General features: G+C 40.6%; 5 protein-coding genes and 2 pseudogenes across 22 annotated transcripts in view; 3 read left to right on the plus strand and 4 right to left on the minus strand.

Annotated features, from left to right (window-relative positions):
• Window positions 1–3,714: 3,714 nt before the first annotated feature.
• Window positions 3,715–10,973, minus strand: Faslg (Fas ligand). Its single transcript, XM_021170968.2, has 4 exons — window positions 10,561–10,973; window positions 9,718–9,763; window positions 5,145–5,201; window positions 3,715–4,165 (listed from the first exon to the last, which is right to left on the minus strand). Exons 1-4 carry the CDS (start codon window positions 10,897–10,899, stop codon window positions 3,771–3,773), a joined length of 837 nt encoding a protein of 278 aa, XP_021026627.1. The 5' UTR covers window positions 10,900–10,973; the 3' UTR covers window positions 3,715–3,770.
• A 28,112-nt stretch (window positions 10,974–39,085) lies between these two features.
• On the minus strand, window positions 39,086–110,846 carry Suco (SUN domain containing ossification factor). 8 transcript variants are annotated; one of them, XM_021155061.3, is made up of 24 exons: window positions 110,311–110,846; window positions 96,108–96,219; window positions 94,404–94,514; window positions 91,664–91,818; window positions 89,665–89,802; window positions 89,131–89,281; window positions 85,957–86,080; window positions 85,052–85,176; window positions 84,530–84,597; window positions 74,645–74,752; window positions 73,202–73,307; window positions 71,554–71,574; window positions 71,295–71,350; window positions 70,775–70,866; window positions 69,984–70,049; window positions 64,740–64,808; window positions 63,710–63,800; window positions 59,880–61,037; window positions 59,265–59,352; window positions 51,406–51,510; window positions 50,327–50,481; window positions 49,828–49,919; window positions 42,692–42,744; window positions 39,086–41,042 (listed from the first exon to the last, which is right to left on the minus strand). In XM_021155061.3, the coding sequence occupies exons 1-24, from the start codon at window positions 110,370–110,372 to the stop codon at window positions 40,599–40,601; spliced, it is 3,750 nt and encodes a 1,249-aa protein (XP_021010720.1). In that variant the 5' UTR covers window positions 110,373–110,846; the 3' UTR covers window positions 39,086–40,598. The 8 variants fall into 8 exon arrangements, 6 of the variants coding, with proteins under 6 accessions (XP_021010720.1, XP_029332665.1, XP_021010624.1 ...); XM_029476805.2 differs by having other exon boundaries at window positions 85,052–85,188; XM_021154965.3 differs by having other exon boundaries at window positions 42,692–42,747; window positions 85,052–85,188; window positions 110,311–110,845.
• LOC110309756 (cyclin-dependent kinase 7 pseudogene) lies at window positions 44,149–44,730 on the plus strand (annotated as a pseudogene).
• On the plus strand, window positions 44,727–45,390 carry LOC147006182 (cyclin-dependent kinase 7 pseudogene; annotated as a pseudogene).
• Window positions 110,847–120,630: 9,784 nt separating the features above from the next.
• Window positions 120,631–210,356, minus strand: CUNH1orf105 (chromosome unknown C1orf105 homolog). Of its 5 annotated transcripts, none has more exons than XM_021158850.2 (8): window positions 210,196–210,356; window positions 196,229–196,314; window positions 193,123–193,207; window positions 185,462–185,545; window positions 180,851–180,918; window positions 177,853–177,911; window positions 170,691–170,832; window positions 120,631–121,380 (listed from the first exon to the last, which is right to left on the minus strand). In XM_021158850.2, the coding sequence occupies exons 1-8, from the start codon at window positions 210,214–210,216 to the stop codon at window positions 121,335–121,337; spliced, it is 591 nt and encodes a 196-aa protein (XP_021014509.2). In that variant the 5' UTR covers window positions 210,217–210,356; the 3' UTR covers window positions 120,631–121,334. The 5 variants fall into 5 exon arrangements, with proteins under 5 accessions (XP_021014509.2, XP_029337606.2, XP_085698632.1 ...); XM_029481746.2 differs by lacking the exon at window positions 210,196–210,356 and adding an exon at window positions 197,234–197,426; XM_085842506.1 differs by lacking the exon at window positions 210,196–210,356 and adding an exon at window positions 197,144–197,426.
• Window positions 197,496–199,901, plus strand: Pigc (phosphatidylinositol glycan anchor biosynthesis class C). 4 transcript variants are annotated; one of them, XM_021158823.3, is made up of 2 exons: window positions 197,496–197,637; window positions 198,513–199,901. In XM_021158823.3, the coding sequence occupies exon 2, from the start codon at window positions 198,724–198,726 to the stop codon at window positions 199,615–199,617; it is 894 nt and encodes a 297-aa protein (XP_021014482.1). In that variant the 5' UTR covers window positions 197,496–197,637; window positions 198,513–198,723; the 3' UTR covers window positions 199,618–199,901. The 4 variants fall into 4 exon arrangements, with proteins under 4 accessions (XP_021014482.1, XP_021014491.1, XP_029337591.1 ...); XM_021158832.3 differs by having other exon boundaries at window positions 197,529–197,548; XM_029481731.2 differs by having other exon boundaries at window positions 197,546–197,637; window positions 198,500–199,901.
• A 7,379-nt stretch (window positions 210,357–217,735) lies between the features above and the next one.
• The window catches only part of Dnm3 (dynamin 3), a 482,789-nt gene continuing 412,166 nt past the window's right edge, over window positions 217,736–288,358 (minus strand). For 2 of the 4 annotated variants that reach the window (XM_029478095.2, XM_029478106.2), the window contains 4 exons: window positions 250,240–250,404; window positions 242,190–242,416; window positions 241,366–241,602; window positions 217,736–222,532 (listed from right to left, as the gene is read on the minus strand). In XM_029478095.2, the coding sequence (XP_029333955.1) occupies window positions 222,463–222,532; window positions 241,366–241,602; window positions 242,190–242,416; window positions 250,240–250,404 (699 nt within the window). In that variant the 3' untranslated portion in view covers window positions 217,736–222,462. Of the gene's footprint in view, window positions 222,533–236,714; window positions 237,016–241,365; window positions 241,603–242,189; window positions 242,417–250,239; window positions 250,405–288,358 lie in introns of those variants that run through there. The other 2 variants (XM_085842512.1, XM_029478110.2) reach the window with 1 other exon arrangement.

The raw sequence follows: 288,358 nt of genomic DNA on the forward strand, positions 1-288,358 counted from the left end.
CCACTTGCAATCACAGACTCACAATAGCTGCAGATGTTTGCACTGGGGCTGCACAAGAATAGGCCCATCAATGAAAGTCAAACACAGATAGGTCCCTGCCCTTCACCAATGAACTATTTGCTACTGATGGATTCATGGAGAGAGGTAGTAATTGCTTCAGTTGAGTGCCCACTAGTGACCCCACCAGGCTCAAATAGATCAAATCTAATTGTTCACATCAACAGCCTGGGTTAAAGAAATGAGTCACAAAACAACCAAAAGTCACATTTCTTAGAAAGGGACTGGTTGGGGGTAAGGGATATTGGAAAGAAATAAGAAAGAGTGTACGGGAGAAAAAAATCAGCATACACATTATATGTGCATGAAATTATCTAAATGGCTGTCAGTAAAGACATTTTTAAATTCCACTTGGAGAACAAACAAGTATCTTATGTTTAAATACCAGCATTTTGAGTGTCTACTCAAAGCCTGGCATGGTGGCGCAGGCCTTTAATCCCAGCACTTGGGAGGCAGAGGCAGGTGAATTTCCGAGTTTGAGGCCAGCCTAGTCTACAGAGTGAGTTCCAGGACAGCCAGGGCTACACAGAGAAACACTGTCTTGAAAAAAAAATGCATACTGTGTGCATCACACACACACACACACACACACACACACATCATTACTCTAAACCTTCAGTTTATACACATCGTTTATACACATTGTTTTAGGGATGCCTTGAAGGCAAAATCTTACTTTACTGTGGGAGTGGCAAGTCCTCTGGGAGAGTGCTCACAGTTAGAATTCTAATGAGAGCCAGGAAACCTGCTATAATGGGCATTGTCCATTTATAGAGAATGAGGGTCTCATTGACAGTCTTAGACAACGTGAAGACTGGAGCATGAGTTTCACATCATTCTATAGAATTAGAAGAAAGGGTGACCCCATGGCTCCGAGGAAACCTCTGAATGGGACAGGATGAAAGTTGTATTGCCTTATTCTGAAGATGAAGTATGGAGAACTGTGTCACAGCAGACCCAAATGAGAAGGTCACATTTGAGATGACACTCTGCTGCCTTCCAAATGAACTTTAAGAAACAAGATGCCTGCTTAGCCACTTATATAACTAAGTCTAGCAGGTTTACAGGTGAATCCTTGGCGGTCCTCAGATGGGCTCACTGCTGAGCCCATAAACAATGTGTTCTGCCTCTCTTTTTCTTTCTAAATCACTCATGACCCATGACTTTAGGGAAGAAAAGGAAGAAATGTAGAAATTCTACCCAGGTACCTTTAAACACACACACACACACACACATACACACACACACAACCTCTGTACTTCTTCTGATAAGGACCAAAGGATGTCTAAGCCTTAGCCCATAAAGGCAAACATCTACTTTGGTTTTGAGGGGCCAGGTTTCCCCCTCCACTTCCCTCTTCTGAAAAGGTCTCAGATGAGGCACTCTTCTGATGATGGCCACAGAAGAGCTCTTTCCTGTGAAGCTGTGGTAAGTCAAAACCTACTTCAGAGAACACAAAGCCACCACTCTGAGGGGCTAAGAAAAGAATGGGTGTGTGTGCTGTTAGATGTTAGAAAACAAAACCTCAAATTACTGAACAAGATGTGACTTCTGTGTAGGTTTGTGTTCAAGTTTGTTTTTAATCATCTTTTGTTACGAAACAATGGGTGATCCCATTTTCAACAAATACATTTAAAGTTGTTTTGGCTTTATCATTACTTACATTTTAAGTTAAAGAAAAATACCTCAAGGTTTCTAAAAGTATTTTTTCCATCTCTTCACTGTAATTAATACTATATTTGATCTTCACTGAAATGCCAAGAATCAGAATACTTCAAGTATAGTGAGCTATTACTAACCCCAGAGTCACCTTAGAGAGATGGAAATGAGAGTAGTTTGATTGCTAGGTTATAACACACACCAGTCCCAAGATGCCTCCGCCCCATACTTACTTCTTCTTTGCTGCAGTATGATTATCTAGAAATATCCATTGACCAAGAAAATAAAAATATCCAGAAAACTTCCTGTGACCCTTCGAGTTAGGCTTCTTTGATGTTGAGGTCAAAATATAAGGAAAAAAGATAAGGAGAGTTTTATCCCAGTGGCTGGAAAGACAAATCTACAACCAAAAGACCAAATTCTCTCAGACATTCTTCATGAAGGAACCAAACCACCCAAAGCAGTTGACAGCAGAATCTGAGGAAGAGCAGTTGAGGCCTTCCAACCTGAGCCTTTGGTTTTGTCCTTCAGTTCATTCAGGAAACTGAGATCTTGGGCTCTGTTGTCTTGGGTCTATCCCTTCTTCCTCCCCTATTTAATTCCTGGACGTATCAGATACCTAACAATATCATTCTTGTATCTAGTGTTATGGATTGGTGTATGTTTCTGTGTCTGTTTCCTTTTTAACTTTTCCTCCCACTTGTTACTTCAAACTCCCATTCTGTAATCGACACAAAGCTCTATTAAACATGCATATTGAAGAGGCTACACCAATGTTACACATATATCAGCTCTTTTCTGCACATCAGAGGTCAACCAAAGACTACAAAGTGAACTAAGAAAAAGGACAGGGACTCGACTCCAGCCTTTAATATGAAGCACGTGTCCTTTCCACTCTGTCATAGCTCTACTCCAGGAAAATATGAGCTGCCATCAAATATATGAAAAGTTGGGTCCGCTTACCATTGGTCATAATGCTGATAAACAAAACTCAGGTTAAGGTGAAGTCCAGAGGAAAGAAACTAGACAGAAGAGAGGAGAAATCAACAAAGGTGGGAGAATTTGTTACACGGCTCAACTCACCTTTGCAAATTCTTCTCAGAATGCTCCGAAGTCATTATGAATGAAGAAGCCACGGAGAAAAGAAACAATAAGCACACCTCACTGATTTCTAAAGTCTATGTCCTTAAGGCATTTCTGTATTCTATAACATAATTTTATTTGTCTTTTCCTCATTAGGATGTACAAAACATAAATACTAGTTGTATTAAAGGAAAACAGTATCAGTAGCTGATAATAAAAGATTTTGAAGACTATTAGAGTTTATTGCCAAGAAACATTCAGATATCTAGCATCAAATGTAACATGTTTCTAATATGTACTCCATAATGTACATATTTTATTTATATGACTCCTTAGAATCTGTTTACTCTCATACATACAAACACACAGACATCATTGCACTGGAGGTATGCATGCTATGTAGAGAATGATTTGTGCCTCAAACATCCCTCTTACTTCTCCGTTGGCAACAAAGGTGGGCTCAGAAAACATTAGGTAACAGTAAAGATGGTGCCAATGGGACACTGTCTTTTTTTCAGTCTCTAGCTTATCAGTCAAATGAGCCTCCTTTCTCACCCTTGTATATTCATACCACAGCTATGTCTCAAAAATGGCCTCCTGTGAGGTAGTAAGTAGACCCACCCTGGAAGTGAGTGTAAAGGTGTCTTCTTCAATGGCTAAAATACTCTTGGCCATTTAACATCAGACAGTTCTTTCTCTGTGCCTCTGCATTGTCACACAGCAGTCCAGAGCTTTATGTTCCTCAGTCACAGACCTCCTTCCATCTGGCTCATGATGCAGGCATTAAGGACCACTCCATGGACCTCGAGAAAATGAAGGATAGCTGACCTGTTGGACCTTGCGGTCATGAGGTCTTTGTGGCTCATGTAGTCTTAATTAATCTCAATTGGTCTTAAGAAGACTCTCATTCAAGGCAATATTCCTGGTGCCCATGATTAAGAATAGTAGATCATTTAAAAATGCTTTTTCCTTTAAAGCTTATACAAGCCAAAAAAGGTCTTAGATTCCTCAAAATTGATCAGAGAGAGTTGAGATATGTTGACATATAAATGGTCAGCACTGGTAAGATTAAATACTGCCCCCAGGTAGCTGCTGTGGGCCCATATCTGTCCAGTAGTGCAGTAGTTCAACCTCTTCTCCTCCATTAGCACCAGATCCCCAGGATACTTAGAGTTCCTCATATAGACCTTGTGGTTTAGGGGCTGGTTGTTGCAAGACTGACCCCGGAAGTATACTTTGGAATATATGAAGTACAACCCAGCTTCGTTGATCACAAGGCCACCTTTCTTATACTTCACTCCAGAGATCAGAGCGGTTCCATATGTGTCTTCCCATTCCAGAGGGATGGACCTTGAGTGGGGGTTCCCTGTAATAGACCAGAGAGGAACGTTCAGGCAGAAAGGCTCACACACCTGACATGCACCCCTTAACTAAAGTTCTATATGGAATGACTTCTGATGAAAAAGTGGCTGAGGAGGTAAAACATGGTCCCCCACTGAGTTTCTTCAGCACGTTTTCCAAATTCCCCACCTCATTTTAATCATCCATATAAATGGGACAAAGTTAGTGTGTGCCTCAGGTGAAACTCGGGGAAGATTATGAGGATAATTTCAGATCTCTGCAATAAACACTTTATAATTTAAACTAGTTCCTACACTTCTGGGCTTGGGGACTCCTCCATAAAAAAGGGGATCTCTGGAGTTCAACATCTGGACAAAGTCTCATGATTATGTGGTCCATCTCCTCATTTAGTTTGGATTCCTTGGCCTCTTCTTTTGGGCTAATCTCCTTCCTTTGTATTCACATAGGATTAAATGTACCTACACACAGCAAGTACTCAATAAATGTTTGTGGATCCAGATGAACTTGTCTACAGTCTCCATGTGATTACAGGAGCTGGTAGACCTCTTAGTGTGATATTTACCCACATTTTTTATGTTTATTTTTCTAGTGGAGGTGCTCATACCATATTATACCAAACCACTTCTTCACTTTATAATCTTAGTCTGAAAGCCCACAAATGCCAGAACTGTCTCTTCTTACTCAAAATAGTTCACCATTTCACCCTCTGATGCTCCTCCTGTTGGACCTATGTCACAAATCCCCCTGCAGATTTTGGAATGGTTGAAAAGAGTATGCTTTGCATGGGCAAGACCAAATCATACATAATTCCATAGCATTAAGTTTTGTCAGACTAAGGTCATGAGATCCAAGAGATAAGGATGATCTTGAGTGATAACTACAGTTGTCAGTAATACTTTCCAAGAGCTGCAATGGAAATTTAGCAGTTGGTCCACAGTTTTCCAAAGGCTTTCTGTCCCCACCCACTCCTTCCAGACACAAACCTGTTAAATGGGCCACACTCCTCGGCTCTTTTTTTTCAGAGGGTGTACTGGGGTTGGCTGCATAACAGAGAGATAAAAGACATGTGAAAATTATTACGATAAAGGCCGACTATGATATGTCTTGATAGAACTCTAAATACCATCATTTAAATATAAGATTTTCAGAGCATAAGATGAAATATTCTAGTACACACTCACAGAGAAAATCTAAACTGGGGGACTCATAGGAGTGTGTATTTCAAAAACAGTTTAAAAAGACAAGATAGGGAAAGATTTTAGATAGATGGATAGATAGATAGATAGATAGATAGATAGATAGATAGATAGATAGATAGATAGATATAAAACATTGCAATAAAACAGCGAATACAAACATTGCTGCACAAGACTGCTATTTCTGTTACTCCATTTAGAACTTGCCTTGGCCCCTTTAGGTCAAGATTACTCCCCTAATTATATATGATCTGCAAAAAGATATTAGAAGCTGACTGACTATAGTGATGGAGGCAACCAATGTGCACCCAGGCTGACTATTATCCCGATTCTGCTGGCTGATGAGAGTCTAGAAAAGGTGACTGATTCACCTTCTGGTCATCATCCTACAGTCTATTCCCAAACTGACTCTACTGAGGCCTCCTCACAGGTCATGAGGTTGCCCAGATTTTTAGTTCCTCAGGTTGCCTTTGCCTTGCCCCTCCTCCTCCATCACACTGAGCACTTGCACACAGCAGGAGTCCTATGACCTAGTTATGCCCCTTCTTCCCCGCCCCTGGGCCTTTCCTCATTCTGTCTGCAACACCCTCCAGATGAGATCTCGGTGTTAAATTCCTGTCAATTCTCTGAACACCATCTTCACTGCTCTTCCTTTGGGAAACCCTTCAGCACCTTTTGTCAACTATGACCCTTCAACCTTTGAAACCTAAAATCCCTCTGTCATTCCCTTTCTTGATACTTCTGGCTTCTCCTTGCTGGGGCAACTATATATACACACACACACACACACACACATATATATATATATAGGGAAAGATTTTAGATAGATGGATAGATAGATAGATAGATAGATAGATAGATAGATAGATAGATAGATATAAAACATTGCAATAAAACAGCGAATACAAACATTGCTGCACAAGACTGCTATTTCTGTTACTCCATTTAGAACTTGCCTTGGCCCCTTTAGGTCAAGATTACTCCCCTAATTATATATGATCTGCAAAAAGATATTAGAAGCTGACTGACTATAGTGATGGAGGCAACCAATGTGTACCCAGGCTGACTATTATCCCGATTCTGCTGGCTGATGAGAGTCTAGAAAAGGTGACACATATATATGTGTGTGTGTGTGTGTGTGTGTGTGTGTGTGTGTGTGTGTGTGTGTGTGTATATATATATATATATATATATATATATGTCTTTGCTTTCTTCTTGTTCAGGAAAACTGTACCTCTCTGGAATAAACACTTTATGACTAAACCAGTCCTAACACTGCTGGGCTTTGAGAGCCTGGCCACCAAGTCTTTCCCTAATGGCATTTGACAATATGGTAAAGTCACAAGAGCATTTAGCCTTGTTTAGCACAGCATCAGTAAATTAAATTGACATAGTTAACATTGATAATATTCTTAAAAATAAACACTGTTTCTCTAACTTCAAATATTTCAGCTAAGGTAGAAATCTATTACTGGGCTTCATGAATTCAGCTAACTGATACATTAAAAAATATTTATAGGAAGGTACTTGTCTACCTCAGGCTTAGAGTAGACTATAAAACACACCCTGGGTGTGAAAATAGCCCATTCTATTGAGATCACCCTAGAAACAATCGTGTCCTTTCTAGCGTCCTCTCTAGCACCTGGGACAAGCCCCCTTGAAAAAAGTGAGTGAACAGGATAGGCAAGACTATGACCTGAGCAGCTAACCTGGCATTCTGCCACGCACGAACAAGAAACGCAATTGCTTACCTTTATATTCCTCATACAGTCTAGTATTATGTTATTCTCATAAAACATATTCCTATAAGTATCTGCTCGAGAGGTTCTAACAATATCCAGAAATACAAGAAAAGACCTTTTCCTGCCTCAGGCTCCTTGCATGTGAAATGGAGAATATCCTACCTACACAACTCTTCTCTCCAAGACGTGTCTGGCTGATCCCTTGTGCATTAGTGCAAACCACCCTATAAAGGACTTTTCCAGACCACTCTGCTTTGTATCATTCTTAGTACAGATTGAAACTGTGTTGTGGGTTTGTTTTTGTTCCTCTTCTCCACTGTGCTATCAGCTTGCTGAGAAAAGGCATCCACCCTTCTCTCTCATTCTCAATCACCAACCAAGACTAAGCCTCTGTCATGGGAGGCTCTCTAAAGCCCTGATATATAAATATGATGTCCAGTTAGCTAACTATGGGGAAGGTAGCAGTGTAAAAAGAAATAGGACTGGGCAGATGGCCGAGTGAGAAAAGGCACTTGTTGCCAAGCCTGAGCACCTGAGTTTGACCCCTGGAACCCACAGGTAGAAGGAGAGATCTTATTCCCACAGGTTGTTCTCTGAACTCTACACACAAGCTCTGGAACACACATGTGCACGTGTACATAAACACACAATAAAATAAATGTTTGAAAAAGTATTTTCTTAGAAGTTTAAAAACATGCACATGTAATTTTATTATTAAACTGAAAATGGCCTTTGATAATGTGTCTCGTTACCTAACAGCATTAAGTACACAATATTCGTGGCATTAAAAGTCCCACAAGGTGGTTTTGGTTGCTGTTCATGATGTTCCCCTATTGTATTTCAACTCATCTTCTATTGTGAGAGTTCAGCTTCTTCCAAACTGTTCAAACTGTTGTTGTTTTATAAGAAAGTGATGAACACTACACACACACACACACACACAAACGTGCGTGTGTGTGTGTGTGTATATACATATATATACATATACATATGTGTGTGTGTATATATATATATATATATATATATATATATATACACACTCTTAACTAAAAGAATCCTTTGGTGATGTAATTACAAGGTAGACTAACAGTTCAAGACCTTGGAATGAACTTTCCCAGTGTTCTTCAGGATTCTTAACAGCAATTTCCATGCGCATTGGATGAAACTTGTGCCAAATACGGCTTTTTTTTCTCCCATATTTGATAATCTTTGAGTTTTTTCCTTTTTATGAATTTGATGGAAGAAATAAATATTCCTTTCTTTAAATCAGCTCCTCTTAATAGTCAAGTTGCGATTTTGATACTCTTGTGATGGTTTATCAATTTCTGGACATCTACGTTGGTATAAAGAAGATAAGCACTGGGGCAGGCGACCTGACTCATCTGTTCATTTGACTTCTATTCACTAAAACGATTCCATCAAGTGGGTGAAAATGGGTGATTACCATCTGTTTCACAAGCCATGCTCCACTGATTTCAAATGATTTCACTTTAGAAATCCTGAGAGGTTTTGTTTTTCTAACAAGTTATTTACACTGTGCCTGTGTATCCTGGGCTCTGGTCCTTCGGATGCAAAGTTGAAAACCAGAGCACACCATGGTGACCCCTGAAAGAGCTTATATCCTCACACAGGAGATGACTGGTCACTGTCTGTCTTCCTTCCTTCCTTCCTTCCTTCCTTCCTTCCTTCCTTCCTTCCTTCCTTCCTTTCCATTAATTAATTTATTCAATTTACATCAGATTGCAGTCCCTCCCCCATCCTCCCCTCACACAGTCCCTCCCCTCCTCTTCTCCTTTGAGAAGGGAGCCTCTGCTACACCCTGTATCAATCCACTCTAGCACATCAAGTCACTCAGGACTAGGCACATACTCTCCCACTGAGACCAGACAAGGCAGCCCAATTAGGGGAATGGGATCTAGAGGAAGGCAAAAGATTCAAGGACAACCCCCTCTCTAGTTGTTGAGGGACTCACATGTAGACCAAGCTGCACTGTGGTGGATCCATCCCCTTTTTATGGATGGTTTGGTTTTCTTCAAAGTTATTAGAATACACCTGTAATGTTGCCCTTACAAAGGAAATCAGCTTTGTATTTGCTTCTCATTTCTGGGCCACGACTGAGAGATGGAAGTTTCTCTGTGCATTGGAAAGTCCTAATAGGTAGCAAGGCACTGGGGGACTGTTCTCCTAGTCCCAGTTTCAGACTTGGGCACTGAATCTAATTGGCCTAGTATTTTACATCTAGTATTTTTGCCTCTATTCCCTTTCTGTCTCTAGGAGTCACAGCCACCACAGTGTAAGATGGGACCAAGATACCCTTGGAAGGAGCCAAGGGAAAAGGTCCAGGGCTATATGTGTGTCTCTTTCCAAAGTCAAGTCCAAATTCATTTGAGTTGCGGGCAGTGTTCATTCAGATACACTGATATTGAGCAATAAGCTACAGTCAATATTTTCACATCGTTCACAGAAACACACTAAACAAAGTGCCAAAAGCTCCTCAGGGTTTCATGCCTAGGAAACATAAGTCCAAGAAAGGAACAGAATCCCAGGCATCCTCCCAACTTTGTTGAGTGTTGAAGACCAGCTATGGGAACTCATAAGGCAGACATAAAATTACTTACCTATTTGCTTTTCAAAAGATGATACTTTAAGGCTTTGGTTGGTGAACTAGTGAGAAAAAGAGAGTCATAGAGTAAATGTGCAGTTATTTAAGCCAAGGAAGCAGAAGTCACAGCAGTCCATAGAAAGAGGACTAGGTGTGTCAGACCTGGCCTGAGTTAGGATTTGGCCATGCAATTGTATCCAGAGTAGTACTAAGGCTTCTAAGTGTCTTTGAAGAAAAAAAGTTTATTTACACTTCTGAACAAGACACAGAATTGATTTTCATCCTTGAATCACTAAACTCGAAGCAGCGAGAAGCTCACCAAACACCCTTGACAACTCAGAGAGGAATAATTATTTGCTTCGAATTCTCTAGAAGATGGAAAATAACTTCCTGTGAGCAGTGGTTCTCAACATTTCTAACGCTGCATCATCCTTAAGGTTATGGCAACCCCCAACCATAAAATGATTTCATGGTTACTTCATAACTGAAACTTTGCTACAGTTACAAACCCATAATGTAAATATCTGAGATGCTGAATGTCTGATCTACAACCCCTGTAAAAGAGTGGTTTGACTCCCCTCACTGAGGGGTCGCGACCCACAGGCTGAGAACAACTCTCTTTGAGGGGCGTGTGCACCTGATTCTCCAACTCTAAAGAAGAGACTCTAAGAACTCTTTTCTAAAATAGAGGGGATTGAAAAGATCTTTGCCTTTAAGAACAACAACAACAAAAACAACCCCAAATCATTGCAAGCAACACAGTAGCCCACATGGGCCATAGCAAGTCCCTACTCCCACGCAGCAGAGTCAGGTTGCAGCCAGAAACTCAAGGGCTTGCTAACCCATGTGCTAGGCTTACCTCACGGAGTTCTGCCAGTTCCTTCTGCAGGTGGAAGATCTGATACATTCCTAATCCCATTCCAACCAGAGCCACCAGAACCATGAGAAATATCACCGGTAGCCACAGATTTGTGTTGTGGTCCTTCTTTAGAGGGATCAGTGGCGGCAGTGGGGGTGGTTGTGATGGCGGTGGTAGAGGTGACACAGGTGGTGGTGGAGGTGGCGGTCTCCTTTGGTCCGGCCCTCGAGGCCCAGAAGATGGACAGGGAAAAACTGACCCTGGAGGAGCCCAAGACGAAGTGGCACTGCTGTCTACCCAGAAGATCTGGGGACATGGGTAATTCATGGGCTGCTGCATGGCACCCAGCCCCAGGAAAGGGTTTCCTTCTCACAGTCTTGTGGAGACTCAAGTGTCAAGGACAGAACTCTGACGCTGACTGCTCCGGGGAAGCTAAGTTTTCTTTATAAAGTTTCCACAGTCAAGGGAAACACCTCTCTCCTGTTCTCTTCTCTTTGCTTCTCTGTGAGACACCCACTCACTTGCATCTGAAGCTGAGAAGCCTCAAAAAGCTCGCAGCAACCCCAGGAAGTTTCCGCCCAGAAATTTCTGACGACAAGTCTTCGAAGTTCCAATTGGCGTCTCTGTGCTAACTGAGAAGGCTGGTAAACCAGACTTGCCTGCCTGAGGTCCACAACTCAGCAAGTCAGCGCTGGATACCCCTTGAGGACATTAGCTCTTCCGCAGCTCTGGGGTGTGTCCTGAGAGGCCTGTTGGTGCTGAGGCACTGGGAAAAGGCCAAGAAGTTCGGCTAGAGAAGAAATCTCCACATCTGAGCATAGGGAGTTGAAGTCCCTTCCCTGAACATCAGCCAGCTGCAACCAGGAATGTGTGCCAGGTGTTCCAGGCTGCCCTGCCCCCACTGGGTCTGCCCCCTACCCATCCCACTTCCCCTGGGAAGTGTAGCTTTCCTCCTCTGTAATCATTTAACTTTGCAATCTCTATTCTGGTCACCAGATGAAAACCGAGGTGCCTAATTCAGAAGAGTTTGAGATGAGCAATAAATAGCATTTTTATAGCAAGTGTGCCTTAACCATCACACAGCACATACTAAAACATTATTCAACATTTACAGCAAATTTAAGTATATATCTTATGCCTTTATAAAACTGACCACTCTGCCTTGGGTTTGACTTCAGTCTTCTGGCCACACATGCACACACACACACACACACACACACACACACACACACACACACCATTTATGTCTGATAACCTCTAAGAACTCAGTCTCGGTTCCCATCACTTTCCCATATAAACCATATAAATCCCAATAAGTTCCTATATAACACCTTTTTGGCAGACTCTACTTTTTAAGTGGTTTTATTTTTTATCTCATGCTTTGGGATTTCTGGGATAAGCACCCTACCTCTCTCACCTATGCTAAAGCAACTCCCGAAGTGTTATTTTTCTGCTGCCTTCATCCTGCCCCACCCCAGCTGCTAATTCTCCTGAGGTCACTCTGCTGGCAATCTCAGGCTGCTCCTTCCTTTTGCCCCCAGCCCTTCCCCCTCACCCTCCCTGCCCCCCCCCATCATCCAGGCCTGCCTTTTCTCACCTGTGACACATTTCTTATCTTCCCCTCCTTCCCTAGTCCCATGGCTGCTCTCCCTGTATCAGATGAGTCTCTTGTGGTTTTTATACCTCAACTCCCAGGATTCTTCAGTAATTGTCATTCTGTCTGTCCACATCTCTTTGTCCTTCTTTTGATTATTTTTTTTTTTATTATAGAGGATTCAAAATATCAACCCCCTACTGTCCACCAATCACAGGGAAAGAGTTCTAGCTGAAAGAGACAAGAGAGAAACTTCTAGAAACTGGGTTGGAGTTTGGTAGTGCCGTTCAGCAGAAATGGGACTATTATTGGCAAGATTGAGAAAGAATAAACACCCCTGTGAACAGTCTCAGGGACCCATCGCATTGGTACCAGAACCTTATTAATGAAAAGAAATCACCATTCAAAGTAGAACTTAGCTCTGTAGCTGCTGAAGGAAAAATGGATGCAAGAGCCAACAGGCTGATGGCCCCCACATCCTAGAACCTCAAACTTAGTCCTTTCAGCCTCCTACTCTTATGATTCCACAGAATCAGCCTTAAAGTTGACTACAGGCCAGAGCTCCAGAGGTGACTCAGGAGCAACAGAGGGTGATACATAGCCAGGGAACCTGGTATTTAACCTTAACAAGCCTAGGGAAGGCCTCTGAAGCAATCTGCCAAACAGACAGACCAGACAGGAATTTCTCAAATGTGAGTAAAGACCGTAGTACACTCCAAGTTTGAGTTTGTGTATTTATTGACATGAGGCTACTCGTTCAACTTCTCTAAGTACCTCCAGATGCTCATTAGCACTTCAGTCCCTCATCGCCACTAGCAGTTGCAGAAGCATCCTAGCTGCTGCTTTTATCTCTGCTTTGTAAAATGCCACCCCCCTTTCCAGTTTTTGCCAGCATTATACCTATAAAGATAATCTCACTCTCTATAAATTGCTTTCTCACTTGTTTCTTGTAAGTTTGAACATCAGTCATAGATTTGTTGGGCAATCCACTTTCCTGTTATGTGAATTTTTCTGTTTGCCACATTCAATTACCAGGATCCTCAAGGCCCCTTGCATTGGAGACGGTGCCTCGAATACTCGAGCTCTAAGAAGACATCTACAGTTTAAACCAGGAGCCAGAAAGGTGGCTCAGCAGTTCAGAGCATGTCCTGCTCTTGCAGAGGGCCTGACTTCAGTCCCAGCATCCATCTCAGGCAGCTAACAACCACCTACAGCTCCATAGCATCCTGTGCCCTCTTCTGGCCTCCCCAGGTACAGGTAGCTGCACTCACAAGCACGTGGCCACATATAAGACAGACATGCATGTGCTTATTTAAAAATAAGAAATAAAAGTTTCTAAAGTGCAAACCTTGTACTATGAATGAACCAATGTCCTCAACTCGATCCCTCGATTCTTCTACTGAATCACAGTGGCAGAGTTAGCATGGTCTTTATTGATGACATCTTACAGCTCTGATTCTTGTTTGATCTGCCCATCCATCTATCCTGGTACAATAGTTATGCAGTTTTCATAGTCATGGTATTGTAGATATAGTTGTTTTTTTCCCTTTATAGAGACAAAGTGTCTCTATGTACCCAAACTGACTCCTAGCTCAGTGTGTAACCCAGGCTGGCCTCCTACTTGTAGCAATCCTCCCTACCCCCTTTTCTTAAATTTTGGAATTACAGATGTTTACCACCATGCCCAACAACTTTACAGATATCTTGACTGGTTTGACAGTTAGGCAAAATCTCCTGTCTCTTTGCTCTTAAACAAAACAAAACAAACAAACAAACACAACTATTTGCATATATTTAATCTTCCACATGTGTTAGCAGAGAAAATAGTCATATTTGAAAAACATCCCACAGACTAATAACTGTAATTAAAATAACCCGAGAGAAGTGTTGTATGAAGAAGTGTATTGTTGCCATTATTAAAAATATGCGCACGCCTTTAATCCCAGCACTCGGGAGGCAGAGGCAGGCAGATTTCTGAGTTCGAGGCCAGCCTGGTCTAAAGAGTGAGTTCCAGGAAAGCCAGGACTATACAGAGAAACCCTGTCTCAAAAAACAAACAAAAACAAAAAAAAAATTATGAGCAGTGGTCCTACACAGGTGAGCCAGGGAAACAAGAGAATCCTGGTGATGGAAACGTGATTCATTCATGCCAAGGATATCGTTTCCCAGTGGCATGTACTCTTTCTGTTACTGTTGGCTGTATGGTCCCTCTTTACTTCCACCATCGTGATCCAATTGGTCAGGAAAACTTACTAGACAGAGAACACCGTTTACTGCCACTTAGTAGGTGAATGCCTAGACCTTGCCTTACTTTAAATTTGATAGGTTTAGCCTTCAAATAAAAGAGGGTGTGGTAAGTGTAACTTGGGTTTCTTATCACACCAGACAGAAGAGGGCTATGGATGGGCTGTGATGACTGTACAGATAGGGCGAAATTATTCTTCAACCCTTGATAACACATGAGACAGTATTGTTGTGGTCTCAGAACTATTTGATTTCCTTCTGAAACCCATGGATATCAGTCAGGGCTGGTCAAGGGAATGGAAATTACTCTGAGTATGAAGAGCAATGGAAGACTTGATATAATGAAAGGCTGGGTAGGGTTTTTTGTTGTTGTTGTTGATGATGTTGTTATTGTTTTTAAAGGTTATGAAGGCCAACTTTTAAACCGTTTAAAGAATAAGCTCTTGTTACAACCAAAACTTCCAGCTCCTAACAGCATTGAGGCTAGTGATGGTTAGGGGGCTCCAAGACTGTAGGAAAAGGGTGGCCTCTGCTATACTCAGCTGTCCTCTATGAGCTACTGTACGAGCAGCAGCTTCTCCTTTCCACCTTCTAACCCCCACTGAGTCATCACTTCCCAGTGACCATGGAGACTAGAAATGATAGTTGTCCTCTCTGGACCCTACCCTCCTGGAGGCAGCATGGGAAGCGGGAGGATGGAGATGCTCCTGAATATTAACAAATGGTATGCTGTGCTCTTTATCTGCTTAGTCACCATCACTGAATTCCTAAGGAGATCCTGGCTGATTGGTGAAGGCAAGAAAGTTCCAGGTCAGGAACAGGACATCAGCCAGGAATGCTATGTGCTCCTCATGCCCATGAGCACTGCAGATGTTAGGAATTGTCTGATAGCTTTCCTGGGGGAGCCTGATGACACTGCCTCTCCCTTCCTTCCACTAAGTTGGTCCATACAATTCTATGCTACTTTTGTAATTTAAAAATGTATAGTTTATAATTTAAAAATTATAATTCACTGCACCATTTCAGATAGCATCTCAGTGGCTTCTTGTCGATCTTAAGGATAAAATATGAACTCTGTAATTATTTGAACTTCTTTATTTACATGGCCCTGAAATATCTAGGCTTCAGTCACACCGTAAGTTGATAGCTGAGCCAAAATTATAGCCCAGAGAGGGTCTGACGTGAGAATGATCCTAAGAACATTTTAAAACTCGCTCATAAGCAGTGTTCTCAGTGCCTCTCAAGGGTGAAGAGTCTGGTACCTATAGAGTAGTAATGAAGTGAGACAGAGTATGAGGCACAGCTCGTAAATATCCAGTAAGACTAGAAATATGTAGGTCTCATGGCTACCTATTTTTGAGACAGTGCCTCATGCACCCAAGACTGGCCTCAAACTTACTACATATGTGGTCAAGAGTAACCCTGAACTTCCAATTGCCCCACATCCACCTCCCAAGTGCTGGGATGGCATACCTGTGCCACCCCACTTGCCTATCTTGAGGGACCTTTCTATGGGAGTCTTTTTCGATGTTTGAACTTCCTTATTAGAAAAACACATGTCATGATGGGTTTGTGGGAAAGCATACTTACCAGAGACTGACTTAAAGGTCAAGGTCGTTGCTTCTGGCACCCACTGCTTCCTCTGAGTGCTTTGCAGATATTGTATAGGGCATGCAGCTGGATGCTTCAAGAGCTTCCCCACCTTAGGGCAATCGCATGAGAATCACTTGTAAGCACACACTTAATCTTTCTGTCATAGGTTTACTTGCTGGCTGTCACAGACCTTGGAGGAATAGGGAAATTAGAGACTTTTTTTTTTAGCAGTTGGTTATTTTATAAATAATATCCTTCCCAGAAGCCAAATTTGAAAATGATCATCGCCACTACTGCTGTTTTAGATAAAACATAGACTTGGTGACTTAAGCAATAGCAACACAGTTCCCCCAGCTCAGTGGGCCAAAAGTCAGCAAAGTACCATAGCAGGTGGGTTCTGCCTGCAGAGGTCCCTCTTCTGGCCCTGCCTCTTGTTTGGTCACAAAGATGGTCACTGGGCTTCAGAAACATAAGAGGGTTTCCCCAAGATTTCAAGATCCCACAGGCAGTGAAAGAATCAGAAAGAAAACCTGGCCTGTCTGTTGGTGCCTTTCCACAAAATCAGAAATGTTGGTAAATGAAAACACCAAATAGCTGGCCTCTGTTCAAGTCCACCTATGTGTATGTTCAGCATCTAGGATACTCAAGACACCATGAAGGATGCAAGGACAGGCAGGAAAGCCCCAGGATCCTAAGGAGCTCAGAGTGGCTCGTGTCCCTGTTGTCATCCTTACTCTCACCATTTCCCCTGACCATTTGTGGTTTCCATGATCAAATATGAATGCAGTGTTCTTTTGGACTAGATTGAAGGGCAAAGTGGAAAAGACTCATTTATTTAGTGCCTATGACACACCAAGTTTTCTAGGAACAATATATAGTAACTTTGACTCTTGAGGGGACTTCTCAGGTAAGTAGAATTATCCCCACTTTGCAAATGATTCAGGGAAGTTAAAGAACTCATGAGATATGAATGTGGGGCTTTGTAGCAGACCTCATTGCACCCATTAACTTCATCTTCTCCTTCTGCCCGTCTTCTCATGCCTGCAGAGTCTCACAGCCTCTCAGAGCGCCTTCAAAAGCGAAGCTCCCCACACATTGCTTACTTTTCTTACTGTTACCAAACACCTGACCCGAAACAGCCTAAGAGAAGAAAAGTTTCAGTTTTGTTTGTTTGGGGCTTACAGTTTGATTCAGTCCATCCTGGCAGAGGTGACAGCAGTTGGTCACATTACATTTGTGGTCAGAAAAACACAGACTAGGCAAGACAGTTGAGCAAGGTTATGAAAGCCCTATCTCCTAGTGAACCACCTCCTGCAATACACTCCACTTCAAATGCCCCACGTTCTCAACCCCCAAGTAACTGGGGCTCTCTTCTCCTTTCTAAACTCAAGCATCTTCCTGGGGAATGTTTCAAGGTGTGGATTTTAGAATCTGTTATCTCGCACAGGCTGGCTCACAGGAAATCCTCAACAAGGGCTTCCTGAGATCCGTTCTCAGCCCTTGGTTGAGGTTAAACAACTTGCCACTCACTGTTGGCTTGAACAGACTCTATGCATAGAGCTGTATAACCAGGCTGCAAAGGCAGCTCCACTGGACTGAGTTACCTGAGGTAACTGTCACTGGGTCCCCACTGTTGTAATCATCAAAGAATGACACACAGAGAAGAAGCTGCCCTGAGCAGTGTCTGTCCCACACATGCCAAGGACCAGAGACGTTATGGTCCGGCAAGGTTCGGGGCACAGAACGCTACAGAAGGTCTCTGAGACTCCCCGAGGTCCCTGCTGTCTCCTTGTCCAGGGAAAGCATGAGAAAAGGATGAGTGGAAGGAGGGATGGATGGAAGAAAAAGAGGTCCAAGAAGGAGGAAAGATGAGTCACTGAGGAAAGAGGCATCGAAAAGTGGAGATGGAAGGTAATTAGAGAGGAGGAAATGTCAGGTGTGACAAGGTTGCAAACATGGCTGTGTGACACCGTTTCGGCTGCAGGAGCACCGTCAACCTGAATAACTGCAGCTCTGACTTTCTAAGATACTGATGGCCTTGCTTTTTTTTTTTTAATGCTTGCCTATCTTGCCTTTTTTATACCATACTTGTTCTCACCTATAATTCTGGTAAAAAAAGAAAAAATCTGGGAAAGGGATTGAGGGCGTTACTAGGGAAGAAAACTGCTCTGATGTCTAGTAGGAACAAACTGCCTTGTCCCTGGTCATTCAAGTAGTTACCTTGAATGAGCATAATGGACAAGGGGGCCTGGATGTGGAGGCTCACGGCCTTAATTGTTCTCTGAGAAATCCTAGTCAACTCATGATGGTTAGGTTGGCCAGGAAATGGTTAAAAAAAACCTGAAGTTTTTGTAGTTAAGAGGCTTGGAGACCCCAAGGAGAAGGAACACTGGACCTGGGTCACTAAGGACAGGGATGGCCATAGAAAATACAAGGGACAAGGTAGAAGAAGAAAATAGCTGGGTCTACTGGATCAGTGGGCAATGGTGAGAGTCCCCATGAGAGCTCTCTAATAACAGAAAGCTTGACCCAGACATATTACTGGGGAAAATTGGAAGACATACGTATAATAAAAAATATGAAAGGATGGTTAAAAGAGTTTAGACCCCATGAGGAGGCCATTGGATTAGTGAGCTGACTTTTCTGGAAAGACTGGAACATACTGATGTGACCTCCTGGCATCACATGCCTAAGGGAACTAGGGTACAAATGACAAGCGATAGGGTTGAGGGTAGCTAAGGAGCCATGGGGGGAGCTGAAAGAGGGGCTTAACATTGCATATGGAAGAGAGTTTGAAAGCACTGCAGAATTAGATATTCAGTTGAGTCCAAAAATGTGGAAGAAGAGTTTCTGCAAATTTAGACGATAGAAATATTAACATTATTCCAACCTGCGAGCACTTCCTGTTCTCAGGCTAATGCTATAACTGCAAGTTTATGCCCAGGTGACCTGTGATGTGGAGGTTTTCCCGAGAGTTAAAAGTTAACATATAACTTGCTTTTGAGGCACTGAATTGTGATTTTATGTGTGCACTGTGCTTTCTGGTGACAGCTATATGGGTTTTTTTTTTTTTGAGAAAAATAATGGGTTTGAGGAAAATAATGAAAAGGCGTCTGATCATGTATTTGACCATGGACAAGGAAGTGTGTTACCAATACAAGACTGAGGTGAACTCAGAGAAAACCCGAAAGCTGTCTCTGAGAGTCGCTTCAGAATGAGTCACCTGTCGGCTTCCCCACCTGCATCCTTGCCTGAGACTCTGATTTTACACTGATCTAATCCTCCCATTCTCCAGACCCTCCAAACGACTGAGGCCAGTCTTTGGCAAGAAAACAGTGAACAATGGGCATCTCCATCTCCTTCCCCCCAAAAAGGTACTCGTGGGGCATGATCAGATTCCTGGGTCTCTCTAGCCCATGGCACAAAGTCACAGTAGTGAAGTTGGGGGTCTGTGACATGCGACTACTGCCTGTCAGTCCTAAAGAGATATAATGCCCTCCCTACCCAAACAGGAACCAAAGTCCAAGGAAAATAAGCTACACTTGACACAGCCAAACCCCAAAGGAGCACCCCAAGATTCCTTCCTAGACTCTTCCTATGTTTCATACCTTAACCAACTCTGAGGTAACCATACAGAAGCATGGGCCCTCAAACAACAAATCGACGTGATAACATAACCCCTCCGGGCTGTGGTGATGCACAGGCTGCATACCCTTGCTCCCTCTGTCCTCAGAGCTTACCACATATTCTGTCCCTAGGCACCTCCATGAATTTGGTGGAGGCCGGCTCAAGGGGAGGCTCGAAGGCCTGACACTATTACTGATGCTATGGTGTGCTTATAGACAGGAGCTTAGTGTGAGAGGCCCAACAATCAGTTGAAAGGGTCAGATGGACCCTTACACCCAACCAATGGACAAAAGTCAGGGACTCCTATGGTTGAATTAGGGAAAGGCTGGAGGAAGCTGAGGAGGAGGGTGACCCCATAGGAAAACCAGTAGTCTCAACTCACCTGGATCCCTGAGATCTCTCAGACACTGAGCTACTGACCAGGCAGCATACACCAGCTGATATGAGGCCCCCTGACACATATACAGCAGAGGACTGCTGGGTCTGGCCTCAGTGAAAGAAGATGCACCTAATCTCTCAAGAGACTTGAGGCTCCAGGGAGTGGAGAGGTCTGGTGGGGTAGGGTGGGGTAGAGGAGACGGGGAAGGGGGTGTTGTGGGGATGGAAGGAGGAACTGTTGGAGGGCCAACCCAAAGGGGGGATATTGACTGGACTGTAAAACAAGATTAAAGAATGATAATTTTAAAAAGGAAAAGAGAAAAGAAAATACCCTTCAGACCAATCTGACGGGGGCATTTTCTCAACCGAGGTTCCCTCTTCTCATATGATCCTGGCTTGTGTCAAATTGACAAAAATCATAACACGAAACAGGCTGGCTGGCCCCGGTGGCCGTGACCCTGCCTGCCAGAAGCAGAATCCTGTTTCCCTCTCTCTGTGGAGTGTTGTTCACCTGCTCGTTCCTGAGATGGGGCCCAGCTTAGTTCGTCAGTCTTCCAAACGCTGGTCTTCTGCCCCAGAGTCTCCTACCTGTGCCGAGTCTCTACCACCTACTGCCTGAGTTCAGTGATGCAGCACCCTAAGAGATGCCTTGTCACCATCTCAAGGTACCTCTGTGGCCAAATGGAGGTCATCCTGCTGGACTTTTCTTGCCAGCATCAGAAACCCACAGGTGTTATCACTACAGAGGTGAACATTTGCCACTTACTGTCTACATGTGATCCATCTTCCCTGGTTGGAAACTTTTGGAACATATATTGAACCACCAGAATTTATTCCCTAGATGACTGCCAGCAGAATGAGCCAGATAAAGAATGTCATCAAAGATAAAAAACTCTTGAATCCAACAATGCATATCCTCCTTTGGCCTTGAATTTCTCACAAATCAAACACATTTGATCATAAAAATGAGGAGACCGCTCTTACTTACTCTTGCCTCTCTCTCTTGCCTCTTGCCCTCTTGCTTCCCCTCTCTCCCCATCCCCTTTCCCCTTCTCTCCATGTGGTCATGGCTGGCCTCTAATTCTCTCCCTTTCTCTGCCTCTATTATCCTCTTAACTCCCCTCTCCATGCTCTTAATAAACTCTATTCTATACTAAAATCAAACAAACAAACAAACAAAAATGAGGAGACCTTGGACCCCGAGCCCATCACCACTTTGACATATATCTACTAAGGTTTCCTTTTCCTCTGAATTAGCTCTGTCATAGTGCTACACATTCTATATATATATTCCTGCAACACTTCTCTACACACACACCTCTCCTCTCTTCTCCCCCTTTCCCTCTCCTCCTTCCATCCCTGCTCATCTCCCCGCCCCCTTGCATACATCTTGTGGCCTGCCCTGTTTCAAAAACTCCTAACCAACACCTTGCTCACACAGAAGGGCTGGAGAAGAACAGGAGGCAGAAAATAAAAATATGTAAGGAACAAAGTTTCACTTCCCCCTAACTCAGATGATTCTCTTTGGGTTCCACCTCCACAGAGTGAAGCGGGGGCACCAGAAGGTTGGTGGGTTACTGAGGAAGTGGTCAAAGGTGGCAGCAGACATTTCCTTTCACAGAAGGCTTTGGGGGCAGAAGGTGAGTGGATGGCATCTCCGTGAGAAATCTCTTCTGTAGTGTACATCTTCTTTTACTTCGCAGAATTCGGTCAAGTGGCCATTCATTCATTCATGCAGTCACTCGTTTGCTGTCAGAATATAATGTATCATTGTGCTAAGAGGAGAACCTGCTTCTAGGCCTCGACAGTAAGATCAGCTATTATAACTTTTCCATTGTCCAGGCGATGATCTGAAATGAAACCACCGTCCCACACTGTACCTAGCACTATAGCTAGTAGCTTATTGTCCCCAACAGTGAAATGTCTCAGTGAAACAGGAAAATCATAAACATTAAACTTATTTGGTTTTTTGTGTCTCTGGGCACAGGTCTCCTCTTCTTTACTTTCTGTTCTCCAAAATTCCAGAATTCTAGGGATATTGGCTCATTTTTGGTGAGCAGTTGTTCGGGTTACAGTTCTATTGTTGTAAAGAAATATCATGGCCAAGGCAACTCTTATAAGGAGAGCATTCATCTGAGGGCTTGCTATAATTTCAGAGGCCGAGTCCATTAGCATCATGGCAGGGCACACAGAAACACTCATGGCAGACATGGTGCTGGAGATGTAGCCAAGAGCTAGCTACATCCTAATCCATGCGCAGAGAAAGAGGAGGGAGAAAGACAGGGATAGACAGAGACACACAGAGAGAGGAGATAAACAGACAGACACAGACAGACAGACAGACAGACAGACAGACAGACAGACAGACTCTGAACTTGGCATGAGCTTTTGAAACCTCAATGCCTACCCCCAGTGACACACTTCCTCCAAAAAAGGCCACACCTCCTAATCCTTTCAAATACTGCCACTCCCTGGTGACTAAGCATTCAAATCTATGGCTGATGGGAGCTACCCTTATCCAACCCCCCACAGCAGTGCCATGTCACAGAGTCAGCAGACTCTGATGGTTAACAGTGCCTCAGGAACCAAGGATGGTCTTCACTGGATCATAACACGCCAAGGATCTCTCTTCCTGGAAGCAAGGGATGTCTGTCATGGGTAGATTCATACTCATCTCTCGGAGTCAACTAAATTTGTTTTCCTTTTACATTTGTTACTGAATTCTTGTAGCATTAAGCTTTCCTGCCTATGGATATAGAGGAAGCAAGAAGGCTTGATAATCTAGATGAATACTGTTTTTTGAGGATCATCAATGACAATAACAATAAAATTTAGAAAAGAAATGGACTGCACTGGAAAGAGAGTAGAGAGTTCAAAACAATACTATAGATGAGAAAATTGAAACTAAAGAGGGAAAGTGTATTACTCAGACAAATCCAGGTGAAGAGCCACAGAGAAGAATTCAAATCTCCATTATCCCAACATCAAGGCCACATACTGCCCACAGGAATTCCAAGAACCTTGCCTGGATGGAGACAGGCCTCAAACTACATGCAGTTTTGCTTCTCTTCTGAAAATACAGGAAATAATTTTGTTCTGATAACTGGCTTTAGAAACTTACATATTTTCCTTAGTTAACAGATAGAGATTATACTTCTTAATTCTCTGGACTGAAACAGCTTTAAATGGCTTGTCCTGTTGGTGATTGCTCCCGAGAGGAACGTGCCTATCTTTTATTAGACCTGCTTCTACATGGCAGAGGGAAGGTAAGACCTAACTTTAAGAACTGGGTTCTTTTAAGGATCAGATGAAGAGAAATGAATGTTCCCAGAGAAACACTGTTAAACTCTTAGTTGAGATCTTTATTGAATGGCTGAACATGCTCATTGTAATATAAATTTTTCCTATAACCACAACCCCATCTTTGGTAACAACAGTCCAGTTTTCTTTCCTTGTGGTCTAGTTGTTAATGACCCAAGATGAACTCCCACCCTACTCCAGTCACAAGCATAGGACCCACTGTGTTCCAATCATTAAGAACACTAATAATGTCAACCACCACAAGATGGTCCATATTATGACACTACTTTGGTACCTAAAGTGAGGGTAACCTAGAAAACAAGATTGGGTTTATTGAAAATTCAGATGCAAAGACTTGGACTGCTTCTTCTGACCAGTTCTGTGGGAGAGTCTGAAGACTGTGCAGAGATGGACAGAGATGGACTCATGGATCTAGGGGTATCAGATTCCAATTTGAGAAATCTATTCCTCAATTTTATAAATTGTGGAAGTCATAACATTTTCTATTTTTTTCATCACAAGCCAATTTGAGTTTGCTTCCTATGATTTTTGAAGAGACAGAGACAGAGAGGGAGGGAGGGAGGGAGGGAGAGAGAGAGAGAGAGAGAGAGAGAGAGAGAGAGAGAGAGAGAGAGAGAGAGAGAGAGAGAGAGAGAGAGAGAGAGAGACTCAATACATACCCACAACAAAGACATTGGGGATGCTTGAACAGAGACACTGGGATGCTTGAACAGAGACACTGGGATGCTTGAACAGAGACACTGGGATGCTTGAACAGAGACACTGGGGATGCTTGAACAGAGACACTGGGATGCTTGAACAGAGACACTGGGGATGCTTGAACAGAGACACTGGGATGCTTGAACAGAGACACTGGGGATGCTTGAACAGAGACACTGGGATGCTTGAACAGAGACACTGGGGATGCTTGAACAGAGACACTTCAGTGAAAGGGAAGGTGACAGGATCTCTAGTAAGTGCCTCAGAAAGTTGGCTCTACTAAAATGGGGTGGTTGGTCCTAAACAGGAAACCCCAGTAGCACAGCAGAGCTGCACAGGAGGAGAGGGCTCATCCCCACTGACACCTAGCACTACATCCACTGCGTTTTAATGTGCGAATAGGAAACTCTTTTTGTTTGTTTGTTTTTGGTTTGCTTTTTGTTTTTGTTTTTGTTTTGTTTTGGTTTTTTTTTTTTTTTTTTTTTTTTTTTTTTTTTTTTGGTTTTTCAAGACAGGGTTTCTCTGTGTAGCCTTGGCTATCCTGGAACTCACTCTGTAGACCAGGCTCACCTCGAACTCAGAAATCCGCCTGCCTCTGCCTCCCGAGTGCTGGGATTAAAGGCATACGCCACCACTGCCTGGCAAGTACGAAACTCTTAATGAGGCTTTGCTTGCTTGACTCCCACAATGCTTTCTGGGTCCCTAGAATACAGTGTTTAATTTAGAGGCACTTCAAAATGCCTGGAATTGTAGTTCGACACCAGATATACTTTCTGTATCCCTGAAACCTGAGTATACTCCATTTGTGAGGACAAGCCTGACCCGAAGGCCCTTCTTGCTGTGTGACTGCCCCGCTCCAGGGTTCACCTACCCACAAGCAGGGAAGATTCCAGCCTTTTAACCAAGGCACAGCATTGGACCTTTATGGATTATTATGAGTAGATATTTTAATGCCATATGCCATTTCCAGGGTGATTTGTGTTAACCATTTAGTCCATCCTAGCCAACAGTGGTTGAGGGTGAGTGCTTCAAAATATACACAGATGAGCTTCTGCAAAGCCAGGGTGCTTACATAGTCATCTCACTAACTACTCCTGAGTCCCATGTGCCACTATGGAAATAAAAAGGAATGCAAAATAGCCTATCCTAAAGGAGTTGATTCAGAAAACCATTAATGAAGTCTTATCTGAAGCTCCTTAATCATAAAATAGCTACAAAGATCATGGGCAGTCAAGACATCACACAGTTCTGAAGTTTGTGTCCTACTATGTGCTCCACGCTTGAAATGTACAAGAAGAGCTGCTTATCTTTCCTTTCCCAGCATCTGACAAACATGGGACATCAGTCCCTGAGGAGACAAGAAGGTGGCTGCCAGAGGCTGGGTCCCATGGTTCTATCATTGACCATTGAGTACTTCTAAGGTGTGCTCTACATCAGCCTCTACAGGAGGCAGAGGGACAAATCCTTGGATTCGGGTTAAAGTTGGGAAGTACCCATGCGCCAGGAACTATTATTATAAGACTTTGAGTGAAAAAAGAAAAAAGAAAAACACTCTAAGAAACCAACAGGCTAGTAGTATTAGGTTAGAGAGAAAAGGGCTGAAACCTAGAGGACTGGGCAAAGTTGGGAGCTAAAGAAACATTTCATGGAAGAGTTCATATGTGAGGTGGTGCTTATTAAAATCATCTCACCAGGTGTGGTGGCACATGTCTTAAATTCTAGCACATGGAAAGCAAAGGATCTCTGAGTTTGAGGCCAGCCTGGTCTTAACATAGTGAGTTTCAGGACAGCTAGGATCACATAGAGAGACCCTGTTTCAAAAACAGAAAATCGTCATCTCTAAAAGCTTAAACAACCACCACTGCTGCCACCACCACCACCACCACCACCACCACCACCACAAACCTTTGACTCAATACATTGAAAAGACCATAGGAAGAAAAACAAATTGAACAGAAGTTGTAAATCTGGTAAGTGGTATTTGAGTATCCCTGACAGCCTGGCTTGGCCTGCTCACTTGACTATGCTGTGCTACCTGCAACTCTTCTCTCCTAAGGGAAGGCACATAAAGATACCTTTTGACCATTAATTCTTTCGCAGCCACCCACCCTTTCAGGCCACAGACTTCCCAGGCAGCTAGGCAACTGTGGCCCGAGGCAACAGCTGTCCTAGAACAGAATTCAACCAAGCCTGGCCACTTTCTTTTAGAGGGACTCAGAGCAGCTTAAAAGTCAAGGTTTCCAGGGTTGAGAGAGATAAAAGGCAAATCTGCCCACAACCCTCTGTGGTCTGTTTCAAACGCTCAAGCTTTCCAGCACACAGTGGAACATGTGCGTACTCCACAGAACAACAGAAATTCAGCTTCATCTTGTTCCATGGAGTGGCACCACACAAGGCCACAGAGGCTCAGCCTCCAGTCTTCTTGAACACCTAGCTAGTCCCCAGGCATCTCAGACTATTAGGGAGGCTTAACTTGTGGCCATACAGGCAGCCAGAATCAGACCAAGCCACAGTGTGCAGGCAAGACACTGAACAGAGACAGAGCTGTACAGGGAGAAGTTTTTATACTTTCCTGTTGCGGTAAAAATGCATCCTGTTTGTCTAAGTTGATAGGTATACGTGCACATAATGAAGTCCCGATGTTTAGACAAATTGGCCACATGCTTAACATGTTTGTGTGCATGGTTTATATATATGATCATGCATCTGATTATCTCACAACCAGGTGGCAGTACCGTAGGCTCCTCTGATGTGCTAGAAATAGGATTTCAGTCTCACGAGGAACCTTCCCTAAAAGGAGGGGCATTCACAGTGGCTGCTGAATTGGGTTCCCAAATCACGAAATGTGCAGTGTTGAAACCACAGAAGGAGACATGGAAGAATACAAGTCAGTAGAGTTTCTCTCCAAGGTAAGCAGCTCCCTTCCTGCACATCTTTAGAAAGAAGATGCCCTTTCGATCAAGGAAGACAGAAAAGGAGATGCTGATGCCTTTAAGTTACTCTCACCTCAATAGAATGTAAGCATTAACTTTTAAAAAGTTATATCCATGGGGAACCACCCATATGTAGGAACAGGCACTTGGAAGCAAGAAGAGGGGCTCACCAGTTCTGCATTGGCAAGATGGAGGCTGAAGACAGAACACATTTCAGTGGATGGGATAGTCAAGCTACTGGAGGGTCATTTTCAGTAAAGGGTCATTCAAGGTAGTCAAAGAGAATGGCAAAGCTGAAAGAAATGTTGGGCTATTTACCACACCGGAACCTGCCCATCCTTAATTTCTCCATGGTATTTGGTGTCATCTGACACTGTAATTTTGTTGGCTGTCTTCCTAAGTAGAATATAAGCTCTCTGATGGCAAAGACTGTTTTATTCTATGCTGGATCTACACACCTAAAACATTGCTTGTCCCATAGGAAGAATCCGTAATCACTTGCAGAATCCGTACACATGAAGAGTGAATGAACCCAAGTGAGCAGGTGAGGTAGCTGCCACAGGTCACACGGAGCCTTGTGTGCTGTGTTGAGTGTGGACATGGAAAGCAGTGTTTACAAGCTGTCAACCCATGCGCCAGTCGTGGGGTGTTTTGTTTGACCAATATCATATTTCCAAACTAGAATATTTTATATAAAAACCTAGATTGATGAGTCTCCCTTAAAAATTCTGAGGATGTAGTGTTATGGAGCTGGTAGCCTTGAAGGTAATATCCTGGGATGAGATGCCAATGTCTCATGAATAGAGCCTGTGCTCTCCAGTCACCATCGCCTGCCCTCGTCTGGATCGCCTTGCTTCAGGTTGTCCTTATACACACATCACTTTCTCATTCCTGGTGGACAAAGAGAGCTTGCAACTTCAGGCTTGGATTTAGAACATGAGGTTTGAAAATTCCACCATAATCATGAGTCTCTGAAATGAGCTCCTGGTGAGCCATGCCTCCAGTATTTACAGAATCTAAAGGGTTCCTGTGCAATCGACAAGACTGCAAGACAAGTCATATGACCAGTTCCTGAGACTCCAACCTCTACAGGAGACTCCTGACTGTGCTATGGCCTCCATGCTGTGAGGAGGCCCAATCTAACACTGAAGAGACCACACAGAGGATAAGTGAGATGCCCTGGCAGACCCCGAGTGTTCTTCCATTCCATACGATGCTAGATGTGTGAAGGCCATATTTACACTGGGCCCAGTTAGCTCCCAAGAGAGAAATCTACCTGATTATAATACACAGGGATATGTGAGAAATCTTTTTGTTTGTTTTTGTTTTTGTTTTTGAGACAAGGTTTCTCTGTATAGCCCTGGCTGTCCTGGAACTCACTTTGTAGACCAGGCTGGCCTCGAACTCAGAAATCTGCCTGCCTCTGCCTCCAGAGTGCTGGGATTAAAGGTGTGTGTCACCACACCCAGCTATGTGAGAAATCTTTTTTTTTTTTAATTTATTTTTTTATTAGGTATTTTCCTCGTTTACATTTTCTTTTTCTTTTTTTTTTTTAATTTTTTTTAATTAGGTATTTTCCTCGTTTACATTTTCAATGTTATCCCAAAAGTCCCCCATACCCACCCTCCCAATCTCCTACCCACCCACTCCCCCTTTTTGGCCCTAGGGTTCCCCTGTACTGGGGCATATAAAGTTTGCAATTCCAATGGGCCTCTCTTTGCAGTGATGGCCGACTAGGCCATCTTTTGATACATATGCAGCTAGAGACAAGAGCTCCTGGGTACTGGTTAGTTCATATTGTTTTCCACCTATAGGGTTGCAGTTCCCTTTAGCTCCTTGGGTAATTTCTCTAGCTCCTCCATTGGGGGCCGTGTGATCCATCCAATAGCTGACTGTGATCATCCACTTCTGTGTTTGCTAGGCCCCGGCATAGTCTCACAAGAGACAGCTATATCTGGGTCCTTTCAGCAAAATCTTGCTAGTGTATGCAATGGTGTCAGTGTTTGGAAGCTGATTATGGGATGGATCCCTGCATATGGCAATCACTAGATGGTCCATCCTTTCGTCACAGTTCCAAATTTTGTCTCTGTAACTCCTTCCATGGGTGTTTTGTTCCCATTTCTAAGAAGGAGCAAAGTGTCCACACTTTGGTCTTCGTTCTTCTTGAATTTCATGTGTTTAGCAAATTGTATCTTATATGTTGGGTATCCTAAGTTTCTGGGCTAATATCCACTTATCAGTGAGTACATATTGTGCAAGTTCCTTTGTGATTGGGTTACCTCACTCAGGATGATGCCCTCCAGGTCCATCCATTTGCCTAGGAATTTCATAAACTCATTTTTTTTTAATAGCTGAGTAGTACTCCATTGTGTAAATGTACCACATTGTCTGTATCCATTCCTCTGTTGAGGGGCATCTGGGTTCTTTCCAGCTTCTGGCTATTATAAATAAGGCTGCTATGAACATAGTGGAACATGTGTCCTTCTTATCGGTTGGGACATCTTCTGGATATATGCCCAGGAGAGGTATTGCGGGATCCTCCGGTAGTACTATGTCCAATTTTCTGAGGAACCACCAGACTGATTTCCAGCGTGGTTGTACAAGCTTGCAATCCCACCAACAATGGAGGAGTGTTCCTCTTTCTCCACATCCTCGCCAGCATCTGCTGTCACCTGAATTTTTGATCTTAGCCATTCTGACTGGAGTGAAGTGAAATCTCAGGGTTGTTTTGATTTGCATTTCCCTGATGATTAAGGATGTTGAACATTCGTTTACATTTTCAATGCTATCCCAAAAGTCCCCCATACCCACCCTCCCAATCCCCTACCCACCCATTCCCACTTTTTGGCCCTGGCCTTCCCCTGTACTGGGGCATATAAAGTCTGCGTGTCCAATGGGCCTCTCTTTCCAGTGATGGCCGACTAGGCCATCTTTTCATACATATGCAGTTAGAGACAAGAGCTCCAGGGTACTGGTTAGTTCATATTGTTGTTCCACCTATAGGGTTGCAGATCTCTTTAGCTCCTTGGGTAATTTCTCTAGCTCCTCCATTGGGAGCCCTGTGATCCATCCAATAGCTGACTGTGATCATCATGAGAGAACTGCTCAACTCCGTCCATTTGACTTGCAGAACCACGATAAATAATAAAGTGCTGTGAATAAGAGCATTTGTGTACCTTGCTACCTGGTAATGTGTTCCTGCTCATATTACCACTCACTATCTGTATGCCTCTGTGCACATTTTCCCATACAAATAAGGACCAATCATAGTAGCACTGACTACAGGGATTATTAAAATTCATATTAGCTCATGAGTGGAAATAGCCTTGAAGCCATGGTCAGTAAATCATAATGCTCCACAATTACCATTCTTTTATGTGATTCTTATTACTGAGGTTGTTGAAGGTTATCTACTGGGAAGCATATCTCAATCCAGGATTCATGGGGGAAAGAAAAAAGGATAAAAGCAGAAGATTCAGCGAGATTAGGTTCTTCATAGGGTGTGCATGTTTCTATATCTCAGAGTCAGGTTCCAAGCTACTCACGTGATTGGTATCCTATACTAAGATCCCCTACCAAATCATAATTTATTAACCCACAATTTATTTAAAGCTATGTGTGGACCACTGATGGACACAGCATGTAGTGTTCTCCATGCTGGAGATGAAGCAATAAATAAAGATGCTCACGCCTTTTATGAAGCTTCTGATCTAGTGTTAGGGAACAGCCATAAAAGGAAATAAAATGCAGAGTTTTGGTCCAAGGTGATAGGTGTGATAAGGAAACCAAAATCACGGTGGAAGTGGGCAGGACTAGAGGGAACCAGGCTGTAGTTGTACGAAGGTAAGCTGAGGAAGGCTTTCCCTGTTACACAAAGAGGAGAGCTGTCTGAGTAGAAAGCATCAATTGTACAAACTGAGGAGCCAAGATCCAAAGGCTGTTGTTATCTATACTGGTTCCCACTCACACAGTGTATTTCTCCCCAATAACTCACTAAGGCAAATGTCATTATACACTATCCTTATTCATTTTTATTGTTGTCTTATAAAACTGGGTCTCACTACGTAGCCAACACTGGCCTGGATCATACTATCGTAAACCAACCTGGCATCAAACTCCTGGGCTAAGCCATCCATTAATGACTTTCAGTATCCCACATCTTCAAGGATGAGAGATATGGTATGAGTCCCTTTCCTTTGAGTAGTAATTAGAACCTTATTCTTATGATTTTTTTTTCCAGGCTGTGGGCTATGAGGGAAGGATCTGGCCACAGTATCATTGAAATCTGCTCACTCCTAACTCATATCACTTGAAGTGACATCATATACAGTTCAGGGTATCTTTCAGTAATTACTCCAAATAAAGCCACCTATAGAGATAATTGATTTCTTTGTAGGAAACTCTTAATGAAATGTTAAAAAACAGGAACAAGTAACTGGTAGAAGGTTTAAAGCCAACACTGTATATAAACAGGGAAATGTCATAAAACAAGTGTCCAGTGACCTCTTGCTATGAATCGTGAGCTTCTGGGTAAACTGTAATTGGTCATTCCAGACGCCTATGGTCAAACGTTTAAGAAACCAAAGTACACAATCTAGGAAGTAGCTGGAGATTGTCACAAGGCCTGTCCTTTTGTCATGAACCTCTAGTTTCACTTTCTAAAGCTCTTTCAATATTATTTTTATCTCGATTTTTTCTTGTTCTTTTCACAGCCTTTCTGAAACGAAAGCCCTGAAGGGCATGTGTCAGGAACGGTGAGCTACACCATCAACACCTTTCCTGCTGACAAATGTGTCCAGATACATACTTCACGCACTGATGCAGACTCTTGAATATATTCTAGAGGAAACCTTATACCATCACGTTCTAAACCAGCACTATTCCTAACTGCATTCTAAATGCTTAGTTTCAAAGCATACCCAAAGACAAGCACAGCGCTTATGCCTCATCAAAGAAGTTTCTCTTTGCAGCAGACAGAGACCATTACAGAAAACCACACTGGCCCAATACAGAGAGCAACTGATCCTGGAGTCCAAGCTCAGGGAGCACCACAGAAGAGGGGGCAGAGTGCTTGTCAGAGCCAGCAGACCAGGAAGTCGGACAAGATCAGATCTCTTAGAAACAACAGCGGAGCCATACTCATGATACCTTGACAATATGGTTGATATCATCAAAGGGAGAATTCTCACAGGAACCCATACTTAGCAAAAAACTGTATCAAGTAATGAGAGCCAAGAGAGGAAGAATTAGTTGTGTTCAGGGATGAATCCCCAATTGACCATCGAATTCCAAAAGCCCTTAAATCACATACATATAAGCAACATTAAATAGATTCAATAGTTTATATTTAAATATTTATACATATATGTAACAACAACAAAGAAAAGGATGCCATACATTTGAAAGGGAATGAGGGGCATAAGGTATATTTTCTGAATTTGGAGGAAAGGGAAGGGGGAAATATTGTTATATTTTAATTTTAGAAAGTAAAAATAGGTTTTTTAAAGTAACAACATACAAAAAAAAATTAATACATTTTAAAAAAGTCCCAGAGACTCCAGGAAGACTCTTAAGTCTAAGTCCTTATAGTATCAAAATGTCAATTCCACATAAGAGCTTTTTGGCAGGGGTTGAGTTGGCACTCTCCAACTACGCTGCCCAAGGGAACAGGGAAAGGCTAGAGGCTGTTGACTGGATCTGGCATGAACTGAAAGGAAAGCCACCAGGGATTCTGTGATTCCTCATTTCTTGATTAGATTATTTGAAGTAGAAAGACCCACCCTAAATATGAGTGATACCTTCCAGTGACAAATCAGATAGAAGCAAAATGGAAGATTGCTTTTTGCCTGCCTGCCTGCCTTCTCTCATTCTGATAAGTTCATCTATGCTGTTACTGCCACTGCTACATCTCTTCAGTTTCCAGAAATCCTCCAAGGGTTTAGGACGCTATTTGGACTACTGACACGTCCAGCCTCATGGACTATGCAACTACAGGTTCCTGTCCTTTCCAGCATTAAGTGAGCCATTGTAGGATTACCCAGACAGTCTCTGGTAAGGCCGTCTAATAAATCACACTTTATAGCCACTCCATTGGTTCTGTTTCCCCCAGGGAAGCCGGACAATACAGCAGAGCTAGATCCTTGAAGCTGGACAGGAATAAGCTGAATATGATATGTTACCAGTTTCTTCCAGAAACAAAGATGAGGAAAATCTAGCTTGAGCTTCCTCTCAAAACTCAACGGTATGCACGAAAACCTTTATGTGCATCTTTCAATGCATGCCAGACCCAGAGCCTGACTTGCTACAGCACCAGGTTAGAACTTTCTTGTTCTCTTTATCCTGCCCTCCCATTCCACTCTACAGATGTCTGCAACTCATCCAACAAAGGGAGAAAAGGACAACCAATGGCCAAGACATGCTGTGAGCTCTGGAACTCAGGTTCTAACCCATCTCAGTCCTGGCAAGGGAAAAGAGTAGCACAATAAAACGGAATTTCCCTTTTATTTAGGACTGGATGCTCTACATGGTTGAGCTGTTTTATAGCTTATGGTACCCATAACAACAGCGTTCTGACCATACATAGTACAGAAATACAAACAGAACAGTCCCATCACGAGGCTGATGATCGCATTTCTAGTCCCACTGGTTAACATGCTACTTAAATTTCTAACTTCACAAGAAATGGTAGACAAGACCTTTTTTACAGGTCCACACTTTCCTATGGATCACTTAAAGAGGTCAGTTTCTTCTAGAAAACTCCAAAGTATCCTTCTAGGAGACTTAGGGTTTAATTCTTTAACACTTATGGAGGTAAGTGGTTTCTGATGGGTATCACCAGTGCAGCATTTCCCCCAAATATCTATAAAACTACAAATATAAAAACTATGTGTGTATGTATGTGTATATGTATATATGTATGTATATGATATATATGGATATTAATACTCAAACCACAAGTATAGTTTGTGTGTGTATATATATATATACACACACACACATAAACTAGTGTGCACATATATGCATTTCCCAAAAATAGCTATAAAATAACAAATATAAAAACTGTATATACATAGTTTATATATCAACTATAAATATAAAAACATATATACATACATATTTTATATATGTATATAAACATATATAGTTTTACAAGAACTAAGTATATAAAGACTACATATATATATATAGTTTGTAAAAAACTACAAATATAAAACTACATATACACATATATAGTTTATATGCATATATATAGTTTATAGAAAAACTATGTAAATATATACACATACAGTTTATATATAAACTATAAACAAAAACTATACATATATATTTATAGTTTTATAGATATTTTTGGGAAATGCTAGAGATACACACAGACTCTGAGCTATGGGAGTAAATAGTTTCTGACCAAACATAATACAGAAATAGTTATATTATACATATACAGATAGCTTTTATGTATATATAGATGTGTTTTGGGTATAAAATGTCCCTCACAGGCTCTTGTATTTAAAATCCTGGCCTCATGTGGTGGTACTGTTTGCAGAAGCTGTAGAACCTTTGTGACAAGGATTCTGGCTAATGGCAATGAGCCACTAGGGGTGGATCTTTGAGGGCTGTACCCTGACAGATTCCAGTCGCACTCCATTTCCTGGTGCACAGCTGCTCCGTAACCAAGCCTCTGCCACATCCCTTCTATGCTACCGAACTTCTGTGAAACTATGAGCCAAAACCAATTCTTCTTTCCCCAAGTTGCCTCTCTGGTCGCATCAACAATAAAAACAACATACAAAAGCTTACACCTTTAGCTTACAGCTCAAGGCACACAGTCCATCATAGTTGGGAAGTCAAAGCCGGAGCTTAAAGGAGCTGCTTACACTGCGTCCATGCGGAAGGGGAGAACAACAGATGTCTGCACTCAGCCTATCTTCTTCTTTATAGATGGTTCAGGATCCTCCCACTGAATAGAATTCAGTAAGGTTAAATTGTTCAAAATGTTTAAACCAAACCTCATCCTTTCCCCCCTACTATTAAAAACTATGGTAAAAGATATTAGGCAGAGACACAGAAAGACCTCCCAAGTCTGCTTAGCCTGGGGTAATGTCACTGGCTTCAGCATCAAAGTAACAATAAAAATAACATTTCATTCTGTATTTGAGGTGTTCCAAAAGGTATGCTAGCTCTGTGATTTTTTTTTCCCCCTGACTATTTGAGACTGTGTGTTCCAAATAGTCTAAGACAACAGATAAAGGCCAGCAGGCTCTATCAGAGATTACATAAGTAATCAGTACAGTAGATTTCATGTTAACTTTCAGATTTGATTTGTTATGAAAAAATATAGCTTACCCTAGCCAACTAGTACAGAGCCAATACATAATAACAGATTCAAAAGCCAAGTTGATTCCTCCAAATAATATGGAGGATTTAATACTGAATAACCTATTGTTAAATAATAATTCATCTCACAACACAAATCACATTAAACTCGTTTGTTGCTGAAAATATTTTAATAATATCTATGTATTAAAACTTTCAGCGAAATAATTACTATGAAGATGTTTATAGTTTTGCTTTTTGATAGAGTCTCTATATAGTCCAGACTCACTTCAAACTCACAGAAATTCTCTATCAGCTTATCAAGTGCTACAATTCTATCGTGAGCCACTGCAGCCAACTTAGTATCCATCTAGAACTAATCACTATTATTAATTATAACCACTGTACAATTTCTAGTTTATATAAAGGAAAATGATGCCTGCTAGCATCCTTCCTGCTTAGCACTATTTGGGAAGTCCCAGTAAATTTGAAATAAAGGTAGAAGAAATATGAAATGAGATGTGATGTGGGTCAAATTACTGGAAAAGAATCAACTGAGAAAAAAAAAAAAACAAATGGAATCCAGTAAGGTAAAATGATAAAATGTTTAAGTAAAACATGTCTTTTATCATATTATTAAAAAGTTATTAGAAAATATTAGAAGTACCATATCCATAATACCAACAATATATAAAAATGTGAGAATTGCAAATTACAGCATTCCTAAGAAGAGACTTAGTTTCAAAAAGACAAGCATTTCAAAATAAACATTTCACTATATATTGATTTTGACATCTTAATTAAAAGTTCAAAGGGAAGTCTTAGGAATTTGACTAAAAGTAATTTCCATATATATATACATATATATATATACACATATATTCATATTCATTTGGATCTACAGACTATCACATAGTTAGTCATAGTTACACACCAGTCATTAAGAAAGTGAGCACAGGAGAAATACATTCTAGGTCAGATGGGCTTGAGAGGTGGTTCAGCAGTTAAGAGCACTTGCAGCTCTGTCAGAGGACCCAGGTTTCATTCCCAGCTCACACACTGCATGGCTCATAGCTGCCTGTAACTCCAGTACCAAAGAATCCAATGCCTCTTCTGGCCTTTGCATTCTCATTCTCTCTCTCTCTCTCTCTCTCTCTCTCTCTCTCTCTCTCTCTCTCTCTCTCTCTCTCTCTCTCTCACACACACACACACACACACAAATAAATAAATAAATCTTAAAACCAAACAAAACCCAATAGATCCTATTCCTTGTAAGAGAATGATCAAAACAAAACAGAAACCTAGGTGGGATTTTTTGTGTGAAGAACCATTTGATACTTGAGCCACACCACACTTGTCACACCAGGTTGTGTCCAGCTGTAGCTACTATATTAGTACAATCATGGATACCATGAAAGCTTAAGAAATGTGGTCTAGGGTGCATAAGCCCAAGTTGTAGAGAAAAGTGGTTATAAATACTAGCTAAGGTCATTTGATCAGTTGTAGACATGTGGCTTGGCTTAAAACTGATGAGTGTTTCTGGTGTATTTTGTTAAGAATGCATTGTAATAGATATTTGTGTTTTCTCTCCTCAATTTATCATGTGATGTAACATCAATTAGGAGAATATCAATGGTTATCATATTTAAGTTTGAGATGCTAAAAGAATTCTTCAAGGGATTGCCACCTAGTCTAAATTTATAATGTGTTGTGGTTTTATGAAGGATAGTTATATCATTTTTAAGATTTATTTATTATATGTAAGTACACTGTAGCTGTCTTCAGACACTCCAGAAGAGGGAGTCAGATCTCGTTATATCATTAGGTGTAATTATGACTTGGTTAAATATATGCCAATGTCTGCAACTGTATGTGGGGTACTTCTATCATGTTTAGGTGTAATAATGACCTAGCTATTGTTTTTATTTGGAAATTGATAATTATGACAAAAAGAGTAGACAAGGTGAACTTAATGATAGCTATTCTTGGATGTCAACTTGATTACATCTAAAATTAAATATAACCCATAAATGGAGGGGCACATTTGTAAGGGATTTTCTAATTTGAAGTGGGAAGATTCACTTCTAATCTGGATCTTTGAGGAGGGAAGACTTCTCTTTTAAACTAGATCATTTGGCCTGGGAAGACCTACCTCTAATTTGGGCCCTGCCTTCTGCTGGAAACTTAGGACATGGAAGAAAAAAGCTTTTGCTCTTTGCCTGTTTGCTTTTGACTCACTAGCAAGTCCACTCCTTTACTGGCAATAGAGTCTACTTTGTCAGGATTCCAGTGTATACTGAAGAGCAGCTAAGATATCCAGCTTTGTGAACTGAGGAATTGCTAGATTCTAGGACCTTCTGTTGGATAGGCAGCCATTGTTAGATTAGCTAGTCTTCAGCCTGTAAGTCATTCTAAGAAATCCCCAAAATACAGAGAGAAAGAGAGATTCATTTGGTTAAGTTGTTAGAGAACCCTAATATAGTCATGTAAGGATGTAAGGTAAATATCTTTATTCTAGAAAAATAACATGAATTTATTCAAGGTGGAAGGGTCATGATGTCCTTTCATCTACCAAATGTCTTATATATACACATAATTCTATATACCCATAATATACACTACACATATGTATATATGTATGTATGTATATGCAGACATATTATATAGACATATATAAATAAACTAAAAGTTAACAACTGGTAAATACAGGCAATGGTGTGTGAGTGTTTGACTTCTCCATAAGTTTGAATCTCTCATTTTATCAGTTAAATAAAAGCATGGTTTATGTCCGTCTGTGTCCAAATTGGATATGCATCCAGAACTAAAAATGTCAACATAAGGCCCAAGGTAAGCACGGAAACTTGAAATACAGAATTGAAAATGAATGCTGCTGGGGTGGATATGGTGGACAGTGAGAGGTGTAAGGGTAGGGTGCATGTGTGCAGCAGCGTGAGGGTGGAGACCTATCTGTGTACAAGCTTTGTAAAAACTATTTACTTCCCAAATCACACGCATATATAAACCTCCACAGATACACCAAGATTTGCTTGAGTTAAGTTTTCTTTCATTCTGGTTTAGTACCTTAACACTACAAATGATATAAGGTTGGCTACCACGGAATGTTGAAAAATCAGATTTACAGACTGGTTTGAGTATGTCTTATCTGAAACACTTGGGAAGTGTTTCAAGACTTTTGGATTCTGTTAATTATATTTGTTGGGTAGGCATCCTTAGTTCCAAAATCTAAAATCCAAAAGTGCTACACTCTAAAAATCCAAATCCTCTTAAAAAAAAAAACAAAAACTGAGCAGTAATTCAGAAGTTCAGGATTTTACAACCCTTGGAGTTTGTTACTTTTTAGAAACACAAATTTGCTCCTGGCAAGAATCTCTCATTAAAGGTTTGAGTCTTTGTTGCTTAGCTTTTTCCCCTCTTACATGTAGTTATAATCTGGAGGAGAAATAAAACTCACACTAAAGCTATAGTTCTCTAGGTAGAAATGCATCTTACTATCAGAACTGTCTGTTTAGAGTCTGCAAAGGTCAACTAGGATTATTAATGAACAGAATGCTTAGGTGAAAGAGTAGACTGTCTGTTTAGAGTCTGCAAAGGTAAACGATGATTATTAGCGAACAGAATGCTTAGATGAAAGAGTAGACTGTGGTTGCCTGAAATGTGAGCAATGCTGTCATATTTAGCCTAAAAGATGTCAAAAAAAAAAAAACCCAAAACCAACAAAACAAAAAACAAAACACCCTTAAATCTATGATCAAAAGTTAGTAATAAATTTTTGCAATGTTTTAAAGGACAGAAGAGCCAGTAATTAATAAAGACAAGTGTTCAGATTTATTTGGAAATTCACAGTTTCTAATGGTACTACAGCTCTGTAGTTACATATTTAAAACCCTCCTTTCACAGCACACAGTGACTCCCCACTCTAGCTCGGCTCACATCTGGACTTCTCAAGGGCCTGCTGTGTACCACCAGGCCATATTGCTCTGAATGGCTAATTGTGCAGACTGGGAGGGGGAAAATTCATTTCCTAAAACATACTGTTAACCTAAAGCAGCAACTTAAACAAAAAGGCCTTAAATAAATCACATTACAAACAATACCACAAAAGGCATTAGACAAATTTATAAACAATTATTAACAAAAGTGCTCAATAAATTATAACTTAAATTTTACAACACAAAATGGTCAATTCTCTCTCTAAAACACATATCACTTTCACTCATCCCTGTACAATCACACATCAAGAAATCAATTTACTCAGACACTGCCAATTACTTAAGGAAACAAAACAAAAAACCAGTGAAGACAGATGCTGACATCACATACATACATATCTGCACATTGTAGCCAACGAAAGCGAACATGAAGGAATCACAATCCCATTAGACTTTACCAATTAGACTGAATGAGGCCTGACGTGCTCACTGGCTGGTTCTGTGACTATGTACAAAGGCAGTGACGGGACCATGGAAAACCTGGTCTCGGTGATGTGAAAATTTGGAGGATTAGTGTTTACTGTGAACATTTAGAGCAATGTAGAGAAATCATCACAAATAGTTAAGTGTGTTTAAAGGTGAATTTATAATAAATTTATTCCAAATACCTGTCATTTCCAAGAAAATATCTTACCATTTTACTGAGTTAACAATAACTCAGGGGAAAAAAAATAACCCAATCCAACTAAATTAAATGAAAGCAAGGGTGAAATCATCCCCTTTTTTATGTGAAAGGCCTTTAGAAAACTTGAGCAAGTGTTTGTTTCAGTGAGACTACTGTTCTAAGTTGGAAGTCTTTAGGACCTTTATGCAAATGACCCACATTGCTGAGCTTCAGGCATGGACCACCTTAACACTTTGTAGTGTTTGCAGCTTCAAAAACCTAATAAAGTTACAAAACAAATCAAATGACAGAAAACGTTCTCCCTCCTCTTCCAGTGGCATTATAAATAGACAAAAGGCACATAAATATGGGAAGGTGCAAGAAACGGGAACCAAGCTGAAGGAGAGGTTTAGGCTTTCATTCCTATCCACCCAAGGAACTGGGCTTCCAAATTACTTTTGTCCCAGTAATTATCTGTGAAAACACATCTTTATAAAATGTCTATCACCATCCTTCTAGGAAGAGATCAGCCTTGTAAAACTGTAGCTCATCAGCCAAGATTGACACAATCCTGTCTACTTTTTTAAAAGGCAAAATAAAAAAACCCATAATTTCTGAATACTTTCCCCAATATTTTATCCCTCCCCCTGAACCCTTCAAATACCACAGGCTGTTCTTCAAAGAACAACAAAAAAGTTTTCAGTATAAATGTTCTGCTCCTTTTAGATATGTCCCGAGACTGCTGTAACTCCAAATGCTCCCACGGTGATCTCCTTGTTTCCTTTGATTATGTCATGCAGGCTCGGCAATGACCCCGACTTAGTCTGTATAAGAGCTTTTATTAACTTTCCTTGGTCTTGGACTTTAGATCGCCTTCGTTTTAAAGCCCTCTTCTCAGTTTTTGTCTTTTGGGTCTGTCCATTGCACAGACTTGTACAAGCTGAAATGCCACAAAAATAGGACTCTTCTGACTGTGATGAAGTTTCCGAGCTTCCCTCAGACGGAGGGCCCTTGTAAGAAGAGTGATAAACTTCTCCCATATTAGAAAAATCTCTCTGGTTCGTAAAGGGCTTTCTTCCTTTTATATCTCCATTTGCTATAGGGTGCAATGGATCTGCAGGCTTTATTGTCTCAATTTTTTCAGTTTTGTACTTGCAACGTTTCTTCTATAACAGAAATAAAAGCATAGAAATTACTCCTCCTTATTAGATAAGAGATGTAAGAGGAAAGTAGCATTGCCTATGAGAAGTAAAACAAGTATTCTCTCATTCATTCATTCTCTCTCTCTCTCTCTCTCTCTCTCTCTCTCTCTCTCTCACACACACACACACACACACACATTCTGCTGTGAATAGATAGTATCTCTGAATCCCCTTTGTAAGTGCTACTCAACTCAATGTTTCAATAGCTCATAGCAACTTGTGCATATAGAGTTAAGTAGAGACAGCTAATATCTGAATACCTCTCTGTGTCAGATGTTATACTGGTTACTTTCATATATATTAACCCTGAGAGGTTTGCCCCTGGCTCCTACATGAAAAAAAAAAAAAAAATCAAACTTTAGAGATTTGGCTTACTACCTAAATTACAAAATAGTAAATACTGAAATTAGGATTAAATCCAATGCTACTTTGCACTAATCTGAAATTCTACTACAGACAATTACTGCTAGTCAAAATAAATATTATATAACTTGAGAGGTAAAAAAGAAAATCAGACTTTATAGGCAAAAGCGGGGGGGTGGGGGGGAATCCTAGGAAGATACACAGCAGTGCCTACTACCTGCTGGGACATCTAAGTACAAGCTCTGCCTGTGTCTTCATTTTTGAAAGAGATATTACCACTGCTAGGTTGTAAGAGGATTATATAGGCAGTGCTTGATCTGTGCCTGGCACGCATGAGCAGCTCAGGAGATAATGACTACCATCCAGGTATCTGTACTTTTTTTCTTTAAAGGGTTGGATAATATTTAAGGCTTTGCAGGCCTCATAAGTATTTCTTTAAAGAATTCTTAGTTTTATTTTGTAAACCTTTAAATATAGGAATATACTCCTTGGCGCCTATTTCACACAACATAGACAAAAATTTGATGACCCCTCTAAACATTTATTTATACCTTATGACCGCTGAAAATGACCATATGGGAACTGGGAATACAAAGCAGTTAGTAAAGGGCTTGTACCATAGCTATGAAGCCCCAGGTTTGACCCTGAGTACTGCATAAAACTGCACGGGGAAGGTCTGCCTGCAATCCTAGCCCCTGTACTCAGAAGGTACAAACAGAGGCTCAGTCATTCTCAGGAGGCAGCAAGTTTAGGCATCCTGGCATACATAAGACTTTATCTCAAACAAACAAAAACAAGGGGTGGGGAGAAAACCAACATTCTGGTTGGGTATGATGTCTCCCATCTATTATCCTAGCCTTTGGAAGATTGAGGCAGGAAGACTTCAGAGAGTTTGACGCCAATCAGGGTACAGTAGTGTATGTGAGACCTTGTCTCTAAATGAATGAATGAATGAATGAATGAATGAATGAATGAATGAATGAATGAATGAGTAAATAAAAAAGCAGGATGGCTTAGCAGGAAGACATTTGGTGCTAAACTCACAGGGTGGAGAAGTAACTCCTACAAGTTACCCTTTCAGCACTGACACAATAAATGTAAAAACATCAACAATTTACCCAAAACAACTAAAATAAAAAATAAAATAAAATACAATAAAATGCCAAGGAATACACATTAGCATTTCAATATCTGTTTTTCATTTACTACCACACAGCTTAAAATAGGCTTGAAAAGACAGAGAGCGTTACCTTTTTCTCTGGAGAGAACTTGAGGGGTTCTACGATGTACAAATCATTCGGATCTACTATAAGTAAAGAAAGGGGTATAAAATGAAAAGTGGATTATGCTATGACAAAACATCCAAAACAACATTAGTGATTATTAGTGAAATGGATGACAGGTATCAGGATAACTATTATTTCTACACTGAAAAGTAGTAAGCCAGAGTAGTGCGCTCTGAATTTGAATTTGGTCAAAGATATTTGAAAATTGGTCATCAACCCTGAAGACAACCAACATTTACATAAGTATATTTCCATTTTACATTTTGAATGAACAAGTATCAAATGATACAGGAAGGGTTGTTCTCTGGGACCAGACTCATTCCCCACCTGACGAGAAAAATGGCATTACTGGACAAACCTACACCCAACATACAGGCAAGCCAAAAGATGGATGGAGTCAGACAGGCACATTAATGACGTGTTGGAATCATAGATGTCAGAAGAACATAAAATGAGATTTAGGAATGCTTTTTTTCTAATCTTTTATAGCTCTGATTAAAACTACTAACTCTAAAATATAGAAAGAGTTTGAACATGATACATGTGACCACAAACTCTTAAAAAATCTTTCTGACATGATGAGGAAATCAACTATAGATTCACCCCTAAGTTTCAAAAACTCTGTTACTCAAAAGTACATTCAGAGCACCTTCCGCTCCAATGATAAGCACAGATCTCTACACAGAGCTACTGAACTTCAGCCCTATGCAACTTGTTAAAACAACTTCTATTCTGACACAAACTAATTTATCATAAAGATATACATACCAGAAACTTATTAATAACATGGCCCCATCAATTACAACTTGTATTATTATTCCAATCTCAAACATGGGTAATAAAGACACTATATTTAAGTGTGTTTAAATATTAAAAAGCAGGAAAATATCTCAAGAAATACAAAACAAGACATTTAACAAAACACAAAGATCTCCTAGGAACAAAAACATGTGGTAAGTAAACAAAAGACTCGATGGACAAATTTAAGAACAGATTAGATATAGCTTTAGACTCTGTGGCTTAGGGAAAAACAAGGACTGAAGAATATTTAAGGAAGCAAAGGCGGATTGGATTAACGACATATGTTGCTCATGCAGAGGGCTGAGTTCTAGCACCCATGCCAGGCAGCTCAGAGATCACAGCTCAGGGGTGAGTTGGCTTCCAAAGGCACAGCCACACACACATGATTTTAAAAGAAGAAGACAGAAACTTTACAAGATAAAAAAGAGGATCCATGAAGATGGATTAATACATTTATGAAATTTGAGATTTAAGAGATGCAGGAATCAAGACAGTTAATATATCTAGGGGAAACTATCAGCTACAATTTTCCATTACTTAAGATACCTATGTAGAGATGCTTTAAACTCCTGAGGGGTGGAGGACTTAGCTTAGTTGCTAGAGTCTGGTTTCTCACTCTCATGGCTGTGGACGTAAAGTCTCAAGCGAAACGCTATGAAAAACTGGACTTCCTCGGAGAGGGACATTTTGCTACAGCCTATAAGGCCAGAGATAAGAACACCAACCAAATCGTCACCATTAAGAAAATCAAACTTGGACACAGGTCAGAAGCTAAAGGTGGTATAAACAGAACAGCCTTAAGGAAGATAAAGCTCTTACAGGAACTAAGTCATCCAAATACAATTGGTCTCCTTGACGCATTTGGACATAAGTCTAACATTAGTCTTGTCTTTGATGTTATGGAAACTGACCTAGAGGTTATAATAAAGGATAACAGTCTTGTGTTGACACCATCCTACATTCAAGCCTACATATTGATGGCTCTTCAGGGCTTAGAATATTTACATCAGCATTGGATTCTACACAGGGATCTGAAACCAAACGACTTCTTGTTAGATAAGAATGGAGTTCTGAAACTGGCAGATTTTGTCCTGGTCAAATCATTTGGGAGCCCCAGCAGGACTTACACACATCAAGTTGTGACCAGATGGTATTGGGCCCCTGTGTTAGTCAGGGTTTCTATTCCTGCACAAACATCATGACCAAGAAGCAAGTTGGGGAGGAAAGGGCTTATTCGGCTTACACTTCCATACTGCTGTTCATCACCAAGGAAGTCAGGACTGGAACTCAAGCAGGTCAGGAAGCAGGAGCTGATGCAGAAGCCATGAAGGGAGTTATTGTTTGGAATTAGGATGTATGATGTGGGAATGGACATGTGGGCTGTTTGTTGTTTATTAGCAGAATTGCTTCGAAGGGTTCCTTTTTTGCCTGGAGATTCAGACCTTAATCAGCTAACAAGAATATTTGAAACTTTGGGTACACCAACTGAAGAACAGAGGCCTGACATGTGTAGCCTTCCAGATTATGTGACATTTAAGAGTTTCCCTGGGGTCCCAGTGCAACACATCTTCACTGCAGCTAGGAACGACTTGCTGGATCTCATCCAAGGCTTGTTCTTATTTAACCTATCTACTAGGATTACAGCCTCACAGGCATTGAAGACCAAGTACTTCAGAAATTGTCCAGGGCTAACACCTGGATGCCAGCTTCCAAGACCAAACTGTTCAGTGAAAGCATTAAAGGAACAGTCGAATCCAACCATGGCAACAAAACAGAAAAGAACAGAGGCCTTAGAACAAGGAATATTGCCCAAGAAGCTATTTTTTTTAGTTCCAGTGAACAATGGACAGTTCCACTGCTGAAAGAAATGATCCAAAGGCAAATAATAGAAAAAATAGGGAATATTAAATACTATAGAAGAGAACTTATAAATATTCTATAGATGTAAAATATGTAAAACTATGGGTTATTTTTATTAAATATATTTTTAAAAAAAAGATACCTATCTAGAGATCTAAAGAGCCCAACAAATCTAACACAGGGTTAAAGAAAAAGAAAAATAGTAGTTCAAGGGGCCTGTATGGTAGCACACACCTCTAATTCCAGCAAAGACAGGTGGATCTCTGTGAGTCATGAGACCAGCCTGTTCTACACAGTGACACAGTGAGTTCCAGGACAGCCAGGACCACAGAGAGATCTTGTCTCAAGAAAAAACAAAACAAAACAAAGCAAACAAAAAAAACAAAACAAGACAAAACAAAAAAACGTAATTTAGAGGTTTAGAGATATGACAAATGAAAAATCTTAGAAAAAAGATTTAAGACATACCAAAGAACTCAGTACATATGTAGACAAATTTAAAGATACATTAATAAAAAATATAACACCTTGAGATAGAATTAAGCAGAAAAACTACAATTGAGGTAAAACAACATAAAACAATTATAATAAGGAAAATATATAAATTAAACAGGCTAAACAAAGGCTTTAATAAGATCATTATATTGGTTCTGAAAGAGACAGAAAAGCTTCTTTAGATTAGTGAGTAACTGTACCCTTAAGTGACCAATAAAGACCAATGACGGTGTCTAACTCCCAACTAAGTGTAACAAGAGGGAAATGAATACCCCTTCATCCAAACAAAAGCCTCAAACAAGACAATGAAGAAGGAGAGCACAGCAGACTGCTGCCACACCAAATGCTCAGATGACCGGCGAAGTGTGTGTTCATACAGACTAGCAGTTAAGGGAAAATGGGTAATTTTTGGAATTGTAACAAAACATTACCAGAAAATTTCATTCCTACAACTTACAGTAAAGACCTAAACTACTCTTGTAAAGAAAATGCTATACACAAGTAGTTTTACTAATTTAAAAGAAAGTCCATGGTCCATAACTATGGCATATCTTGATAGGATGAAACATAAACTTACTAAGAGCAGAATATGACAAGAAAAAACAAAAACAAAAAACCAGGAGTGACATCTGAAACAATAAGATGTAAATTTCTTCCTAAAGTTCAGGTTTTGAGGGGGGAAAAAAAAAACAGATATAATTCTTATCTTGCTTATGTATTCTTCAAAAGAGAAGAAATAGACTTTCATCAATAAGTAAAATTGAGGGAGTGCTGTTGTCCACAGATCTGCCTTGCAAAAAAAAATAATAATTCAAAAAGAAAAAAATAAGAAAAAAAGAAAACATTTTTCTTATCCTTAACTGGTTAACAGATAAGTATATTCAAATTAATATCCACATGATTTTGTATGTGTGTATAAGCTATATATGTGTATGCATAAGCAGAATAAATGATAGCAATTTTGCACACAATGAGAGGCAGGATGTAGGGTTAATTATTTTGCTGCTATAACCAAACTTGTGAAAAGGTATGGCTTTGTTTGAAAGTGGAGGTAAGTTCTTGAGAATGTATATGGTAAACAAGCAATCATTAGATTAACTCTATAAAGAACTATGTTGGATATACTAACAAAAAAATCATATAAAATAACTATAATCAGAGTAAAAGTAAGTAATATGGAGGACAAAAACAGAAACAAAAAATTAACAAATAGAAAATATTATGATAATTTGCTAACTACATCAAAACAATTTTTAAAATCAGTAGTCTAACCAGTCAATCCGGTAATGAGATCCAACTCTATATCACCTAAAAAAAATTCATTTAAATGCAAAAGAAAGAACAGCTACATTCATTTGAGACAGAGGAGACTTTAAACATGGAACAAAATTACATAATGACTATTGGACTACAATAGTCATACTCCAAGAAAATATAATGATCATAAATTCATACAAATTTAACATATTTAACAATAGGGCATTACACTATGTGGAGATATGGTCAAGTGATTTTTTTTTTCTTTTATAAGGATGCTTAGACTACTCTCGATGAAAAATAGGTAATCTAGTCAATAGAGATAAATGGACCTTATGTCATATATAAAAATTAACTCCAAATATAGTACAGATCTAAACTTATAAAACTAGAAGAAAAAAACTAAGTTTTAGGACTCTGGACTTCATAAAGACTGCCTAGATAGAACACAGAAAGTGCAAACAAAACAAGATGGATAGTGAAAATGCACACGAAGAAAGGAAGCTCTGTGACTCGTGCATTACTTTTACTTTTATATACTAGCATATGTGTATATGTTTATTTATATGTACATGTGTGCATCTATATATGTATGCACACCCACATGTATATACACACACACACAATGAATTAGAGAAATGCAAATTTCACAGTAGGCTATCCCACAGACATTAGAATAGCAATCATTAAAAGGAAAAGCAGAAACTACCATAAATGTGGATATGGAAACAATGGAACACTGTTGCTAGGCTTGTAAAGCAATACAGTAATTTGGAAACTATGGAGATTATTCAGAGTAAAACAATATTGTCACATGACCTAGCTATCCCATTTTCCATTATATATAAGAGGATGCTACTTAGCCGGGCTTGGCGGCACACACCTTTAATCCCAGTACTCAGGAGACAGAGGTAGGCAGATTTCTGAGTTTGAGGCCAGCCTGGTCTACAAAGTGAATTCCAGGATAGCCAGGGCTACACAGAGAAACCCTGTCTCAAAAAAAAACAAAAAACAAAAAAAAAAAACAAAAAAAAAAGAGGATGCTACTTAAATCTCATTAAAAGACAAACAGAAGGCCAATGAGATGCTCACTGGGGAAAAAGGCAACTGCTGCCTTTTTTAAAATTTTAAGTTGTTGCTTAAAAAACGAAAACAATCTGACATGGTTCTTTCTAAGTTAAGAACTGAAAATACCAACAAGGTGGGAAAATTTAAGGCAGACCAAAAAAATGCTCCAAGAAGAGCTTTAATTTTAAAGGAAAGAAAGAGGGAAGGAAAAAAGAAATGAGGGAGAGGAGGGACAGAATCACGACTGATGTCAGTTTCTTCCTACCTACTGTCCCCACCTATTTTCCTCAGCTTTCTTTAAAAGCAAGGTTAAGTCAAGATTACATCACTGTCTAAAACAGAAGCAATTCTATTATTGGGGGGAAAAACCTATTCTATTTGCCTTTCAAGAGTTAGAGGAAAAATAATGTTAGTTCACTTAATTTAAAATAAGAGTAGAACTGATAAACACAAAAACAACCTCAGCCTATCTCACAGCTATATGAATATACCTCAAAGAAGAAACGCATATACACCACACCAATCAGAATGACTACAAGACCCAATTACTAAAATGTTTACTACTAGGATGTGGAGCACCTGACAAAGCTGGGGGAAGCACTCAAAGCTGACGGGGGTCATCCACAGCAAACCCTGTGTTAGTATTCACTAAGGCTGCCATACATGCTAAGACCCAGCATGCCCACTTCCATTCCTGTTGGCAGATGCATGCATATCTTAAAGACATGTAAAAGCCTAAATGAAAATAGTCCATAGGTAAATGTGTTAATGTGCAGCATTTGTACAGTGGAATACTGCACTAGAATTAGAGTAAATGGCATGGTGACTCACAATAATTAGATGTTAAAATGCTGCCTACACTGGGAGAGGAGAACACAGCAGTTTTTGAGGTGCTAGACTGCATTCTACTTTTTAATTAGGATGTAGGTTACACAGGCATATTGCGTTTATAAAAATTCTCTAAGCTTAATAAAGGCACATGGAGTGAAAACTTACACTAGTAAAACTCAGGAAAGACTATTTGAAGGACATAATAACAGAAACATTTGGCTTAATAACTAAAATTCTAAAAAAAGGGAAAACAGCTCGTTATTTAGAAAGCACCCTTAAATTAAATATATAATTATTTTACTATTGCTATAAGAATAAATTTTTAAGTTTCTTAATAAGCACTAGTTACAAAGGAACTAAAATAGGAAAATAAACTCTGGGCTATGAAAGTGCCTTGAATGTCCTAAACTAGAGATAAAAAAAGGTCCTACCTGCACAAGAAGAGGAGGCAGAAAAGCACAGGATGCTATGAGAGCACATTGAGCATTCAGGGTTTCCATAGCTGTTGAACTTTCTCAAACATCCCTTTCTAAAAAGAAATACTTCTAAACAGGAGCATGTGCAAACAAAACTACTCATTGCTAATTAACACTAAGACCCCCTCCCCACCCTTTGGGCTTTCAAAGGAACAAAGAGTTTTAAAGCATGAAAATGATAAAGTGGCTTTGACTAGCACAAACACAAAGATAACGGATTCATTGTTTGGATGCAGATGAAAACACAGCATGTACATTATACTTATTCCAGAAGCCAGTTTATATATGTAGATCATATCCATAAAAATCTACCTTCTTTGCCAGTAAACTGCAGAGATTTGGATCTGATGAGAGGAAATGATGTTCTTCTTTTCAAATTCATGTCATCATAGGAAGAGAAACACCTAATATATTAAGAAAACATTATATACATGAGTGATTACATGGGATCTAACTTACTGTGTAGCCTATTTAAATGGAGGATTTGAGACCTGCATAACATATGGAACAAGCCTAAATTAGCACAACCATTATTGCTAATATAAAACAAATCTTCTCCAAAGATCTTATCTTACTTCTCTTCCACCCTTGAATGCCACATTTTAACATCTTTCTCAACCAAAATAATTCAAAGGCTTAATACATACATTATTAGTTTCTCTCGATTATTCAATAGCATTATCTCCATGTACAGTTACCATCTTGCTATAAGGATATTTTTAGTATTTTAGTTTCATGTCCCTTTATCTGCTCAGCATTTCTTTGAGAAAAACAAAAAGAAGAAAATTGTGGAGTATATTGTTAACCTTACCTTTTAGGGCTTGGATACTGATTACTTTTAGGAAGTTTTGAAATGTAATCTCCATCAAATTGAGAAGCAGTTCGACAACGTTGCATACAGAGCATCAGTCCCAAGACAACACATAAAACCAAAGACATGACAAGGTAACTCTGACGATCTGAAACCTGAAAAGATAAACATAATTATAAACTACTTTAAAGAATGGACCATGGAACCTAAAATTCAAACAAGTTATTTTTAAACAGTCAAGGTGCTCTGAAATCATAAATACAGAGCATGGTGCTTGAAAACAAACTACAGACATTTGCTCTTTTTCTGTTCTCTCCCCATTTAATTCTTTCTTGAAATATAAAAGCAGTACAGTAAGCACATTTATGCTTTAGACTTAAGCTCACTACTTAACATTCTGTTGATATCTAGCCTGTCTTTCCATCTGCAATCTCTCCCTTAGAGATAGTATGCTAACACATATACAACTCAACTACTCAATTATCAAACCCCTCAGATTCAACCTAAATTTCTTTTCCTCACATACCTGGTATTTCATTAAGGCTTATTTTCTACCTCTTTAAATATATACTTAATTCAATTAATATCCTACTATTTTCTACTTCTAAAATCTTAGTTAACTTCACCCAAGTTACTGCAACTGCCTCCTCCTAAGAAGTTCCCTTCTTGTTTCTGCTCTTGTCCTTAAACAGCTAATTCTCAGCAAGGTAGCAAACAAGGAATTTCTCAACATGGTAAACATTATTGAAATGATCCAGATAATTTCTTTACTTAGTAATTTCCAATGATTTGCAATGTTCAGAATAAAAATCAAACTAAACTGCTTTTTTCAAAAGACCTGACAGAATTACGTAATACCTGCCTTATAGGAAGACCAAATCATGACAGCCAGGCCTTACCAAACTCTCAACCCAGTTCCCAAACAATAAAATAATGAATGCATTTTGATGTTTTAAGCAAGTTCTACCTTCATAACAGTTTTGTTTGGTTTAAGCTTTGAACTATCATGCTCAGTTACAAGCTTGCCCTTCTGACAATCTTCCTAGGAACACTGTCTTACAAGGTAATTAAGCAATTACCTCCCGCTTTAATTCTGCTACAGTTGCTGATAGGTTTGAAACAAGCTGTGTCATGTTGGTCAGTTGTGCCTGGAGCAAGTGGATGGCTTCAGTTTGCCGCTGATCCTATAACAAAAGATTGTTTTTCTTTATATTTCATCTGTACATTAAATTATAAATTTAAGTAAAACATGTAATTTGGAAAATCCATTACGTTCTTTCAAAATGTATTTTTGCAACGATCTTAACAGAGAAACACAAACTTTGATTAAATGATTTTAAAAAAATAAAATACATAAGAATCTGGGATTGTGCTCAATCTTCCCCTCAAAAGGAACTATTCTGCCATTTCCTACAGGATGTAGAGTATCATGTTAATAGAGACTAATAAACTGCTTTTCAACTTAGTATTGAACTAGTGTATCACCAGATACATACATGCTACTCTGACCAAGTGTTTTTAAAGCAAAGCAGCCAGTAGAAAGACATGCTGAAATTTTTTTTGAAGTTAGTTTCTGGATATAAGGTATTTTAATATAAAAAAATTATAATCTTTCCTTTCATAGCAAAATACAATGGAATGCAGGAAGTCATACCTATGTCATCTAATTGATGTTACACTACTACCAATGAAAAGAAGGCCACCAAAGTCACTTTCATTGGGTATTAGGCAAATGAGTTTATTAATAAATCTAAGAAGGAAGGAAGAAAAAAAAAGCAGGAAGAAGTCTAAGAACTTGAAAACTCTAACTTAAGACTTGACAGAAACTACATAACCCTTTATTAGTCTAGATCTAAGCTCAAAAAAGGCTTCAAGCCTCAACTGTATGTGAGGAAGGAAGGGCATATAAAACTAACAGTGGGGTTCATTACTGAAAACCTTTGGCTTTTTCTAATATAGTTTACCATTTAAAAATACTAAGTTAATGATTTATTAAATCACTTCTTTTAAAAGCCAAGACACAATACTGATTTGCCTGTGATAGTTATAAACAACTAAAGACAAGCTTAAACCGGTTGATACTTTTAATCAATACATTTATTTTTGTTAAGATTATAAGAACATGAAAAGTACATATATAGGTCTTTGAGACATAAGATACAGAAACTATATATAAAGCATAGAGAAAATAAAAGATTTCAGATTAAATCTCAAAATATTTCTTGACTGTAAGAGCACACAAATCATATTTAAAAGTGTAATACTGGAATTTTTTTTATTAAGACAGAGGAGTGAAATTATTACTAGTTATACTATTATCATTACCTACATCTGGACAAGCAATAAATAAACAGAAAAAGGTAGAAGGATCAAAAAGAAATAAAGCCATTCTTTTCTATAATCAACAAGAGTACTTCAGAGAAAAACCACAAAACATTCTGCAGTTTTATTGAGTTGTAGAAAGGTTATCTGCACACAATGCAATGTTAAATATTTTTCTAGATATGACACCAATAGCTAGATAACTTCCAAAGCATGAGATCATATCCAAGCTCCATCATTAGCTATTGCAGAAAAGTGTGAATAAGCATTACTTTTGCAACTTACATTTTACAAAATCAGTAACTATTTACCTCCAGAGTAACATGTAAAGTAGACGAGCCATCACGCAGAACAGTATTAAATTACTCTAAACGTTACAACCGACTTTGCTTATCACCCAGCAATTTCACTGCTGGTAAATAATCAAAGGAGATAAAACAATATCCAATGTTTATGGCGGAATTATTCACAATAGATAAATTATGTCATCAATTCCTATACCTTTCAGTGAAGGAATGGACAAGAACCAAAAACAGTGGTACATTTACACAATGGATACTATTTTGCCATAAAAAATGAATAAAATACTATTGCTTTTGTAGCAATGTGGACCAATATCAAGGCTATTACTTCAAGTGAAATGAACCACACACAGAAACACATGGACCACATATTCTCACCCATTTGCAGAAAACTATTATGTCAATCTAGGAAGAAGGACGGCAAGGTGAAAAGATGAAAAGAAGTTCAATAAAGGGCACCACAATAGAGTGTAAGAACGTTTTCTATTTCTTCTCTAGTACGGTTGAAAACTACTGGTTAAAACTCCTCCATTGCTGGTGGGACTGCAAACTGGTACAAACACTCTGGAAATCAATCTGGCAGTTGCTCAAAAAATATTGTTCTACTTGAAGACCCAGCTATACCACTCTTGGGCATATACCCAAAAGATGCTCCACCACACTACAAGGACACATGTTCCACTATGTTCACAGCAGCCTTATTCATAATAACCAGAAGCTGGAAACAACCCAGATGTCCCTCAACCGAAGAATGGATACAGAACGAGGATATCATGAGTTTTGCAGACAAATAGATGGAACTAGAAAACATCATCCTGAGTGAATTAACCCAGACCCCAGAGGACATGCATGCTGTGTACTCACTGATAAGTGGATATTAGCCAAAAAGTACAGAATACCTAGGATAAAACGCACAGACCAAAAGAAGTGTAACAAGCAGAAAGGCCCAAGAGAAGATGTTTCAATCCCACTAGAAGGGGGAAGAAAATAATCACAGGAGGCAAAGAGAGGGATGTACCTGGATGGAAGAGGGGAGAGGGAAGGGGAAAGGAGAATAGGATCAGGTATGGGGGGCGGGACAGAAGGGAAGCTCAGAGGGACAGGAGAATGAATAAAAATATGCAGCCTAGGGGGTGGGATATGGGGGAACCATATAGAAAGTACCAGAGACCGGGAGGTGAGAGACTCTCAGAACTCAATGGAGGTGACCTGAGCAAAAATGGCCAACAATGGAAATCGAAGAGTCCACCTCCAGCAGATAGACAGGGCCTAAAGTGGAGGGATGGGGTAACTAAGTCAAAATTTCTGACCTAGAACTGTTTCTGTCTAAAAGAACTGCAGGGACAAAAATGGAGAAGAGACTTAGAGCCTAGCATGGCTGACCTCTGAGAGACTACCAGCAAACAGCTGACTGAGACAGGTGCACATACTTACATCCAACCACTAAACTGAAGTTGGGGACCACTATGGTTGAATAAGGGAATGGATTTAAGAAGCTGAAGAGGAGGCCAGTCTCACAGGAAGACCAGCAATCTCAACTAACTCAGACCCCAGGGAGCTACCAGAGACTGAGCCACCAACCAGGCAGCTTATACAGGATGGTCCAAGGTCCCTGGCACATACATAGCAGAGGACTGCCTGGTCTGGCTTCAGTGGAAGATGTGCCTAATCTAGGAGGGGGGGAAGGAGGGAGGATTGGGGGAGGGAGAGGGAGAGAAAGATGGAGGGAAGAATAGGGGAGGGAGAGGGAGGGAAAGAGGGAGGAAGAGAGGGAGGAGAGGGGGAGGGAGAGGGAGGAAGAGGAGGCATGGTAGGAGGTACCCTCTTGGAGGCAAGGAGGAGGAATCGGATGAGGAAGTGTGGGAGGGGGGAACTGGAAGAGGAGCAAAGGCTGGAATGTAATAAATAAAGTAAGTTTTAAAAAATTCCAGTAACATCAAATTTTACACAAAAGTGTCTAAACAGAAGGATGATCAGGCTGACAGAGGCATTAATTATGTTGGAGTAGGAAGATACAGGCTGGCCATAGAAGTGACACCAGGGAAATGAGAAGTTAGTTATGTTGTCAAGACACTAGGAAATGTATGGGCTAGCACTTTAGAAATCCGATGAGAAAACTTGAGAAAATTACCAATAATTACATAGAAAAGAGCAACTGCAGACATAGTTTTGTGAGTAACTAAAGAGAGAATAATTGTATTCCACAAAATGCATGTGTACTCACACAAAAATATTTATATAGTTACCATAAAGTAAATATTAAATATTCACATGAAACAAGCCACCAGTCTATATTAAATGTATGAAATGAGCATACATGACATTGGAGAAGCCACATTTCAGCTACAGTACTGTCTAAAAAATATAAAATATCCTTAAAACTACATTATCTAAGTACTAAGTGTCATTAAGAAAGAATTTTGTTGTAGTCTTCATTGATTAACAAAATCAGAAATAAGAAAAGATAAAATTGATTTTTATTATCATTTAAAAAAATTATGATCTACTTGAAATCAGAGTATACTAACAATGGCTGAAATGACTTACTACACACTGTAGATGGACATTAATTACAATACACTCCACAGAAGTGAGTACCATCCCAAACTTATGGGACGCAATGAAAGCATTTCTAAGAGGAAAACTCATAGCTCTGAGTGCCTCCAAAAGGAAACTAGAGAGAGCACACATTAGCAGCTTGACAACACACCTAAAAGCACTAGAACAAAAGGAAGCAAATTCACCCAAGAGGAGTAGACGGCAGGAAATAATCAAACTCAGGGGTGAAATCAACCAAGTGGAAACAAGAAAAACTATTCAAAGAATCAACCAATCAAGGAGCTGGTTCTTTGAGAAAATCAACAAGATAGATAAACCCTTAGCCAGACTCACTAGAGGGCACAGGGAAAGCATCCTAATTAACAAAATCAGAAATGAAAAAGGAGACATAACAACAGATCCTGAAGACATCCAAAACACCATCAGATCCTTCTACCAAAGGCTATACTCAACAAAACTGGAGAACCTGGATAAAATGGAGAAGTTCCTAGACAGATACCAGGTACCAAAGTTGAATCAAGATCAGGTTAATGATCTAAACAGCCCTATATCCCCCAAAGAAATAGAAGCAGTCATTAATAGTCTCCCAACTAAAAAAAGCCCAGGACCAGATGGGTTTAGTGCAGAGTTCTATCAGACCTTCAAAGAAGATCTAATCCCAGTTCTTCACAAACTATTCCACAAAATAGAAACAGAAGGTACTCTACCCAACTCATTCTATGAAGCCACAATTACTCTGATACCTAAACCACAAAAAGACCCAACAAAGATAGAAAACTTCAGACCAATATCCTTTATGAATATTGATGCAAAAATCCTCAATAAAGTTCTTGCTAACCGAATCCAAGAACACATCAAAACAATCATCCATCCTGACCAAGTAGGTTTCATCCCAGGGATGCAGGGATGGTTCAATATACGGAAATCCATCAACGTAATCCAGTATATAAACAAACTCAAAGACAAAAACCACATGGTCATCTCGTTAGATGCGGAAAAAGCATTTGACAAGATCCAACACCCATTCATGATAAAAGTCTTGGAAAGATCAGGAATTCAAGGCCCATACCTAAACATGATAAAAGCAATCTACAGCAAACCAGTAGCCAACATCAAAGTAAATGGTCAGAAGCTTGAAGCAATCCCTCTAAAATCAGGGACTAGACAAGGCTGTCCACTTTCTCCATACCTATTCAACATTGTACTTGAAGTCCTAGCCAGAGCAATTCGACAACAAAAGGAGATCAAAGAGATACAAATTGGAAAAGATGAAGTCAAAATATCACTCTTTGCAGATGATATGATAGTATATATAAGTGACCCTAAAAATTCCACCAGAGAACTCCTAAGCCTGATAAACAGCTTCGGTGAAGTAGCTGGATATAAAATTAACTCAAACAAATCAATGGCCTTTCTCTACACAAAGAATAAACAGGCTGAGAAAGAAATTAGGGAAACAACACCCTTCTCAATAGTCACAAATAATATAAAATATCTTGGCGTGACTCTAACTAAGGAAGTGAAAGATCTGTATAATAAAAACTTCAAGTCTCTGAAGAAAGAAATTATAGAAGATCTCAGAAGATGGAAAGATCTCCCATGCTCATGGATTGGCAGGATCAACATTGTAAAAATGGCTATCTTGCCAAAAGCAATCTACAGATTCAATGCAATCCCCATCAAAATTCCAAATCAATTCTTCAACGAATTAGAAAGTGCAATCTGCAAATTCATCTGGAATAACAAAAAACCTAGGATAGCAAAAACTCTTCTCAAGGATAAAAGAACCTCTGGTGGAATCACGATACTGGACCTAAAGCTCTACTACAGAGCAATTGTGATAAAAACTGCATGGTACTGGTATAGTGACAGACAAATAGACCAATGGAATAGAATTGAAGACCCAGAAATGAACCCACACACCTACGGTCACTTGATCTTCGACAAGGGAGCTAAAAACATCCAGTGGAAGAAAGACAGCATTTTCAACAAATGGTGCTGGCACAACTGTTTGTTAACATGTAGAAGAATGCGAATCGATCCATTCCTATCTCCTTGTACTAAGGTCAAGTCTAAGTGGATCAAGGAACTTCACATAAAACCAGAGACACTGAAACTTATAGAGGAGAAAGTGGGGAAAAGCCTTGAAGATATGGGCACAGGAGAAAAATTCCTGAATAGAACAGTAATGGCTTGTGCTGTAAGATCGAGAATTGACAAGTGGGACCTCATGAAACTACAAAGCTTCTGCAAGGCTAAAGACACCATCAATAAGACAAAAAAAAAACACCAACAGATTGGGAAAGGATCTTCACCTATCCTAAATCAGATAAGGGACTAATATCCAATATATATAAAGAACTCAAGAAGGTGGACTCCAGAAAGTCAAATAACCCCATTAGAAAATGGGGCTCAGAACTGAACAAAGAATTCTCACCTGAGGAATACCGAATGGCAGAGAAACACCTGAAAAAATGTTCAACATCCTTAATCATCAGGGAAATGCAAATCAAAACAACCCTGAGATTCCACCTCACACCAGTCAGAATGGCTAAGATCAAAAATTCAGGTGACAGCAGATGCTGGCGAGGATGTGGAGAAAGAGGAACACTCCTCCATTGTTGGTGGGATTGCAAGCTTGTACAACCACTCTGGAAATCAGTCTGGCGGTTCCTCAGAAAATTGGACATAGTACTACCGGAGGATCCAGCAATACTTCTCCTGGGCATATATCCAGAAGATGTCCCAACCGGTAAAAAGGACACATGCTCCACTATGTTCATAGCAGCCCTATTTATAATAGCCAGAAGCTGGAAAGAACCCAGATGTCCCTCAACAGAGGAATGGATACAGAAATTATGGTACATTTACACAATGGAGTACTACTCAGCTATTAAAAAGAATGAATTTATGAAATTCCTAGCCAAATGGATGGACCTGGAGGGCATCATCTTGAGTGAAATAACACAATCACAAAAGAACTCACACAATATGTATTCACTGATAAGTGGATATTAGCCCAAAACTTAGGATACCCAAGATATAAGATACAATTTGATAAACGCATGAAACTCAAGAAGAATGAAGACCAAAGTGTGGACACTGTGCACCTTCTTAGAATTGGGAACAAAACACCCAGGGAAGGAGTTACAGAGACAAAGTTTGTAGCTGTGATGAAAGGATGGACCATTTAGAGACTGCCGTATCCAGGGATCCATCCCATAATCAGCTTCTAAACGCTGACACCATTGCATACACTAGCGAGATTTTGCTGAAAGGACCCAAATATAGCTGTCTCTTGTGAAACGATGCCGGGGCCTAGCAAACACAGGAGTGGATGTTCACAGTCAGCTATTGGATGTATCACAGGGCTCCCAATGGAGAAGCTAGAGAAAGTACCCAAGGAGCTAAAGGGATCTGCAACCCTATTGTTGGAACAACATGATGTACTAACCAGAACCCCGGAGCTCTTGTCTCTAGCTGCATATGTATCGAAAGATGGCCTAGTCGGCCATCACTGGAAAGAGAGGCCCATTGGACTTGCAAACTTTATATGCCCCAATATAGGGGAATGCCAGGGCCAAAAGAATGGGAATGGGTGGGTAGGGAAGTGGGGGGCGCTATGGGGGACTTTTGGGATAGCATTGGAAATGTAATTGAGGAAAATATGTAATAAAAATCAAAAAAAAAAAAAAAAAGAAATGAGTATCATGTTGCAGTGTGAAAAGTACATATACAATAAAGAAGAAACCAACCTGCTCTTCTGCTATCCGTGAAGTATTCTGAAGCTTAACTATTGTCTTATTGAAAGCCTTCTGCATTTCTTCCATCTGTTTTCGGTACCTACAAAGTAAGAGTTGCTTTCAATCCACTTTCTCCTTCATTATGTACTGGAAAATCATTCTGATTTTGAGACTGAACAATCTGCTTTTTCTTAAATGACCGATTCAGGACTGTGCAATCCAATAACACACATAAAAGGTATAACCAAATAGAGAGATCCTGGACATCAAGAGAAACGAAGTTGGGCACACTAGCACAGAACTACACTACCAGTTAAGATGCTGACAAGGAGGTTACATTAAGCACAAGAGCTCACAACTAATCTCAGCAACATGGTAAGAACACAACAATTATAAAGGAGAAAATAAGACACAGAAAATTTATTAGCCCAGTAATAATTGCATGTCACTATAAATATTTATAAAAATGGAAAAGATAACAAAGATAACAATTCTGGGAAGCTTTGAACATCATTTAAATGGCTTTCCCTCTTTTTCCAGTTAAAATTGTGCTTCCTTCATCATCACAATGTCTTTGTAGATCATATTCAGCTACTAAACTTATGGTGTAAAATGGGTTGTACTTACCTTTGACTAAGCTCCTCCAGATAGCGACCACTGAGAGACATGTTAACTTCTAAGGCTTTAATACGATTATTAAGCCTCATAAATACTGACTCCTTCTGATTTGATCCATGCACAAGATTTCCATTACCATATCCCAGATCAGTAGAATTTTGTAATTCAGCATAGAAATCTGTAGCTGTCCTCTGTAACCCTCTTAAAAGGGCATCTTCTGGAGACTGTTCATCCTCTTTCACTTCAGGCAACGAAGGATCCATAACTGGAGTCACTGTATGCTTTAGTGTATCAGCTATACTAGGTTTGGTTTCCACACTTTCACCCTCTGGCACAGTGGCTGTGTTCATAGGTGGTGGTACTATTGTTTCAGGGAACTTGGTGACAACTTCTGTGGAGAATATGTCTTCTTTCACAGTATTGTCCATCACCTCATTAACTTTACTTGTTTCATAAATAACAGAGAACTTCTCAACAGAACTAAAGCTCTCGGCCTTTTTTTCTGTTTTATCATCAAACTCAACAGAACTCTCTTGGGGCATCACTTGTGATGGAATATATCCTCCTTCAGATTTAACAGACTCAGATCCTTCTACTTTAGACAGTGAACTCATTTCTGGAGTAACATCTAAGAGAAGAGACTGAGAAAGAGTTTGAGGGTAGCTCGGCTCAAGTTCAATTGTGTCCACTGTGTGATTTATCAAATGCCCCTGGTGCACACTACTTAAATCATCTGGAACAACAGTTTCAGCTTCTCTTTCCATGTTCTCGTTATCCACATCGCCACTGGGAGGCTGCAGTACTGAAACCTCTACTGATTCTACAGGAAGGAGTAGTGATGGCTGAGGTGACACAAAATCTTTTCCTTTACTCACAGTCCTGCTGCGTTGTCGATAAAGAGCAATTCTAACTGAGCACCATTTATATATGTACTCCGAAAAACTAGAAATACAACAAATTGAAGTCAGCTCACTACAAAGTATGTGTGTCTCAGACTCAAACCAGGATGACGACTCATCCTCTTGTTCACCACTGCCCAAAAGGGTCACTGTAGATGGACTCGCTTCCTCTTCTTCCTCCTGAACCAGTTGTACAATCGGACTCTCTTTTGGAGGAGCTGAGGTTGATGGTTCTGTATCATGTGTATGGACTTCCTTGATTACATATCTAGAAATACATATACACGATTACATATCACTTAAGGTAGAAATCTAATGTTAAAATAAGCTTAAGGAAAATGTATTAGGAACAACATAAAGATTGGGATTACAGAAGAAATGCTGAGTACAAAGCTGTATACAAATATGTTTGATCAGTTTTCCCTATAGACATTTTTCCATTTTATATAGAGTACTTACGCCAGAAATGGCAGCACAAAGTCCACTTACCAAGCAACCAACCAAATAGCTCAAACCACTGTATTTTACACCAAATTTGTGAATACTTCTCTCCCTTATATGTACATTGTACCTTTGTTTCTATAACATTTACTAATTCATTACAAGTCTTTCAGATTAGAAATTAAAGATAACCAAGAGCTAGAACTAGAACCCAGGATTCCTAGTATCATCTGCAGAAGGCAGCTAAAGTTCTAAAGACTATTTCTGTATATGCTGTGAGGAATTCCTACACAGCAGACTATCTACTTTTAAGGAAATACAATCTTAACATCATCTGAGCTAGTTCTCTTACTAAAAGACAAATGCCTGACCACTTTAAAAAAAGTACTGACGCATCATAAACCTGTCTGTCTCATCAGTGGATCTAGAGAAGGTCTGTGTGATAGGGCCTAGATAGGGGTGTAGTAGTAGAAACTGGGTTATAAATTACGATGCCTATGGTTCTGTCTGAGATAAAGACAATTTCTAAATACAACCTTAAAAGGACAAAGAAAAACCTGAATGAAAAACTCAGGTAATATGAACATCAAAATTGAATTATCTTTATATGCAAAATTTCCTACTTAAAAGTTACTACCATGCCGGGCGTGGTGGCGCACGCCTTTAATCCCAGCACTCGGGAGGCAGAGGCAGGCGGATTTCTGAGTTCGAGGCCAGCCTGGTCTACAGAGTGAGTTCCAGGACAGCCAGAGCTATACAGAAAAACCCTGTCTTGAAAAACCAAAAAAAAAAAAAAAAAAAAAAAGTTACTACCAGAAAAATATTTCTAAGTAGAGACATCTGCCACAATGATAAAAGCAAAGTCAAAGAGTATCTAAGCAGATTTTCATTTTTGCTGAAAACAAAATAAAAACCAATTAAGTCATGCTTCTCTTAACAAAAAGCTTATCTATAACCACATAGATCCATTTAGAACCTAATTATCTTTCTTACATATTCACGTGGCATGTCAACTATTAGTTACTGAATAAACTGTGACAGTAAATAGGAGCAATGTCTGAAGAAAGGAAGGAGAAAATAAAAATCTGGTAAATATGAAGTTACATGCTGTTGTACATACTATCTAGTCTATTATAGTTAAAACAGACTTAGGAAAAGAAAGTAACAGCTTTCTATAAATTTAGTATTAATTTTGAATACGAAGTACGTTTTTGTTATTTTACCAAATGACTGCTATATAATTATTTTAAAAACTTAAAGTAAATAAAGACACTTTAAGTAAAAATTGTTCAATGATTTTGCCAATGTGATGGCATGTGCCTGTAAGTCCAATACTTGGGAGAAAGAGACAGGAGGATCACAAGTTTAGGGCCAGGCTAGACTATATAGGGAGATTTTGTCTCAATGAAGTCATCTTTCAAAATACTCACATTTGTTTGTGTGCATAAATAAAATTAGCTTGCTTAGTATGCTTTAAAAAAAAATACCTATGTTAACTGAAGAAGCAGCCTAGTTATAAAATCAAAAATAGCTATTACACATTCAGATAATTAGAAACACTAAGAATGTCTTCATCACTAATACATATTTTAAGTCCTCTTAAGAATCAGTAACATATATGTCATATTTCTCATCCAACCACTCAATAAATATCTTTATAGTCTCTTTCAGAATATAAATATCTCACTCTACTTTTGAAAGCACAAAATTACTTTTTAATTAGTATGCTAGTTGGGAATTACAGTTTAAAGCATACTTACTGCAATTCTGATTTCCTACTATTGTAAAATAGTTCACATTCAAATATCCTATTAGAGTTCCTCAGAGACAAAATAAGATTTTAAAATTTTACACAATAACCATAACCCATGAGCCAAATCACTGAGTTTATGGTCTATTATAGATAACATGTACCTATGATGTAAATGCCTTTGTTAAGAAAATACCCACAAGATGAAGATATTTTATGTTACTTTACCTATATGCAAAACGCTGCTCAATATGTGCCAAGACCAAAAAAAAAAAAAAACCAAAAAACCTCTATACAAATCATTTTGAGAAAGGGAACAAGTTAGTTTGCTGTGTGACAACTACTGCATTAGGTATTTTGGGTACCCTCTGTGGCTTTCTAGGGACTTCATATATACATATGCAATGCTTTCAACCTAAACTCAGTAAGAATGCTCTGAAACCTGTCCTCAAGCCTAGAGTTATCACCCTCAGTAAGGAAGTGCTTTTCTTTAGAAAAGATTCAATGAGTGAAAGTAATATATAATTCTAAAGCAACAAATGTGTGGTCTGGAATAGTGTGCTTTTAATATGCATATACACAAAAGAGAAGAAGCAACTGCAAAGTGTCCAGAGTAGCTGTAGGAATGTCTGTCCTACGACTTGGGCTCTCTTACAGTTGACTGTATACAGATGACAAGCTCTTTTCTTTCTCTTTCTAATACACTCCACTCTGTTTTAACAGAAATCTACTGTCGCAGCATAACTTACTCAGGTGATGGAACAGGAGTTGAAACACGAGTTGATTCAGGCATTTTAGGTTCAGTTGTGGCAGTGGCATTCTCAGATATACTTTTATTTCCTATTTTAAGAAAGATGCCCACATTGAGTTCAATGTTTAAAAACTGTACCATAAAATATTTTACTGTAACAAATAAAGAGTTGTAGTCTCTCAGGGCAGAAGGAAAAGGTCAAATACATTTGCTAATGAGGAGTTTTTTCTTTTAAATCTAAGTTTTCTTTGAAAGACATGACTGCACATGATCACAACTATAAAGAATGAACATTATTCCTTATTTGATATTATAAATTTTGCATAATATTACATGATTAATATGCTTCTGGACCAAAAAGTTATTGGAAAATGAGGAAGTAAAATGGCTAACTTTGAAGTTAACACTTAGCTTAGTGGTTTTCAAAAATTAAAAGGCATCATTTGTTACTCTTTACTAATTGATATTTGACATTCTTTAAAGAAAATAAAATGGTCTAATATATTAATATATTTGCTACAAAAGGAAAGCTAATATAAAGTACCACTAGGAATTCTCAATACAGAGACGAGGGTATAGAATCACTACTGTCATGGCTAGGAAGAATCAAATATCAATTCAGTTGGGCAGAGCGGGAGCACCTGCTCCCACCCAGATACTAACAAGACTAAGATAGCACTGTTAAGTTCAAGGCCAGTCCAGCAACTTCATGAGACCTTGATTGAAAATAAAAAAGAGCATTTGTATGGCACATAGGATATCCTGGGTTAAACAATTCTACCAGGGCAGAAGAGGCTTCTAGAGGGGCAGGGATCAATTAATGAAATGTATGTAAATGAAGTTCTTTCATTTAAAAAAAAGTGTGAAATTCAATAAACAATAGCTAATACAAGATGGCTAAGTTCTTTTCAATGGTCTCTTCATTTCTAAATGAAAATTCTACTTTGTTAGTTCATTACTTCCTTTTTCTAACTTAAAGGATCCATGAAGTACCAACTATTTTAAAGACCCACAAAATGATTAGGTACCTTCTGTCAAGTCTTCAGTTTTTGCTCCCAGAATATTAGCAGCAATATTCACCATATTTAGAATGGCATCTAAAACAAAATTCAATCAGAAAATAATACCAATATACCTAAAGAGTGTCATTAAAATCTTAAGATAATTTTTAAAAGGCCTATAAAGGTCTTTTAGCCATTTTCTTTTGACTATATATATCTTTTATTTCCTATCAAAGTCTAATACAGGATACAGATTTTAGCCAAAGTAAACTGAAATTCTAAGGTTCAGAGGGAATTTTGAATAGTTCTTTTTTTTTTTTTTTTTAAATAAAACTTCGTACTACCTTTTACTAAATACTGTTGTTAACACATTACAAAATCCAACTATAGCCTGGACTGGAATATGGAGGACATGAGATGATCAAAATTCCTATTTCAAATGTTTAAAAAGGTTTTACAGTTTAAAAAAAAAATCAACTTATATCGACAAAGCAATTTTCTAAATGAGTGGTTATAGATAAAAAATAAAATGGGAATTTTAGTATCCAAAGAAAAGTAGAAAAATTCTATTATTAATTTTATTGTACTATATCAGTCAAATAAACTGGTAATATGCATAATTAAATTTCCCTGATGATGTTTAAAACTAACTAGGCAAACAGTATATTGTGGGTTATATAACCCCCAATATCTTTTTGTGGGTAAGAGATTTTTTTAAAGGTCAAAACTAAGGTTAATAGGTAGAACAATTTGCAATTTGGTTGTTGTGAGTTGTTTGTTTGTTTTTATTTGTTTTTTGCACCTAGTGGAGACATTTAATAATATAGGTACAAGCCTCCATTTCTATATAAAGACATCTATGAATACATAAGAATCACAGAATGGCAGAAATCTATGAGAAACTGGTGATGGGAGTTGAGGGGATCTTCTAATATGTAATTTCAGAGGAATTTCTTCCGTCTACCTTGAACTGTCATTTGATATCAATTTTCATTATCACACATTTGCATCAAAGCACTAAGAATGTGCAGAGGCTGTGCTGTAAGGCTCCCAAGTTACCCCTGTCTTAAGTCTCCAGATAAAAGAGTCTCACAGACTTTGCATGACACTTTCAATGAAAATCCAAGATGTGAAACACAAAGCTCTAAGGGAAGGTACATAAAGAAGGCTGCGCCACTCAGCATGGTCACACAGACCCAGTTCTGTAAATGTGTGTGTAGGGTAGGGAAAAATTTCACTGGTTTAAAGAAGACTCCAAGTACAGTAATTATGGAATGCACGTAACTGTGGTTTTATCTGAATATGATAATTTTAGTACTTCATTTAGGGACATCAGAATAACACAAAAGCTGCCACTTTCAAACGTCTTGCCCTTAGATGTGACAATCTGATGAACAGAGAAGTACAGCCCTGGATTTTTACTCAGGCTGAGGTGTTTCTCTGAGGTAATGACAGAACAGTAATGGCCATCAATTCACAAACCCCAAGTCAGGAATGGAAACTGCTTCTTTATAAGTCTGCTCTGAATGCCAAACAATACCACCCTATTGGACATGATCTTCTGCTTACACTACCATCAAATAAAGTTCAGACAAAGCTGCCTGCTTTAAAAATGTCAAAAATTTTAATCTATAGTTTATATTCTCTTGTATTCACAGTAAACCTGTTTGTTCTTCGGATTTCCAATTTAAGTCATTGTTATTTAATTAACCGAAACCTATGTTAATCTGTATAAAGAATTTGTCTTTTGTGTTATTTGAAACTTAATTTTATTTACTAGCTCCACAGTAAGAAGACACAATATTCTATCTCTTAAAAACCTGTTTGTTGTCATTTTAGGTGATGGTTTGGTAACAAAAGCAAAATTTGAAAGATATCTATTTTCTCAGTTCATTTAATGAAAAGAAACAATTTCCTTATGTTAATAGAACATTTTTTTTGATGTTTTGAGACAAAGCAACTTTGTGAACAGTCTGTTCTGACTGTTCTACATGCACAGCCAAACGTGGGTCAGCTTGTCATCACAGTAACTAAAGTCCTAATGGGTAAAGTAGTAACGTCAAACACAACTCCACACTGGATTAAATATTCCCTCATTTCTCTGAGTGGAGAAAGTTACTCATCTCACATTATTCCTCTGGAATGAAAGACTCCTAGGGACCAAACATCTTTATGTTATGGTTGAGTCTTTCAGTACACCAATGGCACTTTGGCTACAGAAAACACAAGTTGTCTAGGATGCTGAGATGGAGATTTTGGCCATATTTCAATATACCAAGATAAACCAACCAAAATACCACCTCTTCTATGTGCTCTCGGCTCCCCCTGGATAATCATTTCTACTTTCTATTTGTAGGACCACATAGTGCATATATATTAATTTTCTAAAAATATGTTGATTTAAAAACTGCATTTTGTCTTAAACATGTAACTAAGAGAAAAGACAAACTTATAAGAATATCAAAGTAAATAGCCATCTGAAAAATCCACAAGACAAAATTCAAGTGAAATAGAAATGGTACAGAGAATTCCTATTGACAAAAAAGATTTACGTGTTTTAGTTCAAGAACAGGAGTCAGAAGACTGAACAGGCATGCACATATGCTGCTGTAAGACAGCCATATCTCCTTCAGTGATAGTTAAATTACACAGGAACAAGCATGTCTAGGTACAGAGTATGTATGTATGCATGTATGTATGTATGTATACATTCTGGTGATATATACTTCCTGTGAATACTAACTATAGGTTAAGCTATAAAACTCTAAAAAAACTACTTTAAAAATTTACATAACTCTAATGCCTGACATGAAAGCCAAAATGCTCCAAAATATACTTTTTGAGCACTAACAGTTCCACAAGTAGAAAATTGTAAATATGACTTCATAGGATAAATCACAAGTCAAAATTCAGGCACACTAAAAATACAGTATATAATTATCTTCAAGCATGAAAAGTCAGTAAGCAAAAAATAAAATTTAAACACACCTTCAAGCTATATGTATACATTATGAAACTAGAGAATTTCACGTTTAAACTTATATCTCATTCTCAAGATGCCCCATTATGCATATGCGCTACTCTGAAATACATACTGTCAAATATTTCTGGCTCCAAGAATATCAATTAGGAGATACTAAATACGTTCCCAATAGAAAAAGGAAAAAGAAGTTTTTATTAAGATTAAAAGTACACAATTCTGTTTTGTAGAGACTATGCACACAATTTTTAAAAGGGAAAAGTTTGTTTTGCACACACTTCTAATCACAACACGTGGGAAGTAGAGGCAAGAGAATAAGTGTGAAGCTACCTGACCTGCACAGATGTTTCAAACATAAAACAGTGGGAACAGCGCAGTGCAGTAGCAGAGTGCTTGCCTAGCATATGAAAAGCCCTAGATCTGCTTTCCAGAACTAAAATGCTGGGTTCCAAAGGAGGCCAATCCCACGCTCATTTTGAACCGCCAAACCTGGACATTCTATGTCCAAACACTGGTTATTTAGACTAATTCTACACATGCATGCACTCCTTACACTATTAGTTATCCTATCTTAGAAAATGTGGCTAAGTCAGGTTCAAAAGCAACCATTAATTTTTCAGATCAGTAAACGTCATGACAGCAAAGTAATGCTTCCTTCTCACCACCTACTGTTTTGAAGCCTTATGAAGTATATCAATAAATAAGTAAATAAATACATGGAAAACTGTATCATAAAAAAGAGGTATATGTCATTTCAAAATCTATTTTCCATACTATAGAGCAAGTGACATTTCCCTGTCCCTATCATTTCACTATGCAAATTCTTTCAATATAACCATCAAAACCCATAAAAGAAAAATAGAAGAAAAAAGTGTTAGCAAGAAACATATTTCTCAAGGTGAGAGACAAAAAAATATTGGGACCAGAGTAATCCTTTGTATGTATTATACAAAAGTATATGGTCAGAAAAGAGACTACAAGTAGGGAAATGTCCTACACTGGCATGTAATTGTTTTAATGGCATCTACCAAGTAATCCCATAGGAAGAAAAAGTAAAATGCAGAATATTAATAGGACTTTCCCTTATCTAAATCTATAGTAAGAAACTATCTCCCTTTTGTGTCCTTTCCTTTCTGGTAACCATCAGAAGTTAAAGATATTTTAGTCTGAATCTAATTCCATGTATAAAAAGAAAAGAAAAAGGTGTTTCCTTAGAACTAGCTCAATATCATTAAGAATAGTGATTACTATACAACATACAAAAATACATACTTAATAATAGCAAAATCCAGATACATAACATATAATCTCATCTTGTCCCACAGCACTATTTTTATATCAGCAATAAAAATAACAACAGGTCCTAACTGAAAGCATTGCTCATATTCAAAAAGCCAAAAATTAGCAACAGGGGATTGGGTTGTAGCTGAGTGCTACAGTGCTTTCCTGACATGTGAAAGAAAACAAAGTCAGTGAATATAAATGAAGTATAATAAACTAATAAGAAGTGAGCATTATATAATGGGTTCTCCTCTAGCAGGTATTCTTAACACACTTATTCTCATCCCTGGGAGGCTGCTAAAACCTTCTTCTCCATGGAGAAGAAAAGAGATGGAGAAAAGAAACAATAAAAAGAAATTGACTCAACTAAACATGCATATACATGGTGAGAGACAGTTTGTATTCACACACTTATATGACCTCTAGTTATTTAGTTATTAATCTCTAAATACAAAGAAAATGCTCTTAGTTAATTTTGTATTAACAGAAAAATAATGTTCCAGTTGGGTAGTACTTTTCCAGAATTATCTTTAGCCAGTCTACCCCTATATTCACACTAGTTTGGGAGAACAACTAAACCACCAAGTAGGTATCTTAGTCACCTTGTCATTTTCAACAGCGTAATGTATTGATACTGTTATTGGTGCATTCTGGAAACAGATGTGATATTTTACCGTTAAACAGAAAACTAGGCATAGGCACAGATTACCAAGCCTTCATGCACAACGAATTTACTTGTGATGCTTCCTTCATTTTTCCTGAAGAAATTCATAGGCCTATCTTTACTGCAAAGAGATTATACCGTACAAATCTGATTCCATCCCATGCTTAGATTTCCCTCCTTTTTACCAACTGTAGTCCACTTCCACATAAGCTCCTTTCAAAGCTAACACAGGTCAAGATTGGGAGCACAAGCATCCTAAACTATACTGTAACAAATAGCCTGTCAGAAAGACAGCAAGCGAGACTGAGACTTTAGCAGCATAAATAGGAAACCCCCAAATACTCACTAGTAGCAGAACCAAGAAGATTTTTTGAAGATTTATCCTCCACAGTATTATAATCCAGGGGATAATCTGTTTTAAGAGAAGAAAACAATTTTTGATAAAAACTATTTCCAATAACAGCATTTAAAAGTTCCTGTATTTTGTCAGTTAACTGACATATAAGACATTGTATAGTAAATATTAACTATACATTTACATAAAGAGGTTCAGAAGCCTTACAGGTGTAAATCAAGGACAATATATTAATGCTAACCAAAAATATTAAACTATACATTTTCCCAAGCTTTAGCAAATATCTTTGTATTTTTGGTAGGAAAATGACCAAAAAAAAAACCCCCTTTAATTCTTAAAGTTATGGTTCATACCATTTTGATCAACTAAAGAAACCAGCATAAAACTTACCCCCTCCCTTCTGACTTAAAGGAGCTTTTAAAAGACTCAGGTCTTCATGTACTTGCTCCAAGGCTCAAGGCAAATCAATAGAATCAATATTTTCTTCTGTTGTTACATTTTTTCTGAGTTTAACCGATTCTTGGGCCCAGAATTGAGATATACTCATAACTTATAGCATTGGTATTACAAGAGTTCCAGTTACAAAGAAGTCACAGGTAGGTTTGGGAAACAATTTAAGTTACAAAACACTCACTCTAGAAAATACATTTTTAAAACAGGTTAAACCATCTATAATTCACCCATTACTATTAGAGTACCAAAATAAATAAATAAATAAATAAATAAATAAATAAATAAATAAATAAATAAATTCCTGATAGTCACCTGTTTACATCACTTACCATAGTCCTCATCAAATAGTTCCTGACGTTCTGACTGATACTGGGAGTCAGCAATTTCTTCATATTCTTCCACCATGCTAGTACCAAAAACCCTAATAACAATTCCATTACAGTACAAGTTACTAAGGCTCATCTCTTCACAACGCATGAGCAAAAATGTCACAATCAGGGTTAATGTTTTATGGGCCACTAGCTTTTGCCCTTCAAAATAATAAATATTTCTTACATTTATTCATTCACTACTTCCATAAATATATTTAACTTAAAGAATTTAGAAATATAATGACCGATTTCCTATCAATCTGTGCTTCTATGTATTATCAACACAATAAAACAAAGTAAGCTAACAAGAACATAGAAAATAAAAGGTTTATGTTTCAGACTATCTTGACATTTTTTTCAAAACACATTCCACAACAATAACTTCAGATACGAGAAAATTCTCTCTTCACCTTAAAAACATTAAGGTTTTCTATATCCCTTGTAAGATAAGCAGCAGAAAATATTCGTTTTGTATTACCTTATTAGGCTTAAAGGACAAAAGTGCTCTGATCCAAAATGTGATAGCAGCTCCACCTGAAAAACAGAAGCCCGTGAACCAGAAGCCTCGAGGCACCCTAAGGTGAACACCCTCAGGCTTCTCAGTACAGCGTTTCTAAAAACACAATCACTGCCCCCAAAATCAGTACTTATAAAGCATTGGGACTTCTTTTTATCTTTGTAATGTATTAATATGCCATGGTCTATTATTCAATATTGCAAAATAGAAGGTTGCTAACCTTTATGTACTTGATGAACATCTGAAGCAGGAGAAAGGAAAAGAAAAAGGAATCAGTTGCAAAGTCTGGATCACATGCCATAAGTAACAAGTATCTGCAACCCACATGTACGCAGTGTGGAAGCAACGCGCGGGCAGGTAAGATTGTAGCATTCCTAATTCTTTGCAGGTCCAAAAGCCCTAATTTCCATTTTTTACCATAACAACTGAAAAGCACAACCTAAATACATGTAATAGATTAGCTTTAAGCTAATAAAGTGGAATAATCTTTAAATGCAGTTGTTTTCCATCTGTTAAATAAAAAAGGATTCCTAACTGATGGTTTCTAGAAACCATGTCTTTTGTTAAGTATTACTGCCATGTATACAGATAAATGTATATATTAATAAACAAAATAATTTATTAAGTTTTTCTGGTGGTTTTAAAATATTGTATCCAATGTGTTTCAGGGAAGACGTAAGTTCTGGTATTCTATTATTTCAAATACAACTGATACAACTGATACAAGATGCTTTACTTATAAAATGCAAGCTTTAAAAAGTCATTTGTATTATTTGTATTTAGTTACTTTAGGTGAACAGATACCCAGGTAAAAATTTGTATGCATATATAGCATTCATTACTATAAGCACGTGGCTTTTAGACTAAAGAGGGTTTTCCCAAACAAACAAAAAAGCAGTTCATAACTTATACTATGGTTTCTGTCCACAAAGCAAGCGAGCAGGAGCTTTATGTGGCAGTTTTACACTGAGAATGCCAACTGCATTTTCAATATAGAATCCAGCACTTTCATACTGAAATTAGGAATACTACAAGTTTACCCATTTGTAGAAATCAATTTAATTCATGCTTTAAAAAGAGAGAGTAAAATCCCAGAAGACAAAATCAAGTAGGTATAAGTTCTTACAACTTAAAGAAAGCACAGAAATTAGAAGTTTGCAATTTCAAAAGGTCTTATAATTGACAGCATGGTACTTTAAGATGTGTCCATTATTTTCTATTAAAGAAAAAAGGTTCAGGAAAGAGGCATAGAAACTTCCATAGATTATTTAAATTCAACTTGAGTAACAGTTGGTAAAGTAAGCAATGGAAATATTTAGTGTCTAAAGTTTTATCTGAAACTGCTAAACTGTTTCATTTAATTATAAAAAGGGAAAGCTATAATAAAAATGAATCAATAATCTAGGAATAAGATTTTTAAAAATTAAAAAAAAAATCACACCTACTTAAAAGATTTCAACGGCAACAATGTTTAAAGTTTCACAACAGAACACAATGCCAGGTGGATGGCAATTTACAGGTCTAAGGCATGCTGAGCGTGGTGCTGCATGACTGTACTTCACACAGAGGCACCAGCACCTGGTGAGTTAGGCCAGGGTGGGCTACATGAGACTCTGCCTCAAAAGAAAAGAAAAGCAAAACTCAAAAACAAGACTTGTAACTTGGAGCTTGTTAAAATAGTTTGGTCTAGATTACCAAGAATATAAAAATGTCAGAATAAAAGTTGTCTATAAAATAAAATAGCCCAGAAAAAAAAAATTTAATTAGTGTTATGCTAGGACTCTTAGTTTCTCTAATTCCTAAGTGAGCAGGGTAGATAACTAGAATAGTTTCATTACAGAACATAGTCCTATATGTATAAAGATTACCTTCACGTATTTTGCATACATCTGTTCATCCAGGGGAAAACTTTGGACATTCCGCTCATCTCTACCATGGAAAGTACCCAGCTTAATCCATTTATTTGTGGGATATCTAAAAATGTAAAAATAAATTTATCATGTAGTTTTTCTTCTCATTTAAATAAGACAGGCCTTGAGTTCCACTTCACTGGGAAAGAGTTACTTGAAAAATCACATTAACAAACAGAAGACAGGGAAAGAGAAAAGCAGGAGCAAGGCAGTGTCAAGGGTTTAGGGGAAAAAAAGTAACCCATGAGACACCGGGAGACTGTTGCATGCAAGCAGTGAGTGGAAGGTGATGAGGAAAGGCATGAATACAGCACTAGTAGAAAGCAGGTTAGAAAACACATTACCATATTTAAAATAGACATCTTCCATAGCTAGTTCCTTTAAAAGAAAATTTAGGATTCAACTCCAAACCTGTTATTGTTTGTAATAGTTAAAGAGCCCAAATTAATGAGTTATCCCTTCTCTTTAAAAAACATGCATACTTTAATTTTCAGTGCCAGATATTACCATCTAACATGTACAAATTTAGGGGGATATTCTGGAAAAAAAGGTTAGTATCAAAATACTAGATGGAATTCTCAATACATTTTGAGAACTGGTTTCAAAAGCCATACAGATATGAAGATGACTCTGAGGGAGAGGAAGACCACTGAAAGACCACTGGAATTGCCATCAATTGACAGCAGCACAGGGGAGTCACAGCATCCTCTAGGACACACTAAACAACATCCTCTAGGACACACTAATATACAAGTAAACACCTCCATTGTGGGATAAAATTAAATTATAATTAAAACTGCTATGCTTTAGGCAAAATATTCTCAGGATATAAGAAATAAAAAGATACTCAGTAGAATAAAAAACTAAACAGGAAAAGCTGAAAAGAATATTATTAAAATGCTAAGAATGCCAAGAACAGAATATGGTTGGTCCTCTTTCTGACTTCCTTAGATATTTACTTCTTCCATAATCATGCAAGTAAAAAGTTTTTAAAACACTTCACCAAAAACATACATTGTGATATAAAATGAAGCACTTACATAATATGTGCATATTTTTAATACATTTCAAAGAACTCTCAGAAAGCAACAAGCATAATGATTAAAATAACTGTGAAGTCACATAATTCTAGATTGGAATCTTGTTCCTCCCAAATACTAAACCATGTGACTTATACAAGCTAATCCCCTGTGTCTTCAGTTTATAAGGGAATAACATAGCATACTTGTGATGTTTAAGTATTACAAGAGCTAAGTGATTAACAAAAGCCCATAATCTAAATGTCATCACAAACTGCTATTAAAAACTAAAACAACAGAAGACAACAGATTGGCATGTGAGCTTAATTTTTACTCTGAAATTCTATCACGGGCTTTATAGAAAACAGTTTTAAGAATTTACCTGTCACTGATAGAAACCAGAAAGTCTTTGGGAGTAGAAGAAAATAATTCATAATTTGCAATATCAAATTGTTTCACTTGAATTGGCTCACAAAGTTCAATAACAAACCTTCAAAAAGAAAAGACAATTATTTACATAAGCTAACCAAAGCAGTTCATATTAAAACATCTGTATAAACTAGACATTTAAAAATTACCAAAATGTAACAGGAATAGTGTTTGCAATCTAATCTATCCACTAAAAAAACGCCTTGATTGAGACAGGCATTACCCAGTGAGAAGAAAGAACACTGATGTTTGCTCCTATGATGTTCTTTTCTTTTCTTTAAATAGTTTTACTAAAAGCATCCTGTATCCTATGTATAAGAATCTTTATACATAGCTACTATAAAATATCTCTTTAAAATTATCTGATGGCAACAACTGTCCCAAATGACCACCCTGTATTAACATTTTGCAAAGGTTACTAAGAAAAAGCAAAAATGTCAATTTAAATATTTATCTAAAAGGATTAAAAACTGTCTTTCCAGACAATGAAGCAACTAATGCCGTTTAAGATTAAGGCCCATGGTTCAATTCCTATCACTTGAAGACGGACGGACGGACGGACGGAAGGAAGGAAGGAAGGAAGGAAGGAAGGAAGGAAGAAAGAAAGAAAGAAAGAAAGAAAGAAAGAAAGAAAGAAAGAGGGGGGGAGAAGGAGGGAGGAATGGAGAGAGGGAGGGAGAAAGGAAGAAAAAGAAAATTATGTGCGAGCCCTACTGATGGTAAGGTGTCGTCACATTATGACCACTCAGGAAAATATCATAATAATAGTATGTTACAAAAACTGCATATAGCATCACATTTATGAAAAAAGAAACTCATGGATAACATTCCAATCTGTTTTAAATAATTTTTTCATCAAATGTAATTTAATTTTCACTCATTCACTCATTCATTCAGTGTGCATATGTGTGTGGCGGTTCAAAGGCAACTTGCAGGAAGGAGAGGTAGGTCTCCCCTTTCGCTATGTTGGCCCTTGAGTCTGAACTCAGGTTATCATGCTTGACAAGTGCTTTCTTGACATGTTGAGTGATACTGCCAGAGCCGAATGAAATCAAAGACATAAAAGTAACTGTGTAATTTTGGAGAAAAACAGAACTAAGTTCCAGGAAAAGGTAAAACAAACAAACAAACAAACAATCAGGCTTCAGAGAAAGGTGAAGAAGAAAGCCAAGTAACATTTATGAAATGCTTACTCTGGCTCAGATACTTCATTAGACAGTTACATCTGTCCTCACACCAAACTGCAAAAGATATTGTCTCTACAGACTCACTTAACAGATACTAATTGAGTATTTCACATTTTTTTCTTCTGTTAATAATAGAACCTCCTAAGCTGTAGCTACAATATGGCTTTCTATCACAGACTTTATGTTTTGTGGTTTTAGATAATGGGTTGTAACCACAACTGTCAACTATAACTTTCAGGTTAACTCCAGTTCCAGGAGATCTAATGCCTCTTCTGGCCTTATTTAGGTCACCTAGTACATATGTGGTACAAAGACATAAATGCAGGCAAAACACCACTAAGACATCAAAAACGTAGTAATAATAAAGGTTCAAAGTTAGAAGCACCGCCTTCAAAATACACGAGTTGAAAATGTCATTCTTTTATTTGACAATTTTCAAGGATGAAAACCATGTTGATAAAAAGGTAAAATGTAAGACATCCAGCACCCTCCCAGCCGGAGGACAGTGGTCCCCCTGCACGGGAGCACCATCTTGGCTCCGAGACTCCGCCAAACCTAGGAACTTCAGGTGAGAGTGTGCACCACAGAGGCAGACAGCTTCTGGGACAGGAGGGAGCCACAGAGCCGCTAAGGCAGCACCCTTTTGGGGCCGCAGACATCCAGCACCCTCCCAGCCGGAAGACAGTGGTCTGCCCTGCACGGGAGCCCTATGCCTCAGGAGCAGGGAGCGCCATCTTGGATCCAGGACTCCTCCGAACTTAGGAACTTAGTCTGCACAGGTGAGAGTGTGCACCACAGAGGCTGACAGCTTCTGTGACCTGCGAAAGCAACACAGCATCTGGGAAAGGTTCTGTTTTGGGCCTTCTTCTTCGGCCAGGAGGAGGTCCAAACACCAGATATCTGTACACCTTCCCTTTAAGAGGAGAGCTTGTCAGCAGAGAGTGCTCTAACCACTGAAACTCAGAGGAGAGAGCCTGTCTCCCAGGTCTGCTGATAGACAGTAATCAGAATCACCAGAAGAACAATCTCTAAACAGAGACAACTATAACAACTCCAGAGATTACCAGATGGCGAGAGGTAAACGTAAGAATCTTACTAACAGAAATCAAGACCACCCACCATCATCAGAACCCAGCCCTCCCAATTCGCCCAGTCCAGGGCACCCCAACACACCTGAAAAGCTAGACCTGGATATAAAAGCATATATCATGATGATGGTAGAGGACATCAAGAAGGACTTTAATAACTCACTTAAAGAACATGGCTAAAGAGTTACAAGTCCTTAAAGAAAAACAGGATAACACAATCAAACAGGTAGAAGTCCTTAAAGAAAAACAGGAAAACACATCCAAACAGATGATGGACATGAACAAAACCATACTAGACCTAAAAAGGGAAGTAGACACAATAAAGAAAACCCAAAATGAGGCAACACTGGAGATAAAAACCCTAGGAAAGAAATCTGGAACCATATATGCGAGCATCAGCAACAGAATACAAGAGATGGAAGAGAGAATCTCAGATGCAGAAGATTCCATAGAGAACATCAGCACAACAATAAAGGAAAATGGAAAATGCAAAAAGATCCTAACTCAAAACATCCAGGAAATACAGGACACAATGAGAAGACCAAACCTACGGATAATAGGAGTGGATGAGAATGAAGATTTTCAACTCAAAGGACCAGCAAACATCTTCAACAAAATTATAGAAGAAAACTTCCCAAATCTAAAGAAAGAGATGCCCATGAACATACAAGAAGCCTACAGAACTCCAAATAGACTGGACCAGAAAAGAAATACCTCCCGACACATAATAATCAGAACAACAAATGCACTAAATAAAGATAGAATACTAAAAGCAGTAAGAGAAAAAGGCCAAGTAACATATAAAGGCAAGCCTATCAGAATTACACCAGATTTTTCACCAGAGACTATGAAAGCCAGAAGATCCTGGACAGATGTTATACAGACACTAAAAGAACACAAATTCCAGCCCAGGCTACTATACCCAGCCAAACTCTCAATTAACATAGATGGAGAAACCAAAGTATTCCACGACAAAACCAAATTCACACATTATCTCTCCACGAATCCAGCCCTTCAAAGGATAATAACAGAAAAAAAACAATACAAGGACGGGAACCACGCCCTAGAAACAACAAGAAGGTAATCCCTCAACAAACCTAAAAGAAGACAGCCACAAGAACAGAATGCCAACTTTAACAACAAAAATAACAGGAAACAACAATTACTTTTCCTTAATATCTCTTAATATCAATGGACTCAACTCCCCGATAAAAAGACATAGACTAACAAACTGGCTACACAAACAAGACCCAACATTTTGCTGCTTACATGAAACTCATCTCAGAGAAAAAGATAGACACTACCTCAGAATGAAAGGCTGGAAAACAATTTTCCAAGCAAATGGTATGAAGAAACAAGCTGGAGTAGCCATTCTAATATCTGATAAGATTGACTTCCAACCCAAAGTCATCAAAAAAGACAGGGAGGGGCACTTCATACTCATCAAAGGTAAAATCCTCCAAGAGGAACTATCAATCCTGAATATCTATGCTCCAAATACAAAAGCAGCCACATTCATTAAAGAAACTTTAGTAAATCTCAAAGCACACATTGCACCTCATACTGGTATCTTCAACACACCACATTCACCAATGGACAGATCATGGAAACAGAAACTAAACAGAGACACAGTGAAACTAACAGAAGTTATGAATCAAATGGATCTGGCAGATATCTACAGAACATTCTATCCTAAAACAAAAGGATATACCTTCTTCTCAGCACCTCATGGTACCTTCTCCAAAACTGACCACATAATTGGTCACAAAACAGGCCTCAACAGATACAAAAATATTGAAATTGTCCCATGCATCCTATCAGATCACCATGGACTAAGGCTGACCTTCAATAACAAAATAAATAATAGAAAGCCAACATTCACGTGGAAACTGAACAACACTCTTCTCAATGATACCTTGGTCAAGGAAGGAATAAAGAAAGAAATTAAGGACTTTTTAGAGTTCAATGAAAATGAAGCCACAACATACCCAAATTTATGGGACGCAATGAAAGCATTTCTAAGAGGAAAACTCATAGCTCTGAGTGCCTCCAAAAAGAAACTAGAGAGAGCACACATTAGCAGCTTGACAACACACCTAAAAGCTCTAGAACAAAAGGAAGCAAATTCACCCAAGAGGAGTAGACGACGGCAGGAAATAATCAAACTCAGGGGCGAAATCAACCAAGTGGAAACAAGAAAAACTATTCAAAGAATCAACCAATCAAGCAGCTGGTTCTTTGAGAAAATCAACAAGATAGATAAACCCTTAGCCAGACTCACTAGAGGGCACAGGGAAAGCATCCTAATTAACAAAATCAGAAATGAAAAAGGAGACATAACAACAGATCCTGAAGACATCCAAAACACCATCAGATCCTTCTACCAAAGGCTATACTCAACAAAACTGGAGAACCTGGATGAAATGGAGAAGTTCCTAGACAGATACCAGGTACCAAAGTTGAATCAAGATCAGGTTAATGATCTAAACAGCCCTATATCCCCCAAAGTAATAGAAGCAGTCATTAATAGTCTCCCAACCAAAAAAAGCCCAGGACCAGATGGGTTTAGTGCAGAGTTCTATCAGACCTTCAAAGAAGATCTAATCCCAGTTCTTCACAAACTATTCCACAAAATAGAAACAGAAGGTACTCTAACCAACTCATTCTATGAAGCCACAATTACTCTGATACCTAAACCACAAAAAGACCCAACAAAGATAGAAAACTTCAGACCAATATCCTTTATGAATATTGATGCAAAAATCCTCAATAAAGTTCTTGCTAACCGAATCCAAGAACACATCAAAACAATCATCCATCCTACCCAAGTAGGTTTCATCCCAGGGATGCAGGGATGGTTCAATATACGGAAATCCATCAACGTAATCCAGTATATAAACAAACTCAAAGACAAAAACCACATGGTCATCTCGTTAGATGCAGAAAAAGCATTTGACAAGATCCAACACCCATTCATGATAAAAGTCTTGGAAAGATCAGGAATTCAAGGCCCATACCTAAACATAATAAAAGCAATCTACAGCAAACCAGTAGCCAACATGAAAGTAAATGGTGAGAAGCTTGAAGCAATCCCTCTAAAATCAGGGACTAGACAAGGCTGTCCACTTTCTCCATACCTATTCAACATTGTACTTGAAGTCCTAGCCAGAGCAATTCGACAACAAAAGGAGATCAAAGGGATACAAATTGGAAAAGATGAAGTCAAAATATCACTTTTTGCAGATGATATGATAGTATAGATAAGTGACCCTAAAAATTCCACCAGAGAACTCCTAAACCTGATAAACAGCTTCGGTGAAGTAGCTGGATATAAAATTAACTCAAACAAATCAATGGCCTTTCTCTACACAAAGAATAAACAGGCCGAGAAAGAAATTAGGGAAACAACAACCTTCTCAATAGTCACAAATAATATAAAATATCTTGGCGTGACTCTAACTAAGGAAGTGAAAGATCTGTATAATAAAAACTTCAAGTCTCTGAAGAAAGAAATTCTAGAAGATCTCAGAAGATGGAAAGATCTCCCATGCTCATGGATTGGCAGGATCAACATTGTAAAAATGGCTATCTTGCCAAAAGCAATCTACAGATTCAATGCAATCCCCATCAAAATTCCAAATCAATTCTTCAACGAATTAGAAAGTGCAATCTGCAAATTCATCTGGAATAACAAAAAACCTAGGATAGCAAAATCTCTTCTCAAGGATAAAAGAACCTCTGGTGGAATCACCATGCCTGATCTAAAGCTTTACTACAGAGCAATTGTGATAAAAACTGCGTGGTACTGGTATAGTGACAGACAAATAGACCAATGGAATGGAATTGAAGACCCAGAAATGAACCCACACACCTACGGTCACTTGATCTTCGACAAGGGAGCTAAAAACATCCAGTGGAAGAAAGACAGCATTTTCAACAAATGGTGCTGGCACAACTGGTTGTTAACATGTAGAAGAATGCGAATCGATCCATTCCTATCTCCTTGTACTAAGGTCAAGTCTAAGTGGATCAAGGAACTTCACATAAAACCAGAGACACTGAAACTTATAGAGGAGAAAGTGGGGAAAAGCCTTGAAGATATGGGCACAGGGGAAAAATTCTTGAATAGAACAGCAACGGCTTGTGCTATAAGATGGAGAATTGAGAAGTGGCATCTCATGAAACTGCAAAGCTTCTGCAAGGCAAAAGACACCATCAATAAGACAAAAAAACCACCAACAGATTGGGAAAGGATCTTTACCTATCCTAAATCAGATAAGGGACTAATATCCAATATATATAAAGAACTCAAGAAGGTGGACTCCAGAAAGTCAAATAACCCCATTAAAAAATGGGGCTCAGAACTGAACAAAGAATTCTCACCGGAGGAATACCGAATGGCAGAGAAACACCTGAAAAAATGTTCAACATCCTTAATCATCAGGGAAATGCAAATCAAAACAACCCTGAGATTCCACCTCACACCAGTCAGAATGGCTAAGATCAAAAATTCAGGTGACAGCAGATGCTGGCGAGGATGTGGAGAAAGAGGAACACTCCTCCATTGTTGGTGGGATTGCAAGCTTGTACAACCACTCTGGAAATCAGTCTGGCGGTTCCTCAGAAAAGTGGACATAGTACTACCGGAGGATCCAGTAATACCTCTCCTGGGCATATATCCAGAAGATGTCCCAACCGGTAAGAAGGACACATGCTCCACTATGTTCATAGCAGCCCTATTTATAATATCCAGAAGCTGGAAAGAACCCAGATGCCCCTCAACAGAGGAATGGATACAGAAATTATGGTACATTTACACAATGGAGTACTACTCAGCTATTAAAAAGAATGAATTTATGAAATTCCTAGCCAAATGGATGGACCTGGAGGGCATCATCCTGAGTGAGGTAACACAATCACAAAGGAACTCACACAATATGTATTCACTGATAAGTGGATATTAGCCCAAAACTTAGGATACCCAAGATATAAGATACAATTTGCTAAACACATGAAACTCAAGAAGAATGAAGACCAAAGTGTGGACAATATGCCCCTTCTTAGAATTGGGAACAAAACACCCAGGGAAGGAGTTACAGAGACAAAGTTCGTAGCTGTGATGAAAGGATGGACCATCTAGAGACTGCCATATCCAGGGATCCATCCCATAATCAGCTTCCAAATGCTGACACCATTGCATACACTAGCAAGATTTTGCTGAAAGGACCCAAATATAGCTGTCTCTTGTGAGACTATGCCGGGGCCTAGCAAACACAGGAGTGGATGCTCACAGTCAGCTATTGGATGTATCACAGGGCTCCCAATGGAGAAGCTAGAGAAAGTACCCAAGGAGCTAAAGGGATCTGCAACCCTATAGTTGGAACAACATGATGAACTAACCAGTACCCCGGAGTTCTTGTCTCTAGCTGCATATGTATCGAAAGATGGCCTAGTCGGCCATCACTGGAAAGAGAGGCCCATTGGACTTGCAAACTTTATATGCCCCAGTACAGGGGAATGCCAGGGCCAAGGGGTGGGGGTGGGTGGGTGAGGGGGAGTGTATTGGGGACTTTTTGGATAGCATTGGAAATGTAATTGAGGAAAATATGTGATAAAAAGTATTAAAAAAATAATAAAAAAAATTTTTAAAAAAGGTAAAATGTGATAAGGAGAATTAGAAATTTTTGAAATATTATTTTATAGGAGCACTATATAGAATTTCCACATAGAGAAACCCCTTGGTTTCTAAATTATCAATAAAAAATACAAGGAGGTAGATGTCTTTCTCTCTCTCTCTCTCTCTCTCTCTCTCTCTCTCTCTCTCTGTCTCTGCATTACATATATATAAATACATATAAATGTGTAAGTCAAATGCACCTCTTTATCTAACAGTTTGAAAGAGGTGCTTACAATAGTAATAAAAAAGTGCTGAGGAACACATTTCAGAAACGATAAACGGAAAAAGGTTAAGTGCGTTAAACAATAAGGATGAACCTTGTTTTACTGGTAGTAAAACTCAGTATCTGTCATTTAAAGATTCAAAACAATCTCAAATAAAATCTCCATATTGAAATCAGGAATGAAACAAGGAAAGTCTAAAAATAATAGTAATCAATCAGAGGTACCAAAAAACATCACAAGTCCTAATGTACGGAACGTTGCCCTATTAGATATGAAGATCTGTAAGACTGAGTTGTGGAAACCAACCCTGGGTTTTCTGAAAATACAGTAAGCACTCCTAACCTCTGAGCTAGCTTGCCAGCTCCCTCAACTGGCTTTTAAACATGAACTTTTGAACACAAAACAGTGTAATAAAAGTGTATTAACTCCCCCACAAATTGTTCCTGTCTATAGTATTCATTAAAAGATTTATAAAGCAGTGGAACCGAAGTAAGAGAGTATTTCTTAGATGTCTTTCTCTTCTATATTCGTAATTACTGAGCACTGTCATTTTTACCTGTTTAAATCTCTTTCAGATATATTCCTCTCTTCCATACTCAAACTGAAATTATTTAGCTCAAGGTTATGATTTCAAACTGAAGCTATGACGATAGTCTTCCACCTCATTTCTCTGCTTCAACTGAATGTTCTTGTAGAGGCCATTCTTTGAAGATAAGCTTTCTTGAAATGCTAATGAGATAATGTCACGTCTTTATAAATGTTAGCCTACCTGTCTTTAAAACAAAACTTGCAAACTGTAAAACTGGAGAATGCTCAGCGAAAAAGTGCTTGCTAGTCAAGTTTGAGGACAACTGTTTAGATCCCCAGCACCAAGGTAAAAGCTGAGTGAGGGCAACAGCTGCCAGTGATCCCAGGAAACTCCTGGAGCAAGCCAGCTAACTAGACTAGTGGGATCAGCAAACTCTGGGCTCAGGTGAGAGACCCTGCCTCAACATGGAAAGTGAAGAGAAGAGTGATCAAAGAAGACACAGCAGGCCTCCATCCGCACAAGAAAACATGTACTCCCACATACAAGCACATCATGCAAATGTGTGTGTGTGTGTGTGTGTGTGTGTGTGTGTGTGTGGAGAGGGAGAGAAGGAGAGAAGGAGAGGAGAGAAGGAGAGAGGCAGAGAGGGAGAGGGAGAGAGATGCATGCACACTGTTAAGCTGAGTACATGCAGTACTAAATGGTCTAATTGTAGCTAGACAGCTAGATTAATGCTCCAGCCTCGTCATCTCACTACTCTAACTGTACCTTCTTGTCACAACTAAACTGCTTCTACATAGTCATCCAGAAGAGATATGGTCCTATTAAAACACGGTGACTCCATCATCTGCTACTTCCTATGGGCCCTTTAAGATTCAGCCCAGAAACGACCTCTTCTAAGAATTCTCCTTTCTCTTCTCTTTGTAGACAACCCGTCCAACAGTACTTTTGACCAGACCTGTCACTATTAACATTTCTATCTCCTTAAAAGAAAAGGCATCTTGTTCTTAATTTGGGGGTAATATCCATATTGATCAATCATAAATGCTTATTAAATTACACAGATATATCAGTCTTACCCCAATAAAGATGTTCATGTATAAAATATACTTTGTAAAATTTTATTTACTTACCAGATTTTAGTGCTGCAAGGATTCAGCATATAAAGGTCCATATTTTCTATAAGAATAGCAGATGTGCTCTATTTCAAGAGGCAAAGAAAATAAAGAGAAGTTTAAAAATATTTCAATTCAAAATTTTGGGGAATTCCTGTACTTTGACTTTTAAAATGAGCCTAAGATAGACTACGTGTGGGGAAAAAAAATAAACTAGTTAAAATTTACTAGTTAAGGCTGCAGCATTAAATTAGCCTTATATCAATTTGTCCTTTTAAAACTTACAATGCCATTATAAAGGAAAATAACTTTTCAGGAGCTATTTTTAAAGCTGCATAGATTATTAAATGATTTTTAAAGCTGTAATGTGATCAACTAATGTAACAAAAATTTGACACTATAAAATATTTAAAAGCATAATCTCATATTAGTTAATAAAGTTAAAAAATAATTCACATTGTAACAGTTACTGTCAACCACTGTCTGCTTTTAATAAAGTCACTAGTTTCTTATATTTTTTATAAAAAAAACAAAAGGTACCTTGGCTTCTGGATTAGCTGCCAAAATTTTGGCACCACACTCCACAGAGGCATAATTATTTCTATTTTTCTGGACCTTTTTTGTGGCGTGTAGACCTCCATTAGAAGACGGATGCAACGACTGACCTGTAGACAAACCTTATTATAAACACATAGATGATTATGATCGAAAGTACATCCTTGGCCCCTAGCAACACAATCATCTCAAAAGTAACAGGCACTTTCCAGAAAGGAATAGGTTTTAATTCCTAAAAACACAGCTTTAAAATACATGAGAAATCCAAGGCAGACATGGTGGCACATGCTCATAATCCCAGCATTTGAGATGCCACACAAAGAGGATTGGCATGAGTTTGAAGCCAGCCTTGTATTCACAGTTACATCAAGGCCAACCAAAGTTACATACAGAGATTCTATCTCAAAACTAACAAACTAGAAATTCAAAATGTTTTAAAACACCTGGAATAAAAATTCACATTTCCTGAGGTACGTCTAATACCAGAACATAAAGATTTACCATGAGAATACTGCCTTGTTGGTTTTATGTTTTATTCTTTTTTCTTTGAATCCCAACATTAAGAATTCTTATTTCAGAATTATTATGCAAACGGTTTAAAGCTTTCTAACTGACCTTTCCATGTCCAAGTTTTTCCCCCATATATTGGGAGTGATATTATCACTCTTTCTTATTTTACTATCAGTAGATAACTTCTAACAATAGATTTTAATTAATATTAAAACTGTATACCACCAGTAAATGGCAGTGTAATCAGCAGCAATGTGGTATATCTTTGAACAAGTTTTTAGAAAGGTTGTTTTATAATTAGAAAGAGAAAACACATAGTTAAACCATCCCCCCAAATAATTTTTTTTTTTTAAATTAAAAGAATCCCAATGCTGTCTTACTTTTTTCTTTCTCTACCTCCATAACTTTCTTCTTCCACTCATCAAACGTTGGTATATCTTCTGGATCTTTCGGACTTGTGACAGATGTAGGGTCAGCTTCTCCTGGTTTTGTATAATCAGAGCTCTGAAAGAAATGCCCCCCACAAAAAATAATAATAACAACAAAGGTGAGCACACATGCTTCTTTAAAACTAAATAAAAATGTAATTTTATAATGAATACTATTTAAAATGAAATAGTGATTTATTTAAAATTCAAGTTAATATAAAAACTAACTTTAAGCACTAAAAAATTATGTTAGTAATATAAACATAACTTATTTTAAAAACAAAACAAACAGAATGCTGTATCTTAAATTGACTACTCAACCAGAGAGAAAGTGTGTGTACACTTGCAGTACAACCACCTTAAATATACTTACTTACTGATTAAAATAGTCATTTCAGATGTAGCATATTGCTTTTACAAAATCAGTAACAAGTATCCTATGCATACAAGCTTTAAAGTGGATATTTAAAATGTTATTTTAAAAGCCCCAAGACCTTACGCTTTAAAAGCATACAGAAATTGTGTTACATGCGGGCAAAAGAATTTACAAAAGAAAACAATATGGCTGTCTGGATGCACTTTTAAAGCTTTGATGCACTTGTTATACAAAATGTAAAAATAAAATGAAGACAGTAGCCGGGTGAAACAAGCCTTGAGTGCATTCAACGAACAAACGAGTGGGTGTAAAAATTAACTGAAAATCAATAAGCAGCAAAAGGAGTAGAAGCAATAAATTTAACAAAAAGAAAATGCAGTCATAAAATGCTCACAAGAAGCTATGAAAATCAGAGACATAAATAATACCAATTTGATGGCGGTTATAGTGTGATACTCTGGGCAAAGTGTTACATATCTAATGCATCATGGGGATTCTATCAGATTGCTGAAGGAGTCTTAAAATACAGTATTAGCGGCACGGGAGAGATGGCTCAGTGGTTAAGAGCACTGACTGCTCTTCTGAAGGTCCTGATTTCAAATCCCAGCAACCACATGGTGGCTCACAACCATCCGTAATGAGATCTGATGCCCTCTTCCGGTGTGTCTGAAGACAGCTACAGTGTACATACAATAAATAAAACATACATAAAACAATAAATACATCTAAAAAAAAGCTGAGCATGGTGGCGCACGCCTTTAATCCCAGCATTTGGGAGGCAGAGGCAGATGGATCTCTGAATTCAAGGCCAGCCTGGTCTATAAAGTGAGTTCCAGGTCAGCTAGGACTACAAAGAGAAACCCTGTCTCGAAAAACCAAAAAGTATTAGCAAGATGTACATACCTACTAATTCCTCACCATGTGCAATGTCAGTAAAAATGTGTATAATTCCATAGTGCAGCACTACTTCTAATATAGGGTAATCAGAAAAATGAATATCCCTCAAATGAAAAATTGTAAGAAAATAACTATATCAAGCACTAACAAGACAAATAAAAAGCTGAATGAACCACCAACCAAAGAGTACACAAGGTAGGACTCATGGCTCTAGCTATGCAGCAGAGGATGGCCTAGTCGGTCATCAATGGGAGGAGAGGCCTTTGGTCCTGTGAAGGCTCTATGCCCCCATGTAGGGGAATGCCAGGGCCAGGAAGTGGGAGTGGGTGGGTGGGTTGAGGAACAGGGGGAGTGGGGAGGGGATAGGGGGTTTTTGGAAGAGAAACCAGGAAAGGGGATAACATTTGAAATGTAAATAAAGAAAGTATTTATTATCATTTAAAAAAAAAGCTAAATGAAGGCACAGAAGTCATCACAGACTGTCTTGAAATGATCATTTTTAAACCATCAAATGCATGATAGCATTATCTGAAGAGGAGCTGTAACTAGCTACACTATTTTTTTTTCTTAAGCAGAATAATTCACTTGCCTATTCATTTCATGGTTCAACTATCTGTACATTACAGAAACAAAACAAAACTAAAGCTTTTCAATAATGGATGCTGCAAAGATCTAATTGTATTAGAAAGCAAACTGGTTTACATGAACTTAACTAGGCAGAATTATTCTGAACTGGATACTCATGTGTTATTTCTGACAACCTTTTTAGGATATTAATTTGTTCAGGAAGTAATTACATTTTAATTAAAATTTCATTCTTCTACCTATTATCACAGGCTCACAGTCTAAGGCCTTGGGTACTGTAGTTGGTTAACAGTTGAGACAAGTAAATTTAAGACAGCTAGCTGCCAAAGGAGACATGCTTTAATGTCTGCCTACTTTTACTTATGGGTGTGATATCTGACAATTGAACCTTAACGGCTCTTGATCTGGTTCCACTGGGAAAATTAAAATGAGTTCTTTTATAATACCAGACTAGAAAACACTGAGTTCCTGTGTTTCTAGGAAGCCACAGACACACAAAGCTAGTCCTATGAATATATAAAGCTCTGTAATTTAAGTTAGGAAGGTCAAGTGAAAATTCATTGAAAGGAACGGAACATCTCAAACTAAAAGGAATAAATAAAAAGGTGTGCTTGGCATTTTACATTATTCTTTCATTCTATTTATTTTGCTTTCAACTTGATGAAAAACATCTTTCACTTAGTTATTTCTTACCAGAGGGGGATCCTAAATTGTTGGGTAAAAGGTTCCCTTGGGAACTTTTTTTTTACCAAGGTCTTCACAAAGAATAAAGACAACTGCTTCACTATAATAAAGTCCAACTTTATTGGAAGAATAGTTTCAAGACAGTAGTTTAGCATTCAGTTGTACCTTGCATGTAAGTAAAGAAACCAAAAATGTGCCCTTAAAATATTCTAGCTGAGCAGAATATATTTGTTCTCACTGAATTAAATACTATTCTTCAATTTAATGGTTGTAGCATCTGTACAGATCAATAACACCGCTTAAGCAGGATTTTACTTATATTGTCCCAAAGAGCTGATGGTGGGCAGAAAGTCATGTGATTATATATAAAACCCAAGAGACTCCATTCCAGAACACCGTTATACATAAACACTCGGCAGTGTATCATGAGGTGACTACCTGCTATACATAGACACAGAGTTCATCAGTTTTATGACTAAAGTCCCTAATTTTATAAGAAATATGTTTAGCATTTTATTTTCAAGATTGCACTACTAAAGTAAGTTACATAACAGAACACTAGTTAGCCAAAGTCACACACTAACCTCATTTTTTAAAGTATCTGAAGTGTTCAATGCAGACTTCGGATCACCATGGTCTTGCTCACTCACTGAAACTTTTGATTCAAATTCTGATTTTGTTACTTTTTCTTTGCCGTGTGAAGATGACACATTCTCTATATGCTGGCCAACAAGGCTATATAAAAGCAAAAGATATATTAAACATATTTTAGCTGGATAGCAAATTTTCATACAATGTGATTACCACACCCAAGGTACACCTAAACAGAAGCACAAAGAGATAAAATTCCAGTAATAAAAGTGGAATGAAGCTTGCAGCAAACAACTTTTTTAAAAAAAATCACATTGTGGTTATTACAGAATCTTATCACTAATCCGATGTGGTAGTGCAGGCCTCTAATTCCAGCATTTGGAAGGCTGAGACAGGAGGAGCCTATGATTGAGGCAAGCCTGGGTTACCCATAAAGTTCCACGTTAGCCTGGGTGGTCTACACAAAAAGACACTTTCATGATAAAAAAGCAAAAAGAACCACAGTTCAAAGAACTATTGATACCCACCTCTCTGGTGGACTGACAAAAGCAGGTTGTTCCACTGAAGCATCTGCATCAGGAGCCTCCCCAGCATCACAGTCAGCTTCAGGCTGCTCCACTTCACCTGGCTTGGCTATAGATAAAGTACCAGACTTTTCTACTTCACTAAATGAGGAAAGAAAAAATGATAAGCCAGTGATTTAGTAGACTTAATATACATTTAAATTCTAATAACAATGTTGAAACATAAACCAAGAAAAAAGAATGTTTGAAGATCTACAGAATGTTTTCAAGGATTATTATTTTATTTTATTTTATTTTTTGGTTTTTCGAGACACGGTTTTTCTGTGTAGCCATGGCTGTCCTGGCACTCACTCTGTAGACCAGGCTGGCCTCGAACTCAGAAATCCACCAGCCTCTGCCTCCCGAGTGCTGGGATTAAAGGCGTGCGCCACCACTGTCCAACTCAAGAATTATTATTAAATTGGGCACAATGGCACATGCTTTTAATCCCAGTATCTAAGAGGCCAAACAGGAGGACTGAGAGGTCAAGGCCAGACTGAGCTATTTACTTTAAACCATGAACAATCAACTGTTGACTGATCTATGGGTGTTCCTTCACCTAAAACACTACAGAATTTTATAAAACAAAATATTAAATGAATATTTGGCCTGATAAAAATAAAAACTTTTTTTCTAAGAGTATCTTCCTAATATTTGATTTCTGCAGCTATTGAATCAATACTGTTGGAATTAGCAAAATCTACCAATTATTTCGAGCTACTTCAGTGACGCTTTACTGCACTTTTACAATTTTACTATTAAAAATGTGTCAATATTTCAATATTTTTCTTCCCTTACTTATAATTTTCCAATCAAATTTTTTTAATTTTACTTTTTTACTTATTCACTTTATATCCCACTCACTGCCCCCCTCTTAGTCACTCCCTCCCACAATCTTTCCCCCTTCCTCCTTCCCAATTCCCTTCTCCTCTGAGCAGCAGAGTAACCCCTCCAACTTGGCACTTCAAGTCTCTGCAAAGCTAGGTACTTCTCTCCTGCTGAGGCCAGACCAGATAGCCCAGCTAGTAGAACATATGCCATGTACAGGTCACAGCTTTTAGGACAGCCCCTAATCCCAGTTTTTCAGGATTTTTTTTTCAATTTAATTTAATTTAATTTTTTTCCAATCAATAATTTTTAATAAAATGGGAGAATAAGAACATACTGTTAAGATAAATGTATTCTGATCTTAATTAGCTTCTGAAATACTATCTAGACTTTTTCCAACATGCATTCTGTTCCCTTTTCCTTAACTGAGCAACATTCTCAAATGATACCATCTTTGTGCAAAACTCCATCAGCCCAGTCCCTTACATTCTGGAGGAGTACAGATATTCAAAACCTGACTGTATTGCAGTAAAAAGATTTTTTAAAGTGGCAATAAAGTAGCACTTAATTCTTACTGAGTCAAATACTCTGTTACCTTCTTACTATTACTAATTTTCACAATAAAGTAAATACTTAATGAGTATTAAGAGAGGGTGTTTGACTTTGCTCTCTGTGTTACAACTTAAGTAACTCAGAAGCACAGAACTGAGAGAACTAAGGATAACATAAGCTTAAATATTTCAAATGTTATTAAGTTACAAAAAGGTAGCTAGTCACACAAAAACATGGCTATTACTGGAATGCCAGTAACACTTGATGGATATAAATTGACATTTGATTTTTGAATAACTATACAAATCATTTGTTTTAAATGTATAATTTCTCTAAGTAGAACCTATGCAATGTAGAAATTCATGGTAGGCTATAATCTATTCTATTCATCTACTGAGCAGAATAAATAAGCTCACTATTAAGATTATATTCAACATACACAAATAAGACATTGATACAATAAATTATAACTTCTATCCACCCCAAATATCAAATATGAGTCTACAATGGTGTTTTATTAAGAAATGTTTCTAATTTGCTGTGTGCTCCTCCCCCACCTCCATCCTCCTTCATAATGACTTACTCAAGCTCTGAGACTGGAGTCCTTTCTGAGGTAGATGAACTGGAACTGTTTTCAATGGTTTCACTGCCTACAACTACACTGGAAGACTCTTCATGCAAATCAACTGTAGGGAGTGCTTCAACCACAGGGAGGCTTAACTTCGTTGTTTCCAAATCCTGTTTTTTAAAAGGTTATGTTAAATGTTAAGATTAGTAAGTTACTTCTGATGGGAAGAAGTTCATAGAAAGCTGAAAAATGACAATATGATGTTAATAATCTAAGAGGATTTAGTCCAATGGTAAAGTGCTTAATATACATAGACTGCTATCATAGGTTTAATTCTCTAGCACTAAAGAAAGAATATTACTTATGAACGAAATACTTTTACACACACAAATCCTTTCTTCCATCATTACTACCCTTAGAATTTTATTTCATATTCTAATACAGAACCTGCACATTTTTCATACATTAGCAGACACAGCTGTATCAGGTCCTACAAGTTAACTCCATTTCTATTTAATACTGTACTATTAGTAACTAAGGAAGCCTATGTAAATATATAAAATGGTATGATACAGTTCTTTTATCCCTAAAGAGTTTATGAAAAAGTGTGCATCAACAAGTAACAATATAAGATATGTACAAGTATTACAACACAATAAAGAATTTGCTTTTCTTCCAATCCTAAATGTTCTAGGTCATTCACCCCTTAGATCTGAAAACCTTTATCAGCTCCAGTGATAAAAGAATTTGCCTGCTCCTTCCCATTCTGCTTCCACTATTCTCTATTCAGTCTCATCACAGCATCCATAACAGTCAAGTGGTATTATAAATCTTCCTCTTGCTTTCAATTATAATATAAATGTATTAAGTAAGGAGAATGTTCTCTCGATTTTAAGTCCCAGTATTTAGCACACAATGCACTTAAAAGTGTAACAAAGGATAACAAGTGAGAAAAATTCACAACAAGGTCAAGGAAAGAAAAAAACTATGAACTATTACAGACTATATGAAATGGGCCTTGAAAAATAGGTAAGTCAGTTTGGGTTAGAAGAAGTCACAAGACAATGTCAACAGTATGATCAAATTATAGTCATTTGGAGAACTAGTAGCAGTAAAATTTTTACAAATAACAATGGCTTGTTTTTAAAGATAGAAAATCTTCAGGAAAAGACATCATCAAATACTGTATTATTTCAGCATATATTCAATTTTTTTTTCTTTTTCTTTTCCCAAGACAGGGTTTCTCTGTGTAGCCCTGGCTGTCCTGGAACTCATTCTGTAGACCAGGCTGGCCTCGAACTCAGAAATCCGCCTGCCTCTGCCTCCCAAGTGCTGGGATTAAAGGTGTGCGCCACCACTGCCAGGCTTTAAATTTTTAAAACAGTGGTATTTTGCATTCTTTTTAAAACCTAAGTCCTTCAAGTTCAACATGTATTTTGTACTTAACAGTAAATCTTACCAATCAGCCACATTTCAAATGCTCAATAACCAAAGGACCTAATGACTACTATGCTAAACAACAGCAGAATAAGAGATTCCACAAAATTTCAAAACATTTGAGATAAAAGCTACTAGAGCAGTGGTTCTTAACCTTCTAATACTGCAATCCTTTAATACAGTTCCTCATGTTTTGGTGTCCCCCTAACCATAAAATTATTTTACTACTACTTCATATAAAATTATTTTACTACTACTGTTATGAATCATAATAAATATCTGATATGTAACCCCTATGGGGGAATCAATCCCAAGTCTGAGAACCACTGTTCTAGACTTCAATTACATGAGCTTTAAGATAGTTGTGTAATTGGAAAGGCAACAGATAGTAGCTTTTTAGTCTATACCTAAGTCTTTGGCAAATATTTTCCAAAATCTAATTAAATGAAACTCTTTCATTCTGAGGTGAACATTTTTTAAAGAATTGTTTATTTTATGTGTATGAGTACACTGCAGCTGTCTTCAGACACACCAGAAGAGGGCACTGGGTCCTATTACAAATGGTTGTGAGCCACCATGTGGTTGCTGGGAATTGAACTCAGGACCTCTGGAAGAGCAGTCAGTGATCTCAACCACTGAACCATCTCTCCAGTCCCAAGATGAACATTTTTAATCTGTAAAATGTTTTGGTTTTTCTTAATCTTTCTGTCTCCATATCAAACATCCCTAGTTCTTTCAACCTTATAGATTAAATGTTTTCTAAATATATCAGCATTCTACTAGGCTTATAGTATTTATTCATGATTTTAATAACTGCCATATTTCAGGTACATAAATTTGAAAACAATTCTTAGAATGAAAAAAAAATGGCAGAAACCATTTTAATGCATTCTTTTAACTTCATATACTATGTAAATTTAAATACTGCTTTCAAGAATGTTCTATGTGCTACATACAACTACTTCTGCTGCAACATAAAGCAGATCAAAAAGGGATTTGGTTTCTAAAAATCAGAAAATATATATTATAATGAGCCAAGAAAAATAGAACTTAGGAAGAAATATTTGCATTAAAATTTTACCTCTAAGAAAATAGCTGTATTTATTATTAAATCTTTAATTTTACATCTTCACAAAATCTATACTACTATTAACATGTGAATAATTTTACATTCTATTATATGGTTCTTTACAGTGAAGAAAATTAACAATATATAACATGACTAAACAAAGGTATCTATTACTGTGCAAAAAACAAAAACAAAAAAACCCAAAACCATAAGGTATATTATTAAAAGCAAAGGCAAACTATAGCTTACTTGTACATCCATAGTGTAGTCATCCTTTAGTTTATTTCCTTCTGGAGATATAGTTAAATAGGAATTTGATTTTCCTGATAGCTCAGCATTACTAGGTTCCTCTCTTTCATTCTACATGGTAACAAAGAAATGACTGGTAAAATTATTTTGTATAAATAAGTAAGTAAGTAAGTAAATAAATAAATAAATGCAGTTAGCAAAACTATCTCCTTCTTTGCCATAAACCAGTCTTATATACATTTGATTCTCAACTTCGTTTACATGTTTATTTTCTATCGCCTTCCATCCCTCTCCTTTTCACCATACTTAAAATAGAAATATGTGACTTTAAAACCCTCATCTGATAGCTTAATAAACACATCCTATATGAAGTATTATATACCAGACACCAAGGGAGACTTCCATAATTGCTTGGAATATATATGTTTTTGTTTCATCTATCTTTTGACACACTTATTAATATTTTCTATAGCTGTGTCTTTAAATGTGTTTTATAAAATACACATTTCATAGAAACAAAGTTCACGTTGCCTTTTTTAAACCTGAGCTTATCTAGCACATACAAAATATTGAAATGTTTGCTGAGAATTCCCCCCACTTAATGCTTACTTAAAATGTTTTTGTAACATTTGGTATGTAAATATCTCATCAAAGTGAAGTTAGAGACAAATTCTTCTGATTGTGAATAAAAGCATTACATTTTAAGTTTTCTTTTTAAAGAAATAAATTTTCCAAAGTTTGTATCTTCCATCTCAGATATAAATTCTATACAACTCAAATATTAAATAATCCAGTCCAAATATTATATCTCAAACCTCCAAACATGTAACTAAAAGTTGGTCATGATGCACATGCACACACAGCTGAGGAACAACACAAAAAATCTCATGAGGGAAAAATACATTCTGCTGTATCTGTATGATAAAGGTCATGTGCATATGTCCTTAGAGAAGGAAGAAAATCACTTGTAGAACATTTTTATTTTATTGTAATAGAAATCAAAATATTAATTTGTGTTCCTAGTTAAAAGTATACCTTTATCTACAGGAAAACATTTGAACATTCACAAGAAGGTCCTTTTTTTGGTTTTTCGAGACAGGGTTTCTCTGTGTAGCCCTGGATGGCCTGGAACTCACTCTGTAGACCAGGTTGGCCTCGAACTCGGAAATTCCCCTGCCTCTGCCTCCCAAGTGCTGGGATCAAAGGCATGCGCCACCATGCCCGGCTTAGGATAAGTATAAGTATATGCAAAGAAAATTGTTTTATAGTCAGCCAAAGATTATTTCTGTAGTTTAAATCAAAATACAGAAATTTGGAAGCAAAAGACAAATTTGAAGTAGCAAAATTATAAATGATTTCTAAACTATCAGGCTTTATGTCTATTTGCTGCACCTAATTATATCTACAAAGCCCCCAACAGCAAAAATGCAATACTCGTTACTGATAACTTTTAATTTGTAAAAGCAGATTTCTTTGCAACAATAAGGGAGTAATTTTTATTGAATATAGATCATACTTAGCACATAGTATTTGAAATACAAGCAACAAAAATATACCAGTATCTCTGAGCTATCTTAATATCAGAATTACCTCTGCAGCCCTCTTAACAATAAAACAGAAATTGTAGCCTAGTATTTCTCAGGTTACTTTCATTGTAAATGGAAACAGTCTTAGAAAGCAAGCTGTCAATTCCATTTAAGGTACCTTTTTCTGGAACTGTGTGTCTTCACTTCCTATTGCACAATTATCATCTTGAGAATAGTATGATGTTGAAGCTGAAGAACTCTCTTTACAGCAAACATGCCAACTTGGAAGCCTGCAGACACCCACCAGCAGCAACAATGAACAAGAGAAGGAAAGTTAAGTAAATATCCTTTTATGGGCTACAACCTCAGGCAATAGAATACAAGTTCTTATCCTAAGACACTCAAGAGCACAACTTGAGAGCATTGGTATCTTAGGAGGGGAAGTTAATAATCATTCTATTACCATCAACACCAAGTAATACATACACTTCTGGTGGGTACGACAAAATCAACAGAAGCAGTATGTGGTAATGATCACAGAAGGTACAGAAAGTTGTCAGAGCTATTAGCCTCCTGAGAAAGTGTCCAGATGCCAGAGCCATTTACAAATATTTAAAGATAATTCTAAAACCCGCCTAGACTACTTCAAAGCATGGAAGTAAAACCTGTAAGCTAGCCTTACATTAAGGACACTGACAGCCAGAAGTAACAAACTCTACAAGCACAAACACTCCAGGCTGACAGTACTCTGAACCAAATGTAACTCTTCTAGGCCAAAAACCTCTCTGCAAGTTTAACAAAGGTGGAATAGAATTCCTTATGATTGTTTGGCTCAAAACAACAAGCAACAAAAATAAATATACAAATATCTGTGAGCTATTTTAATGTCAAAATTACCTCAGTAGTTCCTCATAATATAACAAAACAGAAATCTCCACAAGTTTGTAGCCTAGTATTTCTCAAGTGTCTTTTATTCTAAATTAACAGTCTTAGAAAGCAGGCTATCCAGTGCCTGGCAAATGCAGAAGTGGATGCTCACAGTCATCTATAGGATAGAACACAGGGCCCCCAATGGAGGAGCTAGAGAAAGTACCCAAGGAGCTGAAGGGATCTGCAACCCTGTAGGTGGAACAACAATATCAACTAATCAGTACCCCCAGAGCTCGTGTCTCTAGCTGCATATGTATCAGAAGATGGCCTAGTCGGCCATCATTGGGAAGAGAGGCCCCTTGGTCTTGCAAAATTTATATGCCCCAGTACAGGGGAACGCTAGGGCCAAGAAGTGGGAGTGAGTGGGGTAGGGGAGCAGGGTGGGGGGAGGGTATAGGGGACTTTTGGGATAGCATTTGAAATATAAATGAAGAAAATATCCAATAAAAAAAAAGCAGGCTATCGATAAATCTATTTTATGGTAACACATACCTAGAAAATCATTACCACACCTACTAAAAGATATCTGGATAAATTACATAGCTATAAAGATCCTTCTAATGAATAAAACACATACACACACAATATGTGGAACATATGCTATATAATCCTAAAATTCGTTGTTGTTGTTTTTGTTGTTGTTGTTGTTGTTTTGAGACAGGATTTCTCTCAATGTAGCCTTAGCTGTCCTGAAACTCACTTTGTACACCAGGCTGGCCTCAAACTCACAGTGATCCATCTGCCTCTGCTTTCTCAGTGCTGGGATTATAGACATGTGCCACTCAGTTTAAAAGTCAATATGTCACTTTAAAAATAACCCATGTATATATGCCTCAGTACAGGGGAACGCCAGGGCCAAGAAGTGGGAGTGGGTAGGTGGAGGAGTGGGTGGGGGAGCGTATGGGGGAATTTTGGGATAGCATTGGAAATGGAAATGAAATAAATACCTAATTAAAAAAATTAACCCATGTAGTTGTGAAACAAAATCAGCATCACTAGTCTAGTGTAAGTAGTATCACATGCTACGAGGATTAAAGACAAAAAAGGATTCCCACAATAGGAAAATGTGCAGAGAAGGAGATCATGGACTACCCAGTCTTAAATGAGATATCTCCTTCAAATCCATCCCCTCAGAACTCAGGGAACCCTATTGGAAGAGGAGTTGGAAGATTCTGAGAACCAGAGGAGGGATGAAAAATACCAAGGAAACAAGGCCTTCTAAACACCAGTGCAACTGAAGCACATGTGAACACAACAGACAGTGGTAGCACATACTGGGTCTACACAGATCTAAGCCAAGGTAGGGGTCCCAGCACTGAGAAAAGTGAACACAGTCCCCATTCCAAATCCAGAGGGTACCTCTGTTTGATAACAGCTCGTAAAGGAAAACTTTGTTTTCCCCAATGGAGTCTCAATAGTTGTACAAACTACTTTTAAAGACAGACTGTATGCCCAGCAGTAGATAATCAACACAAACTTAACTCAATGGCATTTTTGGAGGTTCTTTGTCTCATAATGCTTTGCCTGGGCACTATTATCTCCTTACAGGTCTGCTGCATATATATTACAGTTTCTGGTGTTATGTTTTTCTGGGATTTCTCTCTCACCCTCTGTGTGTGTGTGTGTGTGAACATGTGTGTTTCTGTATGTGCATCTTGTGCTTTCTCTTTGACTCTTCTGTTAATTTGTTTGCTTCATCATATTCTGGTTTGCTTGTTTTTTATTTTATCTTTATTATTTTTTAGAAGAATGATTGTATTCTAATGAGAAATGAGAAAAAGGGGTGGATTAGGGTGAGTGGGGAATTGGGAAGGAGAAGAAGAGGAAGGGGAAACCATAATTAGAAATTTTATGTAAAAAAACTATTTTCAATTAAAAAATCAAAGTGGAAAAGTAAAACAGTAAAATTATGTTACAAATAATGAGTTTATCTATAGTAAAGATGAGTTATGTAAGTGTAAAATACAAAGATATTAACTATTATAAGTTAGATATAAAAGTTGCATTCCTAAACCAGGCATGATGGCACATGCCTTTTTAATCCCAGAACTTAGGAGACAGGCAGATCTTTGTAAGTTAGAGGCCAGCCTGATCTATCTTTGCTGCACAGAGAAACCATGTCTCAAAAAACAAAACAAAACAAAACCAACAACAATTACATTTCTGGTTATAAAATGTTACATAACTCCTTATTTACAATGAATAAAAGATCCAAACTTAACATGAAAACTATCAAATCAAACTATTTGAGACTTCCAATATTAGCCAACTGCTTTGCTTGAAAAAAAAATGTCATTTTAACACAATTCAAAATACTGATGTGTAAGGAAGACCTGAAAACCACCTTTTGTTTTTTTTAAAAAAATAAAAGCAGAGCTGGGCAGTGGTGGCACAGGCCTTTGATCCTAGAACTCGAGAGACAGGAAGATCTCTGTGAGTTTAAGGCCACCCTAGTCTACATAGTAAGTTCCAGGACAGCCAAGGCTACATAGAAAAACTCATCCAGAAAAATGAAAATAAATATAAATAGATAAATGCAGGGAGGAAGGAATTTAGGAAGTTAGGGAGGGAGGAAAAGTAGGCTAGAGATAGTAAAGATGGTTCTAATGTATATGGGACCAATTAAACCTATATGAAGCTACAATTACAGCAATACTGAGATAGGAGGGTCAAACACCACAGCTAGAAACAAAGACAACCTTTAACCTTACAATTGGAGCTCTTAAAAGCTGCTTTGCTTCTGCTTGGTCTCTTACTAGGTAAGAGCACAATGTGTCCTTTCTTTCATTCTCACTGAGAAAGCCCTATTGATTGCTGATAATCAAACCTATAAATTTAGTAGTTCAGATCATTACTAGTCACTTACATAGGCTGGGTCTTAGATATTCTCAGCCACCATACTCCATATATCAAATTATATTCAATGACTGATCACTAAAAACTGGTCAATAATTTCAATGATCCATCATGAAGAAGCACTGAGCAACATAGATAATATTTTGTATCTTAATCTACCATTACTAATTTTGCCAATAAAACCTGTCCTTAAAGCTGATAGAAATAATTATATACTAATCATACTTAAAATGGCATATTTTTAAAAATTGTGTAAGATGTATTTATCCTAAAACAAACAAACAAACAAAAAAACCCTTAAATCATGGTGCTTTTTCTATAGCAATTTTCAGTTCAAAATACAAATAAAGTTCCCAAATAAATTAGTGTAGGCTAACCATATAATCTGGGTAAACAGAAATCAGCATATTGAACAATGAAAAGCTAGCCCTCAAAAGTAGGTTAGGGACTGAGCCTTCAAATGTTTATCCTTAGGCAAGCAGGGTTATTTAGAAGAATTTCATTAAGGGACTGACAAAAATCAAAAGTAGAGGGCTGGAGAGATGGCTCACTGGTTAAGAGTACACACTACTTTTCAAGGGCCCTAGAGTTCAGTTCCCAGCATTTGAGTGAGGTAGCTTACAAAAGACAGCCTCTAAATCCAAGGGCCCAAAGTTCTCTTCTGGCCTGCATAAGCGCCTGCATTTGGATACACATATCCACACAGGGGCATGCAGACATATAGATTTTAAGAGAATATATCTTTTTAAAAATTAAAAAGTAGGCTACTGTAGCCATTAACTTTCTTATTATAAGTATTCTTTTTCTTCCAGGCTGCCAACCAACCATGCATGCCTGCCACCTCCTAAACTTCTATTTCAATTACAATGACTTATCAACACTTCCCTCTAAAATACAATATTTCTGTTTTCTGTTTTCAAATGCTTCAACCCTATCAGACTCTACACTGTTGACAAAGTAATCTTAAACAGCTTTCCATCTTTATTTCCAGTTTCCTCCTTTCTATCCTTTTACTGGGTCTCATGTAGCTAAGCTGCACTCTATGTAGCAAGGCTGGCCTTGAATTCCTGCTTCTCCCTCCTCCTGCCAAAGGCTGGGATTACAGGAATGCAGTAGCATACCAGGCCTTCAAAGCTTCCTTTCTTTGTCATCTTTCTTGATTCCTATTATCTTCAGAAACTCAGTGCTCTATTTCAAAAGTCAAACATTCCCCTTCAAAAATTATTCCCTCTGTGGAGAAAATTCCAGTCTTTTTATCTCCCAAGCCCCACATTTTTAAGTTGTATACAATCTATAAGAATTCTGGGCTTACTTATTCCATCCCCCTCCAACTAGAAGATCATTCATCTTTCAATTTTTTATAACTCTTGCATTTTTTGTACACTATTAACACAAGATAAGAACACAGTTTTCTCTCTCTTTGAACCAATTTCCCAAATTCATAATTTAATATACAAGATGTATGGTCTCATCTGCAGCATGTTCTAAGAAAGTATCTACCTTTCCTTGTTTGGCAGAATTCTACAAAAAAAAGCACCACACAGCACAGGAGCCTTGCTAGATGTGTTGACGTGAGAAGAGTAAGAGAAAGCAATGCTGACAAGAGCAGGTCGGAGACAAACTAAACAGCTCTTTTGAGTTCTAGCTCAATGCTGTACCTTTGCACTACAGCTGCACTACAGGCCAACTTCACAACCTATTATTATAAAACCAGAGCATTTACTTCCGTAAGATTTGTGCTTAATGCTCTTACTTTCTCCATTTCTAAAACCACATACTTATTGTGGCAAACTCAATTACTCTGACTGTTTCCAAGTATTTGTCTCTGTAAATCTGTCTCTCTTCTCAGAAATACATCTAGTACAATGATGTCAACATAACCGTCTCAAAACAACTTCCCTTGCTGGATATTTATCATCTAGCTCTCTGGCTTCACTTATAAAATTCACCATAATCTCCTATCTGCAACTTTTTCTTAAGTTTAACTACTTATTATCACTTCTATCCATTCATTATTAATTTCTCATACTCTTTCCTCTTGATAATTAAGTGCAATCTGCTCACTGCAGGCAGTGAGACACATATATACGCATATAGCCATCATTCATATTAGCAGCATCAGTGCATTTTATTTCAGCTCATGCAACACCTGTTCCCACTGGAGAGTTTATAGCTGGCACATTACACTTCAAGCCTTCCTAGCAACTCCAGGCCAATTTTTTCATTAATAAGTAGTATGAAACTCAGTTTTCTGAATGATTCATTAGCATTCTAATATTTCTAGAATGTTGGCTGTATAAATATAGTTGACTTCATCTAATTCAGTAACACTAAATTGAATACAAAAACCAAAAATATCCATAAATATAGTTTCTTTGAGATAGGAATCCTCAAAAAGTGTCCTTTTAAAAAGAGCTTCAGGTTGTTAACTCCTGCTGTCAAATCCTTCCTTGGCTCATTCAGGCCCCACCATTTTCAAATAAGAAATCTAGCCCAAGGACATCAACTGGCATACAGGCCAAACACACAGTGATTAAGAGAACACAAGCTCAAAAAACTACCTAAGTTCTGGATCCTTCCTGTGAAAAACTTGGCAAGGATGCTAGTGTCTATGTGTCTTCCTTCTTTGTCTTTAAATGAAGGAGTCCCACAAGAATCTATATATTAAAAGGGGTATATGTATATTTCAGAAGAGTTATAATGATCATAAAATGACTATTGGGTCCTTTCTAATAAAGATATCCATCTGTATTATGGACAAGGAACTTGTACACAAGGCTCAAGTTCCACACTTACTGTTTCCTTCTCTGTACCAAATGCATTGTGGGCAGCCAAGTAATATTAGAAATAAATTTATAAAAATAAATGATATATTATTATAAACCCCTATAACCTTTCCTATTTTACTCTATAAGCTGTCAAAGTACCCAGAATGAATGAATCAAAACATATATATAAAATAGCACTTAAATACATTATGAGCTTAGTACCTAAGAACTATGTCAACACTATAAAAGACTGAATACATTTATATACATTAAATACATTTATATAAAGTACAAAAATCACTTAACTAATACTTCATTATAAAAATAAAGTTTTGAAGGTGGGTGGTGGTGACACAAGCCTTTAATCCCAGCACTCAGGAAGCAGAAGCAGGTGGATCTCTGTGAGTTCTAGAACAGCCTGGTCTACAGAGTGCTAGGACATCCAGGGCTACACAGAGAAACCCAGTCTCAAAACAAAAAATGTTCTGAATCTGGAGTGTAGCTCAGAGTAGAATACTTGTCTAGCATTTGGGAAGCCCTAGGTTCTATATCCAATATTCAAAAATGGAAGCAAAACAAGTCCTTCAAAAGCAAACAAATCTTAAAAAATTAAAAAGCGCTCAATTTATAAAATAAGTATATCCTAAGGGATATTCAAATACTCAAAAGCAATTTCCCATTCCCTTGTGACATATGAAATTATACCTTGTGGAAATACTTTATATTATATGGTCTTGAAAAACAAAACAGGGAATGCAAATTAAAAAATGTGTTTTATAGCTGGCACTAAAGAAAAATCTGAAATCCATAAATCATTGTTTCAAGTAGGGTGTTTTTGTTTGTTTGGTTTGGTTTGGTTTTTCGAGACAGGGTTTCTCTGTATAGCTCTGGCTGTCTGGGAACTCACTTTGTAGACCAGGCTGGCCTCGAACTCAGAAATCCGCCTGCCTCTGCCTCCTGAGTGCTGGGATTAAAGGCATGCGCCACCACGTCTGGCTAAGTCGAGTGTTTTATTTATTCACATATATACAAACTATTAAACAGGGATGTATATAGCATATATGTATATGTGTGTGTGTATGTGTGTGTGTGTATATATATATATATATATATATATATATATATAAAATGTTCATAACTGAAAATGACCTGAGAGACAAAAAAAACAATACTTTTCAAAGTTTCTTTTCATTAGAAGTGTAAAGTTAACTATACATATTTATTTCTCTGCTCAGATTGAGAGAAGTGGAAATTTATTAGTCACAAACAACAAAATTATGAGATAATAGTGTTCAAAGAGAGCTGTTAATATCTCTGATTCTTTTTTTTTATTGTCTGCCAAGTCTATTTTTACTTGCATTCTAAAACATCTTCAAATGTATTAAACATTAAAAGGCAACATGAGCCACATCTCTAGTTCCTAAAATAATTCAAAGACTATTATAGAGAATCATCTGCCTCTTGGTGTATAGACCTTGACACCACAGATTTTCATAAAGAGAAGCCACCTTCTTTCAAGGATCTCTTCACACTAAAGCAGCCTAGTTCACCCAACTTATGTGAAGGGATCTGGCACTATTCATAATGACCCTATCTATACTCCTTCCAGGCACCAGATGCTATCCTTTGAGTAAATATCTCAGCAAATCTGAATTTTTTCCAGTCTCTTCATATTAAGTTCCAACAACAACAAAAGTCATCAAATGATGTGGAGAGCATGATTATTTCATTATTTTGAATATCATTTTATTCAGAAAATAGACTCTCAGAGACTTTTTAAAAAGTCTCTACAGAAGCAGTAAACACACACACACACACATACACAAACATTTTTCAGGTAAAAGACAGAGTAGGAATTTTTGACAATTCCATATAAAATGAAAGCAGTTTTTTATATAGTTTGCTTCTTGTTTTTCTGCTCATATATTAATTAACAAAAGAAGCTAGGGGCTGGAGAGATGGCTCAGCAGTTAAAAGCACTGACTTTTTTCTTCCAGAGGTCCTGCGTTCAATTCCCAGCAACCATGTGGTGGCTCACAACCATCTGTTATGGGATCTGATGCCTTCTTCCGGTATTTCTGATAACAGCTACGGTGTACTTATATTAGATAGATAGATAGATAAAATTTTTAAAAAGAAGCTGGAAAAATTATCAGAGGAAAAAACAAAGAATACAGAAATCACAACCCAAGGAGGGAAAAAATCTCTTCCATCTATAAAAACTAGACTAAGGTCAAAAAACATCGCCATCTTGATTTACACAGCTCCCAGTGCTCCCCTACTGCACCTCCCTCCACCATGACCATGACCTACCACCTCCAGAATCTGTCAGGCAATCCATTCTATCTTTGATAGTAATCTAATTAAAATAGCAATATGGCTGCTTCTTTCCTTCTTATTGAACCTATTTCACTCGCTCATCTTCTATCCTGCTAAACTCAGAGTTCACCTGGGCAATAATTTTCTTCAAAACTCTACCCTTTTCAAGTCTTCTCCACCCCTACTAAACACTCCAGAAAACCCCACAAGAATGTTCCCTCTGCTTGTAACACAAGTCTCCCACCTTGACTATTCTATTCACCCTAGAAACCATTAATAGATGAGAACTAATGTTCACAGAAATAACAACCCAAAGGCATATGATTGATGAATGGAGGACAGGAAAGACTCTAAAATACAAACCCTTCATTAGAGCCAACTAATGTCCTTTTAAGTACCTTTATTGTATGCTAAATATATCAAAGTTTTTTAACATCAAGGTTTTAGTCTAAATATTAACTCCTCTAAGCTCATCCTTTGAGTCACAGAAAAAAATCTGTTACTATTTGTCTTAGTCAGGGTTTCTATTCCTGCACAAACATCATGACCAAGAAGCAAGTTGGGGAGGAAAGGGTTTATTTGACTTACACTTCCATGCTGCTGTTCATCACCAAAGGAAGTCAGGACTGGAACTCAAACAGGTCAGAAAGCAGGAGCTGATGCAGAAGCCATGGAGGGATGTTCTTTACTGGCTTGCCTCACCTGGCTTGATCAGCCTACTCTCTTATAGAACCCAAGACTACCAGCCCAGGGATGGTCCCACCCACAAGGGGCCTTTCCCCCTTGATCACTAATTGAGAAAATGCCCTACAGTTGGATCTCATGGAGGCATTTCCTCAACTGAAGCTCCTTTCTCTGTGATAACTCAGCTGTGTCAAGTTGACACAAAAATAGCCAGTACAATTGACCCCTTGTCAACTTGACACACAAACACATCACTAGTAAGCCTCAACCCTTACATTCTTATTCATCCCCAAGATCTAAATAACTTTAAAAGTCCCACAGTCTTTACATATTCTTAAAATTTCAATCTCTTTAAAATATCCATCTCTTTTAAAATCCAAAGTCTTTTTTACAATTAAAAGTCTCTTAACTGTGGGCTCCACTAAAACAGTTTCTTCCTTCAAGAGGGAAAATATCAGGGCACAGTCACAATCAAAGCAAAAATCAATCTCCAACTGTCCAACGTCTGGGATCCAACTCACAATCTTCTGGGCTCCTCCAAGGGCTTGGGTCACTTCTCCAGCCATGCCCTTTGTAGCACACACGTCGTCCTCTGGGCTCCAGATGCCTGTACTCCACTGCTACTGCTGCTCTTGGTGGTCATCTCATGGTACTGGCATCTCCAAAACACTGCATGACCCCTTCAGTCCTGGGCCTTCAATTACAACTGAGGCTGCACCTTCACCAATGGCCTTCCATGGCCTCTCACAGTGCCGAGCCTGAGCTGCTCTGCATGACCCCTTCATGCCTTCAAAACCAGTACCACCTGGGTGACCATTACACATTACCAAGTCCCGCTGCAGAAGGAGTACAACCTTGGCTATCTCTGGAACACAGCCTCTTTGTGCTTTCAGAAAACACTTCCCAGAAGATGTCACCTCAACGATGCTGGTCTCTTCTTAATCACCGCCAATTTCTTAGCTCCAGCTAACCAGCATCAATAGTCCCAGTAATGCCAAGTTTTTGCTTTAGTAGTTCTGGTATCTTGTTAATCACAGCTGATTCTTCAGCCCCAGCTAACCAGAACTACAAAATCTTCACAATAAAAACAGCAATGGCCCTGAAGAGAGTCTTTAATTTTCCCCCTGAAATTTCACAAACCAGGCCTCCATCTTCTGCACTGTTCTCAGCATTATCTTCCAAGCTCCTACACAACATCTGACAGAGCGCTTAACAACGAATGGATCTTCAAGCCCAAAGTTCCAAAGTCCTTCCACAGTCCTCCCCAAAACATGGTCAGGTTGTCACAGGAATACCCCACTCTGCTGGTACCAATTTGTCTTAGTCAGGGTTTCTATTCCTGCACAAACATCATGACCAAGAAGCAAGTTGGGGAGGAAAGGGTTTATTTGGCTTACACTTCCATGCTGCTGTTCATCACCAAAGGAAGTCAGGACTGGAACTCAAACAGGTCAGAAAGCAGGAGCTGATGCAGAAGCCATGGAGGGATGTTTTTCACTGGCTTGCCTCACCTGGCTTGATCAGCCTACTCTCTTATAGAACCCAAGACTACCAGCCCAGGGATGGTCCCACCCACAAGGGGCCTTTCCCCCTTGATCACTAATTGAGAAAATGCCCTACAGTTGGATCTCATGGAGGCATTTCCTCAACTGAAGCTCCTTTCTCTGTGATAACTCAGCTGTGTCAAGTTGACACAAAAATAGCCAGTACACTATTTTTAAAAATTAGCCTTTTTAGATTAATGTAAAGATTTCTGGTTCTTAGGGGTTAGCAAGTAAGAACATAGTAAGAACTAAAGGCAGATATGTAAAGGAAGAGTAAAGCACACCATGACTCGCTGGGTCTCTATACATGTCCAGCTAAGATGGAGGGATTGTTTTGCTTTAACTAAACAACTTACTACATGTATTTTAAAAAACAAACAAACAAAAAAGCTAACAAAGATAATAGTACAAGCATAAACCAGTAACAAAATAGCAAGGCTAAGAAGAGTAACCATTATAAACCATTCATCTACATTTGATATAAAATAATCTCTTCAATTAAACAGTTCTCACTGAAAATTACTTTAATGAAAACAAATGTTAATATTAACAAAGTATTTTTTATCTTTCTTAAACAACTAACTTAGATAATTATATGTACAATACTGATGCCATATTGATACATGTAGATAAATTACAAATAATTAGACACATTTTAAAGGCACATGCACCAAGTTTTACTACTAGGGAACATACTCAGAATAACTGTTCAAAGGTATGGATCACATCGCCCACTTCAGTGTGATGATCAACTCCCCTCTGCCAATGACTGAGAGTTCTGCACCTTCAGCTTCTGAATAGTGTATTTTATATCAAAAACTTTGAAGACTTCAGCAAACTTAAGAGTTTTGAGACATGGATATTGACTAAGGGTAAACACAATATAATAAGTCCTTGAAGGAGGAAGACAAGGGCCATCATAAGCAGATGTTGAAGACAAGGGCATCAAAATGAGAGGCTGAAGTGATGAGAGACAGGAGAGAGAATCTATGCAACACCTAGAAGCTGAAAAAGTCAAAGAACTGGAGTCTCGCCCTCAGGGTCTCCAGAATGAAGCAGCCATGCCATCTTAATACTTTGCCCCAGTGAGACTGATTTTGGACTCCTGTACACACACCCTACAACTATAAAACAACTATATGTACGCTGGATTTCTGGTAATTTGTTATAGCAGCAGTAGGAACTCAAAAGGAGGCTTCTTAGTTTAGATAGTTTCAGTACTAAAAACGAGAGAGGCCACTCACTCAAGCTTTCAAGATTCACAATATTCAATACACACTAAACATAAGAAAAACACCTTTGAATGTTTTTATAATATAAAACAGCATGCTCTTACTGTTTTTACAAAGTGCATGTGTTATCTCATTTGCTTCTAATAACTTTGATATGAATGGATCAATTTTACCATACTGAGGCTCTAAAAACTAAAGTTCAAAGGAATTATATAACATGTCTAAGTACACATATCTAGTAAGTGATGGTACTGTATCTGTCTAAAAACACAGGCCTTATTTAACCTATAGTCAGTCAGAGGACCACTGTAGTGAGGAGCCTGTATTACAAGCGGCTTAGGTTCAAATCTAAGTTTTAGAATGCAGTAGCTGCTTAACCTTAGCCATGTTACTCTGTTGCAAGCATAACTTTAGCCTCTCTATTTATTCACCTGTAAAATACAGAATTCAACTAATAATACCTAAGAGGACCTTGCTGACAAAGATGCTAAAGCGTACACATGCCACATGCTTGGTACAGTTAACAATAAATATTAGCTATCACTGTTCTTCTGTAGCTACACTACAATTACACCTAGAATACACTGTAGTACTTAACCAAGAATTGTGATTAGCAGTGTGCAAAAGAAAAAAAAATAGCAACCAGAATGAATAGATTTTGATTTTCTTTAAGGTAAATCTATAGCACTCTAGGCAGGAAAGACAAAAAGCAGAAGGCTGTATCACACACAATCTATCAACTATGACAGTATAAGATCAAACTAAACTGCAGTAATAGTAATATAGTAAGTACTGGGTAGACCCTTGAACTGATTATTATATGAACATAGAATACTCAATCTACAAAAGAGAAGTGGGTAACAAAATCTGGAGATAATTTCTGAATGAGGGGAGAAAAGGCTAGTAAGAGAAGCTCACCAACTCTAAGAAATTGCTATCTAATCCTACACTGGTTTCAGGTACCAGTTTCTCTTAAGGAGTATTTAAAGGATTCAGAATGACAAGAAACCAAGTATTTTGTTCTCCAAAATACAATCTTTCCAGTCAGATTTTCTCAGACAAGTGTTTTCTTGAGCCCATATTAATATACTACTCTATGTGAGCAACAACACTGCAACTTGAGCGCCTCTGGATTCCATTACACACCCACAAAAAAGGGAATTATTACTGGTGCTTTGAAGACATCAGGTAAATAAGAAAGTGTGTTTAGATTTTATTATAAGAAGCAAAATCTCTTTAACACAAAAGCCATCACTTTCAGTCACCAAGTCTCAAGGCTCTTTGGGAACTCCTTCAGAAAGAATGGCTTTTCCAAGTACACCTTTAGCAATCCTTTGGCTCACAAGCTATTTCTGCTCCTCCACATCCAGAGATGTGCTTAAACTTGAACTCCATAAAACTTCAGAGAAAAGGACAGAGCAAGTCGCAAAAACAGTTTCCTTTCTAGTGCCAAAGAACATGCCCCAAAACTATGGTTGACTCCACATCTGTGATAATCCTCTCCCATCAGGCTAACCGAAAAAGGACTTCATAAGGGATTCCCTCCCGCCCCACGCCGCTGGGTTTCAAGAAGAGCAGCCCCAAAAGTACTATTGGTCAAGATTGTGAAAGACCTGACCAGAAGAACAACAGTTTAGACATTACTCTTACCCTCATGACGACTCACGTTTTCAAAATCACAGGTCTGGAACACATCACACCTGACTCGCCCATGCCCTTACCTCATAACGAAAGCAAATGAACTGACAGCAAAACTGAGTAACTCACTCACCAGCTTTCTGAACACTACCCAAACTGCCCTAACTGCGGTGATGGGGTACCCGAGTACAAAGGCAAAAAGTGATCCCCAATATCCCCTTCTCTCCCTGCTGGAACTCTGCAAATTCCAAAACACAACTCAAGAGGAAGAGCTGGGTGGCCGCTGTGTCCCTGGCTTAGGGGCAGGAGCACCAAGCAACCCAAAAAGCCGAGATGATTTGGGGGTGTGACCCGACCTACTCCCTCTTTCATCCCCACGGAAAGTCCCCAGAGGCCGGCCCCTTACTCACCAGACTAGAGAGCAGAGAGAGAGGCAGGAGACCAGGGCCAAGGCCCGCCGGTACTTCTTCATCTTCTCCTCCTTCTTCCCCCTGCCAGGAGGCGGCACATCCTCCCCGCAGCAGCGACTGTCGAGGCCAAGATGGAGGAGCCGGAGCAGGAACGCGAGGATGGGATCGAGAGTCCGAAGAGCAGTGGGGCTTGGGGAGCGGTTCCGCAGCGGCTCGCGTCCCGGATGGCCTCCCCGAGAGGCCCACGGCAGCGGGAATAGGGACGCTTCACAGGAGCGCTCGGGAGACTGCCGCCGCCGCCGCTGTGTCCGCCCGCTCGCCCGCGCCCGCCTCCTCCGGCCTTCGCCGCCACTGCCTCCCCATCCCCGCCCCGCCCGCCCGGGCCCTCGCTCCGTGCTGCCGGCGACCAACGGCCGCCGCGTACTCGCCTCTCAGCAGCCAATCCCCGGCCGGGCCAGCGCACCTCGCACTCCACTGAGCTGGGTGGAAGGAGACGCGTCACCCACGTCCCTCTCGGCTCGCGCTCCACAAGTCACAGCGCGGGCCACGCCCCCTACGCTGACAAAGCTCCAAAACGCCACAACCGCCGCCCAACCTGCGCAGGTCCCACCCACTCGCTGGCGCTCGAACAGGAAGTCCTGTAACCCTCGGTCTTCCGCCTTTCAATGGCCCGCCCCCTCTCGCTGGCGCGCGCCGCCTCCGCGCACGAGTATCTGGGGCTTGTAGTCCTCCTGCCCGAACCCGCCTTTTTTTTTTTTTTTTTTTTCTCCTTAGAACTCGCGGGCTTGGTTCTCGAATTTTACACTTTCACTTCTCACCGCCATACTGACTAGCTTTGTCATTTGCCATTGTTAAGTCTATAATTCTTCCTTGGAGCACAGTCATGGAACGGCCTGGAATGACTGGAGAGGGTTCAGGAGAAAGCAAGCTAATACAATTTAAAAGTCGGTTTACCGGCAGTGGGTCGGGCTTACTGAGGTAGATGCTGATTGGAAGGTAGAAAGAGGCGTGTCAACGTTTCCTCTCATATGATTGGCTGGGGAGGAGAGACTGAGCTTTTCTTTCACCTAAGTGAGAATTCCTACCTGCCCGCCAGATTCCTAAGATAGAGCTTTAGTGTTCTTTTTTGTTCTTTTAATTTCGGGCTGTGGGTTTGCTGCTGCAAGGCAGAAAAGACTCTGCAGACTCTCGGCGTCTGAAAGCAGAGAAAGCGACCTCCTACACACACTTGCTGTGAACAAGAAAAAAAAAAAAAAAAAAGTGGTGTTCACAGCATGGAGACCCCCAAATCTGTAAAAAGCTGAGGCCCAGAATCCTACTTAGGGAGCGTTGGTGTGCAATCTCAGAATGCTTTGTGGCTACTGCCAGACATCTCTTCAAGTAGCTTACTGATCCTGAAAGACAGCAGTTGGAAGAGACTAGACTTTTGGCCTCTTAGTATAGCAGTTCCTTCCTCTAAGTCTCCTGTGTGCCTATTTAACATATCAAAGCAGAACTGGCTGCCAGGTTCTCCCAGCATTCTTCAGTCTCTACCAGTTGCAGGGTTCTTCTCGCTAGCAAGCCTCAGCCCCTACCCTAAACTTCTCCAGCCCAGGGGTTGGGCAGCCGTTCCCTCATGCACCCTTCCCTATATAATCCAGCCATTTTGGTTACCTGGCCCTTTTGGTCTGCCCTTTTCCCTCCTGGCCTCTTGATCTCCTGGTCTCCTGGCTCTCCCCGTCTCCTCCACTTTCCTCACATGGCCCCTGCTCAGATTCGTGTTCACTCTGGACTCATCCAGATGCCCCTGTCTCTGGCTATGTCTCCCTTGTATAAACCTCCTCTACTATGCCCAGGAGCAGTCATTCCCTTCCCTTTTATTTTATTTTGTTTTCAGTTCCTCTCATCTATCTGCACCGCCATACCCATTAACCCCCTCCACTTCTCCCACCTGTAACTCCTGAGATCTGTGAACACGATTCTGCTCTCATCTTTGAAATTGTCTTAATTCTCATGTATAAGTGAGACTACACGGCATTTGTATTTCTACCTCTGATTTTACACATCATTCTCCAATTCCATCTGTGTTACAACTAATGACAAGATTTCGTTCTTTTTATAGTTGAATGTGTAAATAAATATATTTTATTTTCTTTATCAATGGATCCCTAGGTTGCTTCCATATTTTGGCGACTGTGCAATTCCTCCTTGACATTTACCCAGGTGTTATGTTTTATATAAAAGAAAAAGCCGGAGATATGTTAGGTGGAGGCACAATATGGAGTTGGGGGGGGGGGGAGAAGGCGGTGCCTCTGCGGGTCCATGCTGAGGCATCCCTTACCCCTGAGGAACAGCCACACAAGTATAGTATAGAATAGAGTTTATTTAGGGTATGGGGAGTGGAGTTGACAAGGTAATAGAGACAGAGAAAGGGAAAGAGAGAGGAGAGGAGTAGAGGCTGGCCATGAACACTTGGAGAGGGAGAGGAAAATGAAGGGAGAAGGGACAGAGGGGAAGAGAGTAGAAAGGCAAGCGAAAAGAGAAAGAAGGGGGCAAGCAGCCCCTTTTATAGTGAGTCAGGCATACCTAGCTGTTGCTAGGTAACTGTGGGGTGGAGCCTAGAAATGCTAACACCAAGCAGCAGGATTGTTGAATTGTTTGGTAGTTTTATTTTTTTGGTTTGTCTTGTGTGACTCTTCCTACCTCAGAGGATTGTAGGCTGATCTTGGTCCATGAGGGAAGATGGAGCAGAGACTGGATTGGGTGGAGAAGAGTGTCAGAAGCCCTGTGAGTACATCAGGTAATAATGGCACACCAGGACCAGTTTCTGGAAAACAGATCAACTTACTTGAGATGATGCAAGGCTTATATACTTTGGGGAATGGGAGTAGGGTAGGAACATCTAGGATGGGCAAAGGTCACTGGATAAAGGCTTAAGGTACCAGGATGCCGCATTAACATGGAGAGGCATCCAGAAATCTCAGGTGCTAGCTAAACAGGTTCATATTGGGAGGAAGAAAGTTGAACCTGTAATCTTAACCAAGGCTATATGATACTCTGCAGGTAGAGGTATGTGGAGGGTTAAGGTTAGAAGGGGGAAGCCCTGCCAGTAAAGGAAGGCCTCCATTTTGTGCTGAGCCCAGAAGGCTTTCTGGGCAATGATAGATTTGGACCTTAATTAGCAGGGCTTTCCCATATTTTTGGTTTGGTTTGGTTTGGTTTGGTTTGGTTTGGTTTGGTTTGGTTTTCAAAGAAAACATCATACTGTTTTCCATGGGCCCTAGTTACTTTTTACTGCTGTGATAAAAAATCATGACCAACAGCAATTTGGTGAAGAAAAGGGGTTATCTGGCTTACAGTCAATCCATCATAGAGAGAAGTCAGGGCAGAAGCATCAACACAAGAACCTGCAGGCAGGAACTGAGGCAAACACTGCAGAAGAACACTACTTCCTGCCTTTCTCCCTGTAGCTTTCCCAGCCTAATTTCCCAGCCTAATACTCTCCTAGATGTATTTATTTTGTTATTTTGTATATATGACTGTTTCCCCTGCATGTATGTCTGTGTAGCAACATATATGTTCCTGGTGCCTGTGGAGGTGGCAAGCTGCTATCTGGGTGTTAGAAATTGAACCCAAGTTTTTTGCAAGAATAGCAAATACTCTTAACTGCTGAGCCAGTCCATCAGCCAGGTTTCTTATACAATTTAGGATTACCAGGCCAGGATAAGCACCCCATACAGTGAGCTGAGAACTCCCTCCTCAATGATTAATTAAGAAAATGCCCTACAGACTTCCCTCTGTGCAATCTGATGGAGGTGTTTTCTTCATTGAGCTTCCCTGTCACAGATAACTCTAGCTTATAACAAGCTGACAAAAAAACAGGACAATGGATTCCTTGACAACTTGACACACAAACACATCACTCATCAACAGTAACTTTTCTTGTTTATCTTCAAGATCTCATTTGAAGACCATTATAACAATATAAAACCTTTCTAATTTATATAGTTCCACAGTCTCAGTTCATGTACTCAGACACGGTGTAACTCTATTAGCTTAGATCCCCAAGAAGAGCATAGAATAGTTCCTATTTTTCTCTACCTCAGTCAGATTTGGGGGGGTCAGGGGAGTCTTTTTTATAGTAGTCATTCTAACTGGAGTAAGATTACATGTTCTTTTCTTGTTTTGTTTTTTTTTTGGGGGAGGTGTTTTTTTTTGGTTTTTTGGTTTTTCGACAGGGTTTCTCTGTGTAGCCCTGGCTGTCCTGGAACTCACTCTTGTAGACCAGGCTGGCCTCGAACTCAGAAATTCGCCTGCCTCTGCCTCCCAAGTGCTGGGATTAAAGGCATACGTCACCACACCCGGCACATGTTATTTTCTTAATCTGCATTTCCCTAAGAAATTGTGATGGTAATTTTCCATATAGTTATTGTATATCTTCTTTTGAAATATGGCTATTAGGTCTTCACTTGGCTCTTAATTGCATTATCTATTGTTTTGTTTGTTTGCTTTTGAAAGAGAATCTGCTATAACAAAAAAAAATCTCTCAATTCAGTAAAATGTCGAACCTCTAACCACACACCTACACACAGTAACTGATGTTCCCTACAGGTATTTGGGTTATTCTGGAAGTTACAAAGGGACATCATGCACAGTGAACAAAAGCTCAGCCATTCCTGAAAGGTTAACAACACAGAAACTATGTAGGGGTCAGGTCCCAGCCCTGATAAAGATCAGAAAGTCTTTACTGCTGGTAAGAAAGAACAGACCGATCTCAGAACAGCAGCCAACACCTTCTGGCCATCTCTTTTGTCCTTTATCTCCCTTATAAATGGTACCTAAGAAACTCAAGAAGAGAACTATTTGTCTAATTTAAGAAGGTGTTTTTTGATTAGTAGACATTGACGTATTTTGATTTACTTGAAATTGTATCTGCTTCTTTTATTGTTAACAAAATGTTGAAAGTATGAGTGAGTGCACCTGAATTTGCTGTTTGTCTCCACCTAAGGTTTTTCCTTATGTACCTTTTTTATTTAGCTACTCTTTTTCTAAGGAAGAGGAAGAAGAAGAAGAAGAAGAAGAAGAAGAAGAAGAAGAAGAAGAAGAAGAAGAAGAAGAAGAAGAAGAAGAAGAAGAAGAAGAAGAGAAGGAAGGAAGGAAGGAAGGAAGGAAGGAAGGAAGGAAGAAAGAAAGAAAGAAAGAAAGAAAGAAAGAAAGAAAGAAGGAAAGAAGGAAAGAAAGAGAGAGAGAGAAAGAAAGAAAGAAAGAGAGAGAGAGAGAGAGAGAGAGAGAGAGAGAGAGAGAGAAAGAAAGAAAGAAAGAAAGAAAGAAAGAAAGAAAGAAAGAAAGAAAGAAAGGAAATTACTTTTCAAGTCTACCTTAGTATCATGTATAATCTGGCTATCTGGGGAGAAAGAGATAGAACTGAAAAGGGGATAAGACAAGGAATTGTATTTCTAGCTAGCTGGGAACTCATTTTATTTTCTCAATGGGTGGGGGCATGCTATCATGTAGAGTCCTGTTTATATTTCAAATAACAAAACACTCCTTGCTTGAAAAAAAAAAAAGATCTTGCAATTGTGGTGCCTGTCTATAAATTTTAAAACCCAGGAAACTGAGGCAGTGGGAATTATGAGTATGAAATCAGCCAGAACCAATTTATCTGCATTAATTTTGTGCTTCTCTAACAGGATAATTTATACTTAATACTTTTTACTTAAATTGAAGATATTTGTTTGTTGGGGGTTGGTCTTGTGTACTGTTTACTCAGATCCTGATTTGGTATGCAGTCTGGAAGATTGCACGCTCAAGCATTGCTAGCCTCAATGTTAGGTAAAAATTATTTTCCATCATCTCTGATTGGTCAATAAAGAGATGACTCAGCCTATGACTAGGCAGAAGAGATAGGAAGGCTGAACTTCCAACACCAACCAGGGGTCCCAGGTACAAAGAGAAGTAAGAGAAGAATCATGACGAAAGAAGGTAAAGAGGCAATGTGGAGAGAGCATGAGGCAGAGGGTCCAGGAGGAGTTGTGATGAGTAGGTCACAATGAGAGAGCAGACATGAGGACACATATGGGCCAGAGTAACAGGGTAAGACTCAGATTGTAGATAAAGGACCATATGGTTGGGAAATAGATAGCTTTTAGAGGGTTAGAAAGGTGCTCACCTGCCCACTCATAGTGCTTAAAACTTATTAAAAAGTTTACCAGATCTCTGTGTCAATTACTTAGAAGCTAGAATGGGAATACATAAGGCTATCATCCTTAAGTTACTGTCTACATTTGTTTTGTTTTGTTTTGTTTTTTTGTTTTTTGTTTTTGTTTTTGTTTTTACAGATTTCTAGGCTGAGAATTCTAAAATTAATCCTCTAGGGAGGACCCAAGATCAATTGATGATTCTAGGGAGGATCCAATATCAACTGATGACTCTAGGTAGTACCAAGGATCAATCCATGACTCTAGGGAGGATCTAAGAATAACTGATGACTCTAAGGAGGATCCAAAATCAATTGATGGTTCTAGAAAGGGTCCAAAATCAATAAATGGCTCTAGGGAGGATCCAGGATCAATTGATGACTCTAAGGAGGACCAAGGATCAACCAATGAATCTAGGGAGGATCCAAGGATCAATCGATGACTCTAGAGAGGATCCAAGATCAATTGAGGACTTTAGGGGAGGCAGACCAAGGATCAATCCATAACTCTAGAGAGGATCAAGGATCAACTATTGATTCTAGGGAGGATGCAATATTAATTGATGACTCTAAAGAAGATATAATATCAATTGATAGGAGGGTGTAATATAAATTGATGACTCTAGGGAGAATCCAAGATCAATTGAAGGGGGACTGTGGGGGGGTGGGGGTGGAACCAAGGCTCAATCCATGACTCTAGGGAGGATCCAAGGAGGTCTTTCTTGCTGTGAGGTAGCCTGGTAGAGGCAGAAAGAGAAATTGGAGAGGTAATGGGGTAGAGAGAACATGAAGAGAGAGAGAGAGAGAGAGAGAGAGAGAGAGAGAGAGAGAGAGAGAGAGAACAAGCCCATTATTAGGAACTTGCTTTTGCAGTAATGACATGAAACCACTCATGAGTGCAGAGTCTTCCTGACAATCATTGTGTTTGTTTGTTTGTTTGTTTGCTTGTTTATATTAGTTTCGTTTAGAAGCACAGTATTGGGTTTAAGGCTCTGGTGGAAATATCTAACAGCAACTTTGAAGGATAAGATTAGGAGTAAGTGGAAGTGTTGTGTCTCTCCTGTACAATGCTGTAGGGTAATAGCTTCCTAAAACACTGCCTCCATCCCACCCTTGCTTTAATTAAAAACTAAATACAATCTCATGTCGGCCTTAAATACTTCACTAATAAAGGGTTGCTTCCTTGGCCTGGCACTCAAAGCCTTCTTTGATTGAGCATATCCAATGGTTCAAGACTTATCTACTTTTTTTTTTCTTTCATGACTCAATTTCTCACCAAAGCAAACTGCTTTCCATGCCCTGAAATACTTGGCCTTTACTTCAAGTTCATTTGTTTGTGTTCTGACTTCACAAACAGTACATTAATTTATGAGATCATGGGTTTTATAATACAATAACTTTTTAACAATGGCACAAGAAGTCATTTTTGTTTAACTATTTCATTACTCTAATCACACTAAATTAGTATAATCTTTTCTGTTGCTGAATTCTTAGAAGTAGTAAGATGTTACTATTGTCTAGAGGCCCTAACCTAGCAAACTATCTCTTTCACTCTGATGACCACAGGAAGTTTTATTTGTATAATATTACTTGTGTCTGACTTGATTGTTCTGAGTTCCAGTTACTCTTGTGTAACATGGAAGAAGTAAATTGTTTAAAAAATATTTACTGATCTTTCCTTATGTAAAATGTACTGAGACAGATAGCCACTCATAGAGAGGGAGTCTTAACATATTTCTGAAGAGTGTTGTTAAATCTCAGAAACTTTATAAAGACATTAAAATGTATAGCTTAACAGAGAGGTCAGTTATGGAATATAATCATCAAAACATGAGTCCTTAATATTAGAGTTATGCTTTTAGACTAATTATCACCCACATTCATATAATGAGAATATGAAATTGTAAATTTTAACAAGAATTTAATGAAGGTAAAAGTGTAATTGTGTTTTTACCCATGTTTTTAGACCAGTAAGTGGTGTTTACATGTCTCAAGTTTAGAAGCTTTTCAACAGAGCAATAGGTCAGGTCACAGTTCATTAGGGGGTCAAGAGTCAGTTTTGAGGGAGAACAGCAGCATCTTTTAGAAAGTAAAAGATGTCAGGCATGGTAGCTCATGCCACAACATGCACTGTCACAGTTCAGGCACAAGGATCACCCAAGAGTTTGAGGTCACCTGAGCTTCATACTGCATTCTGGACCAGCTGGAATTACAGAAAGAGACTCTCAAAAATACAAAACCATATTTAAAAAGAAAAAATAATCACTTTAAAAAATATATCAGACTATGTCTCAGTAATGGGGATGATTTTTCTTGGCACTCCTATTTCAGTTGTGTGTGTGCATGTGATATATATATATATATATATATATATATATATATGAAATTGGGTTGCAGTGTAAGAATGTCTAATTATGGGTCACACTCAAAATAATGTGAAAGCATCTTTAGTAGGAGAAATGAGACGTGTAAGACATGTTGAATAAAGGCCAAATGATATTAATAGCAGGTACCACAAGATTAAGGGGAAAGTGAAGTCATTTTTTCATTTGAGGGGAAAAGGAGATAATGTATTTACGACAGTCCTTACTAAATGAGGTAAAGCTGAAGATATAGGAAGTCAGTAACTCACTTGCCTTCAATCATGGGGATGAATATGCCCCCCAGAACACATGTTTTTTTAAAAGTAGCTGGTTGTAAGGCATGGCTTGTCAGCCAGCACTGGAAAAGCAGAGGCAGTGTGTTACTAGAGGCCACTGGCTAGCCAGCCTGGCCTACTTGTCTTCAGAACAGTGAGAAGTTCTTCTTTTTTTTTTTAATGGCTATGGAATCTAATTAAGTACATCCAAAGTTGTTCTTTGCCCTCTGTACACACACATACATACATACACACACACACACACACACGCTCACACACACACACACACACACACACACACACACACACGCACACAGGTTGGGACGAGAGAGAGGATTTTCAAAGAGATAAGGACACAGTGTCTTAGACACTAGGAACAGTTAAGCCTTAGAACCTACTAAAAAGTAACATCAGTAATCTAGATCACATGGCTTTTAATTCTAGTTTCCCTATTTGGTACTTTATGTTTGGGAAAACTTAGTGATGGTGAACTGTAATCGACTATTTATGCGGCACCTTGTATAAAGCACTTTAGTTCAAGGGAAGATTTTAAAGATGTCATCTTCTAGTAGACTAGACAAGAATATTTAAATTTTTAAAAAATGCAGCAGTTTAGAAGGAATCAAAGTAAGTTAACAATGATTAAGCTTGGAAAAAAAAGAATGCCTTCATTGAGCCTGTGTAATTATCTCTATTCACAAAACTACAGAAAAACTACACAAAACTACGGAAGATAGGTTTTGCTTTTTAATTCATGAGGTTCCAAGGCTGGAAGATCAGGTGAAGGGACCATAAGAATAAAACCTTGAAGCAGGAAGACAACCAGGGAATGGAGATTCCCTAAAATGCCATCTGCTGCTCTGGCAAGCCTGCTTCACTCCGTTAATAATTCTGACATAATTAATAACCGTGCCAACTTTTACTTTCAGATATGCTCTGACTTGCACAATAATATAGTCATCTTCAAACATCAGACAGCCAAAAGCAGAACTCCAAGTTATCAACAGCAGATAAGAAAACTTGATCCACTATGTCGCATGAAATCTTCACAAAGCCAGTTCAGGAAATAGCAGGATTAAAATCAGCACGTGGGAGATTAAAGGTGTGTGTGTGTGTGTGTGTGTAATTCATAGATCTTCTCATCTTAGTGACTTTGTCAGGGCTGGGAGATGGCTGAGCAGGTAAAGGTGCCTGCTATGCAAGCCTGAGGACCTGAATTTAAAGCCCACATAAAGGCATAAGGAGAAAGTTGTCCTCTGTCTTCTACGTGTTCATTGTGTTCATAGAGACAATCACTATCTTTCATCAGTAGTCAGACTCATGGTCTATGTTGGAAATTGCAAGAGTCTTATCTGTGAAAGGATGATCATTGCAAGAAAAAAAAACAAGAGAGATGCCATGGAGATCTGATGTTATTCACTCTCTAGGGGAGTTCTTATTCAAATATCACAAATTTGCTCAAAGTGATATCCAGTGAGCATTTTTGATGGTTTTTAAGGTTCACAAGGGCTCTCTCTTCCCAAACAAATACAAGCAGTAAGTACCAATGACACTCTTGGAGGAGCCCAGCTGACTAGATTTCCAGAGCAGCTGAGCTGCCAGCAAGAGTAGAACAGCCTGGGTAGGACACTCTCCAATGGTGGAGCTGCCTGACCACTGCTCAATTCTCTCCAAGCATCCACGTTTCACCGTGGCTGGGCTTTTGGTGACACCGTTGCCATTAAGTCATTTCTGCTCCTATACGTAACTCCTCACCTCTAAATAATTCCAATAAAACCCAGTGACTAACCAAGTTGGACTCCGGTGATCTCCTTTCTTCGGCATGTCATTGCCTTCTTCTCTGTGGTGAATAGAGCTTTCCTCATTTCTTCTCATGACTAGTGACAACACAACACTCATGACGAGAGATCTGTTCCCCCAAGGAAATGAACAGACCTAATCACCGTCTATTGAACCATCTACAAATAATATCATCTTGAAGAATTAGGATTTCAAAATCTGAACATGGGATAGAAAATGACACATTCATGTCACAAAGGCAGCCATTTAGACAGCAGACGTAATCTCAAAAGCAGCTATGCACAGAAGGTTTGTCTGTGAAAAGCAGTAGTGTACTCATCACCATATAAGCATTGAAAATGTATCAAAAGTGCAATATAACTACATCAAGAAAGCGGGAGATGGAGGAGAGTGTAGACTGCACGGGACTCTCTAGTCTCTGAAGGAAAAAGCAAGTCCTTGGCCTCCGCTGAAGTGCCTACAATTCAAACATAAAAACAAGAAATAATAAGCATGCCGTTTAAGACATGGAGTAAATACCATTATTGGCTATAAGAGATAGAAGCAGTTGAACAGGAAGAAGTGGGAAGAGGTTATGAACTTATTTTTATAATCCAATGGAAAAGACTTGATTCTTGTGTGTGTATATAACTGAGTTTAGGAAAATGCCTAAGGTCACAGTCATCAGGTACTATTTATGGCACAATAAGGTCATATATTAATGCTTTTCTTCTCCATCTCTGTATACCTTTATATTGAATATGTGGGATAAACCATACTATCTACTATGGTGTATAGATTTTTCAGTTTTCCTATTCAGCCAGTAGACCTCAAAACTGGTAAGAAAATTATACACACACACACACATCACAACACACACACATACACATGAAAAGATGTAAAGTAAATGAAAAACATTTCCCCAAGGATTCTTTTATACTTTAGGACTGCTGTGTGGATTTTCAGAACTTTAAAAATGTAACTTTTGCTGCTCCCCTCAAGTTTCCTTTCTTGCCTGTTAACTGTGAGGCCATCTTAGACAGTCTTCCTAACGCATAAGTACTTAGCTAGCGATTGAGGCAAACTCTCTCCGCTCTAGTCATTTCATCATTATCACAGTTTGAGGCCTGAGTTGCGAACAGCATTACATGGCTCGAGTCATTTCATCTCATCTTTTGTCACAGGAAGATAATGTGGCATTAAAGCATGCCCATCTGTAAATCGTCCCCGCGTCTGTGTGAAAGGATATTCAAGGCCAACTGGCATTGAATGACTTTGCAATCTCCCTCCACCATACAGCCACTCTTTACCCACACATAAATGACTCAAACAACTTAATTGAGTTCATTGGGTAGGTCTGTTCCACAGGAGAGCATTACACACGAATTATCTCTCATCACTGAATAATTGACCAAGAGTAACAGAGACGCTGCCAAGCAAGGTTAGCGGCTGTCAATAATACAGCATTTTTATGAGATGTATTTGCAAGCCAGCTCAATGACCACTCTCTCCAGAAGCTCTGCTTTTCTGACAGTCTCCTTTACAGTCCCTCTACTTTGGGAGCTTCCATGCCATGAATCATAATCACATTCTTACATTCTGACCAGTGGGTTCTCAACTACAAAGGTGGGGATTGTATACCCATCTCTATATTCCCCACGGTGCTTTGCATTATTCCTAGCATAAAGGGGCATTCAACCAAGGCAATAATAAGCAAGGAGCAGGCCAACGATAGCAATCTAGGAAGCAGCATGCTTCTGTGTCTTAAGCATGTGCTATATAGCAATAGAGCTTTGCGTACACTTAAAGTCTACTAAAAGTGAGAAACGCTCGTCTTATGATTGCCAGTACTTAGTTTCACCTTCCAAGATAATACTGAAAAGCAAATTACATGCTAAGAAGTTTTCAAGTTCCAGGTACTCGGGAGATGGAGGCAGAAAGGTGGCCATAAGTTCAAGGCCAGCCTTAGCTACATCACAAGTTCCAGACCAGTGTAAGCAACAGTGTGAGACTTGGTGCAAGGACTAAAAACTAAAAGAAAAAAAAAGAAAACAGGGAGAAAAATCAAATGTTTATTACTGTAGTAGAAGAATGAGACTGAGACTTAATGACACTAAACAGACCGTAACTATATTTTAATTACCACGCACAGTTTTTCACTGTGACACTTTCAAGTGAATGTGCGCTTGTTGCTTTCCCTCCTAGCCCTCCCCTCCTCCTCTCCACTTTCACATCACCCTGTGCACCCCACTTCTGCTTCCTTGGCACCTCATACTCCCCTTCATAGTAGCTTCCTTTTCAGTCAGAACTTAAAGACTTCTTTTAATTACATGTATGTATATGTGTCTGTGTGCGTACGTGCCACATGAGTGAGGAGTCTCTCCCAGGAGCCAGGAGAGGGTATCAAATCCCTCTGAACTGGAGTTACAGGCGGCTGCACCTGCCTCCAGTCACTCGGGTGCTGCAAACCACACTCAGCTTCTCTAGAAGGCAGCAAGTGCTCTCAGCCATCTCTCCAGCCCCCGCTAGTTGGAATGTAATTTTTAGCCCTAATTTGTCTTGTAAATTGTGTTGACTAATTTTAAACCTTGGGTGTGTTTTTTTCCGGGTCAACTTATAAGCTGAGAAATTAAATATGATATATGTATTTGCGTAACTGTAATTCACTGTGTCTGCTTTTTAAGTCAAACACAGCTGCTGGAAATATTTTTCTAAATGGGCAGGAAATTTTGAGTTTTTTAAATCATACTGTTCTGCAATGTTGCCAACATGGCGTGGATTGTGAAAGGTACACAAAGCATCATATTGTCTTTCATCTTCAGACATACTGTTCTTTGTATTTTTACCTCCCCATGATCACAGAGCATTTCTCCTAAACAGATCTTTCCCAAATTTCCCTTAGGGTCAAATCCATCTTCCCGTGCAGTTTCTTACTATTACCCTGTAACCACAGAATGACCATATCCAGAAAGAGCTCTGAGATCTGTACCTTTTTTTCTGGTTGTTGTTGGATATGTTTAGAAACCGTTCTAGAACATTCTTCCCCAGCACCTTGATGCATTATTCTTACAAGAGGAAATAAAATATTTCTATTGCACTTCATTCAAGGTGTGGCTGTAAGAAACTGGTTAAAAAATATTTGTATTCTAATCCTAGTTCTGTCACCATCATGAATATGAATGTTTGTATTTCCACTCTGATGTGAAAAAGCAGAACATAGTTGTACTGCCTAGTTTTGTGTCAACTTGACACAGCTGGAGTTATCACAGAGAAAGGAGCTTCAGTTGAGGAAATGCCTCCATGAGATCCAACTGTAAGGCATTTTCTCAATTAGTGATCAAGGGAGAAAGGCCCCTTGTGGGTGGTGTCATCTCTGGGCTGGTAGTCTTGGGTTCTATAAGAGAGCAGGCTGAGCAAGCCAGGGGAGGCAAGCCAGTAAAGAGCATCCCTCCATGGCCTCTGCATCAGCTCCTGCTCCCTGACCTGCTTGAGTTCCAGTCCTGACTTCTTTCAGTGATGAACAGCAATGTGGAAATGTAAGCTGAATAAACCCTTTCCTCCCTAACTGCTTCTTGGTCATGATGTTTGTGCAGGAATAGAAACCCTGACTAAGACAATAGTGTATGTCACTGTGGGAATTATAACATCTGGTATAACTGTGATAATGCATAGTACATATCATGATATATAGTTCATATAATTATATATTAGATGCTACTGTCTTATAATATTTATACCATCTAGCTAGTCTACTGGGTCTATTCCCCCATCAAGTAAAGTCCTAGACCAGATACTCATTTTCTGGTTCACCTATGCTTCTCACAGGCTTCTCACATAATAAGATGTAAACTGCATGACACTGAGTGTAAATAAATTAAAATGTCAGAAGCCTGGAGTATTGATACCTACACAGCTTTTCCTTGTTGTGATTGCTTGGATTGTCTTCAGTCCACCCAAAAGCAAGTAGCACTGCTCACATTTCTCACTTAGCAGAGGTCAAAGGGAGACATTATCAGGAAGCTCTTCCCACCACGCCCCTCTCCCCATAGTCTGTCAACTCCCTCTGTGGACCCTGGTCTGTGCTTCTGCCCTTTTGTATGCAAATGCTTTTTCTCTATGCTTATACAACCTAGAATGGAAACTTCAATGAGGCAGAGACTCATTGCGGGGCTTTCTGATGCTGGTTACAATGTTAATAAAATAAACAGTAGGCTCTGGGCTATAAACTGACCTATTTAAAAAATAAAACTGGGACTTCTCTCTACTAGGAAAGCCATTTATACCATCCATGGTATCGCTGAACCTAGGTTCCTTTCCATGTACCAGGCAACAGCTCTGGGACTGTGGCCCACCAGATACCTATACAATCAAATATGCATGCACATATATATTCCAATTTTCAGATGATATTTGTTAAAAGACAGGAAATCGAGGAAGAAAAAAGGAAGGATGGAGAAATGAACAGAGAGAAGAAAGGAAGGCTTAACTTCCAATTCTTTCTGGGTTTATTTCAAAGTCTTATCTAAAAACTACAAGTTACCAGAAATCATAAGTGTGATGCGTATCTGGCCAGAAATATATAAAAATATGTATAAATATTTTTGTTATATTAATATATTATAAATAAATATGTATAAATATGTAAAAAAAGTAAGTATAAGTATCCTTAGAGTTTTGTCTGGAAAAGATATTGAAAGGCCTACATTGTCTATCAGGGAAGAAAAATTAGATGCTCAAATCTGTTTTCCAGACACACATTTTATTTATAGGTTGTATCATTACTCTGCTGTGAGACCATATATGTACATAACAAGAAAACAGAGGCTAAAAAAGAAATAAGTATATTTGGGGTTTGGTTGGCTTCTGATGTGCTTCAGTCTACACAGAGAAATGAGGCTTACTTGGGTGGGTTGAGATCAGAACATACATTCAGCGTAAGCTATTCTGATTATCTGAATTCTGCTTACAGAAGTATATCAATAGCATCATTTATGAGGTTAGTGCTTGTTAGTAGACACTGTGGATTAGGGCCTCCAGGGTTAATGTTGGTGATGATGGTAGAGACTTTTACGAGATGGGTCCTCCAGGGAAGGAGTTTTAGTGATCTTGGCCTTGCTTCTATTTCTTTGCAGTTGTCTGAAAGTGAGCAGCTGGTTACACCATGAATTCCCCTCCACAGTGCTCTGCCTTACCATAGACTCATAAGTAACAGGGTCAGCCTGCCATGAACTGAAACATCTGAAACCCTGAGACAAAAGAAACCTGTCCTCTTCTGTGTTGCCTTGGGCATTTTGTTGCAATAATTGAAAGCTGATCAACACTATAGCCAATTATAGTCAGTCAGCCTCTCTCTCTCTCTCTCTCTCTCTCTCTCTCTCTCTCTCTCTCTCCCTCCCTCCATCCCTCCCTCCCTCCTTCCCTCTCTTCCTCTCTCCACTAGTTCTTTCTTTTTGTCTGTGTCTTTTCTGTCTCTGTCTCCCTCTCTCCCTGTAGCTTTCTGTCTCTCTCTCTCTATGTGTGAGGGGGAGGGGGGTAGTCTCTTTTAAAACACAATATTTCAAAAATGCTGAGGTGAAATGTGAGGTTTTGGTGAATTTCTAAGGTCAATTAATAGCTGCAAAATGAGAGCCAAACAGAACTGTGTGATAATCGTCATGCAAAAAAGACAGTAAAAGTGGGCTTTTCTGAAATAAGGGGTCATTCCCAGAGGGGATACCTTATCTCCATCGGTTTTCTCTCATGATTTCTCTGTGTTTGTTGCCTTTTCTCAAGACCCTTTCTGCCATCTGGATCATCTACTTTCTGCTTCTTGACCAAGACACACACATGAGCAAACAGGCTACTCTTCCAAGCCTGGGGAATGTTATCCTCTGCATAATATCTGTGTTCACAGTGGAGGTTAACTCTTGTCTGACCACGTATATGCTACAAAGCTCAAAAGAGAAAGGAGGATATGGGGGAAGCTGAACTTGAAAGAAGGCAGAGGAAATGGAAGGCCTACAAGTGAGTTTTCTCCCCTTTTCTTAAAAATAAATATTTTTCTCACATAACATATCCTGATTACAGTTTTCCCTCCCTCTACCTCTCAGTTCCTCCCCTGTTCCCCTCCAGATCCACCCCCTTTCTGTCTTTCATACATGGCCTCAATGGCTAGGTGCATTTTCCTGGCAGAGACAGCATACGAGTGCATAGTTAGCTGAGGACACACAAGCCAAGATATGGGGACAGAATCACATTTACTAAAAGGAAAGAAAGAAAATCAATTTACCTTGAGCTATGAGTTTAAGAAAAGATTACCCATGTGCCAAAAGGTTGTAGAGGGCACGGTTGAAAAAAAAATTTAATTTGGGAGTATTTTACAAGAGGTCCCCAAAACCTGGTTACCCTCTCTCCATGTCAGCACCCCCACTCATGCTGCTCTCCTTCTTGTCCCAGAATGACACCCTGTGCTCTAGCAAGGAGCCAAACCAGATTCTCAGCTTTAATCCTGCCAAATACACCTGATGTCACTTCCTGACGTCTGATGGATGCTCGCCATTCTAGAGAGGAGCCCCGTTGCCTGGCAGATGAAGACTCTGCTTTGAAGAGGAAAGCAATCATGTGGAAACCCAAGGCAGTCCTCCTAGGATAGCCATCAGAATGCTCAGATGCTGTTTCTGAATAGTCTTACGATGCCAGAAAGCTGTTGAGATGGAAGGATACAGAGAGAGAGGGAAGGGGGAATATGCACAGGAGAGACAGACACAAGAGATGGCGGAGCTGTGAAAATGAACAGGGCAGGCCTCGAGCTTTGTGTTTAGCGGGGACCCGGGAGCTATTTCTCTCTCTTTATATAGGTACTCAGATGAATGGTCCTTGAAGAATAGCAGAAGGGAGCCCAATGAACAACGGAAGAGCTACCTATGTTTCTGTCACCGTGGACTTGGCAGGCAGCAATCAATAGTTTTGTGTGAACTTTTATTTATTTAATTATTTATTTATCTATATTGATTTATTTATTTATGCATTTACTTATTTACTTTTTATTTTAAAAAAGAGTGCCTTGGGAGGAGTCGGAAGATGGAAAACTGTAATTGTAATATCTCGCATGAAAAAAAAAACATATTTTCAATTAGAAAGAACCAAAACATCTAAACGAGAAAGAAACTGAATCATGACAAGAATAATGAGCAGATAGAAACCAAGCAACACTTCCTAGGAAATAAAGTGTGGTCTCAGGCCTTCCTGTTACAGTTGCTTGAGAAACTGAAAATACACAGTCAGGAAGCAACGTCTCCCTTCTTGCTTTTGCACCAAAACTGACTGGTAGCACGGAGGTAGAGAGAAGGGTTCCTTCTGCAGCATGCAGCATGCTTGCTGTGCTCTGTGTGTGCTTGTTTGAATATATGCTATCCAGGGCTGCCTAAGACAGTCATGCCCCTGAGTGCCACTGTCCTAAAAATAAAGTGGAAGGTCAGGCAGGCCAACCCTTACAGTCACTTATCAGAAAACACTTAAGTGATGGACTCTAGACAGTGATGTCCCTGGGAAGGAGCTATACAGAAGTGACATTAGCTTTATTATTAAAGCAATGTATTCAGATATAGTTGATTTTTTTCTCCTTCATAACTCCTATTTATTTCAATTTTGAGTTACAATTCTCATGTGTTCTACTCTCTTTCTTTCAAAGGACTTAGTGTTTGCCAAAAGGATGTTTCACATGAAGTTAACAAACAGGCTCTTGGTTTCAACCAGCTTTGCAATGCAAAGCTTATCTCTAGGTCCCACACACGGCTACATGACCCTCTGATGTCACTGGTGTGAGTGCTTCTTCTGAGATAAGTCTACTTTCAGACACATGCCACATAAAGCTTTCAGTGAGTAAATAAAATTCCAAGGGCTGAGAGCTCAGCTGCCCCTGTATCTCCTGCAGTTAGTTTAGAACTAGTGTGTTTTTACTGTTCATATTTTCCTGAGCTTGCTTATGCTGCCAAACACACACACACACACTAGAGGGAATAGATAATTTTATATCTTGTCTCATGGCAACTTCAATTATGGATTCCCCATTCATTATTTCTAGGCATGGTGTATAAAGACGGTAAAGTACTTGCCAAAAAAAAAAAAAAAAAAAGCCTGACAGTGGGAATTTGGTAACCAGAACCCACAGTGGATGGAGAAGCCTGGCTTCCACGGGTTCTTCTCCAACCTCTGACCATGTACTGTGGCATGTGTGGATGCACACACAAACATTATACACATGCATACATGCAATCACAATAACAATATTTTTAAGTGACAGACTAGAATTTCCAGAACCCAGGCTGGCTATTCACTACTTCTGTGACCTTGGGGAAAGTGCTTAGATTCTCTAGGTCTGTCAAATGAGATGGCCATACATAGCGCAGGGAAGGCCAATGAATGACGGGTTCATTCTGAATCCATAGGGAGAAGGAGAACATGGCTGCTTGGAAAACAAACACGGGAGTAGTTCTGTCAGACAATCAATTCTCAGCTTTGAGGCGAGTGCTTAGTATGCTGTGCCTGTCGTTCTGGAGTCCAGTAGTAAGTTCCCACTTAGGAGCTTTTCTCAACCAGAAATTCACTCAGTACCTTAGGCTAAGATCTACATGCATATAATAAGCTGTATGTATTCTTTATACTTCTTTCCTTCCATCTATACACATAGCCAAGACCCCTGTCTGTGATTAAATCCATAACTCTGCTTTACATCCAAGCATTCAGTAACTACCCTTTCAAACTCCATGAACAAAGAGAAAAACGCGCTTACGTTTAAGCTACGTTAGTGTCACATTACGTTACTACGTACGTTAACACACTACGTTAGTGTTACGTTAGTGTCAGCTACGTGACTACTCTTCTTGTTTGCTTTGTCACTTTTTGAGACACAGTCTCCTGCTGTAGTCCAGGCTAGACTGGAACTCAACAGCAGTCCTCCTACCTAAACCTCCCTCCTAAGTTTTGGGGTTCCAGACGTTGTTCACCACATTCCCTTTACAATATTTAAAGCTGAGAGATACAGAGCAAAAGCAAGATCTCTTTATCTGTTAACATATATATAGTGATGTCTATATTCTTCCTCATGTCTACAGAGGAAGCCAGCCCTTTGTTTAGTCAAGCATGGAAGAGGAAATGACAGGGCAGAGGTTTGTGTCAGCGATTCCCTCCACTGCTGCTCGCTCATTATGACACCGCAGGAGGGGTTCTCACTAAGATCACCCTGAAGAATCCAGGTGAAGACAGGTTGGTGGCAAGCAGAGACTTGCTGGCCCAAGGCGAATTTGTTATGAGTTTTCCCTATTGCTTTATATGAGGAGAGCGAAGTTGGCTCTTAAACATATAGTCAGAGCCGCCCAGACGGTTCCTTGAGGGTATAATCAGCAATGAACTTGTAATCAGACGCCTCTGTTTACAGAGACGTCAAACTGGAAACCAGTAACAATTACTACTGAATCCTGTCTTTAATATAGAACATTTAATATAGAGCATTTAACAGAGAACTATGTAGGCCTGAAGTTGAAAAAACAATCTGAAACTACTATCAGTTATGACTCAAAGTCTCTTTTAGGTAATTTTAGGAAGGAAGGAAGGAAGGAAGGAAGGAAGGAAGGAAGGAAGGAAGGAAGGAAGGAAGGAAGGAAGGGAAGGAAGATTTATTTATTTATTTATTTATTTATTTATTTATTTATTTATTGTGAAAGAATATTTATTTATTTATTTATTTATTTATTTATTTATTTATTTATTTATTGTGCATCTGTGTCTGTGTGTGAAGACATACAATGATGTACATCTGAAGGTGAGGACAATTTATGGGAGTTGGTTCTCTCCTTCCACCTTGTGGGTTCCAGAGATTGGACTAAGGTCATGGGGTTTGGTAGCAAGTGTCTTTACTCCATGGAGCCATCTCACAGCCTATGTATTAACTTTCTAACATCCCCATGCTTCACCTTCCCCATCTGAAAACTCAGTAACTAGGCTTCTGTGTGCAGCAGTTAAGTATTTGGTTCATCATTTTCCACTCCAAACCTGGGGATCTGCTGCATGTCCCCTTCTGCCTGAGTTAGCTCAAGCTTAGATTCTGACCCTTAAATGAAGAGTTCCCAGTTATATAACTATTCATAGATAATCATTTCCTCATTAAAAAAGAGTATGATTCATTTTTCTGTCCCTAACGGGGCAGGCTGTTTTTCCTTGTTAGATCACTCTCTAGAATAACCAGAAATGGCAAGTGCACGCTGCTGACTCCCTCTGACAGGGCAAGTAACTAACTCGTGAGAAGAACAACGAAGCGTTTGTTAATAACTGACTTCCTTTTCAAACAATATTATGTCCTAATCATCAAGTCCACGGACATTTTCTTCCTCCTTTTGCGTTACAAGTTAACTTACTGTGGCAGCAACGGAAGCCCGTTCTGTCCCTTGGGAAATTTTCTCTCACCCAATCAAATGTTTCCATCAAACCAGAACTGATTTCCTATCTTCAACCTCCTTTGCCACCACTGCTTTTCTCATCTTCTCACATGTATCCTCTTATCTTTCTTGTCTTAAGAGAAAAGAAACTGCCCCTAACAACATTCTCCTTAGGAAATAAACATAAACTTTTTTTTTCCTGTTGCCCAGATAAGTGTCTTCCAAAAGAATAGGCAATCTAGTGATTTGTTGAACAGATCCAACTCTGAATATGATCATTATCAATTCCAGTTGTGCAGTAAGTTTACCTTTGTAAATCACTGGCTAATGTGGATTGGAATTCTCAAATCTGTGAACTATGTCTTAGTCAGGGTTTCTATTCCTGCACAAACTCATGACCAAGAAGCAAGTTGGGGAGAAAAGGGTTTGTTCAGCTTATACTTCCATTCTGCTGTTCATCACCAAAGGAAGTCAGGACTGGAACTCAAGCAGGTCATGGAGCAGGAGCCATGGAGGGATGTTACTTACTGGCTTGCTTCCCCTGGCTTGCTCAGCCTGCTCTCTTATAGAACCCAAGACTACCAGCCCAGAGATGGTCCCACCCACAAGGGGACCTCCAAGCTTGATCACTAATTGAGAAAATGCCTTACAGCTGAGTCTCGTGGACGCATTTCCTCAACTGAAGCTCCTTTCTCTGTGATAACTCCAGCCTGTGTCAAGTTGACACAAAACTAGCCAGTACATGTGGATTGGAATTCTCAAATCTATAAACTAATAATTATTATTACAAAGATACTTATTAAATATAAAATTATAATTATTGCACATACTTAATGGGGTCCCTATAAAATAATATGCATGTCAGTGTTTAGTGGAATATCAGACAAACAACTTAGCTCAATAAATATCCCCAACCATCAGTGCTCCTATGAATACACTAAGCCACCATTGTTACTATGACTCCATATTCCTCTTTCACTGCTCTTTTCTTTAGCATGCTACCCCAGCTCTCTTCTTACCCCATTTTTCCTAGATCACTGATTCTTTTCAGTTGATCAAGTGCAATGTTCATCATTTGGCCTCATAACTCAGCATCAACTCTAGGAGCCTTACTCTTCCTTTGGCTTCCCTTCTTCTTTTCTTCTCTCTATTGCTCTTTATCTTTCTTCTAACTGCTCTGTCTAGTCCTCTGTGGTCACTCGGGTACCACGGACTCATTGGCTCTCCACTTCAGTGGAGAGTAGGGCCTGAAAGCAATTGTATCTAGAATCCAAGTATACATGACAGGTTCAGGGCAGGAAGAGTTTGAACCACAGCACCCTCATCAAGGAAGCCAACTTTTTTTCAAGGCTCAAAGACACATATAATAAAGGCTAAAGGGGTTTATCCATTTAACAGTCAATATTATTAGACAAGTTTACAGTTAGGCATTATAAAAGTAGATTCACCTTTGATAATTCATTGACTAAAACTTGATATGCATCCCAATGTTAGCTTCTTGCAAGCTTTTCTTAAGGTCACAGTCACATTGTAGCTGGTTCTCTTTTTCCATTATTTGAACTCCAGGGATTGGACTCAGATTGCTGGGGCTTGGTGGTAAGTGCCTCTACCACATAACCAGAGATTGTAGGCATAATGTTACTGTGCAGTGTGTGAAGATTATCCTTGTATTATTCACACACTGACTTCAGTGTGCCCATGTCTGGCTGCAAACTAGCCGTGGCATTGTAATGCTTATTCTAAGAGTTCCCTGTCTCAATGTTGTGTAACTATTGCTCCTCAATTATCCCCTAATTATAAAGATTCCCTGGTCAGTAAAGAGCTGATCAGTCAAGGACTGAGCAGAGGAGAGAATAAGGCTGGACTTCCTATCCCAGAAAGGGGAAGGGAAAAAGAGAAAGGAAGAGAGGATTTCCCATGAGAAGAGGGTCGAGGAGGTACCATGAGAGAGACCAGGCATGGAGCAGAGAGAGCCAGATCAGTACTAAAATGCAAGTATCTAGAGGATCTTTTTCTGGGAGGTAGTCAGAGTAGTTTAGAGATTAGAATAGATGAATAACTGCTCAGTTATTGTGCCATCAAGATTATTAAATAAATCTAATAATCTCTGTCTCATTTATTTGGGAGCTAGCTGGGATAAAGAAAAAACTGTCACTTTTAAAACTTCATTAAGAAGAGATGAACAGGTCCTGATTAAAAAAGAGAATTATAGGGGGCTGGTGAGATGGCTCAGTGGGTAAGAGCACCCGACTGCTCTTCCGAAGGTCCAGAGTTCAAATCCCAGCAACCACATGGTGGCTCACAACCATCCGTAATGAGATCTAACTTCCTCTTCTGGAGTGTCTGAAGACAGCTACAGTGTACTTACATATAATAAATAAATCTTTAAAAAAAAAGAGAGAATTATATATTTTCTTCCATACCAGAGGTAGACAGTTTTTGCACCACAGTGAGTTTATATCATATTTTTTAGTTTCTGTGGTGACCCATCATGTCTCTTTGATCATAAACTAAATCTTGATTATTCACACCCTAAATCTTGAAGTCACAACAACAAAAACCTCACATCTGAGAAAGTTTGGCAAGAAAACTCTCAGATGTCTCCAAAGTAGGCAAGGGTCTCTACCACACTGGGTAATCTGTTTTTCCCACCTACCAGGAAATGCCACCTGATGATACCTCTTGCTGGGTGTTAGGATAATTATGCCTTGGTTCACACATGAGTTCTAATGTTCTTAATTTATCTTGGTCCTGATACAAGTAACCAACAAATCCCTCTTTTATTTCATGCTCTATCTATTCCTTCCTGAGCCATCTTACAGACAGAAGTTTTGTGTTCTCATCTTTGAAATGCAGTGTCTTTCATGAAGTAGACAATGAGCGTTTTGTGTTCTAGGCAGAAGCGGGGAAATATGCTTTAGAGATTCTGAACAGAACCTGCTTCCATTGTAACAAAGGTGAGAGCACCACTTAGATGCAGAGGGACTCTGAGCCAATGAAACCAGAGCCCCGACCTCATCGTTCCCTTTCTTCACAGCAGTTCTGAGCAGGGCAGCCTCCTTCCTGTCACTTCAAGCTCTCTGGGCATGTGCTTTGTGAAATGGGATCCTGGTCTTTCAATGTTGGGACAGGAGGAAAAGAGTGACCATTTTCATTTCTTATAATCTTGTGTGATGCTTTATACTAGATCTTCTTGAATTTGTTCCACTTCTGATACCTTTGACTGTGTATCTGTGTATGCATATATAACCATATGTATTCACACAGGAGCACATGAGTATGAGTGCATGCATTGAGAGCAACCTTAGGGGTCATGCCTCAAGTACCATCCACCTTTTTTTGAGACTGCTTTGGAGTGTACCAAGCACTCTAGACTAGCCCCAAAGTATCTTACCATGCACTCCAATAAGACCCAAAGTCTTGTCTCTTCCTTTCAGGTGCTGGGATTAGAAGCATGTACCACTACAACTGGCTTATTCTTTAAAATATGGATTCTAGCAATTGGATCATGTCCTTGTTCTGGCAAAGTCAACACTTTACCAACTATATTATCTCCCCATCCCTGCAACTCAATGATTTTTATATAGTGTTTAAAATAGGGATACAAATCAAAGATATTCTGAAAATAAATCATAAATAAATGTATTTTAAAATAATTGGTATACATTTCATTCTACAGTTTATTAATGCTGAAATCAAATTTGTACAACAATGTCATGGATGTAACTTGTTTATTTTTACATGAAGAATTAAATCTTGATGGAATATTTGACACTCTAAAGAACAGCAGTTTTTTCAGAATTGATGGAGATTATGATTTTATTATCATCAACACTGATACATCATGCAAACCGTAAGAAATAGTTTTAGGACTACTTCAGAAATTCTTGGAAATTGTATCTTAATTTCAATCCAATTTTTATGTAGTTAATTTTTAGTTAAACTTTTCAACAACTTCAACAGAAAATTTAAGAACCCACATACACAATACAGTCCGGGGACTGGCGAGATGGCTGAGCAGTTAAGAGCCCTGAGTTCAATTCCCAGTAACCACAATCTGCTCAAGTTCTAATATCTACATACCCCAGAATGACAGAAACTAGTAAGTCATGGCCTATCATAAATAACTTTTATTAAAACATTATAAACAATAAAAAATTGTGATTCATAACCACCAGAGTCTTAAATCTGAGCCAATCAGCTGAGCTATTGTATATCATGTCAGCATGCACAGGACAGCGCTCACGGTGTGTGCTCAGAACCAGGCTGGAGTGATGGCACACGAGGTAACAGAGGCAAGTGCCATCAAAGTCACCTTAAACTTATTACATGCTTGACTTCATTTCTGGTTTTCTCGGATTCAGAGACCTTTTCTTATTGCCAGATCCTTAGTAACCCCCACAACCAGTGATCTGGCAGGTTAAGATCCTGAGCTTTAAAGCCACTCTGTGAGGTCAAGTGCATTCGATACAACACATTTTATCAGCAACAACAACAACAACAACAACAACAACAACAAAACCCTAAAGCTTACAAGATCAAGAGGATTCTGCGAGGCATTTCTGATAGTGGCTGAAAAACATATTAGCAGTCAGCATTCCTGGCTCATATTTTGTTGTGGATATTTGGAGTTGCCATGGTCATAGTTTTTAGAGTCCAGCTCCATTTAGGTCCATGAGTAACAACAGATATAAAGGAACTTTCTCGTATATTAGCCACCTTCAGCACAGAAATGAACCACCAGCGTATCAGCTCTGCCACTCAGCAAGCAATCTTCTCCATAAATAGATATGCTTATCTGACAATATTCACTATATATCTCAGTAATTGATGCATAATTACCCTGAAATTTAGAATGGAGTTGACTTATTAATGTAAAAGTCTTTGTATCCAAACCCCACACCAGCAATTGGATCCCACAAGTAGGCAACCACTGTGGTTAGACCTATTCTGATTTAGAATCCTCATTTTAAAACTACAAACTTTTCTGATAGATAGTTACCCTCCTTGATAGATACATCTTGTGTATCTAGTCTTAGTTCCCCTAAACTTTTGTCTAGTACATCCTGTAGCTTTAGTACATGCTGAGCAAAGAAGTGAGCGACTTCAATCATCTACATACACCCGCTTCCCACAGATCCACCCATTAGCTACTTTAGCAACTTCAAGCCAAGTTCTACTATTGCCTGTCATCCCAGAACCCACATAGAAGACTACGGTAATGTAATGCAGAAAAGGGAGAGAACCAATGTCAGACTTGGCAGTTTGGGGATAGAACACCAAGAAGGGTAAACCTGCTAAAGACAATGGCATACAATGGTATGTGTAGGCTCAGTTCGGATAAGAAAACATAAAGATAGCTTCAGATAAAGCAGGAAAGTGCCCACTGAGAGCGAACAGGAAGAGAGCAGCAGGCACTGTAGCAGTTGGAGAGAGCTGTGAGATTATTAGCATGTGTTTCTGCCCCAGAAGAAATTGTGTGACAATTCTAGTTGTCCTCCTACTTTGCAACGGGGGGTGAGGGGAATGACATTTTTATGAGTTGGGTTAGACTCGATTTGCACTTGATGTTTATAGAAGTTGGTGTTGGAAATGAGACTCGGGCCCCAATCATCATGGGAAATACAAATCTGATGCAAATCAACACAAGCTTATTTCTTTTTTGTTTTAAGAGAAATTTCCTCGAGGAGCAAAAGGAAACATCTCTTATTTGACTGCTCACAAAAGAAGCTTGGAGAAGAACCTAGGTCCTCGTAGTCTGCTCCGTACAGCTGAGGACAGTACCCAGAAAGGTGAGGAGAACTCTGAAGAGCTACCTGGTCCTAGCATGGATTGTGCTTTTCTGAGCCTATGGCCCAGGGATGGGTTAATAACTTCTCCCTGGCCTTATCTTTACCATCAAAAGAAGCCTGTTCTTTCCTCCCACCTCCACAGAGAAACCGTTTCCAACTTGTCCTGAGTCCAGACCTGCTTTCTAAGCAAGCCCTGCCTGGCAAGGAAGTGCACACTGGAATCATTTGTTTACTTTGTAAACAGGTCAACCGATTTGTCTAAACAGACCCCAGTGGAATATTAAACTACTGTTAAGGCCTTAGTGGGAGTTCCTGGGAACAAAAACAATTTGTCTATTTTTTCCAATGGGCACGCTTTGGAATGGCTGTTCTTTGAAGTGTAGAAAATTAGCCCAATCTAATCATGTCTGTTATGGTTATAGGCGAGTTACAGAATATTCACTTGCTGGCATCTTGGAATTATCTTTCCATTTCAGGTTTAATCGATCCTCCCAAATAGATATCAGAGCCAACAAAGATGCATTGAGAGTCTCATGACTAAGTGTGGCAGGCAATTCATTACCATTCCATCTTAAAAATAATTTTATTGTTTTTAGATGTATGTATGTGCACCATGTATATGCCTGATGCCTCATGGAGAAGTTCAGAAGTGGATGTCTGTGAGCACCAGGCACACACATGGTGCACAGACATGCAAGCAGGCAAAATACCCATTTATTTTGTTTTGTACGTTTTTGAGACAGGGTTTCTCTGTATAGCGCTGGCTGTCCTGGAACTCCCTCTATAGTCCAGGCTAGCCTTGAATTCAGAGATCTGCCTGTCTGCCTACCAGGATCCCCTGGAACTGGAGTTATAGATGGTTATGGAATCCCATATATGGATGCTGGCAATGGAACTCAGAGCATCTACAAGAGAAACCATCGCTCTTAACCCCTGAGCCACCTCTCCAGCTCCACTTATTTACTTCTTACCCCCAAGCACAATGTTGTGTACCTACTAACCAATACGCTCCAGGCACAGTGCTGAACTCTGAAATATAGAGATAAAAGGTGTTATCCCTGCCTTTGAGGTGCACACACAGCATGAGTTGGAGGAAAGAAAAGTTCTATGACATGCCACCAAGAATCACAGACTTAAAGTCAGATCTAACTTCTTAGAGGATGGAGGTTGCACTTATATGAATGTAGTGTGCAATTAAGAGGAAGAAAACTTAAACAAGATAGGAGATTGATACCCAGCTGAGACCAGAAGGGTTGAGAGCAGGATGGCAAAGACAGTCCAGAAAGATTAAAAAAACAGTGTGTATAAAAGAAATAATGAGCATGCTGACATTGAGGTATGACAATGACATTGGCATGTCTGGATCTTGGGATGAATCTAGGGAAGAGTTTGGAGAACAAGAGAGGAAGGGAGAGGCTGTGCCATTATCTTTGCAGTGGATACAAAGCCTGCATAGCTGTAGTTCTACCATGTCCTCACTGTCTAAGTAACCAAGTGGTTCATAGCCCTTAGGGACCATCTCCATCAGTTTTCCATTCCTCATCATACTGCTGTAGATATAGGGAGAACAAGATTCTGATACTCAGAAAGGCTATTTCAGCATTTCCCCTCAGAAATGTTACCTAGCATCTACTAGCAGACAAGGCTATAGCTCATTCAACTCCAGAGAGGATCCCATGAGATAGAAAGAGGCTTTTATATTTAGTAGAAGATGAAGGAAGAAAGACATTAATTAGACTTAAGTAGTCATATATACATTAGTAGCCATTATACTGTAGGTTATATTCATATGGCTAGGGTCTCTTTTTGATAGTCTTGACCTAGCTATAGCTGGAAAGAGAAGTACTGACCTTACTGCTGTGTTTTATGGTCTCATGGACTCAATATTTGTAGATACTAACTGAACATATTTTTTCTGTTAACAATGAGAAACTCAGGTTCAGAGACTATGCTTTTTTGTGATATATTATGATGGTATGTGGTATTAAACATGGACAGATTTGTTCACAGGTAGTTAGGAATACCATAGCCAGTCATGACATCACACAGTTTGTTGATTTAATGACCTGGACACAAAGTTTGTTAAATGACCTGGACACAAAGGAGGGCTTCAACCAGTCAACTAGAGGAATATTAGCTTTGCCAAGGGTGGGTTACAACCATCTTAGCAGCTATTCAAGGGATCTGCACTTGGTCTGCCCTTCAACACTGTTCTGGTATGTCAGGAGAAACCAGGACAGAGTCTTGAGTCTGCCCTTGGACCAAGTACAGAGGTAGGAGGTCCCATCTGTCCAAACAGACTATGAACTAAAGGCAAGAGCTAGGAGCTAAGGTATCTTGTGAGACTTTCATTTACCTTTATCAGATTCAAACGAATGAACAACAGCAACTATAATCACTGAGCCATCTTGCCCAACTACCTTTGCCAGATTTTATAATCAGTGTCTTAGATTAGTGTAACTCAAAGTTAGAAGACTTCAGTAGGTAATGGCTCTGTATTGGAATGGAAATCTATTTTAATATGTTGGTATCATTTGGTTCTGTCTTTGTTGTTAAACAGATCTTTAAAAATAAACTTGATTAATTTTAGGCATTATGAGAAACACTCTAGACACTAAAAAAGAACATAAAACCAGTCCATCTTTCCAAGGGATGAGATAATAACATGACTAAACCTATCACACTTAGTTGCCTGCAAGAGATAAATACTTAGAGGTCAACTGGATGGCTCAATGTGCTTGAGCATCTGACATCAACCTCTGTGATATGAACTCGGTCTCTGGTGCCCCACGTGTTGGAAGAGAAGTGACTCCCACAGGTTGTCTTCTGACTGCCACACATGAACAGTGGCATTTGAGTCACTCCTACATAGAATAACTAAATAAATAAAATATAATTTAAATGTTTTTAAAAGAGTTAAACAATAAAAATTGGGGCCCTCTGTACATGTTTACAAGAATAATTGACTTTAGAAGAAACCTAAATAGAGTGAGTTCATTTCAGACCAAGTGCCCAACTTGGCTCGTTATAGGGAAGTAGAATCAAAAAAATGTCACTGCCTTCGATTAGGTGAAGATACTGCTGCCTCTCTCTTCTTGCCTCACAAAATGCCTGAGATGAAAAGTATATAACAAAAATATGAATTGAGGGCCAGGAGAGATGACTTAGGAGCTCAAGAGTACTTGCTGCTCTTATCCTTGAACCCAAGTTCAATGACCAGCACCCATATGGTAGCTCACAACACTCCATAACTGCAGTTATAGGGAAATCCAGTACCCTCTTCTGAGTTCCAGAGGCATTGCATACATATGGCACACTTACATATATAAAAGCAAAATACTTACACACATAAAAAATAAAAATTTAAAAAATCTTTACAAAGAAATACCAGTTGAGACCCTTAAAATACCAGTTGAGACCCCAACACACACACACACTGTGCAAGTATATGATTTTGACATTATTACTTGATAAACTTATCATAGAAAAATCATGCTTGGAGAATCTTGCTGGTTATTTTGACATTAATTTCTGGCCAACATCTCCTTCCTTAATTTCTCTCTGTACTAACAGATAATCTAGATACCCACCAACTCATGGAACCTCTAGTTCACTTTAAGACCAGAGTATCCTGACCTTTGATTATGTGATTATGTTAAAGCCCTGACACATTCTTCCTCTTTCTCTTCCTCCACTTTTCCTATTCTTAAAGAGATAGGTGACTTTCCTCTTTCCTATTCAGCAAACATTATCCACAAACAACTGTTGAAGACCTACATCTACTCAAACACTGCTGGGAGACAGCTGTTGAAAAGATTACCACTCATGCTTTTAAGGAGGACATGGGCTAATTCTTAATTCAGTTCCTAACTTTTTGATGGAGACATACAAGCACACTTTAAAATATAATTGTGTCAATTTTTAAACATATGCACATAGACATTTCATACTGTAATATTACATGTGATATGCTTTCTTCCAGTATCTTCTCTTTCATTTTCAATGATGCAGCATGTGACTCACTGCCATCACTTCACAGACAAGTACTGTGTCTTGACTTACGGTTTGGAAAACATCAGTCTTGCTGAGATATGAGCAGTCATGTAAATGAGTAATTACATGACAACTGTTAGAAGCATGTCATGTACTTTCTATTGTTCATTGAAGTATCTATGGGACTCACATTACCTAGTTGGTGAAAGGTTTTGTGGTGATAGAAACCATCTTCCTTCACTCTCAGTATTCTTTCTCTACTCCGCATTCCTGGTGTAGTATCTTGTATAGAAAATATAATTAGTAGATTATTATTGTTGATGACAACCATATATTGTCATTGAATATGTTAAATGAGGGCTCTGAGAAATAGATCTTAGGGTTAGTGTGTTTAGGGAGATTTATGAGAGTCAAAGCCAGTGGGATGGGATTCAGAAGAAGGTAGAGAGAGCATGCAGACTATGACTGCAGGCTTAACAACCGAGAAGGGGCAGAAGAAGAGAAAGAGAAAGAAGTGAGAAAGATCTTTGAACTGGAAGGAACACAGTTATGGTAAAGCCCCAGTCTGACAGGCTGCTCTCAAGCCAGACTTTTATAGGGCAAGTCCTTCACCTTACTTGGAATGCATCTGCCTTAATAGTCTCTGCATGGTTCATCAGTGGCTGGGAACTGCTTGCAAGCCTGAACATGCACATGCAAGGGAATCCTGAGAGCAGCAGTAGAGTTAAAATCTCTGTAGAGGTCTTGGTATGTGCTCAGGGCCACCACAGCATAACAGTGCTCTTCTCACAGACTAGGTTTCCTTTTAAGGTTAGAGCAAGTTGTTTAAAAATAAACAGCAAGACGGATGCACCATGTTCCTGCTTTGACCTTGTTCTGGTCCCCTAATCCCCATCCCTCCTAGGCTGTAGAATCAAGTCTTCTTTGTCTTTTCTGCCCCAAGAGAAGCTTTAGGATGCTATTATTCCAGTTAGTGTCCCATAGGGATGAGAAGAGGGTGAATGTTCTAGAAAGTAAGTAAAGGGTGACCCATGAAAAAAACTGCTGACGCCAGCAAGTGTCTGTGGCGAGTACTGTAGCTTCAATTGTCAATGCCTCACAGAGGCCTGTTTGTTAAAAGGTCTGGTCTCCAGAGTGGTAGTGATTGTGAGACATTGAAAAATGTGGTCTAATGAGAGGCCTTGAGGTCACAAAGGGATGTATCCCTGGGCAGGATAAAGGACTCCAGACCCTTCTACAACACTTTTGCTTCCTGGCAATGAGATGAGTAGTTTTGCTCTGGTATGTGTTCTACCCCATGCTATAGTGCTTCACCAGAAGCCAATAAACGACAGAACCACCGAGATAACTTTCCACACTGATTACTTTAGGCATCTGCTGTAGTAATAAAAAGCCCATTAATATAAGAGTTTGAATCTTGGGCTGGAGAGATGGCTCAGCTGTTAAGAGCACTGACTACTCTTCCGAAGGTCCTGAGTTCAAATCCCAGCAACTACGTGGTAGCTCACAACCATCCATAATGAGATCTAATGCCCTCTTCTGGTGTATCTGAAGATAGCTGCAGTGTACTTAGATATAATAATAAATAAATCTTTTAGAGAGAGAGATACAGAGAGACAGAGAGAGAGAGACAGAGAGAGTTTGAATCTTAATATACCCACACCCAGAAACTTATAAATCATCCCTTATTAGTGACTCAGTTCTTCCCTTCCCCTCCCCAACACTGAAATTCACTGATGCCCATAAGGCAAATTTTGACACTTGCTAGGAGCCTCAACTCATGCTTTAATCCAAATGCCACAATCAATTAAGACAACCAGCCAACCAAATAATCTTTCTTATTTTTAACAGTCTGTGGAGCTAATGAAATAAACTGGGTACAAATTTATTCCTTGTGTTCTTTTTGGCTAACGTCTCAGGGGTAGAGTTGCCCACTGGGTCATTGCCCGAACACTCTGTGATGGGCACTCAGGTAGAAAAGGGAGGATCCCAACCTACTGGTAACCACATCTCTTAATGAGATCACCGTCACTGTGCTTAGCTAAGCATAACCGCAAAGAGCTGCAGCTATGGCTGCTTGTTAGTTAGAGGAACCCTTTTGCCTTTTGTGGCTGGATAGGTCACAGCACTACCGGGTTCAAACCTAGTTCTTTTCCCTCTTCACAAGGAACTGTTCAAAGGACTGTCAGTCAGATTGATAACAACATTCTGTTTGCTCAACGTTTGCCTTAGCAGGAGGCCAAAGTCTTACTCAAGTGTTCTGTTAGGAACTCTCACAGCAGGCATTTGAAAGACTAACTAGTTCAGCTACTGTGGAGAAAGATGTCTGTGTCCACCAGCTGTCTGTTGCTGTGACAAAACACCCGGGGAAATACCTGCTTTAACACGGGGATGCTTTGTTTTGTCTCACGATTGATTTCAGGGTTTCCAGTGCATGATTAGTTGGCCCAGAAGCTCTGGGCCTCAAGTGAGGTAGGATGTCATGGTAGAAGCATATGATGAGGTCGGAGCCTGTGGTGGTTTGAATATGCTTAGCCCAGGAAGTGAAACTATTAGGAGGTGTGGTGGCCTTGTTGGAGGAAGTGTGGGTGGGCTTTGAGACCCTCCTCCTAGCTGCCTAAAGACAGTCTGTTCCTAGCTTCCTTTTGATGAAGATGTAGAATTCTCAGCTCCTCCAGCATCTGGACACTGTCATGTGTCTTGCCATGATGATAATGGACTGAACCTCTAAACCTGTAAGCTGAGCCCAATTAAATGTTGTTCTTTTTAAGAGTTGCCTTGGTCATGGTATCTCTTCACAGTAATAGAAACCCTAAAACAGAGCCCGTGTGATTCTAGCTACTTCCCAAAGGCCCTACCTCTGAACACTGCTGTATTGGGGACCACACCTTCAAGACAAAAGCTGTAGGAATTACTTAAGGTCTCAACACAACAGTCTTACAAGTAAACTCAACTCAATCACAATGTTCTGCCTGTGTTGTGACTGTTCCTCTCTCTCCAGTTCCCTAAATGCAGCAGTCTCTGGTTGCATTGTGTTCAGCCTCAGAAACATTGGTCAGTGCTAGGCTTTGCCTCGGGTCATTTTGAAGCTGTCAGCCTGAAAAAGAACCCATACTTCAAGTTGATTTTGATAGAGAATGACTCACATTCTCTCACTATCTCAGTTCAAGAGTCAAAACTGAAAGGAGGCATACCCCATGCATCACTGCTCTCGTAATAGAGCACCTTTGTGGACCTTAGACTTCAGAAGAAAAGCTGATCTTTGGGATGGAGGTACAGCTTGTCCAGAGTGGAAAGATGATCTAAAATACCTCTCTCCCGCCTACCTTTTTTTCCTTTAAGTTAGACAAGACCCTGATTCACAGTAACTCAGGAAATCTATATGGATCTGTTTTAGTGCGATACAACTAAATCTCACAACTAAAATTCACCTAAGATTTACAGAAAATAAAATGACTTAGCATTGGTATGTTAAAGGGCTCTATTCTATGTGTTCTCTCTTCTAAAGCTAATTTTCCAATTAGTAGCCATCAGCACCTCCCTAAATAGTTCCAGATTTTCATTAGACCATTTCCATATTACACAGAGATGGATTCTCTAACAATTTGCTCCAGAGACTTGACTTGTGCTTTTCGTCATCATATTATTCTGTGCAGAATTTGTCTTTGGTCTGGTTTCATGATTTGGGGACACTCCCTGGCACTTCTGTAGTCTCTCCTCACTTGCTTACTTATTAACTAGTCTTTCCTATCCTCATGATGGGTAGTATGGTTTGAGGTTTACTACACAGGGTATATGGATTTCTTATTCAGTAAGAAGGAATATTTTGCTTAGTGATGGTCAGGGCCTAGGCCGTGTCTCTAGATTCTTAGCATCTTATTTGAGAATTAAATAAAAGCCTATATGGATTTCAAAGTAGCAGGAAAACCTTACTCAGGGTGAAATAAAAGAACAGACTAGTTAGATTGACAGTAAGCCACGTGAGGCAAGGCACTGTGATTATAGTTTGGGATTTTCTTTGATGGGGTTCAAGAAAAGGTGGAATTTTGTTGCAAGAGATGAGGCATTGTGCTGTCAGTTCATTGATTTGATTGGCAGATTGTTATATAATTTTTTTAATGTGCATGTTTCTTTTCATAATGCATGTCATTGGAACCACATGAATGCCCAATTATGCATAGGGATAGTAAGTAAATGGTGATTCCCCTAAAAGTTTACAATGAGAACATAATTTGCCTTACTGTGCATAGTTTCAAAATCATTTTACTGGATGGAGAGATGGTTCAGTGATTAAGAGCACTAACTGCTTTTCCAGAGGACCTGAGTTTGATTCCAACACCCACATGGTGGCTGTAACTTAGAGTACTCAATGTCCTCTTCTGGCATCGGTGGGCATTGTACACAAGTGATGCACAGACATACACTCAGGCAAAACACCCCCACACATAAAGTTAAAACAAATAAATCTCAAAAAACCAACCAACCAACCAAACAAACAAACAAAAAGAAAAACCACAGTTAAGGCCGATTGGCCTTCTTGATCCCCTACCTTGATATAAACACAGTATGGTTGAATAGAATCTAAGTTTGGTGGTCATTAAGGGCCAGAGCACCTTCCCCCATTGTTCCGAGTAAGGAATGCATGCAGGTGACACAGGTGGGGCTTCTAGGTTGCTAACAGGTAATGAGGTACATTGTCTGGGGTGAGGTGTGAACTCATAGTACCTGTAGATAAGGGTCTCGGCCTCCCAGTACATTAAGAGGGATGCTTGCATAGCCCAAATCAAGTGGGGGTCCTTTGGGTTCTAAACTATTCCTGATGCTTGTGTCTCTCAATTGAAATTATATTTTTTGTGACTGGAGTCTTATATTTTTCTATCACAATTAAAGGAACCCTTTCGTCATCTCCTGGAAGTGCAAAGAAAGGATCATTTGAGTCTACTTTCTGTCAAGGACAGATACAAGTGTTCCTGCAGCACAGAGCATCAAGATGTTGATCGAGCCTTTTGGGGCACTCTCTTCACTGGTTTTCCTAGCTACCTGCAAAGGTGGATTAACTTTTGCCCTTATGGACGTGCAGAAGCCTTGGTTTTCTGCAACCCTAAGTCACCGGACAGAGAACACAGATTTGCATCTAGGTTTATTATTTTTTTGTATGCTAATTAACTCCCCCTGAAATGCCTTTGAAAGCATAGCTCAAAGGCCAAAGAAGCTAATTTTTAAAACGACCAAATGGATCGTGCCCTTAGAGGTGTATCTATGGGATCGTGTTAGCATGGCAAGGGGAAGCCGCCATAGCTCACCCACTGGGGAGGTGGGGTAGCCCCAGTATCCAAAAACAATTCTGAGATCTTGTAAAGACATTTTCAAAAGTGACACAGTCTCTTTATGATGAGAGAGGGAAAAGGTTGAGGCCTGAATGGGAGTAGGAACCAGCTAAGTAGCTTCCTTCAGCACCTGGCTATGATCACAGTGTTTCTTCCTCTCCAGTCTGCTGTGCACATTCCACATACTTCACAGCAGGCAAGATCCATTTGCCTGTGTTAACTGGCTTAACTCCCATAGGTTATTTGCATGCCATTAAAGATGGACTTAAGGCAATTGAGAATGAAGGCACTGAGAAGTTCAGAGACTAAGTTTTTCCAAGGGATCAAATGCTCTCACATGTTGGGGCTGGTTGATGGCCACAATTGGTGGGGCTGGTTGATATCCACAATTGGTGGGGCTGGTTGATGGCCACATAGATCCAGGGAAAAGACAGGGTGGCTGCCGGGAGAAATTGATCAGCAACACACAGTGATCCTTCATTCTATGACCAGACATTTCACACCACTGACTCAGCCAAACACTGCCACATCGGTCTTCTCGGTGGAGTTTGGCACCTACTGCTTTCCTATCCCTCAGGTGACAATGACACATGCAGCTCTTTGCAAGGGAACATCCAGAGAGACAAGTGGCAAAGTCCAGTCTCCCAGCAATCTTACGCTAACCCAGATAGAGGCTAAGGGCTCGGGATTGTTATTAATAACAACAGCAAAAGGAAGGAAGGAGGGAAGGAAGGAAGGAAGAAAGAGGGGGAGGAAGGGAGGAAGGAAGGACAGGAAACTGTGAGGGAGATAGGGTAAAGGCACTAGGAGGAGTTGGTAGTAGTAGATAGATGGATCAACGTGACATGTATAAATGTATCCATTTCGAAGAAGAAAGCAAGGCCACATCCAGTCATTGCAGAGCCTCCCTGGTCCTGGGGAGTGTACTCAGGCCCTGGCTGCCTTCCTTCTTAAGAGGAAATGGGCACCAATCATGACCTTGTGGCTTCAGGGAGGGATATTTCATTTTCTGGCTGACATTTCATTTGTGGAGGCTGGGTAGGCAGGTATAACCTGCCCCACCCTTTCCTGGCACTCAATCAGAGGCTACCCACCACGTCTTTCCTTTTGGGCATTTTACAAAGGGAGGGAGGATTCTGGTTTTCCCTGGGAGGAGATGTCTCAGAGCCAATTTGTTTCTCCCTGGGAGACTTGAAGGCAAATGTCAAAGGTTCCAGAAGGCTGCCAGCTCACCTCCCTCGACAAGTGGGAGCACTACTGATTAGAGGCAAATTGCCTAAGAGCAAATTGTTCTTAGGTGACATCAGATCTCCTTGCTTCAGCGAGGTGTGTGTCTACGTAGAGCAACGAAGGACTCTCACACTCCTTTACAGAATAAGAACTTTGCTTCAGCTCTTCACAGAGGGGCAGACTATGCCTATGACCTTGATCTCGTGGTGCACGGGATCCATGGCCCATGATCACTCTGGTTGCTTTCTGGATTGTGGAAATACCAACCGTGGGTCACTTGTATCCCTGGGCAATAAAGCTTCTCCTCATTGCTCAGCACTAAGCCATTTTAAAAACTAAATATGTGAAGGAAAACGTCAAGTATTGCCCTGTTTGATAGGCTAATAAAGCCGGTAAGGATACAAAGGGCTCTTGTAACCCGGACCAAGGTCTGAAGGGAAAAAAAGCTACTTATTCAGAAGAGGATTCAAATAAGTGGTTCCTTTTACCAGGTTGGACCCAGCCCTGGTAAGGTCTCTGGGAAAAGGCTAATAAAAACTGAGGGTTCCTACCCGGAGGGGATATGGACTCTACAAGAAGACCAACAGAGTCAACTAACTTGGACCCTTGGGGCTTCCAGCGACTGAAGCACCAACCAAAGAGCATACAAGGGTTGGACCCAGGCCCCTCACACACATGTGGCAGATATGCAGCTTTGTCTTCATGCGGATCCCCCAACAACAGGAGCGGCTGGAGCGGGGACTTAGCCTGATTCTGATTCTGTTGTCTGCCTGTGGATCCCGTTTCCCTACGTGGGCTGCCTCAGAGGGAAAGAAGGAGCCTAGTCCGGCAGTGAGGAGTTACTAGAGTGGCTTGGTACCCAGGGGAGACCGTCTCCCTCTAAGAGGTGGAGGGGGAGGAGGGATGGAAGGAGGAGCCGTGTGACGGATGGGACTGGGATTGGGATGTTAAAGTGAATAAACAAATTAATGGAAACAAAACTGAGGGTTCCTGAGAGCCAACGGCCGATGGGGCTTCCCAAAGCAAGATTCAGGGCAGCAGAGGTCAGCCCTATATTCAGCCCTCTTGATACCTTTACCAAAGCAAAGGAAGGATGAGTTGAAGGCAGAAATAAAGGAGTGGATACAAACCTGAGAGTCACATCCACCTGTGGAGCCTCATGCGTGGTCAGCAGGAGGGAACAGAGAACTGCAAGCCTGGACCAGAGCTTTCTGGCAATTACTGTGCCTCAGACTTGCCTGGTGGCTCATTAATCCACGATAGATTGAAACATGGAAGAACCTGTGTTCCACGTCTTGTAGCTCTGGGTGGAGTCCAGGCACACAAATTTTTAACTAGCTCCTGGGGTGTTACCAGAGGACACATTTGGAGACCTGCTGGTTACATGAGCCAGAGGGCTTCCCAGGCCAGAGGGATTCGCAGGCGTCCCTCTAGCAACCCAAACTATGTTCCTTGGTGTTCCTCTAGCATCACTGGTTCCTTGTTCCTCTTGTAGAAAAGGTGCTATTAGAAAAGCCGATTCTGAGATCCAAATACCTAGATTCAGTCTTGGCCTCATTTTACCTGCTGTGCGATTCTGGCCAAATTCCTTTCCTTTTCCTTTTCCTTTCTTTTTTCCATTCCTTTCCTCCCTCCTTCCCTCCCCCCTCTCTTTTTTTCTTTCTTCTTCTTCTTTTTTAAATTTTTCTTAAAACTTTTTTTTTTTTTTTTTTTTTTTTAGCTTTTTGAGACAGGGTTTCTCTGTGTAGCTTTAACTGTCCTGGCTGGCCTTGATCAAAGAATTGCCTGCTTCAGCCTCCTATTAGAGAGCTGGGAATACACGTGACCACCATCACCACCTGTTAATTGTTGTTGTTGTTTTGTTTTTGTTTTTGTTTCTGGCAAAACTTAACTTTTGTGTGGCCAATAGCTTTGGATAAAAAAAAAATTATAACCTTTTCTCAGACCTTAATATGGGCAACTCACAGTACCGATTCATTATTTACTAGTTGATGTCTACATGACTGTTAGGTGCTGCAGTGAGGAAAGTCAGAGAGAGAGAGAGAGAGAAAGAGGAACAATAATGAACTATAAGACTGATGTGTGGATTAGATGATATCATCTGGCTAAATGTTAACTCGAACATCTAAGAATGTCATTTACTTTCTATGTGAACAAGGATCTGAAAGTCTCCTCTCTTAACACGAAAAATTTCAAGGAATTACCTAAAATGATGAACTATCTTTTTCCTTCTAAAGCTTACGAGAAAAAGAAATCTATCAGTCTTTCTTCCCCAACCCCCACCCTTCCACCTTGGAGATGGGCTCCCTTCTGGCAGACTTTCTGTCTCCAAAGAACTGCACAGTTCTAAGGGCCTCGAGGCATCATGGGTGGGGCAGAGAGAATGTGCTGGGGAGGAAGATCTGTGAAAGCAGAGCTCTCTCTGCTCGCTTGGTTGAGCTGGGAGTTGGGTATGAGACCTGACATCTCAAGAGAAAGCAGGCAGTGTGGGAATTCACCAGACCAAAAGGGAAGAGAGCTGGGAGAATGCCCAGCCCTAGAGCTGCACCAGCACATTCCTGTGTGATTGACACTTGCTGCTGGCCTTTGTGTTTCCATCTGAGCTAGAGAGCCACCAGTCGAGCCTTGGCACATTTGAAGCTGTTTTGGTTGGTTGGTTTGGTTTGTTTGTTTTTCTATAGAGCAGGACAGAGGGCTAACAGTAAACATCCCTTAAACTAATTGATATTTAGTCACCAACAGTAAATTGAGTGAAAAGCTGATGATTCAACCTTCAGAGCATTCTACGTGAAAAGTAAAATATTCTGATATAGGGACCATTATTCAGTTCCAACCATGTATTCTCCTCCAAGCCTTTTCACTGTGGCTGCTGAACCTCCTGTAGGTTCTCCACACTGTGCCTTTGCACAGTAAACACTTTGGATCAGTAAACACTTGCCAAGCCCTTGGTATATTATAGCCCCTAGATAGTTCCTAGTTCCCTCACCCAACCCCATATCCAGGCAGGATGGATTATATGCCCTGAAATTGGTCACATAGCTCCCACTTTCTAAATCCCACTGTTGCCTTGATTAGCTATTTTTCCTTCTTACACAGTAAGAAGCGACAAGCTTCATATTCTTTTCCGATTTCCCAGTGTCAAACATAGAGAGAGCCTCGCTGACAACCATCTCTAAATTTGATTGGTGTTTTATGGATACCCAACCTGCCTTGACTATTCTGTAGATTGCTTACGGGCTTCTGCATGTGGGAGAACTGATTCCTGTGCCAAAAGAGAACAAAGAAAAAAAGACAGGAAACACTGGGCCAGTCGGCTTAGCTACGATAAACACTGGGTTGAGAATATGTTTGACATACTCCAGCTTAAACTAGATCTTTATTTCTGGCTGTGTCTTGCCTTCTTCATATTCCTTGAATGCTTCTGAAGTCCATTTTCAGAGAGCCTAAAGCATAGCTTTGTTCTCGGATGTATGGGGTAACACATGCCTGCATAAGTGGGACATCATTCCTGATAGCTTGATAACTTCAAACGCATTTTTTGACCTTGAAAGTAAGCTTAAACCTTTGATCTTGACAAGTGAATCTGTCTGCATTCTTAAAGGACATCTAGATATGAAACAGGACACCTAGATATGAAATATGTGGGTAGCATCTACCCAATTTTAGGAGTTTGGTTATCTCCCTAGCATACATGGAGGAAAATGAGAAATGCAGAGTGTTCACGGATTCCAGGCTGATTATCAGTTATAAGAGGTGCAAGAGGCCATCTTGCCAATCTCTGGATTAGCTCCTTAGAGGGAAAATAAACTATAAAGCCATCTTATTAACATCATAATCCCTATGGCTATTATTCATTTTTAAAGGCTAGGAGGCAGGTTTAACAGCATTTGACACAGCAGGCTATCAGGCTCCAGGTTTATCCATAGGGAGTCATACTACCCTGAGGTATCTCACAAGAACACATGTCATTTTCTCCTAAACATTCCAGAGCAGAAACCTGATTCCTGCCGCAGCAGCATGATGAGTGGACACGTTTTTGTTTTCTTAAACTAATGGATGATGTAAAACTGTGGGAGAATAGAAAGAATGATCTTATGGTTAGAGCCCCCACCCGCATAAAAACAGTGGTTGTGGTATGACATAAGTGTTCAGGAAATATAATCGTCTTTGTTTTCATATGTATGGGTACCAGCCTATGACTAAGTGCATGTATGTGTACACACACACAGACACACACAAACAAACACGTGCTTTTGTGTATATGTAAAGACCAGAGGCTGATATCAAGGTATCTTCTTATATCTTTCTCACCTTGTTCTTTTTTTTAAGCAAGGTCTCTTACTGAATGTGTTGGCTAGGCTGCCTGGTCAGCAATTTCTAAGTTTATCTGCTTGTCTCTACATCCCCAGTGTTAGGTTAGGACTGCAGATATACACCACCTGGCTTTTTGTGTGGCTATAGCTATCTAAACTCAGGGCCTTGTGCTTGTGGGGCAAGTAGTTTACTGACTGACTGAGACCTCCTAACACCTCATTAGAATTTTTTTCCTTCCTCTTTTTTCTCCTAATATTAATTCTGGATTTTTTTTAGGGGGCTTTAAAATACCAAGAAAAGAAATGGGGATTCCCTTGGGTAGCTTGGGGCCTCTGTTTGTGTTAAGTGGTTGGCAGCTTGTAGGAACATGCTCGCTAAGATTTTATGAAGGCCACTCGTGAATTCTTCGTTGCAAAATCTCATTCAGATATGTGATTTCACCAGGCGTGGTGGCGCACGCCTTTAATCCCAGCACTTGGGAGGCAGAGGCAGGAGGATTTCTGAGTTCGAGGCCAGCCTGGTCTACAAAGTGAGTGCCAGGACAGCCAAGGCTACACAGAGAAACCCTGTCTCAAAAAACCAAAAAAAAAAAAAAAAACAGATATGTGATTTCTGTCTTTAGCTGGTTTATTGATTCACTTTTGGTTTTCAGCCTGTGCTCAGAATGCAAAATACACGGGGGGGGGGGGGGGGGAGAGAGAGAGAGAGGAAGAAGAAGAAGGAGGAGGAGGAGGAGGCCTCTCTGCAGCATCGAGTTAGCATCTGTGACCCCAGCACCCCTGTAGGCTGGAACTCTTGAGATCCTAATTCTGCCCCTGAGGTGCAGACTGACCTTGAACTATCCTGTTTCCGGTCAGAGTGTAGCATATCGTCGTTTCAATCTATGGAGGTTCTTAAAGGATTACCTGGGGCCCCGTGGGACACTGAGGGATGGGAAAGACAACGGGCACAGTAATCTAGGCCTGCTAGTCTGACAGACAGGCTCTGCATTGCCAAGACTGGGAAAACCCTGGGGTCACTTTCCCCTGAGACTCCTAAACCGCTTAGGACCTGAAATCTTGACTACTCAGAATTTCCTGTTGCGGATCAGACTCAGCCCTGTGGGTGCTCACAGGAAAGGTGGTAGGATCAGGTAACAGCCACAAAACCGACCAAGGTCAGAGACACTCTTTTATTCGCAGCAGAAGAGCTCAGCGGGGGGTGGGGGGGTGGGGGGGCGGGGGGGGGGGAGAACTGAAGAAAGGAAATGAGACCAAGGTCCTCACTTGGGGGAGGAACAACAGAGAAGGTCGAGGCAGGACAGAAAGCCCAGAATGGTTTTTTTTTGGGGGGGGGGGCGCTCAGTTCTTTACTTTTACTGATTCTTATAGGATACTTTGTTTTTAAGACCTTTCAGTTTTAAAAAAGTGATTGTTACATTTGTGTGTGTGCATATGGTGTGCTTGACTGTGTGTGAGGTCATGTGTGGATGCCAGAGAGTTTATGTTACATGTGTGCTCATAGGTGTGGAAGCGTGAGGGCAACATCCAGTATCTTCGTTAATAGCTCTCTGCTTTCTTTATCTAGGCAGAGTCTCTTAGTTAAACCCAGAGTTCACTAACGAACTAGCCTAGCCAGTCAGTTTGCTTCAGGGATTTCCCCTGAATCCTCTCTTAAATGGTGGGCTTACAGGTGGCTGCCATGCCTATGCAGCATCCTTTGTGAGTTTCAGGTCATTCACCCCAATTCCACCTGTCTCCATCTCTTCAGATCTGCCCTCTGCCCTTGCAACCTCCCCTCCAACAAAAAAAAATAATAAATAAAATAAAAAATAAAAATAAACAAAACAAGATTATGGTGTGTCACACACAGTGTGTCCCACAGTACACTCCTCTGTCCGCACATCTTTATTTGCAAATGTTCATTGCAATGAGTCATGGGTTTGGTTCAAGGCCTCTGGCTTCTGCTACATCATCACTACTGGATCCTCACCGGTCTTCTCTCTGATCTCCTGTTGTTGCCTTGTGTCACAAAGATCCTGCAGCCTTGGATCTACAGGACCAGCAGTTCACAGATGAGGTGGTATGTTGAGTTGGGGGCCAACCCAAAGCCCTGGATCTGGGTGTGGGTCATAGCTGAGTTGGTCAGCCCTCCAGCCCGCACACCACCAGGCCGACACAATTTGTATGTGGAGATTTGAACTCTGGTCTTCGTGCTTTCCAGGCAAGAGCTTTATCCACTAAGCCATCTCTCCAGCCCTGTCCTCACATTCTAAAGCCTCCTCATTTTTAAGCTTCCATTTGAAAAGTTTCCAAATGTCCAAGAACTTGTTTTCACATCATGTCTCTTGATGTTTACTGAAGATGTATTGGAGGGGGGGAAAAAAGGATGCCATGGGGAAGAACGAGAAGGAAAGCACGTGGGCAGAGTTAAATAAAGGAAACACAGAGCAGAGGGACATGGCAGGTAAGAGCCTTTAGAGGGGGTCCCTAAGCCAAGCTGGTCATTTTAGGGGACACTCTGGGGGGAGATGATATCTGAGCTAGTCCATGGACTAGTGGCTATCAGCCAGGCAAGTGGAGGAAAGGATATTTCCCTTCGAAGGAAGAGGATGTGTTTAGTGACGTAAGAGAAGGTACTGCAAAGAGGACTAAGTGAAGCTGTAATTTGATCAGGGTGACCTGGGTCAGCAGGGACAAACTGGAATCCCCCCGGGAGCCGTGCTAAGGAACTTGAAGTTATTGGGGCTGCCATGGTGTAAGTGAGGAACTACTGACATCTTGTAAGCAAATATTAGCCCTGTTAGAACTTGAGAGAACATTCAAAATAGAAGTTGCTATTCATTACACACTTCTTATCTACCAGGCAATGTTTTAGACATTTTTCCTAATATGTGTTGGTGTCACGGAAGCCTTGCCCTAAATCACATAGTAGTACTAAGGTATAAGAGCAAGGTACAAACCACATCAGACTTCCACCACCAACCTTGCTCTCAAGTGCTAAGCTATGAGCATCCCCACATATCTATCTGCATGTCTTTCCCATTGTGCTTTCTCAGAAACAAATGCTAATTCCCAGTGCTGACCTCTTTCCCATTGTCTTTCAGTTTTAACCTACTTTGTTTAGAAGTTCTCACACCTTAACTATAGCTATGACTGCAATCCCCTCCTCCCCCAGGTTTCAAGTCTCTGGGTCTGGAAGGCATAGAAAATTCCGTATGAGCTGGATTCGTTTCTGTCCTTCAGAAACAGTTGTATGGTCCCTCAAGGAGGCTAATTCTGCAAGGTACTTCCCTTTGCTTCAGTATCGACCTTTGCTGGGGATCAGCTAGTGTAGTTAGGCTCAGTCACCAGATCCCAGAATAAACCCTTCTTCCTTGAGAGGGCAATGAAATGGAAAAACATCTCACTTGGAGCTAGTTGTTTTGAAGTAAATTTCCGGGTAATACGGAGCACAAACTCAGAAAAATCAAATCTCGGTTAAAGGAGAGCTCATTAAAAAGTAAGAATTTTTATTCCTGGAGGGCAAATTCTACACATTAGGAAGCACAAAGACATCCCTAGCTCCTGATATATAGTCACACATTTCAAATATTTTTATTCAATCACTCAATGATAAGTTTGCCCAAACACCTGCTATATGCCAGGTACCTTGCTAGTTAGAGACAGAGGCATGATTAAGCCTTTGGAGCTCTGTTTCAGCCAAATGGAGAATCTCGGTGTCACTGGGAGTCTTATGATGCAGGTGTGTAATGATTTTATCTCTCTGAACATTTCCGTTTTCTCATGGTTGTCAACTTACAGATAATTTCCTGTGCTACATTTTAGTGTGTGTGTGTGTGTGTGTGTGTGTGTGTGTGTGTGAGAGAGAGAGAGAGAGAGAGAGAGAGAGAGAGAGAGAGAGAGAGAGAGAGAGAGAGAGAGAGAATTAGTTCATGTCCATGCACCTGTGCCCATAAACAATGTGTGAGTTGAGGGTGGGGTGGGGCAATTAGTGGTCACACATGTGGAAATTATAGAACAGCTTTCAGGAATCAATTCCACATGTAGATCTCAAAGACTAAACTAAACTCAGGTCATCGAGCCTGGCGGCAAGCACCTTTGCCAGCTAAGCCATTTTGCTATCCCAATTTGTAGGTCATCTAAAAACACCGTTTCCCTTGAAATCCCGTCTACCACTTCCTCCTACTCTCTTTTTGACTAACAAATGACTAGGCTTCCTCTGGCCCATGTTGTTACAGGTCTATTTGGGAGTTATTGAACGGTGGTAATTTTCTTCAGTGAAAGGGAAGCAGCTTTGTCTCTCATGATCTCAAAAGAATCATATTGCTTAAAGAACCAGGAACGGAAATATTTCTAAAAAGAAATGTCAGTGTTTTGGAGATTCTCTGAAAAGTCTCTTTATTAGTTGTTCATGACCCAGTGCCTAAGAGTTTCTCCTAGGATTTTATACATTCAGGGCTCAGACACACGCCTGAGGTTAGGTTATTGTGGAAATAAAGTCAGGGTGTAAGTCCCTCACTCAATCACATACCCATTTCCAAACAGGCATTTTTATAAAGTGAGACCATACTTTATTTATAAAATAATGACCATAGGAGAGAAGGAAGTGAGTGGACATGGCCAGAGGAAATGGAAGAAGCTGTGACCAGTGTCAGACACCAAGGCGTTCTTTTCTCGCTGAATGTCAGAGCCTGGCTTTCTCATTGCTAGGTGGAGGAGTATGGGGATAGCCACAAGGCAGTGAGATTTGCAGTTAATTCCCCCATGGAGACTGCATTGACTGCATCCTTCCTCTGTTCTCTATCTCCTTTCTTCCTCCTCCTCTCTCCACTTACGCAACTCATGTGGCTTCCTACTTCCTTCTGCTCATCTCCAAGAGTGTAACCCTGGCCTCTTTTGCATAGTCCCAAGAGTCAGGAAACCAGTTCCTTGACTGTCACCTGCACCACAGTCATTACTAACCCCCAAGTAACAGGTCAACCTGAACTGGAAAGACAGGATGCTCCTTTTACAAAGGAAACGAGGGCAGCCTTTACAAAGGGAGATGCCAATCTCAGCTGCTCTTAAACTAGAATCCTCCGGACTTACTGAAGATACCGTTTATAGCATTTTTGCATGGGGCAGCAGCCATGACACCTTTGTTTTACAGGACAAAGCTTTAGTCATCTTTGTCTCATCAGTTTCCAACACAGTGCCAGGCCATGATGAACACTGTAGTAATGACTGCTCAGCCTCACACAGTTCCATCCAAAACTGTGTGTCTCCCTGCCTGCCGCTTCCCCCCTCAGAGCTGTGGAAGGTCAAAGCGGATTGCTTGGTGGTAGGTGCATTTTCATACCAGAGCAGGTATCTTCAGGTGCTTGAGGTCTGGTACCACAATTGACCCCAAACTTGGAGTGTGTCCATAGTCAGATCTTCCACCCCCGTGGCAATAGCACACTTCCCCCTTCTCACTTAAAGAAATATTGCCTTAAATCATTAATCTCTTTTTATTTCTCACTCTTTCTCTTTAGTTTTTAATTAGTAGTCTCACAGGTCTCCTAATGGTAGCACATTACTTTCCCCAGAGAGGAAGAGTATAAAGGGACATAAAAAGGCACAGGGACATCCCCGGAGTGCAGCAAGTGTACTGAGAACTGTGTATACAGTAGGCAGAAGGCTGAGAGCTATGGCACTAAAAGCCTTTGCACCAATTCCCCAGAGAAAAAGAATTACCCAAGAAAGCGTGGCGTAAATGCCACGTCATGAGATTTGGTTTCTCTGACATTAAAATAATTAAGGTTTCCATTCTTGTGTTATTTGTTGGGGTCAGGCACTATTTTGACTAAGTTCATAATGCTGAACAAGGGCCTTGTCTTCTAGCAAGGTAAAGGCAAGAAGCAAGTTAGCAATTAGCTGCTGACTTCAGGCAGCTTTAGAGATAAATGCTATGACTAAAGGAAGCTGACTAGGGAGGAAGCATTCGAGGTGGGTGGGCTATTGTAAACAAAGCTGACAGTTGGCTTCTCAGAGGATATAGTAACTGGTCCCTGAGTTTTGCAAGGGGATGAGCCATGTTCATATTAAGAGAGTTAATAGTCCTTCCAGATGGTCCATTTTACTGGACAGTCCCTGGGGTTCCTACATAGAAAAATCTAGAATTTTATACTTCTCATCTAGGTCATGTTTTATGGCACTTTTTTGCCCCTTCTCAAAATCTTCAGCAGCATTTAATATTTTAGTTTAATTTGTTAGCTTTTTGGAGACAGAAGCTCACTATGTAGCTATGGCTGCCCTGGAACACTCTCTATAGGCAAGGCAGGCTGGTTTCAAACTCACAGAGAGCCTCTTATCTTTGTTTCCCAATTGCTATTAAAGATGTGCACTGCCACGCCCAGCCACCATTTGTAAATTCCAGTTACAAAGCCCAGAACTAGCCTAGGCCCTCTCTGATGGTTCTGCCTGGATTCAAGGCTCATCTCTCCAGCAGTTTATGACCATATCTGTAGATGCCAGGATGGCATTTAGTGAATGATACCATCCAGGAAGTGTAAGCCTAACCTGCCAGACAAGAGTTCTGGCCTGTCAGGGAGTCAGAGATGGCTCCGGGAGCACTAAACAGCATCCCACTCTTCTGGTTGATTTGTTAATGTCTAAGCCTCCATTCTTTGATCTTTAGAGCTTTGGAATGCTCATACTAGACAATGTTTTGTTCTCATAATTTAAACACACAAAAAAGAGATTATAGTCCAAACTTCTCCACAATGGAGTGTCACGGATGGCTGGTGTTGTTGGCTGTGTTAGACATGAAAGGCTTTGCCTGTGGTTAATGGAAGAAGTTTATGGTTTGGGTCATGTAAACCCTTGTTTTGAGGATTTGCTTTCGTGTCTGCCTGACAGTCTGAGACCACTTCAAATTAAACTGAAGATATGTAGCCTAGGCTAACCATAAATTTTACCATCTGCATAAGTGTCTAGCTGTTTTTTACTCTTCTCTTGGTTGATAGGCCAGTGGTCAGACTTGAACCAGCTAGGTAGGCACTCCACTGAGCACCATCTTTAGCCCTGGAGTGACAGCTTGTAACTGAAATACTCAAATGAGTCCCCTCCCCGCTTTCTTTCTTAGTGCCAAGGTGGAGACACACAAGATGTTCTTTTCTGTTCTCTGGAGAGTTTCTCTTTGGAATTATGTCTGTATATAACTACATATTATGGATGTAGACTTTTGATGTTTTTTTTTTTTTAGCTTTACTTAGGATCTTTTGTTAAATTTCTCATCTTGGACATTTTTCTTCGTTAGCACATAAAGTAATGCTGCATATTTTAATTGACAGCATGCTCGATTGAGTAATACATGATAATTAACTGGGAAGTGTGGCATGCATTTTGTATGAAAAGTAAGATGGACACGGAAGGAGAGCCATGGTACGAGCCATGGGAGGAGAACTCACTGAAGAGAGAAACACGGAAGAAGACCATCTCAGAAAGGAAGGAGAATCTGATTGACTGATATGTATCCCAGTGGTTATTGGCTGATTTATGCTCTGAATGGGGACTAGTACGAACCTCCAGAGATACGAGATTCAAAGCCAAGTCAGCAGAGCTGCCAAGTGGGTCAGGAAGGAGGGACGCTGACAAGCAAGGGACCGGAGCTGGAATGCCAAGAGCTAAAAGGGCAGGCTTGGCTTCATTCCTTCCTGGTTCCTGAAACCCATCTATGGTTGTGATAAAGAGAGAAGCCTGCCTGCAGCGAACAGAGAGGTTTCAGGTTGATGCTGGGGATACACTTCAAAAATGCTACAGATGAGATTCTTAGGTCAGAAAAAAATCTTTACAAAATGAAATCGAACCAGTCTCTGTGCCTTTTGCCCTGAATCTATTGTTCTCAATGAGTACTTTCAGCCTTTATGTAAACAGCCTCCTCTTTCTGGAATTTTCCCACCCTACTGCTGACAGCTTAGGAATTTTTTTCCTAAGGCCTAGCTAGAAGGTTGGTTACCTTAATAAAACCTTGCCAGTTTCCTAGTCAGAGTTAATCATATCTGGGAGGGTTCTCAAAGTATTTAAGCACTCATGGTGTGTGTGTTGTAATACATCATATGTCTTTCATTAGCGTGTCAGCTGTGAAGGCAAAACATTACATGAAGACTGTCTTTGTAGGCCCACCATGAAGCACAGGGTCTGATGCATCTGAGGAACTCAAATGCTGACTGAATGAGTGAATAAATGAATGAGCACAGGCTAGAAGGTTCTCTTAGTGCCCTTTACTGCCTTTATCATAGTGCTTACATTTCACCATAGCTATCTGTTAACCTACAGTGGATCCACTGGAGCGCAACTTCTGAAGTACAGAACATGGTTGTGTTCTTTGTTGTACAATATCAACAGCAGCCAATGCAATGCCCGTTATTTACTAGGTTTTTGGTGAATACTAGAGGTTTAATCTAGCTGGGATACCTTCTTTTTAAACACACACACACACACACACACACACACACACACATCAAAACAAACTTGTAGCTAGGCAGAGTGGTTCATGTTCATAATCTAAGTTGGAGACTGAGGAAGGATTGTCATGAATTTGAGGTTAACCTGAACTTCATAGTAAATTCCAGGATAGCCTAGACTAAAGAGACAGACTCTATATATATAAAAAAAAATGCCTACATAGCTTCAAGCTAGATGGGGTCCCAACACTGAGAAGGGGAGTGGATATGAGATCTCACTCCTAACCAAGAAGCTGTCTGCAATTGATAGCCATTGGCAGTTTTCTCCAACTGAATCTTACTGGATACACCAACCACACATCAGGGTGGGGCCCATACCCCCCCCCCCCAGTAGTTGGCCACAACAAAACTCAATGGTATTTTTTAAATATTATTTATTTAATACCTATGAGTACACTGTAGCTGTCTTCAGACACACCAGAAGAGGGCATCAGATCTTATTACATATGGTTGTGAACCACCACCATGTGGTTGCTGGGAACTGAACTCAGAAACTCTGGAAGAGCAATCAGGACTCTTAACTGCTGAGGCATCTCTCCAGCCCTCAATGGTATTTTTGTAGACTTTTGTCTCATTTGGCTTTTGAGGGGGGGCATTTGTCTTGTTGATCTTTTGCTTGTTTAAGTTTTGTGAGTTTGTGTGTATGTGTCTGTATTTGTAGTTTTTTAAGAAAAAGAGGAAAAACATTAAGCTGAATGGGCAGGGAGGTGAAGAAGATTTCAGAGGAGAAAACCATGATCAAAATATATTGTGCAGGTTTTTTTTTTTTTAATTAAAAAAAAGAAGACATGTTACCAGACAAAATTTTAAGACATCACCTTTGTCTAGTAGCCTATAGATGACGAGAGCCTATAGGTGCCAACCCAGGAAGGGAATTTCTAAGCATAGGGAGCATTGTAATTAAGTTCCCTCCAAATACAAATTCAGATATACCAGGAAAAGGATATTTAAAGTGAATACTTTATATTAATTTAGAGTTATGTACTACAGTGCTGTATAGCTTGGATCTAGAACTTCTCCCAGAGATCTGTGGATTAAGTGAAGGCTTTTCTGTAGGCTGCTGGGATCTGGCAGAACCTTTAGCACACAGAGTTTGCTTGGAGGAAGTGAGGTCGTTGGGGATACGACACTGGCTACCATGAGGTGGACAGTTTTTATCAACTTTGATGCTTTGCCTCACCATAGGCAAGAAGACCGAGTGACCATAGAAACTTCTGAAACCATAGTGAACTTTTCTTCCGTCATGTTGGAGTTAAGGTATTGGTCACAACAATGGAAACTTAACTCAAAGGAGCTTTAAATACTCATTCCGTTTAATCCTCACTGTAATTCTGTGAGCTAGGTACTATATTGCCACCTTGATGTTATGGATGAAGGCATTGTGTGTGTGTTGTTGGCCTAAGAGTGAACTATCTAGACAGGACTTTAGCTAGCATGAGTGCAGAGCCAGTGAGCCTCACCAGCCCTGAATAGCCTGCTCCTTTGAGCCAGATACAAGTATCCATTACAAGTACTCCTTAAAATTTGTTTATGGATTTCCAGGACATCAATTCCTATCCTTGCACACAGGTTAGACAGTGCTCTCTATAGCCCTGTACTGCCTTGATTACAACACTTCTTATATTTATTATGACTCTCTGATAATGCACCTTTACTGTCCAATTAGACCACACACTTCTCCAGGGTAGAAAATATTTGTACTCATTATTGCACAATGAAAACAGTACAATGCCTGTTGCTTAGTGCATTTTCAGTTAATGCTGAATTAACTAAGATGGAGAAAAACCTTAGATCAAAGTCACACTTTTGTGGCAACTAGGTCTGCCCCAGAGTATCAGCTTTCCTTTATTCTTACCAAAGGTTTCTGAATATTGCAACTGAATGAGTTATTTTAAAATATACACGGGCCACTTAAAAGAATACTAGTATGTAAAATAATTAATAGTTTTGAGCTCTAATTCATTTTCTGTACCTCTTACTAGCTAAGACTAATTTGTTCAGATTTAGTCTCATTATTTTTATATGACTAAGATGAGAACTAAATTTCAAGTATGTATGTAAATATTTTTACATTGAACACAGTAATTGTATATTCCTTCCCTATAGATCATGACATGGTCCCTAAGACTAAGAACCCCTGGGCTACCTATTTTCCTCTTAGCAGACTCCCCTCCCTCAAGTATGTATGTAAATATTTTTACATTGAACACAATAATTGTATATTCCTTCCCTATAGATCATGACATGGTCCCTAAGACTAAGAACCCCTGGGCTACCTATTTTCCTCTTAGCAGACTCCCCTCCCTCAAGTATGTATGTAAATATTTTTACATTGAACACAATAATTGTATATTCCTTCCCTATAGATCATGACATGGTCCCTAAGACTAAGAACCCCTGGGCTACCTATTTTCCCCTTAGCAGACTCCCCTCCCCAGGCAGTATACATCTTTTTGAAGCCTGTCCAGACACTGGGCTTTACTACAGGTAAATAGATGGATATTATAAACAGCTGCTCTTTATGCTTTCAAGTGCACATGTACATAGTTGTCACATGTACCTTCCTCCACTCTGGGTTCTGAAGCTTAGCTGACTGGTAAAAGACATGATAGCTAACTCTGGCATTTTATTGGCCTTCTTAGTCCCATTTCCCCTCTCAAGACTAGTTTAACCTAAAGGCAATTATCATGACAACCTCTTCCTCTCACCCCTCCCTGCCTTCCGGTTGCAAAAAAAAAAAAAAAAAAAAAAAAAAAAGTGAGATATTCCAGTAAGCCTGAGTATCTAACAGGCTGAGCAAACAGGGAGCAGGGAGCAGGGAGCAGGGAGCAGGGAGCAGGGAGCAGGGAGCAGGGAGCAGGGAGCAGGGAGCAGGGACCAGGGACCAGGGACCAGGGACCAGGGACCAGGGACCAGGGACCAGGGACCAGGAGGTTTCTGCCTGCAGCAAACATGTGGTATTTCCCTCCTGGGGGAAAAACAAGATGAGACTTGGCTTCTTTGGTGTGTGGCCAGTTCTATCCCACAGAAGGAAGAGGAGTCACAACTGTGATGTTATCCTTATGACTATGTTAACTCATGGTCAGAATGTTATTTCACACTTCGTGGAAGTTCTAATTGGTAGTTACATATAACTTTATAGTCTCATGAAGAAGGATATTATTTAAAGAGGTCTTTAGCATTATTTATTTAGCATTATTTATTTATTTGTGTGTGTGTGTGCGCGCGCGAGCGCGCGCCCATGCGTAGTCAGGTAGGGGCACACTATAGTATGTATGTGGAAGACAGAGGCCAACGTTAGGGAGTCATTTCTCTTTCCACTCTTGGTTCCAGGGATCAAACTTGGGCAGTCAGGCTAGGAGGACAAGCACTTGGACTCAATGACCTCCCCCGACCCCCACCCCATAAACATTTTACAGAACAACTGTCTTACTCTCTTCTACATGTCAATATTGTGGGAAGGAAAGTTGGAGATACAGTTCTAGGTTAAATGAGGCAAATACACAATGTACCATCTTCAATTTGATCTGACTTTAAAGAAGATAGCAGTTATACAGGACTATCTTCCATATCAGACATGTAAGATCTTCAGGAGTTCAGCTGGACATACCTGCAAAAGGTCATCGAAGCCCAGGTTGATGACAATCGGTGCTCTCTCACAGAGGAAGGGCAGTGAGGGTCATGGGACCCTCAGCTGAGTACCTAGCCAGTCCTCTCACCCCATTGTCTGAAATTCTACCTAAGTGCATAGGAGGCTAGAGGAATAGGCTGCCAAGGCCCAGAAAGTGGCCTCCTTCTGCAGCCATGGGGGAATTATCATCAAGAATTGGTGCAGGGGCTGGTGAGATGGCTCAGTGGGTAAGAGCACCCGACTGCTCTTCCAAAGGTCCAGAGTTCAAATCCCAGCAACCACATGGTGGCTCACAACCATCCGCAACGAGATCTGGTGCTCTCTTCTGAAGACAGCTACAGTGTACTTACATATAATAAATAAATAAATCTTTAAAAAAAAAAAAAAGAATTGGTGCAGATCTTTCAGTGTGGCTGCTTCAAGGGCACCCAAATCCTGCCCCCAAACCCCTCACTCACTGCTCTGGAAGGAAGCCTAATAAACTAACTCATTGGTTCTCCAGAGTGAATTTTGTGGACTCATACCTAGGTCTGAGGTTGGGGCCTTATGAAGAGGGGATAAATACTGTTTATACTTCCCCAAGAAAAGGAAATTAAACAACACTTGTAATAGTCACATTGAGGAATTTGAATATAGATCAAGGAGAGATAACACAGGCTGGTTTATAATTCTTAAGTAAGACAGGGGTGTTATGCGTTAAAGAGATTTGTTTTGGAGCCTTGAGTTGTACCACTCAGTGTAAAATGTCAGTGTCTTTAACATGGTGTTGGAGTAGATGTGACAAAGTGTAGATGAGTGTGGGTTCCAGTGAGGGAATAGGCCAGTGATCACGTGTTATCTCTGCATCTCTGCATACGTAAATTTTTCTAACATTTAATCTAGGTTAAGTACAGAGCCTTCAGGATTCTTGATCTCACAGGAGTGCTGTGAAGTGAGTCATAGGGTTTGTTTTCTGATTCTATTCTTTTCTATGAATGTATCACAGGGAGAAAGATGACCAGGTGATCAACTATGGACCAGTGAGCAACAAAGTTCAGATTCAGAAAGATGGAGACTGTCTGGAATCTAGCTAAAGAATGCAAGCTTATGCCTATGACTTCAAAAAAAGTTCAGCACACTGGGGATGGGGCTGCATGCCTTTAATCCCTGCACTTAGGGAAAAAAGCTAGGTAGATCTCTTTTGATTCCCAGAGCAGCCAGTGCTGCACAGTGTCTCAAAACATGCACGTAGCTACAGAGGAAGACCGTAAGAACCGCAATTCCCACTAGAATGGCTGATTATCTTCCATTGGTGGCAAGGCCACGACAGAGACTGAATTAGGGATTTGACCATTGTGAGAAAAAATATGGAATTTCATCTCATGTTTCAGGAAGTAGGATGTCTAAAATGAGGGTGTTTGGTTTTCACAGCCACAGCCTAGGATTTAGATTTCACCCTGAATGGCACTATGGGCTGAGTCCAAATGGGATGTTTGCAGTCATATCACTAGCCATAAACACTTAACCAACAAATATGTATATATATATATACATACATATATATATATATACATACATACATATACATAGCAAGCAAAATCAGGCACCCCTATGTCAGTGCAATGAAGAATTTTTGTAAAGTGCCCTAGGAAAGGATAAATGAATAAGTCCTGTTTAATGTTAAGAGAGCAAGATGCAGAGTTGATGCAGAGAAAGAGAGAGAGAGAGAGCGAGCGAGCACAATTATAAAATACTGCATTAGCATAAACCATTTATAGTTGGATGCCAGAACTTGCCTTTCAATGGCAAAACTTCCTGAGGGCCAGAGATAAAATGTATTCTTTGGGCCGGACACTTGCCTGAACTTGATAGAACTCAAGGGTTATGTCCGTCTGAGGGAGTGTCAGCAAGACAATTATCCAGATAGTTTATTGGGTTTCCAATGTCAAAGCTAGATTAGCTTCTTGGCATTTTCAAAAGGGCCTTTTGTTTCACCAGGTTCTGTTTTTGAGACAGTGAAACACTGAAGTAGTCCACAGTCCAAAAGGAAAGTCAGAGTGGAGGTTGCAAAACCCTCTGCCATTTTCTGCCCTCCAGTCACTGTTTAGAGCTAACCAATATTACCACGATCTTTTTCCTGATTTTACATATTTTGTATTCTTTTTGCATTTTTTCCTCAAATCTAGGGAATAAGGTTTCTAGCTTTTTTCCCCCAGCTTGGCATCCCCACTGAATGGCTCTTAATAGCTAATGAACCCAGTAAACTTCCCCTGAAATAGCCATTATCCTCCACCCATGCCTCACCTGGCTTTTCTGCACTTGGCTGACCAGGTGACAGAATGTCTTGCCAAAGACTTCACAAAGAACAAGTGATAACACGTAGCTATTTCTCTCCCATCAGCCTTGCGGGTGAGGGTCAATAATTGCTGCTCTGTTCCTGTGCAGGCAGCAGGTGCCTGGTGATACGGAGAGTGTTATTGCTGAAACTGCTGCGTGTTCCATTCTTGTAACTCATGCTCCATGCACTGTGTGTGTGTATCGTAAGTCCACACATGTGTATATTTCTCTCAATTGAAATAACTCCTTCAAAGGCAGAATCCTAATACTTAACCAAGTCTGCTTTCAAACCTCCAAATTTATGGAGCTTAGTTTGTGGTTTTACAGGCTAGTTAGTAAACCTAGGGATAGACTTGCCTTTATTTGAAATATATCTCAAATAGCTGGGTTGCTCCTGCAGGGATACAGTGCAGCGGGAGATGTTGTTATCCTTGTTAGGTTACACATTAAAAAAAAAAAAAAGAACAGATTTACAATTAGAATTACAAGAGAGCTGTGTAACGTAATGCTGAATTAAGTTGGTTTTAAGTAGAATACGGTGGAAGGCCTGCTTGACCACCCCAGTTTTCTCTATGGGTTAGCTTATTCTTTCGTTCACTGTCTTCCTCAAGATTGAACCCATGGTCTCCAGTATGACAGCAAGCAGCACATTCTTACTTAAATCTTGATCATTTCCACCCCGCCTCCTGGGGTTCTCTGTCTGTGTATGTGTGGGCATGTACAGGTGCCGTGTGTCTTGTTTTGTGAGAGTGTCTCTCACTGGTCTGGAACTCACTGAGCAGGCTAGACTGGCCACAGTGCCCAAGGACCTGCCTGTCTCCACCTTCCCAGTGTTAGGAAGTTCTAGAGCAGCTTCCTGTCGCCACAGCCAGCTTTTTATGTGGGCTCTGGGAATGCCAGCCCAATCTTTTCAGGTCAAGCACTTTACTGGCTTCCAGCCCCCTACATCTTGATTCTTAGTAGCTTTGTTCCTAGGTTTATTTAGAGATAGCAATCCCATGGTTCTTCCTTTGTTGGGCAGTACCAGCTCTGGACAACTGGACCAAGTGAAACCGAAACAGAGTGCCTTTGAGACTACTTGGTGTTATGCATGTTTAAAATAATGAACAGAAGCTGGCCCATGTGGAAGACCCTTAGGCCAGGGAGCCAGCAACTTGCTAACAGTTTCAACCCCCCCCTCTCCCTCTCCTCACCCAATAGTTGTGATCAAGAGAAAAATACAAGTGACACTGACAAGAAAGCACGGCAGTGGAAGCCTGCCCCATGAACCCCAGAATTAACATTGGGATCAGGTGTGACCACGAACGTGCATTACATAAAACACCGCCGGAGAGACAGTACAGCATGGATTTTGCCAAATTCAGCATTTCTTTCCATTCCTAACATAAGGGAATTATGCAGATTGACTGGTTTTTAAATTCCCTGTTGGCATGAGAGGAGGTAAGAAAAAAATGGTTAGGACTAACATCTGTAGATTTTTTACTTGAGTTTTTTTTTTTTAAGTAAAAATCAGGCTTTTGCTCTGAAATAAAAACATCTGTTCAAGATTATCCATTTTTCAAGTTTAATCTGGACCACACACAACTCTGACACAGGAGTAACATTACTCCAAGTGAGGACAGTGCTTGGCCTATTCATGGTAGCTTTTTGGATGATTCTTAAGAATGGTCAGGAGGTGGGATAACAACAGGCTCAGACTATTGCCTCTAAGGGAGAGGCAATTAAGCCAATAGGGACACAGTCAACCATTTGCCTCCCACAACCCAGTGGAAGCAAAGTATGATATTGGTAAGATGATTTATTTTAAATAAGTTTACTACTGATATAGAAAAGCCACACAGTAGATCTGCAGATCTCTTTGCAGGTTTGAATTTAAATGGAAGCAGTGGGTTAGTCATGCATGAAGATGTGTTAGAGGTGGAATCTCAATTCGGGGCATTCTGCACTTAGTGCTATTACTCTCCAGGATTTGATTGTAGGAACATAGTAACAACGAAACTCTTCTTGATTGGCTACTTAGCAATACCACTGAGGTCATCACTAGTATGCTGGGACCCTAAGAAGTCAGGTTTGGGCCTTAGGTTCTGGGAAATTTCCTACAAACTAAAATGTGAATCAGCAAACACTCAGATGCAAATGGAAACATGACAGTGCTGAGGGAGCCAAACGTCTGTTCTCACTGGGACACTAGCTGAGAAAAATTACAAAGCTCATCTGTCGTAAAGGGAAGATGATGCTATACATTAACCTGGAATTGCCTTCTCTCTAAGTCATCTACCGAGGGACCACATTACTTTGGGCATAAGTTAAACTACTCTATCATCCCTTTCCCGGAGACCTGGAGATGCAAGTGATATGTTGCAGACCTGAAGTCTTAAAATGTCGACTTGAAAACTTTCGGCCTTTGAAGTCCTTTTGAGCTCTCAATATCATGATTATTCACATAACACACACACACACTCACACACACAGACACTTTTATTTTTCTTCCTCAAATATGGTAGGAGTTTTCCCAAGACTAAGTGAAATGTGATAATTTAAATATTCTGACACCAAATGAATGTGCTTCAAAAATTATTTTTAAAAGTGTTTTTTAAATTTAATTTCCGTTGTGGTAGATATCAACAAATATAGCTCCCATTTGAAACTTCTTTAGGATTCTTAATTATTAAAGAGTGTAAAATGTTTCCAAGACCAAATAGTGTAAGGAACATGCCAAGGGGGAGAAAGAGGAAGAGGAAGAAAGGGATGGGGAGAGGAGGCGCGAGCAGGACAGAGTTCCATTATTCCATTCAGAGCATGTCCCCAAATGATATAACTTTCCACAGTACAGTGGAATCAAAGTATGATATAGGTGAGACGGATCACCTATCCTTGGCTCCATTTCTTAGAAATTATCCTACCCCTTGGTGGTGTCATACGCTAGTGGTCAGGTCTTTACTATGTGGCCATTATGGGGATTTAAGATCTAAATCATAGCACCCACTGTCAAAATAATGACAAATACCAAAATGCTATTCTTAATGATGTAGTTTTGGGGTGTTCTAGATAAGGCCATCTTAGTGAGATTTTAGCAGCACTTTATCCCCTAAGCTACACAGTGCTTACATTACCTCAAATAACTGTGCATGAGGGAACTATTTCCCCTAATTCATGGGTGTAGGCACCCCAAGTCCTTTCACTGAAGTCAGCATAAACAAACAACAACAAAGAAAAGCTTTTCTGTGCTAGACAATTGCCTGAAATGATAGAAGTCATGGGGACTACGTTTGAAGTTCTGAAACTCCAACTGCAGTGGAAACAAGATTCATAGCCTACCACAAATATAAGACAACAAAACAGGTTTTGTCTTTCTTTTCTTTGTTTTTGTTGAGTTAAATTTGGACACTGGTTCATTGATCTGAGATTTCTTAGCTTCATTCTTTAAAAAACAATCAGCACAGAGGCTGTCTTATAGGTTGGTCTAGCATATGCTTAGGGTCTGGGGTTCCACTAGGCAGTTGCTTCCTCAGAAACAGAAGGGCATTTGTTTGTCTGTTTGTTTTTATGAAACCTCATGAAATTTGGCTCATAAAATACATGACCAAATAAATAATATTTGTTAACTTGGAATTTTCCTTTGCATCGCACACATTATGTTCATATAGATCAGCGAAGACCAGAAAGCATGTGTTTCATATAAAATAACTTAATTATAAAATTCAAGCAAGGCCTGGATATGATTAAGCAAAGATTAGCTGAACACCTGATCAACATGTAAGGAAGTAAAATAGGCAATGTAGGGTGTAGTTCCTGTGACCACAGTTTGCAATAAGTAAGCATTTGTCACTTTCTAGTTATTACATCATAGTGTCCCCTATTTGCTATAAAATAAACTGATAGAGAAAAAAAGGTGATTTTTCTCCCTTATTGTGAATAGGATGAAGTCACAGGGGGCTCAAGGAGTCATCGCTGGTCCCCCTACCTGAAGGAATGGGCTAAACGACTTACATGGAAAAATCCATGACTTATAAAAAGGCTGCCATTTATTATAATGTAACATGCATTAAAAATTTCAGCAAAACAACATGAGGTACACTAAGCATGTTCTTTGTTAGTCAATAAGTCTTTATAGTTATGTAAAGTAAACCATGTTATCTTTAGGAGGAAGTGGTAAGAGCTAGAAAAGCAGCACATGGGAAGGAAAAAGTGACTCATCTTTTGGGAGATACACGATTAGGGGAAGGCACCAGTGTCAGAAACTGGCTTGGAGAGGTGGCCTTGTCCCTGAGTGTTTGGGGGTAATGAGCTCTGGCCACTCACTTACTGCTTCACTGTCTTGCTCATTCCTTTCTTTCTGGGAAAGGCACAGTGTTGAGTATCCCGAGGAGTTTCATAGGCACCTGACAGCAGCCTGTGGAAGACGGCAGTCCTAGGACCTATGATGGGCAGTCTGTAGCTAATGCTTTCTGGAAGACAGTGTGAAGAATAACAGAGAAATAAAGGCTTATAGACTGTTCTCACAAATACACAAAATAACCAAGGGCCACCAAAGGCTCCTCTAGCCTTAGCATACTCAAAATTCACATAAGAATTTCTTTTAATAGAACCATCTCATGGCAACAACATTTAGACTTTTATAAATCTGATTGAAAATGCCAAGTAAAATTTAGAAATAACACCCAAGTGTTAAGAATATTGCCAATTAAATTTAAATTGAAAATAAAATATAACTGGCATTGTAGTATTAGCTCAAGGGAAAAGAAGGTTCAGCTCTAAGGAGACTGTTCCAAGACACATGAATACATAGGTCTGTTCTTTGAAAAAAAAACAGACAGCCGTGATCTTACAAAAAGGCTACAGCTGGAAAAGCATTTAATATTTCAAAAGATACTCCATGATGTGAATAATTCAATCTTTACCATCTTGACCTCTTCTTCAACTGCGATTTGATATTTTTTTAAAAAGGTTTACATTGCTACTCTCCATACCCCACAGCCTTGTCTGCCTCCCAGGAGGACTGCTCTAACCAGGGACACAGGTGAGACCCCACCCAACCCCCACACCAGCTGGGACCCCCACAGAACCCAGCAGATGTGGGTTCTCTCCTGTGCTCTGTTGGAGCACCATCTCCCCTCCTGTCTGAACCTCCACGTACACTCTCCATGGGTCAGCTCTCCCATTCCCCCAGCCCCACCCCACAGCTCTGCCTGTCTCCCAGGAGGCCTGTTTTAACCCAGGACACACAGCTCTACTTGCCTCCTGAGAGGCCTGCTCCAATCTAGGACACCCAGGCCAGTTAACACCAGAGACAGTCAGATGGTGAAAGGCAAGCACAAGAACATAATCAACAGAAGCCAATATAATTGGCATCATCAGAACACAACTCTCCTACTACAGGAAGCTCTGAATATCCCTGAATATCCTAAAGTACCTGAAGAGCAACATTCTGACCTTAAATCCCATCTCATGAAGATGATAGAGGCCTTTAAAGATGATATATTTCCCCTAAAGTAGTGCAGAAAAATACAGTCAAACAGGTAGAAACCCTTAAAGAGGAAACAAATAAATCCCTTAAAGAAATACAGAAAAACACAGTCGAACAGGTGAAGAAAATGAACAAAAGTGGTACAAGACCTAAACTAGAAATACAAGCAATACCTAGGAAAGAGAATAGGAACTACAGACACAAGCATCATCGACAGAAGACAAGAGATGGAAGAAAGAATCTCAGGCATAGAAGAAACCATAGAAGAAATTGATATACCAGTCAAAGAAAATGCCAAGTATAAAAAGTTCCTAACCCCAAACATCCAAGAAATTTGAGACACGATGAAAAGACCAAACCTAAGAATAGTAGAAATAGAAGGGGTGAAGATTCCAAGTTTAAAGGGCCAGAAAACATCTTGAACAAATTCATAGAGGAAAATGCCCTCACCTAAAGAAAGAAATGGCTATAAATGTACAAAAAGCCTACAGAACACCAAATGGATTGGACCAGAAAAGGAAATACTCCCACCACATAATAATCAAAAGACTAGATGTACAGAACAAAGAAAGAATTTTAAAAGCAGTACAGAAAAAAGCCAAATAACATATAAAGACATACCTATCAGAATTACATCTGACTTCTCAGCAGAGACCCTAAAAGCCAGAAAGTCCTGGACAGATGTCCTGCAAACCCTAAAAGACCACAGATGTCAGTCCAGACTACTATACCCAACAAAACTGTCAATCACCATAGATGGAGAAATCAAACTATTCCATGACAAAACCAAATTTAAACAGTATATTTCTACTAATCCAGCCCTACAGAGGATACTAGAAATTAAATGCCAACATAAGGAGGGTAACTATACCTAAGAAAACACAAAAAATTAATTATCTCACAACAAACCCAAAAAGAAGAGAAACACACACACACACAGCACCACTTCCAACAACAGAATAAGAGGAACTAATAATAATTGATCATTAATATCTCTCAACATCATTAGACTAAGTTCACCAATAATATGACATAGGCTAGCAGACTAGATAGATAAATAGGATTCATGGTTCTGTTGTATACAAGAAACACACGTCATCAACAAAGATAGACACTACTCAGAGAAAAGGCCTGGAAAAAAGGTTTTCTAAGCAAATGGTCCCACAAAACAAGCTGGAGTAGCAATTCTGATATTTAATAAAATAGACAACCAAAAGTAATCAAAAGAGTTGGAGAAGGACACTTCATACTCATCAAAGGAAAAAATGCACCAAGATGAAGTCTTAATTCTGAACATCTATGCCCCAAATGCAAGGGTACCCACATTCATTAAAGAAATTTTATTATATCTCAAAACACACATTGAACCCACACAATAATAGTGAGAGACTTCAACATCCAACTCTCACCAATGGACAGGTCATCAAAACAGAAACTAAACATAGACACAATGAAACTAACAGAAGTTATAAACCAACTGGATTTAACAGATATCTATAGAACATTTCACAAAACCACAAGAATATACTTTCTTTTCAGCACCTCAGTGTACCTTTTCCAAAACTGAGCATACAATTGGACACAAAACAAGCCTCAACAGACAAAAGATTGAAATGACCCCTTGCATTCTATCAGATCATTACAGACTAAGGCTGCACTTCAGCAACAACAGAACCATCAGAAAGCCCACATATTCACGGAAATTGAACAACTCTCTATTAAATAATAACTTGGTTAGAGAAGAAAATAAAGAAATTCAATGAAAATGAAAGCACAAGATACCCAAACTTATGGACACAATGAAAGTAGTGTTAAGAGGAAACTCATAAATAATTTTCCCTTCATAAAGAAATTAGAGAGATCTCATACTAGCAACTTAATGGCACACCTAAAAACCCCAGAACAAAAAGAATCAAACATACCCAAAAGGAATAGACAGCAGGAAACTGTCAAACTCAGGACTGAAATGAACCAATTAGAAACAAAGAATCAAAAGAATCAAGAGCTGGTTCTTTGAGAAAAGCACCAAGATGATGAGCCCTTAACTAAATTTACTAAACAGTACAGAGACCGTATCCAAATTAACAAATTCAGAAACGAAAGGGGAGACATAACAACAGAAAAAAATAGCCAGGACTTATTACAAAAGCTTATACTGAACAAAACTGGAAAATCAACAAAATGGATGATTTTCTTGACAGATACTACGTACCAAAGTTAATTCAAGATCAAGTAAACTATCTAAACTGTCCCACAACCCCTAAGGAAATAGAAGCAGTCATTTAAAACCCCCAAATCCAAAGAAAAAAAAACCAACCAACCAACCAACTAACCACCACCAACAACAGCAAAACACCTAGGGACAGATGATGTTAGTGCATAATTTGACCAGACTTTAAAAGAAGAGATAATACCAGTCCTCTGTAATCGATTCCACAAGATAGAATCAGAAGGAACACTACCTAAGTTATTCTATGAGGCCACAGTTACCCTGATACCCAAACCACACAAAGACCCAACAAGAAAAGAGAAACTCAGACAAAATTCACTTAAGAACATCGACATAGAAATACTCAATAAAATTCTCAGAAACCTAATCCAAGAATACATCAAAAACACCATTCACCATGATCAAGTAGACTTCATCCCAGAGATGCAGGGATGGTTCAATATATGAAAATGCATCAATGTAATCGACTGTATAAACAAAGTCAAAGAAAAAAAATCACATGATCATCTCACTAGACACTGAAAAAGTCTTTGATAAAATCCAGCACCCCCTCATGTTAAAAGTCTTGGGGAGATTGGGAATTCAAGGCATATACATAAACATAATAAAAGCAATATACAACAAACCAATCACCAACATAAAATTAAATGGAGAGGAACTTGAAGTAATCCTACTAAAATCAGGGACAAGACAAGGCTGCCCATTCTCTCCTTATCTACTCAATATACTACTTGAAGTTCTAGCTAGAACAATAAGACAACAAAAAGAGATCAAGGGGATACAAATTGGTACAGAAGAAGTCAAAGTATCAGTATACTCAGATGATATAATAGTGGCCCCCAAAATTCTACCAGATAATTTCTACAGCTGATGAACAACTTCAGCAAAGTGGCTGGATATAAAATTAACTCAAACAAATCAGTAGCCCTCCTTTATACAAATGACAAATGGACTGAGAAAGAAATTATGGAAACAACACCCTTCAAAATAGCCACAAATAATATAAAATATCAGTGTAACTCTAACCAAGCAAGTGAAAGATCTGTATGACAAGAACTTCAAGTTCCTGAAGAAAGAAATCTAAGAAGACTTCAGAAGATGGAAAGATCTCCCATGCTCATGGATCAATAAGATTAACATAGTTATAAATGGCCATTTACCAAAAGCAATCTACAGATTCAATGCAATTCCCATCAAAATTCCAACACAATTTTTTTTTACAGACATCAAAAGAGCAATTTTCACCTTCGTATGGAAAACCAAAAAACCTAGGATAGCTAAAAACAATCCTGAACAATATAAGAACTTCTGGGGCAATCAACATCCCTGACCTCAAGCAGGACTACAGAGCAGTAGTGATAAAAACCACATGGTATTGGTACAGAAACAGACAGGTTGATCAATGGAATAGAATCAAAGACCATGAAATAAACTCACACACCTTTGGACACTTAATTTTTGACAGAGAAGCCAAAACTGTACAGTGGAGAAAAAGCATCTTCAAGAAATGAACCTGGTCTAACTGGCAGTCTGCATGTAGAACAATGTAAATAGATCGATATTTGTCACTCAAGTCCAAGTGGATCCAGGACCTCGACATAAAACCAGATACACTGAATCTAATAGAAGAGAAAGTGGGAAAGAGCCTTGAAAGCATTGGCACAGTAGAGATTTTCCTCAACAGAATACTAATGGCTCAGGCTTTAAGATCAACAATTGACAAATTGGGACCTCTTGAAACTGAAAAGCTTCTGTAAGGCAAAGGACAATATCAATAGGACAAAATGGCAGCCTACAGATTGGGAAAAGATCTTCACTAACCCTATAACTGACAGAGGGCTAGTATTCAAAATACACAAAGAACTCAAAAAGTTAGACTTCAAAAAACCAAATAACCCAATTAAACAATTAAAAATGGATACAGGGATAAACAGAGAATTCTCAATAGAGGAATCTTGAATGGTAGAGAAGCACTTAATTCAGTACATTTAATCATCAGGGAAATGCAAATCAAAATGACCCTGAGGTTCCACCTTACACCAGTCAGAAACTCAAGGGATAGTACATGCTGGCAAGGATGTAGAGAAGGGGAAACAATCCTCTATTGCTGGTGGACTGCAAACTTGTACAACCACTCTGGAAATCAATATGGCGATTCCTCAGAAAACTGAAAATAGTTCTACCAACACATCTAGCTACATTGCTCCTGGGCATATACCCAAAAAACTCTCTACTATATCACAAGGACACATGTTCCACTGTGTTCATAGCAGCCTTGTTCATAATAGCCAGAAACTGGAAGCAACCTATCTATTCCTCAACAAAATAATTAATACAGAAAATTTGGTTCCTTTACACCTGGAATACTTTTCAGCTATTAAAAACAAGGGCATCACGAATTTTTCAGGCAAATGGATGGAACTAGAAAATATCATCCTGAGTGAGGTAACCCAGACCCAAAAAGACATGCACGGTATGTACTCACTGATAGGTGGATGTTGTCCAAAAAGTACAGAATATTCATGATATACCCCTCAGACCCTAAGAAGTTAACCAAGGAAGGTCCAAGCAAGAATGCTTAAATCCCACTTAGAAGGAGAGACAAAATAGTCATGGAAGGCAGAGAGAGGGAGGGACATTGGTGTAAGTGGGAAGGGGGAGGGGAATGGGGGGCAGGATCAAGTATGAGAAGAGCCAGGAGAGAGGCCCAGAGGGCCAAGAGAACTAAGGGAAATACACAGCTGCCAGGGGTGGGCGCTGGGGGGAATCTCTAGGAAGTTCCAGAGACTTGGGATGTGGGGAGGCTCCTAGCACTCAATGTGAGTAACCTTAACTGAAATGCACAACAGTGGGGGATATGGAACCTGAAGATACCACCTCCAGTAGCCATACAGTACCCCCAGTGGAGGGATGTGGACACCAACCCACCCACAAAACTTTCAACCTGAAACTGCTTCTGTCTAAAGGAAATGCAGGTCAAAAATGGAGCAGAAACTGAAGGAATAGCAGACCAGTGACTGGCCCAAGTTGGGATCCATCCCATGGGCAGGCACCAATCCCTAACACTATTACTGATGCTATGTTGTGCTTGTGCACAGGAGTCTACCATGGCTGTCCTCTGAGAGGCTCTATCCAGCAGCTGACTGAGACAGATGCAGATACTCACAACCAAGCATTGGATAGAGATCAGGACCCCTATGGAAGAGTTAGGGGAAGGATTGAAAGAACTGAAGGAAATGGCAACCCCATTGGAAGTTAGTGTCAACTAACCTGGACCCTGGGATCTCCCAGAGACTGAGCCACCAGCCAAAGAGCTTGTCTGAAGCCTCCAGCATATATGAAGCACAGGACTGCTTTGTCTGGCCTCAGTGGGATAGTATGTGCATAATACTGTAGAGACTTGATACCCCAGGGTGTGTGTGTGGGTTCTTTGGGTGGGGGGTACCCTCTCAGAGGCAAAGGTGACCTAAGGGAGCTTTGGGGGAAAACATGACATGAAAACATGTGAGACCCTTGGAAAGGACAGAGTGAGCTGGAGGAAGAAGAGGAGGAAGAAAAAGAGGAAGAGGAGGAAGAGGAAGAAGAGAAGGAGGAGGAGGCTATGTAACAATCACAACACTTCAAAAGACAATATGCAAAATAAAAAAGGGACAGAGAATGGAATTTGCTTAGAAAAATTTAAGAGGCATCATAGAAACTATGTCTTCCATTCTCTGGCTCCAAGCAGAGTAGGCATTACACCAGAAGTACTTACTCTAAAAGACAACATACCTGTTGGAATATCATTGTAGGAGTTTAACTGCTGCACTTGCGAATGAAGGCTCACCTCTCTGATGGAAGAATCAAGAGAACGCATGCATCAGTTGGTTAGAGTCTAATGAAAGAGAATTGGGTCTTTATACAGAGAGCAGGGTGAGGTGCACCGTGGCCTTGCACCAGGGCAAGAGACTAAACTGTCCAAACACCATTTACTCTCAGGAGCTTTTCCTCAGTAGTACCCTCGTGAGTTTTGATAAAACCTTTATTTAAACATATATTATTCTACTATAAGAACATGTAGAGTCTAAAACTAGTAAGGATTTAGGATTTTTTTTTCTTTTGTTTTTTTGAGACCGGGTTTCTCTGTATAGCCCTGGCTGTCTTGGCACTCACTCTGTAGACTAGACTAGTCTCAAACTCAGAAATCCGCCTGCCTTTGCCTCCCAAGTGCTGGGATTAAAGGCATGTGCCACCACTGCCCAGCTTGAAATATTTAATTTTCATAAAAAGTAAGAAATCTTCCAATTCAGTCAATTTACCCTTGAAAATCAAAACTAAGGAAACATTTTAGTTAGAGACTTTGTGATGTTTCCATTCCTCTGTCCCAGCAAGGCTGTGGGGGTGACCCTTACTCCAAATACATTCAATTCCAAAACATCCTAGATTGAGCTAAACTGCTTAATTCCTCAAGACTTACAATTTGTTACTATTTGATGAACTTGCCAGCAATGTTTCTTAACTTATGGGTCATGACCCCTTTGGAGATGGCATATCAGATATCCTGCATATTAGATATTTCTACTGCAATTCATAACAGTAATAAAATGAATTAATTTTATGCTTGTAGGTCACCACAACCCGAGGAACTGTATTAAAGGGCCATAGCATTTGGAAGGCTGAGAACCAATGTAGAAGGCTAGCTCTACATTTTAATGTGTCCACTTCCAAAAAGATCTTCTGAGGTTGCTTTGTTACCAAAATATATGGCTGGCCTAAACAAGTTTTAATTCAATTGTCACTGGAGGCCTCACTGAGGTGAAGTAAAAAGGACGCAAAATCCATCCATTGTCCATACTGCGCATGCAATCGGCAGTACTTTCAGGAATGAATAGTTTAAGATCTGTGTGTTCTACCATTCAACACATAAGAATGTGTGTCTCCACCCTTTCTGTCTTCCTCTCTCCTTCATTCCTTACATTCATCAACTATTAGCTCTTGTGGTGGCTCCAGTTAAAATCACTTAGAAGCAGGAGGGCTGGGGAGAAGGCTTGGTGATTAAGAAGGCTTGCTTCTTCCAGAGGAGCCGGATCAGTTCCCTGTTCTTATGCTGGGCTCACATACTTCAGTTCCCGACTATTCAAAGACTTTTTCATCTCTGCAGGTGCAACCCCCCCATTCCCCATGACATACACAAACATGAAGATAAAATATATCTTTTTAATAGGGGAAAGGGAATTGTTTCGATGGGGACAGTGTCACTGGCTATATGTGTGGTGACAGTTAAAAAGTGTAGAGATTTTATAAGCAGCAAACAGAGCCAAGTCCATATTTTACAGTCACTCTAAGGAGGTATCAAATTGAAGTGTTAGGCTTTCTTTCATTATGATGAAAATGAAACCAAAACCAAAGGTTTGGGAGAAATTTAAGATCAATCCATTTTTAGCCACAGTTTAAAGGAACAGGAAAGATTTGCTTAAAATAAAAGCAATGAATGATTTGGGGATTAAGTGCTTTACTCAAAGTGCAAAACTTTCTGAATAGGCCAGGGTAACAGGATTCAATGTCTCTGCGCAGAAGAACCCACTTTTGCTCAGAAAGCATTGATTCAGAGATCCCTATTTAAAGTTTGCAAAGAGTATTTATCAGAATTACTTTTATCATGATAAAAAAGTATGAGTAAATGTTATTAGTGTTGGAACTTGGACTGCCGGGACACGTGTTTCCTCCATGGCCTTTGTGTACCCAAGCCAGCACTGGTACACCATGTCAGTGCACCGGACTGTGTTGCAGTCTGGAACAAAAGGTTGTGATGTTGTAAAAGCAATCAGAACACTTGCTTCCGAGCCACATAGGGTTACAGAAAGACCAATTAGCTTTTCCCATCTTTTTCTATATATAAGGGAGAGAATTAAATGTTGCCTTGGGGCCCTATATAACTCCTTTGTGAAGGGGACTCTATGCTCACATTCCATGGTCTATCATAAGGCTTTCAGAATATTGATGCCTGAGCCAGAGCGAGTCCATATTTGCTGTTGTTCTTATTATTGTTGCTTTAGTTACAAAACAATGAGTTTTCTTATGATTTTTTCATACATGCATAGCATCATATTTGGGTCTGTTTTTTTTTTAATTGAAGTTTTCATAATGAGAACATTTGCGTGTGCGCGCGCGCGCGCACACACACACACACACACACACACACACACACGCCCTCAACTCCTTCCATGCTCTTCCTAGAGTTTTAAAAGATAAAGTAAGAAGTAAATTCTTTATGGCTAAAAGGCAAACACAGGAAAAAGGTTTAAGAACCTTGCTACCTGCGATTTGACTAGACTTTCCTTCTGTGGTTGTATTCTGTTATGTTTCTGTTGCACTGCTGCAAACGACAATCGAAAGCATAAACAGGATTTGAGCTGCTGGTAGGTGACAGAGGATGCCTGGAAGTCAGGAAATCATGTGCTGTCACTCATATGTTGTGAATCAGATATATATCATCTACAGGAGAATGGTTATCTGCCAGAGGGTGAGGAAGACATTTCCTCCCCTACTCCTTGGACTGTTCTTACGTTGGTGGAAAGGAAGGTTGTGCTAATAGTAACTTAAATAGTCACTCACGTACAGAAGTGGAGTAACTTCTTTATGAAGTGTGACTCCATTTCAACAGAAGTTAAAAGCACTATGAATTTCACCCTCCAGGTGTTTTGTTTACTGTCCTTTCAGTCCGAATCCTGTGTCCCAAAGAGTTAGAACCAGAACTTACCTTATAGCCCAGTTTACATCTTTGACTCACCTGTGATTCACAGAATTCTGGGAGGATGGTTTCTGATGGTCGGGTATTATGAACATTTTTGGCTGTACCTGAGAAAGAAAGCCTGATTCAGTACATTGGCTTAACTACATTGTGACCTACACAGTGGACCTTAGCAACCCTGAGTTGTGTCTGATACTGTTCACATATCCTCTTGTGACTCTCCACTCCCCCTCTCAGGGAAGCCATCTGTGCCTTCCACACATGGCGGGCTCCTGGTGCTTCTCTTCCCCTGGTCTAAAGACCTGCTTTCTCTGAGTTTGAGGCCAGCCTGGTCTACAGAGTGAGTTCCAGGACAGCCAGTGCTATACAGAGAAACCCTGTCTCGTAAAACAAAAAAACCAAAAACAAAACAGAACACTCATAAAACCTTGGTGCACTTCCTTGCTTAATGATGTCTGGCTTTCCTGATCAACATTCATCTTCAGGAGGAGATGTGCTACATACAGCTCTACACTGCTGTGCTTGTATTTCTAGCTCCCACATTGCCCATTTAAGACAGTTTCAAGATTAAATTACTGAGCAAATGATGACAGCTTGAAGCATGTTTGAAAATGTGTGCCTTTCACCCAGACTAGAATCCGTACAGAGCCACGGGTTTCTCTAGCTAGGAAATACCACACCCTAAGCTTTAGATTTGACACCAGCACTCCAGACTGGTTCTTTAAGGAGAATACACATTCACTCAGCACCTCCCCACCAAATGCTTATCCCTAGGTCATTGAAGTGACATTTACAGAAATACTGGTGTAGGTGTTCTTTTGGCCTACTCGCCAATAAAATTGTAAATTGTTCGGTGTCCAGTACCTCTAGAGGTGCCTGAAAATAGAAAAGCCAATGCCAACTCTACCAGTTTTAGTCAGATTGTTATTCGGAATCTTCGGCTGAGGAAAAATGGAGGGCAGGGGGGAGAATGGGAGACAGGATGACCAGGAGACCAGGAGTACCTGGAGACAGTGAGGGTAGCAAGGACTTCAATGAGAACATAGGAGGGGAGATTTCTAGACACATGAGAGGCAAGAGATGATGCCAGAAAAAGACCTTGTCACTTTCCAAAATTTCATCTATGATTGGCTGTGCTCCACAGAGGGTGGGGCAGAGAACTATCGACCACCTGCAGAGTTGCATGAGCCTTGTTCTAAAGCCCCTCACTCAAGCTGCTAGTATTTTATACACAAGGATGGGTCTAGGGGATGCACAGACCAAAGCTGCCAACAATGGCATTTTTGTTTCTGAGACAAATTGCATCAGGGTGAACCTAGTCATTCTCTTCCCACCTTTATTGATTTTCTTAAACTTGTAAGTGTACAGACTTATGGTCATAATTTGATATATGTGTATAGTGTAATGATAACTAAATCAGGGTAGTTAAATATTTCTCTGTCCTTACACAAGTTTTTACAATGTGACAAACATACATTTGTACTAATTTATTTAGCGCAGTGAGCTCACTTTGACACTTGACACTTTCCAAATCATTGGTTTGTATTTGTAGTCCCTCAGCTCCTTATTTCTATGGACACATAAAATAATAGGTTACCATGAACCGCAGTCATCCCACTGTGCTAAAGACTCATACTTGCAGGACTCAGTACGCCCATCTATGCATTGGCTCCCACTAGTCAGCTTATCCTTTCCCAGCCCCAGCTTTTAATGATCTCTATTATACATCCTGATCAGCCTTTTAAGAAAAAATCCTACGTATGAGAAAATAGTTAATATGTGTGTTTCGGAACCTCACGTATCTCCCTTAGTTAGCTCAGTGACGTCAGTCTGCAGGTTTTTGTTGCTGATGAGAAGATGCTCTGCTTTATGTGGCTGAGTAATATTCCACTGTGCATTCTCCACCCATCCTCTATCCTCTCATGGCCTCGCAGGCCTCAAGGTTGGACACGTATCTTAGTTATTGTGAATAACATGGTAATCAGCGAGCACGCTCAAATGCCTTGTTGATAAGCTGGCATCGGTTCCTTGGCTATATAATAGAAGATGAATGGTTAGGTCATGTAGAGGTCCTACTTGGAGTATTTTAGGAGCTACCGTGCTGTGCTGTTCTCCATAATGACTAATTCCCTCCCCTTATCACCAATATACAAACATTCCCTCACAGATTTTGCCAGTATTTGTTACTTAGGGACTTTTTGATAATTATTCTAATCAGAAGATGATTGTGTGTTTGACTTCCTACTAAAGTAGAGTTTTCTCCCATAAATTTGCTCATTTCAATTTCTCTCTCATTCTATATGTGGATTTTTTTAATTATTGAAAATTTAAGTTCCTTATATATTCCAGACATTAGCCTTTTGCAAAAGAGTAGTTCACAACCTGCCCGTTCTACAGCTGTCTCTTCACTCTGCTCTTTTGTTGTTTGGGGTTTTAGCTTGTTATATAATCTCACGCATTTATGTTTATTTTTGTTTTCTGTTCTTGGGTGTCTTACTCTGTCCTCCAAATCAGAGCCTATATAGATATCTTAAGTATGTTCCTGTTTCTTCCTAGTAGGCTCTTGATCTGCTTTCTGGTTTTGGAAGGTAAGAGGAGTCAGGTTTTTCTCTTTTCCCTGTGAGTACCTGGTTTCCTGAGAACTGTTCATAGAGAGACTGTCTTTCCCTCTAGTTCCCAATTCTGGCTTCTTTGCTGAGAATCCAATATCTGTAAAGCGTGGAGTACTCTGCTTTCTGCTTGTCTATGGGTCTGCTTCTATGCCAACACCTTTCTATTCCGATTACTATAGCTTGTCCTGTATTTTGAAGTAAAACAACTGTTTTTGCTCAATATAACTTTGGCTATTCAGTTACTTAAGTTTCCATATGAACTTTACATTTTTTCTAGGTTTGTTTGGAATGTTATTAGCAGTTTGATAAAGATTGTGTTGAATGTGGAGTTTGGTGTAAACTTCTCTCATAGTATTGCTGTTGTTATACTCTATATATTTTGGTATATATATATATATATATATATCCATTATCAGTTGCTTAAAATTTTGGTAAATCTTTTTTTATTTCTTCAATAGTCTTTTGCTTGCTCAATAGTATGCTGGCATGCTTCCATGAATTTATACAATTTCTGAAATGTCCTTTTTTGAAAGAGTTCATTGTATTATGCCCAGAAAAAAAAATACATCCAATTATTTCAATAATCTATTGCTTGCTCAATAGTATGCTGACAAAGTCTCTTCCACTCATAGAGGTCTTTACGTCCTCCCCAACGATCACTGAATAAGCTGCTAAGGAAGGATGGTGCCACAGAAGTACAGCAGTTCACCAGTTCCTTCCCTTGAAGGATCCTGCGTAGAGCAAGGGTGGCATTTCAGACTTGTTTTCTACCTTTCTGTAGTTTCTCAGCCAGCTTTGACAGCAGTAGAGAAGAGTTTCTAGGCACTGTTGTGTTGGAAGACTGTCTTTGTGGCAGCAGTGAAGCCATGGCCTATGTGTCTATTCCTGTCAGGCCTAAGCTAGGGCAAGGGGCAAGGAAGAGGCCTTGAGAAAGGATCTTCTCAAGTCCCAAGGGTGCCTGTGGGTGGTGGCCAGTTTATCCCCAAGGTCAGGGCATTCTGCGTGTGATTCCAGAAATGGAACCAGGAGTGATCCCAGTCCAGACCACAGTCAACATTCACACTGAACACTGTGGTCCCCGGTGTGCGGGGAAACCAAGAGATGATAACATGGAGGGCAGCACTTGCCAGAATTCACTCAGGTCACGTTCACTGATCACAAGGCTCAGCCTTCCTCCTTATCTAATTGGTCCCCATGCTCCCTTATCCATTAACCCTTTGTCAAGCCTCCTTAAGTCCAAGGAGATTTGGTGGATATCAGACTTAAAAAGTGGTCCTTCATCAGCTGTAATTAACCATTAGCTAAATCACCCTTAACCCTTACTCTGACCCCAATACCATGCTACCCTAATCCTAATCCTTAAATTAACCCACATCCTCCTTCTGATCTGTGATCTCCCCTACATCAGGCCTCTTTTCTGTAGTGACTCTGACATGTGGCAGCGCTGTCTCCTTGTTCCTTTCAGATCTCCTGAGAGACTTCTTTTCCCGTAACATTCCTCCTTACTAATATTTTCCATTACAAATTATAGCTATCTGGCCAAGGGACACTCCTGGCTGGCTGCAACCACTATAGGACCTCTCCCCAGCCTTTTTTGTTTTGTTTTGTTTTGTTTTGTTTTTGTTTTTTTTAACTGAGGCTCAGACTGAATTAGTGACAAATTCCAAAGGAAGCAACTTGTTTCATAATTGTAATAATGCAGATGACTTGGTGTGTGCCGGAGATGTCATGGTGAGAGAAGAAAGCCCATAGCTCTTGGAGTCTCTATAAGTATGTAGCTAATAACAAGCCTCAAGTGGCTTATCTCATCTCTTCACCTCTGGTCCGCCTACCCTGGTTTGTTTTCTGTTCCTTGAAATGGAGAAAGTTGCTAATATTGTACCAGTTGCCCTCAGGATCCATGGCCTCATTTGCCAGCTCAGTCACAGCCTTTTTTATAAAGGGCTCCATCACAATTTCTTTGTACAGAGCTCCTGGGGAGGCAGAGAAGCTCTGTACCTGGGAATGCACATACACTTGTCTGTCGGCCTTTGCCTACCGTTTTCACTTTTTGATATTCTCGACATGTAGAGCACAGTTGCTTGTTTCTGGGCGACAGGTTTTCATGCTCATTCTTTCTAGCCTATGGGGAAAAGGGACAGAGATGAGTGAGGAGAGGGTAAGATACCCAGGGTGTGGAAAAGGTTAAAAGTAGGCAAAAGAGGGGATTTTTTTTTTCTTTCACAAAAATGAAATGGATACTCCGATTTTTAGCTCTCCAGGGTAGTTGCTGAATCTGGAATTTGCTGCCATTAATAGGTTCTGAAAGGGCTAAAGCAGGAGGGGGCAACTATAGACAGGGTGTTGGTCTCAGTACTGCTGTATACAGTGATATACAAGGACAGCTAGCAGGGGACCAGAGACTAAAATCCAGTACAATCTCTGTCATTTAACCTGTGCATATATGGCAATCGGGCTGTATTTCCCCATAGGTTTCCCCCATTTTTAAGTAACTTCCACCAAATGGCCTGAGAACCTTTGACTCAATGAAGACTTTCCTCTAAGTCTTTCCGGAGGTTCCTCCAGGTAGCCTCCTTTGTATCAATTACTTAGCTCTGTTCAACTTTGGCTCCCTAGCATCCATGATCCACCAAAACTTGGCACTTCTATAATTGTGCATTAAGCCATAGTTGAATTGGGGCTGGTATATGTCTTTTGAGTTCCCTTCTTTGGGGAAGAAGTCAAAGCAACAGCTAGTGGAAAAAGGATGGGGCTCCCTTCTGTCCACTGTAAGGGCTGCTTTTCTGTCTGACTTCATCTATACAAAATGGGAGAGAGACTAGAAGCATGTATACCTTGAACAGAGGCTCTAATGTACATCTCTGGCAGAGGATCCCTTAGGAGGCAGATGAGAACTTGAATTTAAAATTACATTTGGAGATTCTATCTAACCCCTTGCCATGCACACTGACATCAGAGAGATCTGATACACCCACAGAAAGTGTAGAACACAGGCAAGAAGAACACCACAGTGACAAACAGACAATGGCTATCAACTTAGCTTTCCCCTTCTAGTTGACCTCTGTATGTCCTGACTCATTCCTGTTACCCTGGGAGGTATGGGAGACAGGAGAGGTTGAACACGTTTACCCAGCGTGACTAGTGTGCACCGAAGGTGACCTTTGCCACACTGATCTGCAAGTACTTTCATCCTCTGGAAGAGACATGGTGCTTGGAGTTTGAAGACTCAATACTCCTAACAAAAGTTGGCCTCTTCTGACAAGTAGTTAAAACTGTTGCAGGATTTTCCCTGTCCAATTACATTAGTGCAGAGGAGGTCTGTGATTGAACAGGGAAAAGGGAGGTGGAGCTAAGAGTTGCAGAGACAGAGTGTCTCAGGGGAGAGAGGGGAGGAGAATGGAGGCAGACACGACCCAGCGTGGCTGGAAGCAGCCACAGGTAGTTATGATATCATAAGGTTAGAATAATTGGAATAAAGCTTTTATCATTATCAATTGGCTCTGAAATTATTGTATTGGCATCTTGTAAATTGTGATTTTATTGATTGGTTAACTATAAGATTTAAGAGTTTTAATTCTACCAGGTAATTGGGTGTTGTGATGGCTGACTATGGGGTGCGTGGGCATTGTGTGGTAGCGAGAGGAACTTAGGGTGTGGGGCACTGGAGCGTTGGTGGACAGAGAGACCTCCGAGATGAGATCACCTGGCTGAAGCTCTGTGGCCCACCGATGTCGGCACTAGTGCGGGAACATGCTGGTTTGCTTTTTAAATATTTCCCTGCAACATAAAATATACTTCATCTTAATAGGACTCGACAAAGAATTAACTCAGTATTATTGTTGAGGTGTGGCAAGTGCAAGCATGAGTGTGAATGAGTAGATTCGGTAATTTAACAACCAGCATGTATTGTGTGGTCACTATATATGAGGTGGTGCCCTATGGGTCTATAACTAAGACAACGCTCGCAGGAGGAGATGAAGCTAATACAGATTCACCTCTTCTTTAGGTACACTGAGGTCAACAAGACCTCATGTCAAGTTGCTCACCCTCCAGCAATCGGAATCTCAAGAGCATGACTGTGTTTGTATTAGCGACTTTTCTCTGTTCTGTGACAAAATGCTGGACAGAAACAAGGAAGGAAAGGTTTACCCTGGCTTACAGTTTTAGGGACTCAGCCCATCCTGATTTGAGAGTCATTTGGTCCATGGCAGCAAGAGCTGATAGTAGCAGCGTGTTCACATAATAGTGGACCAGGAGGTAGACAGCTCCTGCAGAAGCAGGGGTAGGTATAACTCTCAAATCCAGGCCCAAGTGCTCTTACTTCAAGCTGGGCCTGACCTTCTAAAGGACCCACAGCCTTTCACTTAGTATCGTAGGCTGCAGATGACATGCTCAAAACATACATTTCCGTGGGATCATTTTGGATTTGGACTCTAGCACTATTGAAGGTACTATAACTGCTGGGCATCCCAAAGCTCAAGAAGCATTGCTGAGCACTGGGAGTAACGAACAGAGGACAGGGTCTGAGAAGAGAAAAATGGCAAGAGGTGAGTAGATAGGCTCCTCTGTGTGTGTGTGTGTGTGTGTGTGTGAACAAGAGGATGGGAGGGGATCCCAGGTCCAGAAAACTGTATGCAATAGCCTAGGAGAATAAGCAAGCAAACCTTCTTCTGGTGGTTGGGAGGAGGCTTCTGCAAAAGAGGGCTCTCTGTGTATGTTCCCTAGGTTTGAGCTGAACCAGCTCTCTGCCATGTCTTCCCAGGCTCTCTAGAGGTAGCCTACCCTGTAGCTCCTCCATCCATTACCTGCATTTTTGAGGGGCAAACATATTAGTGAAATCCCCAAGCTACAGTTACTAACAACTCTGGCAATGCTCATATAGTCCAGTAACAATAGTGGCTACCATCCTTTGGCATGAAAAGGATAAAAATATTCTTTGGATTCTTAATCTGTCCTTGCTAACGCAGTGTCCTCTAAGACACAGCTTTCCTTTCCCCATTGCTGTGATAAAATACACTGACCAAAGCAATTTAAGGGTTTTTTTCTCTGGCTCATAGTTCCAAGGTACACAGTCAATTATAGCAGAGAAGTTAAGATGGCAGAAAATGAAGCAGTTGGTCACACGGCATTACAGTCAAGAAGCAGCTCAAGAAATGCTTGCGTGCTAGTGCTCAGTTCAGGATCCCCTCCCCAGGAAATGATGCTACCCACAATGGACAGATCTTCCCATCTTAATTAGTATAGTGGACAAAGGCTAGTCTCCCAGTGAGCAAAACCTATTCTTGGCCATACGGCAGCTTGGGCTCACGATCAGCCTGTCTTGTTTCCAAGAAGAGCTGCTCTAGTCCTCTTTTTGTTTTTTGTTTTTTGTTTGTTTTTGTTGTTGTTGTTTTTTCAAGACAGGGTTTCTCTGTATAGCCCTGGCTGTCCTGGAACTCACTTTGTAGACCAGGCTGGCCTCGAACTCAGAAATCCGCCTGCCTCTGCCTCCCAAGTGCTGGGATTAAAGGCATGCACTCTAGTCCTCTTTATTTGGAGGGTAAGTAGGCTCAGAGTTACAGAAGGCAGCTGTACTAGGCAAATCTAAAGCTGACGTAAATCATCTTGGATTCCATGTTCAGTAGGGCTCCTTTCCTCTGCTCCTTTCCCTTTCTGATCCTTCCTTCTTTCCCAGTCATGGAATCAAGGCCTCTTGTGCCTGTTCCCTTCCCCCATTCCCCTCTTTCCCTACAGCAAGCATAGCAGCAGCAGCAGAGGGAAAACTGGCCAGGCTCATAGCCAAGCTTCTGGTGATGCCACCTCCCCAGCTAGAGACACTGAAGTGTTACTGTGTCTCTTATTTCCCACACAGCTGTCTTCAAGACAGATCCAAGGGGTAGTGACAACAACCTGTTGAAGGCCTAGCAGAGGTGTAGCCAGATGTCAACCAGTCCCCAGATGTTGAGGGGTCCTCTTCATGTTTCACAGCTAGAAGATCTTATTTTAGGGCAGTGTTTTCTGAGGTTCCTAAGAGCTGGCTCATGGCCCTAGATTTTGACTTTTTTTTTTAAATGCTTGATAGAGAACCTGAAGTTTGCTTCATTCCACACACACACACACACACACGTTTACATAGCAGAAACTATAAATGTAAGCACCAGATGGCGATTTAAAAAACAGACCACACAACCTTGACCTGATTGTGACTGAGAATTTGCCTGTGTTCTTTTTGCCTTTTGTCATGTCTTTCCCTTTCCTGTGTTCTACTCCGGATTGAGCTGGCAGAGATCTTCCTGGTTTCTTTTCTCATTAACCCAGTGATGAAATAGTAGCCCTGAAAGACTAAGAGACTTGTCTGGTAACAAACCCACTTAGCTTCAGTGGGATGGGCATTTTTGTCTTGTTTTGTTTTTATAAAAGGGTCAGAGACAGATAACCCCTCTTTGTCAGGGAAAAGGGATGCTTAAGAGTCCACTTTATCCCTATACCCTTTAAAACTGAAAGGGGAGTCAGGGGACTATAGTCACTATTCCAGAAAATTCATAAAGTAATTATGTAGAATTAATAACATAGAGGCTTTCCCCCTCTATCTGAAAATATCGATAGTTTCCATCACAGAATAAGTGTAAATATGTTTTCAAAAGTCCCCCTACTATTGGCTAGGAAAAAATGTTAAGCACACACAAACGAACCAGGCATTTACCATCCAGGTTATTAAACTTTAGTTCTGTGACCATAATAATTTTACAACAGTCATGCTCATTATTGTAAAATTATTTTTATAATTGTATATAGTTGATAAATATAAACAGAAAAAGGACTTAGGAGCATATGAGGTAGTTTCATGTGGCCACAACTTTCAAAATTTAGAATCCACAAGAAATAATTAGCTAAAGGGTTCTTTGTGGTGAGAAAATGGGATTCATCTTGTATTGTTTCCAAGTTGAACAATGTCTTCAGCCAAAGCTTCTTGTCCTAGGTCTGCTAAGGGCCAAATAAATAATGCTGTCATGTTTACTGTGACGTCATTAGATCTGGAAAACCAAAGTCAGATCAAAGAGAGTGGAGAGCACGTAAGGACAGGGGTTTCGAGAGGCATAATCAGTGCATAGCCTGCGAGTCCTGGCTGGTTTATACTCAACCCCACAGGTTGGCAAAGGGGGTCCAGAGCCTCTAGCTGTGGTTCCCCAGGCCACCCACGCTCTCCTGTTCCCTCTCTGTGGAATAAGTAACCTTCCTGGAACATTCATGAGGCCAATTTCTACTTGACAGTGTGGCTAATGAAAAGTCTCTGCCCAGTAAACATTTGAGGAAATGTTTAGGCTTCATTTCTTGCCTTTATTCAGTAGTTTTCCCTTACCGTCTCTGGGACTCCATCTGCCCCCCCCCCTGGTGGGTACTATTTCAGGCCCCTCCATGCAGCCTACTCTCGGTGTCTGCCTTCCCCTCTCAAACCTGTGTCTTTCTTTGTCCTCTGTCTACTCCAGGCACACTTGCTACCTGCAGCTGCTGCAAGGCCCCTCCAGGGCACTTGAGGAATGCTATTGTGGAATTTGACAGTTCAGATTGTGCCCTTAGGCTGTTGATGGTGAAAAAGAGCTAGCCAGGTGTCAGGACCTTTGCACCAATACAGTGTCCAGTTGGCTGCAGGATGGTTAGCAGTTCCTTGGCAGGTCCCGGCCCAGGTTTAGGGAGAAAGAAAGAGTATCCACAAAACATTCCACTCCCTTGAAGTGCAACATAGTTTCTTTCTGGAAAGGAGCAGCTGCTGAGCCTGTTTACCTCACAGCATATATGTGGCAAGGACTCATAGCATACTGTAGAGGTCTGTTGTGACAGTTAAGGATCTGACTTGAGGCACAGCATGGTGCTAACACACAGACACAGACAGACAGACAGACAGACAGACAGACAGACACACACACACACACACACATACACACATCAGTGGAGGAGCAGTCCCTAGGAAGAGAAAAATGAGGGTACCATCTGTGGATTTCTCATTCTTGCTAAGAGCAGTGTACCTGGGATTTCTCTTAGATCTACCCAGAGACTGGTCTTTTACGCCCACTATTGGTCAGGCCTCTGGAAGCTGTTGCTCCTAACTGCTATCTAGTGGCCAGGCCCAGGTACTGCCGTCACAAAAGCTACCTGCTTTTTTTGGGGGGGGGGGGGGAATTCTAAATTTACATTTTTATTCAGCTTTAACCTCCTTCATAAATTACAGTTTTAAACATGCAATTACCTGCTTGCCATTTCCAAATTGATACTGTATCAGTTACTCTAAGTTCTGCATAACTAAAAGGAAGGGAACCATTTTTCCAGCTTTAGAAAAGCCTCTGCTGTGCTTTGGTGACACTGCATCCAAACCCAGAGCACACTGTCAGCGACAGTATTTGGCAGCAGAAATAGTTTAGATATTCAATGACGGAAAGCTTCTTGCCTCTGTGGCCAGTTTTCCTTCTCCTGGTCACCTAGTGTAAGTCATGGTAGCCTCCTACGTGAACTTGCTTCACGGCTGTGAGGGAGACTAATGTGGTGACACCTTGCACAGCTTGGTCCCTGATGCCCCCGTGCTGAAAGTGGTATGTCTGCTCACCATTCATTCCTGGCTTTACGGGCTCTGACCTGTGAATGTTCTTCAAGCATTTCCTGCACTTTCAGGGTCCATCTCTTGACTGATACTCCTTCCTTTGCCTGAGTCTCTTTCTGCTCTTTCTCTAAACTGGTTCCAGATTATAGGTGTTACCTTCAAGCTAAGCAGGTGGCACTTCTTCCCTCTCTTCTCACCCCTCCTCCACCTGCAATGACCTTCCCTCCCATCTTCTCGGGTACTTTGCCCCAGTCTCTGATATTTCTGTGGTTATCATCAGTTTTGTCCCATCCAGCTTGCCCCTGCTCTGTTTGTGTGGGTTGCAATTGGATTACTCATTTCTGAATTGTGTTAGAATAAATAGGAAGGGGGCATGAGGACTCCTAACAATTGCTGCTTATAGTAACTGAGTGCTAAGTGTTGGGCGAGTTGGGCGCTGGGCCAAGGGCTGTTGGAACTCTCCTTCAGGCACTGCCTTGCAACAGCTCCAGGAATCCCTGCAGTTTTTACAAGTGAAAACCATCATGACTGTCACTGGGGTGTCCCTCCTTTCCCTCTCTCCACAAGAGCTAAGAGCTCCAGCACCTTAGCTCAGCCACCTAGGTCCACACGGTGCCTCCAGGGGCCAGCAGCACCAGCTGTATTGGATTTCCGTGAGCTGCATGGGAAGGTTCTCCAGGAGTGGGTTTTGTTTGTAAAAGATGCAGGTAACCCATGGGGTTGAGGAAGAAGCTGGTTTAATGTCTCTGGAAACCAGGACCCATCCGGCTACAAGCTTTGAAGGGCTCTGACAGACTATAACAAAATTAATTTCGGTTTTTCCCTTTTGGTATTTCTAACATTATTTAGTTTTAGTGATGATATACTGGGGCACTAAAATACTTGAGTCACAATAAGGACAAATAATAAAACCTGGTTTTATGTGTGGTGATACAAATTCATTTAACTGAACAAATAAATATTCACTGAACAATGATGATGTGCCAGACACAGACTCACTTAAGAGGTTAGGAAATACATCCCCATTCTCTAGTAGGGATAAAAGAAAAAGACACAATGTCTACAAAACATCCTGCTCTCTTGAAGCAAGAGAATTAAACTGGGTTCAACGAGGACTTTCTGAGTACCTTTGATATGAAGTCTGGATTTTCAAGCAAGTGTGGCAAATACATATCCTTCTTGTATGAAGTCAGAACAATGGAGGAGTGGTACCTAGGCGAGCAATGCAAAGGGGAGTTAGAATCGTAGTGTTGGGCTGGGAGAGCCTGTCCCCAGCTGGTCCAGGGAAGGCCTGGGCACCTGCCCTGTCCTTGTCCCTGCCCCAGCTCTGCACAGATCAGCCTTATAGCTATGTTCCCTCTTATGGTTTCCCTCTTCCTTTTCTTTTTTGTTAATTTCAACTAACCAATGAGAGTCATGGGTGAGAGACAAATAAGTCAGGGGGAAGGGCTGCTCCTGAAAGCCTAAGTGCACAGAAGGAAGTGCTCCTGAGTTTGCTTCTCCAAGGTACCTGCAATGAATGCTTTAAACACTTACCAAGAACCCATCCTTCCATGCCTGGCTGGAATTCCTAGACTTTATGCCCCTGAACACTCAAACAACTCACCTCTGTCCTCCCACGCAGAGCATCTTTCACTGGAACATTCTCCCCAGTTGCTGGGAAACATGAAGATGCGACAGGGCAACACCAGTTGTCTCCACAGGCTAACCCAGCCTCCCATCAAAGATCATTTAGTTAAAGAATGAGGGGCTGAGGCCTCGGTGTGGGGTCAGAGAGACACTGAGATGGAGACATGGAATGCTGATCCTTTGCCAAGAACACCTCTCCGCTTTCGTGAGAAGGGATTTCATTGTTCATGGGGAAGGAGTGTGGTGTTCGTGAAGTGTTTGTTTCATTTCTCTTGTCACTTCCCTGGGTCCTAGGAAGCTGGGGAGATGGTCTGATGTAAATTCATCTTCGAGCTTCTCTGTTATGGGATTGGGCTGCCTCAGATTTATTATCCCCAAACCAACCATGAAAGGCAAGAAGTCTGGCTTAGACCTGCTTTGCTGTAACCTCTCACTACCCGGTGTGGGTTCAGCACAGTTCGGCCAAACTGGGAGAGTTCTTCTGGAAGCTTCATACAGCACTTCCATGTTACTTCTGGGGTGGTGTGTGTGTGTGTGTGTGTGTGTGTGTGTGTGGTGTCTCACTTCCATCACCACAGCTGTGTTTCCAGAGCTTGTTTGAAGCTGGCATATTCTGAGACATATTCCTCTAAACATCCCTTTACCTTTTTCTAGACCATTCTATTAGATCTGCTTGCCCACGGATGGGTGCGTAGGTAATACTTTGAGTTCACTGAACTATCCCTAAGAACTAATCCCCTAAGAGCTGAGGGAAGTTACTGCCAAACAAAGAGTGTGGGACTTGGAACTCTGGACAAATACATTTTGTCCTTAAAAAACAGCTATGTATCAATTCTCCTCTTTCCTTTTCTAATAAGCTATATTTCTATCCTGCCTTCTGAGAGGTGAGGGCACTCCATAGGTACTGTTTAGTCATCTCACATGTTTTATGAGGTAAGTAGGTTCATTTCTCCAACCAGACACCAAGATTGCTCCCTCAGTCTTAGCGTTTGATTGGGAAGAATTTAACTTACTACCTTAAGAAACTTCTTATCACTCACCTACATTTGGCCGGTGGTGGTGGTGGTGGTGGTGGTGGTGGTGGTGTGTTACTGCGTCCCTTTCCAGATGCTGCAGATATCCCAGTCTCCCTGACAACCCTGATCTTGACTCTGAAAGAACAGGTACCATGCCTGTCCAGTTGAGTACTAAGCCTGCCTCTCTCAAGCTCTGCTCTGCTCTCCACTCCCTGCCTTTCACCAGAGGCTCAGACAGAGAACAGGGGGGTTGGAGGCAAGATGAACATGCACTGGGATGCACATGCACTGGGATGTCCCTGGTTCAGAGGGGCATCTAATGGGCAGAGAGTACTAAAGGATGGTGGTGGTTAGCTTATTAATGTCAGGCATTAGCAATGGAAAGTTTCTATATTTCTAATTAGAAAACTGAGCGTATTTGGCCCTGGACTCAGATATCTGAGGCAACATTGACTGAGGAAGAGGGAATGTCACCTTTGGTCAGTTCTTCCATTCACTGCTACCTCCATCTGACCAACCTAATCAGTGTGGCTTCTAGCTGACTGCATGTGAGCTTATGACATAAGTCGAATTGAAAACGGATGCTAAGTTATCATTACTCACGATGACTCTTGGGGTGTTATCAACTCTTAGTGGGTATATTACTTTGCTACTTCCTAAGCCAACCTTTGAGTTTATTGAACCTCTCATTGCTCATGTCAGATAAACACACACACACAACTGAACAACATGCACTCAAATGTTTGCTCTGAAAATACACAAAGTCATCTATCAGCCTTTTGAGAACTGTTTTAAAGAGCAGACAAAGCAGACATGTGTTATGGAGGCATGGATGCACCTCATGTGGTCATTTGCTCACAGACCTAAAGATGTATGACGATTATCAACAGGAAAAAAAAAAAACCTCTTTAAGCGTGTGCTCTCTCTAGCAACCATTTCCAGTGTAAGACAAGCCTATGGAACTGCCTCTGTACCTTCCTTGCTTGTCCCCCGATTCCTTACTTCCCACCATCATCTCACAACCCACATTTCTCCCAGCGATTTATCACCACACCCAGGGACAACTTAACTATAAGGGGTGGGGGAGGTGTTGAATGAAGAACATAATTATTTTAAGTAGAAGCTGAAATGCCCCATACATATAAATCCTCAGTTTTCAAAATCAGAAATGTGTTATCTATTGGCTTTGTGAGGGGATGAGGGACCCAGGGAACTGGAGGAGGCCCCACGTGAAATACAGCTATTGCTACTCTATAAAGATGGCGTGTTATAGTTCTAGGCTTTTGATAGTTAGAATTTGAAGACTAGAAATTGAAGCGGGTGGGGGGAACTATGGAAGTGTTTTGAGTTATAGTGTCTGTGGTTGAATAGTACATGTAGAAATGAAGGTTATGGCGGCTCTCATTTCTTCTAGCCAGGCCTTTACATAGCATAACCTTTGTCTGAGAAACCCAGGGCATTTCTTTCTTTCTTTTTCTTTTTTGCACTCAACTTGGTTTCTCAACAGGGCACATGCACCTCTCCACCTTAAGAGTACAACCACTGAGCTCTGCCTCGATGGCTCTGTCCTCAGAAGCTGGGAAGTTACCTTCTGGGGATGCTCAGGACCAGTGGTTTGTTTACCAGGCTGGCCTCACTCAGCCAAGGAATCTTGTCAAACTTTGGAACAAAAGCCTACAGAGAGAGAAATGGAAAGAGATCAGGTTGCAGAGTTTATCACACTTCGGAAGAATAAATCTTAAAGTGAGTCACAGGGCCAGAGAGATGCCTCAGTGGCTAAATGCACTCCTTCCTCTTGGAGAAAAGCCAGGTTTAGTTCACAGCACCCACAAGCCAGCTCATGACTGCCTATAACTATAGCGGCAGGGGACCTAGCACCTTCTTCTGGCCTCCACAGACACCTGGAGTCAGGAGCACATATGTAGATATAATTAAAAACCAAATATTTTTAAAAAGGTTAAAATACTTGACCAGTGCTGGTATTACAATAAGCAAAGTAAGCTAACAGCAATCAATACATTGCAAACTATTTTAACACGAGAGTCCTCCAACCATAACGTGGCCAAGAACAAATAAGCGCCTTCTTTCTTTTACAGACAAAGAATTCAAAGCACAGATAGTGTGAATATGAATAAATGGGTTCATGCTTTCTGACTCTGTGTCCACACTATTTAATAGTCTCTATATTTTCAATTCTTTGAGCTTCCATCTATTTATAAATCCTGTGACACTTCCAAGACCACAGTTGAAAATCAGCAATCTCTCGTCCCAAAGGCCCTCCACCCTCATCTCTTTTAGGTGGCAAAGTCTAGGAAAGGATCCAGCTTTGGAGCCAGCCACATTTGGATATTTCTGATCTACTTGCAATTACTAACCAGCTGCCTGGCTTTGGTCAAAAACAAACTAAGGATCGCAGATCGCATTGTCTCTGTGCAAGTCAACGCACAGGAGGCTATGTGAGATCTGGGATCCCCCCCCCCCCCCCGCCCCTTTTGGTGAATACCAGAAGCCTGGTTTGGCACCCTATAGGAGGAGGGCTTGGATGCGTGGAAAGTCCCTTGGCTGAGAGCCTGTCAACACATGTCATGGTAACCTTGCAGTTACCAGTCTTCCACCAGCCCCGCGACTCTTCCTGCCTTCCACACCCCGTGAAGTAAGTCCCACTGAGGGATTTGCTTCCCAGGCTTAGCATTCCACTTGGAGCAGATTGCCCGGAGAGAAGCAATCAGTAGAGGGCAGCAGTGACCTCGCGGAGTGGCGTGTCGGGGCCGGACGCTTTGGCCGCCTAGTGCGGCGGACCCGGAAGTGCTCCTGCACAGTAGTCCCCTTCCAAGCCCGCGTCCCGGATGTAGAAGTAGCTGGGCGGCCGCTCTTCTCGGTCGTGTACCCCCTAAAGAGCTTGGTGCAGGTGGGTTCCGGCGTCCTTCGCTGCGAGCGCTTCCGGCTGAGCCAAGGCTGGGGCCAGAGCGACAGCGGCGGGCGGGGCAGGCCGGCTGGGTGAGTGGTAGCCCAAGACCCTTCCCGGCTCTGTGACGGGGACCTTTCAAATCCCGAGGTCCCAGTGCGTGAGGGCCGACTCCAGGGTGTACGGCTTTTAAAGCAAAGGTCTATCCTAGCCTCCACGAAATACAGAAGGTCCGGCAGGAAGTTCTTTCTCGAATTTGCTGAATGACCTCTGTGTGTCCGACTGGGATGGTTGTTTTCTTGATCCTGCGCTACAGTTTTGCTGTTTCAGTTAATTAGGATGATATAGCACTTTAAAGGATAGTAAGTTCAACTAATGAACAAAAAAGATTTGAGTTTGGGCTAAAACTTGGTTTGGGCTAAAACTGTAGAGATCATGCCCTTTTGTATGGTGCAGGCTATTGTCATTAGACCGATAACTTATTCAGATACCTTTGGGAACCTGGTAACTGCTATGGATGGATTCTGTCCCTATAAATTTGCGTAAGTTGCAAATATAATCATGCAAAAATAGTACATACCTTAGAGTGTATGAACGCCCAAGTTAAGACTGGCTTAGAGAAGGACGACCAGAAGCAGAGACTTTGACACTAGACTTTTGTAGGAGGTCTGGCTCCACGCTGTTAGCCTGGGACCTAATACTCTACTGTTTTGAAACTCAGATTAGGTAAACTCATAACTGGTATTAACTTGTAAGGCTGTGACAGTTAAAGAAGGTGCATAAGACATTTAACATTCTGAGTTAGTGGTGACATGCAGATATCAATTATTAAGACTACACTTTAAAATGTGAAGGTTTAATGCCGCATTATGTCACCAGACACAATTTATCTAGGCTTTCAGTAAGCCAAGTTGTTTTTGATTGTATCTGATGCCAGCTTCCATATACTTACAGTTCTCTCTTCTAGGAATTTAGCTGTGTTGTCCTGACCCTCAGAACAAACTCATCTAATGCAGGCACAGCCTGTACTGAAGGCTTTGTAAACAAGGAAAGTTCTGTAGGGTATCAGCATGGCATTTCCAGAGAGTTCTTAATCTACAGCTTTATCAAGAACCAGAACCCCATGGACGTCCCTGAGGGAGATTGAGCCAACCTGGATTTGAGGAAAGAATGAGATAATGTGTGCTCAACGTGTAACGGACACCCCAGAAGTCAAGTGGCAGAAGGTTTTATATGAGCGGCAGCCGTTCCCTGATAACTATGTTGACCAGAGGTTCCTGGAAGAACTCCGGAAAAACATCTATGCCCGGAAGTACCAGTACTGGGCTGTGGTATTTGAGTCCAGTGTGGTGATACAGCAGCTGTGCAGTGTCTGTGTTTTTGTAGTGATCTGGTGGTACATGGATGAGGGTCTTCTGGCTCCCCAGTGGCTTTTTGGGACCGGACTGGCATCTTCCTTGGTTGGGTATGTTTTATTCGATCTTATCGATGGAGGTGATGGAAGGAAGAAGAGTGGGCGGACCCGGTGGGCCGACCTGAAGAGTACTCTGGTCTTCATCACTTTCACTTATGGTTTTTCACCTGTGCTAAAGACCCTGACGGAGTCTGTCAGTACGGACACTATCTACGCCATGGCAGTCTTTATGCTGTTAGGCCATCTCATCTTCTTTGATTACGGTGCCAATGCTGCTATTGTATCCAGCACCTTGTCCTTGAACATGGCCATCTTTGCTTCTGTTTGCCTGGCCTCACGCCTCCCCCGGTCACTCCATGCCTTCATTATGGTGACGTTTGCTATCCAGATCTTTGCACTGTGGCCCATGTTACAGAAGAAACTGAAGGCGTATACCCCGCGAAGCTATGTAGGGGTCACTTTGCTTTTTGCCTTCTCTGCCTTTGGAGGTCTTCTGTCCATTAGTGCTGTGGGAGCCATACTCTTTGCTCTCCTGCTGTTTTCCATCTCCTGTCTCTGCCCTTACTACCTCATTCACCTGCAGCTTTTTAAGGAAAATATTCACGGGCCTTGGGATGAAGCTGAAATCAAGGAAGACTTGTCTAGGTTCCTTAGCTAATCTAGGGACCTTCATTTCATTATTAAGACCAGCAGAAAGACTTTGAGCCTAACCAGTGTAACGTTTAAAGGCAGGGTCCACTCTTGAAGCAGCCGATTGATCTTGGTGGTAGAGCTGAGATGAGAAGAAAGCATTAAACCACGCAAGGGCTTAGGGGAGGGTGCTTGTCCTTCAGTTATTTTGTGACTGAAAAAGCTTTCTGGTGCTGTTATGAATTATTGTCCTTTATTCCCTGTAACAAATGATGTAATGTGGGTTCTGCTTATTAAAAGAGTAATATCCATTGCATTGTCTAGTAAATAAAAAAAAAAAAAACAAAGGAAACCCTTATTTATGTGTGTATGAGAGAGGGGGTTTGTCTATTTCCAGTATGTATGTCCCACGCATCAAATTCAGGCCCTGGCAACAGGCCTTGACCAGCTGAGCCATCACACTGGCCCTGTCTCATTTTTATGAGAGCATAAGACAAAAGTAGTTTGAAGGTGTGTGTGTGTGTGTGTGTGTGTAAGTGTAATCAGTTGTTTAGCCTTTTCTGTGTGTACTAAGGGACACCTTTATATGTCTAGAGCCCAAATTTGAGAATCCCTGATGGTGGCATCCAGTTTGTTGTCCAATACCACAGAAGTGGTCACTCAAGGAGAGTTACATGCCATAGAAACAAAACGTTAGCGATATGAAAGAAGCTGGAGGGTGAGTTCATCTCAGGCAGTTAGGAAACCAGAGGTGACATTTAATTTACTCGTGGAGGATAGCAGGTGAAAGCCTTTGAGAAACAGATAGGTAATACTAGCAAGAATGGAAAACTATGGAACAAGCAAGTGTGCCCAGTGAGGGCAGCTGTTACCGCTTCAAAAGTGATTGTTTCTACTCAGTTTGGGAGTCATACCTGTGGCATTTCAGAAAAAGTAGACATTGCAGTAACTGTGAATCTGATTCATAATATGAATATACTCTGTAAACTGTCTCAAATCTAATCCAGGGTACAAAAACATTTGCAGGCAAGATACATATGATACAGTCAAAGCACAAAAATGGGGACGTGATGGGATTTAGTCACAGAGATCTGGGGGAGGAACGAAAGAGTGGGAGCTTGAGTCACGGTTCAGCTCGCTGTTGATCCAGTAATTGGGCCCTGTTGCTGGTGATGAGCAATCCATCTTGTCTAAAGATGGGACAAATTGTGAAGTCTGGAATTATCTAACTGTTCAGTTCTCAGTTTTCACCTTTAATATTGAAGACTTGTTGCAATAGATAAGCTGTGTGAAGGGTCTTGAAGAGAGCCCAGCCTGAAGCCCGATGCTAGTGCTGAGCACCTCAAATGCAAAATTCTGAAATCTGAAATGCTCCAGGATCCGCTCTGAAAGGCTTTGAGCACCATTGCTATGCCCTGTGAAAATTCCACATTCTATTCCATGAAATCTGTGCAAAACTATTTAAGAAGTATAAAACTGTCTTAATATGGTATATAAGGTGTATATGAAGTAATTAAGTCTTGTTTTTAAATGGGTCCTAGTTTCAAGCTATCTATGTAAAATTTTCAAAATCTGAGGGAAAAAATTAAAAATGTTTTTGGTATTGAATAAGGGACATTGGAGGTGTCATAACAGTTGGAATGTAGGTTAAATTTGAAGAGGGCAAAGGCACAAAATGAATGAGATACTTTCTCCAGTGGCCGCTTCCATCTGTGAAAGTGGTACTTGCCCTCTGCTTGTTGTAAGTAGTTTCAAATTAGAACTAACAAGCGGGTAGTAGTATAGCATATTACTATACCGTGAAGTAATCCCTTTTTATTTTTCTGGCTTCTCATAAACGCCTTGACGAGGAATTTGAACTAATGCCATTTTTTATGTTTACTGTTATTGGTGAAGATTGTTTCATGATAAAAAAAAAGTGGGTTATTATCCCCCAAGATCACTTACCCTGCTTCCTCAAACCCAAGGGCGCTTGGTTTGGGGGGAAAAAGACAAAGAACTGCCCCATGGAGCCCAGAGCACCCAGGCATTGCCTGTGATGGATTGTACACATTGTGTCTCCAAATTGGCCCGAATTATTCATCATTCACATCAACGGATGGCAGGTGGATGTAACAAGGTATTGTAAAAAAGCTGTGGGGTTTGTTTTTACCTTTTCATGGTTTAATACATTGCCTTATCTGAATGGGTTTCCAGTTGTCGACTTTAGGAAACTCATTGCCAGCGAGCAGAATATTCCAAAAGGTTGAGCCACTCAAGGTAAGAGCAGTGGGGCGCATGACTATGACTGCTGTCATCTCCAGCTCTTTTCTAGCACTTTTGTCTGGAGTCACCCAGTATTCAATCGTATTTGGGGTTCTAGAAGGTCAGTGTGGAAGTGGTGGGGGATGGGGAGTTGTAAGATGCTCTTGAGTTTGAGGGGGAAGGTACAGCAGTGTGTTTGGATACTAAGGGGGCTGAAGGAGAGAAAGTACCACAAGCAGGATGCAGAGTGGATCCATTGTGCGGTCTACAGGGACCTAAAGCATCCTGGTGATGAACAGAAGCTCGGGGTAAGGGGATTATAGGTCTCAGAGAGCTGAGTGCTTTGTAGTACAGGATCCTGCCCTCAATGGCAATCTCAGGGACTTTAAAAAGATAAGCTAAGACACTGTATGTTAGTATTACAGAGCCTGATATACAAGTGAAGTCTAAAGACTGGCAGCAGTCTTGAGGCTGAGCATGGAGAGTGCCTGTGGCAATTCTGGAGAAAAGTGAGGGTCTGGATGGAGAGTCTGGCAGTGGGCAGGGGAACAAATGGGTTTGATAGTGATTTCCAGGGAATTTGCTAACCCCATGTAGAATAGTGGTTCTCAACCTGTGGGCCACGACCCCTTGGGTGCCGAATGACCTTTTCACAGGGGTCACACATCAGGAATGCTGCATATCAGATATTTACATTCCCATTCACAAACAGTAGCAAACGTTACAGTAATGAAGTAGTGACACAAATTTATGGTTGGGGGCTCACCACAAACAGAGGAGGAAGTATATTAAAGGGTGGCAGCGTCGGGAGGGCCGAGGACCATTGATGTAGAGAGAAGGAAGAGGAAGTAGGAAAACCGGAGAGCTGCAGTTATTCTAGCATGAGTGGACTTGTGTGTTTATCAACTCCACATGAATTAACTAATGCGTGCAGGGCGTGGAACAGATAATCCTTACGGGATAGGTTAGCATTTGGGCAGAGGATGAGCCCCACACACTGTGCTTAGAGCCTGCTGCCTCGAAAGTCTAAGCAGAAGGGAGCAGGGTGTTGTATTTGCCATTATTTTTTGTTTTGTTTTTGTTTGTTTGTTTGTTTGTTTTTTACAGTTTAGTTGCCTCACAACTAGGCAATAGAGGAATTAAAAATAGGTGACAGAATGACAAATTGAATAACCCAAATGATAGAAATCAAAGGGACAGGAAGCAGCCTTCTAAAAATTGGAGTAGACACTGGAACTCAGCCCAGAAGGAACACTCAGGACATGTGACCATGACCTATACATTACTAAAGGTCTACATTGCTATAGAGTTCACTAGCAGGGGAATTAGCAAACCTTTCTCAAACTCTGAAAAAAAAGTCAGAGGCTAAAAGCAACTGTCCGCATGTTTGTTAGATTATGTCTTACAGAAGACAAAATGCCGAAGAACACCAGGCTAAGTCTGGACCACATGAAAATATAATTTTCCTGGAATTTTTGCATTTTCTCCAGGAAAAAAATCTCATAGGCCAGCAATGTAAATGGATTCTATAAAGGTGTAGGGAGAATGAAGCCAAAAGTCACGTTTTATTTTTCAATACTGAGAAATTCTGAGCCCTTGCCTGTTGCTACTTGGATGATAAGACTTGCCTATGCCTCATTGGCTTGTGACTGGTCAGAATTCACAAAGAGGAAAAGATTCATCTGACCTGCTCCAGCAATTGCTGAGACCACTGTTTGCCACTTCAATTCAGTTCTCTAGCCAGTCTCAACTTTAGAGCACACAGAAATGGTGTGGGCAGTATATTAACAACTCAGATTTCTAAAGTAAATATTGTTTTTAGGAGGAAACACCAGGGGAAAAAAGTTCAATAGTATTGTTAATTATGTCTCAACCTGTCAAATATTTGTTTACATAAAAAGCCACCGCCCTTCTGCCATTTCGCTTTTCTCCTTGAGCTCTGCTTGTCATTTGTTCTACATTACAGGGAAGGTTGGAGAGGGGTGATGTGAGAGCAAAGATAGGAGGAAGAGGAGGAGGAGGGAGAAGAGGAGGGAGGGGAGGAGGAAAAAGGTGGGAGGGAGGAGGGGGAGGAGGAAGAGAAGGGAGGGGAGGAGGAAGGGGAGGAGAAAGAAGAGGGAGGGAGGAGGGAGGAGAGGAGAGGAGGAGGAAAAAGGGGAGGGAGGGGAGGAGAAAGAGGGAGGAAAGAGGGAGGAGGAGGAAAAAGGGGGGAGGAGGAGGAGGAGGAGGAAGCAGTTTTGTCTATTTGCCCAGATAGAGTTGGTAGCTGGTATAGTTTGGATCTTATCTGCCAGTCAAAGACTCACATGCCTGATCTTTTTGGGCAGTGCTAGAACCTTTGGGGAACTAAAGGTGTAGAAGGAAGTGGAGTCTCTGAGAGTCTGCCTTTGAAGGCCTGCTGGGCCTGCTGCTCTTAGTTTCCCAGCGACTTGAAATGAGCAGTGTTGTTTCTCCATGGGCTCCCTGCCATGGTGTACTGCTTCACCCCAAAGAGCCAACCAGCCTCGGGCTGCACCCGAGTTCAGGGGAAGTCATTTCTCCTTCAGCCTGATCATCACAGGGAATTTTTTTCCCTTCCAGCCATGAAAAACTAAGGTGTCAGGTTTTGGCGTTGGGGTGGAGAGGATCAGGGAGGTGGCAGGGCTGCAGGGATGACAAAAGACTGCTAATCCTGGGCTGTTTTCCCAAGTAGAGAGCTATAAGACACAGGTGTGTCTGTAGCAGCATGAGGACTCCCTGCATGCAGAAAGTGTGCTTGTGTCTGCTACTTTGGATGAGTCCATAAGTACCGTGGACTTCTCAGAAAGCTTTTGGGCAGCTCTGGGTTTCAAAGTTCACGCTGAGAGTGCGTGAGGACTCACGTGAAGCCATCATTTACACCTTCCAAACCAAAGAAAGGCCCAAGGACAAGAAAAAGTAAACAGGTCAGCAGAGGGCATCAGTTACACAGTTATGAGTATTTCAAATCCTTCAAGTAGGCTTGGGACACAGTGCCCTCTTGTGGAAGTTACAGTTATTCCTTTTTGCAATAGCATTTGTGGGTTGAAATTCTTCCTGACTTGTGAATCAAGTACATCTGAGGTCTCCATAAATGCAGGAAGCAAATAGTAAACCAGGGCTTGATTGAGAACAATATCTACATCTTAGAGGCACACGGTGTGTTGTGTGTTCCAGTCACGATGCTTGCATCAGCAGGAGTATACATTATTTTATTCTCATAGCAGCCCTGTCAGGGAGGTTGTTTCCAGCTTACAGTTTAGGAGACAGAGGAGCAGAATGGAGGCAGGCAATTTTCTGAGGCAGGGTTGACAGGTTCGGCCAACGCTCTGCCTTTCTGACAGCTGAGTTGCTTCAAGGGCTAAAGACTGACTGGGAGACAGCTGCTCGGATGCTTCAAATCCTCATCATCTCTTGTATCCTACATTCCCTTCCCTCAACATCTAATGAGGTATCTAAGAGACTGGCGCAATCTCTACGTACTTTAAACCATTAGGTACTTTATATTTGCCTTAGGAGTTTATTCAGTCAACAAATGCTCTTTGTGCCCTTACTATATGGCAGGTATTGTTATATGTGCCTGGGGTATATCTATAAATGAAAGAGCTCGAAGATCCTCAACCTAGTACAGTTCAGCAGGAGGAGACAGACAATGGATATAAATAGAAGGCAGCACCAGTCGTGAAATGGTGAATGGCGGCATTTCAGGCGGCACAACCAGGGAGGAAAGAGGAAAACCAAGAGGGTTGCAAGCCTTAGGAATCAAGGGCAAAAGGTGGATGCAGTGGGGAAGGGTGACCAGCTGTGAACAGCCAGACTCTAAGGATGGAGGGCATACAATTGGACCTAAATAGGAGGAGGTCACATCCTTGAAAAGAGTAGAACTTTAGTATGATGGGTGGAGTAACAACTTGTGTGGGGTAGGCTTGGAAATTGGAGAGAAAGCTTATTGGAGGTTTTGCTTTGAAGGACAGCCAAGGACTGGTACAGAAAAGGAGGGCAAAGTTAAGAAAACAAAACAATGCTGCTTGGTGAGGCTCCTTGACCAGGAGGAGCTACTGGAGTAGGCAAGAGGAGATGGAATGTAACACCCAAATAGAAGGACAGACAGGGAGAGTTGAGCAATTTATCGTTAGCAAGTGGGAAGGTTGGGTACATGGACACAGCTGTTGGATACGGAAGCTAAGGTGAGGAAATTCTTTCTCAGCTGCTTCAGTTCTCTAGATCGAACAGAGGAAGGAGTCAGGTGAGGATTATGAGTGAGGGGGGGGATGAAGGAGTGGAGCACACAGAAACAGCTGAGGGTATTGGGAGGACAGATTACATCAGTTATCCTGGTACCCCGTAGTGCTCCTGGAGTGGTCTGAGAGAGCTTGGCCCCCATAGGCTCATATGCTTGAATGCTTTGTCCCTTTTGGTGGACGGTTTTGGAAGGATTAGGAGGAGTGCCCTTGTTGGAGGAGGTGTGTCACTGGGGGTGGGGTTTCTAAAGTTCTCTTCATGCTCACCCAATCAGTCTTCCTCTCCTCTCCTGCTTCCTGCTTCCTGCTTCCAGAGCCCGCCCTGCCAGCTTGCCACCATGTTTTTCCCTGTGGTGATCCTGGACGAACCCTCTGAGACTGTAAGCAAGGTCCCAGTTTGATACTTTCTTTCATAAACTGCTCTGTTCATGATGTTTAGTCTCAGCAATAGAACAATAAGTTCTTTAAGTACGGTGGTGAGGAATTGAAAATAAAGCCCGCTTCCACACTATGCACCCGTTTATATATTTTTCAGGTCATGTTCAGTTGCATGGTGCAAACTAGGGTAGGATAAGAGTTGGTTTAATCCAGAGTGGTAGATTGGTCAAATGAATCTCAGGGTAGGATGAGGGACAGAGGCTACAGGGTGGTAGAGAAAGTCGGTAGATTGAGATCCAAGAAGTTACCCTAGAAATAGGGATGAGAAGCATAAGCCCATCAGCAGACAAAGTTAACATTAGGGGCGAGTAGCTGAGGTAGGGGAAGGTCAGGGTTGATGGAAGAGCGAAGCTCAATAAAATGAGAGGCAGGAGAGGGTGGATTACCTACACATGTATGTCAAGGCCTCAGAATTAAGACAGAAACGGCACTAAAGTGGCCAGCCGTGAACCAGGGGCTGAAATTACTATGAAATAAGGACACTGGGCTGGAGAGATCCACAGTTACAATGTGTACATTGGGATGTGCTAAAGTCTGAAGTCCTGAGGTTTCCAAGCTAGGAAGAGGAAGGAAGCCTGCCCTGCTCAACTGTAGGAGGGGCGCAGGTGGCATGCTGCTGATTTGGGGGAGACAGGCTGCCGGGATGTGGTGCTCCTAGAGAAAACCCATGTAAAGTAAGCTCGTAGGGTCCATGTCCTGGAGAACATTGCTGCATAGACTCTGAGTTGCATCGCCTGGGCAGTGAGTTAGGTGTTTGGGCACAGCGCGTTGATCTTCAAAGTTTGGGACGAAGAATCTACGGAAGCCTGTGGAGGTTACAGTGAGGAGTGACCTAGGTGTCTAGGAGCTCTGAGATAGCTGATAGAAATGGGAATAAAAGGTAAATGATATCAGTAAGCTTAAGTAGATAGTGTGCTAAGAGTGTTGGGGAGCGGGTAGGGCTGGATTCTGGCGCCTTCTCTGAAGCAGGTCCAGTCTCGGGAGATGCTATGCTGCTTCACTAACAGGACCCATGGGCTCATTTTCTGGGTGGGTGACATGCATTTTTGACTAGAGCCCTTTGGGGAATAATCACCAAGTCTTCCTAAGAACTGTGAAAAATTCAGCAGCAGTGTTTTTGAACATTGTAGAAGCCTTGATTCTGGAAAGGGACCAGGGATTAGCTGAAAGGCAAGGTTTGATGAGGAGCTTTGAACCACGGGCCCGAGGAAACACATTCCTTCTACCACAGGGAGGGCGCAGGCAAGCTGGGCTGCAGGGAGTGGCACATTGGAACCCGCAGAAGAAGGTCTGCTGGGATATGTTTAGGCCAGGCCAGGGTTTTTGGCTCCTTTTTCAGTCCTCAAATCCCAGGTGTCATCCGTGTTGGTTTCCTTCGGGAAACGGCAGCAGTTACCAATCAAATGAGAGCTCCTCTTTCCTCCCACGTGCATTTGTGTGTGAAAAGAGGATTGCGGAAAGTTAAAGCCACAGAAGCAGCGGTTTCCCAACTGCCTAGCATGTGCACAGCCCCCTTCCCAGGCCTGGCTCCGCTCTTTCTTCCCCCCATGGAGAGGTAAGAAAGGACGGGCCTTAGAAAAGCAGTGGGCACCTTGCTTCATGGAGCATCCAGGAGCAGCCTGGGGTTTTCTGCCCCGAGGTTTTCTTTGCCCATACTAGTCCTGATTTCCCCAGGGCTGAAAAAGACACGGTCTCTTGGGGCCACTTAAAAGCTGTTTCTGTTTTCCCAAGCTTGCTGGCTAGCTGCTCGCCACCCTGGGATGGCCTGTGGCCTCGTGCTGAGCCCAAGTTACATTTGGACTCTGGTGAGTGAGAACTCTGTGGGCCTCCCACTCTTTTTAAAATTACCAAATAAACAGATCCTTGAGGCTTCAGGCAGCCTTTGTGTACATAGCTGAAAATACTCTTTTTATGTTTAAAAGAGAAAAAAGGCAGACCGAAGAAACTGTCTTTTGGCTCGAACTTGCTCTCTCTTGCTTTCCACAGTGTTCACGCAGGAGAAAATACTGAGCCCTAGAGCATGAAAGATTAGCTTTCAGCAGTGTACAGCAGTTCAAAATGGTACTTTTAAAAAAACGTGCCGGGGCAGACCCTCCTCGGCGTCTTCTTGGTGACTGTCTTTCACATTTCAAAGGCTCAATGATGACTTCCTTGCATTTGTTCATGGCTGACAGGCATGAGTTTCATTGAAGTTGCTATTGGAGTCTGAAAACTCGATCTGTTTTAAAGTACCCTGAAACCTGATTAAAAACAGTATGGAAGTGGCAGTGCGTGGTTTTACCCCACCAGTAGCCGGCCACCTGTTGATGGCCTTAGCTTTTGTTTGATCTTAAGGTATCGATGATATTGAAATGTAACAGAGGCTTCCAGTGTTAGGCTACAGCATCTGTGAGAACAGCAGGTGTATCGGATGGTGTGAAGGCAGCTGGTTGTGCCCTTCCAGTGCTGCGTGCATTTCATGGGGCAATGGTCTAAGTTCACGGTGGTTTCCCCACACAGAGACTCCAGTTAAAATACAGGGAGTGCAGAATTGGTTTGCTTTTCAGTCATCTGTGTGTGTGTGTGCTGCATGTGTATGAAGCCAAGGCTCAATGTTGGCTGTCTTTTTCTCTTCTCACACATTTTTATTTTTTTATTTTTGGTTTTAGTTTTCTGTAGACCAGGCTGGCCTGGAACTCAGAGATTCTCCTCCTTTAATCCCAGTGCTTCCTGAGCACTGGGATTAAAGGTATGTGCTACCACCACTTTTTGGCTCTCACCTTCTTTTAAAGCAGGGTTCTCACCGATCTAGAGATTATACTCGTTGGCTGGCCTGGCTGGCCTGCAAGCCCCAGAGGTATTGCTGTTGCTGCTTCCTTCATGCTGGGATTCTGGATTTTTTTTTTTTTTTTTGACCTGGGTTGTGAGGACTGGAAGTATGGTGGTCATGTTTACACAGCGTCTCTCCTGCCCTCTGTGTTTCAGCAATCTTAACTCCCTGTGTGGTTCATCTAAAAACTGGATTTATAGTTGGGCAAGCATCCATCCTTATTTCTATCATCATTATTTGTTGAGTTATAAGATACATATTGGCAAGGAAAATATTATCTTCAAGCCATGAAAAGAAGGGGCCTTGGGGTCTATCACACTCATTAAAATGTCCTAGTCGGTACACACATAGCAGTGTTTCCCTCCTAGTCTTTGTTATGGTTTGAACAAGAAGTGTCCCTGCAGGCCCATGTGGGGATCCCATGCCTGGATGTCAGCTGGGATCTGAAGAAGTAATTGGACCTTGAGATAATCCTTGATAGGTTCATAATTGATGGCCTTATTAGAAGGCGATGAAGAGTAGGAGGGAGGGAATCGTGGGACATGCCATGGAAAGACATATGCCGCTACCTGTCCCTTCTTGTTGCCTCCTGGCCTCCACATTGGAAGATGAAGGTTGGAATAAAGAATTAATGAGTTAGCTGAGGAAGTGTATCTTATGAAACACCTACATACTATTAACAGTATAGACACATTAACAAGCCTTAGCATAGTTTAATGCTATCCTGCCTCAACTCAGGCCCAGAGCAATGGGTTCACCCAAGCTTGGACTGAAATCCTTTTTGTGTTTGTGCATATGTTTCCGGAGGTTGACATAATTTATTTAGTGGTGAAACTCCAGAAGAACTATTGCTATTAGAAGTTCTAATTTTTCCTACCTTTAGCTCTCTTTTTTCCATCTCTCTGATGTTCTCAGTTTTTTGAGCTGGGAACTGGAGAACACAGATACCTCTCTGTGCTGTCAAGGGGAGACTGCTATAGTACCTCTTGGTTAGGCACCAAAGCAGGTGGGAGACCCCTCCATACTTTCAACACCAGGATGCCTGTCTCCAGCACTTGAATGACTTAGAATCTTGCAGCATGTATTAGGAATGAGACCTTTGGGTTTTGATTGGCTGGAATGCATCCCATTGTTCCTTTGTCCGAAGTCACAATTGCTACCTTCTAGAACATTAGGTCAAGGTTGGAGCAAATGGATTAATGCTGGTCAAGATCTCAGCTAGCTGCATCAGCACTTGAATCATTAATACTTTTTCCCTAGGAAGATGACCAAACCTTTTCTCTTATCATAACAATATGTGATAACTGCTTATTTGGTTATTTTGCAAGCTGCTTCTTATTCTATTGCTTCTAGGGTGCTCCTGCTGACTAAGATACTATTATAAGTCCCAGAGACATCTAATACATAGTGAGATGACTATGCAAGGAATATTGTGGTTTTTAAAAGAATTACTGACCCCTCTTGACCATCCTGAGTTATAGTTGATCTTGAAGACTGTCCTTTTGTCCAACCTGGATTATAGTCGATCTTGAAGACTGTAATACCTTTCCTCCTCTGTCATACATGGAGGATGAAGGGAGATGTGAGGACAGAAAGCTAGAGATGGTTGAGGAAGAGTATATTATGAAGGAAATGAAAACCATATGCAGTAACCACAGGCCAGTGTATCGTCATAGCATTTGCTTTGACTCCAGCCTCTTCTCTTCCCACCACAGACTCCCTCCTTTTTTTCTTCTGTCTATAAAATAAGAGAACACACTTCAGGAGACTAAGGCCATTTCATTTTGATACAGTTGGAATTTTACTTTCTTCTCATTCACTAGGTCAATTCAAATTGTAAATGTCCAAATTACATAGATATCAGGTAAAAAGTAAGTGTGCATTTCAATTTTGGACAAAGTGAAAAAAATACCAAGGACTTGAAGAAAGTTAGAAGCAAAAGCTTGCTTGCACTGGCAACACTTCGCTTGGCAAAGGGTTATAAATCAACCCTGGACTATTTACTGTGCCTGCAGGTGTAAGGATCTATCTAGTAAAGGATACTGTAAAATTCATGGGACTGGAAAGATGGTTCAGTGTCCAACAGTATTTGCTGCAGGAACATGAGAACATGAGGTCCTATCTCAGCACCCATGTAAAGAGCCAAGTGTGGTCACATGCTTGTGTGGAACTCCAGTGCCGTGAAGAGCAGAGAGAGGAGGATCCTTGAGCCTGTTGGCCACCAGCCTAGCTCCAAGTTCAGTGAGAAACTCTGACTGAAAGGAATAAGGTGGAGAGTGATAGGACGGGATATTAGGATGTCCTCTGGCCTCTGAGAGTTCATACACAGATGCACATATATGAGTATCTACACATACATACATACATACATACATACACACATAATTATCAAATGATGTAAGGAAAGGCAAAAGGAGCAGTGTCTATATTATTTCACACCAGTTCAGTCACCCTGGGTTACAGGAAAGCCAGCAGAATGCCTTGGTTTACAGCCTTCAACTTCTTTGCCAGTAACCCTGTTCATTAAGCAACCTTGGATACAGCAGAAGGCAGGTAACCCAGGGTGTGCAACTTGAAACCTGAGAAGCTGGCTTACATTTCTGAGTGGAGAATTTAATTCTTAAAAAATGATCTAAGTGGCTTTCGTGGTCCAAAGAAGATGGTTTTAATGATGGGGTCTTCTCTTTAGAATGAGGAGGTCCTGCCCAGATGGTCTGCATGCCTGCCTTTGCTGGGATCCCCCCAGGTCAGATGTAAATGGGACCCTAGTGAAGTGAACGGAACAGAGAGTCTAGAGACTCATTCGCTCTCCCGATGTGTGGTGTCCTATTTTAGGGTGAAAGGCGGCATTTTCACAAGGGCCCCCACCGGAGAAGGAACAGCTACTTTTCAATCCAAACCCTGTCCAGTGCATCTCTAAAATAGAAGATCACAAATTAAATAAAAATTTACTGGCAAAGCTGCCACACAGCTGGCAGAACACACTCCATTACTTTAAAAGTAAGCATTCTATTTGTATTAATTTCCTTCGGGTGGAGGCAACAGTAAAAAAAAATACTATGGCCTAAAATTTTAATATTATTGTTATTATTTTAAGGACAGATGCATTAAAAAGTTTTCTCTTCCCTCAAGCATCTACTTATTCACTTTCTTGGGAACTTTACCAACATCTTGAAGAAATTGCCTGAGGTGCCCACCTTTCTGTTCTTTATCACGCGTGTATTTTAAGCACCACTATTTTTCTTCTTACCCCTAAATTTGTCAGACAGAATATGTGAGCTTATGTGTTTCTTCTGTGATATTCTATGTTTTTTTAAATCTTCTATATTAGCGTTAGGAAAATAATATCATATTTTGGTGCAGTAGCAACTATTGATATGATTTTTGAAGGCAGGTTGAAATGATTCAGACTTCTGTGTCCTTTTTAGATTCTAGATGTTCATTCTCTCTCTCTCTCTGTATTCTGTTGAAAGAAATTTCATTAGCTTATTGTTCAATTCAGTACAGTATTATTCTCTGTCAAAGAGTATCTGAAATCACAGTGGTCTAATAATGTAAATATTTCCCTTTCAGTTCCTAATATATGAAACTCTACATTTTTCAGGAGCTGTGTATGGTGTTACATGCTAACTTCAACACTTAGTGGGTGGGTACAGAATCAGGAGTTCAAGGTCAGACTTGGCTATATGAAACCCTGTCTTAAAATATTCATTAGAAAAAAAACCAGGCTAGACAAATGTGTTTCACCTTACCTGGCATTAGTGTAAGTAGATTATATTTAATTTGGGTCATTATTCTATAGGAAAAGAAATGGAAGACATGTAATTTTTAAAATATAGAATAAACTTTATTTCTTTAATTAAAGATTCAGATCAAAAATAAAAGCTCTTATGTACACGTGACATATAGTGCAAACAGAGGCTTTTTAAAAATACCATGGATAGACATGTTGTTAAATAAAAGGAGATGGGGTTAGGATGGTCGGCCTGGAACTGCAGGAGGGGGTCTCCTAGTGAAAACAAAACAAAACAATAACAACAACAAAAGAAAAAACACAAATGTAGAGGAAGAAGACAATGCTTACATTATAAAATAAGTCCAAATAATAGCATGCAAAAAATATCTCACAAAAGTTCAATTCAAATCAGAAAAAAGCCAAAACAAACAAAACCCCCAAACACAGCAAAGGACCAGGCATGCATGCAGGAGTAATAAAAGTATACCAGGAGGCAAAGTTAGCAGCCATTAACTACCACCTCCACCCCCCACCCCCCACCCCCCCCCGGGCACCAGCAGCATGCTGAGACATTTGTGCCCACTCAAAAGTATTCCCACGGTGCACCATGAAGTATAAATCCTTGTAATCAAGTCTGGGTGAATTAGGGTCAGTATTACAGATACCTTCTGGACCTGCATAGTTGATTCTGAACCCTAATTTTCTGGCCCCAAATTCTTAAGTGAATGATGTGAGTGCTCCCCAAGGGGAAAGTTGTTGCTGGAGAATTCCACGGAAGGAAATGTCAGTTTATTACCTTAGTCAACATGTTATCACATCTAGTGAAGTATTTTATTTTTTTGAAATTGAGGAAATTAAAAGGTTTTAAGATGAAGTGAGCAGTATCATCCCAACACAGAAAACCTCAGGGGGTTAATCTATAGCTTTGGATTCAAAACTCAGCATCTCTTTGAGGTGAATAATTGTGTGGTACAGTAGCCTAGAATCAAATCTAGGAAAAATAGCAGGCCAGAACTGGTTCTTGATTGCCCCAGGGTTTGTAGGAATCTCCTCTGTCTTAGAGGAAGGAGCAATAAAAATCCTGATTTATTGGTAAGTGGGTCCAGGGTACACAGACTCAGTTCTCTGGATCAGTCTTCAAATCCCTAGCCTGGTTTGTGTCTCATCGGCCCATGAATTGTGGAGTCAGGAACAGAGCTGAGCGACTGTTGGACACCAGCCTTTAGAATTTGAATTGATTCCCATCTCCAGAAAATAGGGTAACCTCCACTATGCTGGGAACAGCTTTGTAACAGACACACAACAGGCCAAAGAGAGACTGGCCAGTGGATTCCAGCAGAGGTCTGTGGTTTAATTCCCTCTTTCTAACCGACTGTGGGCTGACTCATGGCATAGAGAGGTCATCAGAAGCCCTCCGCTCTGTGGGATTTCATTCGGAGCCACTGCCCAGATGTCCAGCAACATACTTCTACCTCAGTCTTGTTAAGACTACAGTTGGCTCTATAAAAAGCAAAACCCCCAATTTTTTTTCTTTTTTAAATCTTCTGTGAGATGTTACTGGGTCCAAATGGGCTTGGCTTTTCCTGACCAGTGGTAACAACAACAACAACAACAACAACAACAACAACAACAACAACAACAAAACAAACCAAAAATCAAAACCAAACGACAACAACAAAAAGACCTTGCCTTTTTCAAATTCCTAAATCAATTTTTCTCCAGTCCAATTTAATCTCGCTAAGCTAAGGAGGCCTCCCATGTATATAAATGAGGAAAAAACTTGTTCTTAGTTCCTGACCTTTCAACTGTGGGGGGTCTGCAAGCCTTGGGTTTTGTGAGATCCAGGTAATGGTATCCCTGGTGTTTCCATGAAGAAAGTGTAATTACATTTCTGTCAGGCTGAATGAGATTTATCACCTGCCTAGCAAACAGAAACTATTTTCAAGTTCTGAAGGGGCTTTAGAACACTTTAATTACCTCAGCATGGTGGGGAGGTGAGCCATTAAAACGAACAGCAAGTCCACAGTGCTGAAGGGACATTCTGTGAGCACATGCCAAAAACACCTTCCCATGGGAGCTAGTTTGGTGTTCCAGTTCAGAAACAGGATCCAGACACATTATGTCCTAAAATATATTTCACTGACAGCAGGAAAGTGCTTCAAACAGCATGCTGGCATTCCCTCGGACAACTCCTTCCTTCTCATCTTCCTTACCCTGTCTCTAGCGTCCCTGTTGTTGCCTGAAAAGGAATGTTGACAATCACTGCATTCAGTGGACCTGTTTGTTCCACTATGGATCTTGACAGCTTGGGGTTTTTCCTATTCCCTTTTCAGAATTCTATATTATTTATAGAGTGTTTGAAGGCAAGTGTGGAACACATGAAGCTTTACACATGTAAAAACTACAAAGGTGTTGGAGTACCAAGTTAAGCAATTTTAAAGCTCAACCGACTGGTATTCATAGACATCTATGCTTAATGTAGTCAGGGCTTATCTATTGATCGATTGAGAATCTGTTTTCTCAAATATTCAGAAAAATAACTTCACAGACACAGTTTTGTTCAAGCTCTAAGAAGAGATGAAAACTTATTAGGACTCAGTTATTAATGAATTACGTACATACTCTCCGCTCAATACCATTTCTGCATCTAGTCTGATGGCGACCTTGCCATGGAATGAACTCTTGGAAGGTTTTCTTTCTGTGTTTTCTCTTCCCTGTGAAAATGTCACCAGACAAGCTCTGCTGGCTTGCTTTGTCCCTCCTGTAGGCAGATTACCATCCCACAGCAGGGGAGTGAGTCTGAAGCATGGGAAAGTGGGGAAGGAAAGTCAGACAGCAGGAATGGGGTGTCCTCCATTCTTCTCTGGTGAGGTTTAACTTTAAAGAGACCTCCTCTCTCTATTTGCAATAACCTCACAACAACATGATTTATTCAGTGCAGCCCTTTTTTTTTTTTTTTTGAAGTGGAGAAAAGAAATTAAGGTAGGAGACGATGGTCTCTCCAGGGTTTGGTAAGAGGCCTGTTCTGCTCCCGTGCACCTGATCTTAGGGAGTCTTCTTCCAGGGAACTCGGATGCTATTGCCACAAAGCCACCAGTGCTTCCGGATGTCTGTCTGAGCTGGGAGTTCATTTTGCTCTTAGACTTGAACTTGTCCCACAACTTTTTGTTGGTGACAGTTTACTCTTAAAATAACCATGTACAATTGGCTTTCCCTCTTGCCTAATGCCCTGGAAAGCAATGTGTCCTAAAGCCAGTAGGTACCTTAGAACCACCATTTCTGTGGGCTATTGCATGAAGGAAACTTTAATGATCAAAAAACGTCTGGGAAGCTTCTGGATGTGATCACCCTCTTAAAAATTCACAACATAATTTTTTTCAGTAAAAGATATTTAAATTGTAGCCATTGTTTCCTAACTATACTGATAAAATAACTTCTTGGTATCTGTATGTGTACATTCATTACAATCCCAGGTGATACACATTGGAAGGTTTTTGAATTAAGGGAGTAATTTTAGCTAACATCTCTTGCATATATTCTGATTATTATGTCACGACATTATGAAGGAGCACCAAGAGATAACTCAAAATGTAACAGCATCAAGAGTTGGTTGAAGAGTGTAGGTGAAACCAGGCACTAGATGAATTTCTCAAAGTGCTATTGAAAGGTTGCAAAGGAAAGATCAGAGTCTTGAGAACCAATCAAGTGGAGATTTACAAACATGGCAGATCTGTTTTAAAAGCACAAGGGGAAAGTTGCTAAAGAGTGACAATATTGTCCTTTGTTGTTGTTGTTTTTTAATATTTTTGTAATTTTCATTAGAATTGATTCTGAATATTATCACCATCCATTAGAATCATGTGATTAAACCACACAAGTGGCCAGCATGATTTCTTATCCACATTCAATTGCTCCAACTGGGAGGCTTCCATTGAATGCATAGGTTCTCCACTTGTGGGAAATATACAGAGAAGGAAGTTGCAGGGCATGTTATCACAGCAGTCTGCCCAGATTTTCTTGCCATAATTATATGTTCTGGCTGTGCGTGGTAAATTAAACCAATATCCTTCCCATCTCACTGCCTTATTGTCTGCATTTAGATGGTGTAGTCTAGAACCATGTGTGTTGTGGGGGTGGGGTGTTTATTATCTAAAACACAATTAGGGGAAAATGGGTTGTTTATACACATGGAACACATATATTTTCTTATTAATGGACAGCCTGGTGCATTTCCTCTTCTATGCCCATGAGCAGGTAACACTGCCGGGTAGTACGCAATGTTTGTCTTCTGTTGACCTAACATGTAAATAGACCATCCCTCCTCCTTCCTCCCTCCTCCCAGGCATTCCCACAAATTCTTCCTCCCCAGGAGCAAACTGTCCCATTGCTTCTTGGTAAAGGTCATGCCATCCTGCCGTCTGAGGTTCTAGTCCTTCAATTCATTATTTTAAATTAGAGGCAATATCTCCTCCCACTGCTGCCTTGGGAATCACCTGATTTATTCTGTCTTAAAAAAAAAAAATCTCCTTTTCCCACAACTTAAGGACAGAAACACATAATGCTATCGCTCCCCACTTTAGTAATGCTAGGCCAATTTGAGCCAAGGGACAATGGGACTTTACTCCCTGGTGTTAGTGAAATGTACAGACTCAAATGTATATAAGAATGAGGAATTGGGGGGTTCCTTCAAATGTAATAATTTATTTCAGGTTCAGAAATACAGTTTCACATTTTTTTCACAATAGGTACATGACCTCCAAGAATGATACAGGCTTTAGGAATTTGCTTCAAAAATCCCATTCACAGAATCCATATTAATCCAACATTAAGAAATCCCCAAAGTGGTTAAAAACGACGATGGGGAGTATTCTGGCTCATGTTAAAGAATCAACAGAGAAAACAAGATTTGACTTCTGTGTACTCAACCATTCACACAAAAGGTGAGGTGAAGTTTGATTCAGAATGGGGAGAGAAGAGGAATACATACAAGCCCATGAAACAAAAGCAGTGTGCACATGAAATCAAACACACAAGGTTACAGTGGTAGGGTTTCTGGTTTGGGAGGAGTCATTTTCACTGATTGGCAGCAGTCAGTACAAGACACTGGAGTAGTTTTTGTATAAATTGAAAACATTATGAGTAATGTTTAAGGGATTTAATGGTAAAAATTATAATGAAATGAATGCCTTGAGCTGAGCCACATGTGAAGCCCTTGAGCAGTGGAATGAGGAGTCTCACCAGTATACCAGTACTAACACCAGTACTCACCAGTACTAACACCAGTACTCACCAGTACTAACACCAGTACTCACCAGTACTAACACCAGTACTCACCAGTACTAACACATCTTAAACAGGAGATTCTTTGAGGCTCCTGTCTCTTGCTCTCCACACATACAGATTTTACTACATGTATGTATATATACACAACTAGCAATGCATATACTATATATACTTCAAAAATATTGTTAAAGTTTCACATACAGAGCACCACGTAATTTTAAACACATCAGCTAGACAGATAGCCTATTATTATCTAGAAGACAAACTGAGTTCTTTAGAAAAGACTAAAGGATCTGGTGAACTATCCATTATTTCTCTAAAGTTGGCTTCATTCGCAGGAACTCTGAGCTCACAGCTACTAGTGCTGGGTGAAATTACAAACTCATGCTTCCTTCTTAAACACAGACATCTCTCACTGAGTTAAGACAGCTAGGAGATCTGTTTAGGATTTGTTACTCATCCTGCAGAGATTCCCATCAATTTAAAGTGATTGCACAATTTCCCGAATGTCAAAGGCTTACCTGACAGAGTAGATAACAAGCAAGGAATTGAGTATCCTGTCCCCCACGTGTCTTAACAGGTTTGCTCAGAAAGGCCTATTACTTTCATTGTGTTGCTGACTTCGCATTCTTTTAACTTCACTGAAGAGAACTCAGGACAATACAGAGTAACTTAGCTTTTTGTAAGAGTCAGCTCAACAATCCCCAGATAACACAATACTAACTAGAGACCCTGGAGAAAAGCTTCCAAATCTTACTTACATTTTTTAAAAATCAAAGTCTCACCCAAAAAGTAATGCCTTCTTAGGTAGCAGTGCTGTGGGTTTCAGTGCAAAGGACCATAGACATCACTCTACTCTGTCATGGTTATAGTTATGGTGGTCATCATGGTTATCATAAGCTTTGTGCCCCTCAGAATATATACAGAATGGGTTAGGAGATCCTGTGTTTCTCATGTATGTTATGAAAAATGAACTACCATAATCATATTATGGCAGGTCTTCCCAACATATATATTAACCCAGTTAAAATATATTCATACTCTTACATACTGAGCACAGGCTTACACTGACATTTATATTCATGTGTATATATATGATGCACATAAAATCACATTCATGCTTAATGGCGTTTTAGTAATTGCTTTTGAACCTACTTACTCAAAAGGACACAAAATACGTGGCCACTATGTACATAGTGTATTCCTAGAGACATGCAGAGAAAACGAGTGCACAGAAAACAACAGTTGTCACGGACTGGTGTCAGGTCCCATCTCATGGTTTAGAGTATGGATACTGTCTAACAATCACAAGTGAATCTATGTGGCTATCTCTTAATTCTAAATTTAGAATGCTTATATCACAGGAACTGTTTGGTTACGCTTTTGGATAGAATGAGTATGTATCTGCAGAAACAGAGAAATTGCCAATAAATAGACCCCACTGCTCTTCTATGTTATAAAACACACCTAAAGGCAATATCCAAGAAGGTATTCTTGGTAGATGATTTTTGGAAATATATCTGTGCTAAGTCGATCCTGTTTCATAGTCCATCCACAAATGGTTGGTTATTCCAGCTAGCCAATCTGCATGCAAAAGTTAGCATGTGGTAGGAAAGCTGGCTTTTACTTATCAACCATGTACCTTTTCAAATCCTAAAAACACCTTTTAAAGTTATTATTATGCTAGACAAGATAAAACTACATCTATTGTGCTGACAACCTCGGTGTCCTCGACCAGGAGGTTGACTGAGAGATTAGAATCTGAGTGGGAAGCGAAGGTCCTTCAAGCTTACATTCCCGTCCTGAGGCCTGACGTGCACTCCTCACACGCCAGTGAAACCTCAGGCTTCGTTCATGTTGGTGTCTGCTGTTAGCAGAGTGCAAACCCTCTGAACTGCAGCAGTCGGAAAATATTCTGGGGGAAAAGTTCAGTGTTGAACTTCTGGGGAGGGGGTGGTGGAGTAAGGGATTCTGGCTGCCACCAGATATAGCTCGGTAGCAATGAGAACAAAACTGTCCTGACACGGGGAGACATTTGGGACAAGGAATCTGTAGGTCAAGAAGCAAGAGCTAAGGATGACAAGTGCCATTCCATTGTTCACGACCGTCTAGGATCAGTGACAAGTGCCATTCCATTGTTCATGACTGTCTAGGATCAGTGGGAAGAAATTTGGAGAGACAAATCCCCAGTTTTCCTTGACATTGGTTTGTGCTGATTCGAGAACACACCAGTGGTTTTCTGAGTTAGTTTCTTCCAACAGAAGGAAAAAAATTGAAATATAGCAATATGTACAAGCAAGAGGAAGGACAAAGCTAAACCCTGAAGTATCTATTTCCTTAGCTGCCTGTTTTAGAGAACTCAGAGGAAGAAGCAAAGGGGGCGCTGAAAGGAGAGATTTGTGGGAGGACCTCATTGCCCACTAGTTGATTATAAACGTTTGCTTATTTTTTTTCCCATTTAGTTGGGACACTGTTTTCAAAGACAATGTGCATGTCTTATATGAGCTCCATTCACAATTTTTTTTTCAACAGGGAAAAAATTAGAGACATTAGAGCTCTTCTATGTCACTTAAAGGTTGAAAAATACCCCTTTGTATGTTGCATGTTCTCTAATTTTTGCCAATTAAATGTGGGATCTAACCCATTAGAATAAATTCAATGCAGTGGCATTTCACTTGGAAAAAAAAACTTTTTAAAATGATGCTTAAAAGTTTTTACATCATACTTTATAGCCACTTGCTTTGGGTAGAAATTGCACAGGAAATTAAAGTGAAGTTTGCATACAAATCATGTTGACTGCCTTCAAAAGGAGATGTTGCAGTTAGTAAAACCTGATTTACCTTTGTGATTATGCAATAATGTCTGGGGATGCTACAATTCAGTGAAAGCCCGCTCTGCCGTCTGGGTGCAGTTAGCAGACAGAATTCCATTTGGCTTCTAGCTGGTTCCTATGTGCTAACCATCTGGTCATAGGTTGTTCAAAACATAGCCTCAAGGCTGAACTAATAACCTCTAGGCTAGGCTGCTCTTGTAAAGTTTAGAGATCCGAGAGACTGCAGACTTGTTCTGCAGCTCAATATGGCAAGGATGTTGTTTTTCAGGAGCGAGCTGGAGCGATGTATCTGTAAACATGTGGGCCGTGCTCTTAAACCATGGCATCTCTGATGGATCGCCTTCCCATACCAGGGGCCATACTTGTCATGCAAGTGTGTCAGAGTAAGCTGTAAGATTTAAGGGAGTCTGGAATGGGTGAAGACACTAAAATCTTTTTTTTTTAAAGGATTCTTGTATAATCATTTATATATAAACCATAGAAATCATGTGCTACCATACATTTAACTTTTTTCGGCCAAAATAATAATCATAATCACTAAACAGAGTTAGTTACCCATGCCACCCAATCAGTTACCAGAACCCCTCATGCTTTGCCTGGATGTTGCTTGTGCTTCTAGCACAAAGCACAACACATAAGCACTAGGAGAGGCTCTCCAGGGCAAACCCTGAGGACTTGCCCTTCGCAGACTGCCTTGGGCTCCTGAAAAGCTTCCATCTTAAGCAATGCTGATTTAAGAACCTTGCTTTGTTTTTGTTTTTTTGGGTTTTTTTTTGTTTGTTTTTAAGCAGTCCTATGAAATAAGGGGGGAGAGAAGCCTAAATAAGCAATTGCGGACTGAATGGTGGGTGGCGTTACCATCAGACAGCAGAGCTTCTGCGGCCCTAAACAGAATGTGGGGAAGGTCGGTGTGGTTCCAAGCTCACACTCTTGTATCTGTTAAGAACCATCATAAACTTCTCTGTAGACAGCTTAGAAAGCTCGTCCAAAGCAACTTCTGATATATGTTGGGTAGATAAATGGTACCAAAGTATAGAACTGCTGTATAAAACTACCTTGGTCAATACAACATATTTAAGCCTCTCTACAGGTTAGCAGGTTTTCGGAGTCAAACCCCTAAGGTCTGACATACCATGAGCAATGAAGATGAGTTGGTGAACACGTTAGTAAGACTGGCTACTTGCCTATAGAGGTCCATACATGCGACTACTCATGGTTGAGCTGCAAAGGTTACCGAATGTGCTGCGTTTGCATAAATCATTAGTGGTTAATTGCCATGCCGGACACTTCGTTTAGTCTAACAGTGAGGATTCTAGCGGACGGATTATAGTGGGGCGAGTTGGTGATGGGGGTGGCCTCCGGCTAGAAAAAGAGAGAGAGACAGGTAAGGGAACAGGTGTTGTAGCAGCAGTTGTCTCTTCAGAACACTGACATAGAGCCACCATGCGCATGCACATGCAATTTGGGCCAGTAATAGTGGCCACACACTGCAGGGACTCTCAGACTCTCCTCTCTGAGTCATCTGGGTAGCCCAGTTTCCAGTGGAAATTGTATAGTTTTTCATTATGCTAATCTTTATGAAAACCAAAGAGATTTTATTTTCCCCCAATACGAGTGCAAATGTGGAATGACTTAGAGGCCACCGTGAAACATCACTGCCCGGATCTGTGGCAGTCAAGCACAGTGGTTAGAGAGAGTGACCTGTACTTAGGTATACCCACTCCAGGAACTGATAAGATGTATTAAGTCTCAGCGTTGGTTTTCAGTGTTCCCTGTCTCTACCAGGGTGTTATCGACCACTGCTCACTGCCTTAGCGGTGGCTTTCCCCAGTCTTTCTCCCTTCTGCTTTTAATGCAGACCATCAAAAACAGGAAGCCAAGGCAGGCTTTTGGAGGGTTTTTTTTTTTTGCAGTGGTTGTGAACAGGCTCAATGGGTATGAGTTTCCTGCTAAGCTGTGTGAAGGACAGCTCCTGATTGGAGTCTTACAGGGTTCGCCAAGATTCATAGTAGTACTGGCTGCTATCTGGTTGGCTGCAGTGTTTCTGAGAGTCGTCTGCATGATATTCAGTGTTATTGTACCCGAAAAGCTCAATATTATCAAGTCACATTATTTATCCCTTGAAATTATATTTATGTCACAAATATGTTAATGAGCCTTTTCTGTGTGGCTCCTATATACAGCTACCTCGGGAATGTTTTTTCATAACTCTAACACATAACCTAAATGGAAATATTTTTTGACTAGTATTTCCAGCTGAATTTTTTTTTTTTTTCCAAAAGACCCTTTGTAGAACTGTAGTCCTCTTTCTGACCTGGAAGCACTAAACTTGGTACCAGATTGGATACGCATTTTTCTGGGATGATGCAGCACTGTTGGAAATGTTGAACAAAACAATGATGGGGTGATGTGGTCTCCCTTTCCCCCATCTGCTTAAACCTGCTTGCTCAAGGGTGGAGCTACCTGCTCATTCGTCCTGCCACGCCTACTGCTGAACCCTGTCGCTTTGTTGCCTGGAGGCACACATGTGTTCGTCCTGCTACTGGACCCTGAGTTACTTGGCGGGAAATCGGGTTCCCTCCCCCTTCTTTTATAACTGAGTGTCTGAAAATAGTAAAATTGAGCTTTGATCAGAATCTTGTCTTAGCTTCATTCTTTTCTCTCGCCGCCTAGCCCCTCTTCTCTTCCAGGTTTCCAAAATGCCTTTCCAGGCTAAAACCCAGGCTGTGATCTGCTGGCCGGACACAACAGGGTGTCTCAAACCATACCCTGTTTGCTGGTGGTTAGAGTTGATACTGTCACTGTGAAGGACCAGGTTTGCTTCTCAGTTAAGCAACATAAACAAAAATCATAAGCTACATGATAAAATTCAAAGCCAAGAGAAAAATCAGAGCAGAAGAGCTATTGCTGTTTTAATGGTAAGACTGACTACCCCTTTAACATGAAGTCACAGAGAGTCCTTTTTGTCTCCTATAACTGAAGTGGCAAAGAAACAATGGTAGGTTCTAATTTAGTGTCCTATACTAGTTTTACTATTTAGAAGTGACTAGATTTTAAAAGGATGGATAGAGATACTTATTGGCAAGGGAACAAACATGATCACTGCTAGTTTTCGGTGAGCAAGTCCTTTGCAGAAAGCCTTCTGTAACTGTTAGGCTGTTCTCCACTGGGAAAAGGGAATTTTCTTCTTATGACTATACAGAGATGATTTATCTTTCGGAAATATATTCTTCCATGTTTGAGGTGACTGCCCATATTCTTTTGGCTTACGTCTCAAGTCTTGAACCTGCACCAGTTTCTCATGTGCTAGAGAGGTCAGACTTGTGTCACACAGAGCTTAGCGTGGTGTTACAGGAAGTAATGTTCTCAGTGACTTTTTGTTTTTCTTCCTAGACATTTCTCAGGGAAGGGAGCCTTCTCTGACCTTCCTAATATAGTTGCTTCAATGACAGTATGGTCCAGTCATCACACTGGGTTCCAGTTAGGCTCCTGTTCTCATCTTTACTGACTAGAAATGGGCGGTGTTACTCATCTCAGTATTCTTACAGTGCCTGGTCCACTGCTGACCCTCCAGTGAGGGAGTGATTGACAACTGAGTGTCCATCAGTCTTATCATATAAAAAGGGGGTTTATTAATCATGACTGTGGCACACATTATTTTCTCAAATTGTCTTCTAGATTTTATTATCTTAAATTGTGTGTGTGTGTGTGTGTGTGTGTGCACACATACTTTCACATACCTGTACCTGTGTATGTATATATACATGCCTGTAGGTGCCGGGAGAGCCCAGAAGAGGCTGTTGGGTTTCTTAGAGCTGAAGTTAAATCACTTGTGAGCCACCTGATGTGGATGTTGGGAACAGAACATGGGTCCTATGGAATAGCAATATGTACACTCAAGCGCTGTGACCTTTCTCCAGCCCCCTTCCCAATATTTAATATGTATGTGTATATATACATATAAGTATAGGATTGAGGCTTGGATATTCTTCTTCTGATTTATTATTTGGTTTAGTGTTTGGAATGGTACTAAACAATAACATCCTGTCCTCTGGGAGTTGGACAAATGCATAACCTATGGAGATATATTTTGAGTGATTAAACAGTCATGAGATGGGTGTTGAGAGCCAGAATTTGAACTTGAAGGAGGGAAACTTTACTGGGGCATAATTAGAGGATGCGTGGATGTCAGACTGTGAACTGAAAGAGACTTGGGATACAGAAAGCCAAGGTGATTGGAAGTTGTCCTTTGCAAACATGATAGGTTACACAAAGGCTTGTAGCTCAGAGAGAAAGGAGTACACCTGGCCTCTCCTCATCCTTTTACTCCCATCTTAAATGTCACTGCCCAACACTTTATTGCCTGAACTCCCCATAGATTCCAAGTTCCTGGAGAATAGAGAATGCACATGTTGCTTTGTGGTGCACTCAGATTTAGCTCATTTAGCTTCAGGAGCAGAGGGTGAATATTTGCTTAAGAATGGACAGGTGAGGGAGTGATTGAAAAGTGCCTAAGCAAGACATCCATTATGGCTGGCATTCATGCTAAGTCAAGGTGAGCTGGTTCCATCCAGCCATGTGTATAACACTTCCGGTTAGAAGCTTATGTCTGAGACTGTATGTTCATAAAGAGTCCTGGAGTAGAAGTTAAAAAAAGACATCAAGTATAGATCTAATTGCTAGATGATGCAGGATTTTTTTTTTTTTCTGAATGCTTCTAGGTTTTATTTTTCTCATTTGTAACTCAGGCAGAGGCTGTAGCAAGGTTTATCCATGAATCTGTGCTCTGTTCACCAAGCGCTACTGTGTGGGATACATTGTGTCAGGTGGCTTTAAGAAGCCTGGAGTCTAAGATTGAGTGGCAGGGCAAGGGACCCGAGACAAATGTCCAAGTGGTTTTTACTATGGCACTCCATTTTAGATAAGAAATAATGGGGTGAAGTGCTAGAATTCATTGCCTGGAGATGCACCCCAGCAAGCTTGAAAAATGTGACAGTGTGGGTGCAGCAAGGGCCAAAGGTGATTTCAAGTACTATGTAACAAATCTTGCAAAAGGTAGGGAAATGTAGACCTACGCTGGCCAAAATGTAAAGGAATTAAATCAGTGTCAGAGGGAAAGCTCAGTGGTGGGAATGGAGACTGGAACAGAAACTGAACACTTGGATGGAAGAGCTGATTGTCACTGATCTCTTTGACTTTGGACCAGGGTGGTGGGCGAGTGATGACCAGCAGTGGGCAGAGGCTGAGGAGAGGCCTGTGGAGACGTCTGGCTGTCAGGCCTGGTGCATGTTTTGTTTACTCTACCTCAGAATTTAGCATGCTCTTGGTTCACAGTGAGTTTTTGTTTTCCCCAAATGAATAAAAATAGTTAAACCTCTTCACTTTTGTTGCGCTCCTTAAGGATGGCCCGTGTGGTGAATTAATGACGGAGGGAAAGATGGAAGGATAAGACACCGTTGTGTTCTCTCAGAATGACTATGGCATCTTTGGAATATGTTCACTTTCAGATTAATGGAATCCACATATGTGGAATATGTGCAATTAAAAAATCCCAAAGAACCTTAAACCACTTACTCTTTTGGAAGAGGTGAACACTATTTTATTTCTAAAACAATAAGAAAAGTAAACTATAAAAACCATAAAAAACTGTGCTTGAAAAAAAAAAAAACCCAACTCAAGACAGATCCTAAGTTGTTGAGGGCGATTTTTTTTATTTTAGTAACCCAAGCTAAGATGTTTGCCAACTTCAACACTAAGAAGGTATTTAAGGTTTTCTGCTCAAATTTATTTCATTGGTCCAGTTCCTAACCATTCCTATTGCCAAAGACATTCACCTCACAAGACAGTTTGTTTGGGGGCAAACTTATTTGTTTTGTACCAAAATTTCCTCAGTTGCTTTGTTAAGTGATGGGCTTCATTAAGTAACCCATTACATTGAAATGAAGCATCTTGTATCGTTTAAACATTTATTGAAACACTGTGTTGTGTGTGGGCGGTTTATGGTTATGATAGAAGAGCCATGTTTCTGCTTTCAAATCAAAGGGAAAGATGTAAGACTTGAAGTTGTGGCTGCAGGGATGGCCTGCTTACAGGATTTTGGACAATGACAGTTTTTGTAAGAACGTCCCATGTTCCTGCTGGGTGGGTGGCATTTTTTTTTTTTCTGGGAAGAAGCTGGCTCCACTGATAAGGCTGAGAACCTGCCGTTTGTTTCCTTCTCGCACACGATTGTCTTTTAAGAATAAAAGTCTAATTGCATCTGTTCGTCTCCTGTTATCTGGCCTTGAGTGTTCATGATGTGAGGCCAGTTGTAATGACCTTGGGGAGGCTCCACCAGGACAGACTGCATTGTTCATCAGCTTTGGGGTGTGTGTGTGTGTGTGTGAATGTATGTGTATGTGTGTGTGTATGCATGTGTGTGTGTGTATGTGAGTGTGTGTGTGTGTGTGTATGTATGTGAGTGTGTGGGTGTGTGTAGTCAGGCCAGAAGTTGGTAGTAGAGTTTTCCTCAATCACTTTAACTTTCTTTTTGAGACAGGAAACTCCTTGAGTTAGCGAGACTGGCTGACCAGTAAGCCCCAGGGAGCCCCCCCCCCCCAGTCTCCTCTTCCCTGACAGTGGTATTATAGGCTCACATCACCCACCATACTTGGTTTTTCTCTTTTTTTTAAGCATGGGTGATGGGTATCCAGAAGCAGGCTCACACCCTTGCCCTGGTAAGCACTTTACTGAGCCTTCACCGCAGCCCCCATCTGAACACTTGTCTAAACCTCCCCTGGAGTGAGCCCGCCTCTTACCCTCTTCTTCCTGCACTGCATGGCACTTGATCGGGACAGGGTGAAGACCTGGATGTGAGTAAGTGTGTGTGCATGAATCTAACAGACAGGAGCATGCCTCTGAGGAAAATGGAACGGTAATGACAAGGCCAGAAGCTCACTTCCTCTTCAGAATATTTACTCTAGACACTTGTCACAGGATGCAGTGTTTTAGGTGTAGGTAATCCGCTTATATTTTGATTCTCATTTTGTTAATCTTTAAAATAGGTATATATTTAGATGGAGTTGGGCTTAACTCAGGAAAATGTTGTGATGCTCACGATTTTATTCAAATGGAAGATATTATTATAATTTTATTATAAACAATAAAGGTACTTGCTCTCTAGCATATATATACATACATATAAACGTATGCATACATACATACATGTATATGTATATGTGTATGTGTATGTATATGTATATATTTGCCCTTTGTGACCTAAAGAATGTCATCAAGCTTATTGTTGTGAAAGAATAGTTTGTGGTAGATGTATGGAAGCATATAAAATTGGAGTCTACTTGAAGGGTCTGAAGGTAGTATAACTCACTAAATATAAGAAGTGACATATAGTTCCCCCATAAGAATAAACCCTTGATTTTATAATATTAATATTAGTATATATACTAATATATACATATATATTTATATATGTATACATATATTTGGAAAATATGAATCAATTTGTGGGACTTGAAGTGCGAACGTGAGCGAATTGTTTGCAATCTTTATTTGATAACATAGGCATGTCTAATTTGAATGCTTTCGTCTCTGGGGTAAATAGAAAGAAAATGCACTGTGCTGAAGCTTACTCTGATTGCTCTGTAGATCTGCCCTAGGTTGCCCTCACAGGTGTGATGCTAACATCTCTATAACAACAAACTCACCCAGCTTTTCAATGATAGGTCACACTAACTCTATCTCAGTTGAGGATGTCAGAAAGGGATTTTACAACAACATTGACTCGGATTCTTTCAGTAGACTGAAAAAAAACCAAACAAACCAAAACAAAAATCCAAACGTATTTATATTGGTTTGTAAAATACACTGCTTGGAGGCCAGGGTCCAAAGTAAGTTTTGATTAAGCATTGCAAGTTAGCTCATCTTGCATTTTTTTTTCTTTCTCTGTGTGCATTTCAGGGTATGATGTTAACAGAGATATGGAAATAAAGATTGTCACTTTCTGGAAGGCTGTCTTGTTAGGACAGAGTCAGGTTAGCAGTGACAGCAGCAGGTAAATGCTCACATAGAGCTCTAACCTGGGCAGTGGCAGGGACACCTGGAGTCCTAGCCTAGAGATGGTGTGTGTGTGTGTGTGTGTGTGTGTGTGTGTATGAGAGAGAGAGAGAGAGAGAGAGAGAGAGAGAGAGAGAGAGAGAGACAGACAGACAGACAGACAGACAGACAGACAGACAGACAGAGAGAAGAAGAAGAAGAAGAAGAAGAAGAAGAAGAAGAAGAAGAAGAAGAAGAAGAAGAAGAGGAAAAGGAGGAGGAGGAGGAGGAGGAGGAAGCAACAGCAGCAACAGGAGGAGGAGGAGGAGGAGGGAGGGAGGGATTGATTCTAGAGCACAGGGGAAGTTGAGGGTCTGACATTCCAGGAATAGGAATGGGTGCCTATAAAGAAAGCAAGCTGGACAAGTGATGCTATTTAGAAAATCAAACGTCACCCCACCCTTTGCCACAAGTATCATGTGACTTGTTTGGAGCTGCTAAAATGAGGAAATGACCTACAGAATGTTTAGTTGTATGAAACTGTGGTGTTTACAAGACTAGATGTGATATTTCGTTTTCTACAGTGGCTTCTGTACTATATCACTAATGACAGGTAAGGTGAGGAGAGGAAGGAAGGGGATGAAGAAGGTAGAGAGAAGTGGACTTAAGAACAGAGCCTGAGAAAACAGGGGGTAGGGCCCGATTTTTCCAGAGATTTGCAGCATATGGTCATTGAATTAAGTCAGATGACATGACGCTCCTTCCAGTGAATCCCCTCCCTCCCTTCTATCCTCTTCTTTCTCCCTATTCCTTAGCATCTTCTCTTTCTGCCCCCATCTCCCTTTCCCCTCCCCCCTCTCCCTCTCCTTCTCCTCTCCTTTCCCTAGAAATAGGTCTCCCTTTGGGTCTTTGTACCCTAGAGCCCATTCCCATTTAAAGTAGGGGACTAACATCCTTTCCTCTAATTCTCTGACTTCCCTTTTTCTTCCTGGCCCTCACCTCCTTCCCACCTTAGGCACCAGGAGGCCGAGGATCTGACTTTAACATCCAAAGGAAGGAAGTGAAGTTCTGAAGGAGGTACCCAGAGGCAGCTATCCCTAGTGGAGGGTTCCACTTCGGGGTATGTAGTCCCCTGTCATTTGAAGTCACGGAAAGAAAGGGTAGGCGTAGGAAAGGAAAAGACAGCGGTCTGCACCTCTGTGAGACAGTAGGACTCACTAATGCTTTAGGAGAGATGAAAGAGCCCTTCTTGCCTTCTAGAACGATGAGGGGGGATTTCAGAGAGTGTAACTGTGTAACTGTTTCAGAACGGGTTACTGTGAGCAGGCAAATTCTTTTTGAAAAATTGCTTTGCTGTTACAAAATAAACGCACAGAATCTGAAGATATAGAAAGGACTAGGCTGCAGCAACATTTCCCTTGTGCCAAATGACAGCTGGTGAGTCAAAAGGCCAGTTTTAAATGCACCACACAGTGCTTTTTTTGCCCTTTAACTGGCAAAAATTGGAGACAGAGTTGCCCTGTACTGCTGGCTAACTCAACGGTGTTCTCAAAAACATCCAGCAGGGGGAGCTCTAATATGCCTTTGAAGCTCAACATTTAAAAAAACAAAAGAAACAAATGAAAGCAAACAGAAAAACAAGAGAGGCATTGTGTCTTTCGAGGCTGCCATGCCAGCGAACAAATATGTAAGGAAGGCCAATTAAATGCTCAGAGCAAGCGACGGCACTTGGGGGAGGCGGGACACGTGCAGAGTGGCCCACAGTGTCTCTTTTGCAGGAGCCTGTAGCTGTGAGGCAGTTAAACAGGGCTGGGGTTCCCACAAAAGAGGGAGCGGAGCTGACCTCTTGGCAAGCCTCGAAGTTATTCTTTCCCTCTGAAAGGATCTTATTGTTTCTAGAGCAGCCTTGAACACTGGCCCAGAAACCACATTTTAAAACAGAATTTTCATTGTTGGTTGAAGGAGCTACCGAAATGCCAAATGGCTAAGTCCCTTACTCAGTGGCTTGTTGGGTGGTTTTTCTTCTCCTTCAAGTCAGAAAAAAAAATGCTGTGTTTGTAAAAATTGGTGCTAAAAGGGCAAGAAATCATAGGTCCCCTGGGCCATGTAAAGAAGGAATTAGAGCTTTCACACACACACACACACACACACACACACACACACACACATACACACACATACACACACATACACACACACACACATACACACACACACACAACATACACACACACGCGCACACACATGCACAGGCAATGCAAAGAATTTATTCAGGAAAACAGTGAGGAGTTTACACACTAAGAGATCCCCTCTATTCTCGGCAGTGTTTGGAGGTGCAATGGGTGAATGGGACATTCAACTTGATCAGAACAAGTTCGCCTAGAGGGAAGGGGTCGTGGCCAACGACCCCTTCCACTCTCTTGCCAATATGAAGGCAAGGTTTTTGTTTTACACCTTAGTGGTATGCCCACATCTAAAAGTTTTATACAAGCTCCTGGAGAAACTTTAACTAGACCAGTTCAGACCAAGAGTCACTAAATAAAGCCAGTCTAGACAGAAAATGTATGGAAACCATATGTCCTTCAGGCATCTGTCTTACAAAGATTGCCATTGCCCTGGAGAAATCCTTCACAAAATATGCTCTTAGAAAAAAACAAAAAACAAAAAACGGTGCTGCTTAGCCACAGGGAGAAGAGTGCTTAAGAAGACGGCTGGACTCAGAGAAAATAGAGCCAAAAATGTTCATAAGTGCAAAGTTCTCATTTCCCTGCACATCTGTGCGTAAAAAGCTTTGAAAGGTAGATATCATTTATATTTCCATTGTTCTTCGAGGCTTCCACAGAATGTTAGACAGAGGGATCTCAAAGCCGCTCTGTTCTCACCCACAGAGAGCTGTTTTGAGTAAAGCTGTACGTGGATGTGGCCAAAGACCCAGAACATTCTCTTCTGATTATTACCTCATCCTGCCGGCCTGCCAAACACAGCCAGAAGGCAGGTGTCCACCATAAGGAACCAGCGGAAGACTGCTCTATAGAATGATGTGTGGGGCCAGGAAGACAGAGGAAGTCGGGGCAGGGATGGATAAAGGAGGTTGCAGTGAAGATGGATGGTTGTCCTACGTTTTTCTAATTTAATGTTGCCTTCTGAACAAGAGACAACAACTCTCTCTTCCCTACTCACACTTGGAGATACACTTTAATTTTAACCAATGGCATAGACTCTGCGGGGGGAGGGGGAAAGTAAAATATGCAAATTACCACCCCCCCCATTCTCACCCAGCCAAATAGCATATCAAATGAAAACTACAAAGGGCTCACTAGGGACAACACGAAGCAGGAGAACACAGCAGGGTTCCTTGTGGCTGTCCACACTGTTTTACTGAAATCCCCCCCCCTCCCCTCCCTGCTCTGCAGGGACCAGGACTGGGGAACAGTACAGTAGGATTGGTAAGTGGCACCAGCAGGAGTGCCTCCATATACTGTCCCCCTCACCTCACCTCGAAGAAGGTGAATTAACAGTGTGTGCCAGACAGACTCACAGAGAAGGGCTCTTGAGGGAAAACAGCCAAAGCCATAAGATCGTGATTTTAAGAAAACTCAAGAGGCACCAGCAGCATGCTACTTCAAAGACAACCATGTTCTAAAGGTTAAAAATTCTTATACTGACTTTCCAGTATGAAGTATTAAGATGTGGGAAGAGTCATTTAGAGTATTGGAAATATTAAGGCACTTTATATTGCAGGGCAGAACACTAACCACTGTACTTCACAGACTATTATTTCAATCTACTCAGTGCAGACTCCTGAACTGAACCGATGATCATCTGGCTAGGTTAACTGCAGGCTCCTGGTGAGGTTATAGGGGTTTCTCTTGAGTATTATCTATTTATTGGTACTTTTACAGCTTTAAGTCGGCTTTCCTGCTATGGGTTTACAGAGCTTCGTTTTATTTTGGTGTCAGGCCTAGATATGTGGAGGGAAAGTCCTGCCATGGTTTGTCTAGTTAACACATCCACTAATGGCTCCTTCATTTTTTACCCCAAAGCCGATAATTAAGATATTGTGGAACTTGTCTGACATGAGGGTTTATTATTTTAGTTATTAAAACACTTTCTAACACCATAGGGGATGTTTTTAAAAAGCAGTGGATGTTTGGCTTAGATCTTTTTACGGCCTTTCTTTGTGACTGCAACCATAGTGGCAGGGAGTAGGCAGGTCTTATGTTAGACCTGGGGCATGATACTTAAAGGTTTACCTGAAGGAAAAATTTCATTCAGTCCTAAAATTATCTTTGAGATCACACTATGAACTTAAAAGGATACACACGGTCCAGAATTCGTCTTACGTTAGTGTTCATTGTCAAGCAAGCAACCTCAAGGATTATAAAATGCCTTCTATATTTTTTTCCCCCTGGACAATATAGCATACACCTATAATCTGAACACTTGAGAAGTAGGGGCAGGAAGATTAGAAATTCAAGGCTGGAGGTGGCAATAAAGTAAATTCAGGGACACAGTAGACTATGTGAGACTTTGACTCAAAAAGTAAGAACAAAACAAAATAGCCAGATAATCAGGCTAAGTGCCTGTAAATCAATGTCATACTGAAGTGTGCAGATGAAGGGGACATCTAGATACTGCTGCTTCAGAATATCTAAAACCAAATTCGAATGTTTATATGGTGGAGGCAAAAGGGATATTCGGTTGTAGACTAAGACCATTTTCCCAATTATACTAAAAGCCAACTAAGGCCCTTCTCACGCTGTGTGCCTTTTTTGAAGGGGGAGTGGTGGAGATGAATCAGGATCTTACTGTGTGCCTCATGATGGCCTGAACTGGCTTTGTAGCCAAGGCTGGCCTTAAATTCATGATCCTCCTGCCTCAGCCTCGCAGGTTTATGGGGGGCTATAAGAGATCATGTCCACCTTTATTTTAGCTTGTCTCAGTTTCCAGACCTTCCCTTGAAGCTTTGATATGTTTGTGGTAGAGTATCTAGGCTGGTTCAGTCTTCATGTTCTTCTCTCTCAGCTTCTATATCATCCTTTCCACCAAAGAGACCTGAAAGGATGCTGCTTATTGGCGACTCTCATGTTGACCTGGGCATTCCTGGGGTTTCCGTAAGAGCAGGGAGGAGAGCCATTATAACTTGTCTCATTTTCTGGTGCTTAGATCACTCCCTGTGTGGGCAATTGAATCAAGAGGCTCAACACTACCCCTGATGCTGAGACGTGGAGAAGCTTGGCTAATTGCCCTTTTGATTATGCCCCCACCCCTGCTCCCCACCCCCGGGGCCTGTGAATGGAATGGGTTCATGTGATTCATGGGAACCGATTATTCTGACTGAAAAACAAAGAGTGGATATTTCTCAGTGCTTGGTGGGAATGCTTAAAAATAAATTAGAGCATTTGGTATTTGTGGTTTTGCCTATCATGTGGCTCTGAAGCCTGAGGAGCAGCCAGATGCAAGAAATGAGGGAGCCGTGGTGTGGAGCGAGTCCCTGAATACCTCATGGCTTTCGACATTGCCCTGCGCTGGAGTTCTATTTTGGGATAGTGCTGCCATGTGATCTAAACATGTAAATGCTCAAGTAATGTGGCGTCATTAAACATGTAGTGTCTCTCAGGCTCGGAGCCTTCCCAGAAACCCCCACTCTGGCCCTGACAACTCTAGCCTGACCAGAAGTGGAATATCCTTCTGGCAACAGCATTGGTGAGCCAGATGGAAACCATTTGGCAACTAAAGGGTGTAAATATATGTTTAGATTCAGAGGTTTCCCCAGACAATGCGTCCAGTATGTTTGGCATGGGTAAGCTAAGGAATGTCAGTGCTGGGCACTTAACAGTTCTATGTTTAAGCATCGATAAATGCATGAGGAGCCAGCAGAGCCAACACGCGCTCAGCTAACTCCTTCCCTCCTTTCTTCCGATGCTGCAGTTAGGCATCCCAGGCACATTCACAGAGCAAGATGCTCCACTGACAAGTTTTATTTTAAACTTCCTGTCTGCCATGTAAGGTTTTTTTCTAAGTCTCACTTTTTAATCTCTCATAGTAGCCGGTGAGTTGGGGGAAAGGAAAAGGGGGAAATAAAGAAGCCTCCAGCAGCCTCCTCTTAAGGGTTCACTGCTGAGATAAAAGTTAGCCATGAAAGAGGTGCAATTCATACACCGTGAGTCTCCGAGGCCTTGGAAAAATATCCCGTCTGACCAGGAATGCCTGAGCACGAAGCCTTCTTGAAAATCGCTCTTTTCTGCCAGCAAGGGCAATGAAAGAAACTTGAGCCCTAGCTAGCCTATGTGCGTCCGCAAGTCTGGATGTCTATTTACACATGGTAGAGCATTTGCCCACTTTTCTCCGAGCTGACACCAGCTTGTATATAGGGACACTCGGTGGATTACGGCTGGTGACAGTTTGCTGCTGACTGGCCACAGGAGAAATAATCGGAATCAACTATGCATTTTCCCTGGCCAGGGCCTCTGTCTTGGCTGTTGTCCTCTATCAATCAGGTGAACCCCAGGGCAGAACTGGGCACCCTGAGATGCAAAAGGGCTTGTCCTGCAGTGACCGAGCTTAGTGACTAAAGATCTCCAAAGTGAACAATGTCAGAGCTACTTGTTCTTGACACGAGACACGGAAGCAGTTGTGTTTGCTTAACTGGAGGCCTGTCACCCGCTGCTTGGCTAACTGCAGTGTACGGTAGGAGGAGCTGTCTCCTGTCTGTGTTCATGTTATTTGCGTTTTTGCATGACGGGGATCTTTCCTAATTTCCCTTTTCGCTTTTACTTTCCTGCCACATAGGCTATGTGGGAAAGATTCAGACCCAGTGAAAAGAGAAAGGCAAATGTGAGTCTGCCTACACACTGCCTCAGAGTTCACAGATTCTGACCCGAGGAAACACTGGTAATGTATGTGGGCCTTGCTTAAACAGACCGCCAGGCATCTGAACTGTGGTCGAGTGCAAATGTCTGTGTGAAGTCGACTCTACTTCCTTAGTTAGGCCCAAGGAGAAAATCCCCAAAATAATTTGACTTTCACTTAAACCATATTGGAAACAGGACCTGATGAGTGAAAGAAAACCTTTGGCATTAGCCATTGCTTCCTTTCAGTGGACTAGTACATTGTCATAAGGATTGAAGCAGTGTACTGGAATAAGAACCGTCATGTAAATAGATCGCACTTTTGGAGGTGTATTTAATAGGGGGCCTTAAATTAAAGTGGACACTTTTCTTTAGAGAACGGTGGTTTGAAATTTTAGTTTTATGACAACTAATGTTGAACCTGCAGCAGATTATTAATTACATTTGGAGGTCTCAGCACCAATTTATTTTTAATATCAAGGGTTGCCTCATGAGATACATTGATTGTAAGAATTTGTAAGAACAGCTTAAAGTTTTCCTGTTTTTAGCAATTATATTTTTGAACTATAATATAGTTTGTTTTTCTTTTGTACTTTTAAATCTAGTTGTTAAAAACAAAAAACAAAAAAATCCAGTTCCCTGACAATCCAGACTGTCTGGGTATGATTTTTATTTTTTTTTTTCTGTAAGGAAGGCTGGCTAGGCAGGAGAACAGAGAGCTTGCCCCACAGCTGATGTCACAAATTGCAAGGTGATTTCACCATTTGTCCAAATGACACTTGGCTGCTAAAAACACCACAGTTTTAGAGAGCTGTCGAGGAGAGGAGAGGGTAAGTCCGGATGTTTCCGTGTGTGACCGCAGGGAAATGACACCCAGGCTAGTCATACGGGCTGCTTAATTTCCATGTACTCTGAGCCCCTCGACTTCAAGGCTCGACAGCTTCCTCCTTCACGGCACCAAACCTTGATGTGAGGAACGCAAAGATAGAAGAATGATGGGTGGGGTTTGTCTGGGCTTGAAATCTAGGGAACTTGCTTACAAAGATGAATAGAAACCTCAAATAAAACAAGGAGACTTTATACCCCAAATAGAAAGAAAGGATGCTGTGCTAACTGTAACTTACAACAAATAAAATGTGTGAAAGAGTTGGGAGTTACGGTTAGACAATGCAAGGCCATTGGAATCAGAGACCAAACATTTAAAACGAAATTATGATGAAAACCAACGGGCCTTAACTTTTGTAATATGGGGCATCAATTGTTTTGGAAAGGGGCATGTACATCTTTCTGCATAGCAGTGTGCTCTAGTAAGTCAAAGAAACCATGGAAGACACCATGGAGGAGCTCTGGGTGAAGTCTTAGTGCTGCCCTGGGCCTAAGCACAAACCGTGGGGGCTTTGTCTTTCTTGCAAGGCTCACAAGAACATCACTTAAAGGATCAGTTTTTGATTTCGGTCAGCTGGGTTGAGCTTAAGCAAAAGCCAAATGAAGTGAACCAGGCTTGGCCATTTTTAAAAGAGACCATCAGAGATGGTGAATGAGGGTGGGTCCGAGAAAGTTCTTCTCTAGCTCAACTTTTTAAAAAGTGGAATATTGAGTGATGAGGTAGGTGAAGTCTGTCCTCCCTTGGCTAGAGACCCTTCCTCCCACCCTTATCCCTTTTGGCCATTGCAAAAGAGCTTTGTCCTAGGGAAGGGGTGGACGGGGGGGGGGTTGAGGGGGGGGGATAAGGACAAATAATCGAAATAGTGCCAGAGTTAGCTAGTGCCAGGAAAAACACACTTGGATTCAGCTAATTTGTTCTGTTAATGTCAAAGGCTACACTTGCCAATTATCTAATTTTAAGAAGTGGTAACTGAAAATAGCTCTGCTCTCTGAAGTTGGTGTCTGCTGAGGACTGGGAGCTTTGTCTTGTCAGAGAGCATGAATGGAGGCAGGAGACATGGGACAGTCTAGATAGTCAAGCCTGGGGGCGGGGGAGGGGGAGAAATGTCCCAAAGATCACAGATTTATGTAACCCAGCTTACTAATGGCAGGGGTATCCATGCTAGTAGGAGGCTCATTAGTTCGAGTGGAAGTAATTAAAACCCACGTGTAGTTTGCAGTGTTTCTCGTGGCCGGGCAAAGCTGAGTCAAAAGAGACTTCAACTCCTTGCCCCAACTCTCCCTGTATATTTGAAATGGAAAGATATGGTAAAGATTCTGGTTAAAAAGATGGAAAACTCAAGGTTCCTGGGCCATGCCAAGGGCTTTGACGCCCTTGGAATGGGGGGAAAGAGAAGTCGTGATCACTGATTGCTAAAGAGTATTGGGAGGAAGCCTGGCTAGGCACACATTAGGGTGGCTTAAAAAAGCTTTTGCCTCGAGAAATTCTGCGATTGCCTTTGTAATTTGGAAGGCCAGCCGGGTTGTGGTGGGAGTTTCTCAAGATTCAGGTTGAAAAAGGAGGAAGGTCCCTTAACAAAGCAAAGAACTTTGGGGAGGAATAAATTTGGACTTTTCTCCTTGAAGAGCCAAACACTGTTTTTTTGGGAGATGATGGACAGGGCATCTTGATTATTTAGTTTTTAGTAGAGAAAATGTAACAAATTATGGAAGGGAAAGAATATATAAACAGGTGAACAAGGTGGTGTTTCAATAAGAGCTTTCTTCATTTTCTCCCCTCCTTTCTCTCTCTCTCTCTCTCTCTCTCTCTCTCTCTCTCTCTCTCTCTCTCTCTGAAATCTTAAACCCCATTTCTGGCTTGCATTTGGTAGGATCCTGCTCTGGCTTTTATTAAAAACAGACATTGTGAGTTCAGAATCTTCCATCTAAAGCAAGGCTTTAATAGGCGTCAGGACCCTGACCGGTCTCCAGCTCTGCTCAGGTGACCCCCGCCACAGGGATTCCCTCCCAGCCTGCTCTGCTGGGCCCCTCAATCTTGGGGGCTCAGCACAAAACAACCAGCTTTCTCTGTATCAATTCAAACTCTTCCATTTCTGTTTTAAATTCAGGGTGGTACACAAAGCCAGACCAAGTTAAATCTGGTTTTAACTCGAGAGCGTTCTAGAGATTTTGAATGGCTCAACCGTTGTCCTACAAATTCCCGGACTTGGCATCCTCAAGCCTGGTGACTCCCCCTTCCTTCTTTGCAGCCCTCACCCTGGCAATTCACAGGGGTTACTTGCTGACTCCCACCCTTCTGCCTGCGTGCAAGCTCAAAAATACCAAAGCTAACTCCACCCTGCTTAGCAAATCCGTTTAGCATCCGAAAGCTGATTTTTCTGAAGAGCATTTGTTTGGCAAGCTAGCTTATTGGAGACCGACAGGAAAAGCAGTGAAGCGAGCAGGCAAGACTTGCACACCCATTCCTGAGCGTGGTACAGCCGCAGGTCCCCCTGGCTCCTTCTCAGAGCAAAACAGACAAAACAACAGAGTTCAAGGCTCTCCTGGGACTTTGCCTTCCCAACTCTCACATCCCCACCCCCACCCCCTTTTCCCCTCACAGCCTCCATACCATCCTGGCACAGCGGCAGACACTTTCCCAGTCAATTTGAGGTTTTCTAAAAACAATAAACTTGATCTTGCCTGTAGCAACATTCAATGTTGAAATGTACGTTTTTGATGTGGAAAGGAAATTCTTATGAATACGCTGCTGCAGCGCTGTGGTTGCCCTGGTAGAGTATGGATTTACTTTCCTGAGGGATAACCGCCATGTCTGTGTTCTTGATGTTCACAACGTGAGGGAGGACATGACTGACAGCTAGTGACTGGCGACCAGGGCTGCTGTTAATCATCCTCAAGGGCACAGGAGAGCTAGCATAGCAGAAATGTCAGACTCTGGGGGGGGGGGGGGTCCCTACTGCCAGCCCCTATTGCGGTGGCCGAACCTGGGCTCTAGAGGTGGGCTGCTGGGGATTAGAGCCTAGTAGGGCTGGCATTAGGCAGGCTGTTGGCCTCATTGTCTGTCTGGAAAATGTAAATAGTAGCCTATTTTATTGGACTCATGAACCTTAAAAATGTGTGTGAGAGGCTTTTAGGACAACATTTAAGATTGAGAGCAACATAAACATTATTAGAAATTTAGCTCAGTTTCAGCTAAATTGAATTTAGAAAGAGAAAAAAAAACTGGACTGAGTATTTCCATGTTCTTGAGTAGGACTAAAGTGGCGGTAATAGTACTGTCTCATCTCAAGATCTGGATGACAATCCTGCAAGCGGTATCCTTTGTTTCCCAGATGGGGAACTTATCTCTTGAAGGTGAAGGAGTCACCCAGCGCGTATGACTTTGAAGTCAAGTTACTGTCTACACTTTGTCTACCAGCCCTGGGCCTCTCTTTACTCTGCCCATTATCCCTATCACTTTGAAGGGCAAAATACAAAGCCCCACAGTCCTACAGGTGCTATGGAGGGTGAATGGCATGAAGTGTGATGGACGTAGTTAGGTTTTGCTCAGTGGGGCACATGGATATTCCAATTCTGTGAATTAAAGTTTATCTTCACATATGGGATAATTTCCTTTGTCTTTACATTTTCTGCTTTTGTGGCGGGGGGTGGGATAAAACTCCACAATAGCTTATATCCTTTAAAAAGGTCAAAAAAATAACTGTATGGTGACTATGTGGATGAAGGGAAGCATGTAGCTTTACCGTAGTGTGTTTCAAGTTCCATTGATGGTAAGTTTATATCGTGTGACAATCAGATCAGAAAATCTGCTTATAATTGTCAAAGTTAGTCTATCTGATATATAATCCTCATGTCTACATTATAATCGCTGTGGATTTTTTGCAGATAAGTTAGCTAGATGTTACTTCGTTAACATTAAAGCTAGCAATACTGGGGTCATAGTGCAGAAAGTTGATGCCTAAAGTTCCTTGTGTCAATGGTTTTCTAGGTTCCACGGGGGATGGAGAAGGCAAGACTCGTGCCCCCGTCCTGACCTACCCGCAGCTTGCCACGACCCAGCGGCAGCTTTTTCTTTACTTGCCTGTTGGTAATGTCTGACCCGGGGCTTTGAAAGTGTAGTTCACTCGGTCCCACTGGCTTTGGGGCTCACCAGTGAGACATTAGAATCTGTGCCAGTTGGTTAGGGAGAAGGTCCAACGATCAATCACAAAGGTTGTCCTAATGAGCCCAGGCACCACCATGTGTCCTGTGCCCGCTGTTCCCACTGCCAGCGTGGAAACTGCAAACGTGGATGAAAAGATGTTGGCAATTTTTTTTTTTAATTTTTTTTGTTGTTTTGCTTTGTTTTGAAATAAATGTTGTCTGTTACGCTCTGAGAAGAGAACCAAGGAGGATCTTGGGGGAACATCTGCAGCGCTGCTGGCTTACCTTGGAACACTGGGGGGTGCCCTGGTGGGCCTGGATGGAACTTGCGGAGGGGCTCCAAAGGAGTCACTGCTGTTGGGAAAAGGAGGTAATGGGCCAGGACGGAATGGAACTGGGGGAGCTCCAGAGTGGGGGCCTGGAGAGGGGATAGCGGGAGCTGGCCCACGGCCAGATGTGGGCCTCGGGAGGGGAGCACTTATCGTCAGCCTTCTTTGGGTGGTGGGGCTTGGAGGAGGTGACCTGAGAAAAAAGACAAAGTTTTAATTATTCCACTCTTCCTTCTTGTCGCAATTAACCTTTAAAACACAGTTTTGTAACTTCCTGGTTGCTTTTTAAAAATGAATGATTTAAAATTAACTAAAAAATGAAAAATTAATTAATTTTTTGGCTATACAACTTAGATACAAATTATAAGATGTCTAGAGGCATAAAAAAATAAATGCTGATATTTGCAATTTCCTTCCCTCATCCCACCCTCTGGAGACAATAACAATTGTTGATGTTTCTTCTTAAACATAAGGTATGTGACTATTTTCTCATGCGTGTATGTACGTATGTATGTACGTACATATGTACGCATGATGGCCTACGCGCTCCCTTGTTTTAAGCTTATCTTTCTATTTGGGACACTTGGCACTATTTTACTCTTTTAACCACTATCAAGTTTCATTCTAAGGATGTATTAAGCTTGTTCATGAGAGGAGTTGGTGCCTTTTGACCCCTCTCTCCCTGTGGGTTGGCACTATCTTGGCAAAGCATCCGCAGAAGCTGCGAGTGGGTGAGCTAAGAGGAGCTCAGTGCTGCTGGGCTGTGGCTTCCTTCCTAACCTTCTGGAGTGCTGGAGCCAGGAGTCATCGACTGGAGGTGGGGCTGGGGTGGACACCGTGGCCGTGTTGATGTCACCAATGATTGCGAGGGCTTCTTTCAGGGCTTGGTACATTCGGAGCATCTCATCTCGGCGCTGAGCCTGCTCCGCGGACTCTTCCATCAGAGTGTTCTGGTCCTCAGAAGAGTAGAGCTGCGCTAGGAGTTCAGAGTTGATGAAGTCTTTAACCTGTAAGGAAAAGGAAAAGAAAACAAAACAGATGAGAGGGCAAAACACAGACTCTGGAAATCGCTCACAAGGGTCCTCCCCGAGAAAAGGGAAGCACCACAGGACTGTTTGGTTTTTGCCACCTTTCTGGTACAGAGAACAGTTTTCCTTCTGCCTTTTGTCTCTCAGAGAAAGAATGGTAGAGATAACCGAAGAACACTCAAACTTTGCTACCCTTAGCATATGGCTTGGCAGCTACAGGGACGCCTCTTGAAGTTCTTAGAGGCCACTTGGTTTACATAACAGGAAGGCCCCAGGAGGTAATTTTCGACTGTGTGCTGAATACAAGGTGGCCATGCAAAGGAAGCTTTGTAGTTCAGGTTTTTTGTTCCTCTTCCCTTCCTAATCCTTTAGCTAGATAGTTACCAAAATAATCAAACATTACCCATTCAAAGTTTTAAAGGTATGGTAAAGGCAGAATTAGTAACTATAAGTGGATATAAGATATTGATCACAATTATATATATATATATATATGCAAGTTGATTTCAAGGAATGTAAAAGAGATTGAGTCTTAGTTGAACAGTAGCATCTTGTAGCAGGATGAGAATAGAGGATGCACAACACAGAATGAGTGAGGACCAGTCTCCACGCTTATCAGATCTAAGCATCAGATAGCCACTTTAAATAACTACAGAGAACATATCAGTTAATGATATCCAGATATCAATAAGTGCAAGTACATGTTCATATTAAATGCGAGAAAATGAATGTACAAATTAGTGATATATATATATATACACATATAAATACATACATACATCTATATCTATATCTAATCTAATCTATATCCCAATTTTCTTCAAAAGTTATCTGAATTCACCATACATTGGTGATATAAAATTAAAACCTCACAATGCAGAAACAAATTTAGAGATCACACAGCTGTGACATCAACCTACAATCTTCTAACCAGTGCTAATTCAATTTGCTGGAAACATGTCATGCCATGTAAATGGCTAGAAAAGACAATTGACGTTCCTTCATCTTTTCTTCTCCTTGTTCTCTTATCCTCACACTGGTAATCCAGGGCCTTTTGTATAAGTATACATGTCACCACTGAGCTGTACCACTAGCTTAACGTTGATAGTTTAGAGCAGCTAGCAAGTATGATAATTAGTTTAAACCAAGGAAAATAAACTTGTTGGAAGTTTTCAGTTCCTCTGTCATTTGAGAGAGCTTATCTGGATTCCTTAGATCCAGATAAAATGCCAACTGAAGAATATTTGTTTAAACTTCAGAAAGATGACAGGATACCTGTCAGTTAAAATTATTGGATTGTAGCTCAGAGTTTTTTACTCAGATGAGAAGGTTCTAAAACAGAGTCTCATTTCTTAATGGAATTTTTTAAAAATTGAGAACACTGGAAGAGGTCAAAGGGGCAGGGCTGCAGGTGGGTTAGTGTCCGTAGGAGGCAATTGGTCTCATGGGCCAAGAGGACGGGATGGCTTCTATATTCTTGTTGTGAAGCCCTTGGGTATGTAGTTCATACCATGGGAAGGAAGGCATCCAGTTTGTCTGGTATACAATTCTCACATATTAGCATGGGACACTGTGATTATAACTCCCAGTCCTGGCCCGAGGCTAGGCTCACAGTGGGCTGGGTGGCATGCAGCTCTGGGGTGCTGTTCCAGCCTGCCCTCTAGGATTTCCAGGGCAGTTTGGGAATCTGTAGAGGCAGACCAACCCAGAGTGTGTGTTGACAAGCCTTTGAGATGGTAGATAAAGACCGTTGCTGCCAAGTCTCAGAGCCTGAGTTTGAGCCACAGAAGGGAGAGAAGAGCAAGGACTCTGATTCCTTGCAAGATGTTCTCTGGCAAGATCTCTGTGGCATTGTGGGTAAACACACCAACCACAGTCCAAACTGGGAAGATAGATAACTGACTGACCTCACTACTTGCCCAGAGGGAGGAGGGACTAAAGACCAGTCTGGAGAACTGGTAGATCTTATTTCTTGACAGAGGAGGGAAGGACCAGTTTCATTTTTTTGGTAAAGGTTTCAAATATGTAAAAACGTCAGTTTAATCAGTCTTGTTGTGGTGAAGTCAACAGTTCCCTGTACACATTTTTGTAAGCTAAGAGTGACTCAAACATGGCAGAGATGTCATGCTCACTGTATCAGAAGATTGTCTGGTAGGCGTGCAAAGTAAATTTGATCAGCACGTCCAGGGACTATGAGATCTCTAGTACTAATGAGAAGTGTTTACACTTTATCTACTTGGCAATACGACACCACAAAAGGCTTTTAACAAGTGAGTGAAACAGGCCATTAGGAAAATCAATCTGGTTTTAACTGGCAAAAAATGAAAAAGAAAACAAAAAAACCAAAAACCAAAAACCAAAAAACAAAACCCCAAAACAAAACCCTGCAAGCATAGTAGCAGATATGGACCCAACAGGAGGCTATTGTTTTAGTATTATTATTCATATTCATGGAATGATGGGCGTTTCTCAATGCCACAGTAGAATAGAAAAGATGGGTCCATGTGAATAAACACTATAGAGGAAAAAAAAAGTCATCTTGTGGTGTCTGCACAAGAAAGAAGAGACCTTTCAAAGGAAGGTGTCTCTGGTGTTGCAATCCCGCTGAGTTGGAGAACTGAAAGTCAAATGGCAAAAGAGAAAGTCAGATTTTCAGGGAAGGTAGGAAATATGGCCTTAGGGATATTTTATGGTCTTTGAAGAGCTATTCACTTCTAAACACACACACATGCAGGTACCCATGGGGGCAGAGACATCTGCACAGACCTTCCATTGTTGGGCGTGTGTGTTTATCTGTGTGTGCACTTGGATACGAGGGGCATCTTAAAACTCAAAACCAGACGGTTTCTCTGACATCAATCATCAGTTGGGCTGAGCTCTTTTGAAGCTCTACATCTTGCTGGAGTATCACTCAGGAGCTATTAAATAACAATTTAAAAAGAAAGATCCAAGAATAGTTCTAAAGCGGGGTCCCGAATTAAGAATCAACGGTTCAACTAAGGGATGAAATACTAGGTCCCTGTGTTGCATACTGAAACTTACCTGCTATCCACTGTGCCTTCCTTTGCCAGTGTTCTGAAAGAATGTGAGGGTTGATAGGAGGAGGGGAGATGCATTTTATTATTTTTTCCTGTAAGCAGACTAAATTGGCATTAGGTAGGCAGGTAGTGGCAGGGGATTACAGAGATTTATTGCAAAAGTGTGCTTGTCAAGATACACACTTAAAGACCCAGCATGGCTTAACATTCTATTTTTGATGTAAGAAAAAGTTTAGGCTCTCTTCTGGCTAGTCTAGCCTAGTCTCTCAGTGCTACAACTGGAGTATGCAACAATAACTCCAGTTGATAGGGGTGGGAACATTTGGGGGTAGTTTCCAGTCACTTTAGGGGCATTCTGAGCCGTTTGGGTGTTGGTGGCACAAATATTTAAATCGAGGATTCTGCAACATGCACACACCCCAGTGGATCTCCTCTTAGGTGAATGGAACAGAACAGACCAATTATGCTTGGACGGGAGATTTGGAGCAATATTTATGCTTTTAATTATAACACCTTATAACCTAATGTCTTTGTGTGGCTTGCAAAAATTCTCACACACAAAATCCCATTCCAGCTCAAACTCTGCAGGCTAAATAAACAGGCTTTACTCAAACACCATGTCCCACTGCTCAGTGTAAAGGAATGTGAGGTCATTAAAAATGTTCCACATGTTTTCCTCCTCCCAACTTTTAACCCTTCACTAGTCCCCTGAAAGATGTCTGCCTCTTCAAACCTTTGGTAGGAATCCTGTTTTAACACTTCACCAAGAGACGGCAGTTCCCCGAAATCTCTGTCTCTGAGGTGTAGTCATGGTGTGAAATGGCAGTGTGGCTCATTCACGTTTACAGTGTTTTCACAGAATAATTTCATCTTGTTCATCTGGAGATGTGACACTTAGGCCACCATCCTCTTCCCTCCTGTTCTTCCCCTGCCAATTTAGTTTTGTTGTTTTCCTTCTGCAAAATACCACCTCTACCAGCTCACAAAATACAACCTCCATGGACCCACAATGACAAAGGAGGTCAGGGAAATACGTATGTGTGCTGTAACATCCAAAGCTCAGCAATGAGCAAAATAGAGTGGGAGTGCTCCTTAGTTGGAGGTAAAGATGGGGGAGCCTCTTGTGAAGTATATTTTTTGGGGGGGAGAGCAGATGCTGTGTTTGGCCGATACAAACAGATCATGGGTAAAGATTAGAATAGTGCTCTGGCAACCAGGACATGTTTTTCACTGAAATGTTAAAAGTAAAAAAAAAATTTACTTTGTTCTCTTTAAGGTTGCAGGATATGTTCGAAGCTATGGCACATGCTACCATGTGCACATGCTACCATGTGCACATGCTACCATGTGCCACCGAAGAGAGGACGAGCAGAGGGCCCTGCAGCGCCACTGCAAGTGTGCAATGCCTCTGGGTTTCATGGTTTTCGTTTGTTTTGTTTTTCGTTTTTAAAGAATTTACAAGAATTTTTGCATTTCATTTTGTATTCTGTGAGTTTGTTTGAATGTGAGTCAGAATGTTTTAAGATTGAAGACAATGAGACACTATTCCTCATGATCAAATGAACAACGCTAATTAAATCTTTGAGTCCTATGAACTCTCTGGGGCGATAACTCTGTGGCTATCCTACATGGGGGAAGAAGCCCTCTGAGTTGCAAGGGCTCACTTAGAGTTCTTCTCACTCTCAACCCCGTGCCCTTATCTGCTGCTGAATTTGAGATAGCATCAGACTGAGCATCAGCCCTGTGGCACAGGTTTGACAGCTGTGTCATCCTGGGCAAGTCACTTTTCATTGCTCCAGTTCTCCATGTGTAAGATGTGGAAGAGAAAAAAAATGTTCAGGGGGTGCAAATAAAAAAACACATCTACCGTCCATGGTATTTTAGAATAAAGCTGGATTCTTTCATTCTGTGGTGAGATGAACTCAGAGGGCATGCCATGGGGCTGTTATGTGTGCTGATCTTAAAGTCCCACACAGGGCTTTGCTGCTTTGACTTGAACCTGTGGCCGCCTGTCATAAACTCACAGTTCCTTTGTGCTGCTGGTCCCTCGTATGTTTAAGTAACGAAACAGCTGCTGTGTTTCAATAGACAAAGGCTTACAGTATGTCTGAGGCCAGGCATTTATTGCCTGGCTTTAAACTTCTTAAACAATTCCATATGGTGAGCTGAGTGGCAGAACACTTAATGTAAACTTTCAAAGGAAACTGCCCACCGATTCCCGAACTTTATGAAAAGCTGGCTGAAACATATTCCTTTTCAGGAGGCTGGACAGCATTCCCGCTTCAAGGGTGAAAGGCCATGGGCTGTAGAAGCCAGCTTCAGCATTTACTCATTCCAAAGAAATACCAGTTTACAGAAGAGGTGGAATTCAAACTTTTCTTAGTTGTGATTCTGTTACTAATTCTCTCATTTTATCAATTCAAATCAAATTAAAAAAAAAAACCCAGCTTCCCTGTATGGTGTAGGCTCATTGATTAGGTCTGTTTCTTTCTATTTAAAAGGATACAGCTGGAATGGACAGAAAGGCTCAGTCATTGAGATGCCATGAGAATGTGGGTACCTTGTTTTAAAAAGATTTCATTCTCCATTTGAAAAATATATAATGGACACATGAAGTGTTTTTATATACAGGCAAATAGAAGCAAAATAGCACTCAAGAAAAGCCATCACTGTAGGTATCTGAACTCACTTCTGGTAGATGCAAAAGCTACATTTTTTAGCACAGACAGCCACCACTTCACAAGAAGGCAGCATGGTTGCTTTCTCTACATTCCTATTAGTTTCTGCTTTACCATCTGACCTGGAGATCAGGTCTTAATTGAAGTCTCCTTTCCCAGGACTCATATGTGAGGTCTTTCTTAAGAAAACTGGCAACGTTTCTCCTCCAAGAATAATATTCTGTTAGGTGGGTGTTTGGACATTTCATTAAAGCAAGTAGATTCCGGCATCGAGGAGCTAGGGAAATTAGAGTAACCCGTGTGCGTTGTCTGTTTTTGTTTAATTTTGGAGGTGAAAGTAGAATAGATTTTGTAGTAGGATTTTTCTTTCCTTCCTTTTAACTAATTTGTGTCAAGCTACTTCTCAGAGCCACGGACAGGAAGTATGATTTCCTGTGCTGGTGATTTAATATAACGCAGAGCTTGAACCGAAGGCAGGAGTAATGACTCTCGGTAAAACGGTGGAAAGATAAATGATCCTTAATCAGGAAAATGTTTAAATAAGCAAGAGCCTGATATACCACAGCAAAACAAGCTGAATCCATTGGCGCAAAGTTAAGAGGGTAATTTTGAAGACCCACAGACTATTTGCTTGGTACTTCAGATTTGTCTAAATGGCTTGTAGCCACATCTGTCACATTCTGATGGGTCTGTGGGGTCCCTTCATGTTCCCGCTGAATTTCCAGGAATGACCGACTTGAATTTAGAGGGGTTATAGGCTTCGCTTCAGGTCAGACAGCTGACCGCTGACCAACCACGGTGATATTTATAGTTTCTATTTTTCCAGATCCTTGCTTACCTGCTGTGTAGCTTCAAAGCGTCATGTTTATCTTCCTTGGATACACAAACATAATCAAATAAAAGTTTTGTCACATGAGAACTCAGGGCTTCTCCGAGGTTACAGACAAGCAGATTGTCATGAACTTTAGAAAGACATCTTGAGACACAGAATGACTAGTAGCCATATTAATTACTTAACTTTACCACAGTACCTTGGCACACACTATTCTTTTGGAACAAATCCTCAAGTCAGATATACTTACTACTGCTAGTGGTTTACATATGGACGACACAAACCCATAGCAGTCAATTGGTCATATTAGGCCAACAGACTTAGAAACCAGAATTCTCCTGAATTCTAGTTTAGGGTACTTTTCAGTTTTACAATCTGATTTCTGAATTTTCACAAGCTATGTTCATAACATATTTAAAGCAAAACATGTCATGAGAAGATACATATAAATAAGGTGGTTGGTTCCCCTTTATCAGGATTCAGAAAAGTCATATAAATAACTATATAACAACTTCTCTAATAACTATTTTTGCCAATTGTGCTTAACCTGCACAATTTGTCTTTTTTTTTTTAAGTGCCACATCCAGACTGCCACCAACCAAAAAAGGAAAGAACCAAGCAAAACCAATAGCTCTTGAATGGCTATAGTAGTAGGGCTCTGAAAGACTGGTGGTTGTAGCATCTTCACCTCAGGAAGCCAGGCTGAGATGGACATAGTGGCTCACACTGGAATTTCAGCACGTGGGAGCTGGAGTCAGAAAGGTACCTTGTGTTCCAAGTAAGCCTATCCTACCCAATGAAACTCCGTCTCAAAAAACTGCCCTCCAGAGAACCAAAATGACTGACTGCATAGTCAGGGATTAAGGTAAGATGTCCCTTCCTAGGTAAAAAGCACATTCTATAGTTGATATAGATGATCAAAATGATCATTTTAACATATATGGTGTAGGCCTTAAACTCAAGGCCTAGCAGTGCTGGCATCTGACTTCATTGCTTAGTTTGCAAGGCCATGAGCATGGTAGTCTCTGCACCCTTCCAGAAGACAGCCAGTTAGAGGCAAGTTGATGCAGTGGTTGGACATTTCCTTTGTGATCTCTCCTAAATTGGTCACCCCCTTATAAAGGTAGAGCTACATACTGGGCAGTAAGTGCTTCAGATATTTAGAAAACATCACAGCGACTCTCAAGAAAAGGTACTCAGTTTCCAGGCACGGAAGGGTTAGAGGCTAAAAGGAGAGAGTTTACAATCACTTACGTTATTGATCATAAGATGCATTATTGTTTTTGGAATTAAGTCTCGGATGCATTTGTTGATTATTGACATGTAGGAGTCTACTAGGTTGCGTATGGTCTCCACTTGCCTCTCCAACTGTGGGTCCATGGAAAAGTTTTCTGCTTGTCCATTTTCATCATTTTCAGTCTGACAGAATGGAAACAAAATGTGGATTATCTCATGTTCTCTCTCAGAATAAAAATACCAAGCATCAAATGATTGGTTTCCGCTTAGGATAGTCAGTCAGAACCGTGCAATTGTCTTTTTTACTTTGAACTTACCACATTCTAGCAAAAGTAAACATTCTGATTCCAAATGAATGTTGAGACAAACAACCAAATAAACAGTGCACCTAACAACACACCTCAAGAGGACTACCTAGCCTTAAGCCATTTGTAAGCAGGCCCGTGGCCTGAGTCCAAATAAATGATGCAGATGTGAGCCTCTCCCTGGGAGGCGTCTCCAGGGATCCTATAGATTACAGTGACCTTGATGTAGTTCTGGCACTGCTGGCTCTGCTCTGGATTGGATCAGCCCAGACTCAAACCTCAGTCCCCTAGGACTGGCCAGGAGTCCAAATTTGAGATCTGGAAGATAACTCATTCTTTCATGCACTTGCTGGAATGCGCTGTGTAAATTCATGCTTCTGTCGTCACCGTGGAAGACTGGCTCCATTGCGGAAAACGGGCCATTTTAACTTCCAATGTGTTATTCTTTGAATAAAGCAGAACCCTTTCATACACAAAGAATTTATTTGTGCAACATGAGCGAGGCATCTGTTTTCTATACTATACGACTTGAGTTAATTAATTTTGGCTTATCCACCCAGAGGCTGGGCTGGAATGGCATCTTCATCATTAAGAGCTGACCTATTGGCTTGGCATTGAAATCAATTTAGAACAAATGGTCTCTATTTCAAGTCACGTTGAAGCATCCTAACCTCAAAACATCACACAGATATTGTTAGTGGTCTGGCTACTTTCTCATATTTGGAAAGATTTAATTATGAATGTAAAGGGGGGGGGGAGGATAATTTATTGCTTCTGACATTGGCATGAAGTACTTTTCCTTGGAAATGTATGTACTTTGATCTGCCAGGTTTTCAATCAGCTCCAGGCAAAGCACTGTGCTAACTGACTGGGTCTGTAAATGAGGGGTCTTTTCTTTGAATTGATATACACGTATGAAAGCACATTTTTTCTTAGGTTACAAAATCATCAATAAAAATGTATAAGCATTTCTATATCAGAAGGGTCTCTTTGAAAACATATACTCACTCTAAAAATCCGTGGTCCTTTTCTGCCCTTAGGTTGTAGCCCTGTGCTTTGCTGTGGGCTGTCAGAATAAGGGGATCTCTGGGGCAGCTGGATACAATAGCTAGGCAGAAAGCTGGGATACTCAGAATCTTAGTGGTTCTCCTGCTCTGCTCTTTTTCCTTTTTAGTGGTCTTGGGTCATTAAAAGAATTGCATCTGGTGTAACAGTTCTGTTCTTTTTTGTTCTTCCTTTTTTTAACAGGCTTGTGACACACACATATTTTAGATGAAAAGAATCTAAAACATTTCTAGTTAAAACTTTATTTTAAACGCAAAACTACCACTGCTGCTACTACTATTATTGCTAGTCTACCACTACTACACACACCTGTCTGTTATCTGCATAAGCCCCTTTCCAGAAGCCCTCTCTCCCTCCCACTCTTCCTCATGTAGACCCCCTTCGTATTTCAAATCTGATTCAGTCTTCCAGACAAGCTCCTGCTGCCCCGAAGACATCCCCCCACTTCCTCTGAATTCATTCTTGCACTTGCTTGTGTTATCTACCATTCATCTTAAATCCTCCCCCTTACAAGACCCTAGGACTGTATCTCTCCATTCTTAGTGCAGATCTCAGTGTTGTCAGAGGAGGGGGAGAGGGAAGGGGGAACTCGGTTCACACTACAAATGGCTTTACCTCAGTCCACAAAACTGCCCTAATACACAAAACCTAGAATTTTGTGGAGAAAATTTCTTTCTATGTAAAATAACATAGCCGGGCGTGGTGGCGCACGCCTTTAATCCCAGCACTCGGGAGGCAGAGGCAGGCGGATTTCTGAGTTCGAGGCCAGCCTGGTCTACAAAGTGAGTGCCAGGACAGCCAGGGCTACACAGAGAAACCCTGTCTCGAAAAAACCAAAAAAAAAAAAAAAAAAAAAAAAAAAAAAAAAAGTAAAATAACATGAGCCTCCACAGTGCTGACAGTACAATCCAGTTTGTTTCTCTGACATAAAACGTGGACTTTTGTACAATTGTATTTAGCATCGGAGTGTGATGGCATTTCAATATCAACGTGCTTTCTCATGCAAAGCCTATTTTCAGCATTTGTTTTGTTTCAGATACCATAATAAGCAGCTTGTATAGGAGAGCTGCATCTCAGTGCTAACACGTGGGCACCAGGGTTACTGTATCCCACACAGGAGCATGATAGGGCTCTGAGTGCTGAAATTCATCCAAATGATGGAAGACGATGGTTTCGAAAACAATGAAATAACTACATTACACCAATTTAGTTGTAAGCATGAAGCAGTTAAGAGGAGTTTCTAGGAAAATGTCATGAAGATACTGATATTCTCAAGAACGAAATGACTGAACCCAAAGAGGAAAGCTGAATGAACAAGACACACTGACTCTCCAGGTTGGAAGGGGGGGGGGACTATATTATTTGATTTAGTACCTCCCCATTCTACATCACACATTTAACCTTGCTTTACAGTTGCTTATCAACATGCATTTGTATTTTCTGGAGCAATAATCAAAGTGTCAGAATGAACAACAGACATTGGTTGAGTAGAGAGAACACTCCAGGATAGAGCCTAGGCTAGAACTTTGTGAAAAGGACTCCAGGAACCCATGGAAGAAACCCAAGACTTCTGCACATGACAAGTGGGAATTGTAAGACGAGAAGAAAGTTTCTGCGCAGAAAGGGGCAAGAGGAAAGCAGCGGCCTACACAACAGAAAGAAAATTTTTGCCAGATATATACATCAGACAGGGGATTAATATCTAGCCTCTATAAAGAATGAAGAAAATCAAATACTAAAATACCCCACTTCATCAAATGAACAAGATATTTCTAAAACAACAAACTACAAATAGCCAATACACATATGAAAAAAAAATCAACATTCTTAGCCATCAAGGATCAAGCCATCAAGTCAAAACTACACTGAGATAAAAACACATTGCCCTGTAAGAATGGCTGTTCTTAAAACAACAACAAAGCCCACAAGGATAAGTCCTGGTGAGGATGAGCAGGGGACACTTGCACACTGCGCTGCAGGGAATAAAAATAAGCCCAGCAATGGTGGCAATCAGGATGGAAGCTCCTTACAAAAATAAACTACCGTATTCAGCAGCTATTCCACTCCTGGGGATAGACCCACAAGAACGTAAATCGCTTTAACAAAGAGACACCTACTCAACCATGTTTAATGCAATACCTCTCACTGTAGGCCAGCTATGGAATTTACCATGGTGTCTCTCAACAAGGGATGGCATGAAAAAAATGTGATGGATTTTTTTATTCTATTGTATAGAATCAAGTTATGCTCATTGCAAGAAAATGGATGGGATTGTACACCCCATTGAGTAAAGTAAAACCAGACACCAGCAGGCAAGCATTTTCTTTCATGAGAAACCTTTTATACACACACAGACACACAGACACATAGACACACACACACACACACACACACACACACACACACACACGAGAGTCTATTAAGAGGGAGACAAGGGTGGGGGATAAGAGGGGCATGGCCAAAGTGCATGATGTACTTGAACAAGACATTATGAAATCCATTATTTTGCATGATAAATAATACATGAATAAATAATAGTCAAATTGGGAACATAGAGTTAAAGGCAGTCCAGAATGGCCAATCAGACAACTTGAAATTCTGCTTAGCTTTTGGAAATCTGGTAGACTTGTGCTGTCGCACAAACCGTGACTACACTGGGCATGCGATGGACACAATAGGGAGACCAAGGAATCCAGAATGCAAATTTGACTTTCTTGCTTTTACACTAAAGCAGTAACTGGCCTGTCTAGCGTGTCCGGGGAAGGAGTCATAGGTGGGAGTTTTAAACCGAGTACTTGCAGCAAGAAAATGCTCCTTTCTTCTGTCCCCAACCTCAGCTCAAACCCTCTGGCCTCTTTCTGGTTGTATGCTGTGCATGAGTCCGTATTTTTTTTTCCTTTGTTTAAATTATAGGATTGCAATTGGATTCTTTGCAGTCAGAGCACTGAAGTGACAGCTGTTTATCATTATCCTCATCAAGGGAATGTAAAATAAAAATAGTAATTTGTCTCTGATCTTTGGGGCAAAAAAAGAGTGGTCTGCAAACATTTAACCTTTTATGTGCGGGTTCATTGATGCTGTTTACAAAATGAGAATAATACTGTAGAAACGTACTTTTTTTTTTTTCCTGAAAAACACAATGGATAGGCCATCTTGCTGCATGTTTCTTTTTCCTACATAGCCTTTGAGAAATCTAATTAAAGAAATAAAAACAACCCTACAAATATGAAGTTTACATATCTTTCTAATGAATTAGTCACACAGTATTTAAGAAACAGACTGTTTTTACAAAAATTTAAAGAAATGATCACATATTTCTGTGTCCTAAGGGCTGTGTGCGGACATCTTTTGGGAGAACAGCTTTTCCTTCCACTCTGAGTCCCGGGGATTAAATTTGGGTTGTCAGGCTTGGTAGTAAACACGCTTAACTTTTGAGCTATCTCTGTACCTCCACAGAAAGTTGTAAAAGTATACTAGACGAGGGAGTGAAATATTAAATGGTAGGTAATTTTCATTAAATCTTGAAGACTCCATTATAGAACTCTGTGTGTGGCCGAGCACCTATTTTTCATGTCTTTTTATTTTCCTTAGAAAATTTTCTAAATTGTTTGATAAGCCTGAGGACCATTGGACCTTTCAGAAAGTGATGTTGACAGGAATATGTACATATTAAGCAGGAATATGAACATAAGGATACCAAGGCATGGGGCTCCCTGTGTCTTTTCTCAGCCAAGGAGAATATGGGATAATATCCTATAGACCTATACACACTTTGTTCAGATTAGCAAGTTGCTCTCTTTAAAACATTTAATATGATTATATAGCTTACAGTTACTGTAATCAACAAGAAAAAAAAATGATTGGACCTGTCACTAGTGAACATAGTGATCATAATGAAAACACTGTTACCATGGTAATGTTCTTTCAGAGTTTTCCAGCCCCATGTTATTGGAAATGTTTTCACTGAAAACTTTTCCTGCTTCCAATCAATTGCCTTTAAGTTTTTAAGGCTCTAAAGTTATGCAACCACACTGTGCAAAAACCCACAGTCCAGAAAGCCTCGGAGGGGGGTCTAGGTGTCAGTCTGACAATGTGACCTGTGCCAGTGAATATTTAGTGTGTGGCAGGGGACTGCGAAAGGTATAATGTACAAAAGCAGAGACCCCCATGTGAGCTCTAAGCAGGCAGGACATAAAGAAAATTATGAGCCCGAGTCCATGGGTTTGCTACAGAGGTCCGGGCACAGGCTATCTCTCTGGACGGGAGCATTTGAAAACAATCTCTGGACTTGGGTGAGGTTTCCAACACCAGGGGCATGGCCATCATTATCCCTCTAGGACTTTGCAGGAGCTTAATGGACATTGTGGCCTTTTCCTGAGGAGCTGGGCTTTTGTTTCAGGAGAGTCCTGAGGCACAGCCTGAAAAATCTGAGTGTCAGTGCGGTGGAAATGAAGGCAACCCTTTGCATTCCCATGACGGAATCTTCATGTTGAGCCCTTCTTCATGGACGAAATAAAGAACCCCGGAGATCCAGCACTGCGTTTCATTAACCAAGCATCTTGACTACAACTGAAGGTGTCTCCAGATTTGAACTGTGGTTGTGGTCAAAACACTTAGCAGCAGGAGGAACTTGGGGCTGCAAGAAGCATTCCCCAACCCAGGAGGGAAAGCCCAGGCTAATGTGACTCCGGTTACCCAGCACATCCTTGCTGACAGGCTGGGTCAAGCTCTGTGGGTTCAGCCACTTTCCTTTCCATTCTTCTTTGACTTTTCAGTTACTTTACCTGAATATTTGGTTTTATTCTCCGTGTAGTTTTTAACACATTTCTAAGTAATACCATAATAAATATCATAATAAAAATGATAAAACCGATAATGAAATCCTTTGGAATTTTCAATACATTTAGTTGAAAAAATGACAGCAAGAAATGATAACGAGACATTTTAAACTGAGGAGCGAGTGGCTTTGTGTCTTTTTCTTAACTCTCTCCAGGTCAAAGCTTGCTGACTATGTTTGATTCTGTGTGTCCCACCAGTGTATATCTCTGTGTCTAACAGGCAGCTTAGATGACAATTGAAGTGATTAATTGGGGCTGGAGGGCTTATAATGGCATTCACATTTAGAATCAATAAAATTGCTTTTATAAGTAAAAGGTGGAGATGTCTTGGGACAGTCTAAAAATCTTATACAATGGATTCTGAAATTCTTCTAGATATAATTCCCATGGCTCCTCTAATCTAGCCCAGTGCTTCTCAACCTTCCTAGTGGTGCCACCTTGTAATACAGCTCCTCATGTTGTGCTGATCCACAGCCATAAAATTATTTCATTGTTTCATAATTGTAATTTTTTGCCACTGTTCTGAATTATAATGTAAATATCTGATGTGCAGGCTATCTGATATGTGACCCCTGTGAAGGGGTCATTTGACCTCAAATGGGGTCATGACCTGTAGGTTGAGAAGTGCTGATCTAGCTGAACGTCCTATTGCCTTATGCAACAAATAAGCTCATGGATATGAACTTTTCATGTCAAGTTTTTTTTTTATTTCAATTTCAGTATGCATGTGCTAAAATTGTTGAAGCTAGACTTTCAAGTAGGTGTGAGCCACCTGAAGTACATACTGTGACCAACTGCAGTCTTCTGGAAGAACAAGTGCTTTTCACAACTGAGCCTTACCTCCAGACCCTCATGGTAAGTAGTTTAAGTTGTTAATATTTATTTTGGGATGATCTCAGTCCTTATGAACTGACTTTGTTTGCCATTAATTAACATCCTGTCACACAAACAATAAATAACTGAGACCAAGTGCTTCAAGAATTTACCCTCAACATCTTTATCTAAAATGTTTAATTGTAGGAAAATTTAAATTATGATGCATTAAACTCTTACACACACACACACACACACACACACTTGCCCTTTTGAGACAAGATTATGCTATATAACCCACAGTGCCCAGGTTGACCTTGAACTCCTGATTCTCCTGCCTCCACCTCCCAAGTATGCCACTATGCGCAGCTAGCAGGCATTCTTAAATCTCATTAAGAAATGGGTATCAGGGGCTATAATTTTTGTACAGTGCAAAGCCTGTCTTGTTACAAAGTTTGAAAGGTGAGCAAATGAATGGGAAAAAACATAAGCTGTAGAAGAAAGTCTGATATCTGATAACAGATTTGCCTGTTAAAACATGAACATTAATTAATCATAAACGTAAGGAAGTTAGAGTGGGCACAGTAAAGTCTGACTATTCTGAAATCAATCAGCATAGGAGCTCATGATAAGTGAGCTGTGCAGCACTGAAAGGATGCAGGCTGCAGTACTTGCTGCTTTCCTTATAAGGCAGATCGTCTTTCAAAGTCCGATGTGAATGAATTATAAAGTAAGCAATGTTTTTTTTTAAGCAATGCATTGAGAATACATAATGGCATGGAGCTACTTCTCCCTAAAGTATAGAAAAGAATGTCGACGCCATAGTCCTAAATGAAACATCTGTATCACATCTCTTCCTCCGAGGCACTGAGAGCATCATGGAAGATGGGGCATAAAGACTGTAAGAGCCAGAAGCTGGGAAGGACTTCTACCATGTTGTCTTTAGGCGCTGATGGGCCATTACAGCCATGAGCTGACAACACATGCTGATTATCTGCACAAGTGCTGTACAAGTTCTAGTCAGTAAACCCCCCAACGAGGGAGAGGCTTCTGAGGCCCTACCCCTAGCTGAGGAGCTATTGGTGATTGAAGCTATTGGTGATTGACGGCTGCTAGGGGAGGGAGAGCCAGTTTGCTACAGTGGCGTGGCCTCTCTTGGGTGGCCTGAGCTCCGGAGGATGATGCCTTCCACCTATGGACATGTGGCCAGCACTAGTTACATTCAATTAGAGAAGAAAAGACACTTAAGGCCTATTTGAGATTCTGTCTCAGAAAAAAAAAAAAGATAAGGATGCAAATGCTGCTAGATTACGTATTTTTTATTTGTTTATTTTTCTTTCTTTCTTTTTTTTTTTTTTTTTTTTGGTTTTTCGAGACAGGGTTTCTCTGTGTAGCCCTGGCTGTCCTGGCACTCACTTTGTAGACCAGGCTGGCCTCGAACTCAGAAATCCTCCTGCCTCTGCCTCCCGAGTGCTGGGATTAAAGGCGTGCGCCACCACGCCCGGCTTTGTTTATTTTTCTTGAAGTTGAAGGGGGTGGGATATTGGGGGAGGTCTTCCAGAAGGAGCAGGGCATGGCATCAGGGATGGGTATGATTAAAGACCACCGTAGACGTGTATGAAGTTTTCAAATGTTCTTAAAATCTCATGAAAAATGATAAAATTTTTTCAAAAGTCACATAGCAGGTTCCGGGTAAGCCTTGGTTACATGATGGGACCCTCATCTTAATTTTCTTTTTTTTGAAGCATGAAGTACTTGAAGAGCATAAGAGAAAAGTATATTAGTCTCCCTGTGTAGTCCTGGCTGTTTAGAAGCAGAAACAGATTGTAATTTCTAATAAATATTATATGAGTTTATAATTCTAAATAATTAGTTTTATGGCCAAAAATCAAGACTTTTAAAAAAGTAACTGGGCTATGTGAAAGGTGCAAACACAGGGCTCGATAACTCTGTGGATAAAGCCCTTGTCTATTATGAGCAAGGGGTGTGTGTGTGTGTGTGTGTGTGTGTGTGTGTGTGTGTGATCCCTGTAATCCTCATACCTAGGAGGTGGGAACATGAGGATAAGACATTCCAGGTCATCTTGGCTACATATGAGTTCAAGGCTAGCCTGGCCTATTTGAGGTGATGTCTCAAAAAAAAAAAAAAAAAAAAAAGAAAAGAAAAGAAAAAAGAAAAAAGAAAAGAAAAGGATGCAGATGCTACTAAGAAAAAATATATTTGCACATATTTACAATTGACCTAAGGTTTCCTCTTTTCTAAGCATAGCTATAAGAATCCTAGATGTATCATTGTTAATGAATACTGTGATCTTCCCTTTTCTAGCTTGTATAATGAATTTATATAAATACATTCAAACTAAATAAAATGATTTATGAAGTAAAAAGAAATGAAAAATCAGGTTCATTTTTCTTAGAAATGTCACTTTAAAAAAAATAACAAATCAGGCATACTGAATGGTTCTAACAAGCTGGTGTCCACATGAATCCAAAAGAGATGCAGCATCCAGCTAACTTCTTTTGACTCCAATATACTTATGTCTTAGAATACTTATAAAATGGAAACCATTAGGAATGCTCCAGATAGATGCTTACAGTCTAACTTTAGGAAAATCCACCACCAGAATCATCTGGGACAAACAAACTTGAGGGTACAAATCACTGTCATTTGAGGAAAATTTAGAAAAGAGGATGAAAAATAAAATCAGACAACCTATCATAGCTTTGTCCCTAGTAAATTTTGTGACATTAAAGAAGTTAACACTAAGAATTACTTAGCTTCTCTGGGCATTAATTTCTGTGCCTGTGGGAAGGAGTTACATTAGCATCATGCACATTTTATGCAGAATAAGTGAGCTATAACCACATAATATATTGAAGGCACTTAATGTAATGCCTACATATAGTAAGTGTGTGTTCAAGAGATGTTACTCATTTTTATCATTTGACATGAGCGAGGTCAATTCCATGTGTGAAGACAGTTTACAAAGTCATGGCACTTAATGTAATGCCTACATATAGTAAGTGTGTGTTCAAGAGATGTTACTCATTTTTATCATTTGACACGAGCGAGGTCAATTCCATGTGTGAAGACAGTTTATAAAGTCATAAACACGAAGATCCCAAAGGATCTGCCAGTATCTACAGGGAGTTGGGGATGGCCTTAGCCATACCTCGAAGCTCCAGGGCTACTAGAAGTTGAAATCTCCAATACCACTTGTTCTCACCTGGTAGAAATTACAGAAGGCCCTCTGCCTAGTCCACAGCCTTGTCACTAAAGCTGCTGGTGAAACAAAGCCCTGGCTTACCTTGGATCTGTCTAGTGGTAGGAAATTTCTATTCCTGTTCTCTATCTCTACATCGAAGCTTTCAGTAAACATAGCCCAGCACCATCTACCTTTGCACCACAGGAGTGGGTATAGAGGTAGTGGCTCCTTGTTAGCTCCAGTTCTTGGGAATTAAGCAGTTAGAGGACAAAAGACCTGGCATCATTCATGTATGTCCTGTACAGCTCTAGGATAGCAGTTATCAAAACTACAAGCTCCAGTTCTTCTTGCTCTTTATTCTTAGAGTGGGTGGAAGGGCTCCTCTAAACCCTACAACTCCAAGAACGTGAACCCAGAGCTATAGGTTCTAGATATATTGATATGTGATAAAGTAGAATTTAGACTGAAATTAGTGAGATACCTAAGGTCAATTCATATTGATGGAAGGTTTAATCTAGAGGGTACTACAGGTATGCACCCTATATGCACCCTAACATTGCATATAGGTGCATACAGCATATGCACCCTAACATTGGCACACACAAAGGATTCATTAGCTATGAATCTCTGGATCTACATAAACTATGTAAACACCAAAAGAGATTGTAACAGCAAAGGAAGGAGTCAGTTATTGCTGTTTACAGATATTATGATATTGTATACAAGCCCTAAAGACTGCACCAGAAATCTCTTCACACTGATACACGATTTCAACAAAGCATCAGGATGTAAAAACAACATGCAAAAACATGTCTTTCCTCGGCATCAGCAATGAACTTGCTGAGAAAGACATCAGTAAAACAAGCCCACTCACAATAGCTTAAAAACCATATAGGAATGAATCTAACTAAGCGAGTGAATGACTTCTGTGCTGCGAAGTTTAAAACATAAAATCAAGAGTTTGAAGATGGCGCTGGTAGATGAAGAGGCCTCCCATACTCCCTGATTGGCAGAATTAGTATTGTGAAAGTGGCGTTAGCACCAAACTGACCTATAGTTTCTGTGTGGTCTCCATCAACATTCTGTAACATTCTTCATGAAAATAGAAAAGAGATGTCTAAAATTTGTATGGTCACACCTTGTATCCAAAATAATCCTTAGTAAAAGGAACAATGTTGAAGGAAACCCCTTACCTGACTTCAAGTTCTACTATAGATTCACAGTAATAAAGCAACACAGCACAAAAGCTAGATGTGCAGATCAATGAAATAGAATAGAGGACCCAGAATTAAACCCAGATAGCTAGAGCCATCTAATTTTTGACAAAGATGACAAACACACACCTTTGAGAAGAGACAGTCTCGTCTACAAATGGTGCTGGGAAAACTGAAAATTCGCCTGTAGAAAAATGAAACCAGACTGCTGTCTTTCACCTAGAGTAAATATCAATTCAAGTGGATCAAAGATTTTAACATGAGACTTGAAAATCTGAAACTGGTAAAGAAAAACACTTCAGGATAGAGAGATAGGTGAGGGATCTCCAAAAAGACCTTTAGTGATTCAGGAAGGTAAATCAATAATTGAAGCTTCTGTAGAGGAAAGGGGGCAATCAGGGGATGGAGATTCAACCTGTAGAGTGGGAGAAAAACTCTTTGCTGGCCATATATCTGTCAGGGTATTAACAGCAAGGCTACCTAAATGATATAGCTAGATACTAAAACCTCCAAACAATGCAACCAATAAAAGGCCTAATGACAAGAACAGACAGGTCTCAAAAGATGAAGGACATACATGTGGCCAAGAAACACAAAAGAGTTCCCCATCTGTAGTCATCAAGGAAATGCAGTTAAAATTACACTGAGATTCCATGCCGCCCAGTGAGTATGTGTGTCATTTAAAACCGAGTAACAGGAAGTGTTGATGAGTGTTCAGGGGAAGGGATCCCTGGGCAGTGTTGGTGGGGATGTAAACTGGGGCTGCCCTTGTCGAAATCAGTGTGAAGTTTCGTCAAAAATGAAAACTGAACTATTATATGTGCAGCCACCACCCTAGATAAATACCAAAAGGGACGGTAAATTGAACATGCCACAGACACCTTGCACATCTGTGTTTACTGCAGCACTGTTCACAACAGTCGATATTGAACCAGTAAGTGGATGAATACAGAACACATGGCAAATGTTTGGCCTGACAATGCTCTCACAAGAACCACGACTAACAAAGCTCCTAACTACCAGCCATGAGAAACTGCCTTTGGAGTGGTTGGTCAGAGGGATCCAAATGACTCCCAAAACAATTCAGGCTATTGTTGCCTTGGGTGTCCTCACAGAGGGATTGCAGGTAAGCCCTTATTGCTTAAAATACCACATATTTAGGACAGAGGACTTGTCTACTAAAGCTGTACCTAGCCTGAAAGCATCCTTCCAGGAGTCTAGGTTCCACAATACCAGCAAGTACTATGTGAGTAGCGAAGGGAGGGGGAGCAATAAGTTCTCCTGCCTAGCGGTGATAGCTGTGAATCACAATGACCTATGGTATGATAAGATGTCCATAAAAGTATAATAGCAGTGCTCACACTGTGGTGGTAGCCAACAGCTATCTAAGTAGAATTCTTTAACTTCATTATAAGTCATATCCTTATACCCTCAAATAAGTATAATTATCACCCCATATCAAAGAAATGTCTCTGAACAGCAAATAGAGACTATTATAAAACAACAACAACAAAAACCCACAACTGGACAAAATGCAAAGATCAGTCAATTATGGGAAGCCCAGCCCCACAGATACCTGTATAGCACAGCATCTTCAGTGATGGCAAAGGAAGCAATATAGAATGGGTGGAAAGAGTCTGGGAGCTCTACTGTATGTCTGTCTTAGAAAGGGCTGTCTAAACAAGACCTGAACAACGGCAATATCAGCAGACATGCTAATGTGGAGGTGGGGCATCTCACAAGGTCTTACTCTCAGACAACAGCAGGAAACTACTGACTACCTAGAGAGGACAATTGGCCTCTTCCGGGGATGAGCCTGATTGGCTCATCTAATACAAACTAGTCAGCCCCGAAGCTTAATACACACAAACAACAAACAACAAGAATGGACTTAGAAGGCTATATCTATATATTTTTGTCTGTGTGTAACAATAATAAAGAAAAAGAGGATGTCAATTTGAGGTGGAAAGCATGGAAGGGGTTGGAAGGAGGAGGCATGGGAGAAGGCTCGAAGGAGGGAAGGGAGAAGTGATACTATCATATTTTGATTAAAATGTATAAAATAAAGTTATTTAAAATAATAAAATAAAAGTTAAAAAGGAATGTGTCATGAATATATGATGGAGTTCTTATTTAGCTGTAAAAGAGAATAAAGTTATATAATTTGCTAGAAGATATACACAACTGGAGTTCATATTAAGGAAAGTAAGTCAGACTTAGAAAGATAAATACACCATGTTTTCTCAAATTTTATTTAATAGATTAGTCTTACTCAGACACACATTCTCTCTCACACACACTCACAAAACATAAAAGCAAAAGAAAGGTTGAGGGGAGAGGGGAGTAGCAGGAGGAGTAAGGCAGAGGGAAGGGGGTGCATGGAGTAAATATGGCCGTCATCCACGATGTACCTAACTGATAATATCTTTATGCAACTTGTAACTATTTCTTTGAATATACATCAGTAAATTTTCCTTTTAAATAATTCTAAATAAATGCTTCTGAAATAACATATAGACAATAGCTGAGTATCTATCTATCTATCTATCTATCCACCCATCCATCCATCCATCCATCCATCCATCTCTAGCCACACTGATCATTAGAGAAATAAAAATCACAATACATTGCAAGTATACAGTAAGTTATCATGTGCTCTGCAATGGTGCACAAATACCATTTTTTATTTTTTAGTGACAGAATGATTTGTCATATTGATTACATACTATTTCAGCACTCCACTGATACTGTGTTTCCTTTGGTTATCTTTCAATGTACCTTCCACAAATGTTGTAGAGCAAAAAAAAAATGGAGCCTGGTGATTTCACAGAAATGGTGTAAACAGAAGTTTCTGTTGTAAAGTCTATCTTGGTATAAACCAGTTTATTGAACATCAGATTTTATTCCAGCTAATCTTTGCTGTGTGGTCAACATTTTACATGCTGTAGGCTTCCTGGAAGACTAAAGGAGGGGACGAGCACAGGTTTTGCCATCTATTTTTGGAAGGAGATTATCAACAGATGAAGAGCAACATACCGTGAAGTTAGCAAGTAAAGAGCACCAAGGAGTGTGACTGGGTGTACCTGGTTCTCCAAGGAGTGTGACTGGGTGTATCTGGTTCTCCAAGAGAGGAGAGAGCTCTAGAGGAAACTCTAGAAGTTTCAGGAAGCAGATGAGGAGGCTATTATCAAGAAGATCGGTGAGACTTGATTTGGTTGCCATGGGACATGCAGATACCATGATACTGGGGTCAAGACTCTTTCTTTTAGGTGAGGAATATATGCCTTATGAAGTTCAAAGAGGCTACATTAGACAAAAGAGTAAAGACATCCAATGCGGTATGAAAAACTTGCAAGCATCGGCGTGCTGCTTAGGAAGAGGGAGTATACAAGACTTTGCTTCCCACGTTCCTTTCTAATCATATCAGGACACTGTCTATTCCCAGTCAAACTAGATGCACCACAACCTGTCACTTTGGGCCATGCTTGTCCTTTAAATCTAAATGACCTGATGTCTCATAGTTACTAAAATCCTTCCATTATTCAAGATCTGGCTAATGTGACTGACTTTTCTAGTAAGACAAGCCAGAATTGATCTCTCTCTCTCTCTCTCCTTCTTCATGCTCAGCATGTTCAATTCCTTTTGTCATTAGGAAGTTCTTTTATTGTTACTAACTCTCTTTTTTTCTTCTTCTTTTTTTTTTTTTTTTTTTTTTTTGGTTTTTCAAGACAGGGTTTCTCTGTATAGCCTTGACTGTCCTGGAACTCACTTTGTAGACCAGGCTGGCCTCGAACTCAGAAATCCACCTGCCTCTGTCACTAACTTTCTAGTAGGTCCCTTTGATTATGTTTTGACACATTTCACACAGTCCTTGACTTAGTCCATTCTTTATTCCTGAAACTGAGTACCACAGTCTGGGCCGTTTATAGAAGGTTGCATAGTTCAAGGTTCTGGAGGCTGGGCAGTTCAAAAGCATGCACCTAGTGTCTGGTGGGGGTCTTCTTGATACACCAGTACATGGCAGAGGTCAACTCATGATGTGGCAGAGGAAGTGTACTAGCCCAGTTCTCTACCTTTAAAAGAATAAGGTCACTAGTGCCATCAAGGGCCACAAATATATCTAGTCTTAGTGATCTCCTAAAAACTTTACCCTTCAATACTACTAACATTTAAATTTGGAGATGAAATATTCATCATAAAAACTTTTGGGAGACATATTCAAATAGTGATGGTATTCAATCATATTTATGTAGAAGTAACATTTTTCTTCATAAAGACCTAAAGGAGGAATCAGAAGAGAATGGTATATAGGATTGCATAGTGGGACCAGGCATATATGTATATATATAATGTGTATGTGTGTGTGAGTGTGTGTGTATGTATGTATGTGTATATACATATATGTGTATATATGTATATATATGTGTGTGTATATGTATACATATATACATATACATATATATGTATGTATGTATATATAATGAGAGTTGTCACAAGATAATTGTAAGTAAGTTCAAGATTAGACTAAGACCTTAACTTAAAAACAAACCAAAACACAACACAGGAGCTGCTTAGTGGTACCTGTACAACATGTGTGAATCTCACGTAAGAGGGCTGAGAAAAGAAAACGAATGTTCAGTGGAAGTGGTTATAAGTTATCTGACACTTTTCTTCTGTTTGGCTTCAATTCTTCTTAGTAGGTGCCATGCCTTCTTGGAAGGGAACTAAGCAACTGATATGATTGAAGGTCCTATATGGAGCAGGTCACAGAATATAGAATATAGGCCTGTAGAAGCCAGTGACTGTTCTGCAGGCATGAATTTGGAATGGGTCTGTAAGAATCTTTTGTGTGAGATCTGTTGCATGGTGTGATCTTTGCATCATACCTTGGCCACAACCTGTCAGACTAGGACCTCAACTTTCCTTTGGGGAGAATCACCCAGACGATTTTGAAGAAAACAGGATACTGGAGCTCTATGGACAGAGGCTGTGCTAACTGGCCTGGAGGAAACCTGGAGCATCTGCAGTTTTAAAATGTGTTCCAGTTTGAGAACCCCGGCAGTAAGGAGACAGCCTGGGAAGAGTTTAAGTGATGGGAGGTTCTACTGGAGAGGTTGTATAGGGTGGAATAAAAATGGCTTTTTATGATCTTGGGCCAAATAGGAAAAAAAAAATCCCCAGGACAAAGAAGGGTCTGAGTTAACATAAAAAAGTTAGTATGTATGGTTTAAGATCCAAATGTGATCTCAGCTAGTTTCCACTGTGCAGGCGTCACCATTCCCAGACAGTCAGCCTTGGCACTGTGGTAGGCAGATGACTGAACAGAGCAGGAAAAGTCACCAAGCTTTCCTCTAAAACGAAAGTTGCCTCCTTCAGAACAGTGTGTGCGTGTGTGTGTGTGTGTGTGTGTGTGTGTGTGTGTGTACATGTGTGTACGTGTGTGTGTGTGTGTACGTGTGTGTGTGTGTGTACACATGTGTATGTGTGTGTGTGTACGTGTGTGTGTGTGTGTGTGTGCGTGTGTGTGTGTTAGTGTGTACGTGTGCGTGTGTGTGTGTGTACACGTGTGTATGTGTGTGTGTGTGTGCGTGTTTGGTGTGTAGGGTGGTCGTCTCTCTAAGATCCAGTGAGACTGAGAACAAGTACTAAGACGACACAGGGTGGGTAGGAAACCCCACTTTGGGCTGCATGGGAGTTCAGCCATTCCAGTGGATCTCCAGAGATGGCCATGGGAGGGCTGAGGCAGCTGTGGGATTTCAGTTGTAAAAGCTGGTCACAGCCCTGGTATTCTTAGTAGCCATTTATGGCTCTTTTTCATAAATCTGGCTAAAATGTTTTTGAATTCCTTTACGCTTCCTGCCAGTCCCACCTTTTGAAACTAATGAGTTCCGCAAGTTTATAACCTGCCTGTATGAAGTACATTTCCTTTCATTTGCCCTGAACTTACTTCACTCTGTTTTAAAGAGTACCCTCCTTGTCCTTAAGAAGAGAAAGTAAACAGAATTATGAGATGAGGACAGATTGGCTGAAGTAAGTAGGGCAGAAAGTGAGCCAGGTGTCTGAGGTACTGCAGACTACCTTAAATCCATAGCGTAGTTAAAACAGGCGGGCAGAGGCCTGCGTTGCAGGGCCAGGAGGGAGGTGGTGTTCCTCTGCACAATGGCTTGGTTGTTCTCCTGCCCAGACCCGGCCAGGGGTCCCTGCTTCCTGTTTGGGGCTCCACAGCTCAAAAGAAAGGGAGAGCTTAAATGTTTAGCAGATAGCAAGAAAAACAACAGAACACCAAAAGCAGAACCCATGGGGAAAATAAGGCAAATTCAGATATTTTTTTTGTTTACAATTAGATACTTATTTCATTTGAGAATATGCAGAACCCTATGACTTAAAACGAAAACAAAGAGGATTTTCCAGGGCTGACAATCATTAGTAAGACTGGAGACAGAAAATGATGTCTCTTATTTTTTATTATTTTTGTTGTTTCTATTTCTGAAATAATTTGGGGTTTATCTTTGATCATGCCTCCCTAGACTAGAAACGAGGCCAAATGAGTTATTTGCTCTGAAGCACGTGGTCCTTTTGGTCTAGGTCAAAGGATGAAACATGACATAAACACCTCACAAAAGAAGGGGGCTGACTATGGTAATGTTAATATGTACCCTATTTTTTTTTAAAGTATAAAGTTTTTAAAACATTGATGTCTATGGGCTGTAGGGTGGACTGAAGTATCAGTTGTGTGCCCCCCTCGCCCCCCATCATAGTATAAAGTTGGTTATAGGAAAGTCTTGTTCTTTAATGGCAAATAGGACAAAGGTTATATGCGGCAGGCATGTAGCCCTGTAGAATGTGCAGGGTGCAGGTTGGGCTGTAAAACTGCTCATTAAATTGTCCTGTTCTGAAGCAGAAGCAAATACATGAGCTCAGGGAGGAGAGCCACAGAAACTGTCTAGAAATATTTCTGTGAAAGACTGTGGAAATAGCTCCCCTGGTCATGAAAAATGCAGTTGCTAATATACAAATAGCCTCACTTAAAAGACTTTTAAATATCTTCCCTGCAATGCTGTCTTTGACTGACTGCCAAGAACTACCTAACGCTGTTCTTTTTTATTTTCTCTTTTAATTTTTCTGAATAGACTGTATGGTGCATACAAAGGAAGATGGCACGTTCACTAGAAGTTACTGAAGGAGCGCGAGAAGGAATTTAGTTACTAACTCTCCATCCTAAACCCCTCTTTAAAGTTCCTGAGTTTTGTACTGGTTTTGAAAGTCAACCCAAATAATAGAAAAGGGCAGGGGTGCAGGGAGAGGCATTTAACAATTGGTTGGGCGATGATTGTCCACACTTCAATATCTTAGTGAACAGAAAGTGGAGAAGGAAGAATTCAAAGCTAATAATAGTAATGGCTCGCTGGCTAAATAACGAGCAGCAGGAGGACTTCTAAGAAGGCAGTTAGCCCCAGAGCGATTCAGACAGCCTTGCTTACACAACGGCTGGCTGCTCTAGGAGGAAGCAAGCCAAAACCAACATCAACACCCAGCAGAGCCAGTTGCTCACAGGAGGAGTGTGTAGCGGGATGCTGATGAAGTGCATTGTGGGAATGAATGAAAAGTCAAGACCCCTATCTCGCTTTTAATGGGAATCTTGTGATGCCCCAGACCCTGTCTGAGCCGTACAAGGGGCACCCTGCTGGACTCTGCTTGGGCCCCGTGATTAATGGGAGTGACAGGAGGCCAGGCTTGTCTAGAAAATTGACTGTGGATGAAAGCGGTAGGCAGTGAATCATGCGCCCTGAGTTCGACCCCCACTGCTCTGTCTGGGGTCTCTTTCACCATTTCTGCAGTACGTGTTGGGGTTGGGTTGGGATGAGGGACACACAAGGATATGAGTGTGGAAATTCTTATTTATTTATTTATTTTTATATCAAAGAAAGAACTGCAGATGGCTCAATTCTGTTCTCACTCCCGAGACTTGTGTTATCTTATAAAGGCAGTCTGGAGCTGCTTGTGAGAAACCGTGAATCAAAGTGAGAGAGACTCCCTGTTAGAAGCAAGGCTGGAAGGTGACAGGCTTCCAGCCAACATCTGCCTAGGGCACGTGTGGTCTTGAGGGTTGTTGCCGAGCTGCTTTGTGGTGGTGGGGGAGGGAACTTCCTGAGAATCATACAGACATTTGGCCAGAATAAAACTACAGAGCTGTCTTACAAGGCTAAACCCAATCACATCCTGTGAGATAGCTTGGGCCGTGCTGAATGCATCTTGCCAGTCAAGCTCCTCTTTCCGGAGTTTACTACCAAAAGCATTTCCCCATTCCCCCAGCTGTGAACAAACAAAACAAAATGAAACAAAATGAAACAAAACAAAACAATCGGCTTGGCTCTTTTCCCTCCTTCTCACTGGCCCCTAAAACATTTCATTCAGGAATAATCATTTCTTTTGTGTTAATAGAGTTTTAAAAGTTGGTGTCTTCCTTCTAAAGTGGCAGTTTACAGTTTGACCGCTTCCTGCTTTTACTAGCCCTTTTACTCTGCGATCCTTACATTTATCCCCTTAACATGGTACATGCTGCAGTGTGGCACGGGAGCTCAATGAAATACATTGTACTTGGAACTCGGTCCTGAGATAGAAACACTAGCTCCAACTGGGTAGGATTCACATTCTTTTTAAAGTGGTTCAGCAGAGAGGTGGGGATGGTCGTTAGGCGCTAGCCCCAGGGTGTGGCTCTCTGGGACTCTGAGCAGCAAATAACTACTCAAGCAAAGGATGGAGTTCAAGAATTTACAACTGGTGGAGCTGTTCATATGAGCCACTGGCTGACACGGGTCTGGCTCAAGGAAATGTCCCACTTTCACTTCTGAGGCCCTCCCCCCCCCCTCTGTGATTGGTGCCAATGAAGAAATGAATCAACTCTGCTAGGATTCTCTGAGTGTGGTACTTAGTGTAGCCTCCTGATTCAAGTGGTACCCTATCTACATCCTCCCCTTAGTTGGATGAACAAATTAGGATGGATGTGCTGGTGGGTAAGTGGTGGGAAAAGGCAACAGATAAAAAGTAGAATTGCCTTTAATCTCAGCACTCAGGAGGCTGAGGCAGGGGAATCTCTGAGTTTGAGGCAAACCTGATCTACGAAGCAAACTCAGTTTTAAGAACACACAGCACCTGAAGGGTGTCTCTGGTCTGGCAGAATGATCTGTGGGAAAAATACTATGTCACATGTCAAAATAACTTTAGTTATCCTGGTTTGTGTAAGAGACTTTTTCCTGAGGAGACACAACACGCACACGCACACGCGAGCACACACACACCCCACACAACTTAGCAAGATTTAAAAGCCGGGCGTGGTGGCGCACACCTTTAATCCCAGCACTCGGGAGGCAGAGGCAGGCGGATTTCTGAGTTCGAGGCCAGCCTGGTCTACAAAGTGAGCTCCAGGACAGCCAGAGCTATAAAGAGAAACCCTGTCTCGAAAAACCAAAAAAAAAAAAAAAAAAAAAAAGATTTAAAACCCCTCATTTGTATTCCTGAATCCCTGGAAAGGAACTGTTATTTATGTGCCAAGGAACACAGCAATTCATTATTATTTTTTACTTTCTTTCTCCCTAGGTACCCTCCCAGTAAGATTAAAAGCAGTCTGGGCTGTGGGCAGAATGCTGAGGGAGGAGTGGGAGGTGGGAAACGATGGCCTTTTAATAGCCTCTGCCCCACTCATTCAACACAGTAGGAACCTTGTGTTTCAGATTGAAACTCAACGGTTTCCTTCCTCTGAAGCCTTGACTTGGCTATGTACCGAAGCCATGCGCTGAGGTCTCTGGACAGATCTGGAGAGGCAGTGAGTCAACAACTGGCCTTCCTGAGAGGGATGATGGAGAGAGAGGCTGTGGGAAAGTGTGGTAACCTTGATTTGTAAACAGGCAATCAAGCGAGCAAACATACATTTTGGAGTACTTCAGCCCCATTGACGGTCTCCAAACTCAACACAGAGTTTCTGTGCATCTTTTCAAATGTAAGCACCTTGCAGAACTCCTCCACCCGGGTCATGCTCAGGAAACTGATGTCCTGATTGACCTTCACTCAGGATCCCGTTCTGGATGTCTGCCCATAGTATACCTGTTTAATTTGCGGCTATTCCTCGGTGTCTGTTCGCCGCACTCACACTTGGGAAAAAGACTAATCGTCGGTTCTGTACAGTATGCCTTGGCTGGAATTTAGTTAGTACTAATTTCAGGTTATATGATTGCATTTCTGTTGTTGAGGAAATAAGTCGCATCGATGATATGTCCTTCTCAGGGTTGTGTCAGGAGATGTGTGGTGTTCATCTGTCCTGCCGCTACCGGGGACTTTGGTGATTTGGTTAAGATGGCATCTTTCAAGGTTTATCCCCTATCAAGTTTCAATTTTGTCTCTCTTTGAAACTTTATGGGTCATATTTTGAGAGTGTGAATATCCCATTTCTTATTCGACTTTCACTTCCTCGTTTTAATATCCACTGTTAATAACTTCGATACGTTGTACATGACAATTCTCAAACTTCTCTAAGTTTATGAAGTGGATTATCTCTGGTGACTAGGAACTTTTCCCTTCTACTATTTCATTGTCAGCTGGTTAATTTACGTGGCTACTTATGCTTACAGCTGCTGGGTCATAATCCACAGTGATGGTGACCTTGCTAGTAAAGTCACCCCAGATCTTGGAACCTCCTTCAAGTTTGCCTCTGGTATCCTTTTCATGTGTTCTCCTATAAACGTTTGAGCATTTCCTTGTTTTCCAGTACTGTGAGATAGTCCAGGCCCGTCTTGGACTCCTCAGTTCCACTCCTGGAATGTCTCCAAGGACTGCTGGTTTCTTTTATTGGAGACTAAGATAAAATAATCTTATCTTTTCCTGTGAGTCACAGGGAGTACATAGTCCTCCCAGTAGAAAACAGAAAGATAGTAGTATAGGCCCAGAGAGGAGTCAGGATCCTGAACTTTCAGTGCTTTTTAGCTAAACATTTCTACAACCATAAACTTCAGCCCCAATCTGGGTATGGTGGCCAACATCTGTACTCTAAGCAACCAGGAGCTAGAGGGAGGGTGATTGCCACCAGAGTGCCAGTTTGGTCTACACGGCAAGACCCAGATGTTCAAACACAAAAACAAAACAAGAAATGAACTTCACCATCTTCTGAGGCTCAAGGAGCATCAAGGAAGGAGGGGGTGGAAGGAATTAAAGAATCCAGTGATAGGGAGAAGGGCCTAACACAGCCAGTGCAATCATGAATCCACAGCAGCTACAGTTAGTGGCTTGTACTGGACCTAGACATGACAGGGCTGATCGGTAGTCAGCCATGGATTGGGAGGGTTCTCATGGTGAAGTCATGGGAAATTATTGGCTATGGAGGGATACTGGGAGAAATGAGTCTCGAGTCACTGCCTTTAGTTTGTATACCTGCTATTGAGTTCACCGGACTCCACTGAATATTTCCACTCTCGTGGATATATAGAGGTCTGGCTAAACTGAGTGGCTCACCAAACAAAACAAAAGGACACACATGTGAGAAAAGGACTTCTAGGGAGGAAGCAGGGTGTGGACAGGGTAGGTGGGGATAATAGAAGGCAGGGTGTTTTTATATAATGTACTTTTAATCTGTGTGCTTCTGGAGTTTTACTATTCTCAAATATAATCTGCTCTGGAAAAACTTGCCATGTTGCCATCTTCTTCTGATGATTTTAAATAATGATTAAAAATATACTAGGCTTTCCCTTCCCATCCTTTATACCTCATATACATGTCTTGTATCTTGGTCTATTTATATTGCAATTGAGTAATTTGCTCAAGTATATTGCACTGGAGTATCATCTGTCTGTCTGTCTGTCTGTCTGTCTGTCTGTCTATCTATCTATCTATCTATCTACCTACCTATCTACCTACCTACCTATCTACCTATTTGTCACCCACTTTTCCCCCCTCTTCTCTCACTCACTCACTCATGGAGGATTTTGTTTATTACACACACCACACACACACACACACACACAAACACACAAACACACACTACCTCCAGAAGAACTGTGATAACTGATGTTGCCTTGGTAACTATAATTCACTCATGGTGGGATGGCTGACACTGTAAATCTTGTGTAATTGTTCCTCCTGTAGAGAGTTAACATCAATATACCTTCTACATAACCCATTTCATTTAAATTCTATTCGGATTTTCCATTTATTCATAGTTTTAATTTTAATGATTGTCTTTCTCTTTCTAAAAGGTCCATTTGATTGTTCATAAAATATGCCTTTAAAATACAATGATTGGCAAATTATGTCTTTAAACATTAAAGCTGAGTCAACAGCTTCTCTAGCATGTGTTGTCGTCTTGACTTACTTGTGATGTCTTTTTCAGTGTTGGATTGTATGCTTATGTTCAGCTGAGTGACAATGGAGTCAAACCTCTTGGGACAGAATCTGATGCACATGTGGTTTGTGGAGGTGGAGGTGGCTGCTCGGTAATATGAGAATCAGGAATGTGGGCAATAGGTGATGGTGAGCAGAAGGGATTAAGACAGGGCTTGCTTCAGAAACAGACTCATCTTAAAGGTCTCCTCTGCTATGCTACCCAACAAGACATGGGACATTTTTAGGGAAGTCAAATGGCCAGATCCCTACTTTGTCCCCCTGCTTTGTCTGCCCTTCCTCCCTCATTTCCTCCCTACTTTTTTTTTTTTTTTGTATTGATTAGAAGGTCCTATCAAGATTATTTGAACAACACTTAATTTTGACTCATAGGATCAGAGTTGCTCCAAGTTCAGAGAGTAGACAAATGGTCAGGTCCTGGGGTCCGAGGCAGAAGCAGGACCACTGGGATCCAGGACCAGGGCACGGTTTGCTTCTGGCAGCGTCTTCTGAAGGACAAAGGTAACACTGTTTTCCTTACCACTGTAAGTGAACTTGAGTCACCCAGATGCATTTTCTCTGTAGCCACAAGAACACACACCCTATTGGCTAGAGTATTATGTGAGCTACAACTGGCGTGTGTAGCAAGGTGTCTAGCAGCTTGAGAGTTTGCTGAAGTGAACTGAAATCTTAAATTTAGCAGCAAAGTTCTATGCAGACAACTAGCACAGAGAACTGACTAGGGGTTGCCTCTTCATCTCTAATAAGTATTCATGTGAGAAGGAAAAAGATGCTCATATGACAAATATAGCTGTTACTCAGCTTATGATTGGGTTACATCCCAATAAACTCACCACGAGTTCAAATTACAGAGACAAACCTCATAGAATGTGTCCAACCTACTACACATCATAGTTTCCTCTTGTGTGGCCGCTGGGGAGCTTGCCTGCTGCCACTGCCCAATATCACGGGGGTGTCTACTAGTGCATACTTCTAGCCGGAGAGAAGCTTGCAATTCATAATTCCAAGTATGGTTTCTACTGAGTGCATTATTAAAGTTACACCATAGTTATGTGGCTGGGAGGCCTCTCTATAGAGAACTCAAAGCCATCCGGACCTCATTCACAGAAATGATCTTTCTACTTTGAATGGATTGGCAATTTCAAGATCTACTCTCTCTGACTTCATAGTCAAGTTCTTGCACAGAGGATAAACTGGAACACACTGTGAATTTTTAACACCCACAATAAGATTGGTAGTGACAGCATTAGGTTCAAAAGTACATCCCTATTGTTCAATGGGCTACATGGGATCAGTGGTGGAGTGAAGTCCTGTATTGCACAGACAGATGTATTCTGAGAAGTAATTTTAGACACCAGGGTGATGTATGTTGAAACTGCAAAACCACAATCCACTAGGGGATATGATACCTTTTGGCAAACTATTGTTTGCTATATTAGTTTCCTGTGTCTGTATGATAGTCTGGGAAGCTGGAGGATCAGAATTCGTCACTTCAGCCCTTCATCCTCAGCTGCGGAGAGGGGAGCACGTCCTGACCTCTGGTAGCATCATAGTCGGGCCAAGTTCCATACACTGTGCTGCTAAGCGTGTGGTCATACAGCTCTGGGGAAGACATCCTGCTCCAGGAACGCAGTGTGAAGAAAACCTCACCACACTCTGCTTGTTTGGGTATTTTCTGTCTCTTTCAGTCGAGTTGAGGCTGGCTTTGCCTTTAGCCGTGGAAAGAGCAGAAGGTTGTCTTGAAATGCTATGATCACATTTCCTCCATAATGGCTTTCACTTGAAAAGAACAGATCTCATTTTCCTGAAAGCATACAAAACCTCCTGAGCTGAGACCTGATAGCTCAAGTTTCAGCCTGAAGAATGCTTGGGGCTGATGGTTTATGCTAAAGATGCTGACAGATGTTGACCAGCCTCTCAAGGCAGTCTGCTCAAGGAGTCCTGGGCGACAGACCATGTGGCTGCTTTGTAAAATGCTAAATTCTTGTTGCCAAACAGTTTTACTTTAAGAAAAACCCTAGCGTCCATTGTATTAACATTTTAACAAGATTTTTGGAGAAAGCCACCAGTTACTCTGTAGTGCAGGCTTCAGAAATCCCTAATTCCTAATTTTGCATTTTTGTTGAGACACAAGACGTGTGCTTGACTTACACCTCTAAAAGGTCAAATAAGGGTCAGACTTCCGGAATAGCGATATTTAAAGCATAAAGTGAAATATGAATCCCCCAAACTGTTAGAGGAATGCAATGTTGGACCGTGATACATTTCTGACAGTGGGTTTTCTTTACCTGTACTCTAAAGTCTGAATCAGGATGACGGACAACAACCCAGGATGGGTCAGAAACTATGGAATGTTTTAAGTGCTCTGCAGGGGTTGAATGCTTTCCTGGGAGGGTAATAATTCAAAGGATGTCAGTAGATGTAAATGAGTTTTACTGTAAGAAGGAAAAAGAGGTGAATGGCACTTTTGTCTCTGGGAGACATAGAATTTCAGACAGGCTTCATTTTGGATAATTCTAGTCAGCCGTGTCTACATTTCTCATGCTTTTGTCAGTTTGGAATGATTGAATACTATTCTCTATCTCTGTATAGTAGACTGTTCAGGAGTGTTATGCTATTCTGTTAACAGCTGTGTTCTCCACATATATGCGTATATAAAGAGTTCCCTGCTGTTACAGAAAAGTGTATGAATTGTGTCTAGTATAAAAAGAAAGCAGACCCTGTTTTTATCTGACCTTTCTCTTTCCTTTTTGGTCATTGCTGGTATTCTAAAAGATTATCTAGAGGTTTTACTGCATAGCTAGGCTCCTGAAAGGATTGTTTCCTCCAAAGTGAATTACTTCCGCTCTTCTGCCCATGATAATATAATAGGTAAGCCTTATCTTCTAAAAGCCCAAACGCTGTAGAAGCAAACAAGAGGCATCTAGTGCTGGTTCACAAAATAAAATTGAGTGCTTCAGACTCATTGGCACATTTAACCATTGTCAGAGAAGTAGCCTACAAGGAATACACATGAGATAAAATGGAAGAGTATGTCAGAAGTAGGCACCTGAAGAAAGACTGCCCCTCATCACCCAGAAGGAAGATAGAGGTTTTGCTTATTAGCATCTTTTTATCTAAAAAAAAATAAGACTAACTAATTGGAAGGTAAAATACAGTATGTTATAAAACCCCTGCTCATTAGGTATATTAAGAAAATGCAATTTGGAATAATTATAGTCTTTTTTTTTTTTTTTTTTTTTTGAGATAGGTTTCTCTGTATAGCCCTGGCTGTCCTGGAACTCACTTTGTAGACCAGGCTGGCCTCGAACTCAGAAATCTGCCTGCCACTGCCTCCCGAGTTCTGGGATTAAAGGTGTACCGGATTAGCACTGAACGTGGGCTCAGTGCACAGTGCACACGTGCTGACTGAGGGCCATGCTTACTTCTTTGCCTCACTGCCTCACTTTTCTTTGGCCTTAGGATGGACTGATACATTGTCTCCACACAGGAAGATTGGCATCTTCTGTGCTTCTGACCCCAGCATTGCAGTGATCCTCACAATCACTGTCTCATGAGAATTTACATAAAACTTCACAGAACCCCTTCGTTCAAAATAATACATCCCGAAGAAGGCCAGGATACTCCAGTCAAACTGACCCAGATAACATATAGATCGCGGTGCTTAACCTTCCTATTGCCGAGACCCTTTAATATAGTTCTTCAAATTGTAGTGATCCCAACCATAAAATTATTTTATTGCTACTCATAGGTGTAATTTTTCTACTGTTATGAATACTAATTCAAATATCTGATATGTGAGTCCCAAAGGGCTGTGGCCCCAGTTTGCCAACCCCGATTTGGAGGCTTAGAAAACACCATAGTAAGTTCAATTCAGGGGATAAATGGGAAATTTTTAAAATTTCATTTTATAAAATGTCTGGTTAGTAATTAATTGCTATATTCACATCATCTTAGATATAAAAATCAGACCAGAGTATAATTATTTTCCTATTAAGGTGAGTTGAAATGGATGGTAACCAGACCCCAAACTACATCATATCACAACAATGAACCAAATAACAATGGCTCACTTTTTCTTAGGCAAAGTAGGAAGGGGTAATGAATACCCCGGCAACAAAAATTCTCGATGCCATAAAAGGTCTAATAGTAGCAGAATCAGCCAATCACTTACTGAGAAAATCCCAGAACCAGAGGCTGAACTAGAACATTATTGATTATGTTCTCAGTGAAGCCCTTTAAGGATCCCCCTGTTATCCCAGTTTGCACGGGGTGAAATTGAGACTTTAATGGAGGTAGCAATTTGTCTCTTAGGTCTATGATACAAGATTAAAAACTCTCACCATTTAAATATACTTTAAATGGACTCTGGGGGAGGTAGTGGTAGATGAACTGTTAAGATACCCACCCTCCAGGAAAGAGGCCCAGTATGGATCTCCCTGCATATTCCTTGGGTCCCCTGCCATCAAGAATGGCAGTGTCAGGCTTCCTCACAAAATATTATGTGTGCAGACAACCCCCACACTTCACTTACATCATTCGCTTGTTGACTGTACTGCTGGGGATGTGGTAGGTATGGTGGTTCGGGCTGCATTCCTCTAGAATTTGAACTTACCGCTTACCTGCTCTGTAAGGCATTTGTCTCTGGAACCATAAGATGGAAATGAGAACTCCAATAAATACTGGTTGTAGAACAAAGGTTTTTTTTTTTTTAGTGCCAGCACTATTCCTGGCCTATATTGAGAAATTACCAAAATGTGACTAGCCTTGTTTCTTCTGTACCTAAATATGTTTTGGCATATTTTTCATATGTCAAGCAGACGGTGGTTAAACTTCCTTCCAGATTTCCAAATTTGCCCATCTTTCAGACTTGCATTCACTTCTGTGCACAAATGATCCTGTACCTGGACATATGATAAAACTTTGGTGGAACTGAGAACACACGCATAAAAATCGAAATAAGACCTGGATCTTGGTATTGGCTCTATCTATGCACTAGGTAATTCCACAGAGTTTAAAAGATCAACAGCAAAGCTGTGTTCCTCTCTAAGTGGTCCTGGTGATCCAAATGAGGACTACCTCCCACAGGCTCTTATAGGCTCACGTGTTTGAACAGTTGCTCTCCAGCCGGGGGCGCTATTCTGGGAGTTGTGGACGGTTTAAGATGTGGAGCCTTGCTGGAGTCTTGATTTGAGAGTTTGCAGATTCTCCCCACTTCCAGTTTGCATTCTCTGTTCTCAGTGTGTGGTTGAGATGAGACTTTTCCAGCTTCCTGCTCCTGCCAACAAGCCTCCTTGTTACCAGGCTGCCCCTGTCGTTATGGTCTGAGCCTTAAGACTATAAGTTGCTTTTGGTCATGGTATTTTATCGCAGCAAGATGAATGTGACTAATATCTTAGGTGACCTATTTTCCTGGATTCTTTTACTACTTCTTTTCTTTGGTGATCTGTACTTTCACCATGCTGTGCCTAGGACACTGCTAAGATGCTGCTGCTAAGAACACGAAGATGACTCTATCATAACCTCGAGTTTCGAGGTTATGCCAATTGGAGAATTTAGAGAAATCATCAGTATCTCTCTTTCCCCCTTGTAACTCCTTCTTAGTGTACTTCTAGAATGGAAAATTAGCAAAAATCTTTATTCACAGCACACTATCATCACTGGGAGATAAATGGGCCATTTAAATTTATTAATATTTTAACGAGTTAATTTCATAACTTGTTCAGTACATGTGAATTCACTACTCAAAATAAAACTAGGACTTTTCAGAAGGACCTAATCTCCACACATGGTGCCATCCTGGAGCTAATTTCCCTGCCTCTCTCACCTGATGTAAGTGTCCGTGGGAACAATCATCACTCTTTCATTTTCTGAATAGTTTTAGTGTGTTTTTAATGTACATAAATATTTAGTTTAATAACAAAGATATGCTATATTTTCACACTTACATTATTGAATGTACTGGAGTTTACTTATCATGATAATTCAAAGTATTATTGGATGTTCTGGAGTTCACTCATTTGGAATACTATATAAAACTCTAACATGCAAATGCATATAACTTATTGACTCCATAAGGGCAAACTAGGCTGCTGTTGCTAGATTTTCACTGTTATAACAACCCTGTAGAAAAACTATCCTTGCTTCTCTCTGAAAATCATCTTCTACATTCTCTCTCATCTCCTCAACTCTGATTAAAAATGTGTGAGCCTTCAGGTTGCTCTGTGATATCAGATCTCTTCCTGTGCTTTATTTTGGTTGGTGCTTTCTGGGTCAGCTAATTCATCTTACCACAGCTTTCCACTTTACTAAGCTTGAAAATGTATTATTATTCCCTGTTCCCCCCACTCTGTGTGTGTGTGTGTGTATGTTTGCTATAGTGCTCATGTGGAAGCCACAGGACAACTTCATGGTGTCAATTTCTTCTACTTTTGTGTGTGCTCCGGGACTCGAACTCAGGTCTCCACGCTTTTGTGCCATGTCCCTTTACCTGCTGAGCCATCTCACTGACTCCAGTTCACTAATTCTTTAGCTGACATCACTGGCTCTCTTGATGTGCTTTTTCACTTATGTGACCAAGCATCATTTATAGAAGTTAGAGTTCTCCAAATCTGTTTGCTCTTCATTGCTTTTGCTGTTATGCTTTTTTATTTCTCTATATTACATGCTTTAATTTTGCTTCCAAGATTTATATCTCTACCATCTTTAGAGGGTTGATTTTACAGACCACTGTTTCTCAGGGGTGGCCCGCTTCTTTTTCTTCTCCTTACTTTGTTCCTTTCGAGGTATTTTTCTTTAGAAAACTAGGAGAGAAGAGGTCTAGGTGGACCACGAGGGTTATATGGCTTCTGCTGGTTCTTCCAGAGGTACCACAGACCCAGGTTGAATTGAATTTTTCACTGCATCTCATATAGACCAGACTGGCCTCCAACATGGCACATAGCTGGGGTTGGCCTTGAATTCCTGACCCTCCTTCCTCTACTTCACAAGTGCGGAGATTTTTAGCATGTGCCACCGGGCCCAGTTTGTCCATGAGGTTCTTAACACACATACTGCATCAACCAGACCTTAAACTCCAATGTAGGTTTAAAGTCAGCCATGTTTATTCTTTTGTTTCATCCTTGTGGACATTGCTGTTTGTTTCTAAGAGCCTCTTAGGCCGAGTTGTAGCTTGTTTCTAAGGAGCAGTGTTGTCTGTTCCTTAGCACTACAAGTATCCTAAACTTTATACCTATTTAGGGGGTTCTTTTTAGCTACCATTATGGAGGGCAATTTCATTCAATATTTTAATTATGTTTGACAGTTTATAGAGTCATCCGCTCTGCCATTCTGTTGACAAGAGCCAAAGCTGTCCCCATTTAAAACTTATCCTTGATTTCTTCAGATATTTAACATTTGGTCCTATATCTTGACTGTTTACTCTTTTGGGGGGGGGGGTGTTTTGAGACAGGGTTTCTCTGTATAGCTCAGGCTGTCCTGGAACTCACTTTGTAGACCAGGCTGGCCTTGAACTCAGAAATCCACCTGCCTCTGCCTCCCGAGTGCTGGGATTAAGATTGTTTACTCTTGACGAGATGCAAAGACAATTGCAGGTTTTATTTGCTTTGGTGCCTTTATAGCCCGTAGGATAGAAATCCTTTGGCCAGAGTGTATACGATCCAGCGGGATTTCCTCTAATGTCTTGACTCTCAATCTCCTCCATGCATCTTCACAAATGCCACATGACTACAGCTGTGTTCTCAGCTCCCCCCCCTCCCCATGCACTGGCTTAGCTACGTATTAGTTAGACTATGGCTGTGCTTGGTGTCCATTCGATTTCCCTAAACCTTCCTCCCGAATTCCATGTACACTATTCAAAATCATCTTAAAATCCTTTACAAAGCATTTTCTAGACCTCAACTTGGTATGGAAAACACAATAAGGCATTTCTTTTTTTTTTTTTTAAACTTTATTATCATAGTCTACTTTTCTTTTCTTTTTTTATGATTCTTTTTTTTTTAATTAGGTATTTTCTTATTTTACATTTCAAATGCTATCCCAAAAGTCCCTCATACCCTCCCCCGACACTCGCCTACCCACTTCCCACTTCTTGGCCCTGGTGTTCCCCTGTACTGAGGCATATAAAGTTTGCAAGACCAAGGGGGCTCTTTTCCCAATGATGGCCGACTAGGCCATCTTCTGATACATATGCAGCTAGAAACACGAGCTCTGGGGGTACTGGTTAGTTCATAATGTTGTTCCACCAATAGGGTTGCAGACTTCTTTAGCTCCTTGGGTACTTTCTCTAGCTCCTCCATTGGGGGCCCTGTGTTCCATCCACTTCTGTGAGCATCCACTTCTGTGTTTGCCAGGCATTGGCATAGCCTCACAAGAGACAGCTATATCAGGCTCCTTTCAGTAAAATCTTGCTGGCGTATGCAATGGTGTCTGCGTTTGGAGGCTGATTATGGGATGGATCCCTGGGTGCAGCAGTCTCTATATGGTCCATCCTTTCGTCTCAGCTCCAAACTTTGTCTCTCTAACTCCTTCCATGGGTGTTTTGTTCCGAATTCTAAGAAGTGGCAAAGTGACCACACTTTGGTCTTCGTTCTTCTTGAGTTTCATGTGTTTTGCAACTTGTATCTTGGGTATTCTAAGTTTCTGGGCTAATATCCACTTATCAGTGAGTACATATCATGTGAGTTCTTTTGTGATTGTGTTACCTCACTCAGTATGATGCTCTCCAGGTCCATCCATTTGCCTAGGTATTTCATAAATTCATTCTTTTTAATAGCTGAGTAGTACTCCATTGTGTAAATGTACCACATTTTCTGTATCCATTCCTCTGTTGAGGGGCATCTGGGTTCTTTCCAGCTTCTGGCTATTATAATTAAGGCTGCTATGAACATAGTGGAGCATGTGTCCCAATAAGGCATTTCTAAGTGCCTGTTTTTTAAGACTATTTCCTGACATCATTATAAAACAAGGCCTTGAACTATATAAATATTTTATACATGATATTTTTATTGGTCTTTTATAATATGATAGGAGATAATTTCATGTATTATTTCCTGAATAAAATGTAATGCTGAGTAAACAGAAGGTGCTGACTTAATGTCTGTGCATTTAAGTGAATCAGATATAGCACAACTATACTTCACAGCTTAGCATATCTGGGGAGCAAGGACAGTGTGGCACAGTCAGTAAAGTCTTGCACAACACGACGGCCTAAAGTCCACCTCTAACACCCATTTAAAAGTGGTGGACACACTGCTGTGTCCCTGTAATCCTAGAAAGGGGAAGTAGAGATGGGAGGAGTCCCAGAGCTTGCTGGCCAGGTTACCTAACAGAATTTAAGAACTTCAGGTTCAGTGAGAGCCCTTGTATGATAAGGTAGAGAGTGACTTTGGAAGATATCTGACATTGATTCACATATACACTCACACACACACACACACGAATGCATAGGGCATAGACTTCTCATGATGATTTTCCTCAATATTTAAATCTTCAGCCATTAGTACTTTGAAGCAATTCTAGTCTAGTCAGTCTGAGCTGAGACTCATCATAAAAACTCAGAGAAAAGGAAACAAATTGCATAGATTCCATTTGGCAAATCCAGGGCCTACAGATCTGCCTGTGGTTCAGTGTCTGGCGCCATCAGTTGGGCTCGGAATCAAATGCGTGTGGAAGCTGGTAATTAGTGAGGACTCTAGACCACTCAGTTGGCAGTGGCAGGCTTCTTAGAGCCACTGGGAAAGTGGATTCAGAATTGCTGTCTAAAGCAACAGTGCTACCGCAAAATGGATGATTGCAATTATAGGGCCTTTTTCATGGAGGGAAACTGGAGTTAATATCCGTATGGAGACATCTGTTAAGGTGTGAGTATTTAAATTACCGTGCCTAGCTACCTTGGAGGACCACCTTTGTGGCCCCTCTTCAGTAAGATGCAGATGGAAAACACCCTCCCTCCCATGCCTAGTGGTAAAAAGGATCTTACCCTAAGCATTGCAACCACCACTGATTCTTGTCAAAAAAAAAAAAAAAAAAAAAAAAAAAAAAAAAAAAAAAAAAAAAAAAAGCATACGGTTTCCCTATTAAACCAAGGAGATGTATTTTGCCAGCACAATGAAAATGTAATTATGTAGGTCATTGCTTAAGCTTGAATGTTTAAGGGAAAGAAGTTGGCTGCATGTAGGCTGATTGATTTGGCCTCAGATGTGATGATCACTGACAGACAGACGAAGGCAAAGAAGCTTGAAGAGAAGACAGGATGAAATGATTGTGTTCCAAACTGACCAGATGCAGGAATATCTATATTTAAACACACACAAACACACACACAAACACACACACACACACACACAGAGTGACTCACAGGGCAAGGATTCTTAAGCTTTCTTCAAGGAATCTCAGTAAATATAGCATATACAATCAAATGGAGATGGTATTGTCTGTTTCTTTCAGCTGTTTAGATCACATAATCAAATTCGTTTGTGTGTGTGTGTGTGTGTGTCTGTATGTGGACACAAATATTCTCTCTGTGTAATCCCCAAACAGTAAGAACTACTGTGGCTTCCTCACAATTTCTTTTTCCAGATTTTGTTTCTTGGATTTGTATGTGAAAGCAAACCCTTGGAAGGAATATGGAAAGAAGCCTGCTTCCTGTTAGGGCGTTGAGGATTTTCTGTCAGTTGCTTCTATGATTCCCACTGCACTCCATTGCTCTGAAAGTCAAAGCCACATATTAGAAGCAATGCTGGCTGGAGTTAATTCTCCCTGCCCTGTCCTGGGGAGAACCAACAGCTTTTAGAGTGTTCCACATGACACACAGAGTGAATGAAAAGTCTCCGCCTGCATTGGTTTACTGGAATATGGTGTAAATCATGTACTTTAAAGGCGATCTGGAGCCCCATGCTTTTAAAATGTGGGGCTAAACTGACATAATCTGTAACGGTTTCAGCTCTGCTCTTTTTAATTAACAAGAGCTTTTGGAATTCTGTTGTTTTTTTTGTTTGTTTGTTTTTTTGTTTTTGGTCTCTAAGAACATTGTACAATGAAAAAAAAAAAAGGCTGAGCATAATAAAAATCTCCTCTGACTGATTAAAGGAAGCCTTGTGCTCAGGAAAGAGGAGTAGGCAGACTTCCCTATTCCCTAGCCCCTGCCTAGAATGCTTTGTTCAGGCACGGGGCGTCTAACCAGGATGCCTTTAGATTACTTTATGTTAATTAAACGTATGGTTAGTCCCAGACGTGAAAGTCTGCATCTGTATGTGGCTTCAAAGGCTGCCCAAGATTACTGGCTACACTCCCTTGCGGTGGGCAGCATTGATTTGTGATAAAAACCGACCACTTTAAACTAAGTTTATTACTTTATTACCATAGAGGGCTGGAGTTTTTTTGTTGTTGTTTTTTTTCTCTCAATGGATAAAATGTATTTATAGGCTTCTTTAAGAATTACTTACTTTTAGATTTTTTTCTCCTCCTTAAAAAAAAATGGAGATAGGAATAAAACAGGAGATTTTAACAGGAATTAAAGGATCTGGCTTCTGTTGGAAACATTGCCTTCTGGGTTAGTAAGCAGTGAGAGATAAAATAAATGCACCCCATTTCTGTAACATGTTTATGCTTATTTTACATTATTTGTGCATGTGTGTATGTGTGTGTGTGTGTGTGCACACATGTGTGCGCGCACACACACACAGCATGTGAAGGTCAGAGGACTACTTTCAGGAGTCAGTTCTCTCCTTTCATTATGTGGATGCTGAAATCAAACTCAAGTCCTTAGCCTTGATACCAAACACCTTTACTCTCCGAATCATCACTAGTTCCAGATGTACACTGCAAACCATAGAAATGTTTCCTTGAACCGGTTTAGTGAAGTGGAAACCATCCCAGAATCAACGAAAGATGGGTAATGTATTTCCTACCTTTTCTCATTTGACTGTGGATTGACAGTGGATTCTTGCTCTTGTTTGGGTGAGTGTCCCCCAAATGTCCATGTGCCATGGCTCCTGGTCTCTGGGCCACAGGTTCTGTGGACCTTTAAGAGATAGGGTCCAGTGGAAGGTTCTAAGGCTCTCAGGGAAGGACCTTGAAGGGATTCCCTTTTCTAATCCTCAGGCCTCCATCCCTTTTCACTTCCTTTATCCTTCTGTCCACCCACCCATCCCTCCTAGCCCCCCTTCTCTTCCCACATGTCAGAGAATATTTTCTCTGACATGTTCCCATCATTATTTTCTGTTGACCTAATCAGAGGTCAAACCAATAGGCTTAAGTCTTGGATTTGAACCTATAAGTTGTAACCTCTTTTCTTTATTGATTAATCGCCTTGGGTATTTCATTATAGTGTCAGGAAGCTATCTATACAGTACTACATTTTTGTCAGTGACTATTATCAGCACAAATGGCCAAACTGAACTCAACAGAACAGCTCAGTAGGACTCAGGCAGGGGACCAATCAGGGAAACCAGAACAAACAACAAAGGCAACAAAGTTTTTTCATATGAGGAGAAGCTGTCAATCTATAAAGACAATGAAGTTCTTAATGGACGTGTTCCAAGACCTTATGTGGATATCTGAAGCCACAGGTAGTACCAGATCTCAACTATGTGATCTTTCCCCATTACATACACACCTATAACAGATTAAATTTGTAACTTGGATACAATAAGAGATTAATGGTAGCTGTACTGCCTAGTTTTGTGTCAACTTGACACAAGCTAGAGTTATCACAGAGAAAGGAGCTTCAGTTGAGGAAATGCCTCCATGACATCCAGCTGTAAGGCATTTTCTCAATTAGTAATCAAGGGGGAAAGGCCCCTTGTGGGTGGTGCCATCCCTGGGCTGGTAGTCTTGGGTTCTATAAAAGAGCAGGCTGAGCAAGCCAGAGGAAGCAAGCCAGTAATGAACATCCCTCCATGGCTTCTGCATCAGCTCCTGCTTCCTGACCTGCTTGAGTTCCAGTCCTGACTTCCTTGGTGATGAACAGCAATATGGAAATGTAAGCCGAATAAATCCTTTCCTCCCCAACTTGCTTCTTGGTCATGATGTTTGTGCAGGAATAGAAACCCTGACTAAGACAGTAGCTAATAATAAAAAGAACTATAAAAATATAGTATAATAAAATTATTTATAAAAGACATTTTATATTTTTCAATTTTTTTCCTGTGTAAATTTTTGCACCATAGTTGACATAGGTAATTGATTGTAAGACATGAAATTGGAAGGAGATTGGAGTAATGCTACAAAGATGTGTAACTCAGCATCTGTTTCAATCATAAATTAATTCTCGGGAAGCACTTAACATGATTGTGTTAAGTTCATGATGGAGTCAGGACTCATCCACTGGGATATCTGTCCCATCCCATTGACCACTAGGCATTTCTCCCTCATGAGCTATGGAAACCCAAACACACCGTATTCTTCTAAGTTTATTAGTAGCCCCTGAAGAACAAAAGTGGCCAACTTAGTAATCACTGTATTCTTACATACAGTAGGTGCTCAATAAAAACTTGTCTAACTGAACTGATGAGGCTAGACAAGCAATAAATGATATCGATCAGAGCAGGCAGAGATGATGCAGGAGATGAGACTAGTTCCCAGACTTCCATATTCACCTATCAGAGATTGGGAGGTTATCTAGGAGTACCTAGGAAGCACTTTCCAGATCCTCCAATTGGGGGAAAGTTCAGGAATATGTTGACTTACAGTGTTGCTGAGCAAACCAAGCGTTAAAGAAGAGCATTCCCATTGAGCCCCCTTCCAATACCTTCAGCATTCAAACAGACAGCTCACAAAGACATAGAGTCTGACATAATTCCAAAGGGCACAGAGGAACACTTTGAAAAAAGGAATAACAAGATACCAACCACCACCAACTACTTCACAACCTTCAAAACAAGTTAAAATGTATTTCCTATTTAGTAAAACAAAAGACAATAAACCGCATGACCATGCTTGGCATGAAAGAAAGTATGGGGATTACCAGTGAGAAGAATGGGAAGAAACCTTCTTAAACACATTAATATTATTCCACAAAATAATAATAAATTCATGTGCTGGAAGAAAGGAAACCAAGACTATCTGCATAGACCAACTTTCTGCTTATTTATACATATCAAGAACAGATGCATTTTATTCTACCATAATGAAGTATTGGTTATTCACTGAGGCTCATCTGAAAAACTTCCATGTATGTTTTCAGAGTTTGGTTTAGTGCAAGAGTACAAAGAGTTATGGTAATGGCTTCTCTGAGAAAACAAATATACAGAAAGGGTGAGTGGGTATGAGCTGCAGGGGCAGACCGAGGATGCTCTGATCCTGTGTCAT

This window comes from Mus caroli, unplaced genomic scaffold, assembly GCF_978045245.1.
Source record: "Mus caroli unplaced genomic scaffold, Mus_caroli_1 scaffold_1, whole genome shotgun sequence".
Lineage (NCBI taxonomy): Eukaryota > Metazoa > Chordata > Mammalia > Rodentia > Muridae > Mus > Mus caroli.

Coding starts and splice junctions, on each gene's coding strand:
- Pigc (XM_021158823.3), top strand. CDS start 198,724: ATGTGTGCTCAACGTGTAACGGACACCCCAGAAGTCAAGTGGCAGAAG.
- Suco (XM_021154965.3), bottom strand. CDS start 110,372: ATGAAGAAGTACCGGCGGGCCTTGGCCCTGGTCTCCTGCCTCTCTCTC. Junction 85,189..85,956: donor GGAGGTAGAGAAAGAAAAAA/GTAAGACAGCAT, acceptor GTTTATAATAAG/GTTTGTCTACAGGTCAGTCG. Junction 70,867..71,294: donor TGTCCTTTAAGCCTAATAAG/GTAATACAAAAC, acceptor AATTGTTATTAG/GGTTTTTGGTACTAGCATGG.
- Faslg (XM_021170968.2), bottom strand. CDS start 10,899: ATGCAGCAGCCCATGAATTACCCATGTCCCCAGATCTTCTGGGTAGAC. Junction 9,764..10,560: donor AACTGGCAGAACTCCGTGAG/GTAAGCCTAGCA, acceptor TTTTCTCACTAG/TTCACCAACCAAAGCCTTAA. Junction 4,166..5,144: donor GAGTGTGGCCCATTTAACAG/GTTTGTGTCTGG, acceptor GGTCTATTACAG/GGAACCCCCACTCAAGGTCC.
- CUNH1orf105 (XM_085842506.1), bottom strand. CDS start 197,332: ATGCTAAGCCTGGGAAGCAAATCCCTCAGTGGGACTTACTTCACGGGG. Junction 170,833..177,852: donor CTACAATGATATTCCAACAG/GTATGTTGTCTT, acceptor ACTGTCTTCCAG/AAAGCATTAGCTACAGACTG. Junction 121,381..170,690: donor ATGAGCAAGACAGTGAAGCA/GTAAGTGAGTGG, acceptor TTTGAATTGTAG/GCACTTCAGCGGAGGCCAAG.